The sequence below is a fragment of the Myotis nattereri genome (genome assembly GCF_964212035.1).
Source record: "Myotis nattereri genome assembly, chromosome: 4".
Classification (NCBI taxonomy): Eukaryota; Metazoa; Chordata; class Mammalia; order Chiroptera; family Vespertilionidae; genus Myotis; species Myotis nattereri.
Window position 1 is genome coordinate 81901936 of NC_138079.1, and position 262747 is coordinate 82164682.

General features: G+C 47.0%; 5 protein-coding genes and 1 pseudogene across 9 annotated transcripts; 3 read left to right on the top strand and 3 right to left on the bottom strand.

Moving 5' to 3' along the window:
* Positions 1–9974: 9974 nt before the first annotated feature.
* On the bottom strand, positions 9975–24639 carry MDH2 (malate dehydrogenase 2). The gene is made up of 9 exons (XM_081088682.1): positions 24427–24639; positions 19774–19942; positions 18511–18594; positions 17723–17832; positions 16314–16439; positions 13248–13325; positions 12182–12281; positions 11678–11829; positions 9975–10288 (listed from the first exon to the last, which is right to left on the bottom strand). The coding sequence occupies exons 1-9, from the start codon at positions 24490–24492 to the stop codon at positions 10157–10159; spliced, it is 1017 nt and encodes a 338-aa protein (XP_080944808.1). The 5' UTR covers positions 24493–24639; the 3' UTR covers positions 9975–10156.
* A 32-nt stretch (positions 24640–24671) lies between these two features.
* On the top strand, positions 24672–88165 carry TMEM120A (transmembrane protein 120A). Of its 4 annotated transcripts, XM_081090427.1 has the most exons (19): positions 24736–24847; positions 36723–36826; positions 41927–41988; positions 46095–46230; positions 51150–51298; positions 61310–61455; positions 69821–69918; positions 71491–71603; positions 83787–83905; positions 84121–84237; positions 86186–86245; positions 86474–86569; positions 86642–86731; positions 86951–87016; positions 87129–87190; positions 87292–87384; positions 87517–87581; positions 87678–87746; positions 87827–88165. In XM_081090427.1, exons 2-19 carry the CDS (start codon positions 36724–36726, stop codon positions 87938–87940), a joined length of 1758 nt encoding a protein of 585 aa, XP_080946553.1. In that variant the 5' UTR covers positions 24736–24847; position 36723; the 3' UTR covers positions 87941–88165. The 4 variants fall into 4 exon arrangements, with proteins under 4 accessions (XP_080946555.1, XP_080946556.1, XP_080946553.1 ...); XM_081090428.1 differs by lacking the exons at positions 24736–24847; positions 36723–36826; positions 41927–41988; ... (3 more) ...; positions 69821–69918; positions 71491–71603 and adding an exon at positions 82008–82193; XM_081090429.1 differs by lacking the exons at positions 83787–83905; positions 84121–84237; positions 86186–86245; ... (6 more) ...; positions 87678–87746; positions 87827–88165 and adding an exon at positions 80467–80709 and having other exon boundaries at positions 24672–24847.
* Positions 88166–88299: 134 nt separating this feature from the next.
* On the bottom strand, positions 88300–152021 carry POR (cytochrome p450 oxidoreductase). Its single transcript, XM_081090422.1, has 16 exons — positions 151946–152021; positions 122599–122790; positions 104267–104315; positions 97700–97828; positions 95781–95930; positions 95076–95200; positions 94603–94692; positions 93525–93623; positions 92363–92479; positions 92136–92254; positions 90135–90316; positions 89842–89991; positions 89258–89528; positions 89020–89165; positions 88855–88940; positions 88300–88761 (listed from the first exon to the last, which is right to left on the bottom strand). Exons 2-16 carry the CDS (start codon positions 122775–122777, stop codon positions 88617–88619), a joined length of 2037 nt encoding a protein of 678 aa, XP_080946548.1. The 5' UTR covers positions 122778–122790; positions 151946–152021; the 3' UTR covers positions 88300–88616.
* Positions 152022–190985: 38964 nt separating this feature from the next.
* On the bottom strand, positions 190986–199009 carry RHBDD2 (rhomboid domain containing 2). Its single transcript, XM_081090431.1, has 4 exons — positions 198775–199009; positions 196316–196723; positions 193728–193878; positions 190986–191447 (listed from the first exon to the last, which is right to left on the bottom strand). The coding sequence occupies exons 1-4, from the start codon at positions 198956–198958 to the stop codon at positions 191093–191095; spliced, it is 1098 nt and encodes a 365-aa protein (XP_080946557.1). The 5' UTR covers positions 198959–199009; the 3' UTR covers positions 190986–191092.
* Positions 199010–202641: 3632 nt separating this feature from the next.
* On the top strand, positions 202642–203218 carry LOC308517470 (NADH dehydrogenase [ubiquinone] 1 beta subcomplex subunit 5, mitochondrial-like; annotated as a pseudogene). The gene has a single exon. The product of its transcript is annotated as an NADH dehydrogenase [ubiquinone] 1 beta subcomplex subunit 5, mitochondrial-like (transcript).
* A 713-nt stretch (positions 203219–203931) lies between these two features.
* Positions 203932–204657, top strand: LOC308518614 (serine/arginine-rich splicing factor 1-like; the record flags this gene model as incomplete). Its single annotated transcript, XM_081090327.1, has 1 exon — positions 203932–204657. The coding sequence occupies one exon, from the start codon at positions 203932–203934 to the stop codon at positions 204655–204657; it is 726 nt and encodes a 241-aa protein (XP_080946453.1).
* Between the last annotated feature and the right edge of the window lie 58090 nt (positions 204658–262747).

Consider the following 262747-nt stretch of genomic DNA (forward strand, 5'->3'; position numbering starts at 1 on the left):
TACACACACCACATATCATACGCACAGACTACGTGTACCACCCCACACATACATAAGCACATTACATGTCACACACACCACGCAACAAACACACTCACACACAAAATCACCCCAGCCCACGAAAAGAGCATTTCCATTTCCAATCACCCCTACCCAGCCCCACCAGCCCACCTGCCCTGTCCCTGGCAGGAGGGAAGTTAACCTAATTACTGGCCTGCAGTCTGCCTAGCACGGGGCTCTCAGCCTGGCTGGGAGAATATTAACACCTGCAGGAACCCAGGAGGGAGCAGCACAGCAGAGGGAAGTTATTTTTAGTCAGTGGAGGTGGGGTTTGCAGTGGAGCTGAGCTGGTGGCTTAGGGAGGAAGGGGCTACACAGAGTGATGAAGAGCTATGGTCAGGCAGACCGGGCAGCCTGGCTGTGACCTCTTCTAAGAGGCACCAGGCCAGCCTGAGGCTCCCAGGAAGGGAGGGAGGGGCTGAGAGAAGGGGAGGGACTTGCCAAGACTTCTACCAGAGCTGTCCGACTGGGCTGGGTTGCCAGCTGGGGAGAATGTGAAATGGCTCTAAAATGGGGAGAAGGCTCTGTGTGATCTGACAGCCTCTCTCCCACACTCACAGACAGACATACAGGATGGGGAGCAGGGTGGTGCTTCTCTGTCAGGCCTTTGAGAGTAGCTGGGCAGTTGCAGGGGCTGTGACTTCCTCAGGCATGTCTGTCTGTGAATGGCCGGTCCCTCCATTCAGGCCCCTGATCTGAGGTCAACACCCTCCTGCATCCCTTAAGGAATGATGCCAAGAACCTGCCTGCCAGCAGGGGGCACAGTGGGAGCATCTCCCCTCCAGAAGCACATAGACTTCAGAGCATGGTGAGCCAGGAGCCCAAGAAATCCAAGGTTCTGGTTTCAAGAGACAGAACCAACCCACATGCAGGGAGATTCTGCCCCGTGGTGGAGGGAGCTGCTGGGAGACACGAGATGTCTAAGACACAGCCCTACAGAGGCTGCAGGCACCTTGCTGAAGGGCGAAAGTTCTGCAGCTGGACTTCCAGGGTTTCAATCCCAGCTCCCTTTACCTGCCGTGTGACCCTGGACAAGCTCCTCAATAGTTGTACCCACCTTCAAATGTGATGAGGAGTAAAGGGATTATGCCTGCAAAACACTTGGAGGGGTGCACCAGTTTCCTGTGCTATTGTAACGATGATTACAAATTTAGTGGCTTAAAACAACACGAACTTACTATGTAACAGTTTTGTAGGTTAGAAGTTCTACAACCAAGTGTCAGCAGGGCTGCACTCCTTCAGAGGCTGTGGGGGAGAATCTGTTTCCTTGCCTGCCTTTGCAGAGGCCATCTGCATTTCTTGGCTCGTGGCCCCTCCCTCCATCTTCAAGGCTCAGTGTAGCATCTCTAAATCTCTCTCTTTCTCTCTCTGACCTGCTCCTGTCATCACATCTCCTCCTCTGATTCTGACTCTCCTGCCCCTCTTTGTAAGAACTCTTGTGATCACAGCAGGCCCAACCAAGTAGCAGGGAGCATCACCCCATCTTAAAGTCTTTAATTGAACCACAACTACAAAGTCCTCTTTGCCATGGTAGGTGACATATTAACAGGTTCCAGAGATTAGGATGTAGACATCTTTGGGGGCCATTATTCTGCCTCCCACAAGGAGGCTTGGGAAGCAGTGAGTGCTCAGCAGACATGAGAGAGGGGAAAAATGCTCACTGCATGGATAGGGTGATCCAGTCCCACAGCTGAGGGATGGTTTAGCCAATAAGGGTTTCCAGGGGCTGCTGGGGAAAGTTGGCCCTGTTTTAGGCAAAAAGAAACATCAGGATAAGGTACTAGAGACATTACAACAAACCCCTGGTACACAGCTCTTTACAGTTTGTAAAGGGCTTTTCATGATGATGTTATAGATAAGGAAACTGCGACTCACCAAATGGGTGACACTTCACCCAAGGTCACTCAAGTACAAATAACAGAGGATTTGAATCCAGGACTGTTTGACTCCCAGTCTCGGGGGTCTTCCCACCACACCCTAGGTGCTTCTGCCCACCACAACTGATAAATGCATGATGGATTAGAGGCCAGAAAGCCGGGAAAGCTGGGAGTGGGCCCCAGGAGAAGTGCACAGGGCACTAGGCTTGGGGTCCAGCCGCCAGAGCTTCCATCCTGCACTGTCACTCAAGCTGTGTGAGCTTGGGCAATCACCTCGTCCATAAAAGGGCTGGTAATGGGTGGTTGCTACGTAAAATGACAAGACCCATGTATCAGCACAGGGAGTGGTGCTAGAGTGTGGGATTAGCTCAATAACATGCTTGGCAAAGATACACAGTTGATTTTTAATTTCACAAGCAATACTCATTGTACATACTGGCCACTATTGCAAGGGATTTCTCACTGCAATATTTAACTATGAAAGTATATTTGTTTCCTGAGGTGGCTGTAACAGACCACCACAAACTGAGCGGCTAAAACCATAGAAATGTCTTGTCTCACCATCCTGGAGGCCAAAGGCCGCAGATCAAGGCGTTGGCAGAGCTGACTACTTACAGGGCCATGAGAGAACCCGTCCCAGCCTTCTCCCTTGCCTTCTGGTGGTTTGTGGGCAATACTTGGCGATCCTGGGCCTGGAGACGCACCACCCCTGTCCTCCCTGTGCACATGTCTGGGTGCAAATGTCTCTTTTTTATAAGGTCACCAGTCATTTTAGGGGCCCACCGTACTTTAGCGTGATCTCACCTTAACTAATACATCTGCCACAACCCTATTTCCAAATAAGGTCCCATTCTCAAGTGCTTGTTAGGACTTCAACATATGAATGTTTAGGGACACAATTCAACCTACAACTTAAAATACAGAGTAAAAATCTGGGAGCACCCTACAAACAACACACACTCCCAAGACACCTTCCTCCTCCATTCTAGAGATTCTGGAATACATTCTAGAACACACACTAACTGGCATGTATTCCTTCAAGACCTTTTTGTATGCATTTACATTCAAACACAATAGGTTTTTGGGAGTGTTTTATCGTGTATGGAATCATTTAATACACGTTTGTTTTCACTCAGTAAGTTGTGGAGAGCCTTTTTTGTTAGATGAGTGCTTCATTTATTAGCTTTGGCCTCGGGGAGGTTGATGGGGTAGATGAAACCACTGGGAAACCACCTCAAAGCCAGCATCTGGACCCTCCCCTCTGGCTAAAGCATGGCTAGAAGGTCAGCAACTCGGTGCTGTGCTGGGGGCGGGGAGCTTGATCTCTAGGCCAGCTCTCCAGTTTCTCTGGTCAATGAAAGAAAATACAAACCTATAGAAATTTTTATGAGTTTATTTGAGAACATGCCCAGAAGTAAGACCTTAACGGATTGAGAAAATGCTCTGGAGAATGGTAGTTATGCAGTTTTTAAAAAGTGCATTTCGAATCAAAGAAGAGAAAGTAAGGAAGGTTACATAAAATCCATTGGTAGAAGGTTAAGGAGGCGTGAGAAAGCAAAATGGGGAAATTCCTTGGATTGGATAAAAAGCAAAATGGAGAGAGACTTCTTTTACGTTGGTGGATACAGGAGAGTTAACAATGTACAGCACATAGAGATGGTATGCAGGCAGCAAGATAACAAAGAGGAGTCTCACGTCTGTGCTCTGGCGCCTGCAGTTGTGCCTCCGAGGGGTCTGGGAAAGAAAATTACTCTGACATTTCTGTCATCACATAAGAACAATGTGATGAGCTGCATAAGAACAATGGACAGGGCTGCGTAGGGTATGAAGATTGACCTTGGCTAAGAAAGCTATAGGACTGGGACGTGACTACCTGCTATGACCTGCCCAGTTAGGAATTTATGACCAGACCATTCTGTGTGGGTACTTTCCATCACTGAGCTTGTCAGGTCTGCCAAGGAGTCCCCTTTACGTTCACACTCTGCAGAAGGGGCCCCACTCCATGGCAGTATTAAAGTATTTGACCATCAGGAGCACTTTGGCACTGGCTAATCAATTCGGAAGATGCCATGCTGCCAGGCATTACCCCTTTACCAAGGGGAGGGGGCCAGGGTGTCCCAGGGGATGAACTGGCAGATTGGGGCAGCAGCTGTTGATTAGTTGGTTGGTGTATTTATTTCACAACCAGATCAGCTGTACTGGTGCAAGCCAGTGGAAGACCAACCCACCTGACCCTCCTTTTGGTGTCTGGTTCTGGGTGGCCTTATTTGACTTTGAGGGAATTTAATTTAGCATCCAGAAGAGGAAGAGGAGTTAAGAAAAACAGTTTTGGTTGGTCAGCTCCCCTGCTTTCAGAAGTTGCTCCCAGCAGTGAGCCCATAGGCCCAGGATGGCAGGCAGGGGAGGGTGTGGGTGGCCTCTTAAAGTGGGTTAATTGAGGAGATCCATCTTGAGATGTCTGGGAAGCACTCTTGTGAAACTCAGAAATGCAAGCACTGGTAGGCCCCAGGCCCAGTGCCTGCTGGAGGAGCTGCTGCAGATGCCTACACAACTGCAGGCCTCAGGCTCCGGGCCTTTCCCCCCTGGGTTTGTATTACTTAATCCTCCTCCACCCCCTTCTGTGGCCTGCCTTGCTGTCTATACAGGGAGGAGCCCAGGGTTCCCGATTAACGGAAGTGGGAAGTTATCCCCCAAGCTGCTCTGCCAACTCATTTTGTGGGGCATGGCCTTGAGTGTATTGCACAAGGCTAACGGGGAGGAGAGAGTTTTCTTCCCAGACTCACTTCCCCCTGTTAGTTCCCTGCACTGATACTGTCTCTAGGCCAGCTGTGGGCAAACTATGGCCTGCGGGCCAGATCTGGCCCGTTTGAAATGAATAAAACTAAAAAAAAAAAAAAAAAAAAGACCGTACCCTTTTATGTAATGATGTTTACTTTGAATTTATATTAGTTCACACAAACACTCCATCCATGCTTTTGTTCCAGCCCTCCGGTCCAGTTTAAGAACCCATGTGGCCCTCGAGTCAAAAAGTTTGCCCACCCCTGGTCTAGGCCCTGCCTCCAAACCTGGGTGCCAGTTACCACAGTCCTCCCTGGACTCCCTCCCACCTGCATTATCCCTGTTTGAAAGTGGCTGTCCCTCCAGCCTGAGTGATCAGAGACCAGACAGGTCATGGAGCCAGATTTGGCTCTGGAATGCTAATCCTCACTCCACCACCTGACCTTGACAGTCCCAAGAAGTAGTTTTGTAGCCCCAGCCTCTGTCTCCCCCTCCAGGCTACTTGGTGGAACTGCAGCATAAATCTCTCCTATGCAGAGGTCAGGATCATTCTCTCTGCTTTCCTTAATATAATTACCCAACTTGGCTATGTCTCCCTTGGATTAATTGGCAGCCTCTGCAGAACCAACTCTTTCGCCATCTAATTACCCTCATTGTGGGTGCCCCACTGCTTCCACACCAGCCTCCTCAGCTCTCTAAAGTCTGGTTCTTGCCTTCTCCTGGCAAAGGCCTCAGCCAGCTCATTATGGTCATTGACACCACTAGTGGCCCAGTGCACGAATTCATGCACATTGAAAGGAAATTAGAAGAAATATTTTAATATCACTATTTGCTTTTTCTCTATAATAGAAGTGTCAACCAAATTCACGATCAACAATGACAGATCGAAACACATGCGTGCGATTGGCGCCAGCAAGAGCTTTATATGTATCAATATATATGATATATATATATATATATCATATATATATATATATATATATATCATATATATATATATATATATATATATATATATATATATATATCATATATATATATATAAACTTGCTTAATTAAGCCTGCTTTCTGATTTAGCTAAACTTTTTCCAGCCCAGTGAATCACCTCAACTTCTCTTTCAGGTAATTGTCAGCAACACAGTAGTAAATATCAATATGAAGCAGATTATTGTGGATCATGCACAGGAGAACAAAGGGTAAAATATTTAACTGCAGCAGTTTTTGACTATATTCTGCGCAGTGAGAAAACCTGAAGTCATTTTCAAGGTCCACCATTTCTTACTTCTTTTCAGTTGGGTCAAGTTTCTAAATCTCCGTTTTCCAGCTCATTAAAAGAAAATAGGATTCCACCGAGTCTAGGACTTCTGTGAGGATCAAATGAGATGAACCATGGGAAAATGCTTCACAGATATTTGGTTAAAGTGTGAAATGTTTCCACCTGGCTATAAAGCAGGTCTGTTCCTGGGCTGAAGAAACTGCAAGGAGGCTAGTCACTAGGGAGCAGAAGCTGGGCGTGGCTACTTGACATCATTACTCAGATGCTTAGCATATTAGCCTTTTATATATACACTAGAGGCCCGGTGCACAAAAATTTGTGCACTCGGGGTGGGGGGGGGGTGTTTCCCTCAGCCCGGCCTGTGCCCTCTCGCAGTCTGGGACCCCTCGGGGGATGACCACCTGCTGGCTTAGGCCTGCTCCCTGGGGGATCGGGCCTAAGCTGGCAGTCAGACATCCCTCTGACAGCCTGGGAGCTCTCAGGGGATGTCCACTTGCCAGCGGGGAGCAGGTCTAAGCTGCAGTCGGACATCCTTAGCGCTGCTGAGGAGGGAGAGGCTCCCACCACCACCGCTGTACTGGCAGCCGTCAGCTTGGCTTGTGGCTGAGCAGAGCTCCCCCTGTGGGAGCACACTGACCACCAGGGGGCAGCTCCTGCATTGAGCGTCTGCCCCCTGGTGTTCAGTGTGTGTCATAGTGACCAGTCATTCCCAGTGGTTCCGCTGTTAGGGTCAATTTGCATATTACCCTTTTATTATATAGGAGGATAGAGGCCTGGTGCATGGGTGGGGGCCGGCTGGTTTGCCCTGAAGGGTGTCCTGGATCAGAGTGGGGGTCCTGCTGGGGTGCCTGGCCAGCCTGGGTGAGGGGCTGAGGGCTGTTTTCAGACTGGCCACACCCCCTTCAAGGTGGGGGTCCCTACTGGGGTGCCTGGCCAGCCTGGGTGAGGGGCTGATGGCTGTTTGCAGGCTGGCCATGGCCCCCAGCCACTCAAGCTCCCAGTGGAGGCTGGCTGGAAGCAGGTATCTGGGATTTATTTATCTTCTATAATTGAAACTTTGTTGCCTTGAGCAGAGGCCACAGCCAGCCAGGGCAGGTGGGAAGCTTGGCTTCCTCCATTGCCAGGGCAACCAAGCCTCCTGCTTGCTCCAGCTCTGTGGCTGCTGGCCGCCATCTTGGTTGGGTTAATTTGCATATCATCGCTGATTGGCTGGTGGGCGTGGCTTGGGGCATAGCAGAGGTGTGGTCAATTTGCATGTTTCTCTTTTATTAGATTAGACTGATGCACAAAATTTGTGCAAGGGGCTCAGTACCTCACAGCCATGGTGGCTGCCGTGGCCCTCGAAGCCCCGGCATTGTCTGGAAGGTTGTTTGGCTGTCTGGTCTAATTAGCATATTACGCTTTTATTATTATAGATAGGTAAATACACTCAATCCCTGGGTTTTTGTTCCTCACAGAGGGGAACAGGAATCTTGTGTCAAGAGGTGACCAGAAGGCAGGGATAGCAGCCAGCTCTGGGACTGGGAGGTATATAATTGAGGCTTGAAAGCAGGGATGCAGTTAGTTTAACCCACACTGATAACTAACTGGCTGATGCACTTCTGGGAAGTGGAAATGGACCTGGGAGATGCTGCTTTCCCCCCATGTCCCTGTCATTTTTCCTGTTCACTATCATCCCCTTTTGGGCCCTCAGCCTTTGAGCTGCGGAGCATCCCCAGTAGACATCTTTCCTATGTAGGTGTGGTCTGCAGCATGAGCTGCATTGTAACAAGCCCCATCCTAGAACTGTGTCACCAATCTGCTCAGAACCTTTGATATCTTCTCTGTTCCCACTACCCACAGGATGACCTGGCATTCAAGACCCTCCAGAATGACCTCACTACCATCACGTGCCCTATGCTGCTAAACACTTTACCACTCGTCCAACATGTCCTGAGCCCATTCCAAGCCCAACCCACTCCTGCTGCTGCCTGGTGTGCCCAGCCTGCCCTCCCTGCTGGACTCCTACCCAGCCTACAGGGCCAGCTCAAATGCCATCTCGTCCTCCCTCCTGGATTATCTAGATGGAGCAATCTTCTCTGATCCTGGCCTCTGCCAAATTATCTAGAAGCAACCTTGTCCTCTATCAAGTCCTGCACTCTTCTCATTCTCACATTCCTGGCTTCTTTGTAAGCCCTGCAAGGGCTTTAGTGAAGAGCTCTGAGGTAGCCAGTGTCAGTGTGGTGGGCAGCCCCACCTCTCAGCATAATCTGGAAGAATCTCAAACATTTTAGCTTCTTGACCCTTCTTATTTTATAATCCTCACCTGAGGATATTTTTCCATTGATTTTTAGAGAGCGGAAGGGAGGAGACAGAGAGAAACATCGATGTGAGAGGGACACATTGATTGGTTGCCTCCTACACCAGCCCTGACCTGGGCCAGATCTCTAGCCTGCAACCGAGGTACATGTCCTTGACTGGAATCGAACCCAAGACCTTTCAGTCTGAGGGCCGACACTCTATCCACTGAGCCAAACCCTTCTTCTTGGGCTGTTAGATCAGAACTTCTGAGGGGTGAGGCCAGAAACCTGAATTTTATGCAAACTCTGGGAGGTACTGATGTGGTAATCACTGGTATATGGGATGGGCACTGACCTTTGTAAACCAAGACAACCTTCTCTGAGTCATCTGTACTAGGTCCTGCCTGTCAGGGTTGCTTCAAGGAAGGATCCCATGAAATAGCAAACACACCCAAGATAGAGCTAGCACAATGCTTCACATATAAAACCACTGGGAGGAATTAGTCCACAGCAGTGATGTTCAGGACTACACTCTGTTATAGTGAACATCTAAACCACCTAGTTATCTAACAGTGGAATACATTTTCTAGTACATTCACCCTAGGGTTATCCAGCTATTAGAGGTGATAGAGGAAAATACGTTCACACTTTCACCTGTGGTGGCTAATCTCCAAGTTGGCTCTCATAGAGCCAGGCCTCCTGGTACTCAGATCTTATGTGGTCAGTGCACTCCCACCAGGCACCTGGGCTTGCCTTGTAACTTGCTTTCCCCATGATGTGGCAGAAGTGATGCTGTGCCAGTTTTGATCTTAAGCCCAATGTCTGCTTTATTTTTTGCCTAAGTTTTAGGTTTTAAACAATGAACATGTGTAACTTGTTTAAGAAAACAATGATGTCATACTTGACTGTAAAATCCATTTGTTTCAGTTCCACTGGGTGTACCTAGCTCCACCCCGACCTGCCCTTTCACCTTCGGTGGAAGGCCTTCACCACTTGTCAGAAAGTTCTCCATTTCCACTGCAGAGACCATGGATCTATGGAGCAGATGCACCCAACACTAAAGGGAATCAGGTCTCCCTTTAATTCCCTGCGTTTGTCCTAAGCCCAGCTAGTACAATAAAGTCTCTCTCAGGTCACTGAGGAAGAGACACAAAGCCGCCTTTCCGTCAGGATAGACAGCACGGTGTCCTCAGCCCTGCCACCCAGCTGGCATTTTGGTCGTTTCTGCCCCCATCCTAACTTTTCTCACAATACTGGCTATGGGAGGTTAGTCACTTGAATATTACGTTCCAACAGAAGAGGACAAAATTCAGAGTGGAACAGAGGTCAGCCACGGCAGCCCCACTGTAGGAGAGGGTACTGTTCTTTTAGCCAGAACATACCACACAGAAAGAACCAGGGGCAGAAAACTGGCCTGGCGGCAGGCACTGAGCTACTACGCCATGCGGGTGGAGGACACTGAGCAATCAGGCCTGAGCTGACCCTCCTTCGTTTACACTGTGGAATGCAATGGTGACAGAGCAGAGCTGGGAGGAGCCGTTACTGATATTTTAGACTTTCTTGAAGCTGCTGCTGAAACCATCTTGCTTCAGTCTAATATTTAAATAACATGTAGTTTTTATTTGTGATGAAAGAGGTGCCAGATACTCTGAAGTCAGCTCTAAGGGGGAAGAAAGCACAATTTTCATGGAAGAGACCTTGAAAAAGAATATGAAAGCCTGCTTTTATTGATGCACCAGTAGTAAACTGACCCATGATCTGGAAGGGATGGTAATGTTAATAGATGTCCATCATCAAAACTGAAACAGAAAGATACCTGAAATGGCTTTTACAGTGACATGATGCCTTAATAAGTTAAGGAAATGGATTGCTCACTAGCTGCTTTCTCATTTCATGTTCTTTACAAAGTCTTCTCCTTTCTTGATTGAGGCTTTCAGCTCAGGAATGGCCTCAGCTATCATCTTCTCTTCGAAAGAGGAGATTTTGCCAATGCCTAGATTCTTCTCAACGCCCTTTTTCTGAAAGAGAGAGGAGACAGAACCGTTTTACAACAAAGTGAGTTTCCATGAACGAGTTTGTTATAGAAAACCCAACTTTAACTTCACCATCTCTGCCTAGACGATCCACACCTGTGGCTCTGGGCTGTGACACTATCATGTACCCTGGACGATGGTTTCCACACCAAGACTGCTTCCTTACCTATAAAATGAGCAAACTATCTACCCCAAGGGAGGCTGTGCATACACGTGGAAGACTTGGCACATCAAGTACTCCACAAGTAGTAGCACTTCAAGCTATTCTCCCTGGCACAGAGCATACGTTTGGGTTCCAGTTTCTTTCCCAAGTTGGTAAGGACTAAACAAACATTTTAATATCCACCTGAATTGAACGTAATTAGGTAGGTGAGCGTCTGACATTATGAAAACAGCACGGTCTCTGCTACTGCCCATCTCCGTGGAAAGCCCTTCCTGACCCAGACAATCAGCCTGTGTGCTCCTTCCCTAAAGGTCTCACCACATCCTGCTCCTGCCTGTGCTGAACTGGTTTCTGAATTAATCTATTTAGTGTCCGTCTGTCCATCACAGAGAGCCCCTGAGGCCTGAGGCCATGTCTTATTGACCTTTGAACATCGGGTGTCTGTGGGAAGGGCCTCTTTGTGGCCCACAAAGTACCTAATCTGTTTCTTTCCGGGAATGAGATGAAGGCCAGCACACGTTTACCTGATTTCAGCAGTTCACACTTAAGAAATGGAAACCTTGGCTTAATGGTGTCTGTGAATGAGATCTAGGGGCAGTGGCTCACTGAGGACTCAAGAGTCAACCAAGCAAAAAAATCAGCCTGTCTGAAGCCAGCAATGTGACCAGATGGGCTCCATCCTAGACACCAGTTTCAAGGGAACAATCAGCAGCACATTCCAAGGAAAACCAGTGGGATGAGGAGCAAGGAACCAGGAATGCCTGAACTGGGAAGTGTAACAGCTGTGCATCATCTCCAGACTTCTCTCGAGGAAGAACTAGGCTTGGCAGGCTCTGAGGTCAGAACAAGAACTAACAAGTATAAGTTACAGGGAAATGGCTACAGGCTGGGGTGGAGAAGCAGCCTGTGGGAGCATCTCTTTCAGAGAGGGTCTCATCAGGAAACACACTCAGGCAGCCACTGATGACCAGCTGTCAGACCCACAGGCAATCAAATTTCTGTGCCAGGATGTGCCACGCCCATAGTTTCTCCTTGCTCTTAATTCTGTGATGCTCTTCAACCCTCAAAAACCTAAGCACAGGCCATGCAGTGAGATGTAGTGACTGCAAAAAAAACCTCTGAATTATGAAGCAGCCAGACAGGGCAGAGCTAAGTCTTAACTAGCGCGAACTCGCTGTCCAGTCAAGAGACCCAGCCTCTGGGATACATACCCCCAGCAGCAATGGCGTGGAGAAATAGGAACAGTCCGTTTCTTGGGACTTAACAAAGGAACATTCGACAACTCCTTCCTTTCCGTTGATTGCATCCAAAAGGGAAAAGACAAACCGTGCTCCAGCATATGCCATGGACAAGGTGGCAGAGCCTAGGGGGGCACAGAAAGGTTAGCCAAGCTAGCACAGAAGACTGTAAAATCCTGGTAAGCCTGCCCTGCCAGCAAAATAAAGCACCTGTAAAATCTCTAGCTTTAGTCGTCAAGAATTTAGGTCAGCAGTCCTCAATTCACAAACTCGTGAATGGCATGAATTAGCTTTGCCAACCTCAAACACCACTCTACTCCACCGAACGGGCCGAGCTACCCTCTGATATAGGGTTTTCTATCAAGTGAACATATAGGAGACTTAGAAAAAGGTTTGCTCCTTCAGTCTTTAACTGTGAACTCTTAACAGTGACTCTGGCATCAGCACCCCACCCATGAACTGCCTCGGAGACCCTACCTGCTCCAGCTTTAGCCTTGACCACCTCCGTGCCAGCCTCCTGGATCCGTCCAGTGAGGGTTGTCAGCTGGTCCTGGGGGAATTCCACCTTGGGAGTGCACTGCAAGCAAAAGTCACAGGGATCCTGTGAGCAGGCTCAGATCCCACACTCTCCTCACCCTATTCACAGAGGGTTCCTTGCATCATCAATACATGGGAAACCAAGAGCTTTTCTTTAAAGAAAAAGTCAACTTTGTTGGGAGGTGTAGTGAATTCCCCAATCATTTTAAAGAACTTTTTATATTTGTACTAATTTTAGACCCAGAGATAAATTGTAAGAACAGTACGAAGACTCCCCTCACTTGTTTTCCTCATGCTAAGCACAGTGCAAACAGGAAGAACAGGAGATGAGTACATCCAAACTCCAGACCTTATTAAAATTTCACCACTCTTCCCCCTACTGTCCCTTTTCTGTTCCAGGACCTACTCAGGACCTTACCGGCAATCGACTAGACTATTTCACCGTAGCAATTCTCTAACAGTTCCCGTCTTCCCTGGTCTCTCGTGACCTTGACAAGAGTATTGTCATTCATTTTGTAGAATGTCCATCAGTTTGGGTCTGTAAGGTGCTTCCTCGGGATTTTGTGTAAGGTTATGCATTTTTGGCAAGATTAGCACAAATATTTTGTGTCCTCCTCAGTGCACTGTACTCGGGTTTATGAGGGTGATTTGATATTATCATTCTTAGTGGTGTTACCTGGTCTCTAGTCTAGTTTTCACACAAAGCAGCTTTGCCTGCTCTGACCTCAGCAGAAATTCATGAATGTTTCTATCAGCAGTTTTCACTGTATGCTGGAGCTGGCTGCTTTGAGCACCTTCTGACTACTCTCACCCCATACAACTGTGGACCCCTGAAACACTGGAAGCTGACCACAGCCCCACACCAGTCAAGAAACCCCTGGACAACTGGGGTGGGCTGCATCCATAGCACCCTTTCAAAATACAACAGATCTTTGTAATCTTTGTCAGTCTGTCTTGAGTGCCTCAAAGTAGATCTTAAGGCTTCTTGGCAAGGTCACAAACATACCTGAGAGATCAGGGGGATGATGGTCTTCCCAGCATGGCCACCAATGACAGGAACATTGACTCGAGCTGGATCCAAACCCTGGTCAACAAAATGTGAAACATGATTAACTTTGAACAAGCTCTTTTGAATATAAAATATGTCACATCTATCCAAAACACCAATATTGGAAAAATCCACAGAACTGAGAACAAAACAAAACAATTAGAAGAGACTGACTCCAGCCTTGCGCAAATCTACCACGGCCCCACCCCACAGTCTGACATCAGTCTGAACACAGGCAGTGAGGAGTAACTTGTCATCTTGTGAGGTCACGAGGTTTTCCCTTTATGAGTTGAAAACTGCCTCCTTGTAGGCACCCCCTGCCTTGGTCCCTATCAATCTATCTTCTCAGAATCAAAGGATGACAGTCCTCTTTCCCACAGCTACTGTTATTCCAATGCACAAGCCCAGACTCACGTGCCCACACTTTTTCAAAGAACAAGTCAAAGTAAACTTCAAAACAATTCCAGGAAACTAGGGGTGAGAAGTCTGTTAACTCACACAGTGATTGGGACAGAAAGAACAAAACTGGGAAGGCTCAGAACACCCTGGCTCATTAGTGAGCTAGCCGAGAGAGGCTGGTTTGTTTGTTAAACTGAGGTACAACGCCCCTGAGAATCTGTGAGCCAGGTATTCTTACGACGGTCAAAAAAAGAATCTGGTGGAAGTTATGGGTCGGAAGTGAACCTTTTCCAAATGCTGCAGCTGCTGAAGAGAGCAGCCCTAAGTTAGGAACCACCAAGCCTCGGGTGGGTGGGTGGGGAAGGGAGGGGGCAGAGGTAGACAGGAACAGCAGGATCAACTGAAAAGCAGGGAGCTCAGAAGCCAAGGTGCTGTGCCAGACACCAGGGTTGCAGGCATGGGAAAAGCCCCTGCTTTTGAGAAACCTGATGTCTAATGAGACGATACAAAGGGCCGTTCCAGCACAACACTATGGAAGCCAGAGGAGCACTTCATCAGCATGGGAAGGCTTCCTGAGACTGACCTCATTCCTCTGGGAAGGAACACGAGGACTTCCCCCAAGGGAAGCATATTCTAGGTAAAAGGAGCAAAGGCCAGGGGGTATGAAATATGCATATAACATCAGCAGAGTATGACATGTAAACTCGACAATTTCTACGAGCCTAGTAGAAAGGGAATGCGGAAGTAAAAGGGGTCCAGATGGCTGAGAGGGCTGAGGGAGGAACCAGGCACTGGGAGCTTAAGGGGTCAATTTTGACTCAGGCAATTTTTCATAATGTCAGACTGAGGTAAAGGGCAGTTCACTTAACTGACACTTGTCAAGCACCAGATTCTCTGGGAGGGGCCAGGATCCTCCATCCCCCAACTCTAACAGTAAAGCTTCTAGGCTGAGAAGCACTATCTAGTAGGACTTTCTATAAAAATACAGCCATCATATGTGGCCATCCAGCATCTGAAATTTGACGAGTATGATGGAGGACATGCACTTCTAATTTTATTTATCTAATTTAACAGCTGCATGTAGCTACTGCACAATAGGAGCCCAGGGGAAACGGTGTGCTCTGACAGCTGGCAGCACCACCGGAACCCTAAGAGAATGAGCACTACTGCTTCCAGGAAACTGGGGTACAAGCTTCAGGAAGCTGGAACCCCGGCTCTCCAGCCTGTGCACTCTCAGCTTCAATGTGATCTTCTCCACAAAGCCTTAAAGTGTTTCTCCATTCAACAGAGCTCCCAAGGCCTGGGGCTACGTTTTATGGACCTTGATGACCCCCACACCTAGAATCAAGCCTGAAGAACATGGTGAAGTATGAATTAAAGTGGGTCGTCATCAACACGCCAGAGACAGACCTGTCTGGTGCACAAGGGAGTAACATAAAGCAGTCCTGTGTGTGCACTTCTCACTAAGCTGTGTGCATGACAATGATCCCTACTTTAGAGAGGCTCCTCTCATCTGAAAAGTCAGGAAAAAAATGGTCTGAAGTTCAAAAAAATTTTTTGGGACCAAAATAAATGGTTTTGCTGGATCCACAACCAAAGATTATACAGCGAGTTGTGAAAGGCATGGAAAACCCCAGACCTAGCACTGATGCCAAACCCACCCTAGGGCGAGTCCACAGCTCAGTCCAGCAGCCCAGGAAGAAGCAGACAGCTGGCAAGATCAGAACTCTCCGAGAAAAGCTACCACAGGTAACCCAAGAAGGGGAGTCAGAACTACAGCCTGGGGACAGCAATTCTGCTATCTTGTCCAATAATTTATTCATTTATTAACAGGTAAATCCTGTTAATACTAGTTGTCAGAGGCAATAAGCTTGGAGAGCACAATTCAGTCCAGCCAATGAGAAACCCGGGGAAAGCCTGAACCTCTAAAGCAGGGGTGGGCAAACTTTTTGACTCGAGGGCCACAATGGGTTCTTAAACTGGACCGGAGGGCCAGAACAAAAGCATGGATGGAGTGTTTGTGTGAACTAATACAGATTCAAAGTAAACATCATTACATAAAAGGGTATGGTCTTTTTTTTTTTTTTTTAGTTTTATTCATTTCAAACGGGCCAGCCCGCGGGCCGTAGTTTGCCCACGGCTGCTCTAAAGCATCAAGAAGAGAAGAGTAAGCTAAGTCAAGACTAAAGCTATTGGTTTAAACTTGCAGGGGCCTGCTGATGCCCCAAGAAAACGTGAGAGTTACTTCCCACCACAGGGCAAGCTATTAAAAACATTTAAGCCCGGCCAAGGTGGCTCAGTGGTTGAGCCTCCACCCATGAACCAAGAGGTCACTGGTTTGATTACCGGTTAGGGCACATGCCGAGATTGCAGGCTTGATCCCCAGTAGGGGGCGTGCAGGAGGTAACCGAATGGTGTTTCTCATTGATGTTTCTATCTCTCTATCCCTCTCCTCTCTTCTCTAAAATCAATAAAAACGTATTTTAAAAAATAAAAATACTTAAAACTCCCAAATTACAAGTGACCTGTAAATGCCCTGATGTCTTCTATGCCCATAAAAGAACCAAGGATGGCCCAAAGAAGTTCAGAAACGGAAGCTTGAAAGATACCCGATGTGGCTCTTACCTTCAGTTCTGCAACAAAAGCATTGGCTCTGACAACGTCCAGGGTTGTCACCCCAAATATCTTATTGGGGTTGTATACTCCATGCTTCTTAAAAACTTCAGATGTGATTGGGATGGTGGAGTTAACCTAATAAATCCAAGAGACAGGCATAATTTGCCAGGCATTCTGAGAACACAGTCATATATCGAAGGAGATGGGTTACAGGGGTGGACTTCCTCTTCTGCCAGAGTGCCTCCTTCCCTCCCCACATGAACAAAGAAACTGCACTGCAGCAAGCACTCTTCCTCTTGGTGGCCTCTGAGCCCATAGTTCAAATATGCAGCACACCCTGGAACTACCAGCTTTAAAATGTGATGATGGCTACACAGGGCATCTTCGGCTCCAGCTAGAACTTACACGTGAATGGCCATTCCTAACAAAAGAGCATAGCACAGGGCTAAAAGCTCAGATGGCACAGGGTCAAGTCCCAGCTCTGTCACTGCATGTGGTTACCCGGGGAAAGCTACTTTAACTCCCTAAGACTTGGGTTCTTTATCTGTAAATGGGGATAAAACCACTTCATAAGGCTGTTGAGAAGATTAAATGACTATGTACATGGCAAGTGCCTAACACTTGGTTCAGAGAAACAATATCATTAAAACAAAACAGCAAGATATACATTAGGCACTAGTCAGTTCCCTGATAAAAGAAGCAACTGCTTTCTACTTTTGACCAAATGGCCTTGAGGAAGGGTGAGCAGGCTGGGAAAGACAGGAACCTCTTCTCAGAGGCCACTGCATAAGCTCTGGGTGTTTATCAATGGTCACGCTCCTCAGTCAACATCACTACCATGGCACTGTCATACTCAGAGCCAGAATCCAGTCAATCAGGAGGGAGGAATGAATGAAGAGGGCTGCTGCTAAATACAACCCACGGGCCTGCTAGGACAGCCGTGGGAGCCTTCGCAGAGAGGGCACAGCACTCAGAGTTTCTGAACTGAAGATTAAGCAGGCAGGACCCGATGTGACTGCACATGAGATACATGTGTACGTTTGAGAAGAAAGGGAATGTTGAGGGACCAGGAATTGCAAACCCTGGGTAGAACATAGTAAAAGGAGTTCAACAGGCTCCCACAATCATGGCTGGAAGAAGCCTTAAGAATGGACTTATTTTCCAGGTTGAGAAACTAAGATTATTCAGATAAGGGAAGTGATTTGCCCAAAGGCATACAGTTGATGAAAAAAAACAAGTTAAAACTCACTTAGTCTATGACGGAAGGAATCCTTAGGAAATAAATGTAAGGACCTCTTTTTAGTTGCCCAACTTACCATTTCAGTATGTTAGTCTGATTATTCTCCCTATAAGACATTAGCACACTTTTGCTGTGAGCTTTCATATGTATCAGCAACCTACCTGACAGCAGCACTCACCGGATTTGCAATGACACAGATCATGGCCTCAGGGCAATTCTGGGCACAGGCAGCAGTCAGGTTGGCCACAATTGTGGCATTGGTGTTGAACAGGTCATCCCGAGTCATGCCTGAGAATGATCCAATTCAAGATGTTCACAAAGCACAGGACAAATTTCTAAATATGTGCCAAGAGCTGTTTGTTAGCTGGTATAGGAAATTCAAACAAGAGTGATACAGGGTCCCCATTTTATTTATTTAAATATATTTTTATTGATTTTACACAGGAAGGGAGAGGGAGAGATGGAAACATCAGTGATGAGAGAGAATCATTGATCGGCTGCCCCCTGCATGCCCCACACTGGGGATTGAGCCAACAACCTTGGCATGTACCCTTGAGAGGAATCGAACCTGAGACCCTTTAGTCCGCAGGCTGACGCTCTATCCACTGAGCCAAACCAGCTAGGGCAGGGTCCCCGCTTTAAGTTAAACTACCTTGTAGGAAAAACAATCCAGTGTGACAAGTGCTGAAACAGAGGTCTGTGAGGGTGGAGAGTGGGGATGGGAGTCAGGAAGGGTGATATCTGAGGAGGAGGGGGGTCATGAAGAATTCCCAAGGTAGAGACAGGAGAAGGGCATTCCAGGCTGGGGAGGAGGGATGAGCAGGAAACACATGAGGCCTTGATTTTTATCCCACAGGCATGGAGAGCTTTGACATTTTTTCTGCAGCATAGAGATCTGACTAGATCCATTTTTTATGGAAAACCACTTTCTCAACTGACTTGTAGGGCAGTTTTTCAAATACACACCTGGTTTTCTTGGGACTCCAGCTGGAATAACCACCAAATCACAACCTTTCAGGCAGTCTGGTAGTTGCTCAGGTCCGAGGTAGCCTAGAAAAAAAACGCCCAAGAAAGCAATCTTATAGTTTGCAACCAAGAGAGGCTAGCACATCTATGGGGACAGAACCCAGAGAACTGCCCTACCTGTGTCCAATGCTGACCACAGGCCACAAGAAAGCCTGGCAAGCCCACCTGTGATGTGATTCCTTTCCTTGAGGACTGCCACTCTGTGAGTCTGACATTTCTGGCTGGCAGGAATGCCCCCCTTTCACTCTACTTTTCTAGAGCCTCCATTTGTCCAGGTCTAAATTCAGAACAGATTACCCCTCCAGGTTTGCATAACATCAAACCAAGCCAGCTGCTAATCTTTACTCCCTAGCATATGTAAGTCCTTCTCAGCTCCCAGTTAGAAGAGTTGCTTACTCTACATCATGATCATCCTAACAAAAGTGCCATCTTAGGGTCAGACCAGAAGGCACACTGAAGGCCACGAAAAAAACAAACCAAAACCCTGTGCTGATAAAAAAGAACTCTAAGTATTAGTACCTATTTGTTTATTCCTAGTATCTGAGGAAAATAAGGTCTACATTCAAGGATTTCAGGGAAATTTGCTCCAAGACCAAATCTGCTTTGATTTTAATAGACTTTCCCCTTATTTGCAAAAGCTTTCAGAAACTCAGACCTACAACACAAAAGAAAATGAGCGAACAAATTCAGAAGGACCAGGGAAGGCTCATAAACATGACTCGGCAGTCAGCCTCCTGTGTGGTTCGCACTTCTCTGGACAGTAATTTGGTACTTTACAGTAACAGCTTAATGCAGTCACACTTACTGTAAGTGCCCTACGGGCTCTGAGAAACAAGATATAAAGATGAAGGTATTTATCACAGCATATATATTTATATTTAGAGGAAAACAGGAAAGAGCCAATGGCCAACAGTATGGGAATAATAATAAGTGATAAATTATAGTAAAGCTTTAAAATGATGTCACCAAGAACTTGGTACATGGGAAATGTTGCTAAGATGTCAGGGTAAAATAAGCAGGGCATAAATTTTTATAGACTCAAGTCCAAAAAAGTGTGATCATTTGTAAAAGTTAATGCTAAACTGAACATGAACATCCCAAGTCTCTGAACATCTAGTTTCATCTAAGGCTCTTACTGTAAACTTGGATCCTAGCCTCTTAGGGAGAAGCGATGTAATTCTCCAGGCCCAGCGTGCCCAGTACCTTTCACAGACGCTCTGGTCTCAATGTGGCTCAGATCTGCGGCCACTCCGGGTGTATGAGCAATATCATACAGGGTCAGGCGGCTCACCAAAGGGCTATTCTTCAGGAGAAGCGAAAGGGGCTGCCCAATTCCTCCGGAAGCCCCGAGCACAGCTACTTTAGCATTGTTCTAAAAAGAGCACAGAGAAAGAACTAAGACAGAATCAGCATTAAATGGATTCACATTAAAAGGATACCTCCTGCAAAGTACTGCACTGGCCTCTTATTGCACAGATGCCAAAGGAAGATACAACTGTATTTCTACCATCCAAAGATCCAGTTTCCTTGTGAAGGTTAGAGGCGTGCCTCAGGAACATGGGGAAGAACTCAGGTTTGTAGAGATTTGTGACAGGGTATACTTATAGCAGCCTCTGAAAGATGAATAAGCTTTACTCATTCAGGCAGCTGGACTGGTAACAGCAGCCTTAGTTTCAATCTGAAATTTTAAAAACTATAAACAGCCGAAACCGGTTTGGCTCAGTGGATAGAGCGTCGGACTGCGGACTGAAAGGTCCCAGGTTCGATTCCGGTCAAGGGCATGTACCTGGGTTGCGGGCACATCCCCCAGTAGGAGATGTGCAGGAGGCAGCTGATTGATGTTTCTCTCTCATCGATGTTTCTAACTCTCTAACTCTCTCCCTTTCTCTCTGTAAAAAATTAATAAAATATATTAAAAAAAACAAACTATAAACAAACATTTATTGAGCACCTACCCACAGGCTAGCCATCACACACATGGGACTGCAGGAATGAAGACTCCTGCTGGCTCTGGAGGGGACAAGCAAGCAGATGTGTGAGGAGCTGAGGGAAAAGAGCTATGCATACTGTGTGCAGAAGAGACAGGGTGGCAATCAACTGCCTGGGGAAGAGGGATCAGGTAAGATTCCAGCATAATCTTGGCTGGAGCCTAAGGCAGGATAAGGAGGGATGTATATGTTTAAAAAGCTCCTTCTCTTCCAGGTAAGTTATATCTGCATGCAGCCCCAGACTCCTTACCCCAAATCAACTCCCAAACTCTGGTGTTTATCAGAATCACCTGCTGAGGTCACAAAACAAACAAAAACAACAGGCTCCTTCAAATAGGCTCTATCAAGTTCCCCAAGTGATTGTGACACCAATCACTACTGCTTGAGAATCACTACTGCTCCACATCAAGCAGCAGTTGGCTTGGGCATGTCAGCTGGAAACTTTAAAAGTGATAGCTTAGTTGTGTGTGTGTGTGGGGAGGGGGGGGGGAGGTCGGTCCAAAGAAACTGCCTCATTAACATCTGAAACGACAAACCTAGAAGCATCTGTATCACTTTATTGGTCAGCTTACTGGAACTAAAGTCATAAAACCTGACTTTAAACAGCCACTCGAGCTAAATAGATCTAACTGGTCATCATCTAATTGCATTCATTTTTTAAAAAACAGCTTCAATGAGATGTTATTTTCCATACCATACAATTCACTCATTTAAAATGTACAATCCAATGGTTTTTAGTATATTCAGAGTTGTACAATCTTACCCTATAAAGCAACTTATTTCCCATTTCCCTGGCAACCACTAACCTTCTTTCGTCTCTATGGACCTGCCTTTGCCTATTCTGGATATTTCACATATGAATGGTATCACACAACACATGGCTTTTTGTGTTGGCTTCTTTTACTGATCATAATGTTTTAAGGTTAATCCATGTCGTTATCAGTACCCCTTTTCTTTTAGCCATTCATCAGTTGGTGGACAACTAGATTATTTCTACCTTTTGGCTATCATGAATAGTGCTGCTATGAAGATGCATGTATAAGTTTTTGTGCAGACATGTTTTTTTATTTTTATTTTTTATTTTTAGAGGAAGGGAGAGGGTTAGGGAAAGAAAAATACCATTGATCGGCTGCCTCTTGCACACCCCTACTGGGGATTGAGCCGGCAACCTGGGCATGGTGACCTCTTGGTTCATGGGTCGATATTCAACCATTCAGCCACACTGGCAGGGCTGTTTTTAATCTCTTGGTTATATACCAAGGAGTGGAACTGATGGGTCATGTGGCTACTTCATGTTTAACCTTTTGAGAAACTGCTAGACTGTTTTCCAAAGTGGCTGATATTCATGCATTAAAGCTCACTACAATTCAACAGGCATCTATATCTATCTGCTACGTGCCAGACTGACTTGCCTGCAAAGACTCGCAAACTTAATAAACACCACCTAGTGTAACAAGTGACACTGAGGCAGATTCTCAGAAGAGCAGCAGCACAAATAGGGGGTGGAATAAACTGTTAGAGGGGGCTTTGAAGGATGGTAGTTTACCAGGTAGATAATGGGGGGAGGAGACAAGTAGTCCCAGCAGTTCTTTACAACTCTAGCACTGTTGGATACATATGGAAAAAGGAAGACAGGAGGGCCAAGCACAGAATTATCTGGTCCTGACAGGCAATGGGGAACCACTGAAGGGCCTCAAAAGCTGGAAAGAACATGACCATATCTTTTTTAGAAAGATATGAGACAGAGTGGAAGATGGACTGGAAATATACAACAGAAGCAAGGAGACTACTGTAATAGTTTAAACATGACTGAAGAGTGGGATAAAGGGAGCAGCAAGGATGGGTAGATTATAAGGGATTTGAGGAATAGTAGCTATAGACTAAGTCACCCCCTTCCCATCTTCACCCAAATGGTGAGAAGAGGAAGGAACCTGGGGCGACAACTTTCTGGCTCAAGCAGACAGCATTGCCTTTAACCAATAGAGGGAACTGAGGAGAGTTTAGGGGTTTTGAAGAAAGAATAATGAATGGTTTGGCACACTGAATTTGGGCCACTTGAAACATCCATGCACAGTAGGTCCCTAGACAAAAGACTTGGTCTGGAGATCACAGTGTCTGCACTGGAATTAATGGAAGCCAGGAACATGGACAAGGCACAAAAGGGAATAGAGTGAGAAGGGCACTAGGGACAGAACACCAGCATTTAAGGCAGTGGTTCTCAACCTGTGGGTAGCGACCCCTTTGGGGGTCGAACGACCCTTTCACAGGGGTCGCCTAAGACCATCGGAAAACACATATATAATTACATATTGTTTTTGTGATTAATCACTATGCTTTAATTATGTTCAATTTGTAACAATGAAAATACATCCTGCATATCAGCTATTTACATTACGATTCATCACAGTAGCAAAATTACAGTTATGAAGTAGCAACGAAAATAATTTTATGGTTGGGGGTCACCACAACATGAGGAACTGTACTAAAGGGTCGAGGCACTAGGAAGTTGAGAACCACTGCTCTAGACCAATGTAACATTTGGCTCAAACTCATCTTTCCGACACACTGCCTTTCCAGCATCTCTACTTGTATGTGTAACAGGCATTTTAAACTCAACATATCCTCCACCTGCCCCAAGCTGCTCTCTCCCAGCAGTTTTTTCCCATCTCAGCAAACCCCAAAGCCTCAGAGTCCTCCATGCTCCTCTTCCTCTCAGCACCCCTCACCCAAATCATTGTCAATAAATCCCACTGTCTCACCTTTGGATCAGTTCCCTTCTCCCACTCCTCAGCATCAAGCTTCATCACCTCTACAGTCTTAAATTGACTCACTTTTGGCTTATCTCAAGTGCTACTTCTCATTCATCTTGATATCCCATGCAACACCCAGCCCAATTCTTGACAATCACGGATACCCAAAGATGCTTATTTTTCACATGAATTAAATGCACGGAAAAGTGATCTGAAGCACAGAAACTAAATAAGAAATCTGGAATCTCCTTTAATAATCACCTCCCTTTTGGGTGTGGCAAGGTAGGCATCTCCTGGGTTTTGATTTTGGTTGTCTTTAGAATCACCTGGGGCACTTGGTAATAATAGAGGCCCAGATCCTACCCTCTTTGAATAAATCTTGGCCTCTGTTCTTTATTAGCTTTTTGGTGGTGATTCTGCCACACGCCAGAGTTTGAGAACCACTGTCCTACAAAATACAGCTAAAAATAGCCTAGGCTTTAGTAGTCCCAGGCCAAGTAACGCACTGTTACAACACCGGGGGCAGGCCCAGTGCACTACAGCATCGGGATCCTTCAGAAAAGTCTGCAAGAGGAAGTAGTGTTCAGCTTCTTGAAGGCTTGATTATCCCAAAACCACTGGTGATCAGGAGGGCTGCATTTGATTACTCTTAAGTGACTGTGTTAACTTTGGACCAGTTCTCTTCCCTCGGGACCACGCCTATCTGTACTATGGAGTTAATAATTACATATTATTTGTACGGATGCTGCAAGAAGAACCAGGTTATGCACTCAACGTTGCATAAAAACATACATTACTTCCGACCCTAGATCCCTGGCTTCTCAACCTTGAAGGATTGCAGTCTAAGAGCAAGCAAGGCATCTGGAGGACCGAAGGGGGGGTGGGGGGGTGCGAGCTTGGGGATTCGAAGAGGTGGCACTGGTTCTGGAGTTGGGCATCTCTCCCGCACTTCCCGGCCGGTATCAGGACCAGCCTAGGGTGCCCAACCGCCCACCAGTACCCGGCGGCCCTGCGGTGCAGGCTGGCCCCCGGCTCGCGAGCTATGGACGCACATGGCCCAGGGCCGGGGGCGGGGGGAGGGGGGCTTCCGCCGCCAGCCGGCCCCTCGTCGGGCCTACCTGGGCCGAGGTGCTGAAGCTGCGGCGGAGAGCGGCGCCGGCAGGCCGAGCGAGGGCGGACAGCATGGCTGGGGCGGGCAGGGCGCGGACCAACAAGCGACAGAGCTAGCGGCGGGCTAGTGACTCCAACGACCTCCACAGGATGCAGGGCCTCCTGGCTCCGTTCCGCGGGGCCTCGCGAGAGGAGCCCAGCTTCCGGCCCCGCCTCCTCTCCCAGATCTCGCGGTATCACGGCTGTCCCGCAGGAAGGCGGGGCGACGCTCCCGGCCCAGTGGGAGCGCAGCCTACGGCTGGTTCGAATCGAGTCCTGGGCGGCGGGTCGCGGGGAGCGCTGTCAGAGCTGGGGGAGACACTCTCCCTCCCAAGAGGTGCAAGAGGACGGGGTTTAGGCCGGAAGAGCCTGAGAGGAGCCATTTTCCAGGTGGGGCTCCAGACTCTGGCAGGGAGACCGGCCAACAGTCCCGCAGCCGGCCTGGCGGACTGGGTGCCGTCCGAGCCCCCCTGACCGCAGCCGAACCCGCCACCCCTGCCCCTGGAAAGGAAAGGGGCGGGGAGGAGCGGTTGAGAGTCCCAGAGGTGGGGTGGCAGGATGGGGGCTCCTTGAATCTGTCCCTCTCCTGCACCCCTTTCTCACACTCACGTGCCGCCCACCCCCTGTCCCTCTGGGGCGCCGCAGCTGAGAATGAGCGACGGTGAGCCCCGACTTAGCTCTAGGCCCTTTTGGACGAGCTTTACAGGACAGCAGCCCCGGGTGACAGAGGAAGGAACGGGTATCTAGGTAACTTCTGTTTTCACCCAGTCCCTGCCCGTCCGGTGTGGCCAGCAATGCTGGGAACACGACCGCCTTGTTTCTGCTCTGCGGACGAAGAAACTGGCTGCAGTTAAGGGGCTTTGTTCAGCGTTTACTCAGACAGAAAATAACAATGTGGTTCCTGCTCAAAGGGAGTTGATAATTTAAATGTATAAGTTAAATTTAAGCTTCATTCCCCCCCTCCCCCCTACTATTTCCTGGGCATACAAAGGATCCTTGCCGTCAAAAAGTTCAGAGTCAAGTGCGGCAGGTAGATTTGCTGCAGTTTGTTGCCTTCAGAGAGGAATGCACAATCCCAGTGTGGGTTGGTGGGGACGGGCGGGGCGTGTGTGTGTGTGTGTGTGTGTGTGTGTGTGTATCTATATCTATGACTAAGCCTGCTTGGAAGCAGCTAGTTAGGAAAGCAAAGATTAAAAGAACAATTCCCATTCGTGCTAAAGACAAGGTAGTGCATGGTGACTGGTTCACTATTTCCTCCCTCCCTTCCACTTGTTTATTGAGCTACTAAGATATGCCAGCCCAGTCTTGGAGCTGGGTGTTCCACTGTGAACAAGATCCACACATTTTATGCCTTTAAGACACTCAGCATCTAGTGAGAAAGAGAGGTGAATGGCAAGCAGCATGATGTGGGCAACACTAGGAGAGTTACGAGGTACCATGGGAACACGGAGGCGGTGTAGCTAACCCAGGTTTGGGGTGTGTGGGGCCCGTGTGAGAGAGGACCTCCGGAGGATGAAACATCTAAGCTGAGAGACGTTCGGGAAGAGGAGGACTACTCAGTGGGCGATTCCGCTCCAGAGGAGGGGGAGATCCTTGCCTGGGCATTGGAATTCTCAAAGGAGAGGGCACTAGGAGCTGGACCTTTTACAGTGGAAAGTGTTTAAAGGAGGAAAGAGCCCAAGAAAACCCTGGAGGTAGGAAAGCCTAGGCCTATATTCAGGGGACAGTGAATGATAATTTCTGATGGAATGGGGATGAGAACAAGCAGTGTCCTCTATCTTGCCACTGACCGTGTTCTCTGGTTAGTTATTTACCTCTGTCTTACCACTAGAACTTTGAGCACCTTGGGTCAGGTATGTCTTTCATCTCTGTGTCTTTATTGTCCAGCATTAACCAGGCTGAGAGTGATGCTTTAAACTTGGGGAGAGTTGAATGGTTTTACATAAAGCTGGAAAAAGCAGGTTGGAAAAACCAGATTGTGTAGGACCTGTGGACATTAGCTGAGAAGTTTGTACTTTATTTCTTGGGAAGCAAGTGTTTATCAAAGGCTTTTCTGTTGCCACCACCAACTGTGAAGATTAGACTGACCCGGGCATGCTAAGGGCTTCAAGGGGAAAACGTGAGGGCAGGGAGATTGTGTAGGAGGCTATCTTATGAGATCAAGATCTGAGCGATGATGGTGTTCATAGAAATGGAGAACATGGGGCCAAAGAGGGAACAGTCTTAAGGGCTTAAGAAATGAATGGAAGGAATGTGGGAAATCAGCCAGAGAGAAGTATATCTGTATAGAAATGGAGTTCAGGGGTTGTGTGGAAGGAGAGCTGGCTGGAGAAAATAAAGAGCTTCATTTAAGATGGGCTGAATTGGAAGGAATGGCGAGTTGTCCATATAGAAATAACAGTAGACAGGTGGGGAGTTACTTCTAAAAAGAAATGTGGGATTAAAACTCGGGAGAGAGGCCAGGCCTGAAGTCATCCCTCTCGAAGGGAAAGTTAAGGCCACGAGAGAGAAGCTAGAATCACAGATTCTCAGGCTCACTCCCACAGATGGGGCTCAATACCCTCCCCATCCCTGCCAAGTTAGCCCTGTCTTCATCTCCACAACTACTCACTACCTCCCAAGTCTTTTACTGGGGCCATTCCAAACAACTTGACAACAAAGCTGTCTTTACAGTCAGCTCCTATCTGCTTCCCTTTAAATCCCAAGATTGTTCATAACAGTCTTAACAGCTGCTGTAGCAAAGCATTGACTGCCAGGTGCTATGCTCTGCTTCGCCCATGTAACTGTTTCACTGAACATACAGGGCTGTATTCAAGAAGCCGAATGCATCATAAAACAGATTTATGTCTTCATCCCCACTCTTTCTTGAAATATTTGGTTGCCCTTGGATTACTTCTAGTCACCAGGACAGACTCATTGCAACAGCCTAAATGTCTAGTTCACATTAATAGTAAAAATTCTGAATTTAATTCAAAATTAAAGCAACTCTCCTTCTCTAGCTTGCGTTAGGCTCCTACCTTTCCAGAGGAGGGTGGTTGACTTCTGTATTTCTCCATCTTGCTTGCTCATCTCCCCTGTACCACCACACCATGCAGACTGAGGCTTCAGACCCATTGATATTGGTGGAGGGGGATGTAAGAGTAGAGATGGGGTGGGAAAGGTCCCTTTGTCATGTGGCATTAGTAGTCTGTGAGCTTGATGAGAGTTTATCTGATTCTTTCCTCCATGCAATGCTTTTGTGGGTCTCTCTTAACTGCAGTTTCCTTGACCTAGGGGTTATACTTGTCTTGCTGCTTTCAGTTGCTCCCTCAGCCCCTGGTTTCTGAAATCCCCTGCAATTGGTCCCTTGGCCCTCCAGGTCGCTCCTCCTAGGCAAGGTCCATTTAACATGGCTTCTAGTTGGCCCTCTCTCCTGCCTGGGCCACATCTGGTCTATAGGGGACACTAATGCATCTTTTGCCTCAACAAATTATGGGGGTGCAGACCATTTCAATGCAGCTGCCTCGGACTTTTCCAGGCAAGGGCCTACCACCAGCTTCTGTGCCTGCCTAAGCTTCAGAGGGCACAGTCTAAGCTATTCTAGTTTCATGAATTGTGAATGTTTGAAACTTGTGTTTCAGACTTGTGAGACATGAATTTTGAAAAAAGAAAGAAGGGTGCTGAAAGGAGGGAGCTAAGGGGAATGGGGAGGGGGAAGGATTAGGTCAAAGGATGCTTATCTCTCTGGGAGAAAGCTGGAAGGGCAGTCAGGGGCAGTTGGTTGGGGAAGGCCTTTCATACCCAGTGTCTTTAACCTTTCCAGGTAGAACTAGAAAATTATAGAGAAGTTGCTCAATAAGGACTCAAGGAAGGTGAATAGGTTTGGATAAGAGTTGTAGGCCTTGGGGAAATCCTGGACAAATGAGAAATGATGAAAAAAGGATTCACTGGTGGTTATGGGAGCCAAGCTGAAGTTCTGTAGTGTGTACTTTCTGTGTGTCCAAGTCCTCATCCTTTCCTATGTCCAGATCCCACACCAAGATCATGGACATACAAGTTGGGCTACAGACTCATATCTATATACCACCTGTGTATTCACATCTTTTTTTTTTTTTTTTAATCCTCACCTGAGGATATTTTTCCATTGATTTTTAGGGAGAGTGGGAGAGAGAGGGAAAGACAGAGACAAACATTGATGTGAGAGAAATACATCAATTGGTTGCCTTCTGCATGAATTCCAACCAGGGCCTGGGCCAGGGAGGAGCCTGCAATCAAGGTACATGCCCTTGACTGGAATTGAACCCGGGACCCTTTGGTCCACAGGCTGACACTCTATCCATTGAGTCACACTGGCTAGGGCTGTATTCCCATCTTTGAACACATGCACACATATATCTACACAGGGTATTTATTTTTAGTTTTGATTGTCATATATGATACAGTATACCAATCTTAAGTGTACAGTTGGTGGGTCTTGTCCATTTATACCCTTGTAATGTCCACCCCAAACATGCGACAGGATATTTTCATTCCAGAAAGTTTTCTCATGATTCTTTTCATCAGTTCCCCAAGACAGCTACTTCCTGTCACCATGGATTCATCTTGCATGTTCTTCATTGTATATTTTTATACACAATATACAAATGTATTGATACCCACCTTGCCCTAATCCCACACAAAGACAAGCCACACATATCCACATATACTGACCATTTTGTACCTTAGGCTTAGACCGTGTTTATGAGCTATTAGATGTTTGCTATTAGGTCACATATTGTATTATAACCTATTTTCTCTTCAACCCTAAAATCGTACCTCAAATGAAATATTGTAAATCTTTCTTTTCAGAACCTTGGAGCTAAAACAAAGAGAGAGGTGGTAATCATTCCACCTTGCATGATAGTTTTCTTTATTTTCCTCTAGGGTATTGGAAAATGGGGGCACATATTTTAAAACAGCACCATATTTAGATAGGTAGATTTAACTTTTAGTTGTGGCCCATTCCTGCTTAAAGTCAAAAGGATTTGACTCTCCAAGATACATTCCAGTAGAGCAACTATAAGGTTATGGACTGGCAGAGTAGAGGCAGCAGGAAGCTGCTGGCAAAGAGCTCCCAAGAGCTTAGGCAGCCGTGGGCAAACTACGGCCCGCGGGCCGGATACGGCCCGTTTGAAATGAATAAAACTAAAAAAAAAAAAGACCGTACCCTTTTATGTAATGATGTTTACTTTGAATTTATATTAGTTCACACAAACACTCCATCCATGCTTTTGTTCCAGCCCTCCGGTCCAGTTTAAGAACCCATTGTGGCCCTCGAGTCAAAAAGTTTGCCCACCCCTGGCTTAGAGTCACTGATGGTGATAGAGCTAAGTCAGGAACAAAACCTTCAGTCTTCCAGACCAGTCAGAGGTCAGGGAAGTGAGAGAAAACCTGAGTCCAGAGCCTGGTCAGGGCCAAGGACCCATGTAAGGAGTAGAAGGTGAGGCCTAAGCCCATCAAAGAGCAGGGGAGAAACAAGTGCTGGAGGCAGAGTTGGAGGAGGTGAGACCAGACATGGTGGCCACGGCTTTTGGGAGATGGTGTTGCAGTTCACCAGCACTTATCTCCGACAACTGATTTGCTGCATAGGTAGACCTGTCAATTTCACGAGACCACTAGGTACCTCTCAGATGCAGTGAGCCTAGATTTGGGGACATGGAAGTGAAAGTAAGATAGAAGATAAGGGATAGGGATGTGAGCTGGGTCTAGATTTCAGGCCCATACCTGATACTTCTAAAATACAGAGATACTGGCAATCACTAATAGGACCTGGTGCCCCTCTGAAACAAGAGATTTCCATACCACTTCCATATCCTCTGAAGCTCTGGGGCATTGTGGCCTGGGACTATGACCTCTAGCTTTCAAGGTTCAGCATAAGAAGTGTTAGGCTGGGATCAAGGAAAGACTATCAGATCCTTGGGCAACACTCTTGGTCCCTATTCCTATATAATAAAAGCCTAATATGCAAATTGACTGAACGGTGGAATGACCGGTGGAACGACCAGTCCCTATGATGCTCACTGACCACCAGGGGGCAGATGCTCAACACAGGAGCTTCCCCCCAGTCCACAGGCCCCAGGCCAGCCAAGCGACCTCCTGATTGCCCCACCGGTCACCCCATAGATCAGCCCTGATCGCCAGCCAGGCCTAAGGACCGTACCCATGCATGAATTTTGTGCACCAAGCCTCTACTCACTTATAAGCTTGGCCCGATCCTGCTATGGTATTTGGCCTGAGATTCTTTGAAGGGTGCTTTCTGACTGTTGGATTTGTAGCCATCACTGGCTCCTAGATGAAGGTGAAAAGAGAGAGAGGATAGGAGTAAAGGAACTTCTGTTTCCTAAGCTCCCACTCTCTGCCAGGGTCAGTACTGGGCAGTTCATATCAGTTATCTCAATGTAACAATCCTGTAGCCTTTCTATTGTGTATTACTGCCTCAGTTTGCAAGTGAGGGTATTGATATGTGCCACTGTATTTAAGCCTTGGTCATCCTGGCACAGCCTCAGTTTCCCACAGAGAACCAGGGGGTAACGGGGCTGGCTGTGGACCCTGACTCATATCTGTGCAGTTCTCTCTCTGGTCCCTGCTCAGTCTAAGTCAAGAGTCCAAAGTGAAGTTCATGGTCTGTCTGGCTTCTCCAAGGGCATTAAGTGATACTCCTTTTCCACCAGAAGCCAATGCCCATCAATTGTGCCCCCCAGATTGAGTTGGGATGAGCACTAGACTAAGCTCTCAGTGTCTGGGAACTCCTGTGAGAAGCCTGGGGTCAGGCCTCGCTTCTTACAGCCATGCAGTCAGTCAGAATGGAGGGCCCCAGGCATTGAGAAAGGCTGGGTCCACCTAGTTTTCCCTTCAGTCTCAGGCTATGGCAACCCCTTCCAACTGACTGCTTTCCTCAAATATAGACGTGCTCTCAGTAGAGCTAAGCTCACCAGGCTCACTGCAGGACTGCTCTGGCCTGACTGGGAGAGCCATACACAAGCCCCCTGGTTTAGAGTTAGGTCATCACAGGGAGGGTGAAGAACCTTCTTACTGGTGGGTGTCTAGTGTTTTTGGGAGGAGGCCTGTGCTGGCACACTGCTCTCCTGACAATAGGTGGCTTTGCTTGCCACCCAGAAAGTTGTGTGGATTTCCCTGATGGGTCAATTAATAGAAGTTCAGTCTCTCATTCCATCAAACCAGATCTGCAGAAGGTGCTCCCTCAGACCTCCCTTCCCACCTGCATGCTTCATCAACCCAGCAAGAACTATCTCATTAAACTCCTTGAAAGTCTCTTACAAAGAGCAATGCTGTGCTGAAAGAGTCCAAAGGGTAATGTCTTAAACTTGCCTTTTGACTCCACTGTTGAAAACGACTTGGTAGAAATAATCAGTACAAATGAAATTCACAGTGGCAGAAACCATACTCAGTGAAATCTGATTGAGGAATCAAATCTTTAATGTAAAATTCACATGGAAAAAAAGACTTGATTTTGGAAAAAATAATCTTGGCTAAACAAAATGGAAAGTGAAGAAAATTGGAATTAGTTAACTGAAATATATAAAATCAAGGAATAAATTAACTTAATGGAATCCATTAAGGAAAATACTTTTGGCAAAATCTCAAAAATAGTTTCATAGTTTTATGTAATAGTGCAATATCAAAATATTCTTAGGGCTCAAACAGTGGAGCCAGAACATCTTAAATCCTGTAGATTTCAGTGTAGCGTTCAAAGGGATGTTAGCTCTCAGCCCTCTACCCACCAGGGCTAGTGGTACCACTGATCTTCAGCTCATAGGGTTGTGTCATCTCTCAGAACCCTGTTGTGAGGCTCAGAAACTGCTCTCATCCCCCTGCACTTGACCAGCACATGAGGGGCAGTTCTTGCCTGACCAGGGAGAGTGCTCTCTGGGAAGGAGATAAGTCTGAAGAAGTTGATCCCTGTGGCTGAGTTTTTACCTGGATGCCAAGAGACAACCCCTTGGGCTAGTGAATAAAGTGATGGAGGTTGTAATGGGGAACTGTAGGTGGGAACTTAAGGATGGGGTGTGAGCGATAGGCCCCATAGGTTGCAGCCAGTTTTTAGGTTGGCTTAACGAAGTGGTTGGACTAGACCAGCCGTGGGCAAACTACGGCCCGCAGGCTGGATCCGGGCCCGTTTGAAATGAATAAAACTAAAAAAAAAAAAAAAAGACCGTACCCTTTTATGTAATGATGTTTACTTTGAATTTATATTAGTTCACACAAACACTCCATCCATGCTTTTGTTCCGGCCCTCCAGTCCAGTTTAAGAACCCATTGTGGCCCTCGAGTCAAAAAGTTTGCCCACCCCGGACTAGACCCAAAGCCTTTCCTCTCTCCCCTGTACTCACCACCTCCAGAATGGCCTGCAGGCAGGGCTTTCAGAGGCTGAGGACCTGACCTGAGGTGGGGGTGGGGAGATCCTTCAGAACCTGCATGTGGAATCCTACACGTGGAATCTATGTGTATGACATCATGTCAAGAAGGCCCCAGTGGTTACCATAGTAGTGAGCAAGAAGGACAAGGTCCTTGTCCTAACAAGCCGTACATTCCAGTGGGAGGAGACTGTTGATAAAACCAACAATGAGTGATAATGTCAGGTAATGACAAGTGGGGTGAAGACAAAGAAACATATTTTGAAAAGATCACTCTGACTGCCATGTGAAGATTAGACTGTAGGGAGAAAACAAGAAGTCCAGTTGGCAACTATTGCATCATCAGGAAAGAGATGATATCTTGGTCTATGTTAACCCCGGAGATGGAAAGAAGTAGATGGATTTGGAATATATTTAGGTAGTAGAGCTAATAGAGTAGATGTGAGGAGTGGAGGGAAACAGGGATTATGGATGGACTTATGTAACTAGGTGGATAATGGTGCTATTTATTGAGACTGAGAAGACTAAAAGATAAACATGCATTGGAGTTGTGGGCATGTGTGAATTAAAAGCCCAATATTGGTTATGTTATATTTGAGATGCTAATTAGGCATCCAAGTGAAGTCGAGCTCAGTGGAAAAGTCAGGCAGGGGTACAGTTTGGGACTCATTGGTATACAGGAGTGAGTTGGATCAGCTAGACTCTAGATTTTAGAGTGGTGGTTCTCAACTAGCATTTTTAAAATTAAGCAATAATTTTCAGTTTACTAAATGAAACAGACCTGCAACATAGTGTGCATGAATGCAGAAGCCATCTATAGCAAGTGATAAGGAAACTGGGTAAAAGTGGGAAGAGCATTGGAAAAAAGATTCTCTTGAAATAAAAAAATCGAACCATTGTTATAAAGGACGTTACCAAGAACGGTTATATTTTCCCCATCCCACTGATGGACGTCAACAAGAGCATCTAGCACTTTGTTTTCATGTCAAATGTCAGATCAGAGCATCCTAACAAACAAGAAACCCTTAATCTCCCAAACATGTAACAGTATAACAATAACTAACTCCAGAGTTCAAATTCAAAAGAAGAGAAAATGGCAATTGAAAAAGGTGATGTGGCAGTAATCCTATGAATGGGGTTTTGGTATCTCTTCTTCCAGGGAACATTTGGCAACTTCTGGAAACTTTTTTGGCTGTTACAGCTGGATTGGGGGAGGTTTGCTACTGGCAACCACTGGGTGGAGGCCAGGGATGCTGCTAAACATCCTACGAAGTACAGGTCAGCCCCCACAACAGAAGATTGGCCTCAAATATCAGTCCTGCTGAGGCTGAGAAGTCCTTTCCTAGAATGAAAGTATAGCTAGAGAAGAAAGGTGACTATGACCAAGGGCATTCTTATGTAAAGATAGAGCCTCCCATAAAAGAAGACAGCAGGAGCAGTCCAAGAGGTAGGAGGGAAGCCTGGAGAGTACTAGTATGTGTGTGGACTTTGGGAAGTGGAGAGTACTGGGGAAGGAGGAATGCTCAACTGGGGTAAATGCAGCTAAGAAGCTTCGTCATTTGAGCACAGAGAGAAGTGACTAATGGATTAGGTGAGATGGACATTGTTGATGACCTTGATAAGAATAGTTTCTGTGGTTTGATAGGGTTAGAAGCTCCAGGGGAGAAACTTGTGCCAATAGCCAACACTTACTGAGCATTTATTTCCTCCCTGCTCAGAATACCTTATGTGTAATTTCATTAACCCACACACTACAAAAAGGTACTATTATGCTCATTTTATAGAAGTAGCAAAGCTAATATTACCCCCACTTTACAGAGATGCAAACTGAGGCACACAGAGGCTAATTACTCACCATAAGGCAGCCCATAGTAAATGGCACAACTATGATTAGGATGTAGAGAGTTTGGAGCTGAGGAAGTGGAGACAGTGATTCAGCACCACCCTTTTGAGAAGTACTGCTGTAAAGAGAACAAAGATGGATATAGAGGATGTTTGTGTGCTAATATGAATGATCCATGTAGAGGTTGAAATTGATGGAGGGGAGGCTGAGAAGTTCTTGAGGAGGTGTTGAGGGTTTGGGCTCTCCCTGAGCATCACAATGGTAACTGAAATGGACCCTAACTGTTTTGATCAAGATTACCTACCTCTGGATTCAACTTCTCCAACAGTTTCTACTGGTGCTGGGCAGCTCCTTGCAGCCTCCACCCCTTGCTAAAAGGAGGCTTCCCTGCAGGGAGCTGCTGCACAGGCCCAGCCCTTCCCCTTCAGTGTCCTTGGAGCACCAGTCATGTTCAGGAACAAGTATCATCCCTGCAGTCAGGAGCCAGGGCCCAAGCTGGCCAGGTGGTTTTGTCAGTACACATCAGCAATTCTCCATCCAATATTGACCTTCATGATCCTTATCATAAGCCTCCTCAGGGTCTTCACTCATTACTCTCTCCTTGCTGTTGCCATACCAGTCTCCTTGAACTCTCTCAGGTACTGAATGTTCTTGCCTTCTTTTTCACCCTCTCTTCTTCTGGCTAAGTCTTGCCCAACCTCCTGTCTCAGCTTAGCAGTCACATCTCAGACAGCCCTTCTCTGATTCCCGCAACTAGGTTAGGGCCTCTCATTAGCTCCTCCTCCAACATGGGACACTGACACTCTTATAGTGCTTTTCTTACTTGTATTTTGTGTCCAGTGTCTGCATTCCATGCTAGAATGTAACCTTCATGAAGGTAGGTCTAGTTTACCACAGTTATATTCAGTGCCTGTCATGTAGTAGGTGCTCAGTAATTATATGCTAAAAAACAAGTGAACTGTTGACTATTTTATAGCTTGGTTGTTATTTATATAGTTCATATGTTATTATATAGTTAAATATTTTATTCTCTACACACATTTCACTACAAAATTTATTCTTATTTTTATCAATCCTTACCTGAGGATATTTTTTCATTGATTTTAAAGAGAGGGGAATGGAGAGAGAGAGAGAGAGAAGATGGGGGTGGGGTGGGGAGAAAGCGAGAGAGAGAGAGAGGGAGAGAGAGAGAGAGAAACATCGATGTGAAAGAAAAACATTGATCAGCTGCCTCATGCATGAGCCCTGACTGGATCAAGCCCACAATGTTTCAGTGTAAGGGACCATGCTCGAAACCATGGAGCCGCAGCAGCCAGGGCTCACTACAGAATTTTGAGGCTTTCCTGATTATGTTCATGATTACTTTAATCTTTGCCCAAAGATGCATTAAGGAAGAGTTTAATTCAACATGTTAACTTTTTGAGCACTCATCCTATATAATAAAAGGACAATATGCAAATTGACCATAACGGCAGAACAACCAGGAATGACCGGTCACTATGATGCTCACTGACCACCAGGGGGCAGATGCTCAATGCAGGAGCTGTCACCTAGTGGTCATTGCACTTCCACAGGGGGCCCACAGCTCAGCCAGAAGTTGGCTTATGGCTGGCCAGCTCAGGGGTGGTGGTGGGAGAGGCAGGGCTATGGATGTCCCACTAACGGCTTAGGCCCACTCCCCACAGGGTCCCACAGGGAGCGGACCTACGACATCCCCCAAGGGCTCCCAGGCTGCCAGAGGGATGTCTGACTGCCAGCTTAGGCCCGATCCCCTGGGGAGTGGGCCTAAGATGTCAGTTGGACATCCCCTGCGGGTTCCCAGACTGTGAGAGAGCGCAGGCTGGGCTGAGAGACCCCCCACCAAGTGCATGAATTTTCGTGCACCAGGCCTCTAGTTTAAAATAGAAAGAGGTAATATGCTTTACGTGATTAATGTGATTGTGGAAGGATGATGCGAGTACTGTGTTTACACCACCATCTTGACCAGAAGTCCTGGCTATGTATGCTTTACGTTGTTTCTTCCCTATAGGATGGCTGATTTGGTTCTATGTGAACCAATAGAGCTTTACAACATCTTGAATCAGGTCACAAAACTATCCAGATTGACTGAACCCAACTATCTTTGTTTATTGGGTAAGTACTTAAAAATATTTTGTGGATAGCACTCTTCAAGCATTATTTTTGATGAACCAAAAAACTTTTGGGAATAGAGGAAAAAATGACTAGAAGTCAGACTTACTAGGCATAGCGTAAAATGCTGCTACTCATTCACATGACTTGGAAATCATTTCAGATTAAAGCTAGATGTTCCCGAGTCCTCTTGTTTTAGTGAAAAATAGCAAACATCTAACAAATATATAGTAACACTAATAAACACCCATGTACTCAGATTTAACATTAATTAAATGTTACATACACAGATGTACTCCTCTTCTGTATCCCATCCTGAACCCACTTCTTTCCCTTCCCAAAGATAACTGCTTCTATATTTTTACATTTTTACTGCATATGCAGGCATCCCCCAATAATGTGTTTAAATATTTATACAAATAGTATCATAATGTACAATCATTATGCAACTTGCTTTTTTTTTGGCTTAAAATTATATTTTTAAAATTCCCCCCCATGTCTAAATGTGAAGATCTAATTTATTTGCTTTGACTGTTAGTTATGATATGGATCTATTCCTAATTGATTGCAATGTGTTGCTTGCATTGTGTGGCTCTAATGGATAGTGCTGCAATGAACAACTTTGTGCATCCCTCCTTATTCATGTGCAGCAGTTTACCTACCTATGGTACAGGCTTAAAGTAAGTCAGTGAACAGGGAAACAAGTAACATAATATTCTTGGATCCTCATGATCTCCATGTTTATAGGTGACTGTTATACACGCTCAAGTTTGGAACCATGATAAGAGGGAATACTCTCTCTTTACTCTCAATAAGTTGAAATTTGATTTTTAAAGCTACTTTCTTCCATAGAAAATATATTATCTGAGATAGTCTAAGGCAGTATGCAAATAACATCTGTACCTGCCACAGTATAATCATGAATATACTGTGTTCATGGATTGGTAGAATCAACATCATTAAAATGGCCATACTGCCCAAAGCAATCTATAGGTTCAATACAATCCCCATTAAAATACCAATGGCATATTTCATAGACCTAGAACAAACTCTCCAAAAATTCATCTGGAATAAAAATAGACCCGAAATAGCCGTAGCAATCCTGAGAAAGAAGAACAAAGTTGGAGGGATCATAATACCAGATATCAAGCTATATTACAAAGCCACTGTTCTCAAAACTGCCTAGTACTGGCACAAGAACAGACATATAGATAAATGGAACAGAAGAGAGAACCCAAGCCATTATGCTCAATTAATATTTGACAAAGGAGGCAAGAGCATACGATAGAGTCAAGACAGTCCCTTCAATAAATGGTGTTGGGAAAATTGGACAGATACATGCAAAAAAAATGAAACTAGACCACCAACTTACACCACACACAAAAATAAACTCAAAATGGATAAAGGACTTAAATGTAAGATGGGAAATCATAAAAGCCTTAGAAGAATCTATAGGCAGCAAAATATCAGACATATGTTGTAGCAATATCTTTACTGATACAGTTCCTAGGACAATGGAAACTAAGGAGAAAATAAACAAATGGGACTACATTAAAATAAAAAGCTTCTGCACAGCAAAAGAAACCATCAACAAAACAATAAGAAAGCCCACTGATGGGAGAACATATTTGCCAGTGTTATCTCTGATAAGGGTCTAATCTCCAAAATTTACAGGGAACTCACACATCTTAATAAAAGGAAGATAAACAATTCAATCAAAATATGGACAAAGGACCTAAATAGACACTTTTTGAAAGAGGACATAAAGAAGGCCAAGAGATATATGAAAACATGCTCAAAGTCACTAATCATTCAAGAGATGCAAATCAAAACGACAATGAGGTACCACCTCACACCTGTCAGAATGGCTATCATCAACAAATCAACAAACAAGTGCTAGCGAGGATGTGGAGAAAAAGGAACCCTCATGCACTGCTGGTGGGAATGCAGACTGGTGCAGCCACTGTGGAAAATAGTATGGAGTTTCCTCAGATAATTAAAAATGGAACTCCCATTTGACCCAGTAATTTCACTTCTGGGAATATATCCCAAGAAATCAGAAACACCAGTCAGAAAGGACATATGCACCCCTATGTTCATAGCAGCACAATTTACGATAGCTAAGATTTGGAAACAGCTTAAGTGCCCATCAGCAGATGAGTGGATTAAAAAACAGTTGTACATCTAAACAATGGAATACTGCGCTGCTGTAAGGAAGAAGGAATTCTTACCATTTGCAACAGCATGGATGGACCTGGAGAGCATCATGCTAAGTGAAATAAGCCAGTCAGAGAAAGATAAATATCACATGATCTCACTCATTTGTGGAATATAATGAACAACATAAACTGATGAACAAAAATAGAGCCAGTAGGGAAAATAAATATTTTGGAATCTAATAGAAGTAATCCTGTTATTTGCAGATTTTTAATATTTCCTACAACTTTTTTTTTTAAATATATTTTATTGATTTTCCACAGAGAGGAAGGGAGAGAGATAGAGAGTCAGAAACATCGATGAGAGAGAAACATCGATCAGCTGCCTCCTGCACATCTCCCACTGGGGATGTGCCCGCAACCCAGGCACATGCCCTTGACCGGAATCGAACCTGGGACCCTTCAGTCCGCAGGCCGACGCTCTATCCACTGAGCCAAACCGGTTTTGGCTTTCCTACAACTTTTTGATCTCATACTATGTTAGTACAGTTTTGATAATATTATTATACCTAAAATCCTTTTTTTCTTGAAATACTAATGTTTATTGCATGTAATATTATATTTAAGATCATTTTTCTTGAATAATTTCATGTAACATATTTAAGATAATTTTTCTTGAAATGTTAACGTTTATTGCATGTAACATTTTTATATTTAAAATCGTTTTTCTTGAAAAAAAATAAATTTTCACTTCTAAAAAAAAGTCATAAGTACAGATTTTAATCAGTAATATACTCTTGCAATAAGGAGAAAAATGAATTGAACTCAATTTCAGTTTGCACAGAGTTGACTGGTGTTTTAAAGGGAGAGTGAGGGAGTACGGTGAGGGGCAAATAGGGGCTCCGTAGAGTCACGGAAGTGAAAAATCACAACAAAGGGGATGGGGACTAGTCCAAGTGAAATCCATCTGGGTTTGTTAACTAGCACTCATCAAAGTAGGGCTCCTATCTCCCCAGAGGCTGGGAGACAGGGCCCCCCTATCTTCAGGTGTTGGGTGGAACAACCAATTAAGTTCTTGTGGCAGTCTTGAGTTTTCTTAGGCAGGTACTTTAAGGGGGCTGGGGTTATTCTACGGATGTGACCTTGAGCTGTTTCTAAAGATGTCTTAAAATAAAGATATCTTCAGATGTCTAAAGTTTTTTTCTCCTCCGTTGGTTTATGAATCTTTATACATTCTGGGTACAAATCTTCTATTATTTGTGTTACAGATATTTTCTTTATTCTGTGGCTTGCCCTTTTACCTTCTGAATATTGTATTTTTTATGAAAAGAGATAGATGTTCTTAATTTGAAGGATTAAATTTGTCAATATTTTTTTATGGTTAATGCTTCCTTATTTTTTTTTTTAAAATAGACTTTGTTTTTTAGGTTTTATGTTCAGTTTTAGCACAGCAAAATTGAAAAGAAAGTACAGAGAGTTTCTATATATTCCCTGCCCCCAGATAGCCTCCCCAGTTATCAACATCCAGTACCATCACGGTCTATATAACTGATGAAGCTACTCTGACTCGCCATTATCACCGAAAGTCCATAGTTTACATTAGGGTTCACTCTTAGTGTTGTACATTCTGTGGGGTTGGACAAATATATAATGAAATGTATCCATCATTATAGCATTATACAGAATAGCTTCACTGCTCTTATAATCCTCTCTTCCCACTAACCTCTGGAAACCACTGATCATTTTACTATCTCCACAGTTTTGCCTTTTCAGGAATGTCATATAGTCAGAATCATACAGCTCAAGGTCACATCCCTAGAATAACCCCAGCCCCCTTAAAGTACCTGCCTAAGAAAACTCAAGAAGCCTTTTCAGATTGGCTTCTTTCACTTATATGTGCATTTAACTTTCCTCTGTCTTTTCATGGCTTGGGTAGCAGTTTCCTTTTTAGCACTGCATAATATTCCATTGTCTGGATCTACCATAGTTTATTCACTACTTAAGCACATCTTGATTGCATCTAAGTTTTGGCAATTCTGAATAAAGCTGCTATAAACATCTGTGCGTAGGCTTTTGAATGGGGAAATACAGAGATAAAATAAAAGGAATATGATTGCCGATAAGAATGTGTTTAGTTTAGTTTAGTTTAAACTGCCAAACTGTCCGCCAAAATGGTCGTTCCATTTTGCCATCCCATCAGCAATGAGTGAGAGTGCCTGTTGTTCCACACCCTCACCAGCCTTTGGTGTTGTCCATGTTTTGGATTTTTGACATTCTAATAGCTGTGAAGTGGTATTTCAGTGTTGTATTAATTTTCCATTCCCTTCTGACATATGATGTTTAACATCTTTTCATTTGCTTATTTGCCATCTGTATAGCTTCTTTGGTAAGGTGTCTGTTCATATATTTTAACCATTTTTAAATTGGGTTGTTTGTTTTCTTATTGTTGAACATTAGGAACTCTATATTTTGGATAACAGTCATTTGTAGCATTTATGCATTAGGCTTAATTTCTGTTCCATGTTCCCCCAACTTTGAGGAGCATCAATAATGCACCTTTTGTCCTTGCAGGAGCATTAGAACCTTAGCTCTTAGGTTCTAGGGTCTAAAATCCCATGGGGGCACTTAGAATGCGCTCACCCTGGCTTTAATTTCTCCCCTCCTCATTTTTTTGGGCCTCAGAGAAAACTGCCCCTAAATCAAGATACAAGGTCTCACTACCCCTTAAAGGGATGTGTGATTGTAATGGGGCAGGTGAGTCTTGGTGTGGGCAGCTCAGAATAGTGGAACAACACCTTGAGTTTTAAGCTGACAGTAGCTATCACTTACCAGCCAAACAAATATATAATGATGATGATGATGATGATGATGATGTGAATTTTCTAAGTAGTTTGGTCATGCGCTCTTTTGCAAATACAGTTATTAGTTAAATACTCTTCCTTTTCAGATGTGCGTTCCAAACAGGAGTACGATGAAAGCCATGTGATTACAGCCCGTCGAGTGAAGAAGGTATCCTGGTAGAGTCAGAATCTGGGGCAGGTTGGCTGTCTTACAGAGGATGGGAAGAGTGGGAAGTTTTATCCTAGATCCAGGAGGTGGCATCTACTCTTGGACACTTTGGGCAGCAGAGGCAGGACCACCCTTGTGCATCCAACATGAGGGTCTCACACACTCCCTAAGGTGTCCCTCCTACCACCATGGTCAAAAGCTTCATCAAACAAATATTGATTTAATTCCTTTATGTGCCAGGCACTGTTCCAGACCCTGGCTATGGAACAAAATACAAGATGCCCTTAATTCATTGTCCCTGCCCTCTCAGAGCTTTTGTTCTACTTAGGGAACAGACCAGAAGAGAGTCTGTTCCATATACATTTATCCAATATGGTTTATTTTACTTGGGGAATAAACCATATGTTTACTGTAACTCAAAGATTGAAACAGCTCCCTCCCATTTCCATCAGATCCCTTCCCATCTTCCTTTCTCCATTCCAACTATTTAAAAAGCCAAAGCCCTTCTTCAGCAGTCACCATGCCCGACTCCGGGAGTGAGGCCCTTTTCTCTACCTCCACGGGGTATCTTCTTTCTCAAGACATTGCCAAGCCTGGCAGCCTTCACTCAGGATCCATCTCTGATCTCTGCAGTCCTGACCACATTCTCTGCCCTTGACTTCCAGATTCTTTCTTGCCTCCCGGGTTCCTTCTCTGTCTCTTTGGTTCAGCTTCATTTTCTCCTTCTGCTACCTATAAAGAAAACCACTGGGCTATCTTTGGTCTCCTTCAGATCTATTAGTATATTTTCTTGCTCAAAGATCTTACCCAAGCTGAGGCCGGTTTGGCTCAGTGGATAGAGCGTCGGCCTGTGGACTGAAGGGTCCCAGGTTCGATTCCGGTCAAGGGCATGTACCTGGGTTGCGGGCACATCCCCGGTGGGAGATGTGCAGGAGGCAGCTGATCGATGTTTCTCTCTCATCGATGTTTCTAGCTCTCTATCTCTCTCCCTTCCTCTCTGTAAAGGGTCAATAAAATATATTAAAAAAAAGAAAAAAAGAAAAAAAGATCTTACCCAAGCCCTAGCCGGTTTGGCTCAGTGAATAGAGCATCGGCCTGCGGACTGACGGGTCCTGGGTTCGATTCTGGTCAAGGGCATGTACCTTGGTTGCGGGCACATCCCCAGTGGGGGGTGTGCAGGAGGCAGCTGATCAATGTTTCTCTCTCATCGATGTTTCTAACTCTCTATCCCTCTCCCTTCCTCTCTGCAAAAAATCAATAAAATATATTTTTTTAAAAAAGATCTTACCCAAGCTTCCAGCTTCAAGTATGCACATAGTTGAGCTGTCCTGTCAATTTTACTTCTAAAAGTTTGTCCCACTGCCACTGGTAATTCTAACTCTAGCTCTTTCCCAGACATAACTCGACAGGGAGCATGGGCCCTGGCTCATGTATTTTTCCAGGATAAGCTTACTGTCTAACATGCTTTCCCAAGCACAATCCATCTTTATCTTTTTTTTTTTTGGTGTGTTTTTCTATTTGTTTTTTTGCCCTTGGATTTTCAACTCCCTGTCTCCATTCCTCTAGCTCTAAATCCCCCGCATTTCCTTCTTTGCTTTTTGTAGCATATTCAGAGCCCCTTCAAGATGCATGGCCTTCAGTTTTCAACTCAACTCTCAAGTGTGCATGTCCCTTTGATTCTGTAGCACCCCCAACTCTGGAAAAGAGCCATTCTCTCTATCTCAGCCCTTCAGAACCCCTTAGGCAGACTGACACCTCTTGCCTCCCTTCACCAATGTTTTTTCCAGTAGATTGCGCCTTTAGGGAACTCCCAGCCTCTCTACCTGATGCACCTCCCTCTCCAGCCTTATCTCCAGCATGCTTCTCTCACCTAACACCTCAATAGCATTGTCCTGCTGCATTTCCTTGGTTCTAAGGTGCCCATACCTCCAGCCCCCCATATTTTCACATTTCTAAAATTGGAATGTATCCTACAATTGATTTGCCTGAAAAACACATCTATTATTTTTTGCCTGGCACTCCGCCTCACCCCGCCCTTTTTTGAGGGGGAACTTCTCTCCCTGCTCAAACCAGGGGGGTCTAGTGAGCTCAGTACAATAGCATCCAAACCCTGGCCACAAATCAGCCAAGGATAAAAACCGAACAACTTAGAATTGGAATTAAAGAAGGCAGCTCTTTCTGTTTTGGTAACGAAGTTTGGAGGATTGGAGTCTGGGCATCGCTATGGCTGGTGGCCATGACTTGGGCTTCAGGAAAAGTTGTCTGAGAAGGTGAAGTCAGTGTGCAGGGGAAGCAGAGGAGTGGAGCCTGAGAGGGAGGTCTGGGCTTTAGAGCCCTGGTTCAGGTTTTACTTGGGACCAGTTGCTCCCTGCCCTACCTGGAGTATTGTTATATGCCAATAAATCCCTCTTTTTATGTACACTCCTGATTGCAACTGTTGTTAAATTGGTGGTGCATCTTACAACCAGTGGTCTCTTAAGATCTCGGAAATAGAGTCCATGCGGATCTCTGAACATACTGCTCTCTCTGAGTCCAGAGTGGGAGTATGCATTGTTCATTATTGCATACTGGATGCTCTGTCTGGTTCCCGACATCAGGTCGGTACTCAGTAGCTTTTTGTTGACTAAAGGGAATGACTGGAAGCTGTTCCTTCTGCCTCAAATACCCCTCCAGTCCTTGTCCATCTGGCAAATTTCCATTTGCCTTTGCAGCTTCATCTCAAATGCCTCCTGCCCTGTGCTCCTTTCTGAGTCCTCCAGACCAACTCAGGCAATTTCTCTTAAAAATTTTTTTTTTTATCGAACCATGAACCAAGAGGTCACTGGTTCAATTCCAGGTCAAAGCACATGCCTGGGTTGTGGGGTCAATCCCCAGTAGGGAGCATGCAGAAGGTAGCTGACCAATGTTTCTCTCTCATCAATGTTTCTGTCTCTCTCCCTATTCCTTCTCTCTCTGAAAAATCAATAAAATTGTATTTTAAAAAAATCTCTGTATTCCAGAACCTACAGTGTAAGTGCAAAGTAGGTTCTGAATGAATGTTTATTGAATAACTGGATGAATGTCCAGCCCCACCTCTCCCTGCTCTCCCATTTGCTCCACTTTTCCCTTTGCTCATGCTCTTTTCCACACCCAGAACCCCCCTTTCCTCATTATCACCTGAATGAATCCTGCTCATAATCTGAGCACCAACGGTCTGCTAATTCCTGTAGACAAATATGATTTCTCCCCTTCATATTACAGAGAACTTCCCGGTACCTGTATGGGCTTTATCTCTCTGCCTTGTAGAGTAGATGTGTACTAGTCCTAGCCCACATGCAGGTCCTCTGTCAGGGCCTCTTATGTCAACCAGACTAGTCCCAAGGGACAGAGTAAGACTCAGGTTCCCCTGAGTTAGTGGGGACTTTCGGGAAGCATTGAGAACAAATGAGGACTAACCTCCGGGCCGGTGCCCTGCCAGGTCTCTGGAGCTCTGGAATTCCCTTTGGGATCCTAGGAAGGTCTGGTTCTGTGAGAGCTCATTCCCTGTGGGCAGGAGGCACCTGTTGTTCCTGCCCTTGTGTCCACCATGATGGTGACTCAACCACTTCCTAACTACTCTTCATGACCTCATGGACCTGTTTGCCCATTCCTTCCTTTAACCATATTTATGGCCTAACGTGCCAGGCATTGTTCTAGAAATTCAGGGTACATCAGTGTTCCTGCTCTCACAAAGCTTATATTTGAGCTTACAGTTGGCCTCATTTTATCTGCTTGCTTATGACTTCTGCTTATTCAAATGTTCTTATGAGGGATTTTGGCTTTGGCCCCTATCAACAACCACTTGCCCCCAGAGATAGGGTATGTTAGTTCAGTTGGTGAGTCAGTAGGCAGGCTGTTCTTTGGCCAGGCACTTATTTCTGGTCCAGTCCACTGTGGTCAGCTTTTCATAGCAGGGGATGAAGGTGTGGAAGATCATTGGAATTTAGTAGACTCTCCAGTCTCTGTGCCCATGTGCAGTCAGGCAAACAGGCACAGTCCTACCTCCAGCTCCTCCTGGTGCTGGTGTGCAGGGAATATTTGTTCATCTGAACCCACCTGCCAACAAGCGTCTCTTGTGGTTTCTTTAGGAGGCAGATGAATATCTTATCCCGGAGTCTGTGGATCTAGAGTGTGTGAAGTACTGTGTGGTGTATGATAAAAATTCCAGCTGCCTGGACCTAATTATAAAAGATGACAGTGACAGCTCTGACAGTAGTAAAAACGGTAGGTTTTACACTAGCCATAGAATAAGTTAACAGTTATTCAACACTTCTGACACATGCCAGGAACCATGTCAGGTGCTCTCCCTGAGTCAACTCCTGCAGTCTGCAGTACCTCCCTATGAGGATGGCAATATGAAGAACTGGGAAGAGCTCTGAACCTGCCACCATTTCAGAGATGCTGGCTGAAGACATGAGGCTCCTGGGTCAGAGACAAAGGACTTTATTACTCAGAGCAATTAAAAATAACCAGAATGTCTTCATTTTCCGGCACTGGTGCCCAAGTCTCAGTTCTCACAGGGTGACATGAAGGCAGCCAAGTACACTTATTCATGTAGTGCATTGTATTTTAGAAGAACTCTGAGCTTCGGGGGTCTGAATCTTTTATAATGGGCAGAAGCCTACCCATCCTTGGCTCCGGAGGAAAAACAGTCTATCTTCTAAAGCTGTTGGTTATATAAATATCCTTGAAAAGCCACTGCCTTGTTTAAAGGACATGTCAAGATGTGAGAGACCATGGAGAATTGTCTCCTAAAAGGTAACATCCCCATTTTATAGATGGGGACATTACGGCCCAGAAAGGCAAAGTAACTTGCCCAAGATCTCACACCTAGAGAATGATCTATTGCCATATAGCAAACTACCACCAAACTCAGTAGCTGGATATAACAAACAGTAATTATCTCATAGTTTCTGTGGGTCCAGAATGGAGGAGCAGCTTAGCTGGCAGGTTCTGGTACAGTCTATCCTGAGGTTGTAGTCAAGGTGTCAGCCAAGATTGCTGTCACTGGAAGGTCTGACTAGGCCAGAATGATCTCCGTCTGAGATTACTCTCTCACATGGCTATAGCCAGGAGGCCTCAGTTTCATTCCGGCTGTTGGTAGGAGACTAGTTCCTCACTGCATACACCTCTCCATAGGACTGCTTGCATGGCCTCGTGACATGGCAGCTGGTACCCCCGCCCCCCAGTGAGTGATCAGAAAGAGAGAAAGAAAGGGAAAGCCACATGTCTTTTATGACCTAGTCTTGGGGCTTATACACAGTTGCTTCCACCACATTCTATTCATTAGAGGGAAGTCACTGAGTATAGTCTACCCTCAAGGGGAGGGGAATTAGACTCAACCTTTTAAAGGGAGGCATTTGAAAGAATTTGTGGACTTTAAAAAAAAAAAACTCACACCTAGTAAGTGGTGGGGCCAGGATTCAAACCTAGGCAGTTTGGCTCTGTCCAGTCTGCTAAGGCCTGAGTAGTGATGTTGGAAAACAATGCAAAGTCACTCAAGCCCTGAGCTGGAGCATTAAAACGTGATTGGTTCTAATGTGCTTTACTGATGTTCCACAGCAATCTCCATTCAGCCACTGCTTTGGGCTGACCGCCCCTGGCCATTGACATGGGGCTCTGCTGTTTGTGGCTCAGTCACTATGTGTAGGTGGGTCTGTGAGCTGGGGCATTCACACAGATGGTCACTGGGTGGCACTAGGTTTCCACCTTTAATAAAGCCAGTCTTCCCAGGAGGTCCTTAGCCAGGAAATTATCTTCCCCAAGTTCTCACAGTCTGCAGTACATTCCTATGAAGGTGGGTCTGGTCTGCCAATCCTGGGATTGTAGGCTGGACCCTGAAACCCTAGGGAACAGTGCTCAATAAAAATAACCTTCTCTACATTCTATAACTGACCTCACCGTGCTATGCAGCCCCTGTTCTCACTGAGTAGGTAACTACAATCACAAAATAACAGCAAAACAATAAAAACCAAAACCACACATGCACACACCTTGCCCACTCAAGGCAACTTTTCTCCTTTAAAGTGGCATCTTTCAGGTAAATTCAGTCTTTGGGGTAGAAGACCATATCAAGGTTTCTCTCACCACCCCTTTCTCCTTTCCACTGTTAAGCACGCACCTCCCTGACCCTCAAGCAATTCTGGGAAAGATTTCCTTGAGGGGGAACCTTCATCACATCCTCGAAGCAGGTGTTGGTCTCTATGTAGACCTTTTCTGCTGACCTCTGGAAGAGGTGCCGCCCAGCCTGTGGGGCCTTAGGCCATGGGCTGTGCCCAAAATGTCCACGTCTAGCGTTAAGTCATGAGTGGTTCCCTTTGCCTTGTCAGTGCATGGCGCTGGATCCTTGGGGACTCAGCCTTGTGCCCTCCTATCCAGGCTTTCCCTGACATTTCACACGTGCTCATCCCTGGGCCTGCTGCAGCTTCCAATGTTAGGTTAACCACTCCACGCCTCTGCTGCGGGAGTCTCAGAATCCTAGTGGGATTGGGCACAGCTGGTTTTAGCTCTCTACCCCCCTCAGCTGGGTGTCTTCTTAGGAATCCAGGAAGTATCTTCCCTTGTCTTAGTCCCTAGGATGCTCTCTCTAAGCTCTTTTTAGCATGCAAAGGGCAGCCCCCTTCTTGTATGAGCAACATTTCCCTTATGTTAAATCCTCCTTGCAAACATGGATTAGAGACACCCACAATGGACTCATGATATGTGTGGGTGGAGCTCCCTGGACCAGGACATTTACACCAACTGTGAAGAGAAGCTTTGGGAATTTTTGGATTCCTTTCCTCCTCCCTCAGCACAATCTGACTTTCAAGACAATTGTTTGGCTAGGGACCTCAAATAATTTAACTTAAAGGTCAGGCTAAGTGATGACTCCCTTGTACCAGGTGGTTGCCCTCCTCCCCTTGAAGCAGTGGGTGACCCAGTTCAAGGTGTGAGAAACCTCATGTCAATGGAGAACTCAAGATTAATGGGAATAGAAATGAACAAATTAAAAAAAAACATTTTTTGTTGTTGTTGTTGTTAATCCTCGCTGGAGGATATTTTTTCCATTGATTTTTTTTTTTAAGAGAATGGAGGGAGTGGGAGAGACAGAGAGAAAGAAACATTAATGTGAGAGAGACACATCAATTGGTTGCCTTGGGCACATGCCCCGACCTACCAGGCTGGAGACCAAGCCTGCAACTGAGGTATGTGCCCTTGGCCTGAATCAAACCTGCGACTCTTCAGTCCACAGGCTGATGCTCCAACCACTGACCTAAACCAGCTAGGGCGAAATGAACAACTTTAACGTTTCAAAAACATTAACCCCATTACATCCTTGCTGGAATACCTGGGCCCTGGCTTTCTGTCTGAGTCTCTAATTATCTCCTGGAAATTGGCCTTCCTCCATCTCTAACCCCATCATCCCTGTATGTGAATACTCCAGCTGGTTGTGTGACATTGGCAGGGGAGCAGCTGTCTGGTTTAAAGGCAGCAGTGGCCTGGAACTCTCTCCCTAACTCGCCTGGACCCTCTGACCTACCCCATCAGTCTCTTACTCAAGAGGGAGATGGGGCTGTGAGACCCTGGGAGATCCAGGGCTCTCTGGCATCCAAGTCAGGCCTTCAGGGGTGGGCTTTGGCTCCTCTTTTGCCAGCTACAGGTTTCCTCCTGGCCTTGCTATTGTCTGCAGGCTCTTTCCCCAAATACAGTTTCTCCAGATGGGTCTCAAGCGGCTTTTGTCCTCAGCAGCCCCTGCTGGAATTGGCCTCCTTTCCCTGGACAAAGGTTCATTATAGCTGTCAGAGTCCATGCCCATCCCTTTCTCCTTTAGCTAACTTTCCAGAGTCTGCTGCACAGTATTTCTCTTTAGCGGTCAGATCCTGGCCTTGGAATATTTTGGTTTAGTTTTAATTATACAAACTTCCTACCACATATATCTAATTTGCATATTGTCCAATAGTGAATCTATAGATCAATGAAAGCATTTTAGATTCAATTGATGTCAAAACCACAATGAGGCCCTGGCCGGTTTGGCTCAGTGGATAGAGTATCGGCCTGTGGACTGAAAGGTACCGGGTTCGATTCCAGGCAAGGCACATGCCTAGGTTGCGGGCTCAATCCCCAGTGTGGGGCTTGCAGGAGGCAGCCCATCAATGATTCTCTCTCATCATTGATGTTCCTATCGCTCTCTCCCTCTCCTTTCCTCTCTGAAATAAATAAAAATATATTTTAAAAAACCACAAATCACAATGAGATAACACTTTACACCCACTAGGTTGGCTATAATAAAAAAGACAATTGTTGATGAGGATGTAGAAAAATTTCAACACTCATACACTGCTGGTTGGAGTGTAAAATGGTGCAGTCGCTGTGGAAAGTTTGGCACTTTCCTCAAAAGTTAGATGTAGGGTTATTACATGGTTCAGCAATTTCACTCCTAGGAATGTACCCAAGAGAAATAAAAACATGTGCACACAAAAACTTGCTCATGAATGTTCATAGCAGCATTATTTCTAATTGCCAAAAAGTGGAAACAACCTAAACATCCACCAATATTTATGAATGGATTATGAATATTATATTGTGTGGTAGAGCCACACAATATAATATTATTCAACTGTAAAAAGGAATCAAGTGCTGACATGTGCTACAACATAGATGAACTTTGAAAACATGCCAAGTGAAAGAAGTCAGACATAATGTATGATTCCATTTATATGAAATGTCCAGAATAGGTAAATCCATAGAGAAGTTAGATTAGCAGTTGCCTAGAGCTGAGTCTTTGGAGGGAAATGAGGAGCAAACCCCTCTCCCTGGTACAGGGTTTCTTGGGTGATGAAAATATTCTAAAATTGTGGTGATGATTATACAACTCTGTGACTAAACTAAAAACCATTGAATTGTACACTAGCTGTACCCTGTACAAGTAGGTGACTTGTATGGTACATATAATGTAGCATACAATATATAATACTATATATATTTACAGAAAAAGATTAACTTTCTTGATGGTAAGTTGCTTTTACATTTTAATTGTAACACCCATATCTATGTTTGCTTCAGCCTCCTAGATAATTGCTTTTCAGAATAAAGTGGCCATTCGTTGAAGCTTTTGACAAGTGGGGAACACAGGAGACATTCATTTCTTTGGTCTCCACTCTTAGAACTGTTTGCCGGAGGACCTGCCATTGAATGTGGCAGAGCCTTAGCTCACCTCACCCGCCACCCCGTCCAGATCCTGAGAGGGGGCTATGAGTCTTTCTCAGCCAAGTACCACTTTTTCCGGACGCAGAAGATCATCTGGATGCCGCAGGTAAGGCAGGGTGCTGAACACAGGCAGGCTCAGATGGGAGCATGGCCTTCCCTTGAAAACCATGGGTTGGGGAACAGGGTAGGAGAAAGAGGAGACAGACAACATGGAAAAGATGGAAAAAATATTGAAGGCTGGGCTTGGGAAATGAACTTGGGGTAGCCAGGAGGTCCAGTCCAAGATTATGAATTTATAATTGTCACATCTGGGGAAAAGCCAACATGGAGTTTCAAAGATGAGGCCTATTCAGAAGGCAGGGGAATTCTGGAGTGTGCGTTATAGTCAAAGTCAGAAAGGCAGGGATGGTTGTCATGATTCAAGCTGCCTCAACTTTCTTAACTTTTGGGTCCAGAGGATACAAAAAGATGAGAAAGCAGTCCCTGCCTTTGAGAAGTTCTTATCTAGTAGGGGAGTCAAGGGGTGTGGCCAAGAGGCACACGAGGTGTATGGAGCCCAGAGGAGAGGCACTACCTTCTGGAGCCAAATCTAAAGGAGGAGGAGCTTGTGAGGAAGAGGGGTGAGGGCATGTAAAGCAAGCATTGGATAGCCATGATTGGCAGACAGGCATCCATCCCTAGGCGGCATTGTGCAGTACCTGGTTTATTGAGGAATCTGACTGCAGTGGAATGCAAACATCTAAGGGTTTCATTCTTTTCAGTAATTGCCTTTAGCTGTGCTCTCATTTTTGCCCTTAGTACCATCTTGTGGAGATTCCATACTTTGTGGCCCCTTTCGATTATGAAAAATTTCAATTTAGTCATAAAACGATTTGAGAAATGTGCATATTAACTGGGCATTTGATAATAGTAAGGAATTATTATACAGGGTAGGACAAAAGTAGGTTTATAGTTTGTATGGAAAATAATAATTAATAAATAATAATACAAGAATAAACTCTTGTATACTCACAACTGTAAACTTTTGCCCTGTGTTTCTTTTTTTTTTTTTTAATATATTTTATTGATTTTTTACAGAGAGGAAGGGAGAGGAATAGAGAGTTAGAAACATCGATGAGAGAGAAACATCTATCAGCGGCCTCCTGCACACTCCCCACGGGGATGTGCCCGCAAGCAAGGTACATGCCCTTGACCGGAATCGAACCTGGGACCCTTGAGTCCGCAGGCCGATGCTCTATCCGCTGAGCCAAACCGGTTAGGGCCACCCTGTGTTTTCTTTAGGTTGTGATGACATTATTATGGTTATATTTTTTAAAATATGAGTTGGGCCCTAGCCAGTTTGGCTCAGTGGATAGAGTGTCGGCCTGCGGACTGAAATGTCCAAGGTTCGATTCCGGTCAAGTGCATATACCTTGGTTGCAGTCACATCCCTAGTAGGAGGTGTGCAGGAGGCAGCTGATTGATGTTTCTACCTCTCTATCCCTCTCCCTTCCTCTCTGTAAAAAATCAATAAAAATATATTTTTTAAAAAGTTTAAAATATGAGTTGGTATCTTTTAGAGAGACATAATGAAATATATATGGGTAAAATAATATGATGTCTGAGATCTCCAAAATAATCTGGGATTGGTTGGAAGTCAGTATAGATGAAACAAAATTGGCCATTAGTTGATAATGTTTGCAGAGGGGTGATAGATCTAGGGGCTTATTACACTGCTCTTTCTACTTTTGTGTATTTTTGAAATAATTTTTAAAAGGGAATAAGGACAGTCAGTCTAGTACAAGCTAGGCTGGTTTAACATTCCAATCTTAAGCCAAATCTCATCTCTTCCCATTCCCAGAATTGGGCAGCCTTGGGTTTGCTGGGGGCTGAGAGTGGGGAAGGGTGTGGGTTAGCTTCACGGACATCTCCTCTCTTCCAGCCTTCGAGGCCTGGCCCCTTTGGCTGCTGTTGGTGGAGGGGAGGTGCCTTCTTCTCACTCAGACTTCACCTGGTTCTGTGTGTTGCTGGTGGCCTTTGTTGCCGGTTTCCTTGGAGCTTTGTTGCCGGTTTCCTTGGAGCTTTGTTGGGGCGGAGGGCTGTTAATTATTGAAGATTCCTCAGAGAGAAAGCCAGCTGAGATTTTAAGCCAGGAATACCCTTAATTCCCAACCTTTTCCTTCCTTTGGTAGCCCATGACCCCCCATCCATCCATAATCCTTCACCCGAATTCCTGAATGAGCCACAGGGACTGTGATCACTGTAGCCTCTCCTTGCCTCGCTGACTTGGCAGTTCCAACCAGCCTGTGCAAAAGGTGAGGACCCATGTCTGAGGTCATACCTGTTCCCAAATCTAGCTCTCCAAAGGACTATCTTCTGTACTTTCATGGAGGTAACCACACTATGATTTTCAGCTCAACAGGTGTATAGCCAATCTCCGCATCCTACAGACACTCCTCACTCCTGGAGGAGCACCGCCTACTGGCTTTGCAGTGTTCAGAGGCAGTATTTCTCTACAAACATGACACTGCTAATAACTCATTGCCCCTCACCTTTTAAAGTTTTATTAAGGTATAATTGACATAGGAATAACTGCACATGTTTAAAATGTACAATGTGGTGAGTTTTGACATGTATGTACATCTGTGACTTGCCTTATATTTATAGATTGGGAAGAGGGGTAGGGTGGTGGCTGATGGTAGCTATCAGGGCCTGGTGCGGAGTTCTACCCTAATTGTGTGTGGTCTTCTCTAGAATGTAGGTGCCTACTGCTTGTCTCTTCCTGCTCAGTTATTAATTCAGGAGCAAGAATGAAAACCCCACCCACTTCCTGCTATTTTTCTGCTACACTGTAAAGCAGGGGTGTCCTTGCTCCCAAGGAACTCCTTTTATGAATGGAGATGGAGAAACCAAATTTAGGCTCTGAGACTGCCCCTCTACCTTAGGCAGAATGACCTATAATTTCCTGTTTTACATGTGGCAACCCTTAAATAAGATTTCACCTTGAGTAAAGGAGTTCTGTGACTAAAAGGAGTGTGTAGGCCACACTAGAGAGAGATGATGGTAAGCTACTGAATATTTTTACATTGAGGGGTGGCATGGTCAGACTGCACTTAGATCAACTCAGCAGTGCAGAGAGCAGATCCGTGGGGACAGAGTGGATTTGGAGAGACCTGCTAGGAGGTAGGGATGGAGAGGAGAGAATGGATTCAAGAAATACTTAGAAAGTAGCATTGTTTAATATGGAGTTGGGGACCCCGCTGGCATGGCTCAGTGGTTGAGGGTGGACCTATGAACCAGGAGGTCACAGTTTTATTCCCGGGTTGCGGGCTTGATCCCCAGTGGGGGCCATGCAGGGGCAGCCGATCTATGATTATCTCTCATCATTGATGTTTCTATCTCTCCCTCCCTTTCCCTTCCTCTCTGAAATCAATAAGTATATATTTTAAAAAATATGGAGGGAGGCAATGGGAGAGGAGGAGGAGATTAGTATAATGCCTGGTTTAGGTGTGGGTGACGGTGGCTGTGGTGTGCTCATTGAGGTGGTGGACACAGGAGAAGGAGGCACTGTGGGAGGAAAGCAGTGGGCTCAGTTTGGACATGTTAATTTGATACCTGTTTATTTTATTTTTTAAAATATACTTGATTTTTAAAGAATGAGGAAGGGAGAGGTAGAGAGAGGGAGAGACATGTATTGGCTGCCTCCTGCCCGTCCCCTACTGGGGATTGAGCCCACAACCTGGGCATGTGCCCTGACCTGGAATCAACCAGTAACCTCTCCGTGCATGGGACGATGCTCAGCCAAGTGAGCCACACCAGCCAGGGTAGATATCTGTTTGTTTTGCATTTGTTGATGTGGCTATCAAAATTAAGTCATTTAGAATTAACATGTGCTTGCTCTTTACAGCACAGCATGTCTTTATCCATGTCACACCCTCTTCCCCTGCAGCCTGCACAGGCACAGGAAAGGAAGGAAACTGGTTTGAAAGCAGCAGAAAGAGAGTTGATAGATTTGTGATGGGTGTTTAGTGAGGTTTTCTAAATGGAACTAGGATTTCATTTGGCTCCAGCAAGCTGAACATCCTGAGTGAATGAGTGAAGTCAGCCTGAGCCCTGGGGATGCTTTGGGTCAACATCTACAGATAGTGGGTCTCCCTGCAGGTAAAAAAGTCATGAATCTCTTTTGCAAACTTGAGGATTTGCTCTGTTCTTTGATAGAGTTTTTTGAGGCTGACAGCTTGGGAAGGATGTGGGCTCACAGTGGGTTCACTGGGAGGGGAGATGTGCTGATTCCAGAAGGCTTTGACATGGACAGTGAAGTAGTCTTAGGTACTTAAGATGCTATTTTTGAGTTAGACTCAGAGCCAGAGGAGTTTTTAGAACTGGGTTTGACCTTTGAAGTTACATAGGTCAGCATTTTCCATGAATACTGATGGAAAAATTATGACCTAACAGATATTAGAAATGTCAGTTTATACAATGTTAGTGGAATTCTTTTTTCTTTTTTTTGAGGTTTTGCCTAGGTTTTATTTTACTAAATATCACAAGTACATTTTCAATTCATGCCAGCAATAACTATGTAGCCACTGTTTTATTACAAACATCTAAGCTACAAAAGCTCAGTCCAAGGAACCATTAGGAAAATTTTCACCAGCCCTCTGTTCCCTGGAGCACACTTTGAGAACAGGCACACTTTGAAAAGCATGTCTTAGACTGATATGCTTTTCTGGCTGTTTTACAACTTGTTTATAAAATTAGTTTTATTATTTAATGATGATTTTTTTTCTAACCACGTGATTGGCGCTCTAATAATCTTTCCTTGTAACTATCATATTTTGAATCCCCCAAGCTTTATTCATGTGTAATCCTTACTAATAAAAGGGTAATATACAAATTGGTTGGGACACCTTCATGGAATGCCCAAACAGCAGGCTGCATGGGGCGACCAGGCCGGCAGGGGCAGAGGGGCAGTGAGGGATGACCAGCCCAGTAGAGGGGGGCAGCGAGGAGCAACCAGGCCAGTGGTGGAGGCAGTGAGGGGCAACCAGGCCGGCACGGGGGAAGGGGGCAGTTGGGGGTGACCAAGCCGGCTGAGGGGGGCAGTGAGGGGCGACCAGGCCGGTAGGGGGGCAGTGAAGGGCAACCAGGCTGGCAGGGAGGGCAGTTAGAGGCAACCAGGCAGGCAGGGGAGAAGTTGGGGATGACCAGACTGGCAGGGGGGCAGTTAGGGGCAACCAGGCTGGCAGGCAGAGGCCATTAGGGGTGATCAGGCAGGCAGGCAGGTGAGTGGTTAGGAGCCAGCAGTCCTGGATTGTGAGAGGGATGTTCAACTGTCAGTTTAGGCCCGATCCCAGGGATGTCTTAGACTAATATCCCCCAGGGATCAGGCCTAAACTGGCAGTTGGACATCCCCTGAGGGGTCCCAGATTGGAGAGGGTGCAGGCTGGGCTGAGGGGACCCCCCCCCCCCCACACACACACAAATTTCGTGCACCGGGCCTCTAGTAGATATATAATATTGTATAAGTTTAAGGTATACAACATGATGATTTATATATGTATATACTATGAAATTATTACCATGATAAGGTTAACACATCCATCACCTAACAAAATCACCTTTTTTGTGTGTGCAGTGAAAACATTTAAAATATACTCTCTTAGCAATTTTCAAGTATGTAATGCAGTATATTAGAACTTCAGGACTTATTTGCTTTATATCTGGAAGTTTGTACCCTTTCATCAACATCTCCCTATTCTACTCTGCCCCAGCCCCTGGCAACCACACCTCTACTCTCTGTTTCTATGAGTTTTACAAATGTCCACATATAAGTGAGATGATTTGTCTTTTTCTATCAGACATTTCACTTAGCATAATGCTCTCAAGGCCCATCTATGTTACTGCAAATTAATAGGAATTCCTTCTTTTTTATGACTGGATAATATTCAGTTGTATATATGTGACACATTTTCCTTATCCGCTTACCCACTGATGGACACTTAAGTTGTTTCCATGTTGTAAAATATGGCTATTATAAATAAGTAGAGGCCTGGTGCATGAATTCGTGCACCAGTGGTGTCCCTTGGCCTGGCCTGTGGGATCGGGCCGACACTGACTCTTCGACATTACCCAGAGGGTCCCGGATTGTGAGAGGGTGCAGGCTAGGCCGAGGGACCCCACTGGTGCACAATCAGAGCTGGGGAGGGGATGTGAGAGGTTGGCCAGCCAGGGAGGGATCATGGGAGGGTTTCAGGGCATGTCTGGCCAGTCTCACTCAGTCCCAACTGGCCGGACCCCAGCAGCAAGCTAACCTACTGGTTGGAGCATCTGCCCCCTGGTGGTCAGTGCATACCACAGCGAGTGGTTGAGCAGCTTTAACATATCATTAGCATATTATGCTTTGATTGGTTGAATGGATGACCAGACACTTAGCATATTAGGTTTTTATTATATAGACTAGAGGCCCGGTGCACAAAAATTTGTGCACTCGAGGGGGAGGGGGGTCCCTCAGCCTGGCCTGTGCCCTCTCGCAGTCTGGGACCCCTCGGGAGATAACGACCTGCTGGCTTAGGCCTGCTCCCAGGTGGCAGAGAGCAGGCCCAATCCCTAGGTGCAGCCCCTGGTCGGGCTCAGAGCAGGGCCGATTGGGGAGTTGGGGCGCCGCCCCCTGTCATGCACAGAGCAGGGCGGATCGTGAGGTTGCGATGCCACCTTCAGTCATGCTCAGGGTAGGGCCGATTGGGGGGTTGGGGCACCGCCCCCTGTCACACTCAAGGCAGGGTCGATGGGGACGTTGCGGCGCCACCCCCTGTCACGCACAGAGCAGGGCCAATCAGGGGGTTGGGACACTGCCCCCTGTCACGCACAGACCAGGGCCCATCAGGGGGGTTGGGGAGCTCCCCCCGTCACGCACAGAGCAGGGCAGATCAGGGGGTTGGGGCGCCACCCTCTATCACCCACAGAGCAGGGCCGATCAGGGGGTTGGGGTGCCGCCACTGTCACACTCAGGGCAGGGCTGATGGGGAGGTTATGGCTCTACCCCATCACACACAGAGCAGGGCCCGTGGAGGGGGGGTTGGGGCGCCGCCCTCTATCACCCACAGAGCAGGGCCGATCAGGGGGTTGGGCCACTCTCACACTCAGGGCAGGGCCGATGGGGAGGTTATGGCTCTACCCTGTCACACACAGAGCAGGGCCCGTGGGGGGGGGGGTGGTTTGGGGCGCCGCACCCTGTCACACACAGAGCAGGGCCGATCAGGGGGTTGGGGAGCTCCCCCCTATCAGGCACAGAGCAGGGCTGATCAGGGGGTTGGGGCGCCTTCCCCTGTCATGAACAGAACAGGGCGAATAGGGAGGTTGTGGCCCCGCCCCCTGTCACACACAGAGCCACAGGGCAATCAGGGGGTTTGGGCGCTGCCCCCTGTCACACTGATCCCAGTGCCGGGAGGCCTCTCAGCTCCGCTGATCCTGGTGCTGGGAGGCATATTACTCTTTTACTATATAGGATAGAGGCCTGGTGCACAGGTGGGGGCTGGCTGGTTTGCCCTGAAGGGTGTCCTGGATCAGGGTGGGGGTCCCCACTGGGGTGCCTGGCCAGCCTGGGTGAGGGGATGATGGCTGTTTGCAGCTGGTCACACACCCTTCACGGTGGGGATCCCCACTGGAGTGCCTGGCCAGTCTGGGTGAGGGGCTGAGGGCTGTTTTCAGGCTGGCGGGTGACTGAAGCTCCCAACCGCTCCTTTTTTTCTTTTTCTTTTTTTTTTATTCTGGGCCAGCTTTAGCTCTGGCTCCAGCTCTGAGGCCTCTGCTGCTGAAAGCAGGTATCTGGTTTGTTTGGGTTCTATAATCGAAACACTGTATCAACTCCAGCTCTGAGATCCCGGCGGGCTGAAAGCAGGTTTCTGGGGTTTTGTTTAGCTTCTATATTTGTAACAATGTTTCAAACTGCAAGCTCAGAGGCCAGCAAGGCAGGCAGGGAACGTTGATTTCCTCCGTCACTGAAGCAAGCAAGCCTCATGTTAGCTTCAAGCTGCCTGGCTGCCGGCCGCCATCTTGGCTGGCAGTTAATTTGCATATCTTGCTGATTAGCCAATGGGAAGGGTAGCGGACTTACGCTAATTACCATGTTTCTCTTTTATTAGATAGGACTAGAGGGGTGTCCCTCAGCCCAGCCTGCACCCTCTCCATTCTGGGACCCCCTTGAGAGATGTTCGACTGCCTATGGGATCAGGCCTATACCAGCAGTTGGACATCCCTCTCACAATCCGGGACCGCTGGCTCCCATCCGCTTGCCTGCCTGCCTGCTTGATTGCCCCTAACCGCTTCTGCCTGCCAGCCTGATCACCCCTAACCACTCCCCTGCCAGCCTGATCGATGCCTAACTGCTCCCCTGATGGCCCAATAGCCCCCAACTGCCCTCCTCTGCTGGCCTGATCGCCCACAACTGCCCTTCTCTGCTGGCCTGGTTGCCCCTAACTGCCCTCCCCTGCTGGCCTGATCACCCACAACTGCCTTCCCTACTGGCCATCTTGTGGTGGCCATCTTTGATGACATGGGGGCAGCCATCTTATGTTTTGGAGTGATGGTCAATTTGCATATTACTCTTTTATTAGATAGGATGCTCCAGTCAATGAAGGAAAAATACCACATGATCTCACTCATTCATGGATAATAGAGACCATTATAAACTTTTGAACAATAATAGATACAGAGGCAGAGCTGCCTCAAACAGATTGTCAAACTGCAGCGGGAAGGCCGGGGAGCGTTGCGGGGCAGGAGGTAGGGGGGTAAGAGATCAACCAAAGGACTTGTATGCATGCATATAAGCATAACCAATGGACATAAGACACTGGGGGATAGGGGAGGCTAGGGGACTGTCTAGGGTGGGGGGAAAAATGGACACATATGTAATACCCTTTGTAATACTTTAAGCAATAAAAAAAAAAGAAAAGAAAAAGAAAAAGAAAAAAAAATTACTATAATCAGAGAAAAAAAAAAAAAAAAGATAGGATGCTCCAGTGAGCATCTGGGTGCAGATATCTCGTTGAGGTAGTGATTTTGTTTCCTTTGAATATATACTCAGAAGTGGGATTAGTGGATCATAGGGTAGTTCCATTATAATTTTTTAGGAACCTCCATACTATTTCCCATAGTGGCTGGAGTTAGTGGATTTCTTTACTGCCAGACTTCTTTGAACCTTTCATTGCTAACGTATATGGTGAGTTTCTGAGAGAGGAATATGCTTCCCATATGTACTTGGTTCTCTGAAGCCTTTTTTTCACAGTGCATTGTAAGGGACCAGTGCTTCTTACACTTTGGGGAATGTAGAAGTAATCCTTCTCTTTGTTTCTTTGTTTTTCAAAGAAACCAAAATTTTTCTTATTATAACTTTGGACCTGGAATTCAGTAAGCTTCCATTTAAGTGGTAGCCTATTCTTCCTATCTCTCTGTCAAAACTCATCAGAACTTCATCAAAGTTCATTTCCTAATGACAAATAGGCCCTTGTGAGGTGTTTTTTTTTTGTTTGTTTGTTTTTTAAGTATTTAAGTTCTGATGGACTCTGAGTATAATAAAAGGGCTGTTCTTTCCAAGCCGGTGTGGTTCACTGGTTGAGCATCTACCCATGAACTAGGAAGTCACAGTTGGATTCCTGGTCAGGGCACATGCCTGGGTTGCATGCTTGATCCCAGTAGAGGGTGTGCAGGGGGTAGCCAATCGATGATTTCATCATTGATGTTTCTATCACTCTCTGTCTTCTTCTCTTGAAATAAATAAAAAATGTATTTTTCAAAAAGGGCTGATTTTTTTATGCAGTTGTTGGCCGCAGGGTATTAGACTCCACGGCCAAATGCAAACATGTGCCAAGGAAGGAAGAAGGATGCTGATGTTCAGATTCAGCATGCGTTAGCATGATGCTATATCTCAGTCCTATGTTACTACCAGCCCTGTACCTCCTCATGCAAGTTGTTACTTGCCAATCTTTTTGAATGCCCCAGATCTCAATTTCATTCACTGTCCTGGATGATCTTTCCAAGCGTGTTTGCTGAGCCACATTTTAAGAGACCAATACCCCCAACCCCAAATGAAAACAACTTCGCTGGGGAATATTTTAGCAACCTCTCTCCTTCCCCACCCCAGGAATTGGATGAACTTCAGGCATACCCTGTTGAAATAGTGCCAGGAAGCATCTACCTGGGAGATTTCAGGCAAGCCTGCGATCCTAAAATTCAGAAGGATTTGAAAATCAAAGCACATGTCAATGTCTCCATGGAGACAGGACCATTGTAAGTAGCAATACTATTGATTTTTTAAATATTAAGTATCATTTGTTTATATAAGATTCCTGGTGACATGCATTTAGAAAGTTGAAAGGTCTCTTAGAAGACAGCATATACTGGAGTAGGGTCTTCACTTTTAACTTCACCTGTTCCTGGCGTATAGTCTGTTTCCTGGCTTCGCTGTGGCATCCTTTGCCCCTAACCAAGACCCCATACTTCCTTCAAATCTCACCCAAAGTAAAACTTTCCTGGTTTTTAACATTGTGGTCAAAATATCCTATTCTACCCTGCTATGCCATCTCAGGCCCGCTGAGAAATAATTCCTATCTTAGTTCATTCAGGCTGCTATAACGGAATACCATTGACTGGTGGCTTATAAAACACAGAAATTTATTATCATGGTGTGGAGACTGGGATATCCAAGATCAATGCAGCAGGGATTTGCTGTCTAGTGAGAGCCTGCCTTCTGGTTCCTAGACAGACATATTTCCACTGTGTCCTCACATGGTAGAAGGGGCAAGAGAACTCTCTGGGGCCTCCCATGCATGAGGCTCCAAGCTCAGGGTCAGATTTACAGCAACAAATAAACGGACAAAACATCTAAAACAGTGTTTTTCAGACAGTGGTTAATTGCACAGGACAATGATTCCAGAATGAATGGAAAAAAACAAAGTGAGCCCCACAATCAGTTTAGCTTATTTCTTGGAGATTGCTAGAGCCCTACAATTAATTTAGCTTACTTCTTGGAGATTGTTTGAAGGGGACCAAAACAGATCTTCTCATTCTTTTTCTTTCTTTGTTTTTTTGTTGTTATTCTTCACCCGAGGATATTTTTCCATTGATTTTTAGAGAGAGTGGAAGAGAGAGGTTAAGACAGAGAGAGAAACATTGATGTGAAAGAAACACATCAGTTGGTTGCCTCTGATCAGGGTCCGGGCCCTTACTCTAACCACTGAGAAACACTGGCCAGGGCCTGTCATTCTTTTTGAATTGAGGGTAGAGTCAAGAATCCAGAGAGGTCAAGTTGGCTAGAATTCTAAAGAGAGACTTGCATGATAAATAGAGGGCTGAATACAAAGAAGGGGCTCTGGACATCTGCAGAGAGCCCCCCTGTGTCTTCAGCTGAGTACATATAAGCACAGGCATGTGAGGAAATGACTCAAGGCTGGTAGAAAAAACAGTGGAAATTAATGGACAGTACAATCCTCAGAGATGATGTGGGGCCAGGAGTCATTTGTATTTCAAGTCAGAGTAGACAAAACTCATAATATACAGGGCATCAAATAGAGTACTGAGAAGAGTATTGTCTCAGTAATGAGGAAAACCTAGCCCCAAATTAGGGATGAAAAATCCAGTGCCAGAAATGAAAAATACTCTAGATCAGTGGTTCTCAACCTTCTGGCCCTTTAAATACAGTTCCTCATGTTGTGACCCAACTATAAAATTATTTTCGTTGCTACTTCATAACTGTAATGTTGCTACTTTTATGAATCGTAATGTAAATATCTGATATGCAGGATGGGTCTTAGGCGATCCCTGTGAAAGGGTCATTCGACCGCCAAAAGAGTCGTGACCCACAGGTTGAGAACCGCTGCTCTAGATGAAATTAATAGCAAATTAGACACTACAGAAAAAAAGATTGGTGAATTTGAAGATATAGCAATAGAAAGTATCCAAAATAAAACATAGAGAAGAAAAAGACAAATAAAAAAGAACAGAACTGCCCTAGCTGGTTTGGCTCAATGGATAGAGCCATCGGCCTGTGGACTGAAGGGTCCCAGGTTCGATTCCGGCCAAGGTCATATGCCTGGGTTGCTGGCTCAATCCCCAGTGGAGGGCATTCAGAAGGCAGCCAATCAATGATTCTTTCTCATCATTGATGTTTCTCTCGCTCTTTCCTTCTCCCTTTCTCTCTGAAATAAATAAAAATAATTTAAAAAAAGAACAGAACTTCAGTGAGATTAACATAGTTTCAAGTGGCCTACTGCCATATGTGTAATTGGAATTTCCAAAGGAGAGGAAAGTGGGGAGATATTTGAAGAAATAATGGCCAAAATTTTTTCCAAGTTTGATTTAAATAAACAAAACACCTATAAATTCACAGACCCAAGCATTTCAACAGAAAGAAAACCACAGTAGGCACATCCTCTCAAATTGGTTAATATCAATGAAAAAGATAAAATCTTAAAACTAGCTAGATAAAAAGGATGTATTACATACCAAGAAACGAAGATAAAGATGGTAGCAGACTTCATATTAGAAACAAAGAAATTGAGAAAACTAAAGTATTGAATGGAAAATGTGAACCTAGAAATATAACCAGTAAAAAATATCTTTCAAATATGAAGAGAAAATACTTTATCCAGACATGCAAAAGTTGAAAAAATTAATCAACAAATAGATGTACACTACAAAAAATATTGCAGGGAGTCTTTTAGGTAAAAGAAAAACAATACCAGATGGCAATCTGAATATATACAAAAAGAATCAAGATCACCAGAAATGATCCTATATAATAAAAGCCTAATATGCAAATCGACCAAATGGTGGAACAACTGGTGGAACAACCCCTCACTATGATACACACTGACCACCAGGGGGAAGACACTCAATGCAGGAGCTGCCCCCAGCCTGCAGGCCCCAGGCCAGCCAAGGTGAATGCCAGTGCCCACCTCCCCCCCGCCCCCCCCCCCATCGTCCCACAGATTGGCCCTGATTATTGGCCAGGCCTAGGGACTCTACCTGTACACGAATTTCATGCACCAGCCCTCTAGTAATTATATAAAATACTTTCCCCTTGTTTGTAAATCTTTTCAAAGCATATTATTTAAAGACAAAATAACAATACATTTTGTGTTTATAGCATAGGGAGAAGTAATATGTATGCCCACAATTTACTAAGGCAGGAAGAGGGAAAATAGAACTATATACTTGGAGGGTTCTTACTCTGTTTACATGAAGTGGTATAATGTTAATTGAAGGTAGACTATAGTAAGTTAAAGATGCATTCTATACACTCTAAAGCAACCACCAAAAAATAGAACAAAACAGTAATAAAAGAGATATGATTAGTAAGATAACAAAAGAGATAAATGGAGTCATATAAAAATTCAGTAATCACACTAAGTGCAAATGGTCTAAATACTTTAATTAAAAGGCAGAGGTTGTAGGCTGTCTACAATATACTTTAGTCCTGGTTGGTTTAGCTCAGTGGATAGAGCATTGGCCTGTGGACTAAAGGGTTCTGGGTTCGATTCTGATCAAGGGCACACACCTAAGTTGTAGGCATGATCCCTGGGCCTGGTTGGGGTGCAATCAGGAGACAACCAATTGATGTGTGTCTCTCACATCGATGTTTCTCGATGTTTCTCTCGAAGTCTCTCCCCCTCCCTTCCATTCTCTCTTTAAAAAGTCAATAGGAAAATATCCTCGGGTGAGGATTAACAACAACAACAACAAAAATCTATTGTAAATATAAAGAATCAACTAAGTATTCATCTTAAGAAATTCCCAAAGGGAATAGTAAACTAATCCCAAATAAAGAAGGAAGGAATAATAAAAGAAGATAATTGAACTAGAAACAATAAAATAGAGATGATCAAGAAATTCAAAATAGTTTTTTTAAAAAAACTAATAAATTTGATAAACCCTTGGCAAAAAAGAGAAAAGGCACAAATAAGCATTTGTAAAAGGGGACTCTACATATCCTACAGATATTTAACAGGTCTTAGGAGGATACTAGGAAAACTTTACTGTGATAAACAAGAAAATTTAGATGAAATGAATATTAAAAAATACAGTATCAAAACTGACAGCAGACAAAATAGAAATATTGATTAGTATTAATAACTAATAAAAATTTTCTCATAGAGAAAACTTTAGTGATGAATTTTACCTAATAGTTAAGGAGGAAATAAAGTCGATATTAAATTATTTTATATAATAAAGAAGAGGAATAATTTTCAATTTGTTTCATGAGACCAACATAGCTCTGATTTTATAACTTGACAGACATTATAATACAGAAAATTTATAGACTGATTTTCTTCAAGAACATAGATGTAAAAATCCTAAACAAAATCTTAGCACATTACATACATTAATATCCTTATAAAAAGGATAATACATAATGACTAAATTGAGTTTATTCCAAAGATGTTAATTTACCATATCAATAAATAGAGCAAAAATCAGGATTCTATCTCAACAGCTTCAGTGAAAGCCTTGGTAATATTCACTATACATTCATGACTTAAAAAAAACCTCTTAGCAAACTGGGAATAGAAGGAAAACTTCTTTGCTCTAATAAAATAACTACAAAAATCTCTGCAACAAACATCACACTTAATGGTGAAATGTTGAAAATTTTCCTTCTGAGTCTGGGAACAAGACAAAAATGCCACTATCACCACTCCTATTTAACATTGTACTGGAGGTCCTCGTTGGTGAAATATGGCAAGAAAAATAAAATATGAATCAAAAGGGAAAAGACTTTCATTATTCACAGACAATATAATTGTATACACAGAAAATCCAAAACAACCTGCAGATAAAACAAGCCCCGCCGGGTCGGGGGCGTGGCCTCAGGTCCCCGGCCCAGTGCAGGGGCAGGGGGCACAGTTTCAGGTTCCCTGGCCCTGGGGCAAGGGAGCGAGGGCGCGGAGACCATTGCATATTGGCTCTTTATTCTCTTTATTATATAGGATTATCTGAATAAACAGAGGATGTACTGTTGTTATGGATTAGAAGAATTAATTTTGTAAAGATAATTGATTCTGCCCAAATGATCTGTCAGTTCAGGGTAATGCCAGTAGAATCCAACATGTTTGTGGAAATTGATTCAGTAATCCTAAAATTTATAAATTTTATGGAAATGCAAAGGGCAAAAATAGCTGAATATTTGAAGAACAACAAATGAGAAAATTTACTTGACTAAATATTAAGACTTAAAAACCACAGCAAGTAAGGATGGTGATATTGGTGCAGGATAGAAAAATAAACTAGTGGAGCAGAATAGAGTTCAAACAGACCCATGCATATATGAACAGTTGAGGTTTTTTAAAATTTATTTTTGTTAATCCTCACCCAAGGATATTTTTTCTATTGATTTTTAGAGAGAGTGGGAGGGAGGTCCTAGCTGGTTTTGCTCAGTGGATAGAGCATTGGACTGCGGACTGAAGGGTCCCGGGTTCGATTCTGGTCAAGAGCACATGCCTAGGCTGCAGGCTAGATCCCTAGTGGGGGGCATGCAGGAGGCAGCCGTTCAATGATTCTCTCTCATCATTGATGTTTGTCTTTCTCTCCCTTCTCCCTTCCTCTCTGAAATCAATAAAAATGTATTTTAGAGAGAGAGAGAGAGAGAGAGAAACATTGATGTGAGAGGGACACATCGACCAGTTGCCTCCTGCATGCACCCTGTCCAGGGCCGGAATTGAACTGGTGACTGTTTAGTCTGTGGGTGACGCTCTAACCACTGAGCAAACAGGCTAAGACTGGGCACTTGAATTTTGACAAGGATTTTCTTCTATATTTTTTTCTAAAAGTTTATGGATTTAACCTTCACATGTTTTTATTTTGAAATAATTTTTGTGTATGGTGCCAGAAATGGAACATTTGTTGTTTTGCATTTGGAGATAATCATTTGTTGAAAATACGATCCTTTTCCTGTTGAATTGCTTTGATACCTTTATTGAAAATCCTTGTCAAGATTAAAAATTCTGGATTATTTTTCATTGGTATATGTTTCTTTCTTTCTTTTTTTCAGAGAGAAAGGGAGAGGGATAGAGAGATAGAAACATCAATGATGAGAGAGAATCATTGATTGGCTGCCTCCTGCACGCTCCACACTGGGGATTGACTACATACATGCAGCCAAACCATGTGCCCTGACCAGAAATTGAACCATGACCTCCTGGTTCATAGGTAGATGCTCAGCCACTGAGCCGGGTGGTATATGTTTTTCTTTACACCAGTTCTACACTGCTCATTGCTGTAGTTTTATAATAAGTCTTGAAATCAAGTAGTGTAGGTCCTCTAATCTTGTTCTTTTTCAAAGTTGTTTTCTTTGCATTTCCCTATAAATTTCATAATCAGCTTGTCAGTTTCTACAAAGAAGCTTGCTAGAATTTTGATTGGGATTGAACTGACATCTTAACAGTGTTGAATCTCTTGATCCATGAGTATGGTCTGTTTCTCCATTTACTTTGTGCTTTAACTTCTCTCAGAAATATTTTATAGTTTTCAGTGTACAGTTCTTGCACATTTTGTGTCAAGATTTCATCCTAAGCATTTGAAGTTTTATGTGATTATAAGTGATATTTTAAGATTTTCAATATCTGATTATTTCTTGCTAGTACATAGAAATCCAATTGATTTTTAAAAAATATGTTTTTATTGATTTCAGAGAGGAAGGGAGAGGGACAGAGATAGAAACATCAATGATGAGAGAGAATCATTGATCGGTTGCCTCCTGCATGCCCCCACTGGGGATTGAACCCACAACCAAGGCATATGCCCTTGACCTGAATCAAACCTGTGATCCTTCAGTCCGCAGGCTGACACTATCCACTGAGCCACGCCGGCTAGCGCTCCAATTGATTTTTATATATTAGCCATGTATTCTTCAACCTTCTCCACCCAGATGCCATCTCCACTGTAAACTCTCCCCAGCTCCCTTGACTCCTCCCTATTCCTCCTCTCACATATCATGTGCAGGTCTTTTAAAAATGTTTTATTGAAGTCACTATTGCAAATATCCCCCATTTCATGTGCAGGTCTTTATCCTAGCATCTAACTAATTGGAGTGGTGCCATTTGTTTATGTGTCTGCCTCCCCCATCAGACTGGAAGCTCCTTGAAGCTCGGAGGGGCCCTATTTGATATTTGTGTCCACTAGGGTCCAGCCTAAGGTCTGGCACACAATAGGCACTGAGTGAGTGTCTGTGAGGGAAGAACAGTTGGGTGGGCATGGGTTGGTGGGTGGAGAGGGAGGGAGGGAGAGAGAGGGATGGATGGAGAGGGAAAGATGGATGGATGGATGGATGGATGGTTCGTTGTGCTTGTATTTGTCACAGCAAGTGCTCATACAGAAATTAAACCAGCCTATTTTTGTTTTTGAATCTACTGAACTTTCTGCATGCCACAGTGGTCTGCATACTGAATGTCACCAGTAGGCCATAGTCTTCATAAACAACGTTATAAAGTGCTTACAGCATTCAGGGCATAGGGCCAGGCTCCTTGCAGGCACACTCTCATTAAGCATGTCACACACCTCATCTCTCCTCCACCATGTTCATAAAACTCTAGCCACTCTGACCTCCCTGTTGTTTCTCAAATACACTAAACATACTGTCTGTCAGGGGTTTTGCACTTCCATTCTCCTATACCTGGAACACACTTTCCTCAGGTAACTGCCTGGCTTGTTCTCTCACCTCCTTAAGCCTCTGCTCAAGTGTCACCTCCTCAGTATAGCTTTCCCTAACCACCCTATCTCAAACAGCAACCCCGCTATTCTCTACCCCCTTACCTTATTTTCTCCATTTAACATAGCAGGCTCATTCTCCAAAATCACGACATATTTCCTCCCATCCTCATGTTATTATTTGTAGCGTATTCTAGGAAAGTACCATGTTTGGTTAATAATAATAATGCCAAATTTACTGAGCACTTACTATTGCCAAGCAGATTGCTAAATGCTTTATATCAGTGATGGCGAACCTATGACACGCGTGTCAGAGGTGACACGCGAACTCATTGTTTGGGTTGATTTTTCTTTGTTAAATGGCATTTAAATATATAAAATAAATATCAAAAATATAAGTCTTGCCGAAACCGGTTTGGCTCAGTGGATAGAGCGTTGGCCTGCGGACTGAAGGGTCCCAGGTTCGATTCCAGTCAGGGGCATGTACCTTGGTTGCGGGCACATCCCCAGTGGGGGGTGTGCAGGAGGCAGCTGGTCGATGTTTCTCTCTCATCGATGTTTCTAACTCTCTATCTCTCTCCTTTCCTCACTGTAAAAACTCAATAAAATATATTTAAAAAAATATATATAAGTCTTTGTTTTACTATGGTTGCAAATATCAAAAAATTTCTATATGTGACACGGCACCAGAGTTAAGTTAGGGTTTTTCAAAATGCTGACACGCCGAGCTCAAAAGGTTCGCCATCACTGCTTTATATAGATTAATTAACTTAATCCATACTCCACTCCTATGAGGTAGGTGCTATTTTTCTGACAGGGGTTCAGGTCCTTGCCCACATTTCCCTGATCTAGCTTAGCATCCCTACCCTATGGTCCTGCTGCTATGAACAAGGACACCACAGTGGGACTGTGTGTGAGTCTGCCCAATAACCTGTGCTTTTCTTCTGTTTAGTTTTGTAGGTAACTCTGACAAGCTTCTGCACATCCAGATAGAAGACTCCCTGGAAGCCTTCATTTTCCCCTTTCTGCGCCACCTCTGTCACTTCATTGGTAGGGAGCATTCTTTAACGAGGCAGCAACTGGCCTATGTCCAGGGGGCACAGGGACTGTGGCACCTCGTCCACATGCCTATTCCTGATTGGGACTCTCAGTGCTCAGGAGAGAAGGGGCAGCACATACCCAACCAGGTGTGGACAACCCCAGGACAAGCGTGCTTCTCCAGGGCAGGCCCGCGTTTACCTCCGGGGCAGTAGGGCCAAATAAGAGCTCCATACTGGATCGAATACCCTATGTTGTGGCCTTGGCTGGACTGGTGGGCCCTTTTGGGCCTGGCTTCAGTGAAATGAGGGTGCGGCCCCACCATGAGTGCATATGCTCATGGAGGCCTGCTCTGGGCAGTGCTCTGGTGACTCAGAGGTGACTTGTTCCTGCCCTTTTGTCTGGTTAGCGAGATGAGGTGGAAGGAAGGCTCCAGAGCTTCTGACTTCCCTGGTTTTCATTGTGTATGCCCAGTGCCCCTCTGTCCTCTCACCACACACAGCAGTGCCCAACAGTGGCTTACCTCATTGAAGGCAGATTTTTCAGTCATTCCCCAGGCTCAGGATTGCCCTAGTTGAGTAAGATACTTGGAGTGAGTGAGGTTGAGTCAGGTCAGAGGCCCCTCGCCAGGACTACCTACGTGGCACCAACTCAGCCCCCAGCCTGAGTCACTGCACAGGGGGGCAGAGGATGGTATTTTGGCTCAAACATCTCTTATTTTCACAGGATGTTGCAACTATCACTTAAGTAGTAGCTGAGACAGACTTGCCACATGTCCCATGGGATCGTGGCGCTCTATGGCACAGAGGCCCCCTCTCTAGCCCTGACTTACTGGGTGGCCGTGGGCCAGTCCTTAACTGCTTGATGCCTCAGTTTCCTTATTTGTATGATGAGTCACTTGGCCTTAATCATCTCTGAGTCCTGCTCCAGCACAGGAATGGTTATCTTCAGTTCTTGGGGGTTACCAAACCAGCCTAGGATGACAGCTTAGATTTCCTCACCATCCCTCACTGGGCAAGACACACACAGACTCAGTGTAATTTTAGGTATGCTTACAGCTGACATTTCTGTGCCAGGCACTGGGCTAAGCACAGCACAAAACTTTATGAGGTAGGCAGAATACTATTATCCCATTTTCCAGATGAGGAAACTGTAGCTAAGAGTAACATGCCCAAGCCCCACAATAGTGAGTGGCAGAGCCAGGCTTCACACCAGCAACACTCTCTGTCAGTACCATGTGCCCTTGGGGGCGGGGGGGGGGGGGCGGCGATCCTCTCATTCCTATCTAAGGAGGCCAACTGGTAGCAGACCTTCCTGGTCTGAAAGCCTGGAGAGCCAAGAAAAGGCCTTTGCATGATAATGCTGAATGCCCAGGTGTGATTCTCTTGAATTTCCAGCTAGATCTGAGAATCCCCATTTACCAGGTGACAAAACAGTGGCCTAGTGATGTCATGTGACTTACCTAGGACATGGTGTACTGGCTCTGAATCCCTCTTGGACCCACCAAGGCTAGTCATCTTATATCAACTCAGGTCTACAGGGAAGGGGCCTCCCCCCCACCCCCAACCTTCCTTCCTCTTGCAGATGTCCACCTTGAACTTGGCAATGTCGTCCTGATATTTTCTACCCTGGGTATCAGTCGCAGCTGCGGGGCCGTCTTGGCCTACCTCATGCACCAGAACGAGCAGACCTTGAAGGTATGCATTCCCTGGTCTAGGTTCTAACCATAGCCTCCATGAGGTGGGGTCTGAGCTGCACCTGGGAGAAATGGTCCCTGGCGCTGCCTCAGGACCCTAATTGGGGGATGAGAAGGAGAAGGGTCAGGGAGGGGTGCTCCAAGTCCAGGGCTTTACCTAGCACACCACACTCAAAGGCAAGGACCGACTATCTGTGCTGGAGGTCTGAGGTTAGGCACATGGAGCAGGCCCAGGGACTCAGACTGTGCAAGGCTGCAGCTGGCAGTACCTTCTACATGTCCCCTACTGCCATTAGTCTGTCTGTCAGGGTTTGTTCATGGTTCTTCAGGAGAGGTGCATTGTTGCTGCTGCTCGGAGTCACAGAATTGCAGTGCTGGCAGGGCGTCAGCAGGCACCCACTCCAACAATTATTTTATCCTCGAGGGGAGCAGAGTCCAGAGAGGGGAAGGAAGTAGGGACCCATCACGACAAACCCCGTGGGAACTCAGGGCTCCCGACTCCCAGGGCATTGCTTTCCCACTGCCCACTGCCCTAGGAGATCACAGGCCTATCCCGAGGGGAGGGCGAGCCTAGTTTGGCACAGCTTGTACTTGATTTCAGAGGGCATGGACAGGACCTGACAAGCTCCCACATTTGTCCAGGAGTGTGCTTGGAGGGACTAAGTGATCGTGGGCAGAGCCCATTGCCAGTGGTTCTGGCTGTTGATCCAGTGTGCTCTTTGCAGGTGCAGTTACAGGCAGGAAGAATCTTGGATAGCCAGCAATTCCACTTCTAGGCATATACCCCAAAGAAGTGAAAGCAGGGACTCAAAGAGATGTTTGTACACCCATATTCATAGCAGCATTATTCACAATAGACAAAAGGTGGAAGCAAACCAAGGATTTATTGACAGATGAATGGATAAATAAAATGTGGCCTATTCATATAATGGAATATCATTCAGCCTTAAAAGGGCAGAAAACTCTGACATGCTGCAACACTGAGGACATTATCCTAAGTGAAATAAGCCAGTCATAGAAGACCAAATACTGTATGATTCCACTTATATGAAATAGAGAAGTCAGATTCATAGAGCCAGGAAGCAGAACAGTGGATGTTGTTTAATGGGCATGGAGTTTTAATTTGGAAAGATGAAAAAGTAGAGATATATGCACAAGATAGTGACTGTACTTAATGCCATTGAATTGTATGTCTAAAAATTATTAAAATGGTAAATTTCATGTTATGTGTATTTTACCACAATTAAAAAAAGAAGAGTCTGAATGCAAAATCAGAGGTCCTGGAGTGAGAGGCCAAGATGCCCGCTCTCTCACCCCGTCAAAGGTGACTTGTCGGGCGCATTCACACTGGGGTCACTGCCTGCTTGCGGATCACTTTGGTGTGTGCTGGGGCGGGGAGATGTTGCTAATAATTCTGGGAAAGGAGGCCTGTGTGGTTGCACCAGTAGAGATGCCTCCCCAGCCCTCTGCCCAGCAATGGGCTCTCTCCTCTGAGGGGCCACGTCTTCAATGCCCTTTTGAGCTGGTAGGGGAGGAGGCAAAGAGCTGACAGAAGGCAGGCCAAGTTCACCTACCTGAAGGGGGCTTGGGAGTTCTAGGACTTGAACTCCCTTGGAGTTTGAATGGGGCCAGTCTGTGAATTTCAGCAAGCCCTGCCCTGCTGTGGCCCCTGGTGTCTTCATTGTTCATAAGGAAGCTTGGGAACAGAAGGTCTTTGGAGCCTTCCAACTTTGACGTTTAGTGATATGTCCTAACCCTGACAAGCAAATCACAGGCCTCTCTCTGGCCACATTAAAAGCAGGTGTTCCAGAGCCAGGTGGGGTGAAAGCAAAGAGAGGAGTCCCCTCATCCACTTGGCTCCTCTAAGTTCTCCAGCAGCGAAGACCAGGCCTCCACAGTAATGTGGCACATGCAGGCCTGCACCTGATCTTTACTGCAGGGGGATGCACAGCTCCAGCAATGAGGGTAAGGGATAGCTGGGCACAGTTGTTCTGGTCAGTGGGTAGACAGGCACTTGGGCACCTGAGACTTAAACAATTCTGGTCTCAGGAGACACTCAGGTGCTCCCTTCCTGGAGCAGCAATTTTCATCTCATCGGCAGAGAAGTCCTGATATGGGACACTCTGCAGAGATGCCATCTAGATAACTCTTGGCCAAAAAAGCACAGCTCCTGGAACTATGGGTGGAAGCACTGCTGCTGTGACCTGGCTATGTCCTCTCCAGACTCGGTGAGTCCTGTGTAGTTGTTAGCTTTTCCTGCTATCAATCAAGCACCCTGGATCACTGACACAGGTGGAACTGAGCTCAGCTCTGCGGCTGCCTGGGATCTGGCAGGGACATACCTGCCTTCCGTGGTCTGTGTGGTCTTGGGGATGGTCCTCAGTGCACTGGGGAAGCTGGGCCCTTGGCTGCTTCAGCTCAGCTGTGATAGTCAGAACCCACAGGACTGGCAAGAAGAATGTGGGTCACTCTCCTGCAACAGACTGCTTCCTGGGCTTGTAGGCCCAGCTCAGCTCCTCAGGGCACCAAGGACAAGAGTCAGAAGTCACGGAATGAGCTGGGAAGAATCTAGCACCAGAGCCTCTCCTGCCCGTCCTGGGCTTTCAAAGCTTTGGTAGAAGGTTGTGTGGGACCCCAGAGCTAGAAAGCCTTTAAGAAAGCAATTTCCTTTTGAATTGCTGGGAGTAGCTTTGTCCCTTAAGATCTTCAGAGAAAAACAAAAACTAACTCCTGAGGCACTGTACTAGCTTACATTGGCAGAGTGGTTTCACATGCAGGGCTGTTTTAAGTGCTTTATGTGTAATGAAAACACAGTGACCCCACAGCCTGTTATTATCCCATTCTGCAGGAGGCAGAGAGGCTGGGTAATTTGCCTGAGCCCTTACAGCTGTAAGTGGCAGAGCCAGATGACTCAGATGGAGAATCCGGCCTGTTTTTTAAAAATCCTCCCTGAGGATATCTTTTTATTGAATTTTAGAGAAAGAGGAAGAGAGAGAGAGAGATTGAAATATTTATCGGTACACACCCCAACTGGGGATCAAACCCGAAACCTAGCTATGTGCCCTGACCCGGAATTGAACCTGCAACCTTTTTGTGTAGGAGCAATGCTCCAACCAACTGAGCTTCTGGGCCAGGGCAAGAATCTGGGCTTTTACCAAGCCCCTACGGCGGCAGGGAGAGGACTTGCCTTGCAGTCTAAAAAATGGGGCACTGCCAGGTCAGTGTGGCTTAGTCGTTCAGCATTGACCTATGAACCAAGAGGTCCCGGTTCAATTTCCGGTCAGGGCACATGGAAATGGAGTGTGTGGATGGGTATGGGGTGCTATGGTTATGGTTGGTTCTCAAGGGCCTGTTCTAACCTGGTCAGGACTTAGAAATCTTGTAACTGCACAGCTTTGCCCCGGGTATCACTGTGTTTTATTTATTTTAAATCGTGACAAAACACAGATAACACAAAATTTACCACTTTAACTTTTTCAAGTGTAAAGTTCAGTAGTGTTAAGCATATTCACATTGTTTTGCAACAGATTTCCAGAACATTTTCATCTTGCAAAACTGAAACTCTATACCCAGTAAACAATAATTCCCCATTCCCCTTCTCCCCCAGCCCCTGGCAACTACCATTCGTCTTTGTCTCTATGATTTTGACTATTCTAGATACCCCACATAAATGGGGTCAGACAATGTTTATCGTTTTGTGACTGGCTTGTTTCACTTCGTATGATGTCTTCAGAGTTCATTTTGTTGTAGTAGGTGTCGGAATTTCCTTTTTTTAAAGATTGAAATATATAGGGGAGGCTAGGGGACTGTCTAGGGCGGGGGGATAAAATGGACACATATGTAATACCCTTTGTAATATTTTAAGCAATAAAAAAAAAATTAAAAAAAAAAAGATTGAAATAACATTCCATGGCATGGAGAATTCACTGGTGAACCTGTCTGGGCCTGGTGCTTTCTGCTTTCAAAGGTTACTTTTTATTGATTCAACTTCTTTACTAGATACATAGGGCTGTTCAGATTGTATGAGTGTTGTCGGAGTGTGTCTTTCAAGGAGTTGGTCCATTTCATCTAGGCGACATGTGGGAATAGAGTTGTTCATAGTATTCTTTTATTATCCTTTTCACGTCATTGGGATCTGTATTGATTCTTTTTTATTTCTGGTATTAGTGATTTGTGTCTTCTCTCATCTTTTCTTTGTTAGCCTGGCTAGAGGCTTACTGATCGTTTCTAAGAACCAGCTTTTGATTTCATTGATTTTCTCTATTGATTTGTTTTCAATTTTACTGATTTTTGCTCCAATTTTTATTATTTCCTTTTCTCCTGCTTACTTGAATTTAATTTATCATGTATTTTTAGTTTCCAACGATGGAAACTTAGATGATTCAGCAGTTCTCAACCTGTGGGTCACGACCCCTTTGGTGGTCGAATGACCCTTTCACAGGGGTCGCCTAAGACCATCCTGCATATCAGATATTTACATTACGATTTATAACAGTAGCAACATTACGGTTATGAAGTAGCAACGAAAATAATTTTATGGTTGGGTCACAACATGAGGAACTGTATTTAAAGGGCCAGAAGGTTGAGAACCACTGATTTAGATGAACATTCATCTTGGTGAATGTCCCATGTGAGCTTGAGAAGAATGTGTATTATTATATTGTTGAATGAAGTATTCTATAGATATCAATTATATACAGTTAACTAATGGTGCTATTGAGTTCAACTATAGCCTTACTGACTTTCTGCCTGCTATATCTGTCCATTACTGACAGAAGGGTGATGAAGTCTCCAACTATAATAATGAATTCATCTATTTCTCCTTGCAGTTCTATCAGTTTTGCTTTACATATATCGATGCTGTATTAGTTGCATACCATTACAGGTGTAAGCCACATTTCCTTTATCCATTCATCTGTTGATGGACACTTGGGTTGCTTTCACTTTTTGGCTATTGTGAATAATGCTGCTATGAACATAGATGTGCAAAAATTAATCTTTGAGACACTGCTTCCAACTCTTTTGGGTGTATATCCAGAAGTAGAATTGCTGGGCCAAATGGTAATTCTATTTTAATTTTTTGAGGAATCTCCATACTGTTTTCCACAGTAGCTGTACCATCTTACATTCCAACAGAAGTGCACAAGGGTTTCCATTTCTCTACATCCTCACCAGCAGTTGTTTTCTGTGTTGTTTTTTAAAATAAATTTTGTAAAAATGTATTTTTATTTCAGAGAGGAAGGGAGAGGGAGAGAGAGATAGAAACATCAATGATGAGTGAGAATCATTGATTGGCTGCCTTCTGCACGCCCCCTACTGGGGATTGAGCCCATAGCCCAGGCATGTTCCCTTGACTGGAATCGAACCCGGTAACCTTCCAACCACAGGCCGATGCTCTATCCACTGAGCCAAACCAGCTAGGGCTGTGTGTTTTTTGTGTGTTTGTTTGTTTTTTGTTGTTGTTTTTAAGTAGTCCTCTTAATAGGTGTTAGGTGGGATGTCATTGTAATTTTGATTTGCATTTTCCTAATGTTTAGTGATGCTGATCATATTTTCATATGTTTACTGGCCATTTGTATATTTCTTTGGAGAAATGCATATTTAAGTAATTTGTCCATCTTTTAAAAAAGAATAGTTTGTTGTTGTTGTTTTTTAGAGAGAAAGTAAGGGAGAGGGAGAGAGAAACCTCAATGTGAGAGCACAACACATGCAACTTTGATGGCTGCCTGCTGCACACCCCCCATCGAGGGTTGAGCCTACAACCCGGGCATGTGTGCTGACCTGGAATCAAAGCAGCAACCTCCTGGTGCAAGGGAGGATGCTCAACCAACTGAGCCACACCAGGCAAGGCACTTTGTTAACTTTTAAATGGATTGTTTTTTGTTGTTGAGTTTTAGGAGTTTCTTATATTCTTCATATTAACATTTGGATATACAACTGGATATAAAGCAGGTATATGACTTGCAAATGTTCTCTTTCACTCTGTGGCTTGCCTTTTTACTCTGTTGATTGTTTCTTTTGATGCACAAAAGTTTTTAATTTTGATGTAGTCCAATTTATCTATTTATCACCTGTGTTTTTAGTGTCATATTCAAGAAATAATTGCCAAATCTGGTGTCATAAAACTTTTCCAATATGTTTTCTTCTAAGGGTTTTATAGTTTTAGCTCTTACATTTTAGGTCTTCGATTATTTTGAGTTCATTTTTTGTACATGGTGTAAGATAGGGTCCAGCTTCATGCTTTTGCATGTGCATATCCAGTATTCCCAACACCATTTGTTAAAAAGGCTGCCCTTTCTCCATTAAATGGCTTTGGCACCTTGGTGAAATCACTTGACCATATATCTGAGGGTTTATTTCACTCCATTGGTCTTAGGTGTCTTTATGCCAGGACTACACAGTTTTGATTATTATTGTATTGTAATAACTTTGAAGGTTTGAAATCGGGAAGTGTGTGGCCTCCAACTTTGTTTTTCTTTTTACTTGATTGTTTTGGCTATTCAGTGATCCGTTGAGATTCCATATGATTTATAGGATGTATTTTTCTATTTCTGCAAAAAATGCTGTTGGGTTTTTGATAGAGTTTGCATTAAATGTGTAGATCACTTCAGGTAGTATTGACATCTTATCAATATTAAATCTTCCAATCCATGTAAATGGGATATCTTTTCATTTATTTATGTCTCTTAATTTCTTTCATCAACATTTTATAGTTTTGGGGGTACCAATCTTTCATCTCCTTGCTTATGTTTATTCCTAAGTATTATTTTTGATGCTGTGATAGATAAAACTAGAGGCCCAGTGCATGAATTTGTGCATGGGTGGGGTCCAGCTAGCCCAGCCCCAATTGGGGCGAATAGGGGTGGGCCTGTGGGGGGGAGGAGACAGTGAGAGGTTGGCCAGCGGCCTGCCCTGATAAGGCCTGATCGGGGCAGGCTGGCTTGGGGGAGGGGCCACAGGCAATTGGCCAGCAGGCCCCACCCACAATTGGGGTGGGAGGGCCGATTGGGGGAGGGACCGGCTGTGGGGATGGGCTGTGGGTGGCGGGCCAGCTGGCTCCACCCCCAAATGGAGTGGTGGGGCCAATCAGGGGTCAGCATCTGGGGAAGGGACCATGGAAGGTTGGCTGGCCAGCCCCACCCCCGATTGGTGTGGGGGCATGGTGATGGGGTGGAGCTGGCTGGGGGGAGGGGCCACTGGCCACTTGGTGTGGGGGGGCTGAATGGGGACCAGCAGCCTATGGGAGGGGCCATGGGTGGTTGACTAGCCGGCCCTGCCCCAATCAGAGTGGGGGAGCTGATTGGGGGCAGAGATGGCTGGGGGGAGGGTCCATGGGCCAATAGCGGGGGTGGGGCCCATCGGGGGTGGGGCCAGGTAGGGGGAAGGGTTGCGGGCGGGGGTGGGGGTCGCGGAGGGGGGGCGGGAGGGGGGGGGGAGTTGGCCAGCCGCCCTGCCCTTGATCAGGGTGGGAGAGGCCGATCAGGGGCAGGGCTGGCTGGGGGCAGGGGCCATGGGAGGTTAGCCAGTTGGCCCTCCCCCCCCATTGGCCCATTTGCTGGCCGCAGTGGGTGTCATAGTGACCGGTCGTTCTGGTGGTTACTGTGTTCTGGTCGCTGGCTTTTTATATATATATAGAAGATTATTTTCTTAATTTCCCTTTTGGAATGTTCATTATTATGTATAGATATGCAACTGTTTTTTTGTTGTTCTTGACAGTATTACAGATGTCCCACAACTGATTTTGAGTGTTGATTTTATATTCTGTAAATATGCTAAATTCATTTATTCTAACAAGTTTTTTTTTGTGTGTGTGTGTTACCTTTAAGGTATTTTACACATAAGAACATGTCAGCTTCAAAAAGAGATTATTTTACTTCTTCCTTTCCAATTTGGATGCCTTTTCTTTCTTTCTTCTTCTTCTTGTTTCTCCTAATTGCTCTGGCTAGGACTTCTAGTACAATGTTGAATAGAAGTGGTGAAAGCAGGCATCTTGTTTTGTCCTGATCAAAGAAAGGAAAGCAGTCAGTCGTTCATCATTGAGTATGATGTTATCTGTGGGCTTTTCATATATGACCTTTCTTATGTTAGGGTAGTTTCTTTTTATTCTTAGTTTGTTGAGGCACCACTTTTGTCTTTTTCTTCTTCCTCTGTTCTCAATCCGGATCATACCAGCTTGTCATGACTTCCAGTAATCACCATTCCTACATGTTAGTGGACAAAGACGGCAGCTTTGATTTTCCTTCTTCAGAGAATTAGCCATAGTGCGCTTCCCCTTTCCCTTAATTTATCCACTTAAAACACAAACCTCGCCGAAACCGGTTTGGCTCAGTGGATAGAGCGTCGGCCTGCGGACTGAAAGGTCCCAGGTTCGATTCCGGTCAAGGGCATGCACCTGGGTTGCGGGCACATCCCCAGTAGGAGGTGTGCAGGAGGCAGCTGATCGATGTTTCTAACTCTCTCTCTCTCCCTTCCTCTCTGTAAAAAATCAATAAAATATATTAAAACAACAACAACAAAAACACAAAAAAAAACCCCACAAACCTCTGTTGAGGCTGCACCGTGTGCCAGGCATGGGCATGATGCTTTCTTGTTCACAGGAGGTTTTATGTATGTTGCCTCAACCTTCACAGGAGCCTCTGAAATAAGAATGATCCCTGTCTCTATATTCAGAAGCAGAGATGCAGAGGGGCTTGCCAGCTCTGACTTCTTTGTCCTAATGTATTAACCCTTGCTATTTGTGTCCAGCCCTTAAGCCATGTTGCTGGCCCATGGGTAAATGCCTCCTGTCCCTCCTGAGCTGGCTGTGATCTAAGTGGGAAGGGCCCAGGTCCAATTCTGAAGTCTTTCTCTCCTTATGTTCACAGAAGTCCTGGGAACACGTCAAGAAGTGCAAAAACAACGTGTGTCCAAATCGGGCCTTAGTGGCTCAGCTGTCACAATGGGAGACGATTGTTCTCGGAGGCTTTATCACCGATATCTCGGTTCCACTCGGCTGATCTCTGTGGCCCAGCTATGGGTCCTGAAGAACTTTGCTTGGGAGCTTCTTGTGGGTAGTGGGCCGGGATGTGTAACCAGGTTGGTGTGGAAAAAGGCCTTTGCTTCCTGGAGCCTCTTGTCAGCCTCCTGCATTGGTTCTTCCCAAGCTCCTTGTTCATGCCACATAGCAGATACTCTGCTCAAACTCAGCGAGCACCCTGATGTCGCCCCCGTCATCCTGGACCACCCCCACTGCCCTCCTGAGGCTGCCTGCCAGAGCAGCTCCATGTCCCCCCCATGACTTGGACCCTTTGAAGGCTACCTGGGGGGAGCTCTAGGGGTTCCCTCTGCCAGTGGTGGATCATAGGGGTATCACAATACCCACCCATGGGCACATTCCCCAGTCCTAGGGATGCAAGCCCAAGCTCCGCAGCTGAGCGGCTCCTGGCATAAGGGTACACTTTTGTCTCATCTCCTGTCCCAGCGTGCCCCACCACTCCATCACTTGTACAAATTTCCTTGCCTTCCTCCCACTCGTTTCTGCCTACCTGTGTTCACCAAGAAGAGATTGCTAGCCCTCCCATCGTCCACACACAGGCTTCTATAAATTCCTCAGGTCATCAAAGGAGTTTTCTTCAGAATGGGTAGCACCCACAGAACAAGGACAGGCCACAGACAAGGGGACGGATGAGGAATTTAGGATGTCCATCAATTGCTCATTCAGCAAATATTCCCTGCCACCTGGGCAGGGCTGGGGGCATAGAGGTGAATGCCATCTCACCTCTGCAGAAGGTTGGAGGTCCCGCCTACCCCAGCAAGCCTAAGCCCATTGGGGGTAAGGGCTTTTCCGGCCGCCCGCGCAGGCTTCAGTCAGGATCCCAGCTGGAACACATCCTGGGATGGCCGCAGCGCTGGCTCTGACGTTAGGGTCCTGGTGGTAGGCAGGGCAGAGCCTTCGGGAAGTTTTTCAGGGACATGGTGGGGATTCGCCTTGTGTTTTCGGAAGGGCAGTCTGGTAGCTGTGTGAAGGGACAGTAGCGGCGAGCCTGGAGGCAGGGAGACAGGAGGCCGCTGCGAAAATCCAAGCGAGGGAAGAGGTTCAGAATTCCCTCCTCGCTGAGGCGCAACTTCCCAAGAACGAAAGTGTTTGAAGCAGGTGGCACCGCTGTGGGCTTTAGGTTACGTCCAGCGTGACGGGCCGGGGCAGTGCTGGCTGCACCACGCGGTTGGCACAACTAGGGGAGCCCAGCGAGGGACCGCCGCCGCCCCCGACCGCGTCCCGGCCCGGAGTCGCTGGGCAAACGGCTCGGAGTGCGCTAGGCCCCGCCCAGGCCCCGCCCCGGACCTGGATTGGCTCGGGGAGGGGCGGGGCCAGCGCGTTCGCGGCCCCAGGCCCTGTTCCCATTGGTGGGAGCCGCGGCGCGAGCCCGGAAGCGGACGGGGGCGGGGGCAGTGGACGCTGAGGCACCTCGGCCCGCCCGGGTGGCAGCGGCGTCCTCTAGCCTCCGCTCGGCTGGCGCGGGGCCTGGCAGCCATGCCTCCCACGCCCCCGGGCCCGCTGGGCGACTGCCTGCGGGACTGGGAGGAGCTGCAGCAGGACTTCCAGAGCATCCAGGTGAGCGCCGATGCGGGCGTCCATTGGCCCCGAGCCATGCCTCTCTGGCTCGGAGTCTTCGGTCGGGCCGCTGTGTGTCTGGCCGCGGGGAACAGGGGTCAGGAGTTGGGGACCCTGGCGTCGTTCCCGAGGGCGGCGAGGCCCGGGGTCCCGGGGTCGCGCCTGGACTCTCCTCTCGGCCTCATGTCAGTGTCCCACGGAGGCAACTGCGGACCCCACTGCGCCCGGCGGACCCAGGGCCTCCCGCGAGGGCCTCGGGAAGAGGCCGCGACCCCAACCTCGCTTTCTTACTGAAGAATGGCCGCTTGAGTGAGAGCCGGCCGGGCCCAGTGTTGGGTCAGTCACTCAGCGAACAAGCGGTGGGCGCCGCCCGCCCGGGGCCGCGAGTAGTGCCGTCCCGCCCCTGGGGCAGCACATCTGGCCCGAGTGCACCTGGGGTGCAGCCCGGGAGGCCGGCGGGCCGGGCCGGGGCGGTGGTGTGTAGGTGACGTCCCGGCCTGGATGGGGCTGCCGCGGAGTCGGGGGGAAGCGGGTGGACCAGACCCGCAGGCGTCTGGGGGCCTGGCCGGATCGGAGTCTCCGAGACCAGCGGGAGCCACCGGAGGAACTGGCCGGCCCGGCGCGTATTGGCCGCTCTGCTGTTCGGCGGGGAGTCCAGGGAGGAAGTGGGAGAGGCGGGGCTGGGCGTGGGCAGAGGAGGACCTGCTGTGTTCTGAGGGGCGCGGTGGCGGGAGGAACAATACTCACTCAGGGCAGAGCTCAGGAAAGCTGTGTTTTTGATGAGGACTTTACCTCTGCCGGGCTGATTCCAGTCCCTGCCCACATTGAAGCCCGGCTGCGCCCTGGCCAGCCGTACCTGCTGCCATTAGTGCTTCTTCCGAGAGTCCTGAGTGGAGCCGACCTAGTCTCCCAGCCTGATCACCACTGGCCTGGCCTCAGCCCCTGCCTGACCTGCCTCACATTGCCCCTTGCCCAACCTCCAGGCTGCTGCTTCTCTAGACTCACCCACCAGGGCAAAGTGCTCTGGGAGGCTTTGGGCCAAAGGTGCTGGGGGAGGTGTATGGGACTGGTCTTATAGCAGGAAGACCAAGGACTGAAGCCTGATGACCTTTAACCTGGGAGGAAGATGAAGGGAGTGCCAGAGCAGAGGCCATCTTGGACAATCCCAGCTCCCTCTGCACATGTGGCTGGATAGGCAGGAGCATCGGCCAAGGCCAGGGGTGGCTTCAGGTAGCCTGTTTGGTCCAGAAGGTGGTCCTGTGGGCTTAGAATCCAGACTCAGGGCGGGACAGAGAGGGGTGGAAACAACTAGTAGATGAGTTTAGACTAAAAAAACCTTCAGGGAACTAGCCAGTTTCTGGAAGCGGGGTGCCATGGGTGCTTCTGGGCTTGCAGAAAGAACCCTGTCTCCTTGCCTGCCTTGGAGAGAGAGAGCAACTTTAGGGAGGTCCCTGGGCTGGCACTGCTGGCTGCCTCATCTGCTGAGACCCTCCCGAGGAGCCCTGGAGGAGTCTGCGCCCCAGTCCCTGCCCAGCAGGCTCTGGCTCAATGGCCCTCCAGCCAGCCTGACCCTTCTCTCATCCTGGTCCTCAGGAGACCCACAGGCAGTACCGTCTGAAGCTGGAAGAGCTGATCAAACTGCAGAACAGTTGTACCAGCTCCATCACCCGGCAGAAGAAGAAGCTCCATGAGCTGGCCCTCATTCTAAAGAAGTTAGGACCCCCCGCACCCCGAGGGCCCCTCATGGCCCCTCAGTCTTGGTCTGGGTGTGGGTGTCTCACCTGGTGGGGTAGAGGGCTGGTGCTGACCCTGGGAGTGTCTTTGGCACAGCTCCTCCCCTCCCTCTCTGAGCCATGGTAGCCCTCCTGCCCCACAGGTGTCAGTGTGATACTCCTGCTCTGACTGGCTTCTGTGGTCCCACCTGCAGATGCAAACCCTCCCTTCCAGCGGGGGTCCAGGAGGCTTCGAAGGAGCTGGAGAACCAGATCAAGGAGCGCCAAGGCCTCTTCTTCGATATGGAAGCCTATTTGCCCAAGAAGAATGGGTGAGACCCTGCCCCCAAATTCAGCTCACAGCCACTCCTGGGAGACAGGCCTGAGTGCACTCTTCCTCTGCTTGATCATTGAGTCAGCAGATGTTCCCTGGACCCACTCTGGGCTGAGCAGTCTGTCTCAGGGGAGACAGCTGAGAGACAGCTCACTGTGATTGGGTGCTTTGAGGTTGCCCTACAGTGAACAGGGGATAAGGGAGGCCCCTAATCCAGCCCAGGAGGTCAGAGAGAGCCTCCTGGAGTAGCTGAGGCCTGAGTGGAGTTGAACCTGGCCAACTCAGAAAAGCAGTAATAGCAGTGGGAGGTGAGAGGTAGTGATGAGACCCCAGGGGAGCCAGGCTGCAGAGCCCACTTTGGGCCCAGCAAGCAGGGGAGAGTGACAGGTCAAGTAAGTATGAACTTCCACAACTGAGGAGGATGAGTAGGTACAGTGCAGAACCCTAGGCTGAGCAAAAAAAAAAAGTCCAGCAGAGATGGCAGGTAGCCAGACAGCTGGGAGAGAACATGTCCCAGAGGGCAAGGTAAGAAGGAGTATTAGCCTCAGATCAGTTGGCCTCAGGGGTCAAATGTAGTAATGAAGGGGAAATACTTCCTGGAAGTCATGGTGACCTTGGAGAGAACCACTTCACGGGACGGTGTGGGTGGAAGTTGATATTGGGAATGACAGAGAGCTGAGGAGACAGCCAGGTTTAGGTTACACTTCAGAAGCTTGGCTGTGAATGGAAAGAGGAACTAGTACCTAGAACTTAGTGTGAGGGTTGGGGCGGGGGTGCGGCTTTTGCTTGAGCCTATGTGTAACCTTGAACAATAGGACAAATGAGTGCATCTACCTGCTGAAAAGTGGGCCAGCAGAGGGAGAGACCCAGAAAGGGAACACCAAGTGATGGAGGAAAACTCTTGGGAAGATGGAGAGGGTTGGACATAGGCTTCTGTTGTTTGGGGATGAGAGGGGGTGCAGAGATAAGCGTGACAGTGCAGGCAGGAGAGGTGTCGGATGCCAGGAAGGCGAAAGGGTGGGATAGGGAGCCAGTGGTGGTCCTGGAAGGCAGCCTTGTCTAAGTGTCCACTATGCCCCTTAATTTCTTCACAGCCTTGGGCAAGTCCTTTAACCACTCCGAACCTATCCATTTGGCTTGAACAAGAGCCCATGTGTGGGTGTAGTTGCTTAGTGCATGACTGAGACTCTCTGGTCACCTCTTGAGGTTTCTCTGGCAGAGAAGGACAAGACAAGCTTAGCTGATGGGTGTGATGGTAGTGCCAGGAACTGGGAGTTACAAGTTGGCAAGAAAGTGGTTGACATGTGAAGAAGGGCTTGGGGACTTAGCTGGCTCAGGAAAGAGGAGCAAGGTCAGCAGTGCCTGGGAGCCTCCGTGTGGGGAGGGTCCATGTGGTGAAACGGGCTGCGCGGCTGGGCACTCTGATCAGAATGTAACCAGCCTTGCCGAGGAGGCCATTCTTGGTTGGGAGGAGGTCCTGGAGTGGTTGTGAGTGTGGGTTGCTGCAGTGGACTTGGGGCTGCAGGTTCTCAAAAGTAGCAGGAACTGTAGGGTAGGTGATAGATGGTGATCATGCACCCAGACATTGAGCCCACTGCCCAGACGCACAGGAGCGATCTGAGATGTGGGCAAGGCTTTCATGGGGTGGAAGAGCCAGGCTGCTCTTGAGGACCCACGGTAGGGGGCGCTGGGAGAGCGTGGGTGAGGATGACAACGGAGGGAGGGAAAGTTATTTACCTTGAAGCAGGATTTAGCAGTAGGCAGAAACAAAGGCTGCGCATCAGTGTTTCCTGGTCTGCAGCATCCCAAGGTCAGAGCCCTAAGCCAAGGCCATGAAAAGGCTGGGTGTGGGTGGTGATCCAGATACTGGTCTGGCACACTCCAGGGCTCGGCTTTTGGCTGCTTTCATTTGGGGCCTCTTCTCACCCCATCTCCTCCTTCCCTAGGTTGTACCTGAGCCTGGTTCTGGGCAACGTCAACGTGACACTCCTGAGCAAGCAGGCTAAGTAATTGGTTATTGTAGGCTGGTTCTCAGCCCAGCTCTCCACCCTGCTGGGGCCTTCCCACTGCTCCAACTGCCCTGGCTAAGCCTTGAGGTTCAGGGGCTACTCCCTCATGCTGGCCCATGCCATGCATGCAGCTGTGTCTGGAGCAGGTGCCCCCCTTCTCAGGCAGAGGTGAGGGTGGGTCCCACCAGTATCCCAGCCTGTCCCATGTGTGTGTGCCCACCCCAGGTTTGCCTACAAAGATGAGTACGAGAAGTTCAAGCTCTACCTCACCATCATCCTCATCCTCATCTCCTTCACCTGTCGCTTCCTCCTCAACTCCAGGTGGGTGTCCTACAGCTCGGGCCAGACCTTGTTTTCTCTGGCTCCAGCACCAACCTTGTGTTCCCTCTGTAGGGTGACAGACGCTGCCTTCAACTTCCTGCTGGTCTGGTATTACTGCACACTGACCATTCGAGAGAGCATCCTTATCAACAATGGTTCCAGGTGGGCAAGGGCCTGACCCCAGCTCCTGGGGGGGGTGGGGGGAGTGAGGGAGGGGGTACTGGAGCTACCCTAGAAAGTGGAGTGGTGGTGCCACGGCCCTCTGAGAAGCAGGAACTGGGCTGGGGTGTTGGTTTCTTCCCACCTCAGACAGCTCCCTGTCCCTGAGCACCAATCCTGGGGGCTAAGGGTTACAGAAGTGACAGCAGCTTCCTGATCTAGGATCAAAGGCTGGTGGGTTTTCCATCATTATGTGTCCACGTTCCTGTCGGGAGTCATGCTGACATGGTGAGTGGCCCAGCTTGGCTCCCAGGGCCTTGGCAGTGGGGGAGAGGGGGAGCCAGGACAGGAAGACTCGGCATCCCCAAGCTCACACCCCTCCCTCTGCTTTCTGCCTTAGGCCCGACGGCCTCATGTACCAGAAGTTCCGGAATCAATTCCTGTCCTTCTCCATGTACCAGAGTGAGTGTCTCAGGGCCTTGCTCAGCTCAGGACTTGCCCAGAGAGAAGGGCGGGGAAAGGACGTGGGGTCCAGCCCAGTCCTGATGTCCTCCACCCCCCAGGCTTCGTGCAGTTCCTGCAGTATTACTATCAGAGTGGCTGCCTGTACCGCCTTCGGGCCCTGGGTGAGAGGCACACCATGGATCTCACTGTGGGTGAGTCGGGCGTGGCCCCTCCACTGGGTCATGACCAGGAAGCTGGGAAGGGGCAGTCCTTTCCTCTCTACCTGAGTGATAGTGTCTGTCTCTATCACTGGTTATTCTATGCCTGCCCCTTCTCCCTCACAGAGGGCTTCCAGTCCTGGATGTGGCGGGGCCTCACCTTCCTGCTGCCCTTTCTGTTCTTTGGACATGTAAGTTGTATCTGTGTCCACTTCCATCGGGCTGTCCAGCCCCTGCTCTGGCTCGAGCAGGGACTGTGTTCTATGTGAAATCCCCCTCCTTCCCAGTTCTGGCAGCTTTTTAACGCGCTGACATTGTTCAGCTTGGCCCGGGATCCTGAGTGCAAGGAGTGGCAGGTGAGCCAGGGACCCTGGAAAGCACCCTGGGAGGACTGTGGTTTGGCCCCTGTCCTAATCCTGATCCCCCCCCCCCCCAGGTGCTTATGTGCGGCCTCCCCTTCCTCCTCCTCTTCCTCGGCAATTTCTTCACCACCCTGCGAGTTGTGCACCAGAAATTCCACAGTCAGCGGCACAGGAGCAAGAAAGATTGAGGCTGGGTCGTCTGCCCACTGGCCCGGAAGGGGCTTCTGTACCCCATGTATTGTTTTAGGAGGTGGGACTCCCTCGTCCAGAAGGTCTGTCTGCTCTCTCTGGGTCTTGTGGGCTCTGTGGGCCCCAAAGGCTATGCTGGAGAAGACCTGGACCTGTGTCCCAGCCTGTGGCGAGCTGGGGGCCAGTGGCCTTAATAAAGGAAGAGAGGCACAGAGGTGGCGCGAGGTGTGTGGTCTCCTGGTGGTTCTCTGTGCTGCCACAGCACGGGTTCTTGGGGCTCCTGAGTTGGTCTCTCTGGTGTCTCAACTAAGCAGACCTCGGTGAAGGCCCCAGATCTGTTTGAGGAACATCAGGCAAATACAGAAAACAACTTTATTCCAAGGGCCAGAGGTTATTTAAAATTATTTACATTCATTGAAAATCACGTGGAGGGGCCAAACCCCTGCTCAGCTGAGAGAAGAGCCCCTTCTGACAGCCACTGGAGGCCTGAGGTGTTCACAAAGTGAGGACCTGGTCACCCTTGGCCAGGTGCCCTTAGGCAGGAGGCCTGTCTTTGTCACTGAGTCTGCATCCTGGGACAAGGCCCCGCAGAACCCATCCAGGAAGCTGCAGAAGGGGAGGAAAGTGATTATATGGGGAAGCCAAGTCTATAGGACGTGAGGGCAGAGTGGGCTCTTAGCTCCACACATCCAGGGAGTATCGGCCCTTGGTCATCAGTTTCTTGATGTAGTCCACGGCCTGGGTGTGTTCCATGGACCCCAGCTCAGACACGATGTCGTAGAAGGTGTTCTGTACATCCCTCGCCATGTTCCGAGCATCCCTGTGGGGAGGAAGGTGGCATTGGGGGCTGGGCAAGGAGTGTCCCCATGGGCAGACAGAGCCCCAATCTTCCCACTCCTCTCCCCTCACTCACCCACAGACATAGATGTGGGCGCCCCCCTCGTGGATCAGCTTCCACAGGTGCTCCTTGTCTCTCTTCAGCAAGTGCTGGACGTAGACCTGAGGACAGAGGGTGGTGCCCGTGAGGAGGCCAGTCTCGCAGCCCTCCACCCGCCAGAGCGGTCGGCCCCTTCCTCACCTTGTGGGGCTGTTCCCGGGAGAATGCCACATTGAGCTGGGTGAGGGAGCCCTCCTTGTGGAACTGGGCCAGCTCTTCACGGTACAGGTAGTCCTCGTCAGAGCGGCGGCAGCCATAGTAGAGCAGCGTCTCACCCACCTCCTTACCTGGAGGGGCGAGTGCCCAGGGTGGGCATGGAATCTGTCCCATCTCTGCCCCTTCCCCCACTCCCCTCACATCCACTTGGGCCCATACTCACCCTGCTGCCGCAGCCAGGCCCGCTCCTGAATGAAGCCTATGAAGGGGGCAACCCCAGTGCCAGGGCCCACCATGATGACAGGTGTGGTGGCCTTGAAGGGCAGGCGGAACTGGGACTTGCGCACAAACATGGGCACCAGGGCCCTGCGGCCGTTCTCCCCTGCGGGCTCCTTGGACCGAAGCCAGCTGGTGGCCACACCCTTGTTGATTCGGCCAGACTTGGTTTCATATTCCACAACCACAGCACAGATGTGCACAGAGTTGGCATGGACCTAGTGGAGGGCAGGAGTGAGTTCAACAGTGGTGCCCGAGGCCCCATTCTGCCACCAGCCCTGTCACCCGAGCTGCCTTAGGGCTTCTCCATATCCTTCATGGTGCCCAACCCCCAAAAGCCCCTTTCCAGTAGCTTTCCTGACTGGCTCTTGCCACCAGGGCTGGAAGCAGTGTGCAATCTTACAGACAGCCTACTGGGATTACTGCCCAGTGAACGGAGTGAACTGTCCCAGGAGCTTGGGCCGCACTCGGGGCTCCCATGTCTCTCAGAGCCAATGCTATGCTTTCTGTAAGTTGCCAGCCTTTCCCCACCTTGGAGGAAGAAGCGATGGAGTAGTAGCGGGCCTGCAGCCGAGGCAGCAGCTCACACAGGTGGTCGATGGGGGGCCGCAGGGATGGGTAGTCCTGCAGGATGGCCAGGATGTGCCTCCGAGCCTCCACCACCCAGCTCAGGTACAGCTCCTGGGGAAGACAACTTGGGGTGAGCCACGGTGAGGGGACACAGTGGTTCCAGGGGACAGGGCTAAATTTGGACCCAAGCTCCTTGAAGAGTGGCTTGGTGGAGCTGCAAGCTTGGGTGGTGGGGGTGAAAGCAGCAGACTTACCTTGCCCTCGCCCGAGGAAGAGGCCATCTTGCGCAGGTGTTCCTGCTCCGAGGGCTCGGAGGCGTACTGGGCCAGCTCGTAGAGCACGTTGGTGCGTGGCGGGTTGGTGATGTCCAGGTAGTAGGTGAGGGCTGTGCGGTAGGAGGTGGGGCAGGGGAATGGATGCTTCTTGTTGGATTCCTCTGCAGGGACAGAGAAGGCAGGATTTGGTGTGAGGGGGATGCCATGGGGTTGGGGTGAGAGAAGCCGAAGGCTACTCTGTAGGAAGCGGGCAGCCCAGCTGGCACTGGAAGCAGGGCCAGCTCTTTGCGGGCCCTGGGGCTGAGCCTCAGGCTTTCAGCCAGCCTCAAGCTTCAGGCCAGACATGTCGTCCTCCTCAGGCGGGACCTTTCCACGCCAGGAGAGTCAGTTCCTAAGTGGCTCAGAGAGGGCTGCAGAGGCAGGGCTCCCCGCTGTGCCTGCCTGCCTGCGGGCTGAGCCCAGTCTACTGTGGGGGCCCAGGCTCATGACTGTGAGATGCCAACACCGCGGCTTTCAGCTGTGATGGCAGGGCCGCTCCAGGTCAGTTTTTATGCTTGGATACACCTGGAGGTCTACACAGGGCACACAGCTGAGCTCTTGGTGCAGCATCCGTACGCTCCAGTTGCAGGCACTGGTGCAGGCCCCACTGCCAGCCCTTGCTGCAGCCTTCTCTGCCACCAGGCACCAGGCCAGCTTTACTGACCTCCTCCCTCCAGACTAGAGCAGGGCCAGCCTGGGAGCTGCCAAAAAGCATCTCCCCCTCTTAGAGGCATGACTGTGGGGGCTGTTTATATAAAGCCTGTACAGGTGAGCCTCTGCCGAGGACACCGAGGGCCTTGGCCCAGGAAGGGCTCAGCATTTTAGGATTTGGGTCTAGTTTTTGAAAGGGTTTGAACTTCTTACTGCAGTATAACCTACAGGAAGCATACAAGTTATACATGTATAGCGTAATGAATTTTCACAACATCCTTGTGTATCTAGCACCCAGATAAAAAGGCTGGGTGTTCCCAGCACCACAGAGTCCTCTGTACTGAGCCCAGAAACAGGGCTCAGGCTTCACACTGCAGGAAATGCTATGACTGCACTTTCCTAAAGCTACACTTCTGCCGTGGGGAGTTCTGAGCCTCTGCACCTCTTTCTGGGCAGTTCTCAGCAGTGAAGGGTCCCCTGCAGGGGTTCAGATTGTCCTGGGGGGAAAGTGAGCACACCACACCCTCCCCAGCAAGGTGCCACTTCTGATGGTACAAGGACATGACATACTCGACAGAACGAGAGAGACAGTGTGTCCACTGTGCCTCCACAGCTGGCATGACTAATTATAATATGTCAGCCCCCTTTCCTGCTGTTCCTTTCAAAGGCTGACTCAAGCTGGTGAGGAGGAGCAGCCAGGCTAGGATGACCGAGGACGAGAGTGAGTGGGGCAGCACCAGGTAGAGCTGGGCCCCAGGTGGATGGTCAGTGGGGGTACCAAGGGGTCAGAGCAAGAGGCCAGTCAGTCCTTTGAAGCCTTGGGAAAATCCTATACCATATTTAGTGCCTCTTGCACTCTGAGCACCCTGCACGGACCTGGGGGGCTGTTAGCATTGCTGACTCTGATCCCCAAGTTTACAGGTGAGGAGACGCAGGCTCTGGAGCAGGGAGAGGGCAGCCCTAGGTCCTCAGTAGCCAGTAATGGTGGAGCCAGGCCTAGGGGCCAGGGCCCTTGCCAGTAGTCCCTCTTTAGGCACCGCTCCCCCTCCCCCCCCACTCCCTCATAGGGCTATGCCAGTGAGGGGATGGAGGGAACCCCAAGGTAGAGGACTAGACACCACAGCTACTTTTGCTCCCTTCCCCCCAAGTTTGCTACAGGACTGATAACTGTGGGTACCAGGGCTTCAGATCTAAGCAGCTCAACCTACAGGCCTTGCCAAAGGACTTATTCCTATCAGCCACCTCAGGCCCAGGCAGGCAAGGGGGAGTGGCCTTGATTCCAGAACTCACCATCAAGATTGTTCAGGGACATGACAACATCCAGGTCAGCACCCAGGATCTCGCCAATCTGGTTGACCAGGGCAGAGTCATTGGCTGGGTAAATAGCTACATGGTCACCCGATTCATACCTGGGCGGGAGATAGATGTAAGGCTCAGGAGGAGGGTGGAAGGCCTCTGTACCCAAATCAGGAGGCCCCGAGTGAAGGTGTGAGAGAGGGAGTGGCAGTAGCTGGTACCTGATTTTAGAATCTGAGATGTCTAATTCCAGGTGCATGAGGTGTCGCTCAGTTCCCTGGTTCAGCTTCCGGTTGGTGGTGACGACAGCCAAGAATGGATTCTTGGCATCAAAGGGGCTGGGTGGGAAGGAGAGCAGCTCAGTGATTGGCCAAGTCTTCAATCTGAATCTCCCTGCCCCAAAGGGACCCTTCTGGTTTCACAGGACACAGAGAACCTCAGAGCTGGCACCAAGGGCCACGAGGAAACCTCTCCAAATATGTGAAGGGTTCTCCCAGCCCGATCCCAAGCAGTGCTCTTGACAACTCCACAAAGTAGGCAGAGCTACGTTATCAATGTCTCCATTTACAGATGTGGAAACTGAGGCTGAGAGACCCTCCATCCTCTGAACCCATTTGTGAGTTTAGTGCAAAGGAGGACTAGGCCCATGAAGGTAGCTCCCCAAGGCAGAAGATGCTTGGGTCCCTGGGTGACTGTGGAGCAGAGTGCTTCACCCAACGTGCCTGGGACTACAACAGGAACAGGAGGTGAACTTTCACTCTGTAAAGTCACTGCACTGTTAGGATTTCCTGTTATAGTGGGACTCCAGCAGGGCTGACTAAAGCAGAGCTGCTGGTCTTAAATCCTGGTGGTACAAGGAGGACTTTCCTGGGCAGCTCCAGCAGGAATCTGGGCAGCACCCGGGTGGAAGGCAAATAAAGGGCCCAAGTGAGGAACATTATGTTTCTGGACAAAAAGTTGAGTGAGAATTTAAGAAGTGTGCCCTTTTGCCAAAGTTCAACCTAGAACTTATTTCCTGGTTCAGGAACTGGTATGCACCTCCCACCCCAATATATTTACAGAGCAAAATGTCAGAAAATAATATACAAACTGAGCAAATGCCAGTCTCTCAGAGAGGGTGCCCTGGACCAAGGGACCATTGGGTGGGGAGAGGTCCTGAGGGCCCCCAACATGGAGCAGCCTCCCATCTCTCTGCTCTGGGCCTCATGCTCTCCTTTGTGTAGAGATCCTCACTCATGCCCACTTCTGGAGAAGGGTGGAGATAAGGACACTCCACAGGATGGGGTCTGCAGGGATATAAAAACTACCAGTTGTTTTCTGTCCCCAGACGCCTGAGATGGGTATGCCAAGAGCCACAGGGCCCGAACCATGCTCTCCACTCACGGTTTCTGGTTCTCGTAGCTCTTCAGACGTCCCATCTCACCCACGTACACCTTGGCCATGTCTATGTCTGTGTGAACCACAAGCTCATACTGGCGAATGCTGAAAAGGGAAGACCAAGTGTGAGGCTGGGAGCTGGTGGCCGGTAGGAGGCTCAGGGATCAGTCGCAAGATAGGAGGGAGGCTGCGTCAGGGAGTGACACTGTCAGGAGATGGTACATGAGGGTCCAGATTGGACACAAGAGGCAGGAGGGAGCCAGCATAGAGCTGGGGAAGGGCTGGTGAGGCCTGGGGTTCAGCAGCTTCCTGGGGGTTCTGTGAGAAGGTAAGGCAGGCCCATTACTCAGGCAAAGCCCAGCACCTTAGCTGGGGACTTTGCACCCTCCTATAACTGACCGAGCTTTCACCAGCCTTTCATTCTCGAGACCCACCACCACCAACCAGGCCAGGTCTCCCACCCTCAGGAGGCACTCGCACTCACCCTCATCCCCAGCCTCACCTTCACCCTCACCCCCAGCCTCACCCTCACCCTCACCCCCAGCCTCACCCTCACTCCCAGCCTCACCCTCACCCTCACCCCCAGCCTCACCCTCACTCCCAGCCTCACCCTCACCCTCACCCCCAGCCTCACCCTCATCCCCAGCCTCACCCTCACTCCCAGCCTCACCCTCACCCTCACCCCCAGCCTCACCCTCACTCCCAGCCTCACCCTCACCCTCACCCCCAGCCTCACCCTCATCCCCAGCCTCACCCTCACTCCCAGCCTCACCCTCACTCCCAGCCTCACCCCCAGCCTCACCCTCACCCCCAGCCTCACCCTCACCCTCACCCCGAGCCTCACCCCAACCCTCACTCTCACCCCCACCCTCACCCGCACCCTCACCCCCACCCTCACCCTCACCCTTACTCTCACCCCCAGTCTCACCCTCACCCCCAGCCTCACCCTCACCCCCACCCCCCCTCTCAACCTCACCCCCAGCCTCACCCTCACTCTCAACCTCACCCCCAGCATCACCCTCACCCTTACTCTCACCCCCACCCTCACCCTCATCCCCAGCCCAATCTACAGGCACACACTCACCTGGATTCCTCTCCAGTGGCTTCCACCCCAAAGTGCTCACACACAGCTGGCCAAAACTGCTCTCGCCATGTGATGAAATCCTCCTCCAGGCTGGGGAGAGGAGGTAATGAGCCAGGCCACCCAATTGTGGCAATGGGCTGGTTTCCCCAACGGTCTGGACTCCCCAGCACCCCCAAAAGCTCATTTCATGCTGGCCCACCCAGTGATATAACCCATGGCATCAGGAAGTGTCTACAGTACCTGTCCTAACCGTGGGTGGCTTCTATCTGAGCTGGGCAACCAGGAGGATGAGGAAAAGCAAAGAAAGCCTGTCGTGTGGGGCTGGGGGTGGGTGACTCCCTTCCCTTGTGTGTCACGGAGTTCCAGCAGACACCGTGGTTTTGCACTCCCCTCATGGGCCACAGCCAACCCCTAACCCTGAGGGTTCCTGACATCTGGGGTGGAGGCTCTGGGGAGGGGTCTGGGGCACTCACTTCCCGTCATCGTCGCCCATCCCCAGCTCAAAGATCCGCTGGGCACCAAGCTGCTCTAGCCGCTTATCCACATACTTGCCCATGGCATTGAAGTGCTCATAGGTCTTGTTCCCAAGGCCAAACACCTGTGTGGACAGAGGGGCGGGTCTGAGGCCCAGCCAGCAGTCAGGGGTGGTTTCCCTAGAGCGCTGGCCAAGCTGCTAGGCAGCACTGTGAGGTGGGCCACCTTTGGCCCTGGAAGTGGCTTTGTTTTGGTGACCTGCAGACCAGGGTCCCCTCCACAGTCAGCCTCTAAGCCTCAACCCTGGGTGGCCAGGAGGGGCAATTCCCCCTTCCCCCCACCCCCAGGCTCTCCTTGTCCAGCCAAATCTGGTCATCCCGCCACACCTTTCTTGTCTTTAGTCTCCACAACAAATGCCTCCTGGAGCAAAGTAGGGCTGGGGACACGGGAGCAGAGGCTCCCTGTGCTGGAGTCCAGGGTGGAAGAGGGGGTTGTTCCATTGCCCCATCAGCAGCCTTCCCTGAGGCTCCCTGCACAAGCTACCTGCCAGCCTCCCCCGCCCGGTCCTGACACCTTGGCCTGCCCTCCATGATCAGAATAAGGTGAGACCTCTTAGACGTAAGGGTCCAAAGGTCGGGGGCGGTACCACAAGCTGCCACCTGGGAGCCCCAGGGAGCCACTGGAGGAAAGATGGGGTGACTTACCGCATACTTGACTCCAGAGAGGTCCACATCTGTCTCCTGGAGCCAGTCATAGAAGTCCTGAGCATTGTCAGTGGGGTCACCCTCGCCATAGGTGGCCATACAGAACACTGCCAGGGAGTTCTCTATTTCTGGCAGGCTGCCCAGGTCGGCCTGGAGAGATAAGGGCAGGGCCCAGGCCCAGCGACCATGACTCAGCCTGCCTGACGTCAGGTCTGTACCTGATGGGATGCAGACAAGCGAGTCCAGGGGTCGAGTGGAGGGAGTACACTTACAGAGGAAAGGGTGCTGACAGGCACAAACAGGCTGAATTCCAGGCACCAGCTGGCACTCAGAAGGCGGTTCCCTGTGTATCAGCCCTGGGCCATCACAGTGAACCTCACTGTCCCCCAAAGTCCCTGGAGCATGGCAGGGCCTAGTTCAGTGATGGCGAGCCTTTTGAGCTCGGCGTGTCAGCATTTTGAAAAACCCTAACTTAACTCTGGTGCCGTGTCACATATAGAAATTTTTTAATCTTTGCAACCATAGTAAAACAAAGACTTATATTTTTGATATTTATTTTATATATTTAATGCCATCTAACAAAGAAAAATCAACCAAAACAATGAGTTCGCGTGTCACCTCTGACACGCGTGTCATAGGTTCGCCATCACTGGTAGGCTCTCACTAATTCCTAGCCAGCTGTTCTCTGACTCCAAACCCAGGTCTAGAGATAGAAAGATAGATGCCTATCCCCAAGACCGAAGGCAGCATGGCGAGGGTGGAGGGCGGTTGGTTTGGGAGATGGAGTGGCAGGAGCAGGAAGCAGCTGGCACAGGAGAGAGTGGTTCTGAGGGAAAGAACATTTGTTGTGCTGTTGGAGCTGCAGGAGCAGCCGGGCAATGAATAGCAATGACCCCACCAGGGGAGAAGCCAGAAGGCAACTCCTGGAGGATTCTCCTCAGGACCAGCGGCTCACTGCCAGCCTGCTTCCCTCCTGGGTACCTAAGGCTTGGCTTCCCCTCCCCTGTCCACTGCTTCCACCTGGGGCAGGTGGCTTGGCTGTCATTAGCTCTCCTGACCCAGAAACAGGCAAGCGGGCGGCTGGACGTTTCTTGCACTTTGAAGAGCTACACCCATGCGAGGGGCAGGACAAGGACAAAGGAGCCACTCCAGGAGGAGAAGAGCAAGGCAAGCCTCCCCCACATCCCTCAGAGACAGGCTGGAGACAGGCTGGGCAGCTGAGGCCCAAGTCAGGGCTGAGTTCTGCAGACAGTACTGTGGTCCCAAAGGAGTGACAGGAGGAAGGGGGGTGGGAGGGAACCAGGCAGCTCCAAACAGGGCCTTCCCCGTTTTCAGGTTCTCCTGGTCCCTCCAAGCTGCACTCTTCCCTCGGGCCCTGTCTCTGCTCCTGCTCTGGCCCAAACACAGGAGTTTATGGCCTCATTTCAAAGCCCAGCAGAAAGGTTCCCAGAGACGGCTGTCTAACATTCCTCATCTGTGGATGAGGCCAGGGAGGCCCACAGGGGCAGGGGCTCGCCCAGGGGATTAGAGCCCAGATTCCCCCTCAATCGGCTCCCTTGCCACTGCAGTTTTGGGGGGAGGGTGGGGTGTTCAGATGGAAAATTCCTCTCCTGACTGGCTTTCATTTTTAAATGGGCTTTCAGCATCTGTACATTGTATTTTGTGTTCACAAGTCTCCTTCCATCACCATTTATCCCCCCTGTCCTCTCTTATACCGCCCCTACCCTCCTCAGGTGTTCTTAATGTCCTTAAAACTAGGGCCACCTGGCTGTTAGTACAAATGATAGGAGACCTCCATTCCTGTCGGTCCCTTTGGCCAACTCAACCCTTTAAGCACCTCCATGACCCAGAGATGCTGTCCTGAAATCAATGCTGCTGGCAGAGCTGGGAGGAAGGGCCACGGCGTGGTGAGAGCTCACCAAGTCATACTCCTCGGGGTCTGCTGACATGCCCCGCATGCCGTAGCGGTGGGCGTCCTTGGACAAGCGGTTGGCAAACTCCTCGGCAGTCCCCGTCTGGGAGCCATAGAACACGATGACGTTCCTGCCCTGGGGAAGGCCAGATACTCAGGGTCAGTGAAGGGTCAAGCAGCAAAGGCTTCACCAGATGCCAGGTGACCACAGGGGCCAGGCCAGGTAGGTGGGGCACCTCAAGGACACCCTCCTTCCTTGCTGCTTCCAGTCCTTCCTAAGTCATTCTGGGGCTAGGATCTCACAGCCACAGCTCCCAGGTGGATGAGGGCAAAGGCCACCCAGATGATGCCAGTCATCAAGGTAATCTCACACAGCTACTCAAGATCACACTTTGAACAGATTTTTAAATGACATGCAGAAAAACACAACATGCTGTTTAATAAAAAAGGATGACTAAACTATGCATAGTATAATCCAATTTTGTTATATATCCACACCCATATACATGTGTATGTGTGTATATATGTATATGTTTTGTTTGTATACATACATACACAAAAGAAAAAGACTGGGAAGAAATATACCAAGAGTCTCTAAATGGGGAATAAGAGGGGGTTTTCTGGATGAATATAAAAATAACATACTTAGGAAAATGTAGACAATAGGGAAAAGTACCATATGGACTGGGTCACACACTCATCCCACCCTCCTGCTGTGCCTTCTACAGCAGCTACTGAAAAAGCCCAGCTCTATCCCCAGATTTCCTGCAGCCAGGGATGCAGCACATTAGGCGCAGCCAACTGGATGGGCTCCTTGAGATCTGGAAGGTGGAAGTGAGGCACAGGCCCCCTTCTGGTCCCCTATGGAGACATGAGGTTTCTCTGCAGTGGTCTCCAGAGCCCAAGCCCCACAGTGGTCTCTGGTTTTTGCACCGACCCCCAACTGATACAGGTACAAATGACAAAATAAAAATATGGGTTACAATTGGTTTAAAGTGTTCTCATCCCTTTTACATTTCCTGAATTTTCTACAAATCATTTAAAAAGGTATTTTAAAATAATCACTACAAAAACTCCTGAATAAAGGAGAAAATGCTTCTGATATCAGGTTAAGAGAACCAAACCGGATATGAAATAGTAGCTAAATATTTATGATGGCATCAAAACATATAAAATACCTAGGAGTAAACCTTGTAAGATTCCAGACAGTGGCAGCAAAGGGACCTAGCAGTCATTGCACTCTGCACTCTCCCGCAATTGCAGAAAAGAAATGTTAGTTTCACTTAAGAATGACTTTAATGAAACATAATTACTAATTATATTAAGTCTCAACCTTTGAGTGCATGTAATTTTATTTTTTAATATTTTTATTGATTTCAGAGAGGAAGGGAGAGGGAGAGATAGAAACATCAATGATGAGAGAGAATCATTGATTGGCTGTCTCCTGTATGCCCCACATTGGGGATCAAGCCCACAACCTGAGCATAGGAATCGAACTGTGACCTCCTGGTTCATAGGTTGACGCTCAACCACTGAGCCACACTGGCTAGGCAGGTATGGGTTTTTTGGGGGGACAATGAAAATGTTCTAAAATTGAATGTGGTGATGGTTTACACAACTCTGTGAATATACTAAAAATACACTAAAATACTTTAAATGGGTGAACTATATGGAATGTGAATTATATCACAATAAAACTGTTACCCAAAAGAAATAAATACATCTGAAATAAGAGCCAGGAAAACTGAAAAATAGAAGTGATGGGAAGGGACAGAGAAGTGCCTGGCACTACCCAATATTAAAACAAGTATAAAACTTCAATAATTAAAATGGTCTGATAGTGTACATACTCAGACAGCTAGATCAAAATATAATAGGAAAATAAAGAAACAGACCCCAAAACCCATGGGAATAATGCGTATGATAAAACCAATGGAGAAATGACAGACTCTATTACAAGGAATTTCGACTGTGTAAAAAAACCCAGTAGCTGTAGCTGGTGTGGCTCAGTTGGTTGAGTGTCATCCTATGCATGGAAAGGTTACTGGTTTGATTCCCCATCGGGGCATATGCCCGGGTTGCAAGTTCGATCTCTGGCCAGGGTGTGTGCAGGAGGCAACTGATCAAGTTTCTCTTTCACACACTGATGTTTCTCTCTCTCTCGCTCTCCCTTTCTTTTCCTTTCCCTCTCCCTTCCTCTCTCTCTCAAATCAATTTAAAACATATTAGAAGAAAAACAGTAGTATTGGATCCATACTTTACATCTTGTGCCAGGATAAAGTCCCAGTGGACTGAATTTTAAATATGAAAAATGAAATCATAAAAGTACTAGAAGAAAACATGAAAGATTTCCTTTATCTCTTTAGAGTGAGGAAGGCCTTTCAAATGATGACTCAAAGTCCATAAGTCATAGAAATAAGAATAAAGTGGACTATGTAACTTTTACACACACACACAATAAATCAAGTCAAAGCAAACTATTAATTGGGAAAAACATTTTTACTCATATCACAGACAAGGGGTAAATCTCCATAAGAATTTTAAGCAGTTCCTCAAAAAAGATCAATCTCACCAGAAAAATGGGCAAAATATTTGAACAGATAATCTATAAAAACAGAAAAAAATGAATGCCACTGTAACATGAAAATCTGCTTAACCTCATTCATAATAAAAATGCAAGTTAGAACTACACAGTTCTCTAAGTTGTTTTAAACCTAGAGAACTGGCAAAACCCTAAACTTTGATAACAAACTCTGATGGCAAAGCTGTGAGGAACAGGTTTTCTCACACATTGCTAATGAGAGTGCCCTAGTGTGACCTTTATGTGGGGCAATTTGGCAGCTTCCATCACAATTACAAATGAATATACCTTTGATTCAATAATTCCACTTCTGGGATTTTATTGCATTTGCAAATATGCAAATTGATCTACATAGTCACAGCAGCATTGTTTGTAAGACCTTAAGATTAGAAATATTCCAAGTGTCCATCAACAGGGTATTGTTTAAAGAAATAAGAGTATGGTCACATAATGGAATCATGCAGCTACAATAAAGAATGAGGAAGGTGTGAGGGAGAACCAAGATGGCGGCATAGGTAAACACCTGAAATTGCTGCCTCGCACAGCCACTTCAAAAATACAACTAAAAGACAAAATGGACATCATCCAGATCCACAGGAAGGCTGGCTGAGTGGAAATTCTATAACTAGAAGGAAAGAAAAGCCCACTGAGACTCAGAGGAGGTGCGGAAGTAAAGTGCAGAGGTACGGAGGTGCACGTGGAAAGGGCTGGCAACTGAGGAAGTGGTTGTCTTTTTCAATCAGGAGGGAGACACAAGCTCCCGACTGCTCTGAACTCCAGACTCATACCTGGAGAAACTGGACTGTCTGGCATTGGGTGGAACTCGAGGGCAGCTTTCTCTCAGAGGTGCTTGCAGTGATTACCGGAACACTGAGACACGGGGCCTCTTAGGGTAGGACTGAGGAGCAGCCATAGCTATTTGCTCCGCCCTGTTGATTCCCTGAGACCCCGCCCCACCCAAGCTGTGCATAGAGGCTTTTGCATATGAAAGGCTTGGCCCTTTGCAATCTGAAAATTACCTAACAAACTGTAGCTGGGTCAGAGAGACCCAGAACTTCCAAAAGAAGGCCCAAGGCCCCACAGCAGCTTGCATTGCTTCACAGCTGGGCCTCATCTGGGCACCTCCAAACCCCAAACAAAGAAGAGGAATCTGCAGATCTCTCCGTAGCTCCTGCTGGGTAGCCTCAGGCAGAGGCTAAATTAGCACCTCCTTAGAGATCCAAGAGCCAGTGTACCCAGTGGTCAGAGTGGGACCATTCAGATTACAACTCCTCAGATCCATAAGGGACACACTCAGGGGGCAGACTCAGTGAGCACCAAAGCCCCACTGAAGCAAGTCTTGCCCCAGAAGGGTGTCTTCAGCACAGAAGTTCTCCCACCATAGACAAAGCTGATTCTCACAGCCAATTGGCCTGGAGATCAATTCCTCCCAGTGATACCTACAACAATCAAGGTTTAACTACAAGAAGACTGTGCACAAAGCCCACAAAGGGGTGCACCAAGAGTATCCACCTCAGGTAATTGGGGAGGCTGAGCCACTGGGCCCTATAGGACACTTAGCACAGAAAGCCACTCTATCAACACAGGGAAGCAGCCAAAATGTGGAGACAAAGAAACAGAAATGGAGGAAAGCAAACTACTAGATATAGAGTTAAAAACCATGGTTATAAGGTTTTTCAAGAATTTTCTAGAAACCACCAATAAATTTAGTGAGACCCTCCATAAATCTAGTGAGACCCTCGAGGATATGAAAAAGGACCAACTAGAAATTAAGCATACACTGACTGAAATAAGGAATATTAAACAGAGATCCAACAGCAGACTAGAGGATCGCAAGAATCAAGTCAAAGATCTGAAATACGAAGAAGCAAAAATCACCCAACTGGAAAAACAAACAAAAAAAAAGAATCCAAAAATATGAAAATAGTGTAAGGAGCCTCTGGGACAACTTCAAGCGTACCAACATCTGAATTATAGGGGTGCCAGAAGAAGAGAGAGAGCAAGATATTGAAAACCTATTTGAAGAAATAATGACAGAAAACTTCCCCTACCTGGTGAAAGAGACTTACAAGTCCAGGAAGCGCAGAGAACCCCAAACAAAAGGAATCCAAAGAGGACCACACCAAGACACATCATAATTAAAATGCCAAGAGCAAAAGACAAAGAGAAAATCTTAAAAGCAGCAAGAGAAAAACAGTTAGTTACCTACAAGGGAGTACCCATAAGATTGTCAGCTGATTTCTCAATAGAAACTATGCAGGCCAGAAGGGAGTGGCAAGAAATATTCAAAGTGATGAATACCAAGAACCTACAACCAAGATTACTTTATCCAGCAAAGCCATCATTCAGAATTGAAGGTCAGATAAAGAGCTTCACAGATAAGAAAAAGCTAAAGGAGTTCATCACCACCAAACCAGTATTATATGAAATGCTGAAAGGTATCCTTTAAGAAGAGGAAGAAGAAGAAAAAGGTAAAGGTAAAAATTATGAACAACAAATACACATCTATCAATAAGTGAATCTAAAAATCAAGTGAATAAATTATCTGATGAACAGAATAAACTGGTGAATATAATAGAATCAGGGGCATAGAAAGGGAGTGGACTGACAATTCTCGGGGGGAAAGGGGTGTGGGGGGTGCGGGAAGAGACGGGACAAAAATCATACACCTATGGATAAGGACGGGGGGGGGGGGAAGGACAGAGGGTGGGGTGGAAACCGGGTAAAGGGGAGCTATGGGGGGAAAAAAGAGGAACAAATGTAATAATCTGAACAATAAAGATTTAATTAAAAAAAAAAAGAATGAGGAAGGTGTGTTTGTATTGCTATGGAAGTATCTCCAAGATATATCATTAAGTCAACATGGTCTATAACAGCGGTTCTCAACCTGTGAGTCGCGACCCCTTTGGGGGTCGAACGACCCTTTCACAGGGGTCGCCTAAGACCATCGGAAAACACATATATAATTACATATTATTTTTGTGATTAATCACTATGCTTTAATTATGTTCAATTTGTAACAATGAAAATACATAGTGCATATCAGATATTTACATTACGATTCATAACAGTAGCAAAATTACAGTTATGAAGTAGCAACAAAAATAATTTTATGGTTGGGGTCACCACAACATGAGGAACTGTATGAAAGGGTCACGGCATTAGGAAGGTTGAGAACCACTGGTCTATAACAATGTATATACTATGCCACTTTTTTGTTTTAAGAAAGTGTATTGTAAAATAAGAATCTCTGTTTTTTGTCTGTGCACAAAGAAGCTCTAGAAGGATCCATAAAATACTAAGAACAATGATGATGAGTGGCAGGGACCAGAGAGAGAGTTTCCACTGAATAGTTTGTTTTGGATTTTAACCATGTGATTGCCATACCTTTCCATTGAATTAAAAATTTAGATAAATAGCGTGGCCGGTGTGGCTCAGTCGTTGAGTGTCGACCTATGAACCAGGAAGTCATGGTTCGATTCAGGTCAGGGCACATGTCCGGGTTGCAGACTCCATCCCCAGTAGGGGATATGCAGGAAGCAGCCAATTAATGATTCTCTCACATCATTGAAGCTTCAATCTCCCTCTCTCTTCCTTTCTGAATTAATAAAAATATAACTTTAAAAAAATTTAGATAGATGAAAACAAAGATAAAATTGTACCTGTGCCATGACCACAGCTATGTGAGGTTTATATCTGCTCATGGTCAGACCCTGGACTGGGAGGGAGGAGACAGCACAGCATCCTGAGTTGGACGGACCGTTTGTTCTTACAGTTGTTCGGGAAATAAACATTCAGCAAACAAAGTAAATGGTCCCAGCAAAAGCAGAATAGCTTTGGGGCTTTGGGTAAGAAGATACTCATAAAAGAGCTGGGCCTGGGTTCCCACCACTCTCTCCGGTCCAGGGCAGCTGGCCTCCTGCTGAACTCCCCTAAGCATCTGCCAGGGCCAAGACTTGTTGGCAAGGGCACCAACACAGAGAGCAAACTCACCGTCTTCTTCATCTTTTCCACGAAGCTGCTGTCTTTGACAGAGGTGGTCCTGAAAAACAAGTGTCAGATTAAGTATGGGATCCCTGTGGCAGCATCGGGAAGCACTGTCAGTGAGCATGCCGGCAGCCGCCTCTGGTTCAGTGCGGGGGCTTCCAGGCCTCCTCCATTTTCCCCGACAGTAAATCCAACACCTGGCAGAGCCAGGAGTCCCTGCCCCAGACAAATGAGAACAAAGAACAGTCAAGGACCTCACTTCCCCATCCCGCAGCATCCACAGCCAATGGTCCCCACGGCCTTTTCTCACCTCCAATCCCTACCTCACACAACACCCAGGAGTCTTCTGATTATGGGTTTTACTGTTCCGCTGCCTGCTTCACTCTCAAACTGCAATGGCTCCCATGACCCATAGGATAGGGTACACAAGTCCCTCCAGAATCTCTCCCCTGCCTTGCCTGATTCTCCCCACCACACACCATCTCTCCCTGATAGCCCTCTGAATTCTGCCAAGTCATCACCTCCACTCAGAGCATCTTCATTACGCTTCCTCACCAATAGATCACCGCTCTACCTCAAGGCCCTGCCTAAGTACCAACTCCCCTGTCATCCGGGAGCCCTGAACTAGGCCCTGTCCCATCAGAGAGCAGCATTACCGCTGGGTACATCACAGCCTCAGGATCCTCTGTCCACTCTCTACCTCCTGGCTGCCAGTCTCCTGCCCCCTCCCTGTTTCCTGTTCTTTTTCTTCTCTCTTTCCTGCCCCTTAGGCCTGCAGGGCCACCTAAAAAAGCCAAGTGGGCCTCTCTAGGTACTTTTAGGCCTAAGGTGGGAAAAACAGAAGCTATTTGAAAAATACGAATATCTGACAAAGGACTTGGGTTGAGATGTAAGAAATTCCTATAAATCAACCAGAAAAAAAGTACATAACCCAACAGAAAAATTGTCAGAAGACTTAACAGGCACTTTCTTAAAGAGAGTACCTAAACAGCCAAAAACTCATGGAAAGGTGCCCAACATTCATGTCCAGGTCAATTGGTGGAGCAACTAGCATTCCCACACACTTTCAGGGGAGGGCAATATGGCACAACTCCTTCGTTAGGCTGTTTGGCAGTATCTCCTACAACCAGAAATTCACTCTTCAGTATACACCTATTAGAGTGCATTTGTACCGATGCACCAAGAGGAGTACCGGGAATGTTCCTGGCAGCATTAGACATACGAATCCCCATAGGGAAAAACCCTATTGTCCATCAGCATAATAAACCAACCGTGGTGTACTCACACAATGGAACATTCTCCATTTCAACAACAAAACAGATGATCACTACACAAACATGAATGAATCTCTTAAACATGATGTTGAGTGAAATAAGCCAGATAGAAAAGAGTATACGTCGCCGAAGCCGGTTTGGCTCAGTGGATGGAGCGTCGGCCTGCGGACTGAAGGGTCCCAGGTTCGATTCCAGTTAGGGGCGTGTGCCTGGGTTGCGGGCACATCCCCAGTGGGGGATGTGCAGGAGGCAGCTGATCGATGTTTCTCTCTCATCGATGTTTCTGACTCTCTGTCTCTCTCCCTTCCTCTCTGTGGAAGATCAATAAAATATATTTAAAAAAAAAAGAAGAAAAAAAAAGAAAAAGAAAAGAGTATACGTCTATGATTTCCCAATATAAAGTCTCCAAACAGACCAAACTAATATGTGAGGACTGCGAGCAGGAGACGGCAGGCGGCCTCCTGGGGTGCTGGTAATAATCTGCACTTTGGTCCGGAGGTGATTACCACGTATTCACATGGTGAGAATCACTGTACATACCTTTCTGCAGATATTATACGTCAATAAAAAGTTTATACTTATTCTTGGGCAGGCATGGGAGGCAACGAGGTGGAGGAGCCTGCCAACTAGCAGCTGAGTGAACTTGAACCAGAATTAATTGTTCTTCAATTTAAAAAGGGGGATAACAAAACACTTTAAAGGTTTCTGCAAAAATCAAATAAAGAAAAAGTATATAAAGAGGAGCATCCAGCATGAGGCAGGCTCCATAGCTATCACTGGGGAGTTCCAGGCACTCGCCCGGCCACCGTCCCTGCCACACCACAGTCAACAGCAGAGTCTCTGGGCAGCCAGAGGGCACCACCACGTTCCGGCATAAAAGCTGTGGTACAGAGTGACAATGGGTGTGTGCCGGGTGTTGAGTATTCCCAGTTTTTCAGAAGTTAACTGATGGCTGGCCTCTATACTAATGCCATTTACTTACTTAACAAATCTTTTTAATAAATAGCCAAGATTATTCCAAGTTCCACTTCAGACAAGTCCAGCCAAGCCACTGTGTTTTTCATAAAACATGGATGGATCATGAATGGGATCAAGCAGGGTAGAAAGGGACTGGATGGGGTATGAAGGGGCCCAAAGTGGGCTGTGTCTCAGGTTGGATAAGCTGGGATCAGAAGTGAGACAGGGCTGGCCTCGGGGAGCGCGCAGAGCCTCCACCTTCCCTCTTTCCTGTTAGGGCTTTCTGGAGGCTGACTAGAGCAGCGGTTGCCAACCTTTCGGACCTCACAGACCACCAGTGATCCGCGGACCATGGGTTGGTGACTGCTGGTCTAGAGCTCAGTGGCTCCCTTCTGCCTTCAGCCTGCCAGCTGAGGGTCCACATGCTGGTCAGCAATTGTGGATGACCAAACACTTTGCCCCTGGGGCGACGTGTTAGAAACGCAGGGTCTCAGGGAAGGTGCTGTGAGATCACATTGAAGAAGCTCCTTCCACCAAGCAGGCTCATCCCCAGGCCCAGTACAGGGGGTGCTGAATGCCCACTTTGCAGGTAGTCGACAGAGCTCAACAGCAGCCCGGTCCTCTGGCCAGTAAGTGGCCAGGCAAGGACCAATCCCAGCCTGATTCCAAGGTCTCTGCTCTTTCCCTACATCCTCCAGCACATGGAACAGTGTAGGAAAGAGTGGAATGCCCGCAGGCGCACACATGCATGTCACGACAGCATAAAAGTGATGTCCCTCAGGAGTAGATGCCTGAAGTCCATGGAAAAACTCACTAAGTGAGGTTTCTTTTAAGAATGCCTCAGCAAAGCTGTTTAGACACATAATTTTGTAAACATAAAGATGGAATTTTCCTGTTTAAGCCCCCACTGGGTTTTTCACTAGGTTAGTAGGTCCAGGACTATTAGGGCCTCCTAACCTATTTAGAATGAAATAGTAGTCTACTTTCAGGGCCTTTGTGGTAAATAATGTTACATGTGGGCCCCGTGGGAGGCAAGGCCCCAGCGCCTGATTTGGCCGCTCCAGTGTCTTCCTCTGTCCTGGAGGCCCTGTCAGTGCAGCAGCCTGCTAGGGGCCAGGAGGGAGGCAGCTGGGGACCAGCCACGGGCTTGGCTTCCCCACCCAGTGATGGCCTAGCCTCCTAGGAACTCAGAAAGGCCCTCCCCCACCTCCCCACTACCCTAGCACCCCTAGGCAGACCCATCCCAACATGAGCAGGGCCATGGCAAGAGCATGAATGGAGGCCCTCAGGCCTGCCTCTTTTCTCTCCCAACTCCCAGCTCCAACCTACACTCCAAAAGGGGTCTTGTGTCTGGACATCTTTCCTACATGTCCAACTTCTACCCATGCCCAGCCATCAACATCCACATGTCCACTCCCCCTCTAGTTTATGTGCAGCCTAGACAGAACACTAAATGTCTGTCTGCACTAACATGGCATGCTCCCCGAGACACACTGTTAGATGAAGAAAGCAAGGTGCACAACAGTGTGAATTCTACTGCTGTGTTCCTTTTGATACAGAATCATGATAATATATCACCTACTCAACATAAATTTAAACTGATGGGTAAGAAAACTATCAGCAACCTAGATAAACGTTTCTGATGAAATATGAGGAAAAAAACCCACACAAAACTAAATGCAATTTCCATTTATATGAAATGTGCAAAACAGGCAAATCCATAGAGAGAGAGTGGTACCAGGGGCTGGGGGAGAAGGCGGCGAGATTGCTTAATGGGAACAGTGGTTTCCTTTGAGGTGATGAAAATGTTTTTGAGTTAGGTAGTGACGATGGTTGAACAACACTGTGACTATACTAAAAGCCACAAGATTGTACACTTTACTAGTAAAATGGTTAATATGGTGAATTTTAACTCAGTTTAAAAAATGAAAACAAACTAAATGCATTTAGTTGACACTTAAAAAGGGCTAGGCTTGAGTTTTGGGAATATTCACTTATATATAACTCTTTCAGTTTCTCAACCACTGCCCGTCCCTAGGTGGGATGAACATGGCAGAAGCCCTGGTAGAAATGTAGAATGACACTGCAGAGCCAGTGGAAACACAAACTATGGTGTGACAGCAAGGTAATAAACACAGCTTCATTGACACTCAGCCTCTTTCAGGGTATAATGTATGACTGGCAGGAGGGAAACAAGAATTTGTGTCCTTAAAAAATGGACTGCACACTATTATTCATAGAAAAAGGACTTGGAGAGAATATACCAGCATCTAGAGAATATTGAAGGGTTAGGATAATAGGTAAGATGGTTTCTATAATTTTCCAATTTTTTGATTTTCACATTTTTATAACTAAAAATACATTTTAAAGTTTTAAAAAATGGGGGACAACTCACAAGTCTAAAAATAGGGGAGAGGCCACAATCAGCACAACACCTGGCACTCAGCACACATTTGATCAGTCTCTGGGGCGGTCAGTCCTGTAGAAGGTTGGCAGAGGTGGCCTGACATCAGCTGAAAAGCCAAATCCTATTTCTTCTCAAAAGGAACAGGCTTCCACAGAAGCGACAACTCGAGAAGGTGGATCTGATGCCTTGCTAAAGAGAGGGACAGAAAGCACCCTCACTGCCCAGTGAATGCTGGGCTGTTCCTCCATCTGCAGGTGACACGTGCCAGCTGGGGTGGGCAGGGCACTGAGGGCAAGAGACTAAACAGGCAGCCTCTTTCTTACAACGGAGAAATACGGGCCCTGAGGATAATCATGGAGGGACGGGAGAGGCCACACATCAGGAGCAGAGACTCAGTTCAAATCCTGTGCCTGTGACAAGTCATGGCCTCTCAAGGCTGAAGTTCCTCTTGTTGAAAATACTGCATTTGGCTCTGCAGCCTCCCAGTGCCTTGCACAGCACATGGGACTTGGTTAATTCTCAGGGATAAAGAGGGTGTTCTCAGTAGAATGAGGCGGTTTGGGTCATTCTGATTCCTAAGGCTCAGAGATGGATCAGACGCCCAGACCACAGGGCTTTGGAGGGAGCAGGCACCATGCCTGGAGAAACCAGAAGGGCCTCTTGGAAGAGCTGAGCTCTAGTCTCAGAGACAAAACGGCTCCCAAGAGAGAGAGCCATGGGAACCAGCAGCCGAGGGGCTCCTAGATGAGGCCCATGTAGCCGGGGAGCTCAGTTACAGCCCTGACGGTGCGTGGGGGCTGGGGAGGAGGGCCTCAGTGTGGCCTCCTGATGCAGTTTCACAGGGCGGGAGTCACAGCTGGAAAAGCTCTGGGAGCGGAGAGGGGAGCCCTCTAGGCAGGTCTGGCTGGGAACAGCAGAGGCAGGCAAGATGGCTAGCCCTGCCTGTCCTGGAGGAAGGGTTCTCCCAAGAAGCATGAGCACTTCTGGAGGCCAGCCTGGTCCCTTCCTAGCTTCAACACCTGGGGAAAGGAAGAACACTCCCGCCCTCTCCCCTCGACTCCAGGGATGGCTTCCAGAGATAAGGGAAACCCGGGGGGACTGAAGAAGACCCCATGCCTCTAGCCAGTGCCCCAACAGGCTGTTTCCTGATGTTCTCACTGTTACACCTGGCCCACAGGGGCACCGCAGCACCTGTCTCCACATCTGAGTGCCGCTGACTGGCTTACCCTGCCTGACGGCTCCACTAGGAATTTGCACATGGAACCTGATCTTTCACAGGCACAGGAGTCGGTGACTGGGACCTTCCTGGTTTCCAGTCTATATTCTGTCCTTCGGAAGCAGGACAATGTAGCCTACAAATCCGGGACTGAAGGGACCAACAGTGCCCCTGCCCAACCCAACTATGCTGGTCAACTCTACACAGCACCCTCCTCATGCCTCCAGGGCATCCGTGCCCCAAAGGAAGTTCCAACTCACTGGAGCAGCGGTCGCCAACCTTTTGGACCTCACGGACCAGCAGTGGTCCGCAGACCACCAGTTGGCGACCGCTGCCCTAGAGTATAGGTGTCGTGTCCCTCAGCCAGAGGGCCATAGACACAGTCTGCTGCCAGGGACACTGTTTGGGACTGACCTTCTCAGGGTGGGCTCGTCCTGCGGAGATGAGTACATGCACCCCATGGTTTCTCACTCCCAGCTCCAGGACTTAAGGAAGAAAGCAGGTTGTAGCTCTCTCCTGGAAACGGGCCAGGAGCCAGCAGCTAGGAAGTCGGGTTCTGTCCATCCTTTACAGTGTTGGCTGGGCCCATTAACTTTGAAAGTGCTCCTGGACACCCCAAAGTCCTCTTGGAATCTCAGCTGAGCCCCTGCGTGCATCCGTCCCCTTAAGCCTGAGAACACTGGAACATCTGGCAGTTCCAGCAGGGAGGAACCAGGACTCTGGGCTGAAATCTCCCACGATCCCCTGCGTTTGGGCACACACCCCTCCTCCTTCGGTATGGACCAAGGGAAGGAGAAAACCTCCCCAACCCCAACCCTCGGGTCTCCTTGGAAACTGTTTATATCAGAGCCCTTTCTCTCCACAGCCTCCTCCTTTCCTTTCCCATTTGAAAAAAATAAAATGAAAGAAACTCATGGAGGCTGAATAAAGCTCTTCTAGACACTAGAAGGCAGTTGTGCAGGTTGCTATGGCAGGGCCGTCTCTCCATAAAGGAAGCTGCACTGATCCCGCTGCGAGGGGCCTCAGGATCATATTAAATTAGATCTGGTTCCCGTCTCCCTCCCCACGAAAGAACTGAGGGCAACAGAGCCTAAGACAGGAGTCAGTCTGTCACCTGGAGCATGTGCGCTGTGAGACCAGCATGTGCGGTGGGGGCCCCCTGGCAAGGTGGTCACTGCATTCTCTGCTGAGATGGTTCGCCTAAAGGAGCGCGCCTTCAAAGAACCCAAGTGTAAACACCCCAACGCAAGAGGCCACAGCTGGCCCAGGCTCACGCAGAGACCACGCAGCTCCAGAATGGAGCACGAAAGGTTCCAATTAGGGCTCTCCACCCCTATATTGGGAGCAGGAGTCTGGTTCAGGCTTCAGAAGTCAACTGGAGCCCGCTGTGTGGGAACGACGGAAGGGAGGGTGGACAAAAGCACTGAGTCACTGGGATAGAGATGAACCAAGATGTCCCAGGGTGATTCATTTGTTTCCAGTCCCAGGCAACGCTCAGAAGGATTTCTGAAAACTGCAACTCAAATGTAATTTTCTGCACAGCCGAACAGATTTCTTCTGGGACTTTCTCCTGCCCTTGGCGACACACAGGGCAGATGCTTTTGAACAGCTTCCTTCCAAAGCCAGTGAGTGATGGCAAGTTCTCCAAGCCCCAGGGTAGCAGGTCCCCTAGTCAGAGAGATGCTGGGAGCTGAGACACGACACATGATGGTGCAGGGCTGTGCACAGGCTGGCCGGCCAGGACAAGCTTAGACTTTGAGGCCTCTACCGTGGGAAGTGGCTCCACCAAGAGGGCCTAGATTTCTCTACCATGGGTAGTCCTTGGAGCAGAAGGGTATTAGTTTGAAAGAACTGACTTCTGTGAAAACACAGTGGCTGGAGCTTAAATAAAAAACACCGTGGCTCTCTCCACTGATGGGACCGGAATGGAAACCAGCACTGATGGGAGAGCAGTGTGGAAGGTGCCTCCTGAGACAGCGGCCTTCAGCAAGTTGGAGGTTAAAGCAGGTGTGGGAGGCCATGGGTCAAAGATAAAAAAGCAAATGGGATCTCTACTGAGTGCCTGCTGCATGCCAGCTAGTATTCAAGGAGCTTATATATATACTAGAGGTCTGATGCACGAAAATTCGTGCAAGAGTAGGCCTTCCTTCCCCCAGCTGCTGGCACTGGCTTCTCTCTGGCACCCGGGACCTGGGCGGCTTCCCTCCTCCAGCCACCCGCAGGTACCCGGGACCCAGGCTGGATTCCCATCGGCCCCAGCTTCATCAGGAGGACATCTGGTCCAATTAGCATAGTACCCTTTTATTATTATAGTTATTTTTCACTGAATCCTCCAAACGTGTGACATGGATCAGGATTTTTATCCACATTTAACACCTGAGGAGACTGTGAGGCTCGGGGGTGAAGCGGTAACTCAACTCCAGGCACCGCGGTCCAGCACCAGGGTTCACGCCGGCTCCCGCTGAGCCTGGCTGTGCGTACAAGGCACACAGTCCCAGGTGTGTCACTGGGCACATTCAGAAAGCACACTTCACAGCCCTCCCAGGCATCCTAGGTCCTTGTCCTTTGGGTGCTATAAGACACAAGTGGGCTGCTGTTTCCCTCACAGACCCCCTCATGGACAGCCTTCAACATGTATCCACCAAGATAAGGACTCCTTAACCTGCCAAGGCCCTGGCCGCCTGCCCTCCCAACACCGCAGGGCATTCTTTGGCCTCTCTCTTCTGAACCTTAAAGACCACTGGGCAGTGCCTTGGCCAGACAGGTGTTAGGCAGGGCTGCTGGACTGTGCCGGAGAGTGAAGAGCAAGACTACGGTCCAAGGAGCTGCCCAAGGATACTCAGCTGCTTGTCAGTGACAGAGAAAAACAAAATGGCCCTGCCATCATCTGCAATCAAAGGGGGAAGGGCAAGAAAGCAGGGTAGCTGGGGAACAGCGATGAAGCCAGCATGGGGAGTGAGCAGAAGCGAGTGCAAAGGTGTGGGAACAAAACCCCTGAGGCACCAGCACCAAGTGCCCCGATGATGCCCAGCGAGGTCAACAGATCCACCTGTGTTCAGCTCTGCCTCACTCTTGTAGACAATCGAAGTTGCAGACACTAGCTAGCATGGCAAAGCCATCCCCATCTCATCAGAGAACAGGAAAGAAGGAAAGGCAGGTGAAGTCCCTCAGTGGTCAGGTAGTGGAGGAAAACCCTGGCCTGTGCTCACAGGGGAGGGTGAGCATCCTGAGCCCATTTCCTCCCCACTTCCATGGACAATGGGAACCTTCAGTTGCGGTTCACTTCTCCTAGTGCTTTTCTCTTGGTAAACTCATTTCTGCTTCTATTTCGTGTTTGGCGGAGCCAAGGAACTCTATAGAAAGTTAGATGTGGAAAGAACTCTAGCTCACTTTCCACCTGTCGACACTCAAAAGACAAAACTGATTAGAAACGATGCCAGGAGCCTTGACTCCTGGCTTTCCTGGACCTTCTGTCCAGAGTAAATCCCCAGACACAAGTCACAGGAACATGAGCTCTTTTGCGGCTTTTCACAAGCAGCCTCCTGTGGGATACAATCAGCAAAATCCAGACTGCGGGAAACTGAAACAAATGATCTGGCTTCTTCAAAAATGCTACCAGGAAGGGAAGCCGCTGAACTGAGAGACTTCCTGTCACAGGAGGAAGTAGCCAGGCACACAAAGCTGTAGCTACATAATCCCTCTTGTGTGACATTTGGGAAAAGGCAAAACTACAGGGACCAAAATAAGACCAGTGGTTGCTGAGGTCGAGAAGGGTGGGTACGGACTGCAAAGGCACCTGTGGGGAGCTTTTGGAGATGATGGAATATTCTGCATGTTGACTGTAACACTGAGTACACACCTGCATACATCTCAGGACTCGTCAAACTGTACACTTAAATAGTGAATTTTACTTAATTTTTCTTAAAAGGTAAATTTTATTGCATGTTGACTGCCCCTGCCCGCCAGCCCCCCCCCCCCAAGAGCTGTATAAGATTTATTAATCAATTGTAATGTATGGGTCTTGTTTAGATCCTAAATTTTTAAAAAACTTAAAAAAATTTATCAGTCAGTCAAGGAACTAGAAACAAATGCTGACTGAGTATCTAATGATAATGGAGCTTACTGTTGACTTTCAGGAGTATGACTTAAGTTCTGTTTAAAAATGGGCGTCCTGCTCTAGCCGGTTTCGCTCAGTGGATAGAGCATCGGCCTGTGGACCAAAGGGTTCGATTTCGGTCAAGGACACATGCCTGGGTTGCAGACTTGGTCCAACATGCAGGAGGCAGCCAATCAATAATTCCCTCTCAACATTGATGTTTCTCTCTCTTCCTCTCCCTTCCTCTCTGAAATCAATAAAAATATATCAAAAAAAGAAAAAGGGGGTGTACTTAAATTTTAGAAGACTAAAATATATGCATATTTCCATACAATTTCATAAGAAATATTTCTAATTTCCTATAGAATCATAATTTTTTTATTCATCATTTCTGTAAATTATATGATCAATTATAAAGTTATAGGATTGATTTAAGAGAATCCAGGAGCAGTGGAAAAGGTGAAAGAAACAAGACTGGCGAGGAGAGAAGATAATTGCTTTGGTTTTTATTTGAAACTAGAGGCCCGGTGCACAAAATTCGTGTACTTGGTGGGGGGTGTCCGTCAGCCTGGCCTGCACCCTCTCACAGGCCAGGAGCCCTCAGGGAATGTCTGACTGCCAGCTTAGGCCCGCTCCCTGCAGTCGGACATTCCTAGCACTGCTGCAGAGGCGGGAGGGGCTCCCACCACCGCTGCTGCGTGCAACAGCCGTGAGCCCGGCTTCTGGCTGAACAGTGCTCCCCCTGTGGGAGTGCACTGACCACCAGGGGGCAGCTCCTGTGTTGCGTGCAATAGGGCTGAAACCGGCTATCCAACATCCCCTGAGGGGTCCCAGATTGTGAGAGGGTGCAGGCCAGGCCAAGGGACCCCATTGGTGCACGATCGGAGGGACATGGGAGTTTGGCCAGCCGGGGAGGGACTGTGGAGGGCTCCAGGGCATGTCTGGCCCATCTCACTCAGTCTCAAGTGGCCAGACTCCAGCAGCAAGCTAACCTACCATTGGAGCATCTGTCCCCTGATGGTCAGTGCACGTCATAGAAGTTGAGTGGCCTTAGCATATCATTACCATATTACACTTTGATTGGTTGAACAGCCAACCAGAAGACCAGGCACTTAGTATATTAGGCTTTTATTATATAGGATGTTCCATAATAAAAAGCTTTTCTTTACTTTTAAAAAAAAATATGTTTCTTTATTGATTTCAGAGAGGAAGGGAGAAGGAGAGAGGGATAGAAACATCAATGATGAGAGAGAATCATTGATCGGCTGCCTCCTGCACACCCCCTACTGGGGATCGAGCCCGCAACCCAGGCATATTCCCTTGGATGGAATCGAACCTGGGACCCTTCAGTCCACAGGCTGATGCTCTATCCACTGAGCCAAGCTGGCTAGGGCAAGCTTCTTTTTCTTTAAAGCACTCTTAGGTGCCAGAAGTGAAGTGGGGGGGGGGGAGGGGGGGTCAGGATTGGGAGTGCACTACAGTGCTTCTCAGAGTAGCAAGCTCAGCAGAGGAGGAGCAAAGCAGCTGGGGGCCTGGGCCCGCTGGATGAGGGCTGGCTACCACCTAACTCATGCTTATCTCTATAAGTTGGCCCTGAGGACCAGAGAGAGGAGTGGTAAGTGGCCTAACCCTGCTAACCACAGCTCTCGATCAGCCTTGAAAAAAATTTTTTTACTTCACTGTCTTCCTTTTAACAGCCTTGATCTCTATTTTCCATTTCCCCCTTATCCCAAAATCTCCTAAATTTGGGCTTTGCTAACATCCCTTGCCCCATCAGTTTACTCCCAGGGGAATCCTCTCCCTCCATGTCAAGCCTTTCCATCTCCTTCCCAAACTTGCTCCTGAGCCTGTGTGCCTTGTCAGCCTCATTTTCAACTGTCCCTCCTGGCTTCTCCACGCCCAACCAGGCCCCCACAGCCCATCAGCTGTGCCTTCACGGTACTTGTTCCTTGGAATGCTCTTCTCAGGCCTCATCATCTCTCTGGAGCACTTCCTGAAAGGCCCCCTTCTGAAATTGGGGTCTGGTCATTTCACTGTTCCACTGAACACTCCAATCAGGCTCCAGCCTGCCATTTCCACACCCCCATTCCCCTTATCCTGAACACACACCCTCACCATCCCACCAAATGGAGTACTGACTTTCTAACACAACTTGTGGTCTTTCTCTCTCGACCTCAGGTGGACCACCATAGCCTGACAAACTCCCACTCTACTTACAGACTCAACTCACATGTCACCTCCTCTTGAAAGCCTTCCATAACCTCGAGTCAGAGCCCATCCCTGCTCCTGGGTGTCCCTGGCTCTTCACACGTGTGTTTTCCAGCACAGCCCACTCCAGATGGATCTATTCTCGTGCCTGCCCTTCCCACGGGACTGGAAGGCAGGGACTTCATTTTAGCCATCTGTCACAAAGACTTAACACACAGTCTCATATAAACGTTTGTCTGACTTGATGGATCCCAGATTTCAACATCACCTCCTGCCCCATGCTGCCCCTTTCTACCAGAGGCTGGGTAGCTTCCATGTGGTTCCCCTGTGTTACTGTCAACATTCTAGTCCCACAGTGTTGCTCCTGAGGTAGAACCCTGACCAGGGGAAAAGTCTACTATGACAGGTGTATTAAACCCTCTCTCATCCCTATCCTGGAGGGCAAAGACAGTCTCAAGTACCCTCCTGGACTGATGTTGAATTGGTTGAGAGAGCAAGCTCCAGGCTCCAGAAGTGTCCACAGGTAGTATCTTTGTCAGCCTGCCACTCATGGACAATGACAGCAGAGAGCATCTGGGATCCTGAGGTTCTGAAAGCCAAATATAGAATGTGATGAAGGCTCCAGAGGCCACCACACCTGGAGAGATTCACTTGAGCACACAGGGCCTCCTCCTGGATCCCCTGTACCTAGAAGTCCAGGGTCTGGGGACTGCAGGTATGTGTCTTATGCCTCCATGCTATTCAATGTGCTTGCTGGTCAGATGTAGTTGGTCGCATTGATTTTGGTCCCATTGGTTTGGTTTTTAAAAATATCCATGGCCAACGGTTTAGACACAGTGTCCCAGGTGGCTACGGCCTTAAAAAACCTTAAAACACCAACCAGAAGCTACCAGAAATCATAGTGAGAATTCATGATATAGCCCTGGGCCACACACAGTCCCCACACTAAACCCTATCACACCCCACTGACCTGCTAGGTAAGGGAAGCTCTGGGCTGTGGCAGAAATCACCTGTGTGTGCTCAATGAAAATAAGTAGTCAGAGACCATAATGTAGGATTTATAGTGGAAGGTCTAGGTTTGTGGGCAGTTGTATCAGCTAAGTGGTCTCTCTGAGTCTGTTTTCTCATCTTTGAAATGGAATATTAACAATATGTAAGAGACTGAAGGCAGCATGGCAAAGTGTGGGAAACATGGGTTGTGAAGTTTGCAGATCTGGGTTTAAAAGCCAACTCTGCTACTTATAAGTTAGATGGCCTTGAGCAAACTCCTCAATCACTAGCATCATAGTTTCCTCATCTGCAAAATCTATATATAAAAGGCTAAGTGACTGGCTGACCGTTCGGTAGGTATGACGCGCACTGACCACCAGGGAGCAGACACTCAACACAGAAGCTGCTGAGTGACAGCACCTTTGCAGAGTGCCCTCTCGCACTCTGGGACCCCTTAGGGGATGTCGGACTGCTGGTTTTGGCCCAATCCCTGCAGGCCAGGCCAAGGGAGGGAGGGACCCTGCTCACTCTGCAGACGCCTCGGGTGCAGCTGGCTAGGGAGGGACCGTGGGAGGTTGGCTCCAGGGGGGGGGGTCTGGCTGACTGGTCTTGCCCAGTCCCGCCCCACCGGCCACCTTCTAATTAATTTCCTTTCAATGTGCACAAACCCGTGTACCGGGCCTCTAGTGAGATTATAATGCCTTCTTGGAAGGACTCCTGTAAGACTGGAGATACCAATAATAAGGAAAAAATAGTAACAATACAATTTGAGGCTCATCATGCACCAGGACTGGGCAAGAAGCTTTACAATGGATTAAGTCATTTAATTTTTGCAATCCTATGAGGAAAGTACTGTTATTATCTTCGATTTTAAGTTGAGGATATGGGCTTCAAAAGACTAAGTAACGGCAAATGTCACATGGCTACTATGTGGTAGTCAGGATTCAAACCTTGGTCATCCAACTATAAGAGCCCAGAACTTAGCCACTGTACTATAAATGTTTCCCTTTATAAAATCCCTGGTCATAGCAAACACTCAACATGATAGAATGAGGGATGTAGGTTGAACCTCGTAGTAGGTTCTCAGGGAGATTGACAAATAAATGCAAAAATCTCTGCATGCAGGGACAAATAATAATAATAATAATAATAATAATAATAATAATAATAAAATCTTAGGGTCGGTGGCCGAGCCCTGAAGAACAGGACCCTGTTCTTTTGTAATCAAGAAGAGGGAACTATAGTTTCAGCATCCTGGCAAAGAGAAACAATTAGAATCTACAAAATGCAAGTGCTCCCACAATCTAGGAGTTTTATTGCCAGTCCATCTAGCAAGGCCAGTGAAGTGACAGGGAGAACAGCAGTTCCATGTGCTCCATGGAACATCCACATCCACTCATTGTGGGTGTGGGGGGTACACCTCCATTTTACAGATGAGGAAACGCAGGGCTACTGTAAGCTGGGAACTGGATGCTGGTCCCCTTATCTTGAGTATCACATTTTTTCCACCAAAAATACTCTGCTATTCCAGAAATCACCTGAATCAGCCCCAGTTGGAATAGGCTGATTCCGGCTCACCTGCCCATCTTCCTGTCCTCCCTCTGGCCTTCTGATGGCAAAGCCCTCTCAGCCTCCTGATGCATCACCATCTTTTAGGACGTTTTCAATACAACCTCCCACAGCACATCTTCCGGTCTCTCCACCAGGGGAATACCTTTCTAAAAGTTCTGGCAGCCAGGGTCTCCCTCTCCCCCAACATCCTCTTCATCCGTGGCCTCTCTCTGATGAGCCATGAGGCCACCCACCCTGTCTAGTACACAGTTCTGTTGCAGAGGCCCTGATGAGATAATGCACATGAGAGCGCTTCATAAACCACTTGTTAAAAGTCCTTTTCAACATCCTCACTTCTCAATTTCTATAATGTAAATGCCACCTCTTATTCTTATAGCACCTAGCTAGAGCTTGGTGCAAAATACGTTCTGACACAAGCACTAAGCAGCTACCTTGGAATAGTGCGAGGTGACCATCATAAACATTATACCATTTAATACTTGCAAGAGCCCCGTGAGATTGGGGTTAGTGATTCCCCTTAACTCCTGCTTTTATCAAGCCTGTGGCAAAACTGGTTTCATTATCTATCAACAATATTAAGTGAGGACTTAAAGAATTGTATTCCCTGAATATCTGCTTGAAAGCTGGAGGACTATAACTTTTCTGGGAGAAAAAGCTGTTACCAGAAGTGGAATAGTGAGTTAGGACCTGACAGAAACCTGAATGTTCACCCTGCCCAACCCCGGGAGTTCTGACCTGAGCATAGCCCCATCTTCTGCACCTGAGGCTTGTTCCTTGGATCTCCCCAAGGAGCTGTGCCCTGGGGTTCGCTCAGCGGAGCCTGGCCTAGTAGATCCACTCAAACCTGCCTGAAAGAACATGGCCTGGTTGCAGGAATGATATGGAACTCAATCTTGAGGAGACAGTGATGCACCTCATTTTTTCACACCTAAAAACCATCTTTACTCTCACTTCCTTAATATTTTTCTTTAAACTAAGTCACCTTTTAAATTAAACTTTATTAAAAGGAAGTTTTATGGAAGGCTAAAAAAATTTAAAAAGAAAACAGTGTTAGTAAAGTCAGGTTGGATACTGCCTGTGATATTGTGACATAAAAAAATGCAGCCTGGCTGGTGTGGTTCAGTGGTCAATCATCAACCCATGAACCAGGAGGTCACAGTTTGATTCCCGGTCAGGGCACATGCCTGGGTTGCAGGCTTGATCCCTAGGAGGAGGCATGCAGGAGGCAGCCAATCAATGATTCTCTCACATCACTGATATTTCTATCCCTCTCTCCCTCTCCCTTCCTCTCTGAAATCAATAAAAATATATTTTTAAAAAATACATATTTCATCTTCATCCTGTTTCTTGCCCAGAGCTCCTAAAACCCTTAGAATTTACTAAGTGATAAGAGTGATAAAAGTATCTTCTGTTATTTGTAACAAGTCTCTTTCAACCACACCTGAGTTTATAATGAAGTGCTTTTGGAAAGCCCTTAAGGATGGGGCTAGTAGCCAAGGGAACCAACCCTGAGATTTACTTTCAGCCTCATCCCTGACCTCTGGGGAGGGGAGAGGGACTGGAGATTGAACTAATCCCCAATGGCCAGTGATTTGATCAATAATGCCTACATAAGGGAGCCTCCATAAAAACCCAAAAGAATAGGGTTTGCAGAGCTTCAGGGTTGCTGAACGGGTGAAGGTGCTAGAGAGTGGAGCACCTGGAGAGGGCATAGAAGTTCTGTGACCTTTCCCCATCCCTTGACCTATTCACCTTTTCCATCTACTGTTCCTGAGTTATATCCTTTTATAATAAACTGGTAACCTCGTAAGTAAACTGCTTTATTGAATTCTGTGAATCACTGTAGCAAATTAATCAATCCTGAGGAGGAAGTATGGGAACCTCTGGTGTATAGCTGGTTGGCCAGAAGCACAGGTGACAAACTGGACTTTCGACTGGCATCCAAAGGGGGCAGGGAGTCATATGGGACTGAGCCCTTAATCTGTGGGATCTAACTCTAGGCAGTTGGTGTGAGGAGGGTTGAGAACTGCTTGGTGTAGGGAGTGTTGAGAGTTGAGGGGAAAAAAGTAGTTTTCCTCTTATATTGTCACTCTCCAAAACTCTAAGCTAGAGATAGCCCTCTTTACTTACAAAAAGAAATTAGCAACTGTTAGATTTAAGGACATATTAGCACCAAACTGCAACTTTCTTCCTGTCAGTAATGAAAAGAATGGAAAGAAAATTTTAAAAGGAGTAATTGCCTTGCTTTATGGTCCTGTGTCAACAGCACCTCTATGATCCCATCTGTTTACAAAATGGAAATGTAATAGGCAGCTACACAGACATGAGCAAAACATGGACCAGGTACAAAAGGTCACCTATCAAGGGACAAAATTGGGAAAACAAGGACCTCGCCCCCAGGGTAACCTCTCCTCACCTAGCATATCACTGGTCATGTGCTTGGTTTGAACTCCTGACTTTTCATATCAGCTAGTCATGTGGTTTAGATCCCTGACTTTTCTTCCCTAGAGATAACATCTAGGCCTCAGTTGTATTTCAGCTCTAAGCCCAGAGAAGCAGCAAAACCAGACAACTGACACCATGGCTACCTCAGACAGCTGCATTGACTAATCACCCCTGTCCTGGCTCCAGCCAATCTGCCCATGACCGTGAAAGAGCACACCTGGAAAGCTAATGAATATTCTATTGAGACCCTTCCCTGAGAGTTCCCCTAAGATTCCCACCTGCAAGAGAGAGGATATCCTCAATGCAAAGTACCCAGCAGGAGTAGCTCATTCTGGACTAACCCCCTGAACCTGTCTCCAAGACCCCCTTTACTCTGACTTCCCAGTGAGCTAAAGCAGCTCCCCACCAACTTAGGTCTCTCCTGTTTCTTCTTCTATGCCCGTCCTTATTTCACTGTCCCAAGTGTGTTTTTGCTGTAGCCAATAAATTCTTGCTTGCTTTGCTGCATTTTGTCTCTTGTCTGAAATATTTCCTTCAAGAAGACAAGAAACGAGGTCTCATCATCTCGCAGGTAAACAGAAAGATCCAGGCTGGGAAGGTGCCAGTTCCAGCTCTGCCTTGTGCAGGTGATCCCAAGCAGCATCTGTAACATCCCTGAGCCTCAGGTTATCTATCAGTAAAATGGTGCCTTCTACTCTGAATGGTCCCTGTGAAGTTCAAATAAGACAGACAGCCCTAATGAGTTTGACTCAGTGGATAGAGCGTCGGCCTGTGGACTAAAGGGTCCCCGGTTCGATTCCAGTCAAGGGCATATACCTTGGTTGCGGGCACATCCCCAGTAGGGGGTGTGCAGGAGGCAGCTAATAGATGTTTCTCTCTCATCGATGTTTCTAACTCTCTATCCCTCTCCCTTCCTCTCTGTAAAAAATTAATAAATATATTAAAAAAAGACAGACATAACTCTAAAGTGCTGTGTAAACATAAAAGGATCTGAAGCACAGTCTGCCAATAAGGCAAAAGCCAAGATTCATCCCCAAATGCTTCAGGGACCCTGTGTCTCTCCCGGCTGGCTCACTCCTGACCGAGGCCCAAGTACAGAATGCTGCTTGGACTGCCAGAAATGCCCAGAGCTCCAGAATGCTGAGGAAGAGAGATCCCGACAGCATCACTTACATTGCTTGAATTTTGGTGAACTCAGGGACTTCGTCTTTTTTCTTTCTGAAGAAGAACCAGTAGGTCAGGAGACCCACAATGAGTGAAAACAGAATCATGTCCGTCATGCTGAAAAGAGAGACTTCCTCAGCCACAGTTTCAGACCCAGTGGCGCTGGTATCTGTGTTGGAGTCCCCCATGTTGATCACGAACCTGTGGGGGGAGAGAAATAACAGACTTCAGCAGGGAGGAGCAGGGTCCACCGGAGGCCTGCTGGGGAGACCCCTGACAGCTTCAGCCTGGGCCTCATGCCCATGGGCTGCAGCAACAGGCCAAGCATCAGGGTAGGAGCTGTTGGCTCCTGGGGAATAACCTCTAAGCCCTTGGTATGTGTTACCTGGTAAGAGTTTCTCTGTATACACAGATAGTTTAGGCAGCAATGTCATTTAAGGTGAATACCTGGGAATCTGAATCACATCATATCAGTCTGACCTCTGGGGTGCTGGAGATTAAGATTAGAGACACTGGCGCTCCATGCCAAAAAGACTGACCAAAAACCCCTGAAAAAAACACACACCAAAACACAAAACCTGGACACCAAGGATCAAGTGAGCTTCCCTGGCTGGGATAGATACTTCATATGCACTGCCACACACAGTTGCTGGGAGAATTAAGAGCTGTCCGTGTTACCTCCGAGAGAGGACAACTGGAAGCTACAAAGACAGATTTCCTGGTTTCTCCACCCTAGGAACCCTTCTGCCATAATAAACCATAACTGGGAGTAAAACAGCTTTTTTGAGTTCTATGAGTCCTGGTGAATCACTAAACCAAAGGATGGTCCTGGGGACCCCCTCAATACACCAACCCTCTTAGTTCCCTTGAAAGATGCTCAACTGGTTCTTCCACCATTGAAACCTGACATACAGGTAGATGTTATATGAGTCAACAAAGGCCAAAGTAAGAGTACCAGAAACCTCAGCAGCCCACTTCTGCCACCTATCAATGAGGCTAGGCTCAGCTCTGGAATTGCATCATTCCATTTTGCAATCACTGCTTTTACCAACGGGGTTGCTTTCACCAGAAGCATGGCTTCCAGACTTAGTCAGAAATGCCTGTCATACCTCAGCAACTCAGGCAATAGGAGATTGCTACATATCTCACTTCCGTTAGCTGCCACTGCCTCCAGGAAAGCACCCTAGCATCTGAGGGGTCCTGGCATCAGCCCTTCCCTTCTGCAACTTGTTGGAAATGGGTTATTCAGAATGGGCCCTCAAACTTCATTCTTTGCTTTATTAACCTAAGGTGCTTTCTAATGTCCAAGTTCCTGAGATAAACTCAACTCATCCCTTTTGATACCTTATGTTATAAGACAAACTCAACTCTAGTGCCCACAGAGAGGATTATTTACGTATTAACTTATAAACACATTTAATTCAGTGTTAGTCATCTTTTTATCTAACTCAGTTGTGTCATCTGTCATGCCCACAGCCTTCTGTCAAGCTCTCACAAAACCATGGAGAGAGGACCTGCTGGTATGGATTCTGGAAGGACCACAAAATCATGAGGCAGCAAACACTCAGAACTCTGGTAAAACCAGCAGGGGGTTCTGGTCAGGACTAATGTGCTGGCATGGGAAAGCCGCCAGCTGGCATGCCTCACAAAGCAGCAAAGGACTTCTGCTTCCTGTCCTCCTACCCTTCTAACTCATGCCACCCAGCCCCCTTTCTTTACCAAGGGGTAACTAAAGCTAAAACTGTTGATAGGTATGTAAGTTGACTGCACAACTCAGAAGAGAAAGCTCATTCCTGGTAGGTGGTTTCAAAGCAGTGGTGCCTTGGAGGGCTAGGAAGACTGCACATCGGCACTCTCACAATCCCATTATTTTAATAACGTTTGTGTTCAAGCCACCCAGACCACTGCAAGAAACTCCCAACTTCTCCACACAGTAGCCAGAGGGATCCTTTGAAAAAGGAAGTCAGATCTTGTCACTTCCCTAATCAAAACTCTTAAATGGCTTCATACTTAGTACAAAATCTCAAGTCTTTACCAATGAGCATTATACGATCTGGCCCCTGCTTACCAGCCACCACGTTGCTTACTACTCTGCCCTTTCTCACACCTCACCAGTCACACTGGCCTCCTTGCTACTCCCCAAGCCTCCTTGTATCTCCAGGCCTATGCACATGTTAACATGCTGCCCAGGGTTCTCTCTCTCACTTCATTCAAGTCTCAGCTATCACCACCTGAGAGAGACTTTGCCTCGCTTCATATCTGGTCCTTCTTCCTTCCCTTGCCCCTTCACAAGACAGATCACTACCTGGCATACATTTTTCCCACTGGCCATCTCCCTGAAAACAGGGCTAGCCAGCAAGGGCAGGGACTTCGCTTTGTTCACAGCCTGGCAGATAATGAGCACCTAGTATCAACTTGTAAATAAAGGAAGGACTCTAGAGTAGTTGGGTTGGTAATACAGATCACGGAGTGGTTTTATAATCTGAAAAGCACAATACAGATGCGTCATTAGAACAGTTTGTGAAGCTATGTCCACTCTTCTTCACTCTTGCTGTCTCTAATAACTGCACTTACTGCTTCTTGCAGTATCTCAGGCCTCTCTGTCTTAGTTCAGAGTCAGAACACCAGAAATTTCTGCCCCCAACAGTGAAAATAAGTAGGCACTCCCACTGGAAATGTCACTGACTCCCTGTAGCAGGTAGGGTTGGGGCTCAGGCCCCGAAGCCCCCCATCAGTACACTGGCCACTGTCAGAACTCAGATGTGGGGTCTCAACAAAATTGAGAATGTGCCCTACCTGGTTTGGCTCAGTGGCTAGAGCATCAGCTTGTAGGCTGAAGGGTCCCGGGTTCGATTCCAGTCAAGGGCACATGCCTGGGTTGCGGGCTCAATCCCCAGTAGGGGGCTTTGCAGGAGGCAGCCAGTAAATGATTCTCTCTCATCATTGATGTTTCTATCTCTCTCTCCTTCTTCCTTCCTCTCTGAAATCAATAAAAATATATTAAAAACAAAAACTGAGAATGTCCCCAGCAGCTGATTGAAGTATGAAAGTTCAAACAGACAAGAGCTACAGAGGAGCGCTGGAAAACACCTGGTAATCATTTATCTGAGGCTGATCTGCAATTCGGAATTGGATGATCCAAATGAGTAAGCACCTTGCCAAGTGGCAAAACTACAGCTTCCCAGGGGAGGGCTAAGTTCAGTACCCGTCCGAGTAGAAAGACCTGTTGAACACATATCCCTTGCTCTGCTGTAAACTCCTGAGGGAAGAATAGGCTTGTGGGCACCTCTGAATCTGGCACATTGTGGGAAGGGCTGGCAGGCTGGCAAGAAGGAAGTCAACTTGGGGGAAAAGCCTCGGCCCCACACTTCCTACACTAGGACACAGAGCATCGCTCCTGGGGTCTGAAGCTGTGAATAAGCTGTTAAACCATTATTATGATCTACTTAAACCATTATTTTCACACTGAAGCACACACAAACACCCACCCTTGTCTCCAGCCTGCATCTTTATATCCCTGCTCCAGAGTCTTTTTGTGGCTGAAATGTTCTTCTTCTAGTTGTCTCCTACTCAGTCTCCAGACCTCAGCAGGAATGTCACTTCTATGGATCACACTTTCCGGGCAAATTACCTGACACATAATCGAGTGCTCAATAACTATCCATGGAATGAGCGAAGGCAGTCAATAAATACACTATGCCACAGAATGTAAAATTTACATCAATTATTAACTTGAAGCTTATGGATTTAAATGAAATTTGGCAATGGGACAGAGGCTCCCAAACTCTCTCAATTCACGGAATCCCTGGTATCTCAGTAAAATTGTTGGGGTATTCTAGGCCTAAAGCAATACCTAATAATTCCATATGGGAAGTAGTCAGGTCTAAACAACCACTAAAAACCCAGCTTTGCAAAGACACAAAGTTATCAAAAGAAATGTACATTTCTTCCCACTGGCCATCTCCCTGAAAACATTGAAACTGAACTACCCCAAGACAGTACTAACGTGGACAGATGTGGACTTCCACTGCAATGGAAAAAACCTCTGGAGGTTTGCTGTGGTGCCTCAGCAGTCTGGGAACAAAGACCCTATGACAAAGTCACTCTCCTCTGCTGTGTGACATATTTTGATGGGAAATTTTTGGATGTCCTGCCTGACAAGTGTCCTCCATTTCAGGTGTGACAGGGTGACCATAAAACTATCTGAGGTCCCCACAGGCACTCCAAGGAGCCTTTGGAAGCCCTGTGCGATCTTTCTGCCCTGTGAGTCATTTCTTTTTTTCACATGCAGAACTCATGGGGCCAAAGGCAACATTTGTCAGCAACAGAAAAGAGAGAGAGAGAGACAGAGAGAGAGAGAGAGAAATGGACATGAGAAAATAGAGTAATTTCTTAACTAGACCAGAGTCTTGCCACACCCCTGCCACCAGCTAGCTGGGCCTCTATAAATCTCTTAAGGGCAGTAGGTTTTGATGTCCCCATTTGTAAAATTAGGCACAGAAAAGACCACCCCAAAGAAAGCAGATCTGACTTGATCTTTTATTATAAATTAGGTCTACACATAAGTTTTTATTTTGATTATAAAAGACAAATATGGCCGAAACCGGTTTGGCTCAGTGGATAGAGCGTCGATTCCGGTCAAGGGCATGTACCTGGGTTGCGGGCATATCCCCAGTGGGAGATGTGCAGGAGGCAGCTGATCGGTGATTCTCTCTCATCGATGTTTCTAACTCTCTATCTCTCTCCCTTCCTCTCTGTAAAAAATCAATAAAATATATTAAAAAAAAAAGACAAATATGGACATAGATAGACCGATGCTATTCCTCCCGAATTTAAACAGCCAGCCAATTTCCACTAATGGTGTGGGCCAAGGTTAGCAACTGCACTGTCCCAGCACCAGCCAGCAGGCAGCCCACCACAATGCAGAACAGGTGAGCAAACCACTGGCCTCTCAGGCAGGGGCAATGGTGGGCCTGCACCAGCTGCTGAAAGAACAAACAAGGTAAGAACAGAAGGCCCCTTCCTCCATCCAACTGATTACAATATTAGAGAGTAAAATCATCTTCCATGAAGCATTTGTGGCTTTCATTTACTATATTCAACTTCTGGTCAGTAAACAAGATTGGTCAACCAACCTGGCACTGACATCAGAGCGAGCCCATCACCTGATGCAGGAAGAAGGAAGTGAGCAAGCAATTTAGTCGTCCCCTTCAGCATGCAAATCACCCAGCAGCAAACAGTCACTGTCACCCGAGGCAGCCCAGATGAGTCTGGCATCCACCCCTGCAGTGAGAACAGGGTCAGCTCAAGCCCACAAACCTCTGCCAAGGTTTAGTGGCTTCAAGGTGAGGGAAAACCCTCAAGGAAACAAAGATTGCTCTTGCCTAAAACTCATCCTCCAGAAACTGAGCAGTGCTCAGGGGCAAGTACCTTTCCCAAAGCAGCCTGCTAGAGAATAGTGCTCAAAGGGGCAATTGGAATGGATTCCTCTCTAGCCAGTGTCCACAAAGTTCATCATCCAAACTGAGATGTGGTTGGTGTGGATTTCTTTGGGTTTATCCTATCTGGGATTTTCTCAGCTTCTTGAATTTGTAGATTTGAGGACTTTTCAGCCATTATTTCTTCAAATACTTTTTCAGCCCCACCCTCTTTCTCCTCTCTTTCTCGGACTATGATGACATAAATGTATTTTATATTAGTCCCATAAGCTCCTGAGGCTCTGTTTAGTTTTTTAAAAAATATTTTCTTTATTGATTTTAGAGAGAGGAAGCGAGAGAGAGAGAGAAACATCAATGATGAGAGATGATCATCAATCGGCTGCCTCCTGCACGCCCCCTACTGGGGATTGAGCCTGCAACCCTGGCATGTGCCCTGACTGGGAATTGAACCATGACCTCCTGGTTCATGGGCCCGATGCTCAACCGCTGAGCAACATCTGCTGGATTCTGTTCAATTTTATCAGTCTAGTTTCTCAGTTGTTCAGATTGGCAATTTCTACTGTTCTATCTTCAAGTTCACTGATGATTTCCTCTGTCTTCTCTATTCTATGGTGGAGCCATCCATTGAAGTTTTTTATTTTTCAGTATTGTACTTTTCAGTTCTAAGATGTGTTTGGGTCTTCTTTATAGCTTGTATGATTCCAACATCTGTATCATATTGATGTTGGCATCTGTTGATTGTCTTTTCCCAGGCAAGTTGAGAACTTCCTAGTTCTTAGTATGGTAAGTGATTTTGTTGTTGTTGTTTTTTTTTTTTAATATATTTTATTGATTTTTTTACAGAGAAGAAGAGAGAGGGATATAGAGTTAGAAACATCGATGAGAGAGATTGATCAGTTGCCTCCTGCACGCTCCCCAGTGGGGATGTGCCCGCAACCAAGATACATACCCTTGACCGGAATTGAACCTGGGACCCTTCAGTCTGCAGGCCGATGCTCTATCCACTGAGCCAAACCGGTTCAGCTGTTGTTGTTGCTTTAATCCTTACCCAACAACACGCTTATTGATTTTAAAGAGATGGAGAGAGGGAGAGAGGGAGAGAGGGAGAGAAGGAGAGAGGGAGAGAGAAAGAGAGAGAAAGAGAGAGAGAGAAACATTGATCAGTTGCCTTCCCACCTGGGCCCCGACTGGGGACTGGACCTGCAACCTAGGTATGTGCCTGCCTGGGAATTGAACTCACAACCTTTCAGTGTACAGGGCCATGCTGTAACCAACTGACCCACAATGGCCAGGGCTGGTGAGTGATTTTTTATTGTATTCTCTCTTTTTATTTACATCCTCTTTTTCAGGCCTCCTCTGCCACCACACTGGTGGGGAATGGAGAGCACCAACTCATTGCTGTCATTCATGGGCATAGCCCAACAGTTGCAATGCCACGGGGAAGCCTGGTGTGAGGGGGAAATAGAGATCTGAGGACAAAGAAAGTAAGATGGTCCAAAATAGTAAAAGAAGTTATACCAGCATCTGAGCTAGGTCATGAAAAATGAACCAAGTCCACCAACCAGATAAGGAAGCTAAGAGAAATCCGCGACAGAATTAGCATGTATCAAGGCCTAAACCATGAAAGAACAATAGCTACAGAATCTGGTATAATTCAAGTGTGGTACAATGAGATGCATTTGTATGTGTGGGTGCAAGTGTGGTAAGAGATGAGCCTTTTAAATGAGACTGAAACCAGGACCCAGGAGCCCTCTATGTGTCTAGAGCCGTGGTTCTCAACCTTGGCTGCACATTAGAATCACCTGGGAATCTTTTTACAATCCTGATTTCTGGGCCTCATCCTCCAGAAATTCTGTTTCTTTGTTATGGGGTGGGGCCACAACATTAGTAACAAAGAAACAGAATTTCCGGAGGATGAGGCCCAGAAATCAGGATTGTAAAAAGATTCCCAGGTGATGCTAATGTGCAGCCAAGGTTGAGAGCCACTGGTCTAAAGTCTTTGGGCCCTGGGTAGCCAGTGACGATAGGGCAAGGGTGTGACATGATTAGAAAGAACTATGCCATAGGATGGTAATGCTATACAATGATGCTTGCACCACGTCATGATATCAGTAAGAGCCTTGACCAAGGCAGTCTAGACCCGTGGTCAGCAAACTGCGGCTCGCGAGCCACACGCGGCTCTTTGGCCCCTTGAGTGTGGCTCTTCCTAAGCCTTAGGAGTAACCTTAGGAGTAACCTACCTATATAGTTTAAGTTTAAAAAATTTGGCTCTCAAAAGAAATTTCAATCGTTGTGCTGTTGGTATTTGGCTCTGTTGATTAATGAGTTTGCCGAACACTGGTCTAGACGACAACATGTTCAGGCCAATGCTCCACAGCAGATGCTTACATGTCTCTAGCTAACAACCTTTCCCCTAAATAACAGGGTTTATGAGTGTGAGCTGGAGACACATGACTGGTATTGTGAAAGCTGGATCTGTGCAAGCATGACTTGGCGAGAACCAGACAGAAGTGCCAGCATCATTCAGCACAAATTGAGCTGACAATTTGTGGAACCGGAACTGCTAGCTGATCGTGGAGAGCCTTGCAGGCTTGTTTCAATCAGTCTTTCTGGAGCCTTGGCCACTTAGCCTGAACACCATGTGGGGTGAACCCACAGATCCCTTAAGCCCTTGGCAACATACTCCAGAGCCTTTTGTGGGTATAACTTAGTAACATTATTAAAAGTTAGCACAGGGCAATTGATGGGTACAAGATACTTCAGAGGAGTTCTGTGAGATTATAGAAAGTATATACTGGTCTCTGTCTCTGGTTCCTGGAACAGCACAATTGTAAGACTCCCAGCTGTTGTCACAGAAAATGAAGGGTTGTATTCTCTCTTTTTATTTAAATCCTCTTTTTTCAGGCCTCCTCTGCCACCACACTGGTGGGGCATGGAGAGCACCAACTCATTGCTGTCATTCATAGGCATAGCCCAACAGTTGCAATGCCATGGGAAGCCTGGTGTGGGGGGGAAGTAGAGAATGAGAGGGGCCAATGCCCATATGACCTCCCAAAGTGAATGTGCACTAAGGGCTCACTAAGAGAAGTACTAATAGATGCCACACTTAGCATCAAGGACAAACTGGAACACAACCAGGAAGAGTTCCCAGGATGGGGCAACCTCAAAACATGTCACCTGAGAAACAGTAAAGGAACTGGAAGGTTTACTATTCTAAGGAAAAGGAGAGTCAGAGGCAGCTGATACCTTCTCTGGGTAGTCAGAAAACAGAGAAAGGAGAGGCCCCAAAGTGCCGAAGTGGGGCCTGGTGATGGAGGGAAGAGTTGTATACACCCTGTAAGAAGAGCTTTCTGACAAAGGTGCCTGGAAAAGGAACAAACTGCTGTGAGGCATGGCCCCCTATCTTAGCAGATGTGCCAACACACAGCTGGGTGATCTGAGTTTAATGACAGAGAGAGTACCTGCCATCCTAGGGGCGTGGGACACAGACCCACCAAATTAATGTTCATTGAATGGAACTGGTTGATTGGTAACCATATTGAGGGAAACCACAAGGCTCTGACTTTTAACACTTAAATGCTGACTTCTGGATCTCTTTCATTGAACACTCTGAATGAATGCATTCTCATTCTCTCTCTCTCTCTCTCTCTCTCTCTCTCTCTCTCTCTCTCTCTCTCTCTCTTTACATTAAATAAGAGCTATGGAAAGCAAGGACACAATCACAGACATCCCACAGTGATATGTGATCCCATAGCATATCCTAAGGCTTCAGGAAAGAGGCTTAGGATAGATCTCTGAAAATGGCAGGAAGGGTGAAGTAATAACTCTTTCATTTAAAAAACTGGTCCCATATGTTTTCGCTCAGCTAAGGAAACCATCAACAAAATGAAAAGACAACCAACTGAATGGGAGAATATATTCCCCTGATAAGGGATTAATATCCAAAATTTATAAGGAACTTATAAAACTCAATGCAAAAAAGACCCCCCAAACAATCCAATTAAAAAATGAGCAAAGGCCCTAACCAGTTTGGCCCAGTGAATAGAGCGTCGGCCTGCGGACTGAAGAGTCCTAGGTTCGATTCCAGTCAAGGGCATGTACCTTGGTTGCAGGTACATCCCCAGTAGGGGGTATGCAGGAGGTAGCTGATCAATGTTTCTGTCTCATCAATGATATTTCTAACTCTCTATCCCTCTCCCTTCCTCTCTGTAAAAAAATCAATAAAATATATTTTTTTAAAAATGAGCAAAGGACCTGAATACTTTTCCAAAGAGGACAAACATATGACCAATACACCTGAAAAGATGCTCAATGTCACTAACCATCAGAGAAAGGCAAATTAAAACCACAATGAGATGTCACCTTACACCTGTCAGAATGGCTACCATCAATAAATCAACAAGTGTTGGTTAGGATGGAGAAAAGGGATCCTTTGTGCACTGTTGGTGGGGAATGCAAACTGGTATAGCCACTGTGGAAAGCAGTATAGATTTACTTCAAAAAATTAAAAATGGAACTGCCTTATGACCCAGCGATTCCCCTTCTGGGAATTTATCCAAAGAAACCCAAAACACTAATTTGAAAGAATATATGCACCCCTATGTTCATTGCAATGTTATTTACAATAGCCAAGATTTGGAAGCAGCCCAAGTGTCCATCAGATGAGTGGATAAAATAGCTACGGTACATTTACTAGTACACAATGGAATACTACTCAGCTGTAAAAAAAAAAAAAAAAAAAAAAAAGAAGAAGAAGAAGAAGAAGAAGAAGAAGAAGAAGAAGAAGAAGAAGAAGAAAATTTTACCCTTTGCAACAATGTGGATGGATCTGGAGAACTTTATGCTAAGTGAAATAAGCCAGTCAGAAAAACCATATGATTTCACTCATATGTGGAATTTAATGAACAAACTAAACTACCTAACAAAATAGAGACAGACTCACAGATAGAGAGCAGGCTGACAGCTCTCAGGGTGGGGGGAGGCAGGAGGCATGGAGGGATTGAGCAAAAAAATAAAAACAAGACAAAGAACTCATGGACACAGATAACAGTGTGATGACTGGGGGGTGGGGGGAGGGAGGTGGGTGGAATTGGTAGAGGGTATAGGGGAATACATGGTGATGGAAATAAAATAAAATTTAAGTTTTTTTAAAAAAACCTGGTCCTGCCCTAACCGGTTTGGCTCAGTGGATAGAGCGTCGGCCTGCAGACTAAAGGGTCCCAGGTTCAATTCCGGTCAAGGGCATGTACCTTGGTTGTGGGCACATCCCCAGTAGGGGGTGTGCAGGAGGCAGCTGATCGATGTTTCTCTCTCATCGACGTTTCTAGCTCTCTATCCCCCTCCCTTCCTCTCTGTAAAAAATCAATAAAATATATTTAAAAAACAAAACAAAAAACAAACAAAACAAAACAAAACAAAACAAAACAAAACAAAAAACCTGGTCCCAACAATAGCCTGTGCTTCACACAGAGCTGTCTCAGCTTTATCAAGGAGCTTCTTACTGGGTAAATGGCCTGGCTCTCCCCAGCACACCATTATCATGTTCTAATTATGTCTTTAAAACCCAACTCCAGGCTCTGGCTGGGTAGCTCAGATGGTTAAAGCCTGCTCACAGTACACCAAGGTTGCAGGTTTGATCCCTGGTCTGGGCACATATAAGAAACAACCAAAGAATGCATAAGTAAGTGGAACAAAAAATCCATATATCTTTCTCTCTCTCCCTCTTCCATCCCTCCTCTCTTTCTCAAAATTAATAAATAAAAAAATAAAAAAGACACAACTCAGGCGGCACAGACACAAATGCTGCTCCCTAGTGGTACTTTCACTGCTCCCTCTGGCTCCAAGAGGGAGGACTTGGTATCTGCAAACAGTGACAGAGAGAAAAGGAATGCAGGACTAGTGGGCCGCCCCGCTCAGGCACCTCAACAACCATTTGTGCCAGAATTTCCAGACCCTCCCTGCACATCCTCCAACAGCAGAGGCCTTACTACTTCCCAGCCTTGTCTCACCCTGCTCAAATGTTTGATTAAAAGCCAGGCCAGCCCTAGCCAGTTTGTCTCAGTGGATAGAGTGTCGGCCTGTGAACTGAAGGGTCCCAGATTCGATTCCGGCCAAGGGCACATGCCCAGGTTGCGGGCTCGATCCCCAGTAAGGGGCGTGCAGGAGGCAGCCGATCAATGATTCTCTCTCATCATTGATGTTTCTGTCTCTCCCTCTCTCTTCCTTTCTGAAATCAATAAATTAAAAAAAAAAAAAAAGCCAGGCCAGAAGCTCATCACCCACATAGCGCTTCTCTATAGTATTTTCTTTCATTTTTTTCCCATCCATAAATATATTATACACACACATACACATACACTCATACATAAAACAAAGAAAATGTATTCTGTTTTATAAACTTTTTTTTCATGCTGCTAGAGGACACTTTATAAGGATATTTCCTTTGGCTTTCCAATAGTCCACTGATTTGATGTACCCTTATTTACTTAATTACTTCCCTATTCTTCATTCATTGAAATATTTTTGACCACATAAACATATATGGGCACGAGAGAGAAAAGCACAGCCCTGCTGTGCAAAAGTTCACAATCTGGTCAAGGAAACACAGAAAACACTGCAGTCAAATGTGAGAAATGCAACAAATCACAGTGCTGTGAGGATAGAGAAGTGAGCAACCTGCCCCAGGAAAATGGGGGAATACTGCACAAATGGGCAATTTTAGCAGGGTTGTTTCCAACTCCTCACTTAAATAAGAGTAGCAGTGGTTGCCCACTATAAGCAAGCACGGGGCCTGGCACTTCTTGGGTGTATATATGTTACTGTCTCAGCCACCTCACACTGAAATTACTATTATGGCCTAAAATGATGAGCTCAGCCCTAGCGGGTTTGGCTCAGTGGATGGAGCGTCAGCCTGCGGACTGAAGGGTCCCAGGTTCGATTCTGGCCAAGGGCACATGCCTGAGTTGCAGGCTTGATCCCCAGTGGGGGGCGTGCAGGAGGCAGCTGATCAATGATTCTCTCTCATCATTGATGTTTCTATCTCTCTATCCCTCTCCCTTCCTCTCTGAAATCAATAAAAATATATTTAAAAATAAATAAATAAATTAAATTAAATTAAATTATGAGCTCAATGCTCAGATCAATTTAAATGGTTTGTGTGATGTGGTAAGTTGTAGAGATTGAATTAAAATCGTGTCTACAAAAAATAATAAATAAATAAATAAATAAATAAATAAATAAAATGTGTCTACTTCTGAAGTCCATTCTGATTTCCTCCCTAAATAATATTAATACAACATCTTTAAATAAAAAAGATTTTCTCTCTAAAATAATTCCTTAAATCTCAACTAGATTTAAATTTATAGAACTCTTGATACATACATTGCCTTCAAATAGGATCAATCTCTAGCCAAGCTGATAAGAAAAAAATGGGGGAAAAAGACATAAATTACTAATATAGGGAATAAAAGAGGGGACATCATTAGATTCTAGAGACATTACTATGGTAATATGGGAAATTATGAACAACATTGTGCTAACATTTGATAACTTAGATCAGTGGTTCTCAACCTTCTGGCCCTTTAAAACAGTTCCTCATATGGTGACCCCCAACCATAAAATTATTTTCGTTGCTACTTCATAACTGTAATTTTGCTACTGTTATGAATCGTAATGTAAATATCTGATATGTAGGATGGTCTTAGGCGACCCCTGTGAAAGGGTCGTTCGACCGCCAAAGGGGTCACGACCCACAGGTTGAGAACCGCTGACTTAGATGAAATGGACAAATTTCTTTATAGACACACACTATCAGAGCTCACCCAAGAAAAATAGATAATCTGAAAAGTTTAAAATAATCCAAATTCCATTGTTAAAACCGTCACCAAAAATGAATACCAGGAGCAGATAGCATTGGTAAATTCTAGTAAACATTTAAGGAAGAAATAATACCAACTATATACAACACCTGTCAGAAAATAGATTTCCCAACTCATTTTATGAGGCCTGTGTTACCCTGATACCAAAACTAGACAAAGATAGTACCAAAAAGAAAAACTACAAACCACATACCTTAAAACATAGATGCAAAAATCTAAAATATTAGCAAATTTAAAAAGATACTACAACTTATAAAAAAGATACTACATCATGATCAAATGGAGTTTACTCCAGAAATAAAGGTTGGTTTGATATTCAAAAACAATGTAATTTACTCAAATAGGCTTAAAAAAAAACAACAATCCATATGATCATCTAAATAATAGATGGAGAAATAGTATCTAACAAAATTCAACATCCATTCATGATGAAAACACTGGGTAAACTGGGAATAATAGAGAACTACTTCAACCTGATAGAGTCATAGACATGTTATTATAATAATAGTACTCACTTAATTGGGTTATTGTGAGAGTTAAGTAAGCTTCATTTATAAAGGTTTAGAGCAGTGCCTAGCACAGAGTATGTAATAAATATAGCTGTTACTATTAAAAGTTCTGAATAAGAAATAAACAACAAAAAATTAAGTAGCTGCAGCTATGCTATGAAAACAAATGACCTACTGCTACATGCAATAATACGATGAATCTCAACAGATGTAATATTGAATGAGAGAAGTGAAACATGAAAAAGTACCAACCATTTATGGTTTAACTTCACGAATAGACAAAAGTAATCTATGGTGATAGATACCAGAATAGTGGTTACCTTTGGAGCAAGGGTCATGAGTAGGCGACAAAAGGGAAGCTCTGGCATGCTAGACAATGTGTAGTATCTTGACCTGGTATTTCCAGGGTAGTTACAGGGGGAGCTGATCTATATAAAAATTCGTGAAGCTGTACATTGAAGGTCTGTGAAACTTACTATACACAAGTTACTGCAAAATAAGTAAGCTTCTAAAATACAATAGCATATATGCTATGACCCCAATAATGTACATATTTATGTATGTGTATGCAAAAGATGATATATAAAAGGATCATCACAAAAATATTACCTCAGGGGTGAGAGTTTATTTTTCCCCACTTTATTTTTAATGTATTACTTACAGCTCTTTTAAAAATAATAAACGTGTTATTTACCTAATTAGAAAAATATTCTTAAAGCTATTTTCTTATGGAAAAAAACAAACACACATCCTGGCCCCCAGGTTCAGGGATTCTCTTCTTGGAATGTGCCTCTCACTGGGCCAGTGACAAGTTCACGGCAGCACTGCTATGTTTTCAATTCCAAACTACAGAATGCTCTGCAGTAGTTAAAAATAATTAGATGAAATTAACGGCACGTTAGACTGCCAAAACACATTAAATAAAAAAGAAAGTTATATTCTCATTATGAAGCAATTAGTGAAATAAAAGGAAAACTACATATTTCTCCAGAAAATGATCCAAGAGGATAGGTACAATATAATGGTGATTTCCTGAATGTCTAGAACAGCGATGGCGAACCTTTTGAGCTCGGCGTGTCAGCATTTTGAAAAACCCTAACTTAACTCTGGTGCCGTGTCACATATAGAAATTTTTTGATATCTGCAACCATAGTAAAACAAAGATGCATATTTTTGATATTTATTTTATATATTTAAATGCCATTTAACAAAGAAAAATCAACCAAAAAAATGAGTTCGCGTGTCACCTCTGACACGCGTGTCATAGGTTCGCCATCACTGGTCTAGAATATGATTGGGGTGCTGGGTATCTAAAGAGAGCTTTGCTTTGTCTGTCCTTTTATAATGAGACATCTGATATTCATGTGCTACTTTGGAAACTAAAAATAAATATATGAGAGCTGGACTGCATACTGAAGAAGGAAGTTACAAATATGGAAAGAGAGAACGAGAAATGAACGCTATGGTGTTGGATTGAAATTGGAGGTATCCATGTGCACAATGTTTTAAAAAAAATCAAGATAGATCTAGACATGCATATATGTTTGTGTGTATTTCCTAGTTTTGTCTGCTGAGAGGGCCTAGAATTACTCAGGAACAAGGAGCCATCTAGCACCCAGATCTTGGTTCCTAAACCATTGTCCATAAAGGAACCAGGGCTCCTTGGAAAAATGGCTGATTCCAGAACTAGGGAAGGAAAAGCAGTGAATGAACCTGAAGCATTTTGCTGTGCTAACAAATAGGGAAGGGCTTGAGTGATGACAGGACATGTCCAAAGGACATAGAAATCTACAAGGATGGGGGGTTGACTCGCTGGCGAAATCTGGGACAATTTGAACATAAAGAACATAGTGACACATTATAACCCATAGGATAAAAAAAATAACCTGTGAGACAATACTGACATAAATATATAGATGAATAAATACATGGGCAAAAAGAGGAAGTTCTTCATTACAGAAGAATGCCAGCTAATAAATATAGAAGAAATGAAAGACCGAAAACCATTCATCAGCAACCACCATAGTTATAACTATCTCAGACAAGAATTATGAATGCTAAAACTTGTGGGTAAAAGTTTGATGAGAAACTTATTGATTACATAGGGGAAAATAGAATTTCATAATGGAGAACCTGGCTGACACCACCATAACCAAGTGATCAAAGTTAACAGCTCCAATATTGGGGAAAAGTGACATCACCTGCCACCTGATATGATGTTCCTGTGTTCCTAAGTACACAGTACACATTTCTGTGATATCCCGCCAAAAATACATAACCTTAATCTTATCATGAAGAAACATCAGACAAATCCAAACTGAGGAATATTCTACAAAGAAATGGCATGACTTTTTGAAAAATGTCAAGGTCATAAAAGACAGAAAAAGACTGAGGAATCAGTCTACATCAAAGAAAACTAAAAAGTGATTACAGTTAAATGCAATTTTGGCCCAGGGGAAAAATTGTTTTTCTTTTGTTATAAGACATTAGTGGCAAAATTTGAAAAAACTCTATGATTAGACAATATAGTATTTTCAATGTTCATTTCCTGATATTGGTTATTGTACTATGATTATGTAAGAAAATGTCCTTGGTTTTTAGAAAATAAATACTGAAGTACTTAGGAATAAATGAGCACCATATCTCAAGTAGGGCAAGAAAAAAATGTTTAAAAACATATATAGATAAATGATAAAGCAAACACAGAATAATGTTAATACTTTGTAATTTTAATTGAAAAGTATTCAAGAATTCTTTGGATTATTTTGGCAACTTCTCTGTAAATCTGAAACAATTTCAGAATAAAGAGCCAAGAATAATATATGCCTACTGAAGAGATATGCTACATTAAAAAACAAAGTTAAAGAAAATGCAATCCAAACACCTACTATTTGTTTATGTTCTACCTGTTTTTTTTACATGTATACTAAAAAATATATTTATTTTTAACATTATTGAGTGCATACTACATATAACTTTTAAAATTTATTTTCAATTTTCCAGATATTTAAAAATTGAATTTATTGGGGTAATATTGGTTAATAAAATTATGTAGGTTTTGCCCTGTGGTGTGACTCAGCTGGAGCATTATTCCATACACCAAAAGGTCACAGGTTCAATTCCCAGTTAGGGCACATACCAAGGTTGCAGGTTCAATCCCTGGTCAGGGTACATACCGGAAGCAACCAATCCATGTTTCTCTCCCACACTGATATTTCTCTCTCCCTCTCCCTTCCTCTCTCTCTAAAACCAATAAAAACTTATCCTTGGGTGAGGATTAAAATAATTATATAGGGCTCAGGTGTATAATTCTATAATACATCATCTCTGTACACTGTATTGTGTGTTTATCACCCCAAGTATACTACATATAATTTTGTTTTGCTTTTTTCATTTATTAAATTGTAAACACTGTAAATTCTCAAATGTTATTCCAGTGTATAAATATAATCATTTTTTCCAATGTTACAAATAATGCCGTGATAAACATGATGAATATTTTTTCAAGATAAATCTTCATGCACCTCTGATTACTTCCTTAAAAATAGTTTCTGAGCTTATCTTAGAAATATTTCTGAATCAACAGGAATAATTATTTTTAAAGCTCTTGATCTGCTGTCAAATTATTTTCCAAAAAGCAACTCATTTTCAACATTTCTCTGCAGCTCTCCCTCTATGAGACCCATTGCTAACCAGGAGAGAAGGGAGCAACTCTAAAAGGCACTGTGCTCACAAAAGCCTCTGAGGCAATCAATCCCAGTCATGTGTCACATGAATGTTCGTTTCTCTCCTCCTTTCCTCTGTTTCTCCCTCCCTCCCTCCTTTCCAGTCTCTCTGAAAAGCAATGGAAAAAATATCATTGGGTGAGGATTAACAAACACACACACACAAAAAAAAGCTTAGAACTCAGAACTCTTGCTAAACTCCAGTGCCCCTCTGTCCCCATTTTTTTTTTTTTTTTTTACCATCATTAGACAACATCAGCTCAATCTCTGCAATCTTCCACTGGCCAGAACAGAAAAACTATGGCACTTAATCCAACTTCACCTGTTTACTGTGGTGTAAACAGTAGCCTGTACTTGTTCCAAACCATTTTAACAGGGTTATTAAAAACTCACAACAACATAAACAAGTCAGTAATAATCAGATGCCATGGTGAGAAAGGACTGTCCTAAAGTGTCTATAAAAGCATCCACAATGAATACACCCCATCTACAAGACTGTGCATTAGCATAAACCATTAGCTAATGACAGTTTCATATTGCCTTGACCATGTTCTCTTAGTGAATAGGAAGATAAACTCCTCTGAGGCTGGCCTGACATTATACCATGCTGTCACCTGGGACAGGTACACTAGGTCACTCAAGGTGCTCCTGACACTGACAGTGTAATGCTCCCTCTGACAGACACTATGAGGAGAGCTGTGTACCTGGCTGCAGCGGGCTGTAGGGACACAGCTGGGTTATAAGAACCATGGCGCCACTGCATCTGCTGTGGCTTCCTGTTAGAAAAGACGCCTGCCACATCAAATAGCACACCTGTGTGAGGGGAAATGAGGTCACAAGACTAGGAAAAGGTGTCCTCTAAGCATCAACCCATACCCAAGTGCCTTAATACATACTTATGCAATGTCCACCTTATGCAGGCAAGGTGAATGCTCTGCACTTGGCCTCCATAACGGGTCTAGGTAGTTCAAGCAGCTTTTTCCTTGTGACTTCACCACCTCGGCATATAACTCCTAGGTTTTCTGTGACGGGGAGAAGACTAAGGGAGGAATCAGCCCCAGGTCTTAAATGCTTCGGGCCAGAAGTGACACATATTACTCCCTCTCAGAGGCCGTTAGCCAAAGCTAACTTCAAGAGGGATAAGAAATGTGGGGGAGCACAGAAATATGCAGTGAGCAGTTAGTGTGTCTGCCACAGGTGTGTAGAGCTTGTTCAACGTGATGGAGAGCCAGCAGCAGAACTACTAGGAGTCTAGCTGCTCAAGGATTCATGACCTATATATAAACTGGACTTTTTATAATAGAGATATAATTCACTTACCATAAAAATCACCATTCTAAAGTGTATAATTTAATGGTATATTCACCCATTGTACAACCATCACTGCTAATCCCAGAATAGTTCATCAACCCCAAAAGAAACCTCATACCCATTCCTGGCTTTTCTTCCCCTTTTTGCTCTGGAAATCACTATCCTTAACCCTAGGTCCCATTCTCCCCACCCCCATCATTTTCTATTTGTCTCATCTATTTTTTTCCTAAATAAATACTAATTGTAATAATAATTAATATAATTAAGCACTTACACTATTACATTCTACTATTTAATTTCATCCTTACAAGGCCCTCTGACGTATAGGAGCCATAATTATCTCAGAGATTAAAGTCTGTGTCCAAAGTCAGGGAATATGTGATAGAAGCAGGATTCAAACCAGGCTAACTGGCAATAGAACCACTCTGTCATCCACTTGCATGCCCTTCGAAAACTTTTTAGAACAAGGCAAAGTTACAGATAGAAGTTGCTTCCTTAATGACTTGGGATTCATTTGCAGTTGGCATCCTGGTTGTACCATCAGGTGACAGTATTACTCAAAATTAAATAAACCCTAGAGGCATGATAGAAGCTGGTGTGTGGCTGGAGCTATCCTGTATTTCTTTTTTTAATACCAGGAAGTTTTTATTTTTATTTTATTTTTTGTTAATCCTCACCCGAGGATATTTTTCCATTGATTTTTAGGGAGAGTGGAAGAGAGAGAGAAAGACAGAGAGAAACATTGATGTGAGAGAGACACATGGATTGGTTGCCTCCTGCACAGGCCAGGAAGAAGCCTGCAACCGAAGTACGTGCCCTTGACTGGAATCGAACCCGGGACCCTTCGGGCCACAGTCCGACGCTCTATCCGCTGAGCCAAACCGGCTAGGGCGGAGCTATCCTGTATTTCTGTTCCTCTAGTGATCAAGAAGCCTGGCATAACATGGTGCTCAATACATATATTTGCCCAATGACCGAATCAATAAAATCTCCCAAACCAGAGTTAACACTCCACACACAATTACACAGCATGCTGGCTCTTTAGCCATGAGCATCTGAACAGAACCGGTGCTTCCTTCTGAGAACTCTTGGCTCTGCTTAAAGTCACCCAGTAAGAGGCAAAAAGCCAAGCCAGGCTTTTCAATTTTCATAGCAAAATAGCAGGACACTACTCATAAGATGTGCTTAAAAACCTCAGGACCTCCACTGTGGACTGTCTTCTGCCTCTGGCAAAGGGTATCTCTGTACTCTTTCCCGGATTCTGCCGCTTTACCCCTGATGATAAAATACATCACTCTGAGTCTATTCTCTTGCTCCCATCCCCTATATCTGCCCTTACCATTATGGGAGAGCCTAAAGTTCTCTGCCCTTACCCAAGATGGGTCCCAGAAAGGGCTGCCTACCTGTGGGTCATGCTCTTCTGTTCTTTAGAATATTCCCTCCACCCCTGCACTTAAGCCATCATCATCCTGTTGATCTTGTCCACACGTATGCAGTTCCAGCATCTCCAAGAGGGCTGACTACACATGAAGGGCTCTACAAACGCCTGCTCAATCACAATAGCTTCCCTTGACTGTTTTTTGGTACAACTACCTGCCTCCTAGGGTCCTTCTCTCAATTACTAGTTCTTTCCATGGTTTTGCTGAGAAGAGTGTGGGCCTTGAAATTCAACAAACTTAAAAGCCAGGTGAGCCATGAAAGAACACGGGCTTTACAGGTAAACAGACCTTGCTTCAAACCCCAAATATCCATCTAAACCCATGAGGGCTCTTTATGTTATGACATTACTTATCACACAACCTCAATCCCCTCGATGACCATCCTCAGTTATGATCATCACACTGGACATAAAACACCCAACACAGGACCTGACTTACAACATACATTCAAAGGTCAAACTAGGTCTCTTTTATTCATTTCATTAGAATTTTTAAAATAAACAAATTTATTCATGTTTTTGGCATCCAGGTAGCTGACCTAGAAATATCTAAATAGAAGTAGACTACTGTGGGGTGGAGACTCAAGTTCTTTCTCTTCTTAATGATTAATTATTGAATTAAATTTTTAATAAACTATCAATTGCTGGAAGAACTTAAAACATTTATAATTTTACACCTACATGGAAAACTAAAATCCTATAAAAAATTCAGGTGGCACCTTAGAATAATCTTGAAAAATACAGATAAGACTCAATATTAACAGTCAATATGCAGAAGAAAGCTTAGCAGTATACCTGGGAGAGAGAAAGCATAATCAGTCACTGATCCATTTTTTCCTTCATTCACCCAGTTAGTATTTAATGAATGACTACCTTTACACCTGGCACTGCTGCATGCACTGGCTTATACTCATGGAAATGATGGGAAGTTCCTGTCCTCACTGAATTCACATTCTACTCCAAGCATATTGCATTAGGCAGAGGGAGATTCAGACTCGTTTTATTATAAGCTACGTCCATATCCTTTATGGAAGTAGGTGGAAAGGGAAGAAAAACACAAAACAATAAGACAGTGAGGGCAACTGTAAATTCTAGAGCAAAGGAGGGGTGATAAAAGCAGGGCTGTGAGCCCTGGCTGGTGATACTAAGTGGTTAGAGCATCGGCCTGCACACCAAAGGGTCACAGGTTCAATTCCTGGTCAAGGGCACATACCTGATCTGGGCGCATGCAAGAGGCAACCAAGTGATGTGTCTTTCTCTCATCAATGTTTCTCCCTCTCTCCTATCCTCCCTCCCTCCCTTCTGGTCTCTCTGAAAAAAAAAGAAAAAGAAAAATCAATGGAAAAAAATATCCTTGGGTGAGGATTAAAAACAAAAAATAGGGCTGTGAGATCAATCTAGCAATGGTACCATGGGCAGGTCTTGAGATGGGGGAAGGAGCGGGGAGGAGGAATTATGGACTCAGAAGGCCATTTATGTGTCTAGCACAGCCGTGGGCAAACTACTGCCCGCGGGCCGGATCCGGCCCGTTTGAAATGAATAAAACTAAAAAAAAAAAAGAACACACCCTTTTATGTAATGATGTTTACTTTGAATTTATATTAGTTCACACAAACACTCCATCCATGCTTTTGTTCCGGCCCTCCGGTCCAGTTTAAGAACCCATTGTGGCCCTCGAGTAAAAAGTTTGCCCACCCCTGGTCTAGCACAACCAGGAAATGACAAGGGGCTACAATAAGGCTATGGCAGTGAAAAGAGATTCAAGGACAAAAACACTGAAGGACAGCAAGGTGGTGGAAATCCAAAACGAAGACAGGAAAAAGGGACAGATGTCACTTGTCCTTAGAGCTTTAGAGACCTGGAAGATGGTGAGGTCACTAACTGGGATGAGATCTTGCCGGTGGGGTTTCCAGGTAGGCCATGGGCCATGGGCTTTTTCATTTCTGTTGTCATGCTAAATGACCTTTCAGAGTTTGCAAGTTACATTACGTAAAGAACTTCACCCAACAGGTCCACATAACACTGCAAAGGTTCTAAAACCAACAAATGCTCTTCCTTACAAGACCACAAATCCCTGACTCCATGCCTGGAATGTGTCCCCACCTAACCCCCACCCCTGAGCACAATTGACTAATATATTCTCCTGTATATTCAAGAACCACCATCCCTCTGTGCAGTGTGAAAAACCGACCCTAAATGACCTAAGATACAGAATGAGCAAATCTGGGTTTAGAAAAGGTGAGCACGAGTTCATGTGTTCCTACCCGGTCCTCAAAAAACCTTTGTACAGATCCAGCCTATTCAGCGCAATGACGATGTGTGCTTGTGAGGATCGAAGTACTGCAAGATCATGGTGCTCTTACATAACCACCAAAGGAAGAGGGAACGTGGAAGGCTGAGCTTGGCAAACCGGGCGGGGTGGGCAGGACCACAGGAAAAGGCACTAAAGATAAAGCTTACAGGGAGATTAAAAAATGACTAAACATAATTCATAAATGTCACGGAAGTAAATTATATAAGTCCCACATCAGAGGGCACACTCCACAAAACCCATTTCCCCCTGTTATTACAACCAGGTAGACAAAAGCCAACTACTTCCATTCTATTTTCCTACCACAGGATGTCTCCTAAAGAATCCAATTCTCTGAGAAACAGTCCACAGCTGATGGCACCACAGTTTGACCCAACATTATATTCTAGTCTTGAAACTGATTAATTTCTGGGAGCATCTGTACGTTCTCTCAGCTGTGCACAGACACTGTGCAAAGGATATTAGAATGCCTCACCCTCCAGCACCACAATTACAGGATAATCCTTATATTTCTCCCCAATATAGTCATCTTTACAAGTAAAATAAATAAGTCCCTACATCAGCAGTTTTATCCATAAGCCACTCAGCAGGTCCCCCAGGTGTTTTGTTCATTAACCAAGCATTGACCAAGTTGCCACACCAACCAGCATCAGGCATAACAGAGGCTGATGAACCTGGCTCCAATGGACCCAACCAACAGGAGCCACTAACCTTCAAAGAGCAATAGTTTGCCCTGGCTGGTGTGGCTCAGTTGGTTGAGCATCATCCCATGCACCAAAAGGTCGCCAGTTCAATTCCTGATCAGTGCATATGCCCTGGTTGCTGGCTTGATCCCTGGTAGGGGGCGTGCAGGAGGCAGCCCAAGGATGGGTCTCACATCAATGTTTCTCTCTCCCCACCACCTTCCTCTCTCTCTAAAATCAATAAAAACATATTTTTAAAATTTTTTTTTAATTAAATCTTTATTGTTCAGATTATTACATTTGTTCCTCTTCCCCCCCCCCATAAATCCCCTCCTCCCAGTTCCCGCCCCACCCTCCGCCCTCACTCCCCACCCACTGTCCTCTTCCATAGGTGCACGATTTTTGTCCAGTTTCTTTCCGCATCTCCCACACCCCTTTCCCCCACAAGAATAGTCAGTCCATTCCCTCTCTATGTCCCTGATTCTATTATGATCACCAGATTATTTATTCACTTGATTCTTAGATTCACTTGTTGATAGATGCATATTTGTTGTTCATAATTTGTATCTTTACCTTTTTCTTCTTCTTCCTCTTCTTAAAGGATACCTTTCAGCATTTCATATAATACTGGTTTGGTGGTGATGAACTCCTTTAAAGAGCCATGGTTTGCCCATGGGACTCCTCTGCCACCTTCACACACACACACACACACACACACACACCCCAACAGGTATACAATTAATGTAACCACCTCATGTGGGGAAGGGGTGGAGAAGAAAAAAAACCTTTTAGGATGTAGAGCTCTAAAATGGTATACAGATTCAGGCAGAGTTAGATTCCCAAATGATGAAGTCACTCAGAGAGAAAGATATTGGGCAAGAAGAAAGTCTGAATATCCAATACAGGAAAACACTTTTGTGCCAGTCACATCACTGGCCTACTTAAAGGCCTTCCCATCCCAGCCACCTTCCCTGTTCACAGCCACCTTCAGGTAAGCCCTAAACCCTCCAACCCCCATGCAAACTTCACCTTACACACCCCAGAGGGGTTGTGCCTTGGTGGGTTCCCTACCTACCTTCCAAGACCCAACTCAAATGTCACCTCTTCTATGGGGCCTTGCAAGACTCCCCCCACATAAGGACAGCTCATCCTGACTGCTCCCCAGCACACACCAGGCTCAGCACCAAGGATAAGCACCTCATATGCATTATCTCGAGAATGAACTCAACACTCTGCCATAATTGTTTACTTCATGTTTGTTCCCCTTCCCGGCAGAGTTCGCAAGTGCCTGAACCAGGCCCTCAACATAGAAGCTCAGACCCGGAAAGCCAAATATGTGTTTTGTAAGTGTCATTCCACAGGACAGAAACACTGCCAAGGGAGCATTACTGCAGAAATATGTATAAACATCTCTTGAGCTGTTCCAGGGAAGAAGGGGAAATAGTCCTTCATTCCCCCACTTGATGGATGAAGAAAGTAAGGCCTGGTATGGGCCACTCCCTGTATAAACTGCTAAGCTGACTCTCACCCAGGAGCTTCTCCCTACCTGCCCAATGAGCCTATGTTTCTGTCAAATGCCAGATAACAGAACTGTACAGAAAAATGAATTTTGTTCTGTAGCCTATATAATAATAATAAAGAACTGCCATCATCTATCTCTCTATCAGATATTTATTTAAGTTTCTTACACTATAATTAAATGTACAGTGAAACATACAAGAAATACATGCTTATTGTGCTTTGCGGTATTGCAAGTGAGGATGAATAATCATGTTATTAAGTACTTATATGTATTAGGAGATTCTCCTTCCATCAAAGCAAACAAACAAAAAACCAATCCTCTTCAGTCAGAAAATGAGATACAGCACAAAAAGAGGAGTGAGGACCCTGGAAAAAGATGGCCCTGGATGAGGCCTCAGCTTTACCCTCGCAGCCTTGAGCAAACGATTTCATTGCTGAGATCCCTCCCCAGCTATGAAGTGGGCAAGGAAACACCAGCTTTTGGAGTCATCAGAAGAACTTAAAATACATACGTGTGTGTTTGTTTGTGTACACACAGGTGGGCATACATAATATAAATTTAGTACAGAGTCTGGCATAAATTTTTCTGAAATAAGAGCTTCTCTTTTATTTGCAAGTGGCCTTAGAATTATGAATTTTAAAATGATGAGTCTCTGTTGGTGGGAACATACAAGGTATAATATTTGGAGGGGAATTTGACAATATCTATTGACATTTAAAGTCACACCATTCTACAAACACTCTTCTCTCTCTCTTTCTGTCTCTTTTGCATTATTTTTCTCCATAGGGGAAAAAATAAGTCTCAGTGTAAGGCTATGAAGGACATTCACTGCCTATATTGCATATTTTTATGACCGTCTTTTTTATAATGAGCACTTAAAACTTTTTTGTAAACAGAAAAAATACATTTTTATAAAAAGTAATTTCTCCATTTCATTTCTTCTGATTTTGTTTTTCTAAATACACTTTTATTGTTGTTATTATTAAAATATATTTTCATTGATTTCAGAGAGGAAGGGAGAGGGAAAAAGACACATCAATGATGAGAGAGAATCATTGATCGGCTGCCTCCTGCACTCCCCACACTGGAGATCAAGCCCACAACCTGGGCATGTGCCCTGACAGAGAATCGAACTGTGACCTCCTGGTTCATAGGTCGACGCTCAACCACTGAGCCATGCCAGCTGGTCTGATTTTAATTTTTAAATGAATCTCACATATAATAAAAAGTTAAATCCCAAATTATTTATCACCATTTGAAAAAGCATGTGTGTTAATTGTCTGCCCCCACTCCCCCTCCCCCCCGCCCCCAACACACACACTAGACAATCAGCTCTATGGGGGACTTATCTGTTTTGGTCACTGCTATACCCTTGACATTTCAAAAATTGTCTGGTACATAGTCAATAATTGTTAACTGAACACACTTAAAAGCTCACATTGTTCCAGCTCTTCCACTTCTAAGAATTCATTATACAAAAATATTTGCCCAATTGCACAAGATAAAGAACAAGACACTCATCCAGAATTCATAATAGCAAAAAGCTACAAACCACATAAATTTTTTTCAATAACACTGCTTACTAGAATATTCTGTCATTTTTAAAAGCATGAGGCTTTACCCTGGTAGGTGTGGCTCAGTGGTTGAGCATCGACCTATGAACCAGGAGGTCATGCCCCCAGTAAGGGGCATGCAGGAGGCAACCAACTGATGACTCTCTCTCATCACTGATGTTTCTATCTCTCTCCCTCCTCCCCCACTCCCAAAATCAATAAAGATAAAAAAAGAATGAAAGAATGAGGCTTTTAAAAAGAATGAGTTCGTTCTCTACATAGTGATATAGAAAGACATGTTAAGTAATAAAAAGCAAGCCTCAGAACAGTATGACTAGTTACATCTAAGTTTTTGTTTAAAATTAAAATAGTAAAAAGGTTCTGTTGTTTTAAGTTAAAAATAGATAATAAATGTTTTTTATATGTGAAGAAAAATATCTGGAGAATATATACTACAGCACTAGCAGTGATTTTTTTTTTTTTTTTGTCTCAGTGAAAGGCTATGAGGGATGTTCACTATAGTGCATATTTCTTAATAGTTTTTAAAATAATGAGGGCTTAATATTTTTGTAAACAGAAAACTAGTTATATGGAAAGTCATTTCTCCATTTTACTGTTTTCTGATTGTAACTTTCAAATGTGTAAGACATACAAATTAAATCCCAAAGCACTAAACTGAGGTCCATGGGTTTTCCAAAAGAAACAGTGCTAGTGCCACAGCTGGAACTCAGGTTCCCTGACTCCCAATCCAGTGCTCTGCTCCTTCCTACATCACAGGAAGCAGAGATATTGCAGGAACAGCTGGGCTCTCTGGAACCATTAAAGGTCTTACAACTATACAGAAGTTTCCATCAGGGAAAAAATAAGAAGTTGCTTAAGAGCTTCATTCTTATTAACTTAAAATGTTCCATGCGTTTAGCAAGTAAATGTTCAGGATTGGCCAAGAAGTTCTGATTTCAAAGTCTAGTTCCCAAGTACACTTGGACTTACTCAGGCTCTGATTTTCAAAGAGGATCAAGCCAGTCATTGGCAGGTCCTAAAACTTCAGGTTCCTCAGGCAACTGACATCTGTGGCTGATTATAAACACACTAAAGGCCCGGTGCATGAAATTTGTGCACTGGGGGTGGGTCCCTCAACCCGGCCTGCACCCTCTCACAGTCTGGGAACCCTTGGGGGATGTCCGACTGACGGCTTAATGAACAGCACACCCCCTGTGGGAGCGCACTGACCACCAGGGGGCAGCTCCTGTGCTGAGCGTCTGCCCCCTGCTGGTCAGTGCGCATCATAGCAACCAGTTGTTCCGCCATTCGATTTGCATATTAGCCTTTTATTATATAGGATTATATAGGATACCACCCAGGGATATTTACCTTCCTGATTCCTATTGGCTGCAGTCAATGCTGCTATTTCCAAGTGCTGAAGTATAACTCTGGGGTTCCTTTTATCTAAAACCTACCTGCCCTTTTTTTAAAGTGCAAGACATAAAGAATTTTACAGTTAAGGCCACTCTGAAGTTTTCAACACCACAACACAACTGGAAGCTAATATTCCATTCTCTGAAATGCAGATTTGTTTTTTGGACTCTTGAGATAATGATTAAGCTATGCGCCCAATGAAACAGCTTTCTACATCAGGAGTATGAGAAGTATGAGAAGCTCAAGAACTGACCACTCTCTCAAAAGGAAAATAAGAACTCCTCTTAGAGGGACACAAAGACAAGAGGGTGATCCCTTCTGGGTTTTCTCCTTTACTGAGACTTTTGGACTGTTTCCCTGACCAAGCCAACCCCACAACCATTCGAAGGGGATTTGTGTAGGCAGAACTTGTGCGTAGTTAATGAATCAACAGCTTCTCCCCAAACAACAGGACTTATAGCACTGCACAGTGAGGACAATGAATCCCAGAAGGTTAGTTAATTGCTCAGCTTAAAGGAATTTAAGTTCTCAATGTCACCCTCCCTCCTAGACCCTCTTTTGAGCCACAGAACCTCAAACCTGTGGTGGCAGCAGGGTGGGCTGTATGTATCACTGTCTGTGCTACTGAGAAGGAAACAGAGGCTCAAGAAGTTAAGCGTCCTGCCAAGCTGCCAGGATTCAGACCCAGGACCATCCCCTCCAGCCTTGTCTCCCTGGGTGCCGGCACGACGCTCTAGCTTTGGCCAAGCTCAGAGGGAAGGCTGCCTTTGGGAGGTCCAACAGAGGAGGCAGTCTCGGTCATTACAATGTCCCCAATCTCCTCGGGACTGGTCACCAACTTACACAGTGGTGACCAGCCTTAAGAAATAAAAAGCAAAAAGTCAAGGTCAAGTTCCCGTCGCCCAGGAGACCTTGACCTCTTACCCAATAGCTCCCAAGAGCTAAGTAAGGGTGCCAAGGCTGCCAGGCAGAGCCCCGCAAGTATCGGTCGCAGCGGCTGCCAAGGCACCTGCCTGCGACCGGCACCGCTCCCCAAGGATGCCTGGGCCCCGACCACACGCAGCGTGACTCCCAGAAGAGGCCAGGCTGCCCCGCTCAGCCCCTGACTGAGCCCACCTGATGCTGCTGGACCGGACGCGGGTCCCATTCGCACTCACTGGGCGCCTCCGACGTGAGGTGCCCCCAAAACTGCCTCCTGGAGACCCATCGTACCGACGGGGAAACTGAGGCTTGGAGAGGAAAAGTGGCTCAGCCCCAGGGCTAGCGCGGGCCCTAGAGCCGGAGCCCTCCGACACCGAGACCCGAGGGGCTGGGCTGGCGTCCTCGGTTGTGGAAAGGATGACCCTCAAGCCGCCGCAAGGGGGTCAGTTCGAGGGGAAGGTCCACCGGGGATGAGCCGAGGTGGGAGCCCCGCTTGCCGTGCCAGCGTCGGGTGAGACACTCAGCGACCCGGCCCAGCGCCACCGGCCCGGGCGGTCGCGGCGACCACAAGGCACCGGGCGGCGGAGCCACGGCACCCCGAGCCCTGGCGCCTGTAGCTTACCGACCAGGCTCCCTGGACCCCCTCACTCACCTCGAGCTATCCCGCAGCACTCCCGAATCCGAGCCGGACGCAGGCCCGCACCACCGAGGTGCTACCACCGCCCGCTCCTCACGCGGGGGTGGGGGCGTGGCCGTCGGTGGCCCCGCCCCGCCCAACAGGGCCGCGCGCTCCCGAGCCAGGTTTCCCCCCTGCGAATCTGTGTCCTTGGTACGGGCCGCCGGGCCACGCCCCCTCCGCGTCGGGGCAGGGCATCCGGGCACGGGAGCTGGCACGTGGTTCTGTGGTGGGCGGGACTCCCGGGCGGACCGCTTGTCCTGTCCCCCTAGTTGCGGTCCCCAGGCCGCTGCCCACCCTCTCATGGGCCACCACGGGGCCATGGCTGTGCACCGCGGTGTCTAGCCGGCTGTAGGTCGCGCTTGGAAAGTGTTCGCCGCTTTTTGTCCCCCGCGGCCCTCAGTTTCCTGACCCAGGCTTGGTGCACAGGTGGTCCGGTCCCTCCTGCCCGACCTCGGATTGGAATGCTGGCCTGCTTGGGTCGGGGGCGAGATGTGACCTGGCACCTGGCAGGGGCGAGGACTGGAGGGACCAGAGGTTGGCGCCTCGGGTTGGAAAAGCCTGGCTGTCTTGGTCCCCGGCAAGACTCCCACTCTACCTTCTACTGCGGTTCCTAAGTTAGAGGTGTCACGGTACCCTGTGACGTCATAGGGCTCCTTGGGACACCTTACGGTATAGGTGTCCATGTAAGAATGTCCCTACCTCGTTTATTTGAGCCAAACAGAATATCCTGGAAGCAAGATCTCATCAGACTGGGAAAACAACAACTAAGAAAAACAACAGTTTGGAACTTATTTTATGTTTTTAGAATTAAGGAGGGAATGTAAGGAAGAGTACATGAAGGTGGTAGAAAGCAAGGCGGCGATCTGATTACAGCAGCGATTTTCAGCCTTTCCCATTCATCTCATGGCACACATAAACTACTTACTAAAATTCTTCAGCACACCAAAAAACACATTTTTTGCCGATCTGACAAAAAAAATAGGTATAAGGTTGACGGCTATTGTGTTGGTTATTTTTTTATTTGACAGTCTAAGGCAGGGGTCCTCAAACTACGGCCCGCAGGCCACATGCAGCTCGCCGAAAACATTTATCCGGCCCGCCGGGTGTTTTGGCCGTCGTTGTGTGCATAGGAATTTGTTCATAGTTTTTTTTTAAACTCTAGTCCGGCCCTCCAACGGTCTGAGGGACAGTGAACTGGCCCCCTGTTTAAAAAGTTTGAGGACCCCTGGTCTAAGGTCAGTTCCCCTGACTAAATAGGTATTGCATGTTTTAAAAATTCTTGCAGCACACCAGTATGCCACAGCACCCCAGTTGAAAACTGCTGGATAGTGAACAAGATTACGTGCCCTCTTGATGGTGGCCATTGCTTTAGAACAAGCACGTCAAATTCAAAGGCTAATGGGCCAAATAAACAAGGCTTAAGTTTATGTGGGCCACAAAAAAACAAAAGCTTCAAATTTTCATAGAAACGTAGGCTTATTTTGATAGAGACATGCTGAATACAAAGGGCTGAAATAAATGAGTAATGGTTAACAAAATAATAGAACATTTTAATAAAAATTAATATTTTTTCTTGAACATTTACCAGACACTAACTGCACAAATTAATAAGCATAACGTAAATAAACGTATTTTTTTTGTTCTCTAAAAGCAAAATATTTCCTGTTGCACACACTAAACAAGTCAGTCCAAGACTAATGACATGGCAATTGGCTGCTAAAATATTCACTGCTAGTATGAGTGGAGAGAAATGGTGCCTAAGGGAAATGAATGAAACACGATTATAGTAATCAGCCATTAGCGGATGTTGTAGTTCGTTATTAATAACTAGAGGCCTGGTGCACAAAATGCATGCACTAGGGTGGGGGTCCCTCATCCCGGCCTGTGCCTTTGCACAGTTTGCCCTCTCACAGTTTGGGACCCATTACTCCTTACTGCCCGCCTGCTTGCTGCTCCTTAGCGCTACCGCTGCTGCAGAGGCGGTAGAGGCTCCCACCAGTCTCTTCGCTCCCCAGCAGCAAAGAGCAGCTTCTGGCTGAGCAGCACTCCCCCTGTGGGAGCGCACTGACCACCAGGGGGAAGCTCCTGCATTGAGCATCTGCCCCCTGGTGGTCAGTACACATCATAGCGACTGGTTGTTCCACCATTCAGTCGATTTGCATATTAGGCTTTTATTATATAGGATTGTGTATAACAGGATATTGTAAAAATTAAGTTATGAAATTTTTATTAAAACGTTTCTTACATATTAGCTAGGCTGCAAAAATATTCGTTGTGGGCCGCAAGTTTGACATGCTTGCTTTAGAAGGAGAGGTTTGAAAGGGGACATTTCAGTGCTGTGTTCATCTCTAGATGCACAAAAACAATGGACAGGATCTGCTTAAGGCAAAGATAAGCCTTTTAACCAAGAAGTTATATATGCCTGGGGCTTGACCATGATCTGCCCAGTTAGGAATTTATGATCAGAACATCTTGTCAGGTTACTTTCTATAGAACCTCTTTTTCATCCACATAGGGTTTTGAGGATTAGGTTATATAACTCCTGAAGGATTTAGTTCAGTGTGATAGTAAGTTCTCTAGAAATACGTCGTTGCTATCATTATTACTACAGGCTGCACTGGAAATTTCTTTTGCAACAGTGGGCAACTCATTTCATTCAGAGCTGATTCTCTTTCTTTTAAAACAGGACCAACCAACTGACAACCAAATACTTTGAAAATAGTAAAGTCCTATATAGAGGGAATTATTATGGTGGCCCCAGTTTCAGGCTTCCTGTAACCAGGAACCAGTCCCTCCAACAGGTTTGATGAATACAATAGCCTTCAGGATGGGGCACACCCTGTCCAACTAAGGGACGAAACATGTAACTCCTACACTATTTCCTCAAGAGAGCAGTGGGGAAATTCATCACCCAGATCTCTGATACTCCCACCTTTCCAACATCTTGTTGACCAGCTCCTCTGAGTGTCCCAGTGAGGTCTCAAACTTTGTGGATCCTTGCACCTGCTCTGTGAAGCCAGACTTATTCATAACCCTGAGTGCTGCCTCTCCCTAATAATAGCATGCCTGAGTCAGGAAATAGGCATCTTCTGTTGCTTTTTCCCATTGAACCAGTAATTGAATCCTATGGACTCTATCTCCAGGACCTGCCCCAGCCCTAAGTCAGTTCTACCTGAAGGGTTGGCCTTTCAACTGGATGACCTCAGCAGTAGTGACTGCATGCCACTTCCAGTTTCTTCTGCACCCACTGCTAGGAAAACTGCCTCATACACGTACTTCTGTGCTTCTTTTCCCTGTGCCCTTCTTTCTTAGAACACACTCTCACTAGCCAGCTTGGGGGGCGGAGGGGAGTAGGTAGATACACATCTCGCACTAACAAATTCTTGATGGATAAAATATTTAAATGATTAAAGAGAGCAAGAAGAAAAATGAAAAGTCCTACAAGAAACCATGGGAGAATTTGTTTAGTCTACAAAAGGCCCTTCTGAGTTATGACACAAACCGCATGTATGTACATGACCTCTCTGGAAAGAAAAAAAAAAAAAAAGGTAATGTGGTTGTTTCCAGAAGTGAGTTGGGAAGGGGAAGGGGAGTGTCACTGTTTGCCCTTTGTATCTTTCACTTTGTGCCTTATGAATATTTTATTTATTCTGAGTCAAATACATAAGTACATTGTTTTTTTTAACACCCAAATAAGCTTATTGCTGGCCAAAGAACCAACTCTTTTTAGCAGCTTCCAATACCTAAATAGTGACTATACACTTATTTTTCTTAACTTAAAGTTGTATATGTATGTGTGGGGTTGTAGACAATATCTCTTCCCAGCTCACCTTTGTTTCTTGTCATCTTCACTGCCCAGAAAGAATCACTTATTGCCTTATTTAGCCCTTCTTCTGTCCTTATTTCCATGCTGGTAAGTAAGTGTTTTTGTGGCTGGCTGTTGTCCTACATTTTAGGTCTTATCTCTTGAATCCTACTAATGATGGGTTGGGTCACGTCACAGAGCCTGCCTTACCCTCCCCAACCCCCAATATTTCAACATAATTATTTATATACCTACTTTACTTCCTCTGTTAGTCACCTTTATAAGTGAAGTAAGCCTGGGACCATCCCCAGCCGGCAGTATCATGCTATGTTATACAATGAAGCCATCAGCATCCTTGCCCTTCCCTTTGTGGCCCCACCTATGCCTTCCAACTTCAGTTATCTGAATTCTGGACATTTTCATTATTGAGCTGATAACATTTACATCCTATATCATTCTATATATGTGTTCTTTGCTTTGTCTGTCATTTGGGTTTAAAAGTCAACTCAGCAAGCATTGACATGGTTCTAACGTTGTTCAGGGTGTGTGTGCACAGCCAAGTCAACCACCGCTGTGATTACAGGTCTCTTCTTGCACAGCTGTCCAGTTCCTGGAGGTTCATTTTTTTTCTGGCACGATTTAAAAGAAGCAGGTCCTCAGTCTCTCTTTGGATTTGGTGTATCAAGCTTTCTCTAGAGCAGTGGTTCTCAACCTTCCTCACGCCGCGACCCTTTAATACAGTTCCTCATGTTGTGGTGACCCCCCAACCATAAAATCATTTTCATTGCTACTTCATAACTGTAATTTTGCTACTGTTATGAATCGTAATGTAAATATCTAATATGCAGGATGTATTTTCATTGGTACAAATTGAACATAATTAAAGCATAGTGATTCATCACAAAAACAATATGTAATTATATATGTGTTTTCCGATGGTCTTAGGCGACCCCTGTGAAAGGGTCGTTCGACCCCCAAACGGGTCGTGACCCACCGGTTGAGAACCGCTGCTCTAGAGACTTCCTCCAGGGTTCTCAGACTGCCTCCTTCCCCCATCTAGATTAGCTACTGTCAAGGATCGAGGCTGAATTCCTATCTGGGTGCAGATGCCACTAAGGGAGAGATGGGGGACCACCAGGATAGTGGGTCTTTCTCTGATGCAGACAATCCATTTCCACACCCACACTGTCCCCCCATAAGTTTTTCTGAATGCAAACAACCAGAAAACTCAAGACGTACAACAGACAAAAAGCTCAGGGACTGGGGGGGCCAGAAGCTGGCTCCTAAAGCAATGCTTCTTTCCCCAGGAGAAGCTTTTAAACATGTAGCATCCCATGAAGCTAAGGGAGGCATTAACCTGTATCAGTACCTTTTGATGGCCACAATCCCTTGAAACCTTTCCCTGTTCTATAGAACCAAACATTTCCTGAGCGCTTACAGTGGCTGCCACTTGCTATAGGATGGAGGTGAGGGGTTAACTACTGAGCACCAACTAGATCCTAAGCACTGTGTTAAACATTCTCCAACACACATTACTACAAATCTCTCAAAAATATTTGCTATTATCCCCACTTGATAGTTGAGTAAACAGAGGCTCAGAGAGGTAAAGGAATTTGTCCCAAGATACCACAACTATTAAGTGTTTAAATTGTGATAGGGCCTTGTGCCCATCGGTGATCTTGTCACGCATGTCCAAATCCTTCTCACTTCACTGCAGCCTTTGGAGCTGACCTTCCCCAGTGATGGGTCTGGCTCCCCTGGGGACCCACCCAGCCCCTGGGGTCTTTGTCCACTCTCAATTTGGAGTGGAACCACTCCTCACACTAGTGTAGGCTCCCCACACTCCCACCCAGGGCGGCGCCATTGGCTGAGGGCTCCACCCTCAGTTTCTCAGGGCTCCTGTTCCAGTCCGCCTGACTCTTCCCTGCTCCCTCTGACTTCCTCTTTTATGGGCACACAGAACTTTAAAGAACCTTTCAGGTCATGCTATACAACCCCCTACCTTGACCGGGAACTCATTCCAAGCAGGTCTAAAAGGGGCTGACCTGTCCTTTAGTAAGAAGAAAAAGAGGATTCCAGATCAGCTCAGAGAAGTTGGGTTGACATTCTCACAGAGGAATGTGGTTGATAAACTGATGTACCCCTCCTTTACTTCTCAAAAATGACAAGTGTGCCCTAACTGGTTTGGCTAAGTGGATAGAGCATCAGCCTGCGGGCTGAAAGGTCCCAGGTTTGATTCCGGTCAAGGGCATGTACCTTGGTTGCGGGCACATTCCCAGTGGGAGGTGTGCAGGAAGCAGCTGATCAATGTTTCTCTCTCATCGATGTTTCTAACTCTCTATCCCTCTCCCTTCCTCTCTGTAAAAAAATCAATAAAATATATTTTAATTAAAAAAAATGACAAGTGTCACACCAGCTCTCTGATATAGTGTCAGAAAGGCCACTCCAAGCCCTTTGAATTAATCATTGCCATGTCCCTTTCTCTTGGGAGGTTTCATTGAGAGTGCAGGACAAATGAGTTTGCATATTTCCTGATCCCCCAGGGCTGCAATGACCCTACAACAGGGATGGAAGAGTCACCAAAGCACAGAACCACAGAACCTCCACCTGGATTATGCCTCGACTGCTAAACACATTCATGGTCTTGCCCAAGTCTCTTTATTTCCCTCCTTAAATAAGATATCAGTTTTCTTATTAGCCAAAGTAGGGGAAAATCCTGCCCCTGCCACTTCCATGTGTGCTGGGGCTCATGATAATGATCAAAGGATGAGTATGTGACAGCAGGGTAGAAGGCAGGTCTATACCCAGGTGAACATTAGTGTCCAAGAGGAAAGGGGGAAGGAGCATGAAGACACACCTCCCTAACCTTTTAAGTCCCTGGCCAAACCTCACACCTGACCTTGTGACTAGGAGGACCCTGAACTTCCTAAAACTCTTTGATGAGTACTTGGTCTTGCCCCCATTCTACAAATGAGGAAACTGAGGCAGAGTAATGAAGCAGCCCCATCTAGTTGGCACTCAAAAGTTTGTCCTTTTTCTACAAATGGGATGCTACTCTGCCCAAACCTCTTTTACAAAAGACCTCAGTCATCCTAGTTCTTGTCTGATGTCAAGGTTAGCTGGCTTAGCCTGCCCAAACCTCCTGTCTGGTCATGAGCCAGATCTTTATAAAACAGAGCAGAACCCTAGCCAGTGTGGCTCAGTTGGTTGAGAGTTGTCCTGTACACTGACAGGTGGCCGGTTCAATTCCCAGTCAGGGCACATACCTAGGTTTCCAGTTTGATCCCCAGTTTGGGTTCATAAGGGAGGCAACTGATGGATGTTTCTCTCCTTCCCTTCTTCTCTTTAAAATCAATGGAAAACATATCCTCAGGTAAGGATTTAAAAATCATCTACACTAATAAAAGACAAACATGCAAATTGACCATACCTTTGCTATGCCTTAAGCCACGCCCACCAGCCAATCAGAGCGACTATATGCAAATTAACCCAACCAAGATGGCGGCCGGCAGCCTTGGAGCTGGAGCAAGCAGGAGGCTTGGTTTCCCCAGTGATGGAGGAAGCCAAGCTTCCTGCCTGCCACAGCCAGCTCTGAGCTCCACTCAAGTCTACAAGGTTTCAATTATAGAAGATAAATAAATCCCAGAATAAAAAAAGAAAAAGAAAAAAAGGAGAGGCTGGGAGCTTCCGTCACCGGGGGCCTTGGCCAGCCTGAAAACGGCCCTCAGCCCCTCACCCAGGCTGGCCAGGCACCCCAGTGGGGACCCCCACCCTGAAGGGGGTGTGACCAGCCTGCAAACACCCATCAGCCCCTCACCCAGGCTGGCAGGCACCCCAGCGGGACCCCCACCCTGACCCAGGACACCCTTCAGGGCAAACCAGCCGGCCCCCACCCATGCACCAGGCCTCTATCCTATATAATAAAAGGGAAATATGCAAATCAACCAAATGACAGACGACCAGTCCCTATGATACACAGGAGCTGCCCCCTGGTGGTCAGTGTGCTCCCATAGGGGGAGCACTGCTCAGCCAGAAGCTGGGCTCACAGCTGGTGAGTGCAGTGGGAGCTTCTCCTGCCTCCGCAGCAGTGCTAAGGATGTCCTACTGACCAGCACTAAGGATGTCCAACTGACAGTTCCCAGACTGCAAGAGGGCTCTGGCCGGGCTGAGGGATCCCCTGAGTGCATGATTTTCATGTATCAGGCCTCTAGTAAATAAAAACAGAGTAGAGGCCCTGGCAGCTGGGCTGTTAAGTCAGGTGTGGGTGGCCCTGCTGGCTGTAGAGCAGCGGTTCTCAACCTGTGGGTCGCGACCCCTTTGGCGGTCGAACGACCTTTTCACAGGGGTCGCCTAAGACCATCCTGCATATCAGATATTTACATTACGATTCATAACAGTAGCAACATTACAGTTATGAAGTAGCAATGAAAATAATTTTATGGTTGGGTCACAACATGAGGAACTGTATTTAAAGGGCCAGAAGGTTGAGAACCACTGCTGTAGAGTGAGCTGGCCTGGCCAACTGGGTGCTGATGTGGATATGCTGCCTGTAGGTAGTGATATGGGGACTAGATAAATTACTCCCAGGGGGAGAACCAAGATGGCGGCATAGGTTAACACTGGAGTTTGCTGCCTCAAACAACCACTTCAAAAATACAACTAAAAGACGGAACGGACATCACCCAGAACCACAGGAACGCTGGCTGAGTGGAAGTCCTACAACTAGGAGGAAAGAGAAACGCATACCGAGACTCAGAGGAGGCGCAGTGCTGAAGTCAAATACTAAGGTGCGGAGTGCCTGTAGAGTGGGCTGGTGGCTGAGGGTGTGGTTGGCGTTTTCAATCGGGAGGGAGTCGCAGACTCTGAGCTCCAGATCCGGGCGAGTCTTTAGGGACCCAGACTCAAACGGGAGAAGCGGGACTGTCTGGCTTCGGTCAGAACTCGAGGGCAGCTTTCTCTCCGAGGTTTGCAGCAGTTGCTGGGACTTGGAAAGGCAGAGCCCCTGGGGATGGGACTGAGAGCAGCCATAATTGCTTGCTCCAGCCCACCCTGTTGATCCCGTGTGACCCGCCCTGCCCAAGCCCTGCACAGAGCCATTTGCCGGATAGCCTCAGGCAAAGGCTAGATTAGTACCTCCCTAGAGGACAGAAGTTCTCTCACTGCAGACACAGCTGATTCTCACAGCCAGTTGGCCTGGAGGTCAAATCCCCGCCAGTATTACCTACAACAATCTAGGCTTAACTACAACAAGACTGCGCATAAAGACCACTAGGGGTTGCACCAAGAAAGCAAAAAAAAAAAAAATGCGGAGACAAAGATACAGGACGCAGATGTCAGAAATGGAAGATATAGAGCTCAAAACCACACTTTTAAGGTCTTTCAATAATTTTCTAAAAACTGCCGATAAATGTAGTGAGATCCTCAAGAAATCTAATGAGACCCTCGATGTTGTGATAAAGAACCAACTAGAAATTAAGCATACACTGACTGAAATAAAGAATATTATACAGACACCCAACAGCAGACCAGAGGAATGCAAGAATCAAGTCAAAGAATTGAAATGTGAAGAAGCAAAAAACACCCAACTGGAAAAGCAAAATAAAAAAAGAATCCGAAAATACGAAGATAGTGTAAGGAGCCTCTGGGACAGCTTCAAGCGTACCAACATCAGAATTATAGGGGTGCCAGAAGATGAGAGAGAGCAAGATATTGAAAACCTATTTGAAGAAATAATGACAGAAAACTTCCCCTACCTGGTGAAAGAAATAGACTTACAGGTCCAAGAAGCTCAGAGAACCCCAAACAAAAGGAATCCAAAGAGGACCACACCAAGACACATCATAATTAAAATGCCAAGAGCAAAAGACAAAGAGAGAATCTTAAAAGCAGCAAGAGAAAGAAACTCAGTTACCTACAAGGGAATACCCATACGACTGTCAGCTGATTTCTCAACAGAAACTTTTCAGGCCGGAAGGGAGTGGCAAGAAATATTCAAAATGGTGAATGCCAAGAACCTACAACCAAGATTACATTATCCAGCAAAGCTATCAGATAAAGAGCTTCACAGATAAGGAAAAGCTAAAGGAGTTCATCACCACCAAACTAGTATTATATGAAATGCTGAAAGGTATCCTTTAAGAAGAGGAAGAGGAAGAAAAAGGTAAAGATACAAATTATGAACAACAAATATGCATCTATCAACAAGTGAATCTAAGAATCAAGTGAATAAATAATCTGATGAACAGAATGAACTGGTGATTATAATAGAATCAGGGACATAGAGAGGGAATGGACTGACTATTCTTGGGGGGGAAAGGGGTGTGGGAGATGCGGGAAGAGACTGGACAAAAATCGTGCACCTATGGATGAGGACAGTGGGTGGGGAGTGAGGGCGGAGGGTGGGGTGGGAACTGGGAGGAGGGGAGTTATGGGGGGGAAAAAGAGGAACAAATGTAATAATCTGAACAATAAAGACTTAATTAAAAAAATAAATAAATAAATAAAAATTGCTCCCAGGGAACAGCTGAGAAAAAGAGAAGGCAGAGGCAACTGGCACTGGACGAGAAGTCAATGCGACCTGAGGGCTTCCAGAAGAGACCAAGCCAGTACAGGAGATAGCAGAGGCCCTGGGTGACTCAAAAGGCAATCACTGAGCTACCTGCATCAGAATCAGCATCGGGCCGGTTAAAGCTGTCAACTAGGGCATCTCTACCCCCAGCTACTGGATCAAAATCTCTGGAGGTAAGGCAGAAATTGAAATTTTAAATAAGCTGCAATCTTATCCACACTGGAATATAAGAACCAGTGCTTTACTGGGTTGACTTCGCCATAACTGTAGGACAGGGGAATCTACAGGACAGCTCAGATGGATCCAAACAGGAAAGCAGATAAAGAGGAGGGTGTGGATGCTGTGAAGGGTGAAACCCAGATGTTGACCAGCCTGGCTCCCTAAGGTGCTAAAAGAATTTCTCCAGACCAGCCTCCCTGCCATCCCCACGCTGAGAGGTCCCTCTAAGCACAGCCAAAGTTCAGCAGTTTCAAAGAGGCAGTCCTCAAGTGAAAGAACAAGCAGCCTTTGGCAACAGCAGATCAGGCTTCCAATCTCGGTGCAGCCAAGGCCCAGACAGCTGTGTGACCTTGTCTGGTCCGCGGGCCCTTGTAACAAGGTCTCCAGGGTTAAAAAGGTTAATGTGCATGAAGGGGCCAAGTATGCAGTGGTTCTCAGGGACCAGAATTCCTTCTTTTTTCCTGCTCCTTACCTCCCCGCAACCCCTTCTCTTTGTTCCTTTCTGTGTTACACAACCAACGTTTAAATCCTTCCTGGGTCTGTGGGCAGGAGCTAGGCCAAGTTACAAATGGGAGGGCGTCCTGGTAAGGGGAACTTCGAGAGCCACCCGCCCTCTCCCCCCCCCCCCCCCACATTCTTTTCCAGGTGTTGCTAGGCTGGGACCTTTGCCTCTCACCCAAAGGCAAAGAGCTCTTATGTTCCCCAAATTGCCTTGTTGCTGCTGTCTGTTGCCATGGCAACCAGAGCCCACTGACAACTCTTGTGAAAGGACCTCTGAGGAGGAGCCTGCTTGGTATCCATTAATGCTTAGTTCAAACACACTGAGAGCATCTACTAGGTGCCTGTGCTGAGCAGTCACTTAGCAGAAATGGAAGCGGTTAGAGCCGGTCCCTGGTCTTGAGGATCTGACAGTCTCCTGGCCAACTCACGTTCAAGCACCTACTGGTCTAGTTCAGCGATTCTTAAAGCGGGGTCCCCAAACCAGTTGCATCAGCGTCCCCTGGGAATTTGTTAGAAAGCCCAGATTTCAGGCCCCTTCCCAAGTTTACTGAATCGGAAATTCTAGGGGAGTGGGGGTCCTGAAATCTGTGTTTTAACAAAAGCTCTCTAGGAGGTGTTGATGCAGGCTGAAGTTTGAGAACCACAGATGTAACCAAAAACCGCACACATTCCCAAAAGATGGGTACTATGGCTCCCACATTATTGATGAGGAAACTGAGGCTCCGCCTGCTCTGGTGTGGAGGCTAGCTGACAGTGTACAGGGGGGTCCCTCAAATTCTACCCCTGTAGCACCTGGATGATGAGATAATGAGCAGATGTTTTTCCTGGGTCCTGCCTAGAGGCACCTAGGCCCATGAAGCTGTCTTGCACTGTATCTAGCAGGGGCTAAACTTGGACTGAGCTCTCCTAGCTCATCCTGTACCTCTGAGCATAGTGACATATGCAGGGTGAAATGAGAGCCTCACAATGGAGCAGAGAAGACAACCACCAGCCCCAAACAAGGTGACATTGAGCTGACATCATGCCCCCCACGCAAGGCCACCCCAGCTCCTAAGACCCTTCCTGCCCAAACCCCAATCCTGTGACCTGGTCTCCTGTGGTCACTCACCTACAGGCCAGGTTGGTCTCTTTCCAAGCTTCTGCCCCCACAGACTCTTAGGGTCCCCTCTTACACAGCATCTGCCTCAACACCCCTTCCTCACATTTGGAATCGCCTCTTTGGGAACTAATGGCTCACGGTCTTTTGCACGTATCCCACGACGGCACTCACTGCTTTGGGGGCAGCCCATCCATCTATGAGATCTCTAACTAGCTTAAATTTCCCTTTGAATAGCTGACATACATCCCCATGTGATTTTTACTGTTTACAATGGGAGTTAGTCTAACGCTGCTTAACAGAGATTACAGGCTTATTTTTTTAAAATGTGATATGAAGTAAGAATACCTATTCAAATCGTATCCAATGACTCTACCACCCACCTTTGTAGGTAAACAAAGCAGGTAAAACATACCAACCCATTACCTTGAGGACCATAGGATCAGGACCCTGGGTGGCAGGAAGGACAGGAGGAAATGGAGGGCAAAACAGCTGACTTGGAGCCTCTATCCGGCCACTTACTCCCTGAGAGACTGAGGCAGGACTGGAGTCAGCGAATGCATTCTGGGGCCTCTTTTTGTTTGTTTGTTTGTTTTCTGAGGGCTCTTCCAAAAAAAAAAAAAAAAAAAAAAAAGAATGTAAGATCACAAATATAATTACTCAGAAGTTGTTTCATTCTGTTAGATAAAGTCACAGAGGGAGTGTTCGTAATGACAAAAGTGAAAGCTCACTCCATAGTGATTTCAGTTATAATTTGTCTTATATGTTATTATTTTCAGAAAATGGGGGATCCTAGAGCTTAAATGACTTGAGCTTCATGGAAATCTGCCTCAGACCCTGGGAAAGTCATTCCCTTCTCTAGGTCTCAGTTTGTCATCTGTAAAATGGGGGTGAACGGGCCCAATTTCTGAAGTTAATTTAAGGATCCAACAAACTAAACGAAGGGGAAAGTATCTGCTGAGATCTGATTGTATTTTCTGATATTTAAAGATAAATGCTTGGCATTTGGGTATGAGGGAAACAGGTGGAATGTTCCTAAGACGAGGGGGAGAGGGCCTGACAGCCCTCCTAGCTTAGCATTCTGCCGGTGGGAGACCTCAGCCAAAGCTCAGTGCGACAACCTGTGAAACGGGCAGACGAGCTCTCTAGCGAAAGACGATGGAATGGCCCCTTGTCACCAATCACTTTTTGTTTTCCGGATTATTTTTCACAAGATTCTTTCCAAAACAGCCATCAGTGCATTTCTGGGGGAGGAGTTTTGCCCACATTTGGGCTCAGAGAGACTTTCCACACAGAGGCAGCTCTCTGGGGCCTACAAACAACCCCTTTCCTTCTGGGGGGCCCTGCCTGACAAGGGAGAAAACCTGATCAGCCTCCCATGCAGATCCATGGAGATGATAACAGGATCATAATAATTATTTTCACAACATTGCCTCTGCCAAGAGAAAAAAAGGTGATGCTGTAGCTCAGGAAATTAAAACAACTCTGGCCTCATTCCCCAGAACATGTTTTTCAAGAGGGATTAGTGTTTCACATGAGAAGGAAGGAGACCTACAAATTTCCTTCTTGCCTGGGCTGCCCAGCTGGCACATGGCTGTCCACACTCTCGGGCTGAAGAGGGTGTCGCGGTCAGCCTCCTCCCCTTTGTGTTTGGCTTTTTGTTGTTATTGTGAATTCTCACCCAAGGATATTTTTTTCCATTGCTTTTTAGAGAGTGGGAGGGAGGGAGGGAAAGGGAGAGAGAAACATCGATGTGAGAGAGACCTGTCGATGGGTTCCCTCCCACATGTGCCCCAGTCGGAGCATGGGATCAAACCTGCAACCGAGGTACATGCCCTTGACTGGGACACGAACCGGAGACCCTTTGGTGTATGGGCCAATGCTCTAACCACTGAGAGTGCCGGCCAGGGCCTCCTCCCCTTTTTAAAGTCTCCAGAAGACAACCTATTAGTAATTCCTGACCTAAGCCAGGTGCATTGACGTCTCCAGTGCCAGATGCTGCTGATACCCACCCCAGAGGATCTAGGCGCCTCCCGGCTGCAAGTGGACCCCCATCCATCTCTGTAGGCCCGTTTGCAGAGAGACCCAGTCTCCCCAGGTGTTCCAGAGCAGTGGCTTCCAAACTTGATTAGGCAGAGGAATCCCCAAGCTCTGTGCCAGGGAGCCCCATTCAGGAAGCCAGGGGCCAGGAATCTGGGAACATTTTCACAAGCATTTTTACCCCGTAGGTAGACTAAGCCCCACACCCTGCAGCTGGGCCCCCACTGCCCACCCAGGCCCCCTGGAATTGTGCAGCAGGCACTGCCCTTGACAGGCCAGCCCTGTGTTTTCCTAGCTGTGTGGCCTTGGGCACTCCACTCCACTTCTCTCGGCCAAAAATGCTTGCCTGGCCTGCCTCCAGGGAAGAGAAGATAACCATGAAGAAGATCTGTGTCCCACAGGACCCCAGGAAATTACCCAGAGTTGCCAGGTCTTGGCTTGAGGACTTAGGGCGGCAGGATGAGATGAGGGTGAGAGCGGGTCAAGTGGGAGATGGAAGAGTGAGGCACACTAACTCAAACTTCAAGCAGAGATGCTCAGCACAGAGAAAGTTTCAAGCTCATCACATGCAACCTCCTTCCTCTTTTACAGATGAGAAAATTCAGTCCAGAGAGGTTGAAAAACTTGCCCAGTCAACGGCATGACTTGGATTAGAGCCCTCCATTCAGCATCCCTATCCAGGACTTTTCCTACCACACCACCAGGCCTGGGTCCCACACCAGTCCTTCCCCTCCTCCTTCCCTCAGAGCAGGATGGGATGAAAGGCACAGCAGAGCCTTGCCAGCTACTCCACCTCCTCACTGAGGCTTGGCTTCCACCATCCCGCCCCCAGCCCTCCTTAGGTCTCAGTTCCAGTTGACCTGATCAGTACAGGCATAATGGTCTCTGCCCTCCTTGCCCCAAACCACGTTTCCCTCATAAGGGTGAGGAGGGATGGGGCAACTGGACTGCCCCCGCCTAGAGCTCAGCCTCTGGCCCCTACCTCTCTATCCTGCCCTGTCGCCATGCTGAGGAGGCACCCACCTGGGAAGCTGGGAATGTGGGTGCCCCTGGCAGGGATGATCAGCTGGGGCAGTTCCTGTGAGAGGGCCGTCCTGTCTTCCCAGGACTTGAGCCCCATGGTGGCCTCTTATGGGTCAGAGAGGCGTGGTCTGTGGGATTAGGGGTGTAGCCCAGGGTATCTGTATCTGAGAAGTATCCCCACCCTGAGTGCTCCTACCAGGCACTGAAGGCAGCAGGCTGAGGCTAGAGCTGGTTTCAGAACAGTCTCTGTCTTGGTCAAAGACTTCACCCCGCACAAAACAGCACAGAAGCCCCATCCATCCACGCCCAGGCTTTCCATGGGGCTAAGAGCAGGGCCCAGGGGAGTGAGGCCCATCTGGGACACGTGATCTCCCCAGCTCCCTGCAGTCCTCTCTTGGGAGGCATCAGGAGCTGGACAGATATGGCAGCTCCCACCTAGCTTTGGGACCTTGAACAAGTTAAGACACCTTTGAGCCTCGGTTTCTTCATCTCTAAGAGAAATAATTATAATACTTCATAGGATTGGCACTGGATCTGTCATTTAGGGACTCAATCTTTATTTGGATGGGTGAGTGGATGGATGGATGGATGGATGGATGGATGGATGGACAAATGAATGAACAGAAAGGTGACTAGGATGGTGAGGGATCTGGAAACCAGACCAAATATACCATAGCAACTTTATTTCCTAAACATCTCACCTTTGCCTGATCCAGACATGCCTAAGGGCTCTCCTCTTTTCCTACTTCCATCTATGAATGTTTCACCACTTTGCTCTCCCTGTTTCTGGCCAAGAAAACAGGAGGGAAGGTCTGCTGAGAGGCTGCAGAGAAGGGACTCCCCAGAGAGACAGACACTAGAAGAAACAGCTCCTTTCTGCCTCTGGATATTGTCGTGTTGCATTGTGACACCCAGTACAGCGTCTTGTGACCATGAGGGAAACTGGCCTGAGGACAACGACAGCGATGAGGACTGTAGAGCAGAGGATTCCTAAGCCATTGGTCACACCATGCTGGCCACCCATCCTGCCTCTGGACTTCTTTCCCTTGAACATAATGAATGTCCGTATTTGTTAAGCCAATTAGAGTTGGGGTTTTGTTACTTGAAGCTGAATGTATTCTACATGATCTTCTTTCCAGACCTCACTTGCATCACTCCCCATCACCAGTCAGCAGAACCCCCACTCATATGCCCAACCCTGGGCTGCGTTCTCAGGACCCCAAGATGACCCAGGCTCTGTACCTGTCTTGGTAAACCTCATAGTTTTGAAGGGAGGGACTGGCAGGTAATTAGATGGCTACAAGCTTGTGAATAGAGGCTGAGGGTGTCTGGGGAGGGACAGACTAACTGTCCTGGGCAATTTGAGAAGGGTTCTGGGAGTTGGCATTTGTGGTAGGAGTCTTATAGACAGACAGAAAGAATGTGTTTCAGGCAGAGCTATCAGGGTCAATGAAGATGTGCAGTTTGCTAAGAGAACATCTAGTGGGGTGCATTTAGGCCCATTGGGGAGGAGGGGAGTGGTGAGCAACATGTACATTTTAGATCAGAAGAACCTAAGTGTTCAGGAGAGAAGTGACAAGGATCTCACCTGGGTAGGGCCGGTGGTGAGAACTGGTGGAAAAGGCACTGTAGGGGCCCAATACTAGGTAGGCCTCAGAGACTGAGGGAGAGAGTGAGCATGAAGGAGGAGGGCAAGGATTAGGCTAGGTACTTGGTATGTAATGGAGGGCTGGTGGCTGTGTAAGTCTTGGAGCAGATGTCTGACTGTAGGACAAAGGCATAATGGCCACCGTAATGAGAAGGTATCTTTATTATTTAAAAGTGTATATTTTTATTGGTTTCAGAGAGGAAGGGAGAGGGAGAGAGAGATAGAAATATAAATGATGAGAGAGAATCATTGATTGGCTGCCTCCTGCACGTCCCCACTGGGGATCACGCCCTCAACCTGGCCATGTGCCCTGACCGGGGAATTGAACCATGACCTCCTAATTCATAGGTCGACACTCAGCCACTGAGCCATATCCGATAGGCTGAGAAGGTATCTTTAGACTGAAAAATGATGCAATGCAAGCAACTCTATAGAATATAACAACTTATTATAGGTAATTTACTTACAGAAAGATTGGGTCAGAGCAGACAGATGACCTAGCAGTCCTCAAAGATTATTCCCCACTAACATACCCCTGTTACAGTATTTTTTAAAATATATTTTTATTGATTTTTTACAGAGAGGAAGAGAGAGGGATAGAGAGCTAGAAACATCAATGAGAGAGAAACATAGATCAGCTGCCTCCTGCACACCCCCTACTGGGGATGCACCCGCAACCAAGGTACATGCCCTTGACCGGAATGGAACCTGAAACCCTTCAGTTCACAGGCCGACGCTCTATCCACTGAGCCAAACCGGTTAGGGCTGTTACAGTGTTTTTATAGTACAGTTCAGTTACTAATGATTGACAAGACAAAGAATACAATACAAACCAGAGGCCATACCTTTTGGGGGTCTTGTGATAGATGGTTGTTTATGATCAATACTACCACTAGGCAATTACTAACAAACATATTTATGACTACTTTCGTTGTTAATCCTCACCTGAGGATATTTTTTCATTTGTTTTTAGAGAGAGTGGAAGGGAGGGGGAGAGATCCAGAGAGCGAGAAACATGGATGTGAGAGAGACATTTTGATTGGTTGCTTCCCACACAAGCCCCGACCAGGGCCAGGGATTGAGCCTTCAGCTGAGTTACCTTGACCAGAATCGAACCAGGGACCCTTCGGTCTGCAGGCTGATGCTCTATCCACTGAGCCAAACTGGCTAGGCTGCCAATTTTTTTTTTCCTGTAAGGGGTCAAGGAAAGTGGGTTACACCTACCATCCCAGTGGAGTTACCTACAGCCCCCCCTCTCCCCAGTGCCCTGGTTGGGACAATCATTTGCAGAGTTATCAGCCCACTGAGGGGATCCACATGAGCCCCAACTCCCAACTCATGGACAGGCAACTGCAGGGAGCGAACTTCTAGCAGCCCACCCGGCCCAAACTGACCAAGCCCCTCCTGCTCCTGAAAGTGCTCTGCTTGTCTCAGGGTCCTTAGAGTGTGGGCACTCATGTGCGAGGTGGCTCCGACTGCCCACCCAGGGCCACAGGGAGCTCACACTGGCATGTGGTTCTTAGCCTGGGATTCGCACACCTGCCCACCCACCCAAGGACTGCTGCTAAGAAGTCCCAGCCCAGCCCTACGAACTCATTTCCAGGCAGGAGACCCTATGCAGGTCAGACTCATGGTTTGCCATGTGCATCTGCACCCACCCCACAGAACAGCCTCATCGTCCAGAGAAAAAGGAAAAGCAAAGTGCTGAGGGTCTCACACGGAGCCCAAACGCCAGATGGCTGGGGGCATCAGGAATGTCAGGCTACAAATCATTCTTAGTGCTCACTGTTCTGAGCACTGCGCGTAGAAATAGCCACTTCTTCTGTGCCCGATGCCACAGGTGCAGCAAGGCAGCCGCATCTGTGGTGCCAGCAGGTCCAGCACCTGCAGGGCAGGGGCTGGCTACTTTTTAATGGAACACAGACACTCATCGACAAGAAGGCTTTGAGATGCTTGCTAAGGACAATGAGGTTGGTCAAAGGTCACAGCATGAAAAAACCCGCTACACAGAGATGATCATTCGGTTGTATATCCCCTCCCACAGAGTATCAGGACTGGCCTATGTGACCACCACAGAATACACAGAAAGGATGATAGGTGACTCCCAAGCCAGGTCATAAAAGTCATGGACACTTCTACCTTAGACTCTTGGATCTGGAGGAGCCAGCTGGCATGAGGGAATATGTGGTGAGCCGGCATGGCCATGGCATACTCAGCCCCATGTTGGGCACGATATGGGCCCAGCCAGCTCAGCCAGGTTTGGTGAGCCTGAGAGGGGTTGGTGAAGGATTGAGAAAAGACAGACAAGAGAAAAAAGCTGGGTCTGGGTGGGACACTGTCCTCTCTGATGGACAGCTAGCGACAGTGCCACAGCCTGAAAGTCATGTCTTTATATTATAGCCAGATTCCGCGAGGCAAAGTAAGAGCGTGGTCAGGATGTTTACAACATTCTCGTGGGTTTCGAATCTACTCAATTACATGTACCTGAACTCTAGCAAGAGTAATTACCGAACCTTGCTCCCTACCCTATTTACACTTTTCATGTACCACATCACTCAGACATGTGGGGCCATGTGTTTGGACCATAGGTTCAAGCTTACAACTATAGCCTTTGGCTATAATTGTGCTGGGAGGGTTTTGCCCTCCAAGATAGGACTTGCATGTGGCTTTGCCACAAGAGAACTGTGCCCTCTCATCAGTCCAAGGCTTGAACCTGTCCAAACACTGTGGCCACTCTCCACATCTCCCCCCCCTCCCCCGCCCCCTCTCCCCCGCCGCCCCCGCCCACACACACACTTTTTGTTTTTAAACATTTCCATTTACATCATCAAAAGCTCTAGGCAATTATGCAGCATAACCAAAACATCAAGAACAAACTTCTGGCTATTAACAAAACAATTAATTTACAATAATGTTAATGTAATACAGCAACAAGAGAGAACAAAACTCTGGCTATTAATAAAACAATAACAAAGCAATGCCAATGCAACACAGGGATGAGAGAAAAACCAAACTACAGACATGTTAAAATTTTCAGGATATCTTACTCAGAGTCCTCAGATTTAGCTGCGGAAGACTCTAAGAGAGTAACTTCCACTCCCCGCTTCTCCACCATCCGCCAGGCCTCAGTCACTAACTTCTTCAGCTGACCCCATGTTGATACCTTGGACCCTTGCATAGTAAGATGGCGCCTCTGATGCAAAGATGTCCTCGATGCAAAGCTGGTGCCCCTGGATCAGGCTGCTTGGACAGTTGGCTTTGGGACTGAGCTGGCACCAGTCCCAGTCACATGAGCCCTGACCATGCCGGTGGAAGTCTGATCCCTTCCTCAGCTTCTTCAGCCGCTGCATGGAAACGAGCAGCCCTCGGTCCTGCAGAGCTGGAGACCTCCAACTCTGAGTCTGGACCTAAAGTTCCAGGGAGATATCAGGTCGTACAAGCAGAAATAACCAAAGCCCAGAAACAATTCAACTGCCGCAAGAGCTTACAATCTAGGCCCACTTCTGTGTCAGAAATAAAAGTTACTTCCTCAAACAACATCAACCACAGTCATTTTTTGCTTTACAGTAGCTTAACAAAACCTAAGAGATTTCTACCTTATTTTCTATCTCGCATTTCTTATCTTCTATCTTATAATTTCTATCTTATCTATCTCCTATTTCCTATCTCCTATTTCTTATCTTCTATCTTATCTACCTTAATTTATCTTATCTATCTTATTTTCTACCTCCTATTTTCTCTACCGCTTATTTTTCTACCTCTATATTTCTTCTCTATTTTATTTATTTTCTCCTTAAGAAATTTAAAAATGCTTCACTAAGCATTATTTTTAGGGATCCCCTTCCTGGGATCCTGAATTTCCCATGTTTTACATCCAGTAATTATTGAATCTTGCTCCCTACCCTATTTTCACTTTCTCTGCATGTGCTCAAGGGAACCTCCTTTCACCCCACAATCACAGTTACCTGCACTCAGGCCCCACATTGGTCGCCATATGTGCCGAGGAGCCAGCTCAGCCAGGTTCGGTGAGCCTGAGAGGGGGTTGTGAAGGATTGAGAAAAGACAGACAAGAGAAAAAAAGCTGGGTCTGGGTGGGACGCTGTCCTCTCTGATGGACAGCTAGCGACAGTGCCACAGCCTAAAAGCCATGTCTTTATTTTATAGCCAGATTCCGCCAGGCAAAGTGAGGGCGTGGTCAAGATGTTTACAACATTCTCGTGGGTTTCGATCCTACACAACTACATGCACCTGAACTCTACCAAGCCCACATCACTCAGCCACATGGGATCACAGGTTCGGACCATAGGGCCCAGCTTACAACTATAGCCTTTGGCTATAATTGTGCTGGCAGGGCTTTGCCCTCCAAGCTAGGACTTGCACATGGCTTTGTCACAAGAGGACCGTGCCTTCTCATTAGTCCAAGGCTTGAACCTGTCCAAACACTGTGGCTGCTCTCCACAGGAATACTCAAGCAGCTTCATGGAGAGGCCCATGTGGTACAGGACTAGAACCTTCTGCCAATAGTCAGCAAGGCACTGGGCTTTGCCCCCCACCCGCACCCCAACCTTGTGAGTGAGCAATCATGCAAACAGATCCTCTGGCCCCAGTCAAGCCTGTAGGTGACCTCAGCCGCCGCTGACGTCTTGGCTGTAACCTCAAGAGAGGTCTTGATCAACTCAGCTGAGCTGTTCCCTAATTTTTAACCCACAAAAATTTTGAGACAATAAATATTTGTTATTTTAAGCTGCCAGATATGGGGGTAATTTGTTATGCAGCAATAGATAACCAAAACAAGGACCTAGACCTCCAAGATCTGATTCTCCTACCTGTCCTTCCTAGGGTGAGGGAAGGTTATTATTATCACTTTGGCCCCAGGAATAGCCTCTCCCCTCACAGATGAGGCCCCACCACCCATGCCCACTACAGAGCTCATGAACACAGGTGACAGGACCTTGTAGAAGACTGCCCTAGGTAGATTTAGCAAATAAAAATACAGGATGTCCAGTTAAATGTGACTTTTATATAAACAGCAAATAATTTACATCATATATACATTTATATATATATCCTGTGTAATATTTGGTATATATATACTACACATGCTTATACTGAAAAAGTATTCATTATTTATCTGGAATTCAATTTAACTGGGCATCCTGTATTTTACCTGGTAACCCTTTTACTAAGTCTCTGGAGTCACTGCTATTTCCACATCCACCTGGGAGTAGCCTTGGTCTCCATAAATCTTCTCTTCAGTTAAAAATATACCCACAAAATTTAAAAAATTAAAGGATAATAAAATAATATTATGAAAAAATAATAATATACCCTCAAGGGGCTCTAACTCACTGCCAAAACCCTGCTGAATCCTAAGGCCCTGAAGACTAGGGCACGATCCCCACTCTCACGGAGCTGTCAAGTAGGGGAAGGAGATGTGCAACAAAATAAATTACAAGATTTGTAAAGTGCTGAGCCTCAGGGAGGCGCTCAGCCTCAGCTATCAGCAACAGAAAAGCCAACCAAAAAGGCTTAAATAAGGTTTTATTTCTCACACAAAACAAGAAGTTTGAAGTATGTCTACTGCTGGCTTTGACTCAGTAGGTCAAGGGTGTCAGAGCCAAGACTTGTAATTTTCCTGGCTTTTCCCTCATGGCCGCAAGGTGACTGCCACAGCTCCAGCCGTCATATCGGTGTTCAAGACTGAATAAAGAGTGGAAGGCAAAGGTTTTCCAACCCTGCCTTCTGCAGTCGATTTGTTCATGTTTTATTGGTCGGAACTGAGTCACATGGCCACTTTTAATTGCAAGGGAGGCTGGAAAAATGGACCATAGGATTATCACGATTGGATTAGACCAGGCCCAATACATTGCTGAGTAAGGGAGAAGAGGGGAAGGGTATTGGGCAGGCCCAGTTATGTCTGCCAGGTGCTCCAACAGAAATTCATACAAAGTGCTTTGCAAACTCATGCTCTACCTGAGGGATGGTGGTCAGGCTTCCACCAAGAGGAAAAGGGAAAGAAAATTCCAGGCAGGGAGGACAGTGGTAACAACTGCATATTGGCCAGGGGATGGGTGGAGATATCAGTGATGCCAGATCATGAATGGCCTTGATGGCCACGCTAAGCAGCTTGTGCTTAACCGGGCAGAGAACATTTTTCTCTCATCTTACTAGCTTCTCAGCAGCATTGGACACATTTGGCCACCCCTCCTTTCTTGCTTTCTGCCATATACAACCCTCTGGTGTTCCCTTCCTGTGCTCCTGCTCAGGGTCCTTTGCAGACTCCTGCTCTTCTACGTGGCCGCCAGAATTTTGTGTTTACCCCCACACTGAACCATGTCCCTTTCTCCCATGGCACTTGCCACAGTGGTAATTAGATAGTTATCTGTGTGGCTGTTTGATTACACACTGTCTCTCTCTCTGCTAGCTTGTAAGCTGGTTCTGTGCACCAGTCCCTGACACACAGCAGACCCTTCATAAAAATCTGCTGAATGGACTGATGAATAAAGGGCAACGTGTGTGCATGGAGTGTGGGACTTGAAGGGGTGTGAGCTGGGAAGACCTGTGGCTTGTTTCCTTTTGTTCCAGTCACTCGGTTGGTTATGATAGGAGGGGGACAGAAATTGGGGATGAGATGCAGGCAGGTTCGATAGGGGAGACCAGATAGGATTCTGCTCCCAGGTCTTTGGTTCTGCCTCTGAGGACCACCGACTAGAACAGGGTGGGGCCCCATGAGACAAAAAAAAGATTTAATTCCAAATGATGGTCTCATGTCTGGGTATCCCACTTCCTCCTTGCAAGGAGAGGATGGTAACACTAACACTCCCCCCAACACACACACACACACACACACACACACACACACACACAGGCCAGCTGAGTGGACCCCCTTCCTGGGCACATGGCTCCCTCACTGCACCTGCTGATTCAGGACGGGCTCTACATTCCCGCTGTTGGCAGGAACATCCTTAGGGACCCAGCAATTACCAGGAAAGCCCTGAATAAGGGACCAGCGACCACAGAAGGACAGCATCTTGCAGGTGTGCTTGCCCTGGAACAGTGATCCAGACCCTGAAGAGGTAAGGTCTGTTGATCCCACTGCCTCCATCTCCTGCCCACCCTTTTAGAGCCCTCAGGGGACATGGCCTGCCAAGAATGAGACTCAGATCCAGGGCGGTAAGGGAGGAGAGGAGTCAGGAAGCTCTGGAGTGGTTTCAGCAGTTGCCAACAGGTGGCCCGCAGAACACTGGTGGTCCATGAGGTCCGAAAAGTTGGAGACCGATGGTTTAGATGGATAGAAAAGAGACAGAAGCCTAGCTAGCATTTGGGAGGAATGTCTATTACATGAATGAGGCCTGGGTAGACTATAATCAGCCAAAGTCTGAGAGTTAATGGTCTTCTGGACTCTACAGCTCATCACGGTAGCCCTCTGTGGTACCCTTCCTCTGCTCACTCAGTGACAGAGCCCCCACCTGCCAAGGCAGGCTGTTCACCTTCAGCCAGGCCCCACTCTGCCACCGCATGAGCCACAAGGTTCCCAGAGAAGCCGGCTGAGGTGGCCAGCATGATCTCCATCTTGAAGCTGAGGGAACTGGACTGGGAGGCCAAGGCCACACAGTAAAGCAGGCTCCTGACACCCATGCCAGCGCTCCCTCCCTCTCCAATGCTTGGCCCTTCCTGTCAGCCCCTACCAACTCCCCCTCCTCCCAGCAGAAGACACACACACACACACTTCCAGCACCAAGGTTTGTCTGCATAGGAGATCGAACCATCCAACACCCTGGCTCAGTTCCCCAGTTCTCCCTGCCCTGTGCTGAAATCTATCCCTTTGCCTTTCACAGCCACCTGAGGGGCATGTGGACCTTTCCCAGGAATTTTTTCCTTGTCTGTTTGTCTGTGTTCCCATCTGGTCACAGCTCCTGTCCACCGCAGAGAAAAGCATTGCTGGGCTCTCACTGCAGGGGAGGGTGGGGACAGGAGGAGCCAGGGACTCCCCACAGGGGCTCAGAAGACTGGGCATTGTCCTCCCCAGGCCTGCCTGTGGGCCTGTCACCAGACTGGGACCCGGCAGCAGTGGGTCTGCCTCGAGCCAGGCTTTAGTGTGTGGGTTCTTGACTTTGTGCAGGAAAGATTTCACAATACGAGTCGAGGTGATTTTGAGGGTACGTTTATTAACGCTGGGACAGTGACACACGGAAGGGCTTAGGGTAGAGGAAGCAACAGGAGAGAGACTAGATGGAGCTCTGTTTCCGCTCCCTAGAGATGTGATGGGAAAGAAGTGAGCCATGGCGGGGCTGCTGTCAGCTCACTGGAAAGTCAGAGAAAAGGGGCCTTGGAGACGGGTTTAGGGGGTTAGTCCAGGATGAGCTGCTGCTGCCCGCTGCTCTCATGGTTACAAATTTCATGGGGACCCTTAGAGTTTAGGAGAGAAAAACGAAGATGCAAGCCTGAGAGGGAAGAAAAGTTTGGACTTGCTACGGAGAGAGAGCCTGCGCTGGCATCCGTTGTTTTGATGATTTGTCTCTCTCTTCCTCAGCGGCTGTCTTAGGCGAGGGTTTCAGCAGAATATTCATCCGTTTCCCCGGGGGGTGCTTTTTAATATGCTGATGGATCAAAATGAGGGTAGAGGGGAGTTTGGGATCATTCCCTGGCCAGCTGCCCTGCTTTACTTTTATCTTGGGTTTGCTTTCTGGCTCTGATTGTTTTTGTGTCGCTAGTTCCCGACTTTACCTGTCCTTGGGTTTGGCTGGTACAAATGGCACTAATTGGGGCTCTGCTATCTATTTCTCTGAAAAGATGATTTAAGCTATTTATTCTCTCGTTAGAGAGGAGAGTATAGTATAAACCATTTGCTCTCAAGTGTCCTTGGTTAGGGAAGATAAGGTCGTGCGATTCACTAGCTCAGCACTTTTCAGTCCTTTTCATCTCATGACATACATATATCAACTAATTACTAAAATTCTGTGGCACACCAAAAAATATATTTTTTGCCAATCTAACAACAACAAAAAAAAGGTACAACATTGATTCATTCACACCGGATGGCTATTGTTGTGCCCACTGTTGTCATTTTTTTGTTTGACAACCTAAGGGAAAAAAGGTCAGTGCCCCTGACTAAATAGTCAGGTATTGCATGCTTTAAAAATCCTTGCAGCACACCAGTTGAAAATCACTGCATTAGCTATCTGAGAACTAAAGTGTTTGGCTTTATTTAATTCTTATTCTTGGGGGGGGGGGGGGCGGTGGTAAGAGAGAAAGAAGAAGGGAGAATGAGAAATATCAATTTGTTATCCCAATTATTTATGCATTCATTGGTTGCTTCTTGTAGGGTGAGACCCAGATGTGACCTGGGATATGCCTATACTGACCAGGGATCGAATGTGCAACCTTGGCATATCGGAGCAATGCTCTAACCAACAGAGCTGTTTGGCCAGGGCCAGTTTGATTACTTTGTCTTAGGTTTCCCATTCCATTTGCCAAGAAATTTCCTTTCTTCTCACTATCCTGCCTCACGCCCATGAATTGTGTTCCCAGCTGATCATGACACTTCATCACACTGTTGTAGTAAAATGGACCCTGGCTGTCCCCCAGCAGCTTGGCACAGTGGTCAGGGGCCAGAGCTGGGGTGTTCTGCCACCTGGCTTCAATCCTCGCTTAATCGTATCACCTTCCGTAATAGATTTTGCTTCTCTGTTTGGCTGTATGAATATGACGATGATAGTAATTCCTACTTCACAGGATTGTTGCAATGATTAAATGAGTCATTTACCCAAGAAACAGTTATTGAGCGCCTGCTATGTGCCAGGACAGGGAAAACCAGAACTCTTCTGGGCACTGGGATTAAGGCTCTGATCTCATGGGACTCCCATTCAGTCCAAGTATACTGATGGCCTGCTGTAGTGCCAGAAGCCAGACATCTGGTGACATCTGGCCATTATCTACAGCCTTTGGATGCCACCAGCCAACTAAGGGGTGCATTTGGAGGAAGAACAGCAAGACAGGTGGGCCCAAGTGAAGTCTGGGTCTTTCCTACATGCCTCAACGACTCTTCCATCAACGCTCATCTGCTAGGAGAGGCAGCTGCAGGCTGCTGGGGAGAACAGCGTCAGATCTCAGCCCTCGTTTTCTCACCCTTTCCTAGCTCCGGACGTTGCCTTTTAGGACTGGCAAGGCGGACGGGCCAGGCTCCCTAAGGCTGGAGAGCTTGAACTGTTACCTAATGCCACTGGGCTCCTCCCAGGGCCAGCAGCAACCTGAGCTCCAGTCCCCTTTTCCCTTGGTCCTCCACCTCCTTCCTGCAACCTGACTCCAGCCAGACCTTGGGTCTCAGGAAAGCCGAACCTTCCCCAGGTGCAGAAGCCACCAGGAAGGCCTGGCACCCTTGGAAAGGGAGGCGCCCAGGGCCTGCAGGGAGGCCCAGGCTTCTGCCATCACGACTAGCATTGACTCCAGAGACAAATTCGGCCTAAACATTCCAGAGGGCTTGTGGGACACCGAGAGGGACTGAGCCACATTGGCTGGAGAGGTGTGGGTGGAGGCCAACACAGGCCAGGGCAGGGCCAGGCAGCCTGCTCCCCAGCAGAAAGTCTCTGGGGGAATGGGATGCTGTTGGTGTGTGGGGTTTGCCTTCACTCCCTGTGCAGCCTCAGGAAAGGCTTCTTTCCCTTCAGGACCAGAGGGTTCAAAGGGCCTTTCCAGCCATTCCTCCGTGACTCTGGGCCACACCAGCTTGTGGAGGGCTTCTCCACAGGAGGAACTCCCCATAAGCAGTCCCTTACCGTGCCGTGTCGTCTGCTTCTTCAAGCTTACCCACCTGCTCCCATGTCAAACCCACACACAGCGATGCACCACCCGTCACCTCCCCAGGTTGCCGCTCTCCTATACACACTCAACACTCCTCCGTCCAATCCAGGGCTACTCCAGGGAGGAAGACTGATGGGGGTGCTGTTATTGGGACCTCCAGGTCCCAGGAGAGGTTCTGCTCCCTCTTTGCCTCTCAGGTAAGGAGAAGGGAAACCGGGTTAGCAGGATTTGACACCTGCAGCTCAGGCCAGCTGTCTTCTCCGATAGCTCCGGGAGGGACATGGGCTTGGTGCTGTCCCAGCACCTTGGCCAAGATGGCAGAGAGCTTGCCTTCCCTTGACAGAGCCCTCGGGAAGTCAGGGCTGAGACAGCCTCCTGCTCTCTGTCTCCCCACTTCCTCAGACAGCAGCAAGGGGAAGAGTGTGGAGCAGGTGGGACCTGGGAGAGTCGGATACCTGGGCTCCGTCCTTCCATCTGGGGAGGTGGTCTATGCCCTATCTCACCTCTAATGCCAGGTAACTTTTCCATGCACCTGGAGCCCTGAGAGTAATAGAAGAACCACACCCGGAAGTGTAGAACAACAAAAAACAACAGAGGGCTCAAGGGTTTTAGATTCCTTTTCTGCCAACCACAGGAACGCCCCTGGCTGAAAGCCCGTGACCGTAAGCCAGTCCATCGCATGGCAGGCCTGGAGACCTGCGGAGAGCCAGCTCACCCCGCGGTAGATTTCAGGCCCCTGGAAGGGCCAGCTCTGCTTGTCCCTAATCATCCAACCTCCTTGAGACCCTTGAGCCCTCGGTTCACAGGGGCAGCTCCAGCGGAGAGCTCAGTTTCAGCCTGGTTCTGTCACTAGGCAAATTTGTGTGGCTCCCTTCAGACCCCTGCCCCAAACAAGCAGGGGACCGCACAGACTCTACCGCCCACAGGATCAAGTCCAAGTTCCTTAGGCCCTCAGGGCCTTCCCCACCATGGCGCCTGGCCTCTCCGCGTTCATGTCTTTGCACTGGCCCTGTGGACCCTTCCACACCTAAGTTCCTGTCTGGTCAGGAACACATTTGCCCTGGAACACGCTGTTCTTTCCTTCTGGAACACCCTTCTCTACATTCCACTCTGAGAGGGCTGCTCAGCCCTCCAGGCCAGGTTCAGGGATCAGCTCCTCTGGGACACCATCTCTGGGCCCTGCAGGGCTGACTGTGCCCTCCTCTGTGCTCTGCAGTGGGGGAGCAGATGTCTCTTTTGGATCTGGTAATAATATGGGTTCCATCTGCCTCACCAAATGGCACTGGGACCAGGCCTTGGTTGTTTTATGGCCCCAGGCCCTGGAGTGAGGCCCAGGATGCAGCAGGTGCTCAGTAAATATTTGATGAGAAGTGAATAAGTGAATTAATGAATAAATTAGTAAGTGAAAGGGTGAGGGTAGACATTGCCAGGGGTTAGGCTCCCAGGATCTATGTATGGCCCTTGACTCTGAGTTCCCTGTGGGCCAGGTGGATAGGTCACTGGGCTTATAGCAGTAAACTGAGCCTGGGTATGCCCTCCCTCCCACGCCCAAGCTGCCCACATGCAGTTTCCCAGGGTGATAAGTACTGATTGGGCAACTACTGTGTGCAACACCACATGCCATCTTTCCCCCCGCCCCCTCCCCCTCCCCAGCTATGCTGTTCTGTTCCTTGAACCTGCCCAGCCCATTCCCACTGGGCCCTCTACTCTTGTTCCTCTATCCCCCTGGAATGCTCTTTGTTCTGATCCTCTCATGGCTGCTCCTTGGATTCTTTCAGGTCTCAGCAAAAAACTCACCTCCTCGGGGAGGCCTTCCCTGATCTTAAGTTGCTGCTCTGTATTCTCATTAGCCTGTTTAATGCTCTGCCCCATGCTAACTCATATTTTTCTTGTTTATTTATTTGTCTGTTTGCCAATTGTCTATCCCTCCCCCACTCTTCCCACAACATACGCACACATTGTTAAGAAGGCAGCATTTTGAAGTGAAATAAGCCAGTCAGAGAAAGATAAATACCACATGATCTCACTCATTTGTGGATTATAGAGAACAACATAGACTGATGAACAGGGACAGACCCAAAGACTGAGAAACAGCGATCAGGCTATCAATCCCCAGAATGAAAGTAGGGGAGGGCGGGGGTAAGAGGAAGAGATCAACCGAAGGACTTGTATACATGTATATAAGCCAAACCAATGGGCATGGACAACGGGGGGATGGGAGCATGAGTGTGCAGGGCGGGGGGGGGGGGAGTTAGGGATTAATGGGGGGGATGAGGACACATTTGTAATACCTTAACGAATAATAATAATAAAAAGAAGGCAGCATTTTGCCGTAGCCGGTTTGGCTCAGTGGATAGATCATTGGCCTGCGGACCGAAGGGTCCCGGGTTTGATTCCGGTCAGGGGCATGTGCCTTGGTTGCGGGCACATCTCCAGTGGGAGGTGTGCAGAAGGCGGCTGATTGATGTTTCTCTCTCATCGATGTTTCTGGCTCTCTATCTCTCCCCCTTCCTCTCTGTAAAAAATCATAAAATATATTAAAATAAAAAAGAAAAGAAGGCAGCATTTGGCTACCTTGTTCACTGCTGCATCCCCGCCCTGGAACAGCGCCTGGCATACAGGAGCGGCTCAGCAGATGTTTAGTAGATGCTCAGTGAATGAGTATAAGTGAATGCCAGGCTTCTGGGACAAGGGCCCAAGCCAGACAGTCTTGTCCTCAAGTGCAGTAGTCAGACAGGACCCAGAAAAGGCTAACGGAAAGTGATACAATTTGCCACAGTTGATGAAACCTTTCACCACCCACAGAAGCTGCATTGATTGCATATCACACCAGGTGCCTCTGTTCTTTAACGTTTACAACCTCCCTACAGGTAGGAATTACTATTTCCACTCGCAGGTGAGGGAGCAGAAGCTAGGGAGGTATGACTGCCTCCAGGTAAAACATGAGAAAGAAGCATGGTTTTAACCCCTCCCCTCTTTAACATCCTATATAGTAAAAGGCTAATATGCAAATAGACCAAACAGCGGAACAACTGAACTGTGATGTGCACTGACCACCAGGGGGCGTGCGCAGAACATGGCAGGCATCAGCTGCAGTGGGATGGTGGAGCAGGTAAGCGGGGGTGCCAGACCAACGCGGGGTGCTGGTCACTGTCATCAGGGCAAGACTCTGGTGGTTACTGAAAGTTCTTTGCTCCCGTGTGCCACAGTCCCGCCAGGCGCTTGTACCTGCTGCCAATGCCAGCCCCGCTCACACCTGCTGCCAGTGTCCGGCACTGGCCCCAATTGCTTGGCGCTGTCAGCGGGTGCGAGCGGTGGCTGCTGGCCCTGATTGCCCCTGAGGGTTTCTCCACTTCCCCCTGCTCTTGAGGGGCGATTGGGGCAGCAGCTGACACTCGCACCTGCTGCTGGCACTGGCCCCAATCACTTCGCACCTTCAGCGGGTGCAAGTGGGGCCGGTGCCATCAGCATGTGGGAGCTGCAGTGGTGGTGGCCGCAGGAGTGGGGCTGCAGCAGACAGGTGACTGGGGGCCACAGCAGAAGGGGCCGGGCAGAGGCACAAAGGATGGCCAAGACCCGCCCCTGTGTCTACTGCAGCCTTGCGGCCCACAGTTCCTTTCAAGGTGCACGAATTTGTGCACTAGGCCCCTAGTATATAATATTCCTCTGTGAGGCAGGCAGGATTCTTCCTTTTTACAACCAAGGACCTAATTCTCAGAAAAGCCAAGTGATCTGCCCTCTGAGTCAGGGAGAGGTTGCTGGAGACTTGGATGCCCACCTTTGCCTCTGATCAGAGCTCCTCCCTTCGGCTTCAAAGTCATCAATTCTGGCCCTCCTTGGAGGCCCCTCTACAGGTCTCTCTCTCTCAGGCTCAGGCCTGGGGGTGGGTGTGAGGGTGTGTATATTCTCCAGTCTGGGTTCTAGCACCATTCTTCTCCCCAATGCAACAGGCCACCTCTGACTGCACAAAATCAAAGTGCCCTAAATGACACATCTACTCCCACAGCCCTGCCTGCAGACCACCTCCCTCTTTCAACCTTCTTATTTCCAGCTGGAACTCCAGTCACCCAGGTTCAAAATTTCATTTTTCTTCCACTTCCCTTCCTCTTTTTCCTCCCACTGAATGGGAACAGGATGTTATAGAGTCAACCAGGTTGCTAGTGGAGAGCTGGCAAGGAGTGGGATGGGAGAGCAGCGGGAAGGAGGTGAGGTGGGGTGGCCTTGAGTGCCAGGCGTGCTGGCAGTGGGGAGCTCCCAGAAGTTCTGAGCAGGAGGACCATGTGCTGAATGTAGCCATTCGGGGAGCTGAACTTGCCTGTATTGGTTTCCTAGGGCTGCTGCAACAAGTACCACAAACTGGGTGGTTTAAAACAATAGAAATTTGCCCCACCGGTGTGGTTCAGTGGTTGAGCCTCGATCTATGAACCAGGAGGTCACAGTTCGATACCTGGTTGGGGCACATGCCTAGTTGTGTGTTGATCCCCAGTGGGGGTTGAGTGGGTGCAGGAGGCAGCTGATCAATGATTCTCTCTCATCATTGATGTTTCTATATCTCTTTCCTTTCCTCTCTGAAATAAAAATATATTTTAAAAAATAGAAAATTATTCTCTTACAGTTCTGGAAGCTAGAAGTTCAAAATCAAAGTTTCAACAAGGTCATGCTTCCTTGGAGGAGTTCTCAGAGGGAAAAGAATCCTTCCTTTCCCCTTCCCAGCTTCTGGTGTCCTCTCAAAATCCAAAGACCCATCACTTCAATCTCTGCTTCTGTCTTCACCTGTCCATCTTCTCCCTGTGCGTGTCTCCCTGTGCATGTCTCCCTGTGTCTTCACCTGGCCATCTTCTTCCTGTGCATGTCTCCCTGTGTCTTCACCTGGCCATCTTCTTCCTGTGCATGTCTCCCTGTGTCTTCACCTGGCCATCTTCTTCCTGTGCATGTCTCCCTGTGTCTTCACCTGGCCATCTTCTCCCCGTGCATGTCTGTCTCCCATTTTAAACTGGATTACACTGCAAAGACCTTATTTTCAAATGAGGTCACATTCATAGGTAACAGGGTTAGGGCTTCAAGATCTTTTTTGGGGACCCAATTCAACCCGCAAAACTGATAAAAGGGTGGAGAGTGGCATGGAAGGGCCTAGAGATGCATGAAGCTGGGCCAGAAGGCTACTACACTGACAGGGTAGGGGCTGAAATGTGGGCCCCTGGGGAGGGGCTGATTGCTCTCTGAGCTGCAAGCTTCCCTCTGTGTTGCGGTCTAGGTGGTGGGTCCACTACTGTGGCCACTGTGTGCCGATGCTGTGTGGGGACACCCGGCTGCTGCTGCTTTCTTCCCTTCTCACCCTGATCTGCTTCTTCCTGGGTGAGACCTCACTCAGTCAAGGGTACAGGGGTATGTCCCTGCTTGGGACAAGAATAAGGTTGGGGTTCGTAGAGGAGAGCCTTTCTCCTGTGCCCTTAAAGTGTCCCCTGAAATCTTCTTATAAGAGGGTGAGTGGAGCCTGACCTGCCTTGGCTCAGTGGTTGAGTGTCAAACTATGAACCAGGAGGTCATGGTTTGATTCCCAGTCAGGGCACATGCCCAGGTTTTGGGCTTGACTCCCAGTAGGGGGCGTGCAGGAGGCAGCCAATCGATGATTCTCATCATTGATGTTTCTCTCTCTCTCGTCAATAAAAAAATTAAAAAAAAAAAAAAAAGCCGAGACTGGTTTGGCTCAGTGGATAGAGCGTCGGCCTGCGGACTGAAGGGTCCCAGGTTCGATTCCGGTCAAGGGCATGTACCTGGGTTGTGGGCACATCCCCAGTGGGAGATGTGCAGGAGGCAGCTGATCGATGTTTCTCTCTCATCGATGTTTCTAACTCTCTATCTCTCTCCCTTCCTCTCTGTAAAAAATCAATAAAAAATATATATATAAAAAAAAAACGTATAAAAATTAAAAAAAAAAAGAGGGTGAGCGGAGAAGGACTGGTGCCTGCAAGGGGAGCTAAAGGTGGGGATGGAATTGCAGGAAGGGTAAAGGTCTATCCCATCCAGTCCAGGATAGGGGACTCCTTTCTGCTCTCCTCTGCCCACGGAGATCCTAGGCTGCAGATGGGGTTGGCTCTGTGTGTCCTGCCTACAGGGCCTGATGGGAGAGAGATCTCACCTGCTCTTATCCAAGCTCCCAGTCTCTCTCCCAGAGTTCCCAGCCATCCTGGAAGGGTTTGGAGTCCTCCCACACGCCAACACCACCATCCCCCACAGAAGAGTCTGTCAGCAGAGGGCCTCAGGATAACTCCTGAGCACTGGGCCCCAGAGTCTACGCCTGACCTCCTGGAGTCAGCACACCCAAGCGGGCTCAGCTGGATCACATGAGAGCCCCTACCTGCTTGTGATCCTCGCTGCTCACCAGCTCACTCCTCCATCCAACGACCAGAGTGGTGGAGGAAGCAAAAACAAGTCAAGAGACCTGAATTCTGTGCTGGCTCTGTCACAGATTCACTGTGCGTCCTTAGCCAATAACTCCCTCTCTCTGGGCCTCACTATCCTGAATGCAGTGTGAGGGCTGGACTCAGGATCCCTCAATGCTTGATGAGCCTAATTCATAGGAATGGCCCTCTGATGATGCAATTCCAGGAAGGGTGTGATGGGCAAATGGAATGGGAGGTGTGGAGGGCTTTCCTGTTGCCCTGTTCATCATGGGCCACAAATGGTCACACCTGCTCGTGAAGTGAGCCTTTGCAGAGGTGTCCTGCCAGCTGGCTGGTTATCTCACACAGTGCCAGCAGCATGGTGTGTTTGGGGAAAGGCAGAAGGGTGATGGGGACAAGATTGGGAGGTAGGCTAGGATCATGTTGGACAAGGTGGAGTGCTTGCTTTGCTCTGTGAAGTAACATGTATACATGCATGCAGGTACAGTGTGTACTTGTGCACAGATCAACTTATGCATGATTTTGTGCATGGATAGGTATGAATACATGTAGGTGTGTGGCTTAACCACATACATGTATGTTCTTGTGGGTGCATATCTACCTGCTTGAACTTAATGTATGGATGAGGCCCCAGATTTGTGAGCTCAAAATGTTGTGTGTTTATACATGCCTGTGTAGGCTGTGTGTGTGTGGGGGGGGGGGGGGGGGCTGGGGGATGCATGGTTCCAACTGCCCTGGATACTGGGAAGGCCCAAGCTGTCCAGAGCCACCTCAATGGGCAGCTTACCTGGCCCTTGATGCCTGGGGGCTGTAGCTAGGCCCCCAGGAGGAGGAGTTCCACTAAGCTGGCAGCTTTAGGATATAGTTGGCCATGGCTCGAGGGCACAGTTGGGCAGGCAACTCTTTGGAGACCTTCCTTGGGGCGGGGATGTAGGTTCAGAACAGAACCATGGAGCAAGGTTCCAGGCGACCTGTGATGGGTTAGGGTGCTGCTCCTATCGCTAGCAACTGTCTAGGCATGGATGTCAGAGCTCAGGAAGCGTCCTGGGATGGAGGTTGGGGTGGTCCCCCTGTGGGTTTCAGGAGCCCAAGGGTCCAGCACCCACTCCGACGGCCAGCTCCCCTCTCTTCCCTCCCCCATTCTTTGCTTGGGGAAACTTCATCCTACTGGATTGTCCTACTTCCAACCCTACCCTGGATCTCCCCACTCCCACTCACTGTGAGCCAGCAGGCACCTTCAGGCAGGACAGGAGCACGGGACTTCAAGTGGGAACGCTGTGTGGACACTGGTACACTCTCAGCTTGGCCCCACTCTCCTTGTGGCCCCAGAAAGTCACTTTGTGCTCTACCCAGGCTTCGTTTCTTCCTGTCCAACCCCACTGGCCAGGGCCTCAGGCCAGGCTCTCCTCACTTCCATCTTGGGCTACTGCAACCATCAATTTCCTATCCACCTCTCAGCCTCTGTGCTCCAATTCTCCGCCCCACCTACTGGACCCCGCCTTCCTGTCCTTGCTCACACTGTCACCCTCTGTTCTCCTGGTCCCTCCCGTGCCTGGTTAACTCTCCTCCTCCCAGAAGTCTCTTCTCTGACTCTCCCAGGTGGAATCCTCTCAGACTAACTGCACACCTTAATCAACTATGAGTGCATGTAAGGCAACGCATATTTCTTTTCCATCTTTATGTTCCCAAAGCTCAGGACAGGCCTGGAACTCAGTAGTTGCTCACAAAGCATGTGTTAAAAGAAAGAAAAAAAAGATAGAGGAGAGAGAGAGAGAGAAACACACGTGTTGAAGGAGAGAGTGAGAGAGAGAAACACACGTGTTGAAGGAAGGAACCCTTGCAGAATGCTCATTACCTGCAGTGCCCTTTCACTGTCCTAGGAGCCAGCTGTTTCCCTCCCTTGCCCCCAGGGATGGGGAGCATAGCAGGCCCCAGGGAAGGTTCATATTCATAGAGGGCTGCCACGGTGCAATTCCGCTTCTCTGCTGCCTCCTGCTGCTGAAGAAAAGAAACTGCTGGAAGTTTCTCTGGCTGCAGGCTCCTGCCCTGCCTCGGGGACAGGAGAGGTTTTTGGAGTGCAGGGAATAATGACTTTCCCTTATGCTGAATGTGCTGTAGTCTTCATTCTCCTAACAACAGCCAGAGGACGTGATTGGTGCTGTCCTTCCCACCCTCCAAAGCCCACTCTCCATGGAAAGGTGTGAGCTGCGAATCTGATTCCCAGCTTTCCAGGCTGGTCAAGGGCCTTCTGAACACCTGTACAGTGTGGCTGAATGACAATTCTTTATTTATCCATTCCCTCTCCCTTCCCTCAGACCTGGCCTGAGTTCCCCAAAGGCAGGGATCACCTGTTCATTCATTTGTTCAACAAGTATTTATTGATCATCAGTCTCATGTTGGGGGTTCTCTGATCTCACTGACCTGGGTGGACTTGGACTTTCACCTCAATCTCTAGCCCCAACTTGAGGATTGGCAGGCACTGTTTTCAGACATGGGACACACTAGTGGATGACTCAGTAGAAAAATGGGGAGGGGTTTTGGATACCCTCTAGGTCCTCTAAAATGTATGTTGAGGGGAGAAATGGCCCCCTCTGACCTCGGTCCAGGCTTCCTGCTGTTAGCTGTGGCCAGACCAATGGAAGCCCAGAGGAACAGACAGACTAAGAACCAGTCTCAAAGCAGCAGTGTGGTAGGGCCCACATCAGGGGAGGCTGCTGGCTGCACTGCCAGCACCATCCTGCCTCCCTGGAAGTCCATTAGTAAAACCAGGGCAAAGGAGATGGTTGGACTCAACGAACTCGGAGGACCCTCACAGGTCTGTTACTTGGGGACCTGTGAGAGGGCCCTCCGCCAGACCATCTCCAAGGCCCACGGCTTCCGCAGCTCCACAGCACAGTCCACGCGGGAAGTCAGACACAAGGGATGTCGCCCTGCCACACTGGGAGCAAGTGCCCTCTCATCTGCTTCTGGGGACAGGCCTGAGACTAGGGTGCGGGAAAACGTTTAAGGAACACAGCAGCCTGTGTTCACTGAATGGCACTGTGGGAAAGGTGCCAGATGTGGTTGGAGACAGAAGCCCCAGGCCAGGCCCTGCCAGACCTGCTGTGACTGCAGACAAATCCCAGCTGTGGTCTGGCGCCCAACTTCATGGCTAGCAACCCTACTTCACAATCCCCTGGGGAGTCATCCTCTGGGCTTTATCCCCCACCCCTTGTCTAGTGTAGGAGCCTGTCACTGTCTGTCCTCGCCTGGGCTGGGTGGATTTGTAGGTGTCTTATTGCCTCTAATACCCAGAATGTATCAAGGAGCCAGCCCAGAGTAGGCCATCTGGCTCCTGGAATGAACAAATGTCATGTGTTAGGATATCCATGAAACACCTGCAATTGGCATGCATTCTCAAGGTGAGGCCGCTGCAAGGAGCTCCGGCTGACTTATAGAAGCCATGCACTCTCCTCAGGCTGGCCCAGTGTCTGTTGGCTCACATTCCTGTCCTGTTTTGCATCAAAGGAGTCCCCTCCACCCAAAACTACATTTCCTGGGCCCACTTGCCAAAAGGTTCCTGGTTAATTTGGCCCATGGGAGACCCTGATGCTAGAGGACAGGTGGAGAAGCGAGGGCTCTTGTCCCCCACTCGTGCTTCAGATGCCATCACTGCCAGTGCCCGTATCACCCACTCCTTAGTATAAGCCAGTGATGGCGAACCTATGACATGTGTGTCAGAGGTGACACGCGAACTCATTTTTTTGGTTGATTTTTCTTTGTTAAATGGCATTTCAATATATAAAATAAATATCAAAAATATAAATCTTTGTTTTACTATGGTTGCAAATATCAAAAAATTTCTATATGTGACACGGCACCAGAGTTAAGTTAGGGTTTTTCAAAATGCTGACACGCCGAGCTCAAAAGGTTCGCCATCACTGGTATAAGGTCTTGCCAGGGAGTCCTTCTCATGGTGATCCCACTTCTGGCTCTGGTAACACCCTCTCCTCCCTAAGAGTAGTGGCTCCCTGCTGTTGCCAATCTCAAGGTTGCCAAACCTTCCTGTCTGCCCTTTTAGTTCTCCCAGCACCTTTGCAACTCATTCCCCCCACCAGATCCCCATTGGGTGGAGGAGGCCATTTGCCTGACTTGACGCCTCCTAGATCTCTCCACTTCACCATCACACCCTATATAACCCCTGCCCAAATCCTGCTCTCCATATTCTCCAGCCAGACCACAGAGACCACAAACCAACAGCAGGTTAGAGGCTGTTTCTTTATACAAAGGTCACCGACACTATGGACCCACCAGCATGCTGCTGCGGTTCACACTGTCCTTCTCAGCACTCCTGGGGCAGAAGTCTAAGGGGTGGGGAGTGGGCAGTCACTGCAGGGAAAACACTACGCATGCCGGGGACTGCCGAGCACGGCGGCTGGGAGGTCCCAGAGGGCGGACACAGACACTGTACAGTCGAGTACGATACACAGCGACAGGAAGGAAATGCAGAGCTGGAACCATTGGTGACTACTGACAACCAAGGAGCCCAGCTGTGCCACTACAGAGCTAGGTGTCGTCATGTCATCAGTCTTGCTTCTGTAGCTACAAAATGGGGACAATAAACTTTACGTCACAAAGTTGTCATGAAAATGAAATAAGGGCCTAGCTGGTTTGGCTTAGTGGATAGAGCATCGGCCTGTGGACTGAAGGGTCCCAGGTTCGATTCCAGTCAAGAGCACATGCCTGGGTTGCAGGCTTGATCCCCTGTAGGGGGTGTGCAGGAGGCAGCCGATCAATGATTCTCTCTCACCTTGATGTTTCTATCTCTCTCTCCATCTCCCTTCCTCTCCGGAATCAATAAAAATATATAAAAATAAATAAAAAGAAAATGTAGTAATAAGGACATATAGCAAAGTACTCAACACAGAGCCTGGCACAGAGGTGTTTAATAAATAATTTTTTGTCAAGAAAACCTTAGCTCAGAGAGAACCTTCTTCGGAAGGTCAGATGTAAGATAATTTCCGTAGAAATTTCCCTTCAAGGGATCAGGATCCTTGAGCATTCCTTGGAGTCTGTAGTCTCTGGAGTGGGCAGGGCCCTGGAACATTCAGTGGCAGGGCAGTTGAGGGGGATGAGGGGCTGGACCCCTAAGGAGACCGCTACGGAACCTGGGTAGGCACAGGAGTTAGGGGCTGTGCCAAAATGGTTCTGCACGTAACACAGGCCGGAGGCAGGCTGGTAGGGAGGCAGGCTGGGCATGTGCCCAGGAGCACAGGCTGGCCAGGAAGCTAGTTTCTGGCCACTGGCATGCTGCATCTGGGCAACAAGGGGGCTTGGGGACAGGTGAGGGTAGCTGCTCTGTGTGGGGTAGGAGCCGGGCACAGGGTTCAGCCTGGAATGGAACAAGAGAAAAAATGGTCATTCAGCCAGAAATGCCAAGGCACACAGCACCCCCAGCTGTCACTCCACATGAGAAAAGCTTGGGGTCACTCTGCTACTTCATATTACCATGTGCTCTAGACATTGCTTTAACGGACTCTAAGTACTAACCAGGGAGAAAGGGTAAACTCAACCAAACAGAAAACAGATGCCCAGAGAGGGAAGGTCCCACTCATGGTCCTGCAGAAAGCCAGCAGGATGAAGGGATACTGGGCTCATGAGTGAGACCACCTGAGTGTAACCTACTCGCAGCAGCTTGCAAACTGGGTGGAGATGGGGACCAGATCACAGGAATCAGCGGCTGGCTCAGCAATTCTACCCAAAGAGAAAGGATCCACTCCTGTGGGAAGGTGGGAAGGCTCCAATGGGGTAACAAAGGGCTTGGGCCCAGGCCTTGTCTGCTGTGAGATTTTCTACCTGTGATTTCAGGAACACTCACTCACTCACTCACAGCTCAAAGTCCTGGCTGGCAGAAACCAGTGACAGATGTGGGGACCTATCTGTGCTGAGGCTCAGGGCCCCAAAACAGACACATGTGGCTGAGACTGTGAATGGAGACACAACCTAAGTTTTATCCTCTGAACTTTTGTGCAAAGTTCCAAATATGGAGAATGAATGCCAACACCATCGATGTCTGTTAGGTGTCTGGACTAAACCTGTGGACATTCTAATTAAAACCCAACCTTACAAATCAAATGTACAAGTAAGTACGGACACCAGGTGCTTAATAGCACTTCCAGGACATTTTAAAATGTAGAGGTTTTGGCCTACCAGAAGTTCAACAAGAGCCTCCAGGGAGACAAAGCTGTCCAGAGAGCCACGTCAACTGCCCAAACACGTGTGGTAGTACTGCCCGTGTGCCATTGTCAGACCATCTGACACTGTGTCCTGTTCTGGCTGCCTACAGCAGGCCAGGATAATGAGGGACCAAACATGGGAGGAACAGAAAAAGTTACCATGTCCCCCACCCACAGCTGAATGTCACAGTGAAGCAGGATCACACCTGGCACCAGTGAGTCACAGTTATAGAGAGGTGACTGCAATTCAACATGGAAGAACTTTCTCATCAGGGGCTGTCTTGGAGTGAGCTCCCAGCCACTAGGGGGTGAAAGTTAAGACTGGGTGACCATGACCACAGACAGCTGTTTTAGAGGGGACTCTTTCACAGAGTGGGAAATTGCATTTGAGGACCCTTAAGTCCTTTCTAGACTCCATGAGAACAATTAAAAGTCCAAAAGCCACAATTCACCTCTTTCTATATTTAAACAGTCTCCCAATATTGAGACCTCAGGAATTAATTGTCTGGAGCAAAGTGGGTGAATGTGCATTTTTTATTTTTGCAATTATCCACCTCCCCCAAATATGGGCTTTTGAAAAATGGTCAAAGGGCTTTGAGCCTGTGAAGGCTGAGAATGTCCACCTCCAATTTCACCCAAACCCCATATCCAGGCAGTCACAGAGGGCAAAATTTACCACAGATGGCTGAAGGCAAAAAGGGGCCACTGGCATCCTGACTTCACAGTGAGCCCTTACTTTTGGAGGAACCATGTCATCTGAGCATGGACAGGAACCAGAGGAGGACAAGCGACCGACAGTGTAGCACAGTGGAAAGGGAGTAAGGAAGACCTGGAAGCAGGGGACCCTCGTTCTAGACTGAGCTCTTCTGCCTGTGTTACATGGAGAAAGACTCTTGTCCTTCCTTCGGGCCAAAGGAAGCAATGAGGCTACAAGAGCTCTGACAGCTTGCTTACACTGTTCATTGAGAGTTAATGAGCCTGGACTAGAAACAGTAAACTTCACCTTCTCTTGCTAGGTGGCCAAGAAAACCTGATCTCTCAGGTCTTGGGGTGTGCTACCTCCTAAGCCACCAAGTCAGCTGTGTGGCCTGTCTGTGCTTCTTACCTGTATGCCATGCTAGAGCCCAATCCAACCTCAGAGTGCTTGTCAGTGTTGAGGGTTGGTAATAACACTATCCAGGACCACGCCCTCAAGCTGGCTGTCACAGCCTCTCACAAGTGCTTCTAATGCCTTCCCCCTTCCCATTCCTGCTCACTCCCTACTTCAGATGCAGCTGGCCAGAATCTAGAGTGCTCAGAAGACATCTGTGCATAGATTTTCTGGGCCCAGGGCTACTCACATCCTGTTCCTTTTTTCCCGTGACACTGAACTAGTCACACCATCTACAGGCCCTGGAATTGCTTTAAGAATAAGATTTAAGAGTTCTATAACTTACTTCCGGTTCCGGGCTGCTCTTCTTTCGGCTGAAGAACCTGAGATGTATTTGAATATCGAAATCCTCCTCATAAGGCTGAAAGGGAACTTCTGGTCAAGCTTCAGTGCTATGTTCTCTGAGATGTCGAAGGAATAGCAGTATGTGAGGCCATCTGAGGTTGGCATATTAAGTAAAATTGGAGGCAGCTAGAGAGGAGTGCTGAACACTCCCCAGAGAATACAGCTCCCACATTTAATTCACAGGGGCATTAGTGCTTTTTCCACCAGAAACTCTGATTGGTTTTTCAAGCTCAGGGGAAAATAAATTTGAGTTTCTATCCCCTATACCTCAGAGGGAACAAGGCCCAGCAAAAGGAGAGGGCAGAGCCCTGGCCGGTGTGGGTCAGTTTGTTGGGCATCATCCCAGGCACGGAAGGGTTGCAGGTTCGATTCCCAGTCAAGGCACGTGCCCAGGTTGCGGGCTCAATCCCAGGTGGGGATTGTGCAGGAGGCAGCCAATCAATGTTTTGCTCTCACATTGATGTTTCTATCTCTCTCTTCCTCTCCCTTCTTCTCCTCTAAAATTAATAAAAATATATTAAAAAATAAAAAATAAAAGGCAAAGATTAGAGAAGCAACTATATGCTATCTATAAGAAACAAGCTTTGAATATAAAGACATATTAAAAATATAAGGATGAAAAAATATATACCATGCAAATCCCAATTTTAAGAAAGTAGAAAGCTGGAATAACTATTAGTATTAGACAACGAAGACTTTAGGGCAAAGAATATTAACACAGAATAAAGGGGTCTATTTCATAATGATAAAAGGGAACTCATTAAGATGACATAACAATCCTAAATGTGTATGCATCCAATTATAGAGTTTCAAAATATTTGAAGCAAAAACTAACGAGAACTGAAAGGAAAAAAGAAATCCACAATTTTAGTTTGATTTCAACAGTTCTCTTAGTAATTGAGAGAACAAGTATAAGGAGAAGGCTCTGCCCTCTCCTTTTGCTGTGTCTTGACCTAACTGGCATATATTAAACTGCATACCCACCAACTGCAGAATGCACCTTCTCTTCACATACACATAGAACATTCACCAAGATGTACCAACTGCTGGGCCAGAACTGAAGTTAAAAGAGCTGTAAAATTACTAAGGATAGTCTCTTACCTCATGAAATAAAATTAGAAGTCAATATCAAAAAGAAATCTGGAAAATCACCAAACATTTAGAAATTAAGCAACTCACTTATAAATAAACCCTGGGTCAAAGAAGAAATCCCAAGGAAAATTAGAAAATACTTTTAACTGAGCGATGACACAACAAACCAAAATTTGTAGAATGCAGTTAAAGTAGTGCTTATATGGGAGTATTTAGGTTTCAATTTTCATATTAGGAAGGTTTAAAATCAATTAAATTAAAAATAGCAGCTATGTTATCAATATGTATTTATATACTATCTATCCCAATAGATAATTGAATCACAAATTAAAAGTGATTTTAGAAATGTACCCATCTAACTCCAACACTACCAATTCTAATGTTTAAAAGAGTAACCCGCCCTGGCCAGTGTGGCTCAGTTGGCTGAGTGTCGTCCCAAAGTTACAGGTCCAATTTCTGGTCAGGGCATATGCCCGGGTTACGGGCTAGATTCCTAGTAGGGGGCATGCAGGAGGTAGCTGATGAATGTTTCTCTCACATTGATGTTCCTTTCTCTTTCCCTCTCTCTCTCAAATCAATAAAAACATATTTTAAAATAATAATAAAATAAATATTTTAGATCCCCCCAATTGCCAGAATATTTATACAAGGGATATAAGGCTTGTCCTAAGTTTTTAACCACCCATATGGTAAAAGCCTATCATAAAAAACAGTGGGTGGTTTTTGGTGTGCACACGCATGCATGTGTGTGTGTTCTATGAGAAAAAGACTAAACCAAACAAAATTAAGACAAACAAATCTGTTTTCTATTCCTTTCATGGAACATCTCCAGCTCATGGATATTTCAGATTCTTCTAATGAAAACTCATAACATAATTAGTCAAATGTACACTTACACTTTAGTTTACAAGGGGAAAAAAATCAAATCAGAAATTTTTGTTGTTAATCCTCACCCAAGGATATTTTTTCAATTGATTTTTAGAGAGAGTGGAAGGGAAGAAGGAAGAGAAAGAGAGAGGGAGAGAGAAACATCAATTAGTTGCCTCCTCCACTCGGCCACGACCGGGGCAGGACTGAACCTGCAATTTAGGTATATGCCCTTGACCGGACTTGAACCCGAGACCCTTTGGTGCATGGGCCAATGTTCCAACCACTGAGCCACACCGGCCAGGGCTAAATCAGAATATTTTACTAACTGGTAACACTACACTGGCATGAAGAGAGAGCTGTATGATATTTTCCAGATGAGGAAACTCTAGCCTAGAAGAGGGAAGCAACAGATCTACCCAAGGTCGTGTGGTTTTCAAAGCTGAAAGCTATAACTCAGATTACCTCTATCTGACCCCATGGCTCTACCTACATGACCCCTCTAGGCTCTCCGACTTGGTTTACTCTTTGGGATGTCAACGTTCTATCATTCCCTTCCAGGAAGGATACATGCTAGCCCAACTCCAAGTCCACAGACATTACTGAGAAAAGAGGTCTGAGGAATGAGCCAGGAGGCACAGAGCAGGAGCCATGGCACCAGGACTGAGGGCACAACCATGCCGAACACCAGGGCCCTCCTCATCCGGGAGCGGACAACACTGACTCCCAGCATGGCAAACGCCACTGGGGTGAAGCCTCTGGCATCCTCCACCTCCCCCAACTTCAACAGCGATGACACGGCCTCAAATGACAAGTAGATGATAGCGGAGATGAGGGCGAAGATCACGGTGAAGAAGCAGTGGCGGACGGTGCCCACGGTTCTCTCAAAATTGCCAGCAAAGCGCCAGATGATGATAGCACCACAGAGCAGGGAAACTGGATTCTCATACACAAAGATGTAGGTCACCAGCCTGTAAACTGGAGAGGGAGCTGGGTTAGAGGCCTGACAATGGGTTGCTCCAAGGTGGGAAAGGTTACAACCCACCTAGAACAGGGGGAGTAGCTCCTATGATAGCGCACTGAGGACCCGTGAAAATCAGCCAGGAGCCAAGAGAAGCAATGGGAAGCAACAGTGATCAGAACCCAAGACTCAAAATAGAGGCATGAATGTCTAAATCCCTGCTCTTTCCCACACCTGGAGTAAGTCTTTTCAGTGACTGATTTCCATGTGGAAAAAAATAATAATACTTTTTAGCATGGGATAGTCTTTGAATTTTTAATTTGCTTTATGCCCCCTTTTTAGGTTTTAATACTGACCTATCTCACCAGGCAGTTTGAGGGTTAATTAATTGTAACAGCTTCAGGGTGGATTGAGTGGGTGTCCCTTAACACTCTGTATGCCAGTCTCCTCGGCTGTAATCCTGACCTCTCCTTCCATAGTGGCTGTTCAGAGGAAGAAAAAAGGGACCATGAATTATTTTGCACCTATAAAGATCACTGTAATCTAGATATAAAAGATATAAAATTATCACTAATAATATAGGTGTAAAACTCACAAGTCTTCCTTAAAAGTGCTTACCCAATCCTCCAGGTAGAGTGACACTTTATGTGCAATAAGACAGCAAAGAATTTAACTTCTATTTTTCTAAAAGCAGACATGTCTTATGTACTTTTGTCCTTGTAGGCCAAAACATTAAACGGAAGGAGGGGGGCTGGTGAAGTGGCAGTAATACTGGACGTGGAGCCTAAAGACTTGGAGTGGAATCTTGGTTCTATCATGTAAGGGCAGGCTGAACTTGTCAGGTCACCGGGCCTCGTGGCTTGTTTCCTCAGTATGAAGTAACAGATTATACTTGAGGCCTTCAAAGGTCCTTTATGTGTCTAATACTCATATGCCCATGAACCCCACCCTCGGGGAAGCTGTAAATTAAAGACAATGGGGAGCTCAGTGTAGGCTGACATTTTGCATCTGTCTATGACCTGCTCTGCATCCCAGTGGGGGGGGGGGGGGCGGGGGCGGGGCGGGGCGTAGTTTTAGATTTGAACAGGGAGGCAGGCTGTGATCCTCAGTAGGCCATCTCTGTCAGGTTTCATTATCTGAAGCGTACATGGTTATCTGTCAAATACTTCCACAACTAAAATTCCAAGTGTAAATGTGAAGATGCTAGAAGCAACGCTATAGATTTGGGGATTATATACCCCAAGGCTCCAGTTCCAAACATCACACGATGAAAAGAAAAATCTGGGTTCTGTCTCAGCTGACTTAAGAGTTCCGTTTCTCTGCATTAAGCCTCAGTCTCATCTAAATGATGGGCAATAATAAAGCCTACATAATGGGATCATCCAGAGGATGAAATACTGTGTGTGCGCTTTGCAAAACAGCAAGTCGTATAAATTTCCCACGTCCTCCCCACGAAAGAATGGAAGTTTACCAGCAGATGTTTATACTTAATCGCTCCGCAAATTTCTCTCCCCGAAAGAAATCTAGCCCCTCTCCTCATGAGCTGGGAATCTGACTCAGGATTAAGATACAAACGAAGCAGCAGAAGAAATTCTAAACCTCAAGAGGCCAGGACGCTTTTACAGGGGGAGCCACAGATAAAGTTGTAATGTCTTGATGAAGATGCAAGGGGAAAAAAAAATTCCAGTGGGAGGGACTTAGGCCCTAAAGCAGACTTGAGTGTGTATATGACAAAGGAGGGGGAGAGGAAAAATCCTCCGGGGAGCGTGCGCACGGGTGAATGAAACCTGTTTCCTAGCGAATGAATTGAGGGGGCCTTCATCAGTCCAGTGGAGACAGGGAAGGGAACACAGTAGAGTGGGGAAAGATTCAATGATGACGAAGGGGGGCTCTGGAGAGACAAAGACGTGGAACATGGGGCTGGTCCTCCGGGTGGAGAGGATGATGATGCGGACGGAGTAGCTGGAGGTGAGGCCTGATGGCGCGGGTGCTGGGAGCCCAAAGCCCAGGGCCCGGCGAGGTCGGAGGAAAAGGGCTGACACCTGGCGCTCGAGCCCGCCCAGCTCACCTTGCCAGTTGCGCAGGCAATCGGATCGCAGAGAGAGGCCGGAGGGCGGCAGGGGCGGCTGCAGCAGCAACAGGCGGGGCCCGGACACCAGGAGCGAGAGCAGCGCGGTGAAGAAGGTGGCGGACGGCACCTCTGGACGCGAGCACCAGCTTCGACGTCCGGGCTCCGAGGCCGCCATAGCCATCACCGCGCCCGCGCGGGCTGGGCGCCACCAATTCGCCGGCTCCTTCCGCCTCCCAGTGGCTATCTCCCCTGGCAACAGCGGGGGAGGCGGCCGGAAGCTCCGCCTCCCCCAGGCCCCGCTCGCTTCGAGCTGCCCAATCCGCTTGCGGGGACCAGCCTCCCTCGCGCACGGACAGCCGGGAGTCCTGCCTGCACCCTCTACCTCCGCGGGCTGGCGGCCCCGCTGGCTCCAGGCTGTGATTTGAATTTCATCTCCGCTCTAGGTACCTAATGACTATGGTCCCTGTGGTTTACAGAACACTCACCTCTCTCTTTTTCTCGCTCTCACACACACACACACACACACACACACACACACACACACACATACACACACACCACATACCCCCTTATGTGTGTTTATCCCGGTTATAGGGACGAGGAAACTGAGTTCTGGGAAGGTCCCTGGCTAATTCGTTAAATGGCAAAGACAGAATTAGAACTCAGGCCCTCCCACTGCTAAGGAACAGGTTGGGCACCGGGACACCTATGCTATGGCCTGGATTTGGCCAGATGTACAGCCGGGGCAGCCTTCCGTGGCTGGGTTGGAGAGGCAGGAACGTGAAACTAAAGAGGGATTCTGTGGAGGCCCTGAAGTGGTAGGAATGTAATATCCCGCCTTAGTAATCAGGGTGTCGGCACTTGAAGTTAGACATGCGCTTTTGCCAGAGAACCGCTGTTGAAGGTAGAACGCTGGAATATTGTTTCCCTGATGAGAGATGCTCTAGAAGTTGAGGCAACTTGCCCAAGGTCCCAAGTGGGAAATGGTAGGACTGAGATTCGAACCGGGTTTGCTAGGCTCCAGTGTTCTGCCCTTTTCCCTATAATATTCCCCTCTCGTGCCCTGCCTCCCTGTCTGTAAATTTGCCTTGAGGCCACACAGACTACTGAAAAATAAATGCTTCGCAGCCTGTGCTGGATATTCAGATCCATCCTCAGGCCCTACTCTGCCCCCTCTCTGTAACGTTAGCCGTGTCTGCGTTCCCTCAAACATCAGGAAGAGAACCAGAGATTCTCCTTTTTGTTTAGTACTAAAATAGAAGCATAATTTCCCAGACATAAATATAAAGCAGTGGGACATATTTAAATGAATACTGTGTACATGGAAACTAATGCTGCTCATGACACAGCAGTGGGCATGAAAATTAAGGTTTTACTCAACAGGATGCGAGATATAAATCAGGAATCAGGATTGTGGTGGAGCTGCTAAACATAGGGGACGGGAACTGAGGCTGCTGGAACTGAAGTCTGAGCCGAGGAAAGAGGAAGGGGGTGATGGTCCCATCTCCTCTGTGCCCGTCAGGCCATTCCAGGAGTTCTGGGTCTACTTCTAGACACACATTCTGAAAAAAGATGTGGAAAAACTAGAGCTTGTCCAACAAACAGTGACCAGGATTGGGAGGGGGAAAGGAAGGGAACAAAGAGACTCCCTTCCAGAATGAGCTACTGTAACTATCTGAAGGGCTTTCCTAGAGAAGAGGGAGTAGATTTACTCTGGGTCTCTCTGGAGTGCAGCACTGAGGCAGAATGGTGGAAATGGCACAATGCGAGGCACGCTTAAGAAAGAACTTTCTGACAGTTTGGGTTGTCCATCCATGGAATGAGCTGCTTTGATCAATACTGGGCTCCCGGGTATGTGCAAGCAAAGGCCATCTGGTGACTTGATGAGAATGTTGAAGAGCATCCGGTTGAAGGTGGAACTAGATGCCTTTTAAAATCTTTTTGGATCTTCAGTTCTAAGACTCTGTAAACAAACACGAAGGCATATGGAGGGTCGATACACTTACCAGAGGGTCGAGGGTAATCTCATTTGGTCTGGCAGAATGAGTTGTGATGACTGCACATATCCTACAGCAAAGGCTGTGAAGTCGAATGCAGGGAGCACCCAGAGGTCTCCTGTCTCTAATTCTGTCTGTCTCTCTGATTCTGCCTTCCTCTACTCATTTTTTTTCCAATTATGCCTCCAGGAAACCCAAAGACCTTCCTTAAACTCATGGGGTGGAGAACTGGAATGAAAAAACAGAGCCTCCTTCAGCAGGAGGGCATGGGGCTGGGGCACCATGGGACTGTGAGATCATTTTTATCCTATCTGCTTTGCCCTTGGTTCACAAAGAGACTTCCAGCCCCAAATGAGCTACCCAGAGACACCTGTTTACAGTTCTGCTGGGCATCCTCCTCCTATGTGGAGAGTGTCTGGTTCTCCACATGCCAGACTTTGAGGCTGGGGTACAGGTGACTTCTCGGGGAGCACGGCACACCAGTGAGGACATTTCTAGCTCAAATCTGTCAGCAAATGCTATAATCTCTACCTGCAACCTATTCCTCACCCAGCAGCCTGGGTGTTTATTAAAAAGTAAATTAGATCGCTTCTCGGCCTTTTGGCTAAGATCAAGTGTAGTATCTGTTCTTACCAGTTTAAAAAGTAAATTAGAGCCCGGTTGGCGTGGCTCAGTGGTTGTGTCAACCTATGAACCAAGAGGTCATGGTTAGTTAGATTCCTGGTCAGGGCACATGCCTGCGTTGTGAGTTCGATCCCCAGTGTGGGGCCTGCAGGAGGCAGCCAAATCAATGATTCTCTGTCATTGATATTTCTTTCCCTCTCCCTCTCTGGAATCAATAAAATATATTTTTTTAAAAGAATGCTTGTTTAAAAAAAGTAACTTAGAAGGTACTCTTGTTACAATTTAGAATCAATAGGACACCCCAAATGTACAATTCCTTTCTGACCTTCTTCAGCTCATCTTCTGTCACTACACGCCCTGTGGGAGACAAAATAATGACGACACCCCCCACCCCCGCCGAAGATGTCCATGTCCTAATCCCCAGAACCTCTGTGTAGCAAAAAGGGACTTTGCAAATGTGATTAAATTAGAAATCTTGAAATGGGAAGATTATCCTAGATTATTTTAGTGGGCCCAATGGAATCCTGCGTGTCCATTTAAGGAGACAGGAGGGTCAGAGGGAGAGAAGGTGACATGATAGAAGCAGAGGTTGGAGCTATGTGCTTTGAAGATGGAGGCAGGGGCCACTAGCCAAAGAATGAGGCCACCTTGAGAAGCTGGGAAAGGCAAGGAATCTGATTTTCCTCTAGCAGGGGTGGGGAACCTTTTTCTGCTAAGGGCCATTTGGATATTTAGAACATCATTTGTTGGCCATACAAAATTATCAACTTAAAAATTAGTCTGCTATCTTTGGTAAAACATCTAATTAGCTCGCCCCTAATGCCTTGGCAGGGCCAGACCAAATAATTTTGTGGGCCTTATACGGCCCAAGGGCTGGATGCTCCCACCCCTGCCCTAGACCTCCAGAAGGAACAGGTCTGCTGACACCTTGATTTTAGCCCATTCTGGACTTCTGACCCCAGAACCGAAAGATTATAAAGTTGTTTTTTCCCCAATCCTTCTTATTATGGTAAAATACATATAACACTTACCATTTTAACCATTTTAAGTGTACAGTTAAGTGCTATTAAGTACATTTAATGTTGTGCAACTAGCGCCACCCCCCATCTCTATAACTTTTCATCTTGTAAAACTGAAACTCTGTGCCCATTAAACAATAACTTCCAGCCTTGGCCCCAGATGGTGAATTGGCTCTCTCGGCTCCCGTTGCCCTCCCCTGCTCGACCTCTTGCCCGGAGTAGCCATGGCGGCAATGAGCTTGCTGCAGCGGGCTTCGGTCACTGCGTTTGCGGCGCTGGCTGGCCGCCGCCTGGGCACGCAGCTCGGACCCGGGGGCTTCCTCAAGCGCGGCTTCCCGAAGGCTGTCGCTCCTGTGAGACACAGTGGAGACCATGGGAAAAGACTGTTTGTTATCAAACCTTCTGGATTCTATGACAAGCGTTTTTTGAATTTACTGAAATTCTACATTTGTTTGGGATTCCAGTAGTAATTGGCATAACTCTGGTGAATGTATTCATTGGTGAAGCTGAGTTAGCAGAAATTCCAGAAGGCTATATCCCAGAACACTGGGAATATTACAAGCATCCTATATCAAGATGGATTGCCCGAACTTTCTATGATAGTCCTTAAAAGAATTATGAGCGAACAATGGCTATCCTTCACATTGAAGCTGAAAAGGCTGAATTATGGTTAAAGGAGATGGAAGTACGAAGATTAATGCGTGCGAGAGGTGATGGTCCCTGGTTTCAGGAACCAACAATTGATAAGGGGCTTATTGATCATTCTCCCAAAACACATCCCAACGCCTAATTTTTTATATCTCTAAATACAAAGTACATTCTCTTCATGGAAAAATTAAGTAATACATATATTTCGTGCTTTTGCTCAGAGTAATGAATAAAAAAACCCCTCTTCCATTGCTTTATTTCTCAGTGTTGGTTCAGACTAAGGCTTTTTCCATGTGTGATTTTAATTTTTTTCAACTTTATGGGGCATAATTGACAAAAATTGTTGCCGAAAGCCGGTCCACCCTTGCTGCTTGACACAGTCGCTGCAGGGAAGAAACATCTGCACATTTTATGTTTCAAGGGACCTAGCGTATATGGCATATGTTTGCTCCCCCTCTTAATGCTATGTGTTTTAAACAGGGCCACCTCCCTGAGAAAGGTTGTTTCTCCAGGTAGGGATTTTTCCCTGAAGTTAGGGAGGGAATAAAACCCCTTAACTGGGTGCCAGGCGGGTAGTTAATCACTTTACGAACAATCACGCTTAAGCTACATAATCTTTACTCCCTGGAATGGAGAAAGAAACGCCCTAACCTTTGGAATAGAAATTGATAGGATTAAAATCAACTGGTATAAATACAGATGTAACAAGACAACACAACACAGAACCTGGATATCTGTGTGCCAAGTAGATAAAGGCACCATTTTGGAGGAGCCCCGGGAGCCAAGGTGTGGCTGCAGGTTCGCTCTCCCCTGCGCTAGGCTTGGTGGGAAGGCCTGTTCTCCAGTCCGCGCTTTTCGTCCTCGCCATGTCCGGAAGTGGTGTGATTCGTGGTCGGGCAGGGAACAACGATTGTAGCATCTACGTGGGTAACTTACCTCCAGACATTCGAACCAAGGACATTGAGGACGTGTTCTACAAATACGGCGCTATCCGCGACATCGATCTCAAGAATCGCCGCGGAGGACCACCCTTCGCCTTCGTTGAGTTCAAGGACCCGCGAGACGCGGAAGACGCGGTGTATGGTCGCGACGGCTACGATTACGATGGATACTGTCTGCGGGTCGAGTTTCCTCGAAGCGGCCGCGGGGGTGGAGGTGGAGGAGCACCCCGAGGCCGCTATGGCCCCCCAGCCAGGCGACCTGAGAACAGAGTGGCTGTCTCTGGACTGCCTCCGAGTGGAAGCTGGCAGGATTTGAAGGATCACATGCGTGAGGCGGGTGATGTATGTTATGCTGATGTTTACCGAGATGGCACTGGCGTCGTGGAGTTTGTACGGAAAGACGATATGACCTATGCAGTTCGAAAACTGGATAACACTAAGTTTAGATCTCATGAGGGAGAAACTGCCTACATCCGGGTTAAAGCTGATGGGCCCAGAAGTCCAGGTTATGGGAGATCTCGATCTCGAAGCCGTAGTCGGAGCAGACGCCGTAGCAGAAGCAACAGCAGGAGTCGCAGTTACTCCCCAAGGAGAAGCAGAGGATCACCACGCTCTTCTCCCCGTCATAGCAGATCTCGCTCGCGTACATAAGATAATTGGTGACACTTTTTTGTAGAACCCATGTTGTATATACAGTTTTCCTTTACTCAGTACAATCTTTTCATTTTTTTTAATTAAATCTTTATTGTTCAAAACAAAAAACAATAGCTTCCAATTCCATACTCCCCCAGCCCCTGGGAACTGTCATTCTACTTTCTGTTCATAGAGATTTTGACTAGGTACCTCATATAAGAAGAAACATACGCCCTGGCCGGTTTGGCTCAGTGGATAGAGTGTCGGTCTGCGGACTCAAGGGTCCCGGGTTCGATTCCGGTCGGGGGCATGTGCCTTGGTTGCGGGCACATCCCCAGTGGGGAGTGTGCAGGAGGCAGCTGATCGATGTTTCTCTCTCATCGAAGTTTCTAACTCTCTACTTCTCTCCCTTCCTCTCTGTAAAAATCAATAAAATATATTTAAAAAAAAAAAAAGAAGAAACATACAACATTTGTCTTTTTGTGACTGGCTTATTTCACGTAGTATAATGTCCTCAAGGCTCATCTATGTTGTAGCATGTGTCAAAGTGTCCTTTTTAAGGCTGTGGAATTTTTTCTTGTATGGATATATTACATTTTGTTTATCCATTCATCTGTCAATGGATACTTGGGTTGCTTCTACCCCTTAGCTATTGTGCTGCTGCTGAGAACATAGGGGTACACTATCCCTTTGAGACTTAGTTTTCAATTCTTTTGGGTGTATATACAGAAGCGAAATTGCTGGATCATATGATACTTCTATTTTTAATATTTTGAGCAGCTGTACCATTTTACATTCTCACCAACAATGCACAATCCCAATTTCTCTATATCCTTATCAACACATTTTTTTTTTCATAGTAGCCATCCTATGGGTGTGAAGTGGTAATTTGTGGGTTTTTTAAATATATATTTTTATTGATTTCAGAGAGGAAGGGAGAGGGAGAGAGATCGAAACATCAATAAAGAGAGAGAATCATTGATCAGCTGCCTCCTGCACGCCCCCTACTGGTAATTGAGCCTGCAACCCGGGCATGTGCCCTTGACTGTAGTTGAACCCAGGACCTTTCAGTCTGCAGGCTGACGCTCTATCCACTGAGCCAAACCAGCCAGGGCAATTTGTGCTGTTTTAAGCCACTAAATTTGTAGTAATTTGTTACAGCAGTAATAGGAAGTGAATATATTCCTTCGCTACACTGGTGTCCTTTCTGTTTTCAAACCAGCCAAAATCATCCTTGCTTCAGGGCCTTTGAATGTGTTCTTCCTTCTGTTGAAGCATTCTCCTGGGTCTTAGTGTGATGGCCTTCTCCTTAGCCATCAGGTCTCCAGCCCTGCTTCCTCAGAAAGGCCTTCCCAGATCGCCCTCCTGGTATTTCTTCTTTCAGTGCAACTTGCCACAGTTTCATATCACCTCATCTACTCGTGTGTCTACTTATCTGATTGTCTGTCACTATTACTAAACTGAGCTCCCCAAAGGCAGTGACCTATTATATCCTCCTCCAGCACCTAGAATAGACCTGGCACGTAGTCAGTGCTCAGAAATATTTGTTAGTCCCTCCTCCACATAGCTGGTGTCTGGAATGCAGAAGAGAAGGCCGCAGTGGGTCAGAGGGCTTGCGGAGGTGATGAGCACCAAATGTCTCACTTTGCACCGCTGAGACAGCTCTGGGGCAGTGCCAACCACCCACTCACCTTGGCCAGCCAGGGTGTCCCTGGATTTACACCCTCAAACTCCGACCTGCACCCCAGGATGAGTCTGAAGAAGGAATTGAATGCTCTGGAGGGGCGGGCGTAGGGTGAGGACTGCAGTGTGACTCGCTATTGCTCATCCCTCTCTTTTTTCCTGTCCTGTGAGGACGGCAGTGGTGCAAAATGGCTTTTGTTATCAGCTCCCTACTCAGGCTTCTTTTAGCTGCACTCAAACCTCAAAGCCATGTCCTCACTGTCCCCTGGTGGACAGTTGGGTGCAGGATTCCTTGAGTCTGGTGGAGAAATGGTCCCCTCTCAAGGCAAAACACTGCCCCCTCCTGGTTGTCTCGGGAGGCTGCTCGCGGTTACTTGGATGGCTTTAATTTGGGGACGACTGCGGCCTTATGTGGCATTCATTTGTCAAGCCAGCTTTTCCCAGTTCTTTTTCCACACTCACAGGATGGAATACAGATCAGGAAGCCTCCTGCCTAAGCGCATTCTCCCCAATGCACCAAGGTTGTGGGTGTGATCTCCAGTCAGGGTACATGTAAGAAGCAACCAATGAATGCATAAATAAGTGGAACAACAAATCTCTCTTTCAAATCAATTTTAAAAACAAAAATTATCTCCAATGTTAGTAAAATGATTGTGTGTTTACAGTGTAGTATGCTATAGCTACGTGCAATATTATGCTGCAATTTAAAATTATAGTTATCGACCCAAGAGAAGTGAAAATATGTTTCCACATAAAAACTTGCACCAGGGTGTTCACAGCAGCATCATTCATAATAGTTCCAAAGTCAAAACAATCCAAATGTCCATCAGCTGGTGAATGGATAGACAAAGGTGGTGTATACATACGAGAATGGAGTGCTGAACATGCTATAATACGGATGAACTTGGAAAGATGCTAGTGAAACAAATCCGAGAGGAGCACATATTGTATGATTCCACTTATATGAAATGTCCCAAGTAGGCAAATCCATAGAGACAGAAAATATATCAGTGGTTTCCACAGGCTGGAGGAAAAGGGGGATAGGGAATGAGTGCTAACAGGTATGGTATCTTTTTATTGGGGTGATAAAAATGTTTTACAGTAGTAGTGAGGGTTGCATAACTCTTTGAATATACTGAAAACTGCAGAACTGTACACTTAAAATAGTGAATTTTATGGTATGTGAGTTATATCTCAATAAAAATATGTGCAACGAAATACAAATTTAAAAAAACACTAAAAACCTAGTAGAAATGTGTACCAAAAAGAATGAACTTTACTGTGCATTAGTTTAAAAATAAATTTTAAATATGAAGAAATTTCAAGTATCTTGAGGGTGACCCTACATCTGAATCAAAGTTGTACCTCCCAGAAGTCTAGTACATTGCCTTATGCTTGGTAGTGGTGTATTAAAGTCAACGGTAATGAGATCAAAATTATTTCCTTCGGGCAAGCATTAGCACCTTTACGGTAATTACTCTTCCAGTTCCATGGCTCAGTGCTGACAAGAGGTTCCTATTTCTTGGTGATTGACAAGCCTTCAGTTACAGTGAGTGCACATTGACCTGGAAAGTCACTTTCTGAGGTGTTGCCAGCTGCCAACCTAGGTCAATGTGCACTCTGCTTTCCAGAACAAAAAAACATCTCAGTCTGACTGGACAGACTGCCTTCCACCCACGATTTCTCTTCTGTATATTCTGACCCAACTTCCTCTGCCTCCTCCCTGGAGTTTGTATACATGTGTACACACAAACACACACACACACACACACACACAGTGGATTATGACATGAGCAAGAAATAACCTTTCATTGGGTTAAGCCTCTGACATTTGCACGTTTATCTTTCTCAGCAAGGCCCTGGAGCAAACAGGTGGCATACACACTCAAAATGGGGCCATTGAGGGGACCTTAATAAAGGGACTATTTATAAACGTGTGGGTGAGGTAGGGACAGGTGCAGTACCCCAGGGCTGGGGTTGGCTGAAGCCATTACATCTCCTAGGCCTGAGGGGGGAAGGGGAGGGCATCATTCCTGAGCCTGATGAGAGTATCTGTGTCAGTAGAGGCATGAGCCAGCTTCCTGGTACCTTCCATTGGTCAACTTCCCCTGAAGCTAAGGGCTGGGGAGCTCCTGGTGGGTAAAGGTCAGCCTCCTCTACAGAGAAGAATGTAGAAGGGTGGAGAGTGTGTCTGGAGGATCTAAAATATTCTCTCCACCCTGTTAGAGCTGCCACTGCTATTACCCTAAATTATACTGTAACCGAGAGTCAAACCTCCTTTACAGGAATTAGTTCTCTATGATTTGTGGGTGGGGCAGAGCAGAGGCAGTGAGGAGGGGCTGAAGAGGAAGGATGCATCAGCTTTGAATCAGAATGCCTGAATATAAAGGGATGATAAGATTTACTTCCCAAATCTGTGAAAAGGAACAAACAAGTTAATATGTGTGGAAGTTTTATAAAGTATTATACTATCCAAAAATAACTTTCTGTAATACACCCCACTAGGAACCCTCTCCAGGATCACAGGCTAACCCAGACTCTCCATTCCTGAAGACTTACAGCTGCCCCCACACAAGGGAGTAATTTACAGGTATTGAATTTCCCACTCTGATTTCATGAAACTATTTTTTTGAATCTTACCCTAAACCTCTGACATCAGTGTCTTTATTATCACCGAATCCTCCTCTTAAACACACACACACACCTTTCTGTTATGGAACATTTTTTAAAGTATATTTTTATTAATTTCAGAGAGGGAGAGGGAGAGAGAGATAGAAATCAATGATGAGAGAAAATCCTAGATTGGCTGCCTCCTGCACGCCCCACACTGGGATCAAGCCCACAACCCAGGCACGTACCCTTACCAGGAATCAAACCGTGAACTCCTGGTTCACAGGTTGAAGCTCATCACTGAGCCACGCCAGCCAGGCTGTTACAGAACATTTTAAACAGATATGCAAGTCAAGAGAAGAGAATAGTGAAAAGTACCCATCACCAGCTTTAATAATTATTATTTTTTTAAAAAAGTATGTTTTCATTTATTTCAGAGAGCAGAAGGAAGAGGGAGAGAGGAATAGAAACATCAGTGAAGAGAGAGAATAATTGACCTGCTGCATCCTGTGTGCTCCCTACTGAGGATCAAGCCCACAACCCCAGCATGTGCCTGCCGGGAGCTGGTCCATGCTTGCTGTTTCAAGGGACCTGGCATATATGGCATACTGTTCTTAATATGTTTGCTCACCTTCTAGGCACTATGTGTTTTAACCAAGGTCTCTGAGAAAGGTTGTTTCCCCAGGTAGGGATTTTCCCCTGAAGTTAGGGAGGGAATAAAACCTCTTAACTAAGTGCCAGGTGGGTAATTAATCACTTTAACTATGAACAATCATGCTTAAGCTACATAATCTTTACTCCCTGGAATGGAGATAAGAAACGCCCTAACCTCTGAAATAGAGATTGATAGGATTGGAATCAACTGGTATAAATACAGATGTAACAAGACAGCAAGAGACAGAGAGAGAGACAGAACCTAGGCACAGAACCTACACAGAACGTTCTCTAGGGACAGAAGAACTTCGCTGGAGAGAACATGGCAAAAGATCCTGGACAGAAACTGGCCTCAGAACCTAGAGACAGAACCTAGCGAGAGAACATGGCAAAAGATCCTGGACTGAACCTGACTACAGAAATTGGCAAGAGAACCTGACTAGAACCTGGTGACTGAACCTGGCTGGAGAACCTGGACAGAACCTGGCTGGAGAACCTAGCGAGGGAACATGGCTACAGAACCTGGCTGGAGAATCTGGAAAACCTAGCAAGAGAACATGGACACAGAACCTGGCTGGAGATCCTAACCAGAACTTCGCTCGAGATCCAGACCAGAACTTGGCTGGAGATCCTGGCTAGGCTGCTGATCAACTGAACGCTGTCTCCATGTCATTCCTTCTTCGCCGACTCCGTCCACACCTTTGGGGACCCCTGGACCCGCTGGGGTTGGACCCCGGCATGTGCCCCCACAGGGAATTAAACCGTGACCTGATTCATGGGTCCATGTTCAACCACTGAGCAACACTGGCCTCGCTTTAATAATTATTAATGCCTGGCCAATCTTGTTTCCTTTACACCCCACCCACTTCTCTCCTATATTATTATTTTCTTTTTTAAGCAAATTGAGGTAAAAGTGACATAATATAAAATTAAGCATTTTAAAGCATACAATTCAGCAGCATTTAGTACATTCACAATGTTGTGCAACCACCACCTCTGTCTAGTTTCAAAACATTTTCATCTCCCCAGAGTAAAACTGCACACACGTTAAGCAGTCCCTTCCTTCCCCAGCCCCTGGCAACCACTAATCTGCTTGCTCTCTCTATGGATTTAGTTTTCTGGATATTTCATAGAATATGTGATATTTTGAGTCTTCTTTCACTTAGCACAATGTTTTCAAGGTTCATCCATGTCATTGCTTCATATAATTCATTTTGCCAATATATTGCAATTTGTTTAACTAGTCCTCTGTTGATGGACACTTGGATTGCTTACACGTTTTTGCTATTATGAATAATGCTGCTATGAACATGTACATACATGGATTAGTTCAAGTGCCTGCTCTCAATTCTTGGCGGTATATTCCTAGAAGGAGAATTGCCAGGTGTTTTAAAGGTATCCAGAATTTGTTTTAATCAGGCATGCAGACATGGAAACCACTGTCATGAAGGAAGAAGTTTATGCTCATCGATCCCTAGAACCAGGAGGTACAGCATGTCACGCAGGGCCGCATGAGGAAGCACCAGGGTCGATCAGGAGGCACAGGGATCTGGGGAAAGTGTGGGCAAGAGCCTTTATTAGGCTTTCTGTGGAATAGGCAAGGCAGCGTGAGCGGTGTTAGAATTGGCAAGGTTGCCCTAGTTGGTTGGTACCTGGCCATGGGGTGATTAGGGCAGGGGGATACTGGCCTGGAGTGGAGAGCCCATAAAGGAGGTGGTTGGGGGTGTGGGCTCTGGGTTGATTTGTTTGCATGTGAAACGCCCACTCAGAGACCAGTGAGTTGTTATTTCTAGGAATTAGCTAACCCTGAGGGGTGTCTCTTGAGTGACAGCAAGGCCCCAGATGTTGAATCATCAAAATACAAAAAATAAAAAGACATGCTTAATTGGAGAAAGATAAATACCACATGATCTCGCTCATTTGTGGAATAAACCGAACAACATAAACCGATGAACAAAAATAGATCCAGAGACAGAGAAGCGGCGAACTGACAAACCTCAGAGGGAAGGAAGGCTGGGGTGAGGGGTGGGGTGGGGGGTGAGGAGTAAAAGATCAACCAAAGGACTTGTATGGGTGCAAATAAGCATTACCAGCCCTAAACGGTTTGGCTCAGTGGATAGAGCGGATTGGCTCAGTGGATAGAGCGTCGGCCTGCAGACTGAAGGGTCCCAGGTTCAATTCCGGTCAAGGTTCCGGCATGAACCTTGGTTGCAGGCACATCCCCAGTAGGGAATGTGCAGGAGGCAGCTGATCGATGTTTCCAACTCTCTATCCCTCTCCCTTCCTCTCTGTAAAAAATCAATAAAATATATACACTGAGTGGCCAGATTATTATGACCACCTGACGTTTGTAGGCAAATTAGTCGTACACTGCATCGTATGGGATATGGAAGCCAAAGGCCTGTTCGAACACCTTTGCTCTCTGCAGTTACCAAGATAAAACGTCTCCAATTCGCACAGGAACACAAGGATTGGACAGTCGAGCATTGGAAAAAAGTCACGTGGTCCGATGAGTCATGTTTCCAGATGCATCATGCAGATGGCAGAGTGAGAATTTGGCGGAAACAGCATGAAAGCATGCACCCCACATGCATGAGTACAACCCTTCAAGCTGGTGGGGGCAGTGTTATGCTTTGGGGCATGTTTTCCTGGCATGATTTGGGCCTTTTAATTCGTGTGGAACAATGTCTGAATAGCACAACATACCTAAGTATCATTGCTGATTAAGTTCATCCTATCATGTTGATGGCGTATCCCAATGGAGATGGCTTCTTCCAACAAGACAATGCGCCATGCCACGGTGCTCGTATTGTGCAGGAGTGGTTTCACGAACATGAGGGAGACTTTACCTTGCTTAGGTGGTCTCCACAATCACCAGATCTCAATCCAATTGAGCATTTGTGGGACGAAGTTAAGAGAGCCATCAGGCAGGTGGCTCCACAACCATCAAATCTCACAGAACTGGACAGTGCTATTCATCAGAGATGGTGTCAGATTCCTCGCATCACCTTTCAACATCTCGTGGAGTCAATGCCAAGAAGAATCGCCACAGTATTGAAGGCAAAAGGTGGCCCAACAAAGTACTCATGGGGTGGTCATAATAATTTGGCCATTTAGTGTATATATTTTTTAAAAAGCATTACCAATGGACACAGTCACCAGGTGGTGAGGGCATGTGCTGGGGGTTGGGAGTGGCTGGAGAGAGGTCAATGGAGGAAAAAACATAATATTGTAATAGCTATGTATGGGCCAGGGCAGGTACTTGAAATATTAGGGGATCACTCTGTAAAGCAAGCATGTCAAACTCGTGGCCTGTGGGCTGCATGTGACCCACAATGAATATTTTTGTGGCCCAGACAATATAACTATGTAAGAAACGTTTTAATAAAAATTTTGTAACTTAATTTTTACAATATCCTGTTATACATAATTATTAATAACAAACTACAACGTTCACTTGTTGGAAGCTACCCATTGTCTTCACTATCAGAGAAGTGTAAACAAGGAGCCCGGAACGCTGGTGAACCTTGAGCCCTGGCAAGGGCCAGAGCTGTGCACCAATTGCACAATGGTGGCTCAAGCAATTTCCTGACCAAATAGTCTGAGAGTAAATCTTACTAATATTTACTGACCTTTAAGATAGTCTGTCTGTTACCGAATTGCCTGCCTGACTAAGGGGTATATGTGTACCCAAAATTGAATAAAAGGTGGGCAAGGCCTGGGCACCAGTGGAAGTCCTTCCCCTTGCATTGGGCTTCCTGCCTGGCCCCCAATATTTCCAAATATTATTTCTTGTCTCATCTCTGTCATTTGCGTGCAGCCCTTCTCCAGATCCCGAATCCTGAACCACACGGACGTGGCTCACACATTCACTAATGACTGATTACTATAATTGTGTTGCATTCATTTCCCTTACGCACCTTACACGCAGGCGCACCATTTCTCACCACTAATACTAGCAGCAAATATTTTATCAGCCGATTGCCACGTCATTAGTCTTGGACTGCCTTGTTTGGTGTGCACAACAGGAAATATTTCACTTTCAGAGAACAAGAAAAATAGGTTAATTTGTATTATGTTTATTTATGCATTTACTCAGTGGCTTGTGAGTTAATGTTCAAGAAAAAAATATTAATTTTTATTAAAATGTTCTATTATTTTATGATAATGATTACTCATTTATTTCAGCCCTTTGTATTCAGCATGTCTCTATAGAAATAAAGCTACATTTCTATGAAAATTGAAACTTTTGTTTTTTTTGCGGCCCACATGAACTTAAACCTTGTTTATTTGGCCCATGTTAGTCTTTGAGTTTGACGTGCTTGCTGTAAAGTATATGATTGTCTAACCACTATGTTGTGCACCTGAAACTAATACAGAATAATATTGAATGTGAACTATAATGAAAAAAAAAGATGGAAAATCATATGTCATATGTTTTTCATCATCATAGTAATAAAAAAATTAAAAAGTTTTTTTAAAAAAGACATGCTTAACACACTGGACCGTATGGTAATTCTATGTTTAACATTTTGAGGAACTGTCAAACTGTTTTCTATAGCAGCTGCACCATTTGCCCTTTCGATTCTCCTTTCAGTGAGGGCCTCAGCCACCAGACTTCGTGGATCAGCAGAATCTGATCCTTCCTTGGCTTCCAAGCAGGAACTATTTCTATAAGGAGAAGGACGGAACCTAGCCACAGGCAAGACAGGGAAACCAGCAGGTTAGGGCTTCCTGTCCCCTTCTGCTCTGGGCCTACTTGCTTTCTTAGGGCTCGACCTCCTCAGCTGTGGCCCATCAGAAGGACCCTTGTCCACATGCTCAGAGGCCTTCCCTCCTCCTGCACCCACCTGCTTTCAGTAAACTTCAGGTTGGTAAGTATCTTCCAACCTCCCTCTCAACACCACTGTTTTTTCTTCTTGCATCTCCCAGAACTTAAGGACCAAGAGACTCCTATGTTTTCATCCTGGGTCCCACCCAGGGGTATGCCAAAACTTGCTTGCACTGACCTGGGAGAACATCTCTCCCCAACTCCACTTTCAGTAACATCCGGTCGAAAGCTTGAAATTAGTCATGTAAAGAGTATTTACACCACAGGAATTAGCAAACCCTATGAATCAGAGCTTTCCCCACAGAGCCAGTTGTTAAATATTTACCAGCACATCACTGGTCCCATCTTACCTGTCTGTCAACCAAGACCTACCAAGTGTTTGCTGATAACTGGTGGTCGGTATCAGCTGTTTTTATGTGGAGTTCCTGAATCCCCACCCCAGCAGGTTAGCCGGGCCCCAGGGGGGCAGAGCCAGCCAGGTGGTGGCAGATGTAAGTCAGGCCAGCATGGCCTGAATTGTTAAGAACAAGGGGATATGGGCAGAGCATGGTCAGTTTCTGCTACACACACACACACACACACACACACACACACACTCACACACATTCACACTCTCCTGGTTTCATTTAATACTAATGGGTTTATTGCAATATACATGGAAAAAATACAGCCAGTACACTAAAGCTATGATTTCATGGATATTTTTGGATGAAGTCAATTTTAAAAAGCACAGACCATTAAGTGTATAATAAATTGGGCAATGAACAGAAAGATAAAAATTATAGAGATGATAAGAGAATGAAGTTTGATTATCGGTGATGGGGTACTAGTGAAGACTTTTAGGCAGGGGGGTGACCAGGACTGTATTGCACAGTAGGACGACCTTTCTTGTATTTGCGTGCAGAAAAATTGGAAGGAGGCAAGTTGGGAAGCAGTGTAATGGGGTTGAGAAAGAACAGACAGATCCAGGAGATGTTAAATAGGGAGAATCAACAAAAGTAGGGTTATTATTAGATATGGGGAAGGGAACAGTGGTGCCTTCTCTGGACAGTAAGGTACAACACACTGTCCACTTTCTCTCATCATTTTCTGGAATTCAGCCACATTCTGCTGCTCACCAGGCTCATGTGCTTCCCCTTGGCCTGGAACGCTCTTGACCCCTGGTCTCCCTGGAGCTCCTGGCTGTCCTCTGATGCTTCCCTGATCTCTCACACACAGTCTTCCCTTACACTTGCAGAGCCCTTTGCACCTGCCAGGGGCCTGGCACCAGCAATGAGTCCCCTTAACATTTATTTCAGGCCAGTCACTGTGCAAGGAACTTTATGTACAGCAGTTCACTTTCCCCATGTAACACCACTGGGAAGCAGAGGGTTTCATCCTACTTCACAGATGACAAAACTGAGGCTGATACAGTCAGAATCTGAACCCAGGCCTAAGCCTCTAAAGCCCATGATCTTAATCACTTTGATCCCTATGCCTTATTGTCCTATATTGTAATTATTTGTTTATGTTTGTCTTTCCAGTGGACTCTGAGCCTTAATGGCCTTGAGTCTGAATTGGGCCCTTCTCTGGATTCCTAAATCTCAGGGCTGGATAGGACTTCCACATTTGAAGCTTGAATTTCCTACTCGGAGCTCTGCCAAGAAGTGCTTGCATGCCCCTGCTTGATAGGGATCTGACTATCATCTAAATCAGTGTTTCTCAACCTTCTGGCCCTTTAAATACAGTTCCTCATGTTGTGACCCAACCATAAAATTATTTTCGTTGCTACTTCATAACTGTCATGTTGCTACTGTTATGAATCATAATGTAAATATCTGATATGCAGGATGGTCTTAGGCGACCCCTGTGAAAGGGTCGTTCGACCGTCAAAGGGGTCGCGACCCACAGGTTGAGAACCGCTGATCTAAATGGTCAGGTCTATCTCTGGATGGCTTCACCCACCATGAATGTCTTCCTCCTTTGAGCTTTACCTCTTGACCTCTGCTTCTGTTTCACTTAGACCTCCTTCGCTCCCCTGGACCACACCCCTCCCACGGCCATGCTTAGGGTGTGTGGCAAAGTTCATCTTAACAATAGACTTATTGTGCTCTCCCACAGAGAACAGCTGCCACCCTGCATCTGCATCAGTCAAGGTCTGCCAGTTGTCATGAAGCCAACTTCTCAAAAGTCTTTATGAACCTCAGGCTCCTGAATTTCCAAGCCAAACAAAGGTGAGATGTGTGAGAGGCTCCCTCCTCTGCCTGGGAGGCCCCTCCCACTCTTCCTGCCGCCCAGATCTGACAAGTGAAGGGAAACATTTCTACACTTGGTGTCGGGGCTGTCACTTTGGAACCACCGGGGAAGAGGTTCCCAGAACCATCGCCTGTTCCCAGTCCTCTGGGACTGTGTGTTGTATGTGTTTGCTAGCAAAGAGGGAGAGTACCAGGGTAGCAGAGACACCCTCAGCCTGCTCTCCTGAATCCTCTAAGCTCCCCATCCCAGTGCCCATCCATCTTTATGGTGCCCTCCTGCCATCTCCCCTGCTTTAAACCCCAGACACTACATCTTCAGCCACCTTTAATTAGGAGGCTAGGGCAGGAATCCAGGAGGGTGCTAATGGAGCCTGAGCAAAGGTGGTGGCAGTGAGGGTCAACAGGAAGGGATGGACTTGAGAACTATTGAGGAAGGCCCTCGATATGCTGGGATTGACATTACACAAGAGAGCGGGCCTGCCTGGTGTCACGGCAAGGGCACAGATTCTTTACCAGGAAGATGCTGGACCAGCCCTGTTGCATCATGGCTTTGAGGTCTTGGGCAAGTCATTTAATGTCTCTGAGCCCCAGTTTCATCACGTGTGAAACACGGATAATAAGCGGATCAAATAAGAGTTTAGAGGGGCCAAGTGGGGCTTTAAGGGAATAGTTGGAGGGATACAGGTCTGTCTGGTGGTGATTTGTCAATTCATAAAAGGCGGGTCTGGAATGGAGTCCTCATTGAAGATCAAGACCGCCCCTCCCCCCGCCCCCGCCCTCCCCCCCCCCCCCCCACCATCCTGGGAGGTGGCCTTTCACACCCTCATCTTACAGCAGGTGGGCTGGGCTTCAGAGAAGTTAAACACCTGGCCTGTCTCCACCAAGTGAACAAATAGAGGCAGAGCTCAAACCTTGGACAGGCAGCCTTTTAGGACTAGGTCCTTCCCATGGTGCTATACTGTCAGTGTCTGGGCTTGGGTTGAGTGGGGGCATCTGGATGTGTGCAATCTCTGTGGGCCTCTAGTCCCTGTCTGCAAATGTCAGGATAGATGAAACCCCCTAAGGGCCTTCTTGTTCTAACATTTGGATCTCCAGACCTTTCCCTATAGCCCTGCCTGCTACGTACTAGAAAGCTCTGTAAGAATCCCCCACACTCTGAACTTAACAGTCCCAGATAGCTTTCACCCAGACCTGCTTTTCCTGGTGGATTCTTCTCTTCCTTGAATGGTCCCACCTGCGCAGACACAACCAAATTTGAAATCTGAGTGTTATCCTGGTCACCTCCCTCTGCTTCCTCGACCAACAGGGCATTAAATCCTGGCAAATTCACTTCCTGAGTAGTTCTCAAATCCATCCTCTTCTTCCCACTCTTACTCCCTCCACTTCTCCCTCCTGGATTCTTACCGCAGCCTTCACACAATCCCTCCACACTGGTTATCCACAGCCAGAGTGATTTCTGTAAAATTCCAGAGCTGACCAAGTCACTCCCTCCCCCTTGAATTCATGCCTGTGGCTTTCAGGACCTGGCACACGCTTCTCTATGAGGTCTCCATTCCTACCCCTCAGACCTTCCTACCTCCATCAGCCTTGCTCAGCTCAGGAGTCACCTCTTCCAGGAAGTTTTCACTGGCTTCTGCTGCTCTCCGGCGTGACACCTAACCTGTATCATAATTGTCTAACCTGTGTCATAACAGCTCAATGTGAGTTCCCGAAGGCAGGAGTAATATAAGTAGTAGTACTTCTCCCTGGGCACCTGCTGGGAGTGGGCAGGGAGATGAGCCTCCAGGTTTACTAAGGAGTGAAGTCAGGAGGACCTGGCTCTGTGAAACTGGGTAAGTCACCTCAGCTTCCTTACCCATAAAAGTAGGAAGAGAATTCAGAGTCAACAATCATTTATTGAGCGCCAAATGTACACTAGGCACCATTGAGGGCATACAGCATGGGCAAAAGTAGGTTTACAGTTGTTTATATGGAAAATACAAAAATCCTATATAATAAAAGCCTAATATGCTAAGTGTCCGGTCATCCAATTGGCCGTTCAACCAATCAAAGTATAATATGCTAATGATATGCTAAGGCTGCTCAACTGCTTGCTATGATGTCCACTGACCACCAGGGAGCAGACGCTCCAACCAGTAGGTTAGCTTGCTGCTGGGTTCCAGCCTATTGGGACTGAGTGAGAAGGGCCGGACATGCCCTGGAGCCTTCCTGTAGTGCCTCCTTGGTCCTGATCGTGCACTGGTGGGATCCCTAGGCCTGGCCTACGCCCTCTCACAATCTGGGACTCCTTGGGGGATGTCAGAGAGCTGGTTTCAACCAGATCCTGCAGGCCAAGCTGAGGGACCCCACTGGTGCACAAAGTCATGCACTGGGCCTCTAGTAAATAATAATATAGGAATAAATTCTGTGTTTCACGTACTCACAACTATAAACCTACTTTTGCCCCACCCTATATAGTAATGTTATCTTAACTAACCCTCTGGCCTATCATATGAGCCAGATAGAATTATCTCCATTTTAAGGTGGACAACTAAGGCTCAGAATGGTGACCTAGGACTCCAGATACTTCATAGCCGCCTCTCACACAAGGCAGGAAGAGTGAACTCACTGTGGCATGCCATAGAAATGTGACATTCGTATTATTAGGAAATTTCCCCACTGGCACTAGGCCCAGATCCATAGCCTGGCACCCCCAGCTCAGAGTTGGCCTGGGAAAGTACATCTCACTGTCCCCTCGCAATCCTGGCTTCCTTATCAGCCGTACTTCCTCGCATAGTGAGTGAACTGGAGGCATCCACCTTCTTTCCTGAGGGTTTTCGATGCATTTTCTTATTCCTCCCTGTGGGTAGACATCCAGCATGACGTAAAGGCAGGACTTGGCCTCCCCCGTCTGACAGGACCGTGACTGAACGTGAGCACTGAAACAGACACATAGACACAGAGATGACATCATGGTAGTAACTTGCTAGGAGGCTAGGCAGCAGCTCATCCTCCACAGGCTGCCACACCCACCTCCTCTGAAAGCGCTCCGGGCTCCTGCCAGGTCTCGGGGTGACCCATCATTTCCCCCACGGCCTCCTCATCAAGCCGGATGTTCTATTTTAACCCTAAGAAGCAGTGGGTCCAGAGGTGCAGGAAGAACCTGAATGCTAAGTGGAAGAAGACCTCCATTGAAGCTAGGGCGATGGGCACCAAAGTCCCTCTCCAGAGACAGCCGACCAGCCGCTCCATCTAACTACTGTCCGGGCCCCTGTCCTGAGGTTGGGTCTGGCCTTGGCTTCTTGCCAGGCTGCATAGGGCCTGGTGAGCCAGTGGTGATAAGGGAAGAGCTAATGTCCCTGTTTCTTAGCCTCATTCGCAGGGGATGTGTCATGTCTAGTGATTTTCAACTGGTGTGCTGCAAGAATTTTTAAAACATGCAATGTCTAACTATTTAGTCAGGGGCACTGATCTCTTTTCCTTAGATTTGCCAAATAAAAAAATGACAGCCAACACAGCAATAGCCATCTGGTTTGAATGAATCAAAATCATAACTTTTTTTTTTTGTCAGATTGGCAAAAAGTGTATTTTTTGGTGTGCCGCAGAATTTTAGTAATTAGTTTATATGTGCCATGAGATGAAAAAAGGTTGAAAAATCACTGTCCAGGCTATAAAAAACTTAAGGCAGGGGAGGCCTGCTCCTAGGGGCTGAGCAATGGCTGCAAGCATCCTGGTGCCCTGGCCTTCCTTGAGCTGGGGGAGAAGGTTCAGGGAGGAGGGCAGTGGCAGCCTTTATCCTCCTCCTGAGCTGGAGCTGACCTTTCTCTGCCTTCCAGTCGCCATCAGAGCCCAGGTGTATGAAGCCCAACCTGCAGACACACCTGCTTGCACCTTAGCCTGTAGCTGGCTTCTCTGGGCCTTCTCTCTGGTCTTCCTGTGGGGCCTACAGGCTGTCTGTCTGGGGATGGCTGATCTGCCAACAGCCGCAGCTCTCCATCACGTGGGGTTGCTTCTGGCTTGTCCCACTCCCAGCACTCTGAGTAGAAAACCAACGAAAGCAGAGGGCCCCTTGGCGGCATTCACTGCTGGATCCTGACCCTCCTTGCACACTTCTCATGGATATGATTAGGAAGTTTTCAGGAGCTCGTTGGTTGTTTTTGTAAGTTAAATTTATTGGGGTGACATTGGTTAATACCATACAGGTTTCAGGTGTGGGTTTCTATGTTATAAGATCTGTGTATTTCACTGTGCGCCCACCACCCAAGGTCACATCTTCTCCTGCTCCTTGGTGTTGGTAATGAAATGGGCATAGAGGGTCAGGATGATTGGCCAGCTGGGTAGTTCAATCCTTTTGTGAAGATACGGCTTCAAGGAGATGTCCTGCTTTATGACATGCTTTGCCCCATGCTGCTTTCCCCAAAGATCTGCTCTGACGTGAAAGCTGGTTTCCCCCCACATTTTGGTGAGGGTAAGATGGTGTGGGAGGTTCGGGGGGGGGGGGGGGAGGATCCCAGCTGTTTTTTCCTATGAATGAGATACATGTGATCTATATATCAAGAGTGTGGATACACTTGCTCTTCTCAAGTAACAATCCAAGTAAAATGTTATTTCTTCTTTGAAGGTAGTTGTGTCCTGGGGACAGGGTTGAGTGTGAACAGAGAGTATCCTGAATTGCCCAGGTGAGGCCTGGAGGGGATGAAGGCAGCCTGATCCCAGGGCATTATTCCAGGAGTGGTCTTGGCTAGCTCTTGGGAGTCCTGCTATGAACTTTAAAACACACACATGCACAGCTGGATTCAATTAATTTTTTTTTTAAATGTCAACATGATACATTATTGCACAAGGAGCTGTTACAGGTACACTAGAAGGCTATAAAACTATAAAATATGGTCTCTGGCTTCAAATAATTAGGGGGAAAAATAACACATTTGCAAATCAAGAGCAATGTGGGTTTAATACTTTATTTCGTACTTTATAAGCTTTATGACTTTGAAAAATGCCACTCTCTGAGCCTCAGTTTCCCCAATCTGTAAAATGGGGATAATGAGATCTTTCTACTTTGTTTGCGTTTTCCCCAGAAGCTGACCCTGAAACAAAGATTTGAGTGCAAGTATTATGCCTGGGGGAGGTACAGGGAACATTACTAGGAGGATGGGGAGATAATACCGTTATGGGTTGGCTCAATAAGATAGACCACTGACTCAGAATTTAAATTTAAGAGCCTTTTATTAAGCTGGCCAGCTGACCACAGCCCGCACCCTCCCCCTCTGGGAAGGTTTGCAGCATGTGGCAGAGACCAAGGGTGCAGTATGATCTTTTATAGCAAATCAGTGTTAGGAAAAAATCAACTACAAAGCATTCCATTAGAAGTTCATAAGCACAAAGGGGGCGTAAACAGAGTCACACCTGGCTGGAGCGTATCATAACACATTGTCTTTCTATGACAATCTAGCAATTATTCTTCCATGGTTCCTAACCCTAATACAATCCTTCTTCGTATCCTGACACAATTCCTCTCCATACGTCAGTCCCCCCCCTTCCAGTACATTCAATTTCTTATGTCTCATTTCCTCCCCTTAGCACATTCTTTAACATTTTGTAACCCTTCCATGACTCAGTTCCACACCCTGTAACAATACGAAGCATGGAAGGTAACTAATAAGAGTGCATTTCAAGCAGAGGGGAAGTAGAACTTAGTCCACTGGAAAGTGGTGTGAGACCTACCCAATCCACCAGTCACTGCCAGGTGTGGGGAGGGGTATCTTTCTGCAGGTGGGGACAGAGCAACCTTCCGTGGTTTAAAACAAGTCTTCAGGTGCAGAGAGTTTGCAGAGCACAGAAAGGTCTTGCAGTACACATTTAATATACAGCAGCTATTAAAGTTCTTTTAACTCCAGTAGGAAGTTGAATAGAGTGATGCCACACAATACAAAGGAGGGGACATTCTGATGGGGGTGGAGGGAGAGCCTGCAGAAATCCTCAGCAGAGGCGGCATCTGAACGGTGACTGAGGTTTCACTCTGGAAAGAAGAGTGTATTTCTAAGGATAAAAGAAAGCTGGAGTATTCAGGCATGAGAGACCCAACTATAATGACTAGATCGTAGATGACAACAGAACTCTGACCTACAGCCTCAGAAACAACCAGCCCAGAACCAGCACAACTTGGTCAGTGACCGCCAGCTTCCTATTAATCCCCCTTTTCCCAGCTCAGGACCAACCAAAGTAAGCCAAATACACCCCCAAATCAGTCACGTAAGATGTTTGCTTCTAGTTAACTCACCTCCAGCTTCTTCGTGCCAACCACCTCCAATCAAAGCTGGCCTGCGCCTTCCCTTTTGCCTGCTCTGAGGTTCTCCACCCCACCTGCCTGTGAGTCTCTCTGCCAAATGCTAGTGATCCTGGCTGAGAGAGGCTGCCAGCAAGAGGCTCGTTGGGGGGAGGAAGATGTTTTCCTGTCGGGACTGCTGGCACCCTCTTCTAACTCCAGGTCTCCACGTTGAGGCCCCTTTCTCAGGAGGGGGAAAACAGGGGTCAGGACCCGAAGACACTCACCTCACCTCTCAACCCTGGCAAAGCTGTTGGTTCCAAAGAATTCCACGGCCTTGTTCCTACAGGTTGAACCTTCTTATTCAAACGGTTACCTAATTTCCCAGAATTACAGGACTGCCAATTTCTAGGAAAGCCCTTCAGAACAAACAAAGCTTTGTTTCCTCCTCACAAAGCTGTGGGTCTTTTAATCCAGCGTTTGCTCTGAGACATAGGCAGCTGCAGGGGAAATTACTCTGTGGTTGACCACACCTGGGAAGGGCAGACACGTACGTAGGACAGAGAGGGAACCCCAGGCACTCCCCTCCCACCCCAGCTTCCCTTCCCGCCTTAACTCCTGCCCAATCTAACCTTCAGTCTTTGTGCTGCGTTGCCAGCGGTAATTACCACTTTTAGATAAGGTTTTGGCCTCTACATTTCCTGATTGCAGGGAACAGCATCTCATGACTGGCTTTCCCTGGAACTGTCACATTCTCCTCCTGGCTTTCAATTCTCTGGGTAATGATAAACCCCATGGAATGCACATGTCTGGCAGGATGCCATGGGGTGTGGTCCGGTCACAATCTCACCCAGTGACCCTTTGAGACGCACTTGGACCTCTCTGGGGACTCAGGATCAGGAAGAGCTGTACTTTTCCCAGGCAACCAGCAGTGTGTTTTATCTTCTGGATGCTGTGAGTCGTGGGACGAACTGCATTTCCCTTTTTGTTTTGGCTCATTGAAAGTTTGCAGCCTTTGCCATCTCCACAAGTATGGCACGTTATTGCTCTGATATCCTCACTTAAGTACAGAGTAGTTTTGGCTACTGGGGTAAGCAAACAGTGAGGCCCCTTTCTCAGGAGAAGGAGAACGGGGGACAGGACCCTAAGACACTCACTTCACCTCTCTGAACCTCAGTTTCCTTGGATGGAAGTGGGGATAGTAAACCTCCCTCAGAACGGCCATGAGGATAATGGAGTAACTGGTTACAAAAAATACTTTATTTTTATTTATGTATTTAAATATATTTTTATAGATTTCTGAGAGGAAGGGAGAGGGAGAGAGAGATAGAAACATCAATGATGAGAGAGAATCATCTATAGCATTGATGGCGAACCTATGACGCGTGTCAGAGGTGACACACAAACTCATTTTTTTGGTTGATTTTTCTTTGCTAAATGGCATTATCAAAAACATAAATCTTTGTTTTACTATGGTTGCAAATATCAAAAAATTTCTATATGTGACACGGCACCAGAGTTAAGTTAGGGTTTTTCAAAATGCTGACACGCCGAGCTCAAAAGGTTCGCCATCACTGATCTATAGGCAACTTCCTGCACGCCCCACACTGGGGGTCAAGCCCGGCAACTCAGGCATCTGCCCTGACCTCGGGAATCGAACTGTGACCTCCTGGTTTATAGGTCGATGCTCAACCACCTAGCCACATCAACCAGGCCAGAAATTTACTTTTACACAGTTCTGGAGGCTGAAAGAATCCTCCCTTGCCTCTTTTTACCTTCTGGTGGCTCCCGGCCATCCTTGAGGCTCCTTAGCTTGTATATAAATGCATCACTCCAACCTCTGCCTCTGCCCTTGTATGGACTTCTTCCCTGTGTCTCTGTCTTTTCAAATGGACTTCTTATAAGGATACCCTTCTGTTTTTTTCTGTCTACTCACTACAACACTACTCTCAATACTTCACTTCTAGCACCAGATGTGGGAGGGGTTTTCTCACACCCACCAATTCTCACACACTAGATGAGTATCCTACAATTTAACTCAATTCTGACACTATCTGCCTGAAGATAACATCAGATGCTATGGGCTAAGGGCTCAGTCCCACAAGGCTGCCCCAACTTCAGATGCCAATTGCAAGTCCAAGTTGCCTCCTGTGCTTCTGAGCAACCTGCTATAGATCAGAGGTTTCCAGGACCCCCTCCTCAGGATCAATAATTTCCAAAGTGACTCACAGAACTCAGGAAAATAGGGTTATTTACTCTGTTTTCTTATAAGATACTAGTGGCCTGGTGCACGAAATTCGTGCATGGGCGGGGGGGGGGGGTGCCGGGGTCCAACCCCAGCGGGTCCAGGGGTCCCCAAAGGTGTGGACGGAGTCGGCGAAGAAGGAATGACACGGAGACAGCGTTCAGTTGATCAGCAGCCTAGCCAGGATCTCTAGCCAAGTTCTGGTCAGGATCTCCAGTGAAGTTCTGGTTAGGATCTCCAGAGAGGTTCTGCTGTTTATTGTCTTGTTACATTCGTATTTATCCCAGTTGATTTTAATCCTGTCAATTTCTATTACAAAGGTTAGGGCTTTTCTTATCTCCATTCCAGGGAGTAAAGATTATGTAGCTTAAGCATGATTGTTTGTAGTGATTAACTACCCGCCTGGCACTTAGTTAAGGAGTTTCATCCCCTCCCTGACTTCAGGGAAAAATTCCTACCTGGGGAAACAACCTTTCTAGGAGAGGCATCCCCTCCCTGACTTCAGGGAAAAATTCCTACCTGGGGAAACAACCTTTCTCGGAGAGGTGACCTCGGTTAAAACACACAGCGCTAAGGGGAGCAAACATATTAAGAACAGTATGCTATATATGCCAGGTCCCTTGAAACAGCAAGCATGGACCGGCTCCCAGCAGGGGGGTAGTAATCCCTCAGCCCGGCCTGCACCCTCTCTAATCTGGGACCCCTCGAAGGATGTCCTACTGCTGGTTTACAGGGTCGGGCCTAAACCAGCAGTTGGACATCCCTCTCACAATCCAGGACTGTGGCTCCTAACCACTCACCTGCCTGCCTGCCTGATTGCCCCTAACCACTCTGCCTGCTGGCCTGCTCACCCCCAACTGCCCCCTGTCGCCAGCCAGCTTGCCCCCAACTGCCCCCCCTGCCGGCCTGCTCACCCCCAACTACCCCCCTGCTGGCCTACTCACCCCCAACTGGCCCCCCTGCTGGTCTGCTCACCCCCAACTTCCCTCCCACCCCCCACCAGCCTGATCACCCCCAGTGGCCCTGCCCCACTGGCCTGATCACCCACAACTGCCCTCCCCTCTTGGCCTCTAACCGCCTCAACCTCAGCCCTGCCACCATGGCTTTGTCCAGAAGAACGTCCAGAAGGTCTCCTGGAAGGTCTCCCAGTCTAATTAGCATATTACCCTTTTATTAGTATAGAGGCCTGGTGCATGGGTGGGGGCTGGCTGGTTTGCCCTGAAGGGTGTCCCGGATCAGGGTGGGGGTTCCCTTGGGGCATGGAGCAGCCTGGGTGAGGGGCCTGTGGTAGTTTGCAGGCCGGCCATGCCCCCATGGGGTGAGGGTCCCCGCTGGGAGTGCGTGACCAGCCTGGGTGAGGGGCTGAGGGCTGTTTTCAAGCTGGCCACACCCCCTTCAGGGTGGGGGGTCCCGTTGGGGTGCCTGGCCAGCCTGGGTGAGGGGCTGAGGGCTGTTTGCAGGCTGACCAGGTCCCCCAGCAGGGACTCTTACTCCATGGGGGCATGGCCAGCCCGGGTAAGGGGCTGAGGGCCATTTTCAGGTTGGCCACACACCCCCAGCAACCCAGGCTCCCAGCCCCTCCTTTTATTCCCCAGCCCCTCCTTGAGCAGAGGCCAGGGCTGGCCGGAAGCCTGGGTCACCCTGAGCCAGGCTCCCAGCCACTCCTTCAGCAGCAGCCAGGGCATGTGGGAAGCTTGGCTTCCTCTGTTGCCAGGGGAAACCCAAGCCTCCTGCTTGCTCCAGCTCCATGGCTGCCTACCATCTTTGTTGGGTTAATTTGCATACTCACCCTGATTGGCTGGTGGGCGTAGTGGAAGGACAGTTGATTTGCAAGTTTCTTTTTTATTAGTGTAGATACTAGAGGCCTGGTGCACAAAAATTTGTGCACTTGGGGGCGGGGGGGTCCCTCAGCCCGGCCTGTGCCCTCTTGCAGTCTGGCACCCCTCGGGGACCTGCTGGCTTAGGCCTGCTCCCTGGGGGATTGGTCCTAAGCAGGCAGTCAGACATCCCACTGGCAGCCCGGGAGCCCTCAGGGGATGTCCACTTGCCAGTGGGGACCAGGCCTAAGCTGCAGTCAGACATCCTTAGCACTGCTGAGGAGGCGGGAGAGGCTCCAACCACCACTGCTGTACTGGCAGCCATCAACCTGGCTTGTGGCTGAGCAGAGCTCCCCCTGTGGAGCACACTGACCACCATGGGGCAGCTCCTGCATTGAGCATCTGCCCCTTGGTGGTCAGTGTGTGTCATAGTGACCAGTCATTCCCAGTCCTTCTGCTGTTAGGGTCAATTTTCATATTACCCTTTTATTATATAGGATAGAGGCCTGGTGCATGGGTGGGGGCCAGCTAGTTTGCCCTGAAGTGTGTCCCAGATCAGGGTGGGGGTCCCGCTGGGGTGCCTGGCCAGCCTGGGTGTGGGGCTGATGGCTGTTTGCAGGCTGGCCACTGCCTCCAGCCACCAAAGCTCCCAGTGGAGGCCAGCTGGAAGCAGGTATCTGGGATTTATTTATCTTCTATAATTGAAACTTTGTTGCCTTTAGTGGAGACCACAGCTGGCCAGGCAGGCGGGAAGCTTGGCTTCCTCCATCGCTGGGGCAACCAAGCCTCCTGCTTGCTCCAGCTCCGTGGCTGCTGGCCGCCATCTTGGTTGGGTTAATTTGCATATAGTCGCTCTGATTGGCTGGTGGGCGTGGCTTGGGGCATAGCAAAGTTACGGTCAATTTGCATGTTTCTCTTTTATTAGATTTGATGACTCAGGAACAGACAGATGAAAAACATGCACAGGATAAAGAATGGGAAAGGGACATACCACCCTCCCAGAACCTCCATATGTTCACCAACCCAGAAGGTCTTTGAAATCTGTTCTTTTGGGATTTTTATGGAGGCTTCATATTTGACAGGGTTGATTAGATCATAGGCCACTAGAGATTAATTCAACCTCCAGCCCCTCTCCCCTCTCTGGAGATTGTGGGGGTGGGCTGGAAAATTTCAGCCTTCTAATCACAAGATTGGTTTCCTTGGCAACCACTCCTCATCCTGTGGTCACCTAGGACTTTCCAAAACTTACATGATTAATACTATAAACAGGTGTGGTTGAAAGGGGTTTGTTACAAAAAAGAAGACACCACTTTTACCTTTATCGCTTTGGTACTATTTCAAGAACTGAGGTTAGAAGACCAAATAGTGTCACAAAAGATGCTCCCATTTCTTTTTTTTTTCTTTATTGATTAAGGTATTACATACGTGTCCTTATTACCCCATTGCCCCCTGCTCCCATTTCTTTTACCATTCAGAAAATTACAAGGGTTTAGGAGCTGTGCGCCAGGTGATGCAGACCAAATATATATTTATTATAAATCACACCATTACAAGAGCCCACCCTAATCCAATATAGCTTCCTCAATTAATTACAGCAAGGTCCCAATTTTCCAAATAAGGTCATATTCTGAAGTTCTGGGTTTTTGTGAATTGGGGGGGCGGGTAGGGGGGGGCACTATTCAACTCAGTACAGATGAATTGCAAAAATCTTCCAACCTGCAGATGACCTTTCACTCTTTTTTAAAATTCTCACCTGAGGATATTTTTTTCCATTGATGTTTAGAGAGAGAGTGGAAGGAGGGAGGCAAGGGTGGGGGAAGAGAAAGAAAGAGAAACATTGATGTGAGAGAGACACATCAAATGGTTGCCTCCCACATGCTACATGCCCCAACTGGGGCCAGGGATGAAACCTGCAACCGAGGTACATGCCCTTGACAGGGAATTGAACCCGGGAGCCTTTGGTCTGCAGGCAGATGCTCTAACCACTGAGCAACCAGCCAGGGCACCTTTTTCTCTCTTATTGGTGTCTTCTAAGGGGTAAAAGTTCCAAATTTTATATAGTCCAATTTATCAACTATTTATCAGCCCTTTATAGTTAGTGTTTATGTATCCCATTTATGAAACACTTGGGTTCCCAGCACACTATACCTGTTCATTAAAGTCGAAACTGGTGTGTCAAGGTGGCCAGTAGGACAGTTGCAGATAAATTGAAGGCATAGGGGAGTTTAGCCTAAAGAAAAGAACATCAGGGGCAAACAGGATAATGGTTGTAGCAGATGTTGCTATCCCACGCATATCCCCTCCTCATCCCCAAAGACTGCTCATTGAGGACCCCCTGGACTCAGCATAAGAGCCTTTTTCCTGATCACAGAGCACACTCAGTCTGCTCAGAGGACAAGGAGTATGGGACGCAGCCTTCAATCAATGCCAACCAGAGAGCTGGGGTTCAGGTGAATGTCTCTGCTGCCTCCGCCAGCAGTTGAGCTGATTCAGATTCTGCCCCACTCCCAGACCCTGCAGTGGAACTGAGCCTGAGCTAGCTGCTGCCCTCAGTGACCTGCTGCCCGGATAATACACCTCGTGTTGGCACTGGCTCTTCCCACCCTGGCATCCCCCCTCCTCTATGGCATCTTCAGGAATCACATCCCTCTGAACGGCTGAAACCTCAATTCCTCATCTTCCAAAAGAAGAAAAGAGAAATTAGGCATTTTTGTATAGAGTTGGGTCAATAAGTAGAAGCAATGGGAATATAGATTTAAGCTAAACTTTTTAAAAATATTTTTTATTGATTTTAGAGATAAAGGAGGGAGAGGGATAGAGAGCTGTTCACCCCCTACTGGAGGTGGAGCCTGAAACCTGGGCAGGTGCAGTGACCTCCTGGTTCATGGGTCAACGCTCAACCACTGGGCCACACCAGCCAGGCTCAGCCAAATATTGAAAAGAACATAAGAAAATTTTGTGACACACCGTCAGATCTGTCCTGGGTTGAGCCGAGTTCAAAGGTGAATTCCCTATCACTCAGAGTAGTTAAAACTGTCTGGGATGTATTTGAAAGGTGCCAGTTAGCCTGGAAAAAGTCTATGGTTCAAGATGAGTACTGAATGGCCTTTTTTAAAAAAAAAAAAAAAAAAAAAAAAAAGCCTTAACTTCAGAATTTTAAAGTCTGGGGTCATATCAGGACTTAGAATAACTGAGCACAGATAGTCACGAAACATGGATCTGAAAATCCCATCAGCCCCTCCCAAAGACTTTTCTGGCAAAAGTCACTGCCCCTTTTGGGAATTCACTTTCTCTGTTTCAGTCAAATCTGGCTAAAATATAGATTCCTGGATCCCTGCCCACCCCCAGGCCCCAACAAGAGCCTGACTCGGCGGGTGCAAAGCAGGGGCCGGGAAAAGTGTATCGTTCAGACTCCAGGCAGTGGTGTCCTGTCAGGCTTGGGACCCTCTATACCACATGAGATAGCTCTGAGTGCCCCCAAGCAGCTCTGGCACCCTGTGGGGGGCCATGTGTGTGTGATACTAAGAACATAGGAGGCATAGTCTGTTCTTTTTTCTTTTTTTTACATTTCACTGAAAACATTGTGTTGGCTTTTTGGATAGAAACAGGAGTTTATGTAGGATGATCTCATCATACTTCTGCCGGAAGCAGCACACGGCCTCCTCTTTGCTGATTCTGTTTGGCCCCAATGCAGCCTGTCCTGCATTTCCTGTCTGCGATGCTGACACCTGGCCTACCCATCACCCCATGGGAGTCCAGGCCGCAGAGACAAATACTGGGGTCATATGTGACCCCCAGATCGATGTGTTCCTGGATCCCAACACCAAAGTTTCCAGGGTCTGAGAAGTTACTTTTTTTGTAATTCATACTCTCACACCTTTAGACCTTTTCCCAAGGTTTCTTCTGCCTTGGCCCCACAGACTGTGCAGTAGACAGCAACCTTTTCATCCTTCTGATGCCAAAGGAGCTGACGGTGCATCTGGCTTTGGAGGCCTGGGAGCTTCTCCAGGACCTTGGCTGGCGGAGTCCGCAGGGCTTTCAGATGGGAAGCGCCTGCATGGGGTTCTCTTCACCTTCTCTGCACCACGATGAGCAACAGGCGGAGAGCTGGAGCCTTGTTCTTGGCCGCCCATTGCCATGGTCAGGCTGCCCTACACACGTCCCTGGACTGGCCAGATCTCCCAAGAGACAAGCAATGTTTATGAAGCAAAGAAAGCTTCAGCCAAGAACCAGGTATTTACCTGGAACAACTAATGGTGTTGTAAAGGATTTTAGGTCAGTTTGCTGGAACGATTTCATTTCATGTTTTCGAGGGGAAAGTGGTGACACAACACTGGGCCAGGCTCTCAGTTGCATGCCGGCGGCTCCTCCCATCCCCTCCTCCCAGGATATTGGCTCACTTTTCAATCTTCTCAAAGATATCAGATTACTCAATTTTATCTAGAATTCTCTTTAGGGACCGCTGGGCCCCATAAAAGGGCGTCTGGTTAGGACAGGAGGAATTGGGGAGAAGGCTGTGAAGGGCTTGCAGCACCATGAAGAGCTTCCCCACGGCTCCCCCTGTTCTACTTTTCATCCTAACTGTCAGTCTTGCAGCTGCCCCACGTATGTAGCTGCCCCACTCCCTTTCCAGGATGACTAGGGGTAGAAGCAAAGGGGTCTCCAATCTCCTTCCTTTCCCTGTTTTTTTAGGTGGCAGTGATGTGGCCAAATACTGCTGCTTACGATTCAGCCAAAAGACCTTGCCCTGGAACTTGGTGCAAAGCTATGAATTCACTAGGAACAGCTGTTCCCAGCAGGCTGTGATGTGAGTATTTCTCATCTGGGCACGAGGGTCCCTGACAGCCATGTAATTGGGTGGGTGCAAGGCCGGCCCCTACAGTGTCAGGATGAGCTTCAGGGTGGGAACCTGGTAACTTGGGTTGTTATCCTTCCTCTGCCACTAACAAGTGTGACTCTGAGCTTTGGTTTCCTAACTTCCACATCATGTGTCGGGCATGTACCAGGTACTGTGCTAAGTGCTGAGTATAAGAGAGCAAACAAGACAGCCCTGATAGACCTTACATATAGCATAAGGAAGGGGGCATTAAAAGACATTTTCACAAAATAGATGATCTCAATTGTGATAGGTGCTTGAAGGGGACAGCAGGAAGGACAGCAGGAGGGGGAGGCAAAGCTTTATCTCTAACCTCTTAGGCTGGGCCTGGGAATTAAATTGATAGACAGATGAATAGGAGAAGAAAAGAGTACAGATTTCACATGTACGTGGAGCCCTCATAGGAAAATGAATAGCTCCCCAAAGTGGCAAAACTTAAATGCATTTATACTAAAACGAAGAGAGGCAATTGTGGAAAAATAACTGAAATGTATGGGGGAGGCCGTAAAGGATGGTAAGCGTTATCTTAACAAGCTGTGTTTCTACAGAATTCTCTTGGCCTTGACTCCCTATTTCTGGTAACAAAAATGTTTGTTTCCTCCTGGTACAGGGAGGACATTTTTTACAGAGGGGTTTTATCTCCTGCTTCCAGGAATAAAGGAGGAGGCCAGAGAGCCCTTCTTGTACCACTTCTTTTTAAAAGTGCCTTTAGCTCAAAATAATCTTTATGCCAAAGTGGCATATTTTGCAGCAGCATATTCTGCCACTGTAGCCTAGTCGCAGGAGGACCTCACTCCATGTCAGGAGATCCCCCTGAGGAAGTGACATTTACACTGAGACCCTCGAGGAACAGTGGGGGCAGCCTAGGGAAAGGGGGCAGGAAGGGGCACGGGTGTACCAGGCAGAGGGAGCAGCCGGTGAGTGGGAGGAGGATGAACATGTCACTGACCAGGCAGACAGGGAAACAGGAGCCAGGTCATGCCAGGCTCATTGGTAGCAGGAGTGATGACACACGTCTCACAGGCTCCCTGGCAGGACTAAATGAGCTACTACATGCGAAGTGTTTACTGCTGTGTCTACACACAGTGAATGTTCAACACCTGTTGTGTAAGTGGCAGAATTTGGGCACATCACTGCCACATGCAGAGGTAGGGTGACAACCCAAGTTACCAACATTCAACAAAAGCATCTTTAAGTGCAAATACACAGGGAGCAGCAGGTCCCTGCTCCTGGACATGGGTTCCTGAGCAGGAGAGAATGGTGCCGAGGGGAAAGGAGGGGCTCTGGAGGCCAACCCGAATGCCATCATGTTGAGACAGTTAAGGAGGGGAAAGAGACACTGAAGAGCCTCGATAAGGACGGGGGCTCTCTGGGGCTCAGGATGTCCTGGGCCTCTCATTGGTGTCTTGATTGGCTTTAGAGTCATCAACACTTAACCAGCAGCTGGCAAAGAGCCCTGAGCTGGACTCAAAGCAGTGGCTCTGTCACTTACAAGCTGCATGATCTTGGGCAAGTCAAGTTTCCTGTAAAAGGAAGGTGAGAGGTTTCTATCAGTTAACTGTGGCTGCGTAACAAATGACCCCAAAGCTTAGGGGCTTAATGCAACAGCAACCAGTTTCTTATCTCCCGTGGTTTTTGTGGGTCCAAAATTCCAGAGGGCTTGGCTGGGTGTTTGTGGTCTGATGGTGCTGGAACTGGAACAGCTGGGGCTCGTGGCATCTCTCTCTCTTCAGGGCCTGTCTGCGTGGTCTCTTTGTTGGGCTAGTTCAGGCTTCCTCACAGTATGGTGATCTGGGGTAGAAGGACTCCTTACAAGGTGGTTCAAGGCTCCAGCATAGGTGATCCAGTAAACCAGGCAGGAGCTCCACCATCTCTTCTGACTTAGCCTGTGAAGTCACACAGTGTCACCTCTGCCATACTCTGTTGGTTGACGAGTCGCTAAGGGGGGCCTAAATTCAAGGGGTGAGACCATAGACCAGCCGTGGGCAAACTACAGTCCGCGGGCCGGATCCGGGCCCGTTTAAAATGAATAAAACTATTGAAAAAAAAGACCGTACCCTTTTATGTAATGATGTTTACTTTGAATTTATATTAGTTCACACAAACACTCCATCCATGCTTTTGTTCCAGCCCTCCGGTCCAGTTTAAGAACCCATTGTGGCCCTTGAGTCAAAAAGTTTGCCCACCCCTGCCATAGACCTTCATCTCTCAATAGGAGCAATGGCATGCTTTCATATGTTCCCTCTCTTATTTTCCATTCTCTTGGCTCTTCTCCCCTGTGTGTCCTGGGGCCCTCCTGAGAGCCCTGAAAACATTGCTGGGTGCTGCAAGGTGCTCCAGGCTAGAAGGACCCAATCTATTCTCTCATAATGTCTGACTCTCAGGGTGCACGAGGCTGAAGGAGATTCAGGGACATTAACCACAACCCCCTTCTTAATGAGATCCCAGTGGAAATCAGGAATCATATATAAGGAATACAGGAATCATGGCAAACAACCCATGATTAATGTGGTTATGAATTAAGTGGCATAATATGTATAAGGTTTCTTTTTGGGGTGATGCAAATGTTCTAAAATTGATAGTGGTGATGGTTGCTCCATCTATGGATATACTAAAAACTATCGAGTGATAATTATATACTTTAAACTAGAGGCCCAGTGCACAAATTCATGCACCAGTGGGGTCTCTCAGCCTGGCCTGCGGGATCAGGCTGAAACTGGCTCTCTGACCTCCCCCGAGGGGTACTGGATTGTGAGAGGGCACAGGCCAGGCCAAGGGACTCCACCGGTGCATGATTGGGGCCGGAGAGGGACGCAGGAGGTTAGCCAGCCAGGGAGGGACCGTGGGAGGGCTCCAGGGTGTGTTCAGCCCGTCTTACTCAGCCCCACCGGATCGACCGGACCCCAACAGCAAACTAACCTACCAGTCAAAACGTCTGCCCCCTGGTGGTCCGTGCACATCATAGCAACTGGTCAACCAGTTGACTGTCTGCCCCCTGGTGGTCAGTGCATGTTATAGCAAGCGGTTGAGCAGCCTTAGCATATCATTAGCATATTACATTGGTTGAACAGCCGACTGGACGACCAGACACTTAGCATATTAGGCTTTTATTATATAGGATGAGTGAACTGTATGGTGTGTGAATTATATCTCAGTAAAGCTGTTAGATTAAAACAAAAGAGTTAAGAGGCAGGGTACAAGTTACGTTCTTTGGACTAGAGCAGGTGGAAAATGTTTCCTGCGGGAGGTGGGCCTGGAAGCATGGTTTCTGGCAGAAAGTGATGTATCCGACAGGAGGGAGGGCAAGGGCCAGAAAAGGGAGCAGGGGCCGTGGGACAGGGGTGTGGCAAGGCTGGAATATGAGTCAGGCAGCTGCCCCTCCATCCCTTTCCAGGAGGCTAAAGTCAGTATTGACTGCCAGCATCTCTTTCCCACAGATTCACTACCAAAAAAGGCCAGAAAGTCTGTGCACAACCAAAGGAAAAATGGGTGCGAAGATATATTTCGTTACTGAAAGCTCAACAGAATTCGACACAGCTGAACTTTCAGCCCAAGGACACCTGAACCCTTTCTTGACCCTGCTGTCCTGGGCAGAGCCTGGATAATTCCTTCAAAAGAAGGCTCCGTGGGCTTGGTTGGGGGGAAAGGTATTTTCTACCAGAGTTTTCTTTGATGAAGGTTTTTTGTAAAGATTTGACTTGCTTTTTTACTTTTGTCTTTTCATTGTTGAGTTGTAAGAGGTCTTTATACATTCTGGATACTAGGCCCTTATTAAATATATTAGTTACAAATATTTTCTTCCATCCTGTGGATTGTCTTTTTATTTTCCTGATAGTACCCATTTAATGAACAAATTTGTTAATTTTTATGAAGTCCAATTTATCTATTTTTTTTCTTTGGTTGCTTGTGCTTTTAGTATCATTGTTAGGTCTGATCAAATAATTGAATCCACACCTCCTCCCCTGGGAATTGACGTTTAGACCATTTCACAGCTTACATTCCCTTTTGCTTAGGCCATATTCCACTTGCTGAGACCACATTCCACTGTCTAAGACCATTATTTTTCCCCTCAGGACCTACCCAGAGAATTCTCCACCCAGAAAAAGCCCGTTTAGAGTCCTTGAAAATCTCTGACTCCCTGTCCCTGGGTGCTGACGCCATTTTGGGGCTCAGCCCATCTGCTTTTCCAGATGACCTAATAAATACATAATTCTTTACCCCTTTTGGCCTTGTGCGTACCACCTTCAGTGACCCTAACAGTCATATCTAAGAAACCACTGCCTAATCCAAGGCATAGAGATTTACACTTATATTTTCCTCTAAGAGGTCTATAGTTTTAGTTTTACATTTAGGTATTTAATCCCTTTTGAGTTAGTATTTATATACTAGAAGCCTGGTACACAAATCCATGCACCTGGCTGGTTTCGGTCCAATCCCCGCAGGCCAGGCCAAGGGACCCCAATGGTACACAAATCCATGTACCGGGCATCTAGTATGCACATAAGATCTTTGGTTAATCTCTCCCTTCCCCTTCTCCCCTTCCCTCTGAGATTCATCAGTCTGTTCCATGTTTCCATGCTGTGCATTGAGCGTGTGCCCCCTAGTGGTCATTGTGCATCATATCTACAGGACAGTCGACTGGTCAGCCAGTCACTTAGGCTTTATTTGTATACTAGAGGCCCGGTGCACAAAACTTGTGCACAGTAGCGGGGGGGAGGGGGCAGTCCCCTCAGCCCAGCCTGCACCCTCTTCAATCTGGGACCCCTTGGGGGATGTCCAACTGCCAGTTTCTCGGGCCTAAACCGGCAGTCAGACATCCCCCTCACAATCCAGACCGCTGGCTCTTAACTGCTCACCTGCCTGCCTGCCTGATCACCCCTAAATGCCACCCCCCGCCAGCCTGATCACCCCTAACCGCCTCTGCCTGCTGGCCTGATCGCCCCTAACTGCCCGCCCCCCTACTGGCCTGGTCGCCCCTTACTGCCCCCCCCCCACCAACCTGGTCGCCCCCAACTGCCCTCCCTGCCAGCCTGGTTGCCCCACGCAGCCTGCTGTTCAGTTGTTTTGTCATCCCTCACTAACCCCCCTGCTGGCCTGGTCGCCCCCAACTGCCCTCCCTGCCAGCCTGGTTGCCCCACACAGCCTGCTGTTCAGTTGTTTGGTCGTCCCTCACTAACCCCCTTGCCGGCCTGGTCACCCCACGCAGCCTGCTGTTCGGTCACTTGGTCGCCCCTACTGCCCCCCCGCCAGCCTTGTCACCTCACGCAGCCTGCTGTTTGGTCATTACTGCGAGAGTGTCCTGACCAATTTGCATATTACCCTTTTATTAGTATAGATGCTGTAAAGTGGGTGCAATGGATTTTTGTATGTTGATCTTGTGTTCTGAGACCTTGTTAAACTCACTGCTTAGTTCCAGGAATTTTTTTGTAGATTCCTTGAAATTTCCTAAGCACATAATTGTGTCAGCTGCATATAGGGAAAGTTTTATTTCTTATTTTTTGATCTGTATTCTTTTTATTTCCTTTTTTTATTTTTTTGCCTTCTTGTACTGACTAGAATTTCAAGTACTATATTGAATAACTGTTGAGTGTGAACTTCCTTGCTTTGTTCCTAATCTCAGGGAGAAAGCAGCCTTTCATCATTAAGTATGATGTTAGTTGTAGTTGTTTTGGTGTTTTTGTGTATTTTTTTAACTTAAAAAAAAATGAGTTGAGGAAATTCCCCTCTATTCCTATTTTTGAGAGTTCTTATCATGAATGGGTGTTAATTTTGTCAAAAGCTTTTCTGAATCAATTTAATTACATGATTTTTCTCTTTACATATTGCTGAATTAAATTTGCAAGATTTTATTAAGGATTTCTGTGTCTATATTCATGGGAGATATTGGTCTGTAGTACTGTAGTTCTCTCTCTCTCTCTACTTACTGTCTTTGGTATCAGGGTAATTCTAAATAAAATTAATTAATTGGGAAGTGCTCCCTCAATTTCTTCTTTTTGTAAGAGATTGTGTAGAATGGTATTAAATCCTTTTTATTATTATTAAATTTTTTGTACACCCCAGTGACCAGACATTACATAACTTAATATGTGATAATCCCAATAAGTCCCACACCCGTCCAGCACTATGCCTAGTTATTAGAATACTAGAGGCCCGGTGCACAGAAATTTGTGCATTTGGGGGGCCTCAGCCCTGCCTGTGCCCTCTCGCAGTCTGGGACCCCTCAGGGGATGACCACCTGCTGGCTTAGACCCACTACCCGGGGGATTGGGCCTGCGCTGGCAGTCAGATATCCCTCTGGCAGCCCGGGAGCCCTCGGGGGATGTCCACTTGCCAGCAGGGAGCAGGCCTAAGCTGCAGTTGGACATCCTTAGCGCTGCTGAGGAGGGAGAGGCTCCCACCAGCACCACTGTACTAGCAGCTGGCAGCCTGGCTTGTGGCTGAGCAGAGCTCCCCCTGTGGGAGCGCACTGACCACCAGGGGGCAGCTCCTGCATTGAGCATCTGGCCCCTGGTGGTCAGTGTGTGTCATAGTGACCAGTCATTCCCAGTCCTTCTGCTGTTAGGGTCAATTTGCATATTACCCTTTTATTATATATGATAGAGGCCTGGTGCATGGGTGGGGGCCGGCTGGTTTGCCCTGAAGTGTGTCCCAGATCAGGGTGGGGGTCCTGCTGGGGTGCCTGGCCAGCCTGGGTGAGGGGCTGATGGCTGTTTTCAGACTGGCCACACCTCCTTTAGGGTAGGGGGGTCCCCACTGGGGTGCCTTGCCAGCCTGGGTGAGGGGCTGATGGCTGTTTTCAGGCTGGCCACACCTCCTTTAGGGTGGGGGGATCCCCACTGGGGTGCCTGGCCAGTCTGGGTGAGGGGCTGAGGGCCGTTTTCAGGCTGGCCAAGCCCCCCGGCGACGGAAGCTCCCAGCCTCTCCTTTTTTTTTTTTTTTATTCTGGGATTTATTTACCTTCTATAATTGAAATTTCGTAGCTTTGAGAGGAGCTCAGAGCTGGCCAGGGCGGAAAGGGAAGCTTGGCTTCCTCCACCACCAGGGGCAACCCACGCCTCCTGCTCGCTCCAGCTCTGTGGCTACTGCCTGCTGAAAGCAGGTATCTGGGGTTTATTTATCTTCTATAATTGGAACTTTGTTGCTTTGAGTGGAGCTCAGAGCCAGCCACTGCAGGCAGGAAGCTTGGCTTCCTCCATCATTGGGGCAACCAAGCCTCCTGCTTGCTCCAGCTCTGTGGCTGTCGGCCGCCATCTTGGTTGGGTTAATTTGCATATAGTCACTCTGGTTGGCTGGTGGGCGTGGCTTAAGGCGTAGCAAAGGTACGGTCAATTTGCATGTTTGTCTTTTATTAGTGTAGATTATTGACTATATTTTCTATGCTGTACTTACATACCTATGACTATTCTGTAACAACCAATTCTGTATTTCTTAATCCTTTCACCCTTCTTCTCACTGCAAACCTCCTTCCATCTGGCAACCAACAAAAAGTTCTCTATATCTATGAGTCTGTTTCTGTCCTGCTTGTTCCTTTTGTTTGTAGATTCAATTGTTAATAGATATGTATTTATTGCCATTTATGATTTCCCCTCCTTCTTCTTCTTCTTCTTCTTCTTCTTCTTCTTCTTCTTCTTCTTCTTCTTCTTCTTCTTCTTTTTCTCCTCCTCCTCCTTCTTCTTCTTCTTCTTCTTCTTCTTCTTCTTCTTCTTCTTCTTCTTCCTCTTAAATAAAACCCTTTAACATTTTATATAATACTATTTTGGTGGTGATGAACTCCTTTAGCTTTTTTTTTTTAATCTGGGAAGCTCTTTATCTGACCTCCAATTCTAAATGATAGCTTTGCAGAGTAGAGTAATCTTGGTTGTAGGTCCTTGCTTTTCATCACTTTGAATATTTCTTGCCCCTCCCTTCTAGCCTACAAAGTTTCTGTTGAGAAATCAGCTGATAATCTTATGGGAGGTCTCTTGTAAGTAACTGTTTTACTCTTGCTGCTTTTAAGATTCCTTATTCGTCTTTAACCTTTGGCATTTTAATTATGATGTGTCTTGGTGTGGGCCTCTTTGGGTTCATCTTGTTTGGGACTTTCTGCACTTCCTGGAGTTGTATGTCTGTTTCTTTCACCAAGGTAGGGAAGTTTTCTGTCATTATTTTTTCAAATAAGTTTTCAATCTCTTGCTCTCTCTCTTCTCCTTCTGGCATCCCCATGATGTGAATGTTGATATGCTTAAAGTTGTCCCAGAGGCTCCTCACACTACCCTCATTTTTTTGGATTCTTTATTTTATTTTATTTTTTAAATATGTTTTATTGATTTTTTTTTTACAGAGAGGAAGGGAGAGGGATAGAGAGTTAGAAACATCGATGAGAGAGAAACATCGATCAGCTGCCTCCTGCACACCCCCCACTGGGGATATGCCCGCAACCAAGGTACTTGCCCTTGACCGGAATCGAACCTGGGACCCTTTAGTCCCTAGGCCGACGCTCTATCCACTGAGCCAAACTGGTCAGGGCTGGATTTTTTTTTTTTCTGTTCTGATTAGGTGTTTTTGCTTCCTTATATTCTAAATTGCTGGTTTGATTATCAGCTTCATCTATTCTACTGTTGATCCCCTGTAAATTATTTCAGTTAATGTAGCCTTCATTTCTAACTGGTTCTTTTTATGCTGTTGAGGTTCTCCCTAAGTTCCTTGAGCATCCTTATAACCAATGTTTTGAACTCTGCATCTAGTAGATTGCTTATCTCCATTTTGTTTAGTTCTTTTTATGGAGTTTTGTTCTATTGTTTCATTTGGGCCATGTTTCTTGGTCTCCTCATTTTGGCTGCCTCCCTGTGTTTCTTTCTGTGTATTAGATAGACCTCCTACATCTCCCAGGTTTGGTAGCATGGCCTAATATAGTAGGTGTCCTGTAGGGTTCAATGGAACAGTATCCCCAAACACCCCAGCTGGTACTCAAGGTGGTCTCCCTATGTGGGCTGCACGCCCTCCTATTGTAGTTGAGTCTTGATTGCTGTTGGCATGTCAATGGAAGGGATTTACTCAATCTGATCAGCTGAAAGGACTGGCTGTGACCACTGACCACCAATCTCCAACCACCTTGGAGGATCAGCTCTGCAGGGACGTACCATGCAGAGCAGGACTTACTTCAGCAGTGCTCTGGTACCTGCTGAGTCCATCCTTGAGTGTGTCGTTTATGGAGATAGTTGGATGGTGGTGCTTTGACCTAGTCTGAAGCTGTCCACTGGGTACTGGCTCTGGGCTCTTTGGGGAGGTGCAGGCCAAGGTCAGTCACTGCCTGTGTTCTGCATGGAGCTTCCAGGCATGAACTACAAAGTGATATGCAGATGGCTGCTTCTTGTGCTTGCCTTGGAGGTGCCCAGGCAATACCAAGCTGTGAACCAAGGCCGGCTGCTGCTAGTGGCAGGCCTGGGGCCACTTAGCATAGGCACAGGTCTCTCTGAGGCCAGTTGCTGCTTGTTTGAGAGATTTTAGGAAAATCTGAAGCATGAACCAAGACAGGCTATTCCTACAGTAAAAGCCACTGGAAATAGCTTGGATGGGCCTGAAAGTTGGGTGAGTCAGGGTCTCAGGGAATCACCAGGGTGGGTTCTTGACTATTTATGAAAACCTCTATAATAAATAATTTTCCAGTGATAGGTTCTTATTTTAATTTCTATTAATTATTGGTTGTGGTATGAAGTGTCTTGGATCATCAAATATTCTAATATGTTAACAATTCTTTTTTTTTTTAATCCTCACCCGAGGATATTTTTCCATTGATTTTTAGAGAGAGTGGAAGAGAGAGGAAAAGACAGAGAGAAATATTGATGTGAAAGAAACACATAGATTGGTTGCCTCCTGCACGAGCCCCAATCAGGGCCCAGGCTAGGGAGGAGCCTGCAACTGAGGTACATGCCTTTGACTGGACTCAAACCGGGACCCTTAGGTCCACAGGCCAACACTCTATCCACTGAGCCAAACCTGCTAGGACAACAATTCTTTTTCTTTATTTTTAAGCATTTAAAAAAATTCTCACCAAAGGATATATTTTTATTGATTTTTAGGGAGAGAGGAAAGAGGAGAGGAAGAGAGAGAGAAACATTGATGTGAGAGGGAAACATCGATTCTGTTGTCTCCCATATGCACCCTGACCTGGAATCAAACCTGCAACCTGGGCATGTGCCCTGATGAGGAATTGAACCCACCACCTTTTTGGTATACAGGATGATACTTAAACCAACTGAGCCACCCAGCCAGGGCAACTCCCATGTTTTAAGAATTTGTAAAGCATTAGCATTCTATAAAACATGCTAGCATTAAAATTGAACTGAACATGATATAACTTTTTCCTCATGATTCAGAATTTACTCCAGGTTATTGTGAGGATTATTATGGCACATACAGCACAGTTAATGGAAAATTCCAGGCAATAAACACCTAATAATAGAATTTATTTTATATCACTTTTTAACAAAGAAACAGCCCAGTTATACAATTTTTAATAATTTCCAAGTATGATAATATTATTTTTGAGAGGGTGGGGAGACAATGTTTAGAATAAATAGCCTGAAAGCTATTTAATTTCTGTGGCTTTTTAAATTAAAAGTTCCTCTGTAGAAACATTCACATGCAAGTTTGACCTCATGTGGATGCTATTCAAACAAATCAATGCCTAAACCGGTTTGGCTCAGTGGATGGAGCGTCGGCCTACGGACTGAAAGGTCCCAGGTTCGATTCCGGTCAAGGGCATGTACCTGAGTTGCGGGCACATCCCCAGTGGGAGATGTGCAGGAGGCAGCTGATCGATGTTTCTCTCTCATCGATGTTTCTAACTCTCTATCTCTCTCCCTTCCTCTCTGTAAAAAATCAATAAAATATATTTAAAAAACAAAAAACAAACAAACAAACAAAAAAAAACAAATCAACTTAGGATACGCAGAATGAGTCAAGATTCGTGTTAACAGCAGTGGTTCCCAAAACGCAGTCCCTGGAACAGCATGGATGAGAGCTGGAACGTGATAGAAATGGAAGTTCTCAGGATCCATCCACACCTACTCAATTAGAAACTCTGGGAGTAGAGCCCAGTGATCTGTTTTCACACGCCCTCCAGATATTTCTCCAGTTCCTCTTTAAACACTGGGTAAATTTTCTAGTGAAAACATCTGGGCTTGGAGATTTCCTTTTGGGGAGTTTTAAATTACAAATTAAATTTTCTTACTAGTTATAAAGCTATTCAAATCATATTTTTTCATATGGGCGAGTTGTGATAATTTGTGTTTTTTAGAGAATTGGCGCTTTTTTTTTTTTTTTATGAGTTGAACTCATGGTGTAGATGTGTTTCAGGTGTTCCTTTATTATCCTTTAGAAGTCCATGGGGTCTATAATGTTTCCTCCATTTCATTCCTGATTTTTATAATTTGTATCTTCTTTTTCTCTTTGTCATTCTTGCTAAAGGTCTGTCAATTGTATTGATCTTTTCAAAGAATCAGCTTTTAGTTTCATTGATTTTCTCTATCGTTTTTGTGTTTTCCCAAGTTTCACTGATTTCTGATTCCTATAATTATTTCCCTTTTGTTTGCTTTGGGCTTATTCTGCATTCATTTTCCGAATATCTTGAGGTAGAAGCTTAGATGATTGATCTGAGACTTTTCTTTTTTTCTAATGTAAGTATATAGCACTAGAAGGATCCTCTTAGCACTGTTTTAGCTGTGTCTCACATATTTTAATGTGATATAGTTACATTTTCATTCAGTTCAGTGTATTTTAAAAATCTCCCTTGAGACTTCTATGACCCATGGATTATTTTAGTTTCCAAGTATTTGGAGATTTGACTGCTATCTCTCTGTTATTGATTTCTAGTTTTAGTTCAATGTAGTCAGAGGAGTAATTTCAATGTAATAATTTATTTAGAATAAAAAATGGCAGAAAATTACATTTTTAAGACCCAATTATACTCCATTTCACTATAAGCTGTCAGTTGTTGGGTCATTAAACTTGGACATATGGAGGTATAAAAAATTATTTTTTGTATGTCAATATGCTGCCTTTCTTATACTAAATATGTGGTGACAATGATCTCTATGTTAAGAGTTACAACTATCAAAAGATATACTTAGAAATTGTTTTTATACTATAACTCATTGGCATTTCTTCCAGAACATGATTTGTTGAGTCAAGATACTGGGAAAATACAATCCTTTGATTTTAATAGAGGGAATAAATTTTACTTCCCTAAATGATAATGCAAAAGCAATATAACATAATGCCAAAGATATACTGCTGTCAAATTACTTCAATTAAAAAATATTATCCTTGCCGAAACCGGTTTGGCTCAGTGGATAGAGCGTCGGCCTGCGGACTGAAAGGTCCCAGGTTCGATTCCAGTCAAGGGCATGTACCTGGGTTGGGGGAACATCCCCAGTAGGGGATGTGCAGGAGGCGGCTGGTCGATGTTTCTCTCCCATCGATGTTTCTAACTATCTCTCTCCCTTCCTCTCTGTAAAAAATCAATAAAATATATTTTAAAAAAATAATAAAAAAATATTATCCTATATAATAAAAGCCTAATATGCAAATTGTCCCCTCAGGCAGTCCTTTGACTGCTCGCTATGATGTGCACTGACCACCAGGGGACGGTGGGGAACATGGCGGGCGTCAGTGATGCGGCACTGGCAGCAGAGGCACTGCCGGCCTGAATGGGTCCTGACGAGAGCGGGACTGTGGTGGGATGGTGGAGCAGGTGAGCGGGCGGCGCCAAGCCAAGGCAGGTGCGAGCGGAGGCCTGATCGCTCCACTGATCTCCCCACAGATAGCGACCAGCAGTGGCCCCAGCCCCAGCCCCAACGGATTGCCTTGGTGGCAGCAACCAGTGGCGGTGGCTGGGGCCACTGTCTGGCTCCCAGGCACTGAGGGAGTCTGGCGGGGGCCTGGCCCTGATCAATCGCCTCATAGGCAGAATGGTGGAATAGGTGAGGGGGCGGCGCCAGGCCAAGGCAGGGTGCCAGGCGGGGCTGCAGGGCTGCGAGGCTGGGGGCATGAGCTGGGGCCTGATCTCCACAGGCCACCTGAGGGACCCCACCCATGCACGAATTTGTACACTGGGCCTCTAGTAGCTATATAACTCAGCTAAGTAAAACGGGCCACAAGAGAAAATGTGGAGAGGGTGGTAGTTTAGAAGAACTACCTGCAAATAGTGGCCATTATGACTTGACATTAACCCAGCATCCCAGGTCTTCCCTGATGTTTTAGATTGAATTTCTCCTGAAACAGGCCTTGTGATAAGAATTTTAGTATATAATATATGTTGGAAATTATCTCAGGAGACACCAGTAGGAAATGGGGAAATGAGACAGGGAAGGGAAGGCAGTCTATAAAGGTGGAACCTCTGGGAAATAATGGTCAAACATATGTCTAAGCATTAACATAACTCAAGGGGGAAGAGAGCAAAGGTATTTATATACCAACTAGAGGCCCAGTGCATGAAATTCATGCATGGGTAGGGTCCCTAGCGGCTGCCAGCTGCCAGCTGGGGCCTCCTTTCCCCCGACTGCCTGCTGCCACTGGCAGCCATGTTCTGCGCCGCCCCCTGGTGGTCAGCACACATTGAACTCCCGCCCGTGGGGACAATTTGCATATTAGCCTTTTATTATACAGGAGGATTCCAGTTGGTCACAAGCAGATGGCTGCTGGGGTAAGTGAGGGTGTGCTTTCTGCCTGCTATGTATATGGGCAGGGTGGGTCACCAAAGAGAGAACCCTCAAAGAGCTGCAGATGCTGGCAGGCTGAGATGTATAATAAGTCCTAAGGGAGTAAAAGTGGGGCACTGACAACATGTATTTCTTTTTTTAAAATATTTTATTGATTTTTTTTACAGAGAGGAAGGGAGAGGAATAGAGAGTTAGACACATCGATAAGAGAGAAACATCGATCAGCTGCCTCCTGCACACCCCCTACTGGGGATGTGCCCCCCAACCAAGGTACATGCCCTTGACCAGAATCAAACCTGGGACCCTTGAGTCCGCAGGCTGACGCTCTACCCACTGAGCCAAACTGGTTAGGGCGACAACATGTATTTCACTGAACCAGGTCCAGCCTACTTTTCCAGCTTATCACCCACCACTCACCCAACCAAACACACTGGGCCATTCTTTGCTTTTCTAAGTAATATGAGACAACCCCTAGTTCACTGCAGGCCTTCAAGCATTAATTTCCTGCCATCTCCTGAAGGCTGTTTCCTCTGCTGGAACATCCCCTCTCTACTCCCAGCCTCTCCCTGCCAAAATTCTATTTGCCCAACTAGACCACACTCGCAAAATGCTTCTTCCCTCTGATGAGAATGTCAAGGTCGTTTTCCATGGGGTCTCCGTGATTTCCTCCACGCTCCCAAACAGCAGCAGCCGCCCCTGGAATCTCTGAGCATATTTTGTCCTCCCCTCCATGGTACTTGTTTACAATTGTAATATATTTATTGATGCTCATAGCTCTCTGCCAGCCTTCAAGCTCCTTAAGGTCAGGGGCTAAGTCTAAATATCTTTGCACAAATAAAGGGCTCAGAACACTTGTGGCCTGTGCTGCCAGAGACAAATATTGGCAGACACCCTTTGCTCTGGCTCTGCTCTGAGTCAGAGTGGTCTACGTACAGGAAGAGGGCCAGGCGGGCAAGCCTGCATAATCAAACCCAGTCTACCAGCAAGGTGGACTTTTGTCTGTAGTTCCACAACGTTACCAGTAGATGGCAACAGTCTCCTACCTTTTTTTTTCTTTTTTCTTTCTTTTTTTTTTTTTTTTAGGTCCTCCTATTATCTCTCTCCCTAACTGTCCAATTTACAGTGAAGTCCATTCTATATATGAGTCTTTACTGAGGATCTGCCTGAGATCCAGGGTTACCTGCAGGCACTGAGGGAGGGAGGCCTGGAGAGAGATGAGGAAAGGAGATGCTTATACAGTCCACAAGAGAAATGCCCAGGGCCCGGAGCAGGCAGGACAGGAGGGGTGGGGAAAGATAAACTCCTGAGTCACTCAGGGTTCAAATCCAGAGGCTGCTGCTCCAAAGCTTATGTGCTTTGATCTTATTCTAAAATTCTCTGCTTCTATTTTGCTACCTCTATGAATTATTGAACACATCTTTGAAATGGCACCTGGCAAATGTCTGATGCACAGTAAATTCTTAATACCAATGTATTGGATGGCAGATGGAAGAAATTTTTAAAAATAAAAACAGAAATGCACATCATTGGCTCTCAGTGGACACAGGGGAGCGGGAGTGGCATTTTAGAATCGCTGGGAAGCTTTTTCTAAATAAACTTGCTCTGGCCCTCCAATGACTCCTCTCTGGTGCCCACGCCCAAATGTCAGTATGCTCTGAAGTGGATGAAAGCTGGGGGATACGGAACCCAGGTGAGGCAGAGTCCTGGCAGGAGAGGAACCCAGATATATAGAGAGACTTGGGGCTCAGTGGACACCAGGACCCTAGAACAGAGAAGGAAGCTGTGATTGGGGAGACAGGAGTCAAGGATTCGGTCAGAATGGGGTTGGATCCTCAGAAACCAATCACTCTTTTTTTCCCCTCTACCTCCCTGCTCTGGTTGATAATGACCTTGCCTTCTCCATTATTCATCCGCTGTTTCAGCTGAAGCTGTGACTCCATGGGTCCATTAAGGCTCTCCTGGGAGTGCTTCCACGGAGTGCATTAGAGCAGGCGCGGAGGTACCAGGAGCCGGTCTGCTCAGCCACACCGCTGCCTTGTCCACCCATCCCCCACCCCGAACCAGCAACCCCAGCAAATTCAAGGTGCTTGATTAAGGGCATCCCTGCACCAAGCAGGTGCCTGGGCCCCAGGATCCTATGCAATGATAATTCATCCCATGTGTGAAGCGGGTTTTGTTTTTGCAGACAGAGACCTTCTGCATGCATGACCTGCATCTCATAGGCAGATGCCTGCAAGCTGGGGCTTGGACTCAGGCTGCCTGGACCTGGATCCTAGTGCCGCCACTTATCAATTCGGAGATCTGAGATAAGTTCCTGGGCTAGAACTGCCCCCTGCCGCCACATTAACCCCAGTTTTCTTGCGAGTAAAATAGAGATTGTAGTGATACCGAGCTCATGGGGTTGCTTTGAGGGCTAACTGAGATGACACAGAAACCTCAGAGCACCGTGCCTGATACACTAAGTGGCGAGCAAACATCTGTTTCTGCGGCTGCTTCAATGAGAAAGTTGCATCAGGTGACCTCATGGTCCTTTCAGTTGCTATTGTGACGTCAGAGAGATAACGGGACACCAAGCCTGCCAGCCTGTGGCTGATTGTCAGGACTTTTGCGCTTATAAAGAGAGAAATGGGGGCTGTGTGGGAGGGGGAAGGCAATGGAAAAGTGGCAGATCCAAAGGATTGTAGGTCCCAGTGAACTGGAGTTGAGGTTCTAGAGGAAGAACATGTAAAGATAGGAGGTGGTGGCCAGTGACAGGGAAGGGCAAAATTGAGCTATTAGTATCTATGAGGTCAAGGTTATGAAATTGGGAGTGGGTGGCCTCTCCAAGCTCTGTAACTAGTCCTGCCAATCTTCTATACATTCCCTAGTATTCGAATTCGCCAGAATTCTTTTGTTTTCTTCTTTTGTTTTCTTTCTTTCTCTCTTTCTTTCTCTCTCTCCTCTCTCTCTCTCTCTCTCTCTCTCTCTCTCTCTCTCTCTCTCTCCCCCTTCCTCCCTCCCTCCCTCCCTTCCTTCCTTCCTTCCTTCTCCTCCTCCTCCTCCTCATCTTCCTCCTCCTCATTGCTACCAAAAGTTCTATGACAGTAGTCTTTTCCCCATTCATGTTTGTATGCACTGAAGACCAGCATATAGCAGGCATTCAGCCAGAATTCTTAATTAATGGAAATTGACACAATTGTAAATTATACACCACATCCTAAGAACAGGTTCTAACTATTCATAAGTGCAAGCATAATATTTTCTGCGGTCCTTATGTGCCCTCTATCTCTGGACATAGATAGCAATTAGTCATTAAACTTTGAGAGAGAAAAAAAAAAGCAGGCAAGGAGAGATTAGAACTAATTCTCCAGTCCATGCTCTTTCCTCTATACCAATGGTTCTCAACCTCGGCTGCACATTAGAATCACCTGGGAATCTTTTTAAAATTCTGATTTCTGGGCCTCGTCCTCCAGAAATTCTGTTTCTTTGTTACTAATGTTGTGGCCCCACCCCATAATGAAGACTACTTACCCCTTTTCCGTCTCCATACTTAAGCTTTTCCGAGGATGCTGATTTAATACAGTATGTAACGTTCTCAGACGGGCTTCATTCACGTGGTAGTGTGCGTTTAGGCTTTCTTCATGCCTTTTACTGGCTTGATAGCTCATTTCTTTTTTTTTTTTATTTTTATTTTTTTTAATATATTTTATTGATTTTTTACAGAGAGGAAGGGAGAGAGATAGAGAGCCAGAAACATCGATGAGAGAGAAACATCGATCAGCTGCCTCCTGCACATCTCCCACTGGGGATGTGCCCGCAACCCAGGTACATGCCCCTGACCGGAATCGAACCTGGGACCTTTCAGTCCGCAGGCCGACGCTCTATCCACTGAGCCAAACCGGTTTCGGCTCATTTCTTTTCATTACAGAATCATTTTTCATTGTATGGACGTAGCACGATTTAGCCACTGACCTGTTGAAGGATACCTTGGTTGCTTTCAAGGGGCACGACCACTGAATCACGTGGGAAGAGTATGTTGAGGTTTCTAAGGAACGGCCAAACTGTCATCCAAAGTGGAGGCTTCATTTTGTATTTCTACCAGCAATGAACGAACGCTCCTGTTGCTCCACAGCCTCGCAGGGCGGACAGCGTTTTGATTTTTAGCCATTTGAATAGGTACGTGTTGTTGTATCTAATTGTTGTTTTAATGTGCTAGTCCCTAATGACATAAAGTGCTGAGCCTCGTCTTCTCATCTGTTTCCTTGTCATTCGTGTATCTTCTCCGGTGAGGGATCTGCATTCTTTCCACAATAGCAGGAGCAGGGGGAACTCTTCTGCGACAGTTCGGAGCCTCCGTCCACGGCAACATCAGACTTCATGGTCAAAGACTGAATGCTGTTCCCCTTCGATCAGATCCAGGCAGGAGCGGGCATTCTCACACTTTTATTCATCATGGCACTGCAGGTCTTTGCCATGTGTCATCATAGATTGGTCAGACTCCAGCTCTATTCCCCTGTGATTCCCTGGGCTCTTTTTCCTGATACCAGTTTTGTCTTCAGGCTGCCTTCCATCGCAGTGGCAAGTGTCTGCCAACAGCGACCAGGGCTGCATGTTTCAGGGTCTGTGGCAGCAGCACCAGGAGTAGACACCTGGTGAATGTGTGGACACCATCCCTCCTCCCTCCGTTTGCAGCAGAGCCAGGGTGGGGTGAAGCTGGCAGCTGGGGTGGGGGTGCAGGAAGGGGCATGGGGATGCTAACAGTGTTTTGCCACCAGACTGCAGTCTTCCTGCTGGCAAGGACCATGTCTATCCCTTTTGATGGTGTAGCCCTTGCGAGTGGCATAAAATCAGCTTGTGGGCATGAACTGAGTGAAGTGCTGATTAGATTGTAGCCTCAGGAAAAGTGGCAAGATGGAAACACAAGCAAAGGCCTGCTCTCCTGTGTTTCTCAGCTGAACATACCTGTACAGGTGTGTACATCCCTGGAAGAGGAGGTGAAACGCTGCGTTAGAGGTTATGGATGGGATGGGAGGAGGGATTAGTTTGCTAGGGATGCCACAGACCAGGTGGCTTAATAACAGAAATTGATCTTCTCACTGTTCCGGAGGCCAGAAAGCAGGGCTCAAGGTGTCGGCAGGATTGGTTCCTTCTGAGGCCTTTGTCCCTGGTTGGCAGGTAGCTGTCTTCTCCCTACGGTTCACATGGTCTTCTCTCTGTGTGTATCTGTATCCTACTCTCTCTTCTTATTGAAACAGGTGTCATATTGGATTAGGGCCCACCCTACTAACCTCATTTTAACTTAATTACCTCGTGGAAGACCCTGTCTCCAAATACAGTCTTATTCTGAAGAATGAGAGCCTGATACTTCCACATGTGAATTTTGACAGACACATTTCCGCCCATGGCTGCTAAATGCTGAAAAGGTGGGGTGGGGGCGAAAGGCTGGAAAACGGGCCCCATCATATGTTGAGAAACACACAAATGTGATCCTGAGAAGGACAAGGAAGTCTTTCAAGGAAATGGCGTTTCTTTTAGGGGATCTTGTTTTCTCACAACGTAACTGAGAACTCGGGATTGCTTTTGGCCCCCTTTTCCCTCACCCACTGTGGGCTGGTCCCCTGCTATCCACAGAAGCCCCACACCCGGCCCATGGGCCCTCCCCCTGGTCTTGCTCAATGCTGCTGGAGTCTGGCTGGCCCCTACCCTCTCTCCTAAAAATGACCTCAGCAGTCCTACAGACAAAAAGTATTACTCAAGAAAGGCTGTTTGCCCAGCCGGCGTGGCTCAGTTTTTGAGCGCTGACCTGTGAACTAGAAAGTCACGGTTCAATTCCCGGTCAGGGCACAAGCCCAGGTTGCGGGCTCAATCCCCAATGGGGGGCATGCAGGAGGCGGCCAATCGATGATTCTCTCTCATCACTGATGTTTCTATCTCTCTCCCCCTCTCCCTTCCTCTCTGAAATCAATTAAAACACGTTTTCTTTAGAAAGTAAAAGGTTGTTTCCCCATAATCAAGAAAACGGATAGGGCATCGCAACATGGAACTCTGGGCAAATAGCGATGGGAGTTTGGCCCAAACATTGAAGCAGAAAGACAGCTTTCTCTGGTCTGTACGTCCTTGTTTTCCAGGTTGGGACGTTCACAGTCTTAGCTGTGAAAGTACTTGTGTTTCTCCATAACTGAACTGGAGCTCTCCTTTGAGTTACTGCTGGGCAGAGGGCAGGACTCACAGCCAGCAGTTCGGGGTCTCAGGGTACCTTTCTCCAGAGGGCTCTTACCATGCTAAGGAATTGGGGGGGGGGGTATTGGTCCCTGGTTGCCATCATCCATCCACACGGACACCCCCAAGACATCCTTGTGCCCTCCATGGCCTCAGAGCCTGACCCCTACAGGTCACTACCATGTCTACCTTTTTGGGTCTGTTGACTCTCGGGCATGGCCCATGGCTCTTGGGCTCATGGGAACTGTTCTGCTGCCCTGGTCTCCTTATGGCTACCCTGGGACCCACTAGGAAAAGGAGAGTGTGGGTTCCCTCTGCCCCAGATTCTCCAGACCTCTCTGTGGTTTGTGTCGGGGTCCCCTCCACCTCCAGGACGCAGCCCCAGGAGCCAGGATAAAGAGCCCATTTGTAAGAAACAGACTGGTGTCTCAGCATTCTGCATCCTGCCTGTCCCCAAGCCCCTGGCAGGAGGACCAGGTCTGGGCATGGGGTCGCCTGATCCTTTCTCTACTCTCCCCAATCCATTGTCGATGACATAACTGTGTCTTCTGGCTTTTGAAACTCAAACCCTAGGCTTGTGTAACACAAAGCATTTCTTTCTGCTTTATTTTTCCTCTGCTGGGGCAGTAAATGCCACAGGGTACTGTGTCATAGGGAAAAGAAATGGGGGAAGGGAGGGGAGGGAGAGTGAGGGGAGAGTGACGTATCCAAAATATTATCCAGCCACACCTATACTCACAAGTTTCTCCCAGGAACATTGCTTCTAAGTTTGCTCTGGGCAATTTCATATCCAGTGTGTATAGCCCATCCACTCGTACCATCCAGTTCCTCGCCTCCTCATTTACAGGAGCGAACACCCCATCCCACTTCAGAATCTCCCTGCCAGATGGGGGCGCCTCAGCTCCGCTGCGGAATTCCTCTCCCAAACTCACCCCTTACTGGGCTCAGTATAACATTTTCCCCATCATCTTCTCTCTCATGGCCCTGGACTCCGGGCCTGCGCTTTCCTTGCAACCTGCAACCCTCAGCCGCTCCTTATCTTTCCATTTATCCGCCCTCCCCATTTTTCCATGGAGACTTTTACCTTCGTTTTTCCTGACACGTGTTTTGGAGTAGCGCCATAGTGTCTGCTTCCCCTGCTCATATTTAATTCATTTCTCAGCTCATTGCAGTTTAGCATCTGTACAGTAAAGAAATGACCTTACCCAAAGAGAGAGCTGGCCTTGCCTTCAGCTCTGGTGTAGAGACTAAAGGTCAGCCACACAGGTGACCACCATGTCTATGTGACGGAGCCCCAATAAAATGCTGCATGCAGGGCTTGGATGAGCTTCCTTGGTTGGTGACACTCCAAGCATGTTGTTACACATCATGATTTGCAGGAGCTAGAGCTGTCCAGGACTTCATTAGAAACCCCAAGTATAGAACCCTGTTGGACTCCTCCCCAGGGCAGATTTTAATATCTATCCTTTCTCTATAGCAGTGGTTCTCAACCTTCTGGCCCTTTAAATACAGTTCCTCATGTTGTGACCCAACCATAAAATTGTTTTCATTGCTACTGTAATGGTGCTACTGTTATGAATCGTAATGTAAATATCTGATATGCAGGATGGTCTTAGGCGACCCCTGTGAAAGGGTCGTTCGACCGCCAAAGGGGTCGCGACCCACAGGTTGAGAACCGCTGCTGTATCGTAAACTGTAGCCGTGAGTCTAACAGCTTTCAGTTAGTGCTGTGCCCTCCTGGTGGATTATCCAACCCTGGAGACCCTTGAACTTGGTGGCATCCATACATTTACTTAAACTGCTCTCTCAGAGGCACGGATTTCCACTTTCTAGGTCCCCCCCTCAGTCATCCTTCCCTGACCTCTTTTATCGACTCCCTTTTTCTTGCAACGCTCTCCTGCCTGGGCTCTGATGACACTGAAATCTGCTGGCCTCCCTTCTAATTCTCAGTCTTCATTTTTTTCCGTCTCCTTTTGCTTCTTTTCCTCAACCATTTCTTGTGGATGCTTGTCACTTTCCTACATGATAACTAAACATGATAGAGCTGAGGCTCCGAGCCAGATCCCCGTCATTGTAGGGCCCCTACACTGTCCTCTTGTTCCTTATTCATCCTGACCTGTGTGAATAATTTAAAACTAGGCAAACTTTAAAAATGTATACTTGGTATATTCTACCAACACATGTCCTTTGCTGGATAAATGTTTTGCCAATTTTTTCTCCCAGTGTGTGGCTGGCTCCAAGTGTCTGTCGGGATCCCCCTCTTCTCTCCTCCAGGCTCAGAGCGTCCCTGATCATCTCTAGGAGAGTGACCCTCAACTTACATCAACAGTTCTGACAGTCCTTCCGATGTTCCAAGAGCCCGATGGCCATCTCTGCAGGGCATCTGAACCTTGATGTGTCCACAAATGAACTTGCTCTCTTTCCCCCAAAGCATTCCTCATCTTGATCAATGGCATTATTTAGTGAGCGCGGGGTGAGATCGGCTTTCCCTGCAGACACCTGACCCTTGTCCATCACCAGGGTCAATTCAGAGCTGTCTGCCCATCCCTGGCTTGCAGGCTGCCTGTCTGGCTTTGGTTGGGCTTGCCATTTTGGCTTTGTTCCTATCTCCTTGGCTTCTGACTTGACACAGCCCCTGGCTCCAGTTTCATGTTCTGCCTCAGCTCCTGATTCAACCAGGAGAGGTGCCCCATTCCAGCTTACCTGCCCTGGTCAGTTATGGGGCACCCCTGACCACTTCTGCCAGGTCTTTGCTGCCCCTTACCGGTCAACATCCTTCTCCCCGATCTACCCTGACGCCCCTACACATACAATAAATGTTTTGAGTTCTGGCATGAACTTTTCAAGATCTGGCAAAGACTTTAGGTAATAAAGTGGAAGCTACCCTCTGTACCAAAGGGAAGCTTTCAGTTTCGGAGCTCCACCTGTGCACCAGCGTCATAAGCTGAGAGTCGGTTTTAATCAACATAAAAAGCACTACTTGGGGTGTACTTTATCAACTATTTTGTTTACATTCCTTAATTTTATTTTTAAATTTAAAGATACATAAAAATGCCTAGTGCCACACTACTAGTCTGTGTGGCTCGGTGGTTGAGTATCAACTTATGAACCAGGAGGTCATGGTTTGATTCCCGGTTAGGGCACATGCCCCGGTTGTGGGCTCGATCTTCAGTGTGGGGTGTGCAGGCCTGGCGTTTTATTTTGTTTGTTTGTTTGTTTTTGGCATTTGGGTATCCAATTATTCTAGAACAGGGGTGGGCAAACTTTTTGACTCGAGGGCCACAATGGGTTCTTAAACTGGACCGGAGGGCCGGAACAAAAGCATGGATGGAGTGTTTGTGTGAACTAATATAAATTCAAAGTAAACATCATTACATAAAAGGGTATGGTCTTTTGTTTTTTTAGTTTTATTCATTTCAAACGGGCCGGATCTGGCCCGCGGGCCGTAGTTTGCCCACGGCTGTTCTAGAACCATTTATTGAAAAGATTATATTCCGTCCATTGAACTGCCTTTCACCTTTGTGGAAAATCAATTGACCATATATGTGTGGTCCTATTTCTGGACTCTCTAATCCGTTCTATTGATCAACACATCTACCTTTTCACCAATACCACACTGTTTTGGTTACTGTAGCCTTATAATAAGTTTTGATCATGTAATGTAAGTACATGAAATGTGTTCTTTTTCAAAGTTGTTTTGAATATTCTAGGTCCTTTCCCTTTCTCTTCAAATCTTAGAATCATCTTAACAGTTTTTACAAAATAGCTTGCTGTAAATTTGATCAGAATATATCAAATCTATAGGTCCATTTGGGAAGAATTGACATCTTAACAAAATTGAGTCTCAATCCAGCTGGAGTGGCTGTTTGTTGAGCATCGTCCTGTGCACCAAAGGACTGCAGGTTCGGTTCCTAGTCAGGGCACATGCCTGGGTTGCGGGTTTGGTCCCCAGTCTGGGAGCATGTGGAAGGCAACTGATTCTCTCTTTCTCCTCTCTCTCTCTCTCTCTCTCTCTCTCTCTCTCTCTCTCTCTCTCTCTCTCCTTAGGTGAGGATTTAAAAGATAATAAATAAATAAATAAATAAATAAATAGAACTAGAAAGCCTGATATATGTCTCCAAACTTCTTTAAAAAAATTGAATCTCGGATCCACAAACATGGTGCATCTCTCCATTGTCCTCCTTTCTTTCAGCGATGTTTTATTGTTTAAGTGTACTGTCTTTCATGTCTTATGTCAAAATTGTTCCTAAGTACTCCATACTTTTTTTAAGTATATTTTATTGATTTTTTACAGAGAAAGGAAGGGAGAAAGATAGTTAGAAATATCGATGAGAGAGAAACATCGATCAGCTGCCTCCTGCACACCCCCTATTGGGGATGTGCTCGCAACCAAGATACATGCCCTTGACCGGAATCGAACCTGTGACCCTTCAGTTCATGCTCTGTCACTGAGCCAAACCGGTCAGGGCAGTACTCCATAATTTTGATACTATCATACATGGTGTCCGTTTTACATTCAATTTCTGATTGTTAATTGCTGCTGTATATAAATATAATTGAGTTTTGTATAGTGACTCTGATTCCTGCAGCCTTGCTCAACTCATTTATGAGTTTAATAAGACTAACAACCCAATTAAAAGATGGGCCAGAGCCCTGGCCGGTTTGGCTCAGTGGATAGAGCGTCGGCCTGCGGACTCAAGGGTCCCAGGTTCGATTCCGGTCGGGGGCATGTGCCTTGGTTGCAGGCACATCCCCATTGGGGAGTGTGCAGGAGGAAGCTAATCGATGTTTCTCTCTCATCGATGTTTCTAACTCTCTAACCCTCTCCCTTCCTCTCTGTAAAAAATCAATAAAATATATTTTAATAAATAAATAAATAAATAAAAGATGGGCCAGAAACATTAAAGAGAAACAGGATATTTGCATAACCTCAAAGTATCTCCCACAAATTTTTATTAATTTATAAAAATGGGCCATGGCCAGTTTTGCTCACTGGATGGAGCATTGGCCTGGGGACTGAAGGGTCCCAGGTTAGATTCTGGTCAGGGGCATGTGCCTTGGTTGCGGCACATCCTCAGTGGGGGGTGTGCAGGAGGCAGCTGGTTGGTGCTTCTCTCTTGACGATGTTTCTGGCTCTCTATCCCTCTCCCTTCCTCTCTGTAAAAAACAATAAATTTTTTTAAAAAAATGGTAACTTTACAGTGGAGAAAAATAATAGACACCACCTTCACCAAGTGATTGAGCTTATCAACAGCAATAAGACTTATGGGCAGCATGCACCCCCAATAAATGTGTGAAGAAGGGCACAGCACCTCTGTGCGATTTTTACCAGAAATTCATAACAACAATCTAGTCATGAGACAATACCAGGAACAGCCTACAAAATTGAGGAACAGCTTACAAAATATCTGGTCAGTACTATTCAAAAGTGTCACTTTCAAAAACGCAAGGAAAGACTGAGGAACTGTCACAGATTGGAGGAGACTAAGGAAACATGGCCACTAGAGACAATGTGCAGTTTTAGATTGGATCCTAGAGCAGAGAAGGACATTAGTAGATGGTGAAATCCAAATAAAGTATTTACCCTGGCCAGTGTGGCTTAGCGCTTCAGCACTGACCCATGAACCAGGAGGTCATGTTCGATTCCAGGTCAGGGCATCTGCCCGGGTTGTGGGATCAATCCCCAGTAGGAGGCGTGCAGGAAGCAGCCAATCAATGATTCTCTCTTATCATTGATTTTTCTCTCTCTCTCTCCCTCTCCCTTCCACTCTTTGAAATCAATAAAAATAAATAAAGTCTTTAGCTAATAGTATTGTACCAATGTTAATTTCCTAGTTTTAATAATTATACTATGGTTGTGTCAGATCTTAACATTAGGTTGTATAAGAAGGTAGGTGAAGGGTATGTGGAAACTCTGTAGTATCTTGCAATCCTATATAATAAAACCCTAACATGCAAATCGATCAAACAGTGGAATGACTGGTGGAATGACCGCTATATGCACACTGACCACCAGGGAGGCAACCAATGCCAGCAGTGATCGGGGTGTGGGTCCGGCCAGCGGGCGGCGCCAGGTCACTAGCCAAGGTGGGTGCTAACAGCGGGCGGGGGGGGGGGGGGGCGTGATTGCCCCGCTCACTGGTCACCCCACAGATCAGCCCTGATCGCCGGCTAGGCCTAGGGACCCTACCCTATATATTTGGAACAGTCCCTTAGATTTAAAAATTAAAACCAGGCAAGGTTACTCTACCACTGAAAAAACAGGATGATGCAGCAATGACAGGCATGGACTCTGGCTTGCACATTTTGTGGTCAGCCCTGATTCTGATGCTTATAACTGTGTGACAAAACCAATTACTTAACTTCTCTCTGCTTCAGTTTTTCCACCCATAACATGGGGAAAATGGTACTACTGCCTCAGAAGGATCATGTTATGTACTACTTTTTATAATTAGGGCAAAAAAATGTAGCTGCCCATACAACAGCAAGATGCCTTTCACCTGTATGAAAAGTATGGTCACTGGTGCATGCAGCATCCCGAATTGTGAGAGGGATGTCTGACTGAGAGGGATTGGGCCTAAACTGGCAGTTGGATAGCCCCCAAGGGCACAGGCCGGGCTGAGGGACAATCCCCCCCACCCCCACCCAATGCACGAATTTCATGCACTGGGCCTCTAGTTTTCTATAGGTCTATCATTATTTCAACTTGAAAATTTTTTTAAATGTGTAAAAGATTTAAATAAATGCTTTATCAAAGAGAATATACAGATGTCAAACAAGCACCTGAAAAGACAGTAACATCATTAGTGATTGCAGAAATGTAAATTTAAATACCAATGAGATACCACCATACACTCACTTGAATGATTAAAATAAAAAGACCGACCATACCAAGTGTTGACAAGGACGTGAAGCAACTGGAACTCTCACACACTGATGGTGGGAATGTAAAATGGTATAACCATTTTGGAAAGCAATTTTAAAAAGTTAATCATACATCTACCATACAAGGTATTTACCCAAATAAATAAAAGCATATGTTCACACAAAGCTTTTTTGGTAATAGTTAAAAACTGGAAAGAATCCTAATGTCCACCAGCAGGTTAATGGATAAATAAATTGTAGACTATCCATATACTGGAATACTATTCAGCAATTAAAGGAACAAACTATTGATACAAGTGACAATGTACATATATTTCAAAATAACTATTCTTAGTGGAAAAAACCAAACAAAAAAAGAACACATCCTATATGATTCCAGTTATATAAAATTCTAGAAACTGCAACTAATGTATGGTGGCAGAAAGTAGATCAGTAGTTGCCTAGGCACAGGGTTTTGGGAGGAGGTAAGAATGAATTACAAAAGGGCATGAGGGAAAAAAAAGCCCACAAAAGGGCATGAGGAAACCTTTGGGGATGATGAACATGTTCATTATCTTGATTGTAGTGATGGTTTTATGGTTGTACATATATATCAAAATTCATCATATTGTATATTTTAAATATATGCAGTTTAATGTATACTAATGACATCTCATTCAAATTATTAAAACATGCACACTTGGGCTCAAAGAACATGTAGGAATAGTATGGTCAGCTTATATATCCTAATACCAGATACTAAATCAGATCCAAACTAGGTCTAGGGCGGGACAGATTTCACCCGTTACAGAGAGGCAGATGTCACACTTATTCCCCTAGGACAGTGGTTCTCAACCTTCTGGCCCTTTAAATACAGTTCCTCATGTTGTGACCCAACCATAAAATTATTTTCGTTGCTACTTCATAACTGAAATGTTGCTACCGTCATGAATCGTAATGTAAATATCTGATATGCAGGATGGTCTTAGGTGACCCCTGTGAAAGGGTCATTCGACCACCAAAGAGGTCGCGACCCACAGGTTGAGAACAGCTGACCTATGGGTTTCCCAGATATTAGGATTGCATGTCCAAAAACCAATATCTCTACAAGGTTTAAAACCAGTGGTCCCAACATTGCTGGGAGAGACAGTAGGAGCTAAAGGAAACTAGTAGAGTCCTGTAGTTTGTATATCATGGGGGTGGTTTCCCTCAACCCTTAACGAAGGGTTTTGCTACTGCGACAGGTGGAAAATCCTTACTTTTAACTCACTCTGAGTTTCACAGAGGAAGGTAACTTGATTGAATCTTTTCCACAGGGTGCTCCAAACTACAAATTCCTATTCTGGTTTATTCTAATAAGAAGTAGACCAATCCCTGTTTAAAGGGCCCTTGCTTATTGAAGCCATAAACTTTGGGCAAAGGGTCATAAATCACTCTCTAGCTGGGTCCAGACATGGGGTGGGTGCAGGATTAAGAATTGGCACACAGAGGTATTATTATTGTGAATCTTGTCTATTTTCCTTGTAGGCATATTCCTCTGAGCCCCCTGTGCTGGGAACTCCCCCCGCTTCCCCATCTAGTTTCCGCTCTTCTCCGTATTTGGAAGAAGGGGTAAAGGCATCACCCTTGCTTTGGGCTGCCAGCTGGGTTTGGCCAGTGGGAGGCACTATTAGGAAATCAGAAGATGGAAGAGATAGAGAGTAGGATCTCCCACTGACTGGTGTTCTACCTCAGGCCACAGCTCTTGTCGGGTGCCTCCTTTCCTGTGACTAGAGCTCCCAACTGGTTCCAATATAGCTCCCCTGCCTGTCCTTTCAGGTACTGGTGATAGCTTCCCACTGTTCTTCACTGTTAGTGCTTCACCCTCCTTGGCTGATCCCTTATTCTAGGTCACACCTTTGCACAAGTTCCTTCTTCAGCTCTCAGTCCGCCCTTCCAGGGTGCAATTCCTTTCCTTCTGCAGCTCTGACTGATACATCCTCATGACCTCCAAACACCCCCATACATGATCCTCATCTATTGTCTTTATCTCCCAACAGGGCACAATTTACTGATAGCACCTCCTAGGGCAGTGATGGCGAACCTATGACACACGTGTCAGAGGTGACACGCGAACTCATTTTTTTGGTTGATTTTTCTTTGTTAAATAGCATTTAAATATATAAAATAAATATCAAAATATACATCTTTGTTTTACTATGGTTGCAAATATAAAAAAATTTCTATATGTGACACAGCACCAGAGTTAAGTTAGGGTTTTTCAAAATGCTGACACGCCGAGCTCAAAAGGCTCGCCATCACTGTCCTAGGGTCCAGCCCTCGATTCCTTCTCCCTAGGTGCCTCTATTTCTACCCATCATGTGCTTATTGGCCAAGCCTATGTTGACATTGCTGTGCCTAGAATTAAAGTCATCTCTTCATCAACCCGCACCCCTATCATGCTCCTCTATTCCGTGTCATCTCCACATGCCCAGACACAAAGCCTCAAAAACTAGGTGACAGTGAACCTCTTACCAGAGGAACCCAAGGGGAGCCACTCCAAAGTCTCCCATGTAGACACAATTTAAGAAAAGGTGAGCCCGAGCCACAGAAGGTCAGCCTGCGGACTGAAGGGTCCTGGTTCGATTCTGGTCAAGGGCACATGCCTGGGTTGCAGGCTCGATCCCCAGTGGGGGGCATGCAGGAGGCAGCCGATCAGTGATTCTCATCATTGATGTTTCTCTCTCTCCCTTCCTCGCTGAAATCAATAAAAAAATATATTAAAAAGAAAGAAAAGAAAAGGTAAAACCAGTGTGCTTGCTGTGCAAGGCAATTCCCCTCCATCACATAGCCACCCTTCAATCCTTCCTTTACAGAAATTCTGTTCCCATCATGATCTGCCTCCTCTCTCCCAGAATTCCTTTTGTCCAAGCCTATTCACTAACCTCTACAAGACAGAACTTTCCTCTCTCCATTCTACTGAAGGCCCTCATGGTCTCTCACCTATTGCTGGAGTCTCCCCATTGGTTCCCTCCCTTCCCTCTCCTGCCAAGATCCCATCCACACAATGCAAATCACAGGTCTGAGCAAGAGCCTGCCTGCAAAGGCCCACCCACTCTTTCACTTCTTTACCGAATATGTGAATTTTTATCCAAAGCTCTTAGTTAACATTTTTTTTCTGGGTTTGTTTTTTTTTTTTTGGTTAAAAATTGTAATGTCTTTCTTTTTTTAAATTTAATCCTCAACAGAGGATATGTTTCCATTGTTTTTTAGGAAGAGAAAAACATCGATATGAGAGAGAATATTGATCCGTTGCCTCCCATACGAGCCTAGGAGCCCCACTGGGACCCAACCCCAGAACCCAGGTATGTGCCCTAGCCGGGAGTTGAACCCACCACCTTTTGGTGTAAAAGACGACGCTTCAACCAACTCAGCCACTCGGCCAGGGCTTAACGCCTTTCTTTACTTTGAGTTTCAAACCTCCCTCCCCCCAACACCAAAATTTACGGAGATCTCTTTCTTCAGCATCTCATTTAGCATCACATTTCCCTCCGCCTGTCGGTACCTTGGCTGACGTCTGAGTAGGACGGGAGGGGTGGCCCAGAACCAAGGAACGTGTCCACAGGGGGTTCTACCAACAATACGTTCAGGCCAAGTCCCGATGAAGAGAGGTTTGGGAAGAAGGTGCGGGAGGTTCCCACTGACCCAGCCCAGCTCCTATATCGCCCAGGGGCTGCGGCGGTCACTACAAAGGGGATCGGCAGGGAGTCAGAGCAGGAGCAGGATGAGGGAGGAAGCCGAGGAAACTGGGTGGGAATTGCCCCCCAAGGTGACCAGGTCTGGCAGATGCTGACCCATCCTGCGAGAGCCGGGCCTGGGGCAGCGCTTCCTGGGGCTCCAGCCGCCAAGCCGGTCCGTCCCGCGGTCGCAGGTCCCCGGACCGAGAGAAGTAAACAGGGTATTCCCAGGCGAGCCCGGAGTCCTGCGGGAGCCCGACTCCCGGCCAGGGTGACCTCCGCCCACCGCGCGGGGACCTCGCAGCGCCGGGGCCGAAGGAGAGAGCGGCTCACTAAGGGTCAGGGCCTGGGGCGCAGGAGGGGGCCGCGGAGAGCGGTGCAAAGGCAGGGGAGAGGCGGGCCGGGGCAGGTCAGGGCCTCCCCAGGCTCCGCCCCC

Coding starts and splice junctions, on each gene's coding strand:
- RHBDD2 (XM_081090431.1), bottom strand. CDS start 198,958: ATGGCTATGGCGGCCTCGGAGCCCGGACGTCGAAGCTGGTGCTCGCGT. Junction 193,879..196,315: donor ACTTGGAGTTGGGCTAGCAT/GTATCCTTCCTG, acceptor TGCCAACCTCAG/ATGGCCTCACATACTGCTAT. Junction 191,448..193,727: donor AGAGCAGCCCGGAACCGGAA/GTAAGTTATAGA, acceptor GTTCCATTCCAG/GCTGAACCCTGTGCCCGGCT.
- MDH2 (XM_081088682.1), bottom strand. CDS start 24,492: ATGCTGTCCGCCCTCGCTCGGCCTGCCGGCGCCGCTCTCCGCCGCAGC. Junction 17,833..18,510: donor TGGAGTCCCAAGAAAACCAG/GTGTGTATTTGA, acceptor GATCATTCTCAG/GCATGACTCGGGATGACCTG. Junction 12,282..13,247: donor TCATCCCCCTGATCTCTCAG/GTATGTTTGTGA, acceptor TTTTGCTTGCAG/TGCACTCCCAAGGTGGAATT.
- POR (XM_081090422.1), bottom strand. CDS start 122,777: ATGGGGGACTCCAACACAGATACCAGCGCCACTGGGTCTGAAACTGTG. Junction 94,693..95,075: donor ATGGGCGACGATGACGGGAA/GTGAGTGCCCCA, acceptor TCCTCTCCCCAG/CCTGGAGGAGGATTTCATCA. Junction 89,529..89,841: donor CCATCGCTTCTTCCTCCAAG/GTGGGGAAAGGC, acceptor GCCCTCCACTAG/GTCCATGCCAACTCTGTGCA.
- TMEM120A (XM_081090427.1), top strand. CDS start 36,724: ATGGCTGATTTGGTTCTATGTGAACCAATAGAGCTTTACAACATCTTG. Junction 86,570..86,641: donor CGCTTCCTCCTCAACTCCAG/GTGGGTGTCCTA, acceptor TTCCCTCTGTAG/GGTGACAGACGCTGCCTTCA. Junction 87,017..87,128: donor TCGGGAGTCATGCTGACATG/GTGAGTGGCCCA, acceptor TTTCTGCCTTAG/GCCCGACGGCCTCATGTACC.